Source organism: Mastacembelus armatus, chromosome 7, assembly GCF_900324485.2.
Source record: "Mastacembelus armatus chromosome 7, fMasArm1.2, whole genome shotgun sequence".
Lineage (NCBI taxonomy): Eukaryota > Metazoa > Chordata > Actinopteri > Synbranchiformes > Mastacembelidae > Mastacembelus > Mastacembelus armatus.
In genome coordinates, this window is record NC_046639.1 from 21,004,002 (window position 1) to 21,253,437 (window position 249,436).

Sequence of the window (249,436 nt, forward strand, 5' to 3'; positions counted from 1 at the left end):
ATGAAGTGTCAGTCTTTAAGATGCTTCGTACTACTTGACTTGTCACCACCACAGGTAGTGCTTATATAGGCCTGTCAGCATCCTTAGCCTTTCCCTGGCCATTGGCCTCGTGTGCAACACATTTCCAAATGGGAATTTAGCATTTTTAATTTTCCATTAATTGTGGTCGTGAAGGCTTCTTAGCAACAGCACTTGTCATGTTCCGTTTTATGCTCATTGTGGACTGGTGTTCACGTGTTCTGCCGACAGTGAAGAGAGGTACTGTGTGCCTGCCTGTCTGCAGGGTGCAGTGTGAAGCTGTGTGAACTAGGGGAGGCGAACACAGCACTGCTGTTATCAATACTGTTACAAATGAGTATCTAATCCAATAATACTTTTCAGTATCAATTACTTTCTGAGTATTGTTTTGTGTGGTCCTGCTCCCCTGCTATCTTGTGAAAGTATAACTTACTAATGCAACTGAAAGTGACAGGTTATGTTTCTGGAGCCTGGGAGGAGTGTGACACTAGAGACCACTGTTTGGCCCCGTTTCCTGTCAAAAGTCATGGTTGGTTTCTTGTAACCATGAGTGTGATCTTTCCTTATGACATTTTCAGTAACTAAACCACAACCAGAGCAATCACACACCTAAAAACACTCCCATGAATCATTTTGTGCTTCACAATAATTTACTAAAATAGTGTTCATCAGAAAACACCCATTTGGAGAATTTGCATGATCATAAATAATAAATAATGCAACATTTTCTTAGTGTATAAAGTATAAATATCTGTAGGGCTCTTTCTTTTAGAGCTAAAATCAAGAGGCAGCACTGTAGTTAAGCTGCTCAGTAAATTCAGGAAGAGTTGTCTGGTAAACACACCCCAAAATCTAGGTGATGCCCATAATGTGCATAAAAATGAAGATGGCCACACGCCAAGCTGAAATAATTTTATTATGTGGCCGGTTTTGACCACATCTGGTCTATCTATAATCAAAACATTGGTCACATAACAAAACTGTCCAGTAAACCTTTAGGCAAACTGGTAGCAACAGATATGAAATTTAAATTTCAGGATCAAAATTAATTTCCCAAAAATTATCACATATTTAAAAATTCTTGCTGAATAAAATATCAAAACCAATATTGATATGGTAACATGATAGCACTGATAGGATGCAAACACCAGCACCGCAAATTAGGGCAAATACATTTTGGGATACTTTTTCATACAACTGAGCTCCCAAAGCGTCCTTGATACAAGCGTGATGAGACTGTTGACATCTCTAAAAAACCTCAAGAACACAAGCACAAAGAACAAAATTTGAGTAAGGAAAAATCAAGGGTATTTGCAGCTAATACTTAGAACCAAGGCAGTCTCTCTTTCAATGGCCCTGGCTCTGAGCAAAGTGCTAAATCTGTTGAGTGAATCTGTTGCCGTGGTTTCTGATGCTGTACTGCTGCCATGCTGGCTCTGGTCCCATTACTATCCTCTCCTATTCCAGGAAGCGGCAGGGAAATGTTGGGCAAAATTGCAAAGCTGGTGTGCCAGATCAGAATTATATTATTATCATATTTAAAGTTATTATTATATCATGTCTGTTCTGTAATTTCATGTCACTTTGATTTTGTGTTAAATGTAGAGAAAAAAAATGCTGTAATGTGTGTGGCTGTGTAGCCAAGTGTATGTGAAAGCAGACATACACAAATAAAATCATGCCATGTGGCCATAAAACCCAGAATCAGTCACTACCTCTCAACCTGCTACACAGCTTTGGTCACTTTCTCTTCAGAAAATCATTTGTATCTCGCAGAAAAAATTGTAAAAATTTAACGCTTTGCCTTTGTTTACTTGTTATTACACTTTCTCAGTGTTTTTACAGGGTAGTCAGCTGTGTTTCTAAGCATTTGGTTACAGTGGAACACTATAACAGGCAGACCTGTTTTTACTCAGTGGTGTAGCTGCTCCTGTAGATGAGTTCCTGTGTGGTTTCATAGTCGCAGGGGTTAATCTGGGTGATTCTAGGAGGTGGAGTTAGTTATCATGCATTGATCAATATGCAGTTCTTGGAATGCATTGCATCTGTAAAATGTCTCCAGCTGTGCACTATTAACCTTATACAAAGGTTTAGGAAAGCAAAGGAAGTAAGAAAACATGCTTGTGGCTTTCCAAAATCATTCATGTCTAAATCAATATCATGCAAATTTATTTCTAGCGAGGAGTATAAATAAAAGTTGGTTTTAGAGAGGAATGCACATACGGTTAAAAAAAACTGGAGCAAACCTGCTGAAAACCTGAACACAGCAAGACAGAGATGTCCAGGTGGTGAAATGCTTGCTTTATGAAAAAAAAGGAAGCCAAGCAGATGGTGATGGCAGAAATAAAGAGGAAGAGAAAGGGAGAGGTGAATATACAATACTAGATGTGGTGGCAGTTTGAGACAGAAGGGAAAAAAAGTCATTTAGGGAAGGCGCAAAATGAGCATAAGGCGATGCAGAGAGGCAGACATCGAGTGAGCAGATGACTGTGTTAGAAAACCACTCAGCCGCTTTAGACAGCTTGAGAAAATAGACCACAGAAACCCACAGTACGGTTCATCTTAGGCAACGGCTGCTGTGTTCATCCAAACAGCTGATAATAAGATACAACAGAAAGCATGGCTGTTTGTGGTTACTTATTATCATGGAAAATCATGAAAAGATTTAAATTCAGGTTGTCTTTTACTTCAATATTAGTCTATTTGAAGAGCTCTGTTTCTCTGTTTTTCAGGAATGTTAGTCTAAACCAGGAGAAATAAACATTTTAGGAAATATCACTGTAAATCAGATAATATCAACTAAATAAGAAACTGACATTCTTATGTCTGCCCATTAAATGTAAAGCTACAGTCCACAGATACACCAATTGCAAACATGACAAAGCTCCTAAAACGCTCGCTAATTAACAAACTCTTTTGCTTGTCAAATCCATGCAAAAACTGAAGGGTTCTCCTGCTTTCAGTCTTCATGCTAAACTAACCCGCTCAGAGCTGTTTCATATTTTCCTCACAGACAGAAAAGTGGTACTGATTTTCTCATTGTTCAACAGTTCCTTTAAGTACAGAGCTAAAGTCATGATGTGGTTAGCCTAACTCAGCATAATAACTGAAACCAGAGTGAAACAAGCTTGCCTTGCTCAATTCAAGTTTAAAAAATTACAAACCACTTCATTCTGTAACAATTGGCATCTTTTCTGTTTGATGCAAAGATAAAAACAGACACTGTAATTTTGGGACAGTGTTATGCATGCTGGAGGTTTGGCTGGTTTCTAAAGTCTTATCATCACAGTGAGGTTTGCCTGGTTTGATACTATTATAACTGTATCAAGAACAGATGCATGGTGGGGACTTTTAAAATGTATCCTTCTCCACATCTGTTTGGGGTGATGCAGTGTGATTAGATTTATTTGGAATGAGCTTTCTACAGACTTATTTGTAGAGTCTATAGATGTGTGTCTGTATGTGTAAAGCTCGAGTCATCTTATCTCAAAGGGGGAGCACAGTTAGATTGAAAGCACAAGCTTAATCATTTTGGTTCTCTAGCACAAGTATCGCTGTGAGTAAGAGAAAAATGCAAACAGCGAGCCTATGATGGATAGTTCAGTCGTTTTGATGAGAAACAGCTTTCACTTAACTAAAGCTTTTGTTCCTGTTACTGCCGCAGTAACAGGAACAAAAGATGCAGCATCCAAACACAGTCAATATGTACTTATCTATTCTCATCATTAACTAAGTAACAAGGTTTCCAAGGAATATTATCATATTATCTCAGTTGTGATTCAAAGGAATTTTGGTCTGGTCTGAGACTATCACCACAGCTGTTTTCACCACTTCACTAACTTCTAGGAAGGGATGAGGGGAATCAGCTGCCAGGGGTCAGAGAGTATATGAAGTGTGTTGAGTGTGAGTGAGAGGGCGAAAATCAGTTGTACAGTAAAAAAGAGGTCACTGAGTTGGTGGAAAGGGAGAGGAAAACCTGTGTGTATGTTTGTCTGTCTCTCCCTGTGTTTCTGTGTGTGTGTGTGTGTGTGTGTGTGTGTGTGTGTATATCAGTTGTGTATGTGAGTCACCGAGGCCTGAGTGAGAGTGAGACAGAGCAGAACTGTAGCATTAACCAGACAAGGCAATGAAACAGACCCACTGCCTTGGAGATGTTGTGTCTTCCTGGAAAGAATGTGACCTGTAGAAGCATGTCTGACTGTCCATCCCGTACCAAACACCAGAGGATAATTCACTGGAAAAAACACAAGTCACTGGAAAAACATTTACCAAATCCTTGGCCTTGTTTTCTGAAAGCTTGAGCATCAATTAGCACAAAAGAATAAAGGCCACTAAGAGCCAGAGTGAAATTCCTTCATGTGTTATGATGAACTACATTGTCCTAGGAGCTTTGTGATCTAGTGGCTATCCAGAGGAAGAGCTAACTGCTAATACACTAGGGCTAATCAGTCACAGCACTTCCCCAGGCTTCCTTCTCTGTTCTCCAGTGGGGCAATACTTTCTCACAATTCATTCAAAAATATCACTTCCTATATTATAACTGTCTGAGATCCATTCCTCTTTTGTGGAGCAACAACTAAGAAAACAGGATTGTGCAACACAGCTAATACACCAATAGTTTCCCCCATTTAGGACTGAAAATGGTGTGAAAATGCTGATCAGATTTATTCCAGCCAAAAGAAATCCACTAATCCACAGCAACTTCACTGGAATCAATTGATCTAGTGATGACACACATTTAATTCACATTTAATTAACCTTTTAAAAAAGCTCAACACCTTAGCTATTAGATTAATTAATTTACGATTGCAACCTAGCTATTAGGTTAGGTTAGGTTATATGCTTAATTAAAGCATATATAGAGGTTTTCTGTTTTCTTTTGACAATGAAACAGTGACAGAAAACAGGTTCAGACAGATGGGGATGAAATAAAATAAAGGTTCTCACCAATGATGTTGTAAGTGCACAGTAAGAACCTAAGAGCTGCAGATCTTCATAAAGAACATCCCTAACTTTTCCTTTTAAAACAAGAACAGAATAGTGATGTTGACTACAACTACAATGGGGTATACAGTAGGTTTATTGCAGTAGCACCACCTCATGCAACGGGCAGCTGTTGTGTGGCACTGGAGGGCATTTAAGCGGATGCTGAAAAAAATAGATCTGCCATTTAGAGTACCATAACATATGAAAATAAAATAAAAAATATTCTTGCACATAAATTTAAGCTTTGGACAATAGAGTGATAACAGAAAATAGGAGAGATTTGCAATGACATGTGCCCCCCCACACTGAAACACTTGACTACAACCTCAGATTCAATTTCGCCAAACTTGCAAACTTGCAGTATTTATGTATTAACTACATCTGAAACACCTGATTCAAGTGACCCCTTGACATGGAGTAAAACCCCCACAGTTCCTAAACTGAAGTTTTATCAGTCTCAGTGTTTGATATCTTTCTGTGTATAGGTAACACATTTAAAAATATGTGAACTTTAATACAGATCTTGGCTTTAATGCAATGAGAAATCCTTCAAGGCTCACTGGTGCTGCCTGGAGAATGTCTCTGAAGCCCGAGGAATGCACTGACATCATTGTTTAGCATTCTGCCAGGGATGAAGGGTTGGGAGTATTTCTATGTACAAGTCTGACTGAATCTCCTCTGTGTCCTCCCCATGCAACATTATGGTATTTCCAGATGTTTCTTTCCACAGAAATTTGAGCACACAGAGATAAAGGTTTCCTTGGTAAAGTTTATGGACAGAAAGCATGATCTAATGTTTACTTTCATAAAATATCTCCTGTACTTGGTGATTATATTATTTGTATCACTCAGTCACGCTAAGAGTGTCACAACTACTGAATGCACTGTAATGACAATTTGTAAGATGAATCCTGGATAACTTTGGTCATGCGTGACTTCCCTGTACTTCCACCTGCAGGTTAGCATTTTTTTGTTTTTTGGTGATATGTTTACACACAGACTGCCAGAAATATTGTAAAAGCATTCATGTTTGATAGAGGATGAATCCTAATAGCTTCGGTAAACCCCTGACTTTCAATGTAGTTTTAACTAACTACCATTAGGTTCCTTTTCTGTAAAGCCATAACAACAATAATTTTCTAATTCATTCTTCACCAGACATATTTTGACATGTCAGGGCAGGAAAAGCACAGGTGTAACTAATAACACAAGCTGTGTATATTCCATTTAGGTGAGCTAGCTCCATGACCCTGGTATTTTCGGTGATAGTTTATAGCCATGACTTATTTTGTCACTTTGTTGTTGTTTTTTTACTTTTCCTTAGTCCCTGTTTGTTTTTCTTGGATTGGCCATAGTTAAAATAAAGAAAGGAAACTGCAAGAACTGACTGTTTGGTGTTGATCAAAATACACTGATATGCCATTAGTATGATCCATCTGCCTAAAGACTGTGATATGACCTTAAATGGTGTGTAGGACTGATTGTGTTTACTGTGTATTGACACAATATATAAGACAGAATTGTGTATTATGAAGCAGCATATTATACCAGGTACAGCGTAGTTATAAGGTTATTATATATTAAACTTATTTCTGTAGAAATTACTCCAGAGCTATCATGATATGATTCCCCCACAATCTTCTTATTTGTGTTTACAATGCATGTACACAGTTCATGTTTTCCTAATGAGAAAAGGGACTATATAAGTCATAAAGTAAAATCACCATGCTTTGCAAAGGCGGAGAAAAAAAGGCCTTTGGGTTGCCTTTGGTAATATTTAGGATCTAAATGGATTTTTCCTCACTTATGCATTATAGATGTGGCCTGAGCAATGACTTAATCAAAGAAATTAGCACCATGGCTCATCACATTCAATTTAGCAAACATGCTAGCAGCATGAACATGGAGGTTTCACAGGGGTTGCTATGCTTTTCCAGGAAACTGACACTGACTGGAGGCGCCCAGAACCAATTCCAAGATATTACAAACAGACGAGGATGTGCAATATCAGTCAACCCTTTCTTGTTCGTGCACAAATATGCAAGCACTTAAACACACACAGAAACATGTATACAGTGGAGCATGTGCAAACACATGCACACACACATTATACACGCCTCTGTAACATGCTGTGGTGAGAAGATTTCTGTAGAAGTGGAAGGGTGAGATAAGGATGGGCTGGGGCTTCCACAGAACAAGTAGGAGGCAGCCAGAAGCACAGAGAGAACATATAAAGACAGAAGGGAGGGTGAATATCAGCAAACCTCTCCAGGACCCACTGATAGTAAATGAGTGGCATTGTTGTTCTGTTTCTGTTGAAACATTTTACAGTGTTAGCTGAGCACACACAGATGAGCCACAGTGTTTGCCAGCAGGGTTCCTTAGAGTTTATTTAAACTGCTCTCTGTTTCTATTATTAGCTACAAAGTTTATGGCCATAAAATGTAACTGAATGTAATCACGTGTGTGTACTTGTACTGACAGTGCTGAGATAAATCTGCTATGGATGTACTCTTGTGGCAGAAACAAATTTCTACCATACACAATTTTCCATCATCATTAACTGATTTTGTTGTATTTAACATATACACTGCACGGAACAGCTTGTTTTAAAATAAGAGTATGGTATAATACAACTTGTAGTTTTAACATATTCTTAGAAATATCTCAACATCTACTTAACAGACTAGCAACACTGTTTGTAAACACATTCCTTCCTACCAGAATAAAAATTCTTCTGACTTTGGGACCTCTCTTATTTTTTCCTCTAATGCAACCACAAAGTGCAAACTGTGCTTTTGCAAAAAAAAAAAAAAAAAAAAAAGTCTTCTCAAATACTGAATGAACTGTCATAAAATTTAGTGCATGCATCCCCTGAGAATGAACTAAATAATAATTATGAAGATCCTTTGACTTTTCCTCGCCATCAACACGTCTGCTACTAATACTGGGTCCATTGACCAAATATTATTTGAAAAATGTATTTGAAAAATGAAATCTGATCAGTATCAGCTGTCTGCTGCTAGTACACACAACTATGGCAGTAAACATTATAGCTTTTAACATGAGCATCTTAGCTTTGCCATTTTGAACATCTTGATGTTAGCAACTAGTTCAAAACACTTTAGTACTGCCAACATGACTGCAGATTTTTTTACCTTGTTTATTAAATTAAAATGGGATTCACATTCATATAGTGAAATATGGATGTAGATTTTGGCCATGAACTTATAATGGATTTTAAAGGAAAATTCTCTTTATTTACAACCAAGGTCCGACTGTCAGAATTTTAGTTATAAAACATATATATCATCATATGACAACCTATGATAACTTTAACACTAAGATATAGGGACATGATGACATCACTAAATGAGTCCAAGACTGCAACACATACTGAGTGTTGGAATGATAACCAAAATAATAAAATCAAGACCCTGGCTATAAAACACCATAATTGTCCTACAAGTTGTCATGCATTAGATGTATTTATTGTTTCAGAAATATTAATACTGCTATAAAATATTGTGATTATTACATTTATTTATTTACTATTGCACAAACATGTTTTATATCAAATTCTTTCCTGTATTAATACAATTAAAAGTGTTCACGATCCTCAGGTGCAGCCTGTGGTAATGTCAGTGTGCCAGATATGTAATGTACACACACACTGTGTTGTGCCAGTTCTCTGTCCAGTTATCGCTTCTGGAGTCACACCCTGAATATTGCTGCTGCCAGTCACTATGATATTACACTAAAAACCTTTCATGGTATTGTGTTCCTACATTAATAGATTTTCATCATCTCGATGAAATTTAATGAAAAGGGATTACCTCAGGATCTCTTTTCAAAACACAAAAAATAATAATAACCTGAAGACTGGTGATTATTCTCTGTGGCACTGGAAATGGAATACTGTGGTGTTAATCCATCACATTCATTAAAGGCCTGCTTTAGACTTAATAGACCTAAGTGTTTAACATGTCAGTTAGTAGACAGCTCTGTCTGAGCACTGTCAAACTATCCTGGCTGCACACATTTAGCATGGCCAAGTTTTCTTGACCCCTGCTATCTTTGTTTAGAGGTTTGTTGTTGGACTGAGGTGCACACTCCAGACTGTCAACAAATCTCCACCATTTGATTTCTTCATATGCGCATCTTTACAAAACTTTTAATTTTGTTAAAAATAGGTCCAAATAAAAAAGTTTTATTTCTCAAGTTGTAAATATTGCTCTTCCCAATAAAAGGATGTGCAATTATAAAATGTGTTTTAGTTCACTTTAATGGTGACAAGACTGTGAAAATTGTTCTAAATTTACTTTTACTGCAAATGGATTTCTGAATCTGGTAAAAGCTCATAATTGAAAAACCAGAGCAAGTGTAAACATATTATCTGTTGCTGATAGTGCCTAAAGAAGCTAATAAAAAATACATTTTCCATTGCATTGTGAGACAAGTAAAGGCTTAAAGTTTTAAGGTTTATTTGACTGAGGTCAAAATGCCTTGCTTACATCTCTAGGCTTTCAAAGTGAGAGGATACTTGATTCCTATGCCACAGCAGGATGTGAAAGCTTTAGTGTAGGACTATGCCATCTAGACAAAGTAGGCAGGGGCCTTGGGCCCGCAAAATACTTTCTCATTCAACAACATATATAGGCTACTTGCACTAACTTAAATACATTCAGAGGACCACACTTATCACTCTATCCTCAACACTCTACTATTACTGGACAATTTCATTATTTTTCATTACTTTTCTCACCAGCATATCTTATGTTAATATTGGTACATGGCTGAACACAGGACAATGCAGAAAACACAACACTTAAACACTTAAACATCATCACAATGCATCAACATTTAGTTTACCCTGCAAGCAGATCTGCAGGTGGAGTAGCATTCACATTTTTTTTTCTCACACAGTAATGTGTGTGTATGAACTGCACAAACAAAACATTGGCTTAAAAAAACAAAAGTGCATATCCAAATTGCCAAAAAAAAAAAAAAAAGTGCCACACCCTCTCTCTTCTCTCTGACACCTCTTCTCACACTCCACCCATCCCACATACACAAAACAAACACACCTCAGGTAAGATATCAACTCATACCCTTTGTTTCAGTCTTTGACATAGTAGTGGACTAAGTCTGTTAACAGGTGCTTTACTTTCACCCTTGCATTTTGACTCATAAACAGAAGGAGGTGTGTGTGTGTATGTGTGTGTGTGGCCGTTGCTGTTTTCATACTCATGAGTCACATCCTCTTTGTTTAGGACCTTTAAGTAGTGCAGAGAGTGTAATTGCAAGCATAAACACACAAATTTAAAACCTTTGATACTCTTTTCCTGCTTTCTCCAAGCCTGAAAACCACTGATATCTTTTTCTATCTGTCTCACTCTCTTCCCACCTACCTCCCCCTCCTTTACTTGTGTTTACAGGTTTATAAGAATAAAGCAAAAACCTTTAGCTGTAAAATCGCCATCTGTCTTTATATGGTTACACTGTAAGTAATGCAGGAACACTATGTTCTCTTCCAATTTGTATCTCATTCTTTGATTTGGGTGGAGAAGAGCACACACAATGTTCTCTCTCTCTCTCTCTCTCTCTCTCTCTCTCTCTCTCTCTCTCTCTCTCTCTCTCTCTCTCTCTCTCTCTCTCTCTCTCTCTCTCTCTCTCTCTCTCTCCCTCTCTCTCTCCCTCTCTCTCTCTCTCTCCCTCTCTCCAACGTAATGAGCCAACATTTATACCAGAGCGCACCCCCAGGGAAAGTAGAAATGATATGATAATGTTTGACAATGAGCATTTTGTTCTCACAGCACCAAGTCTGTGTTATTTGTTTATGCTGTTTCTAATTGTATATAAGAGCTGATACTACCCAATGACAGTAAAAGAAAAAAATATATAATAGGTTTGTATTCTTGTCTGTGTTTATTTGGTCTGATACAGATATAACCTCCACATGAACGACCTGATGATAATACCAACTTCCTTTAAATAATACAGTGTACTTCATTGTTAAACAAATGGAAACTAGGTTACAAGAAATCCCCATTGACAACTACCTTCCAGTTCCCTTCTTGCAAATGTTGAATCACTTCCTCTTACTGGGCCTACTTAGGGGCAGCCAGTGACCCATAGACAAGAGTGCTGCTATCAACTGGGAGGCAACTGTTCTGCAAAATTTGTCTCCCTGTCACCACAACTTCTTCCTTAACTACCTATGTGACGCACATGGAGCAAAAACTCCATGTTTCTGATGCATTTTATCTCACTATGCATGCAGAGATATATGCAGCTTGGTGAAGTTAATGTAATGTTTTCAGGTAGCATGATTCTGTTTCATTTCACTATGCACTGTATTCTCTGTACATGGCTGAAATGACAATAAAAGGTTGTTGACTGGATTGATATGAGGAAATACTTATTTCCTGATGTCAAACATATTGTTAGACAAATATATTTTACAATGTACAAGTCTAATAGCCAGGAACACGACTCCAAATAAATGATCTTATCAAAGTGTAACTGGGCTACAGACCAAACTAAAATAAGCAACTGTTTGCTAGCATGTTTGGCATTTCAACAAAAAAGTCAATGATATGCAAATATTCACATTCAATTTGTTTACACTGCCCTTAAATGCACAAAAGTAGTAGTTAGTAGTAAAAATTATTCTGAGCCAATGCTTAATTTGTTCAAGTTTTAGCATACAGGTGAAAGCCACAGGATAGGGTTTATTTAGTGTACATAAACCTTTACAGCTGACACATTTTTTAAAAAGGCCAAATAATTAATTGCATGATTCTGTACATTAACACAACACTCAGACTGTTAGAATTTCATTACTCACCCTGCCCTTCACAGTGTATTCATTTTGGTATTTTTTTGGTATTTATTCAGTTCAGCTCTGTTGAAAAATATGTACTCAGACTAAGTTACAAATCTTCCACCATGGATCCAAATACTCATCTCCCCCGGTGTTTTGGTGGTGGCATTGTAACATTATTGCCACTACAGTAAATGTTACAAAAGCATCATAAATTAATGAGTTGCACATGCGACCTGATTCCCAAGTAGCTACATGAGCTCAGCAGGGCGCCAGAGAAGCCCAGAGCATTGAGGCTTCTGCACATATCGGCAGGGAGGCATTGTAGTACTAACTGTCTGTGATCCTCTATTGTTGCTAAATGGCTGCAATGACAGTAGGTCACATTCCAGTCTTGCTGGGCCCTGTAGCCACAGCTAGTTTGGTACAGGTGGATGACATGTGACTGCCTGTGTTATGCGTACATGCATGTCAGGTTTGTGAACTGGTACAAATGCACTGGGGCTTTTGTTTTGCCTGTAGTGTGCATGTTTGTCTGTGTGTGGTCAGGCTGTGCTGTGACCACGCTGTCACTTGGGGAGCCTGTCAGAATTTCACATTGGGTGCACTTGCCCTTGATGTCACTGTTATGGTTCAATGTTGGGTAGCCCCTTCATCTGCTGCAACGCTAGTTGGCCTCTATCGACCGCCCACGTAGATGACAGAAGACAAATAACAGAAAAAAACATTAAAGTGCTGCCAGGGAACAAAAGATTGTAAGTCACAAACATGTGTCTCAACAGAAAGATGATTTTTATTATACGAAAGTGCAGTTTTTACTGTCCTAAATGAAGAAAAGATTGTCAAGGATGGTGTTGAGCATTGTTGAGCAACTGAACATTCTAATTTCTCGCCTGTACAGTCAAAAAAAACAACAACAAAAAAATAAATCACTGAGTTTCAAGTTTCAAGAATTTCAAGAACCAGTTACAAAATGCAGCATCCAACAGTAGTCGATAAAGGTCAAAGATTTCTGAATACCCCGCAAAGCTCTCTTATCCTAAATCTAAGTCTCTTGCCCTGGGACCCAGGTTCATTAAAACATATTACCATAAGGGGATACATCAGTAATAGGCCCACAACCTATTTAGAGTTCTGACCCACAGGAGGCAATCCAAAAGGAATTTCCCCTGAGAAATGCTTCATTTTCATGAAGAAACACCCCACTCTCATTTACCTTTTGTGATATTCTATTGATTCTATTCATTCACGCTCCTTCACAGGGAGGTCAAAGGTCAGGGTCAGTTACAAAGCAGCATTGAAGACAGAAGAGACTCAGTATCGAGTGAAGAACACTTCATCAGGTGCTTGCTGCCTCAGACATCTTGAAACAAGACCAACCAAGTGAAGAACATGCTGTCTACTCATAATGAAACGCCTCTAGTCCTTCATGTCCACACAGACACAGACGAAACAAATATTTTACTGCTATAGCATACTTGGCTGGGTCCGTGAAGGTATGTGCCACTGTTTTTGACAAACTGGCATTTTCAGATTGGTTGCCTCTGGTGAGAATATAGCTGGCAAAGTGCCGAAATAGCCTTAAGACTTTCTGTAACAACACTTGACATGCTAATGTGTCTGCTCTGATCCGGAGCCCAGTTCCTCCTTAGCTCTGCGCATGTGGAAAAGAACAAAATTTCAACACTGCAGAATTTCCAGTGTCTGGGACAGATATTTTAAGTTGTATTGCAGTGGTATGGCAAAGGTTAAATACTAATTAAGTAACTTTCTGTGATGTAGACTGATTTCGTAAGGGTTTATCAACAGTGTATCAAAATTAGGACTTCAATGCCAATACCTGTCTAAATATCTCAATACCAATACTGAAATGAAAAAACTAAACAGAAAAAAAACTAAATTATCAAAGAAAATAATTAAATTATAGATGACAGAACAAGGAGCACAAAAGAAAGAAAAATATTTGACAATGCCTGTGCTGCGGAGAATGTGAAAAGAGGTCATAAAACAAAAGGAGTGAAATAAGTCAAATTGTTGTCCTTAATTTCCCCATCAAACTTTAATGTTAAAAAAAGTTTGCTTGTCACAAAATAAGTCACACTCCTTTGATGTGGCATGTCATTGTGTATCTATGTTATCTATCACATCTACTAAGCGCTAATCTGCTGCTCATTAAATTATTTCTACAAGTCGGCACATCTGTTGGTGACATGCTTTACCAAGTTGGATGTATTTTTAATGGCAGGCTATGGGTACTGTACAGTACCAGTAAACCATGCAACACTATTTATCACACTAAAATCACACAAATTTGCAGTGAAACATTGTATAAATGGTGTAAAGTGAGTGAATAATTAATGAAAGCGCTTTAACACATCTCATCTCGTGTTTAACCTGCTGACATTCATTCACTTCACAAAAACAACAATTTATGTCCATCAGTAAGTCATGCAACAAAGCAGGACAACCCTGCCCTCCAGGCAGTGAGCTGCTGATTAACTACAGAAAAATGGAGTTGAGTTTTCACCTTAATACAAAACAACTCCAAATAAAGAAATGGAGTTAATATTTTCCTAAAAACACTAGGATTATAGATCAGTCCGTGACAAGAAAGTAAACGTAGGAGTCTTTGCAACAAACATGTTAATATACTTAATACACTGTCTTTATGATAGAAAGCGCAATAACCTTAACTTCATTGTGTTCCCTCACTTCTGAAACAAAACTAATGGCACTGACAAGACCCATGCAAAAAAAAGAATGTTGTGCAACCAGGCAGTTGTTATTATTGGGCTGTAAAGGACACCTGCAACCAACTAGTATGGCCCAGTCACCAAAAGGGGAAAAGAGCAGAGTAATTTATCCTCATGTCCTTGAAGGATTTTTTATGCTCCTCTGTTGTGACTACTGAATAAAATCAGAAATATTACTTAAATACAAGTATATTCCCTTTGCATGCATTAATGTCTTCATTAGCTCATTGCTGACTATGTGCAGCTGGTGCAAATACAGTACCAGAATCACATACTTAGTGGACTTATACACAAGTACGTGAATTTCAGCTAAAGTAAATTTTAACCAAAGCAGCAGAAGTTAAAGAGAATATTTGACTCCTTTCATTCCTGTTGGGCACACACAGACCCAAAAACAAGGCTAAATGTTAATTGCACCAATATGTTTCAGCGTCGCTCATTATGGTTCACTACTATTTGAACTTGTAAATGCCATACTCTTAAATTCCTATCTGGAACGCAATTCTCATGAGCAGTGATCATGTCCTTATGGCCATTGGCCTGTTAATGGTTTCTCTTACTCTCACAGTAGGACGTGGACACACTGTCCTGCAAAATGTAAGCTGTCTTTGAAGATTTTCATTATTGTGGAGAACAACTGCTTTCAGGAAAATTATAGCAGGGAGCCTTCATCAAAGTTAAGGTGTAAGTAGTGGCAGATAACATGTTACTCTGTGGAAAACGTTGTACATACAATAGGGTAAACCAATACAAATATTTCTAGAGATTATACTGTTGTTTTGAATAGTGTCAATAAACAAAGAGCACGTGGTTAAACAGTCTTGCAACACTGGTCAACATAAAGAAATGCCATTAAGAACTCAGTGTCTCTGTTCACTTTTATATCTCCATAGAAAATGAAAGGAACTGGAAGGTCAAGTACAGATTAAGTGCCTGTTTACTTAAATCCAACTCAGCAACTCAGCACCCTAACTAAAATATAGCCTCAGAGTAAAAAGTGACAGCTGAGATGTACAAACCTAAAAAATTTTTTTAAAAAAAATCATTTCTGCAACACGCAGTTAACAATATCACATCCACATAAAAGGAGAAAACGATTCCTTTAACCTCCAAATGAAAAAACAATGCAAAGATCTTGAGACTGCAGCGCACCTTCAGTGACCGCATCTCATTCATTATTCATGACAGCAGCAGCCAGGGCGTATATGACTGAGTCCACGTTAAGTCCCAAGAATGAGGAGTAGGTATAGGTACCAGATTTAGGTAATGTTTGGGTTTAGGTTAAACATAAGTCTGGATATGGTTAGGTTGGGTCTAAGGTTAAGGGGAAACACATGGCTACCTGCAGGGAAACAGCTTTGGCGTCCCCTTTTAACCTACTCCCGAACTTGGAATCTAACGCCACCCAGCATAAACATAGATTGTTGTCTTACCGTGTACAGTTTAAGGGGGAGACGCCGCTAGTTTACCTGCCGGACTTAGCTTGGACTTGAATATGGAGATTTTTCCCCATATAATCCAGTTAATGAATCTGTCAACTCATGTTCCAGAGACAGTAAAGTTGTTCAGACGATTCTGGTCAGTGAAAACAGTTTTTTTGCAGTCCTCCATTGTTTTAGCATATTTAAGCTAACTTTAGCCAAACGCACATTCAGTTTGCACTTTCTTTGAGCTTCCTCCTGCAGCCAGCCATGGGTTCATTAAATATCCTTAGAGGCATATTTGTTTCTGCATGTGGAACATCTAACTTTGTGTCTGCAACACTTTATTTCACAATTAAACCAGAACCTTCACGAACTTTAAGCAGCTCCTGTTGGAAATTAGGAACAGCAGCACGGAGCACACAAACTTGATCAAAGGTCAACCCCGCCTATACTGATATTCGAGACTGTTGATTGGCCAGTGACTCTCGCAAAAGAAATCATTTTGAAGTCGTTAAAGAAATAAAAATGTAACAAAAATGCTCTTATTTTATTGGTTAGGCCTGTAGTCACACTAACTAAGCCTGGCCTTGCCCCAGGTATTCAATACACCACAGTATATAATTAAACATTACAGTTATGTGTGGCTAAAATTATTTCTGAGATGTGTAAATTGCTGGCGCAGAAGCCATCACACAGAGATCTGTTCCTTGACCTGAAGTTACATAACCAGACAGATGATCAGCTCCAGGGCCTGAAGCTGTGAAAGCAGGTTTATCTAGGAGGAGATTATCATTGGGTGAGAGTTACTACAGTTAAACCCAATACAACCACCCCCACATGCCTGCACAGGATTCCTTTTTAAACTACTGACATGACAATGCATGACAAACAGCATACAAAAACACTGTGAAATGTATGGAATCTGAGTGAGTTATAGCTTTAGAGAGATAGAGTGCAGGAGCATCTGGGTGCAGCTGCTGACTGAAGTCTGTTCATTCCTTAACAACTCACCTGCAGTAAAATCTAAAGGTAAACCAGAGTGTTATCTGATGGCCTGCAGCTGTCACTATATATTGCTTAAGTCTGAGCCCCTCGTGTGAGAACTAGCAGCAGTGCTGTTTTAACGTCACACCAGGGGGAATCATATGCACCAGCAAAATCATAAATGTCACATTCAGTGTGAATACTGATGGAGCTGTTCAGAGCTGGAGCACAGGCAAGGCCAAAGTGGAAAAGTAGCAGGAGTGTTGCTGCTCCCACAACCTAATCAGAATAAATGATCTAAAAGAGACTGGCAGATGAAACAGGGGGAAGACTCAAAGGGCAAAATACCAATATGTGTGACTGTATAAAGGGCATAGTTGAGAAAGGAGCACATGACAGAGATATAGCACACACAGGCAAGAAGTGAAAACCAGAGTAAAGGGTGATTAACCAAGCTTGGAGCTTCGAAATGGAAATCTCTTATGTCAGCAGTTGACGTCTGTCGGTGTCTCAGGTTACAAGTTCTATGTGGATTGACAGGACTTCTTGTGCACTCACTGCAGTCCTCTGATGGCCTATATTTGTTTAGCACGCTCATACTGGATGACTTAACTCCTTCTGCTGCTCTGTCTTCCATTTTCACCCTTTCCTTTTGAACTGTTTATTTCCTTTGGTTCGTAGTCAACTAAATGTTTTCCCTAGCAACATGTTCTCCCTCCTTCCCATCTCCTGTTTGCTTAAGATGTAATAGAGTCATACAGTAATTCTCCCAGGTAAGTAAACAGGACTCTCCTGTGTGGCCACTGTTGGTCCACCAAGCCCTCCGTACAGCACTGACGTCAGGGCTGCACATTGTAAATAAAGGCTGGGACTCCAGTATGTGCCTCTCCTACCATTTCCCTTACATCAATGACAAGTGTTTATCAGCAGCTTCCCTGTGCACAAGTGGCTGCGATGGCGTGCGAGGAGCATGAAAGGAAGGTTACACATCCGTGTGTTTTGTTCTTGGTGGACCAGGACTCTGCAGTTTTGCATAGCTTTTATTTGACCTATGCACGTTCTGAAGCACTGTGAGTTTACCAAGTGATCATCTGTGAGAGAGGAGCAAAGTAAACAGCTGGTTTGACGTAAAAGAAAGGTTATCCTTCTCATAAAACACAAACTGTTTTACATAGCAATGAAGAACTGAAATATCCACTTTACTTATAATTAACCATTGGTGGAATGCAGCGAAGGTACTGAAAGTTACTTTTTTTACCTTTCAGAGGTAATTGTTGTCCTTTGTATTCCAGCACATTTATTTGTGCAGGTACAGGTTATAACAATCTAGATCCTCATGGTCATATGAACAACTTAACTTAGTTCCTGCTTAATCAGCGACAGCAGTAAAATGTTACTTGCATGCACCAGTAATAATGATCTGAAAATATACAACACTGCATTTTTTCAATGGTTTTTAATTGCAATTCTGGAATTTACTTACCTTAAGACAATTTTCTATATGGCAGTTAAATCAGTAACATCAATGTTGTACTGTAAGTCAGTGGTTCCCAAAGTGAACGGCCCGGCCCCTGAGGGACCATATTATTTTCTAAAAGGGGGGACTGGCAGACAAAGCTTTGGAACCACTGCTGTAAGTTATCACATGGTATTATTATCATCTTCATGTCATGCAAGTCTAAACAAAAAACATTAGAGGTTATCACTCATCCAGTCAGCCCTGTGCTATAAATTAATTGGCTTGGTAATTTGTGCTTCACCATGTTTTCTTCCTCCCGTGACTCATCAAGTCACAAAAGACAGAAGTAAAAACATTTGATGTGCATTCAGTCTTATTCATAAAGTTAACAGTTTCTGAAAAAAACATTTTTTAAAAATCACTGGGAGCAACAGTTTCACTTTCTGAATAGTTTGGACACAGAATGTTAGATGTTATGATTTCTAAACATCCATCCACCAATTATCTATGTCCGTTTATTCCTAACCAGGGTCACAGGGATCTGCTGGAGCCTATCCCAGCTCTCTTTGGGTGAAAGGCAGGGGGACACCCTGGACAGGTCACCAGTCCATCACAGGTTTTTGGACTGTCAGAGGAAACCAGAGTACCCAGCGTAAACCCACGCAAGCACAGAGAGAATATGCAAACTCCACACAGAAAGGCCCCTGGCAGGTTGCAAACCCAGGCCCTTCTTGCTGTGAGGCAACAGTGCTAACCGCTAAGCCACTGTGCTGCCTGATTTCTGAACATTTGCAATAAAAAAGACAGGACAACATGTCCTTTGAGCCTGGCACTAATTAGCTCAAGATGTTTATTTACGAGATTTTCAAGTGGCATTTTCATTTATTTTTATCAAAACGGAAAAAAACATCAGATTTCAAGAATGCAGAGCATGAGTCATTCTGTGATGGCACGGAGACAGGATGTAATCAGCAGAGGGACTGAGGAGTTAATACAGACAAGGAGGTGAGGAGCTAAGGAATTTCTGTATACCCATCCTTCCCTCCAGGGACAGTATGGCTAGACACAGTGTGATAGCCATGCTGAGAGGCCTGTCAGCAAGATGTGCTCACCTCACATGTGGATGGCCAGCAGAGAAAGAAGGCCAGGGGTTAAGCAGGTCCTCACTGCTTGTTGCAAAAGACTATGTAGCAAATTCTATGCAGAGAAAAAACAAACAATGAACCACATAGTTTTTTTAGTGCACAGTCTGCGCAGTATATCTACAATGTAGTATTTTTTACTTGTGATTGTTCAGAAAAAATCAACTATTCTAAAACAAAACCCAGAAAGAAGCAGAGCAGCCCCTTTGTTTGAGTTCAGCAGGTTCACTTTGGCCATCTCAACTGACAGCTTGTGGGAACCTAATCAAAAGCCTTGCAGTCTCTTCCAAGCTGTTCTGCTAAAACAATCAAGGGGGGAGAAATTGTCTGGACTTCCTGATATGGGGTTTCCCAGGGAAGCAGCTTTGAGTTAGTTTCTGGGCCATGACATCACCGGCAGCAACACAGAGGTGTTTTGATTCAGCTAAAAAAGAGTGGGAAGCTGGTGGGAAAACCCCTCTGCCATCGTGACAACAACAATAACTGCCTACCACACTCTCTGGGCCATAATGCAAATCAACTGTAAACAGTGTGGGGTGTGGGGGTGAAGGGAGTGAGAAAGAAAGGGAGAGGGTAGGCAGAAACAAAACAGAGCAGGGAAAACTTTAAATGAAAAGAAGTGGAAACACAAAACTGAATGTAACTTCACCACAGTCATGGGGATTTTCTGTTTCACAGTATAACTGGGAACTATTTATAGGAATGTAAACTGGTTATAATTTGGTTTCTCACGTGAATAACTGGTTCTCTCCCACTGCTGAAATGACAACAGACCAGCTGATTGCCAAACATACCGAAAGGGCAAAGGCAAAAAACCCATTGTATTCCCTGTGGGAAGCCTGAAATAATCCCACCGCCAACATTCTTTATTAGTGACTGGCAACAGTGTCACTGGGCTGCCAGTTTAATATGTCACTACTATCTGTTTCCCACGTGGATAAATGTGCACAGCCCCCACTAAATAACCCCTCCTCACCCCTCTCTCCTCTTAACCTCCATGAGAAGGTGACACAGGCAGCCTTCTTCCTGGTTCAGCATGTTCCTCACCATCTCTAATTTGTGTTGCTACAGCACATGGCTGATTACCACCCCAACCACCCCCCAAAGTCAGTCTGACCCCTGACCCTTACAGACATTACACTGTCTTTGGAAGAGCAGTGCTGAGACAGTTTGGTCCAAAGCCATAGTGGTACCGCAAATCAACTGACATTATCTTGGACGCATCTTAATTAGCAAAAATGGCATCTAGCCACCTGACCTTTTGCTCAGTATAGCTGCTCTTAGCTACTGTTACACCTGTCCAACTTTCTATTTTAGCATGGCACTTATGCCATTAATAATAATATCAATGGCAGATTTACCACTGGAAATATTTCACAATTTTTTAACAGCGAGTCTTCACTTCATCAGGGAAAAGGGCAAATGCTGCTTGCAGATTATAGCCAGTTAACATTAGCTCCATGAGTTGGTTAAACTAACTGTCATTGGCTGACATTATGTTTTCAGTTGACTCATATGAACAAAGGAATATTGTAAAATGGTCTTAAATCTGCACAATTGTCATGCTAAAAGACTGAAGCTTAAGCTAAACTGGTAATTTCTGACATAATATTGCCTAATATTACAAGATTACCCCAGATCACTATTGTAAGCTTTAACTAGATAGACTACAGTGTAACCCATAACCCCATGATGAAGTAATGTAATGTAATTACTCAAATGTAATGCTACTGTACAGTAGATTGCAAGATAATTACAGCAAATAAACAGAGTTTAATTTATTACTTACACATATGTTTCTCAGACCTGCCTTCCTATTTGCTAAAGTACAATGTTAGTGTTTGGAAAAGGGGTTGGTGAATACTAATGTCAGCTGCGCAACAACAAATATAGATATCCACCACAGTGGCTGCTCACAGAGTTATCTAACTCTTTATGAAAAGGAATATGATGTATTTTTCAAATCCCTTCTGTCAACAATGTCATTACGAACATGGATTGAAGAGATAAACTAGGAAGCATTAATTCCTGTAATGTGAAACCCCATATGGACTAAAGATGACAACATTCCTATTACTATAATCATGTTAAAAACATCCTGCCCTTTTTAGACACAGATTATACCCACTCCCCTTTAACAATCACAATAGCAATAAACAAACTTTACATGGGTCCTTGAGTAGCGAAACCCTCAAATGAGACAAGTGGGGATAATTTCCTGGAAGAACTGTCTGAATGACGTTGGACAGGCATGCTAATGACCTCTGACCCTGGGTCAGGTCTGTGCTGACGTGAAAGTTGACCTTTGGTGACCTTCAGGGTAGTCTACAGGCCTGAGGTGGTGCTTTCCCACATATGCCAGCTTTTGATGTCTTTTAGTACCTTCTCCCCAGGGCCCTGCCATCAAAACCTGAGGAGAGGAGGGGATAAGAGGCTACCTGAGGAGAGGTCAGGCCACACCGGAGGTTACCCACCACACAACTATTCCTTCTTCCATTAAGACAGCTCTAAAAATATCACCCTCCCTAATGCACCCCCTACCTCATCCCTCAAGTACCCCCCACAAACATGTACACACACACATGCACACATAGCTTCACACATGCTGATGCTTTCCTTATTTGGGGATAGTTAAAATGACTTTACAGCTAATTTGAAAGTATAACAGATAAGGTTTCAGTGTTAGTGTTTATTCGTGTATGTGTGTGTTGAAGTGTGTGTCAGCGTGGAGCGGCTGGGTTAGCATGTTCTCTGAGTGAGCAGCTGCCAACCATAGCTGTGTCCTCAGACATTTCTATGCAGTGAGATCGGTGTTGAGTGGGTTGGTAAAGTAACAACCAGCGACAGCTCAAATGCAAAATTAAAAGGACTCTGATAAAAATGCAAGTTTATAAGCCAGAACTGAAGCCCTGACTGTCAAGTATTCACTAATTAGACATGATAACCCTGTGAGTTTCATTGTCTGGCAACCCAATCAACATAACTGACATGGGCAGGCTTTGTTTGTCTGCGAGAAGCAAGGCTTCTTCTCCTGCTGAGCTGCAGGGCAGTATTACGACCCTCCTCTAATTATAGGGTAATCTTTGTCAATCACAGTAATGGCACACACAACACCACCTGGCCTCATTCCATTTCTTCACATTGCACTGGCCATCACATATCCAGGATGACGCGAACAGCATACAAAAGACTTCTAAGGTGCTTTGAGTGATTTAACATTAATGCTTCAAAAGATGACGTCTTAATGGTTTCATTTATCATGCTCATGTGAAAAAGTCATTTAACAGACATAAAAGCTTCATTATGAAGAATGTAGTCCATTTTATAGACTATATTTCTATTAAAAAATCCATACACAGGTTGCTACATATGTGTTATCATAAAGTATGTGTGAAGGCTTATTGCTGCTTAGAAATGGTGCACGAATGTTTGTCATTCAAACTATTTTGAATAATTTCCATTACCGTCATTACATTGGAAAGGTTATTCTAGTCCATTGTAGCCTCGCATAGCTTCAAGCAATTGCAACATTAAAAACATCAATTATCCTTCAGTTGGGAATATTTACATGGATGAATTGGATTAATTGTATACTCTAAAGTTACTCTCATGAATAACAGCACTCTGAGTACAGTGCCTAAACCATTATAGAGAAAATTACAGAGAATGTCCATTAACTCTTAAAGGCCAATTAATGGTTTTGTTTGTTGCATGATGGAAATCAAAACCAAGATGCTTTTTTATTATCAGTAATAATATAAATGCTTAATTTCGAAAGGCAAGTGCATTTTACTTAAACTACTAAAGCAATTATTTTCAATAATTACGTCTTGTTTCCATACAAATAGTTAATGCATCAAGTACAAATAACATAACATCTCATAACGCCCTGCTTTGCAGCTTGGTATGTGAATATATCTGTGCATGACATCCAAAGCTCCATCTTAGTGACCACTGAGGCCATGTTAAAAGACACTGTCATATTCTATCCACTTTTCATTGTTCAATCTCTTGGGAAGCAAACCTTCACTCATCTTGTCCACCTCCATAATTATATTTCCTTCCCCTTACGGAGGGACAGCAGGTGGGATCTCAGAACAGCTGGAGATGTGATTGGCTGCCCAGTGTGATTGATAGATGAACAAGTGGTTTAAGCAGGGACAAGTGGCTAAGCCTTTTATGACGCCCAGGATGACAGAAAAGAGTGGAGAGAGGACTCTGCTGTGTGAGGTCATACATGGGGATGTGTGCCTGGTTAATGTGTGACATGATTATAACGTGCTATAATTTTGTGATGAAGGGTGGAGCAGGAGTAACCGGTGTACAAGAGTGTACTGAAAGGTCAAGTAGATAAGAGAGTTTAGGAGAAGCTTTTGCACATTTTGCACAAGTAAAAGGAAAATAAATTATAGTTACACCGAGATCAAGTTATTTAAATTTTTAACTTTTCTGTATGACTGTGATTCAGAAACTTGCAATGAAACTTCTAGTGGAGTGGGTATATATTCCCTATGTGGAATATTGTGCATGGGGGAATGCATTTCTTTTGTTTTGAACCTTCAGTGTGCATGGTTTCTATTTATCTAGAAAGGGGAAGTAATTCATGAAAGTATTATGTAAGGCAAATCTTTTTCCATGGTGCTATTTTCCTCATGTGGCCTCTAATGTGTGTGGTGCAGGCCTAATATGCAAATGAAAACATGACTAAAACAAGGAAAAAACTCATGCATGGGTCAGGGTGAATCTTTACGGTAAAAACATTCTGTCTCCTCAGAGAAAACTTCAGAGAGACTTCCAGAGATTGGACTGAGCAGCTGGATGCAAAATGAGTAGTGCAGCTAATAACCTGTCCTTCTGACACATGGGGTTAGGTGGCTGTCACTTGAACCCTGCTGATCACGCAGGCAGGGGATATCTGCAGCCCCAGAGCGATGCGCTCACTGCTGGCATTTCCCGGAGCTACGGTCACTGTCACACTCATTGCTGTAGACCTCTCCATTTTCACACACCTCTCCAATGCCCCTGACTGAGCATGAGCCCAGTGCACACACCTCTCTAAACCCTTTAGGAGACTGTTACAACCAATGCTTACAGTAACAGAACAGCACTGACAGTGACATGAATAGTCTTACAGAAAAATTAGCTTTGCTACAGACCAATAATCTGTTCTGTTATATTAATAAAGACATTCAAATGTGATGATTGATGACTGATCCTCTGAAGTTCTATAGTTCAGCACCCGATTTGCATCTTACTTTGGTATTAAAGGAATTTGCCCAGGGTTAAACATGCCTGTGTTCTCATTTTCCTTCTAGCCTGCAAAGCCAACCTGCAAAAAATAGAAAATAGTCCACTGACTTGTTTTTGCAAGTATTTCATGACCAGGATGGTGTATGTCTATAGTGAAACTTTGTTTTTGTGTACAACATACAACAGAATTAACAATAATAATCATCATCATCAGTGTTATGGTGTTTTACAAGTTACCATGAACTTTCAAAGGAAATGTAACTTTAGCTGGGGAGAGAGAGCGAGCAGACCATTCAGACAATGGGTTAACATGCGCGGGAAAAGGAGGGCGGAGAGAGGAGGAGCAGATAGGGGTGGGGTAAATGGAAGCCTTTTTATCTGTAGTTTCCCACATCCTGTGAAGGGCTGTAAACCCGGCCACCCAATTTGAAAGAATGAGTGGAATGCGCCTTTTCTCCTCAGCGCCCTTTGATGCGCAGCCATTTGAGAGGCAGCGTCAGACAACTCAAATAAAGCTCAGAGTCCTCGACTTCAGCTCAGCTAATAAACCTGTGTTTAATGTGAAAATAATCAGGTAAATGACGGGGGGTTAGAATAGCTGGGATGCAGTTGATGAACTGCCCAGAGGTTAAACGAGGCATACATGTGTCTCTTTTTATGAATTTTTTTTTTATGAAATCAATTAAACCACACGAAAGCTTTAGTGCAACATGTGGATCAGAGAAAAGAGGAGTGAACAATTAAAAAAAAAATCTGACTTTCACAGCAAATCTGAATATAAATGTGAAGATGAATAGAAAACACCCAGTTTCTATGTATCTTCTATTCCGTGTGTCGGTTTCCCGCGAAGGGAGGAGACAGGGCGAGCACTTGGCTTTGAATTTGCATTTCCCTCTCACATGAATTCATAATTATTACTTTAGTCTCCCCCTTTTTTGGCGCGTTTTGATTCCCGCCACGTCTGTGTCTGGCCCGGTCGGTTATGAGACTGGCTTTATTTTCATTCGGTGATTGACGCATGTTTGGAATGCGTATCTGCACTCCTATTGGTGAAGAGAGCGGAAATGGGCGGTGCCACGAAAGACGTATGCGCGCGTCGTCCCGCCCTCTTACAACCGCCTTATAATCGCCCTCCCCCCCCCCCGCTCGGTGTTTCCAGGAGCCGGTGTCAGACTGGGGCATTGGTCTGCCTGTATCCGTCTGTGTCGTCGATTTGACTATTTACAAAACACCGCGGGGAACAGGTGTCGTTTTTAACGTCAACTGCTAAGATCTCCACTCGTCAGGACAGGGTTTCTGTCAACGCTTCCCTGGATCACACTCGGGTTTTCTCTTCTGTCCGGATGAGAGGATCCCTGCCGCATTTTTTGTTCCTTCAGCGTGGACCTTAAGCTCTCAGCGCAGGAGACGGGAGGGTCGAGCTAACGGAGTAACATTTGTTCTGATCCAAAAGCAAAGCACAACAAAAAGACGAAGACGCACGTCAACCTGAGCATCTTTAAAGGAATGCTGCTGTCCAAGCTCAACTCCCTGGCTCACATCTCCACCGTGGACATGCCGGCGAAGATCCAGCTCCAGGTTCATCAAGGTTAGACGCCCTTTCTCCACTGCTATCATGGAGGACGGGGCTGCAGCAATGGCTGGCAGCCCGCGCGTAATTTTCAAGGACGGCAGTGCATTCACACCGTTTATTAAAATTATCATGATATGATCATTTATAAATCAGCTCCCGGTGTTTACCGACTGTGGTTATTATTATTTTTATTGCAGTGAAGGAGAAGGAGCCTTTCGAGAAGCTGTATCAGGTCGGAGCGGTGCTGGGCAGCGGCGGCTTCGGCACCGTCTACTCCGGTACGAGGATATCCGACGGAGCTCCGGTTAGTGTCGCTATTATTATGATAAAATTACGCATTTTGTTGTTATTACTGAATGTGTCGTTTGACGCTGTGTCTTCTTCGGTTCGCCAGGTTGCTGTCAAACATGTAGCCAAGGACAGAATCTCCGAGTGGGGAGAGCTGGTAAGAAACTATTTATACAGCAGCTTTATAAGACTAGTTAATGTTAATTTGTATTTAATTAACATATATAATATAATGCTCTAATAAAACACACTACGGGATATTTAGATATTATTTTAGCATGTCTGTATGTAATAAATACTAATATTTATTATTATTATCTCTTCAGCCTAATGGCTCCCGGGTCCCTATGGAGATTGTGTTGTTGAAGAAGGTCGGGACGGGCTTCCGAGGGGTTATCAAGATGCTGGACTGGTTCGAGAGACCGGACAGTTTCATTATCGTGATGGAGAGACCCGAAAACGTCAAGGACCTGTTTGACTTCATCACGGAGAAAGGTGCCTTACCGGAGGAGCTGGCGCGGAGCTTTTTCCGCCAGGTGCTGGAGGCCGTGCGGCACTGCCACAACTGCGGCGTGGTGCACCGGGATATCAAGGACGAGAACATCCTCATCGACCTCCGCACCGGAGAGATGAAGCTCATAGACTTCGGATCTGGAGCCTTACTCAAGGACACCATCTACACAGACTTTGATGGTGAGTCATCTGTGCTGAAAACATGCAGCGGTGTATTTGGAGTTTTTAATTTGACTTTACTGTAACATAGTCACCGCGGTAACCCAGTGACCCTTTTTACTGTTATGATGCAGCTCAGACTTCTGCAGAAATTCTTACATCGTGTCATAGTTGAAATCCCCCTCACAGCTGCGTATTATTACTCACTGAGCTGCACTGCCTTAGTTTTGGCGCCTCCCATCGGAGGGAAGCTGCATTTTTACAACTCAAAGTTTGTAAACAAAGTCACATGTCCGCTCCCCCTCCCACATACACTCTTCTCTCTCTCTCACACACACACACACCCAGTCCGTCACGCTCTCTGGCACCTGAGCTCAGATAGTAGCCTCAGTATCAGACTTAGCTGATAAGTCTGCATTCTTCATGTAACAGCTGGAAATGCTTTCATTTTCAGTTGGCCACTCCAGTGCAAATTCTATAAACAACTAGCAGTTGGAAGGCATTGCATAAGTGTCATGTTAAGTGAGTTTGCAGTTTTTAAAGATGTTTCTCTTTTTTATTTCCTTCTGTCTGCCAGGTACAAGAGTGTACAGCCCGCCAGAATGGATCACATACCATCGGTATCATGGGCGCTCTGCCACAGTCTGGTCCCTGGGTGTCCTGCTATATGACATGGTGTGTGGAGACATCCCATTTGAACATGATGAGGAGATAATAAGAGGGCAGGTCCTCTTCCGGAGGAGAATCTCCACAGGTAAATTCACGTTGCAATGTCCATCTTAGCCTTTCGCTCATTGATGTGCACATCATATTCAGGGTGTTGCTCCATACTAATTGGCTGTCCTTCCCCTCCTCATCCAGAATGCCAGCAGCTGATCAAGTGGTGTCTGTCTCTGAGACCGGCTGACCGGCCGTCCTTCGAGGACATCATCAACCATTCGTGGATGCAGAGCACGTCCTCCTCTGTAGTCTCATCCACAGTGCAGACAGAGAAGACGAGCACAGAGATCAGGCTGCACAGCATCAGCCATGAGCCCACAGCCTTCACACCCACACCAGTGGCTGTGGCGCGGTGATTATGGCACACAGTTCGAACTGGACTGCACTGACACAAGAGACTCTTTCAAAAGACTTGACAGGAGAGGGAGGGCAGCGCCCTGGTCAATCATCCTGATACAGGCAAGAGCAAGGTGTCAAGGACTGCACAGAGAAGAGGCAGAGGGTGTGACAATACCATCATCCACTGGCTTCAACCCAGCAGGCCTGACCCTCTCCGCCCCAACTACTTGATTTTCCCAGTCGATGGACAGTACCAGAACATCATCCTCACTGGACTCTGAACAGGCAACAGGTGTTTTTTTAGTCTGCAGGCAGGCATGCTCTGTGTGCATGGACACCTGTGTTGAGAAAATAGAATACATGTGCTCACCATTCTGCTGAATGGCAAATGGACAGTTTGAGTTATGTAACCTCTCACTATACTACGCTCTCCTCTTTCTGTTTTTATCCTCTGTCAGAGAGTGGGAAGAGCAGAGGCGTTAGTGCAGAGGAGTGAGATTCTCAAAAAGTGCCTTCTCTGAGATTGTTGGGGGACCCTGAAAATACTTGAATTTGTGAACACAAAAGGTTCTTCTTCAAGATGGCCTTTTCGTTCCTTACTCTGTACAAGGCTTTATATTGTTTATTGCTGTTTTTTCCTCTCATGGGCCTAGATCAGTAAAGCCTATGTAATTTACAACCACTACTATCACTGCTTCTATTACTCCAATGTCATTAGCAACAAGGTAACCTCATAGCTCTGGCAGCAACCTGTGCAAACAAACCATAAACAAAGAAACACTGGATGTACCTCACTCTCATTACTACAGCACTCACCTCTACTCTACAACCTCCGCTTCCTCCTCTTCCCGTGTTGTACTGTATACAAACACAAGGCTTAGGCAACCGCTCATTCACACCCACCTGAATGCACACCACAATGCAAACGCAACCATACCCGAAATACAACATCCTCTGCTCTTCAATTGTTTTAGTGCCTCACATAGGTCTTAAAACTCAGTGGGGACAAGAATTGTAAATAATATTTATTATGGCTGTGACTTCTTAATCACGCACTATGAGCGTTATGTCGCAGAATTTATTTATTTATTTATGAGAGAATTTCGGCTGTTCGTATATATTTCATTCCACAGTCAATGGAGGGCCCCCAGATTATTTAAGTCAAACAAAAATGAGATGAATTTTTTTGACCATATTTATGGCTTGAAATTTTCAAAGAGCAGATGTGTGTGTATGTTTGTGTATGTGATGTAAATAACGTGTAAATAGTTCCCTAAAGCCCTTCCATCTTAATGTATCTAAATGTCTACTGATGGTAACTGGTTTTGTTACTGTGTTATCTGCTGTGGGTCTGAGTGTATTTTGAATGTTGGATGTTTGACTGTGTGTGTGTGTGTAAGTGTGTGTGTGTGTGAGAGAGAGAAATATGGTAATGAGAAAACTTCTGGTTGCATGATTGCAGCTTCGATTGTTTTGTTTTTTCATCCATTCAAGTTAGAATTGTAAATTATGTTAGAAACTATTTTTATACAGTTTCAATAAATATTTTTTTTAACTATCACACTCAACTCCTGCATTTCTTCAAGTATCACAATAAGTTGTAATAACCCTCTGCCTCAGGACAGTCAGTACTGTAATGCACTTTAAATCAGAGTGAAGCCTTGAGCTACATGTAAACAATATATTTTATTTATTCAGTTTAGAAAAGGCCTTAAAAGAGTTAAATAACACGTGACACATAAGCTAACACAAATAAATTTACTAGGTCAGAAGAGTATATGGTTTACCCAGTAGGCTTCCTGTTCCTGTTCACACCTTTGTGAAATGCAGCAAATATAGAAAACAGATGAAGAGATAAGAAAACAAACTGGTAAAAGGCAGATGGCAACAAACAGGGGCAGGGTGCTTATATATTGGTACAGCAGAGAGAATGTTGTCAAAACATTGTGGTCATTGATGTTCAAGCATGGAAACGCAAGAACAGGCTTCATTAGTAATAGAAAATAGTTCATTTATGGAGAGCACAGAATATTTTCTAATATTTCTCAGAAGATACTTGATTTAGAGTTTTGACTTGGATTTTATCAGGGTGATCAGACATTGCTCAATGACTGCATTTACACAGATACTTAACTGAATCTCTCTGAGGACATGGGCACATGTAGGAACAAAGGGACATCACACGTGCTTTTCCCAAGATTAAAATGAGTCACATCAGGATTTAGTCTTGTTAAACAAACCACTCCTCAGGGCTTGAAAGGAGAACGCTCAACGTGTCTCTGACGTATTTACACATCCTTATTCTGTATTTTGTAACATTACTAAGAATCGGTTACTCCTCAAAGGTCAAAAGTACATTTTCTCAAGTAGAGTTTTGAGGTACTTTTAGTATTTCTACTAATCTACATTTCAGAGGGAAACATTTTACTTTCTACTGCATCGACAAAGCAGCTGTTTTCTTTTTTTATATTTGACATTTAAAATGTTATTTACTGCAAAATGTATAATGCATTAATTTAGGTTAAACTAGCAAACTGCATGGCTGGACTAACCTGTAAAAAGTAGTTGTCAGGCCCCCGTTTGCTTCCTCTGGTGCTGAAGACACAGAGACCAGGCAGTGCCCCTGTTCTTCAAACTGTCTGCTCCCCATTGAGCACAGTCATCAGCTGGTTTGTAACACATGGCTCCCTTACAAGACAGGGCCACAAAGATTAGATATTGCAGGAACTGCCTCTGTTGAAAATAGACTTGAGCTGTGCTGATTCAAATACTTTAATAATCAAATTACTTACAACCAACTGACAAAGAACCTTAGACTACTGCAGATCTTAGGCCCTAAACTTTAACAGTCATCATTACCTTGTTTACATGGAAGCATAATGTAGCTGAAATTAGATTATCTTGACAAACGACAAGATTAAAACATAGTGCATAATAAGTACCTGTCTGCATTTGCTCATAATATTAACAATCTTTAGAAGAATTCACATTTTATATGCAGAACTTTCAAAGTATTTCAAAGTGCTTTTACACTGGTACTTCTACTTAAATGTAAAAGACTTCAGTACCCACCCTCTGTCAGTTCACAGCTGGTGAGGGCCACTGCTTGTCTTTATGGGTTTAATCACATTAATAAAGCTGCAGATACTCTACTGGGTTAATCTAAAACATTTGAGTGGTGATAGTGACCAGTAGGCAGCAGTCTGTCGTGGCCCTGCTCTCCTGGATAGATAAGAGCAGTAGGTTTAATCAGTTGTGATGTTCCCATGGGACCCCCAGGCTCACCACTAATCTTCCTCAAGGCAGCACTGCTGTGACCCCACCTACTTACACTACGGCAAATTACATGGAGGTTGGAAATGGTGTTAATTCACTCTTAATGTGATTTCTAGTCACATTTAGCAGCTATTTCAGTGAACATGCAGCAAACAGACACATTTAATGACCAGCTGGTGAACATTTTAGCAGCTAAACTGACTGATTGTCAGAAATACCACTAAATGCAAATATCCTCTGGATCTACTGGTTACATAAATAAGTGAATGTATGTAATAAGTGTATGTCATATCAAGTTAATAGCTCATTGCATGTCAATGTTGTCTTCACAGATGGTTACACATGCCACTCTGAACATCAGCATGTTAGTATTTGCATTTTGAACATACTGAAACTAACATTTTTCTCAGTGTTGTAGCTCAGAGCAGCCCCGAGTTTGGCTGTAGTGAGAACACAAGTGGCCAGAAATTGTTCCTTTTTCTACCCTAATTTCAATGACTCATTCCTTTTGTCTACTTGGAATAATAAAGAAGCAAAAACATTCAAGCAAATCTTTTAGTGACTTAAGTATTTTGTTGTGGTGAAAAATCGCCCTGTAATTAATTCTCACATAAAACATTACTCATTTGTGATAAAAGGTTTGAGTCAAGATCATCCCAAAGGTTTTACTAATGCCTCTCCCCTGGTGTACACACCCACAGAGTCAGTGTCTCTGGGGTCACAATCCTTGGGCACCTTCTAATCCTCCTCCTCTAGCTCTGATATCTGTTCTCCAATCAGCTTGTGTGAAACTTGAACTTACCCAACATCAATATTTATCCTCCAAAACACGTCCATGTGTCAATTCATAAATGTGTGAAGTCAGAGTCATGCAGTGACTCTGTGTAACTCACTGTATGTATTTTTATATCAAACTGAGGTCCTCAAAAGAATCAGGCCCTAAAAATAAAATATCATTTCCAGTAGGAACTTAAAATGTCGTATCAATAATCTTTTGATCTGACACAGTTTTTTTCAGCAGGCATTCAGACAGCATTCAATTTCCCTGAAGACATCTGAGACCACAAGTAGTTTCTACGAACACCACTGCCATTCATTTCCCTTCTAATTCTGAGAACAACATGCCTAACAATAACACTCTTCATGTTTGCTTGTGGTGTTGTGAATGTCCTAACACCTAGCCAGGAAGTTCTACTGGAGGAAAAATTCCCAAGTATTTTCAACTGGAAAGCAGGTCTGTTAGAGGTACTGTATTATTCAGGTGGAGACACAATCATGTGACATGTTTTCCTTGAACAAAACTAAAGAGAACTCCTATTTTTGTCTTATGTTCAATGAGGGTTGTCATTACGAAGTTAAAGAAACAGTTTCAACAAGAATCATGTAGGAAGATTAATACCTCATTCATTAGCCTGAAACACCAAAAAGAAAAAGTTAATAGTTAGCTAAGTTAATGGGCCATTGCCTATAAGGCCTGTATGTATTTAACAGAGCTGAGAAAAGTATTGATCTCCCCGTCTTCCTTTAAACAGCATCCATTTGACCCATTTGACTGAACCTTTTTGCTATTGCTCAGCCTGGCCCTGTTTGTTGACCATATTTTCCCTGCAGATGTGGAAGTACCAACCATGCAAATGTCTTTAGATTAAATAGAGTTCAATATCTGCTTAGACTGTCAGTGAGTCACTCTACATTCAACACTGACTCATCACAAAAATAGGACACTGTGAAACAGCAACCACACATTTAACTCTATGTTTGGCTTTCAGAAGAAACGACACATTGATAGCTAATTTGTGTCTCCCTGAAGAGAGCAGTTAATGAGCTAGAGTCATTTGTTTTGATCACACTGGAGAGGGTTGCAGGGCAATATGTTCTTCTCATCTGTGCGTTATTCATCGTCAGCAGGCGTTGTTGTGCAGAGACTTTTTAATGCCTCACTATTAAGATGATTGGCTCGTCTTTGTCTTGTTCCCGTAAACCGTGTGCTACACTTTCTCTTTATGAGAAAGAATCAGCTGTTGCATAATTGTCCTCCTCCCTGTTCCAACTGTTATACGCAGAACTGGAGCTGTTGGGTAATGTTGTCAGGAACTTCCTTTAGCACCCCCCACTTCCCACCCATCTCTCTCACTGTCAGTTTCCATCTGCATGTGTTTGTTCTCTGCCTATCTGCTTGATAAACACACTGGAGGAACACACACATTCATATTCTTACTTAAACAAGAAGAGTTAGATGATAGATAGATAGATGGGAAACCCTGTGTGCCCAAAGTTAATTGTGATGTTGAGAAATGGGCCTTCACATACTGTATGCAAATGTCTGTGCATCAGTTGTGAAAGTCAGTGTTTGGCTGTGCTGTGAAAAATGGGTTAACAGATAAACCCAAATGTGGGACAGGCAAGAATCCACAACATTAATAGTTCAATCACATAAAACTGAGTTATTTTCTGCTTAGAAGTCAGAATAAAGGTTAAAAGATTTTTGTCATTGTACTTGTGGGGACCTTGGCTGAAGCTTGGCTGTCAAACCATATTATAGAGCTGAAAAACAAGAATTTAATTTAATAATATTTATTTGTTGAGTAAATAAAAGTTATTACTGAATCAGTAGTTTAAAAGTATAGTTCCACATTTTGGGTAATATGTTAGATATTAGATGAAAATATGTTAGATCAAAAGATCAATATGACTCTCATGTCTCTCATGGTAAATGTGAAGGTACAGTTACCATAGCTTAGCATTTTGACTGGAAACAGGGAAACTGCTAGCCTTGCTCTCTCACTCTACCAGCACCACTTCACTAATACACTAATTAATGCTATAACTCATTTGCTTATTCTATTCAAAAATGTAAATTAATGTGTGGCTTTGTATGCTAGACTTTTGTACCACAACCCTAACAGTGATTAGACAACTCTAACAACATAAAGTGTACATTAGAAAAAACAGAGATTAAGGAAGACTAGTCTTCCTTGCTGATAAATCTCCATATCTGTCAGTCTTAATGCCCCACATTTACACAGCTGTTTTCACAGCCTGAGCAGTCCCCTAATCTTTTTTGAATATTGGTGAGCTGCCCCTTTAACTTCACTCAGACATATTTTAAGCATGAGAAAAGCAAGAAGACATAAAAATGTCCTAATTTTGAAGCATATGCTTCAGCTTTCTGTCTTGATGAGGTTACTTTAACCTCACAGAAGTACAGGCTACACACACTCCTACAGACATTAAATGAGTAATAACGGTGGTCAGTCTGTGCCTGTGTCATTTGTTCCAGCAGAACTGAGGGTGCGGTGCTCCAGTAAAGGTCGAGATGAACTCCCTGTCTGATTAGCTCTAAGGGGGTGCCCCAAAAGGAGCATCTGTCGGAATAAAAGCAGATCAGGAAGTCAGAGATTTCCTCTCTTCTAGCATGAGTCACACAAAGTGTTACAGTAGGAAAGGTAGGTAAAACTAGGGCCACCTGCTGCTGATCACCACATCGAAACAACCAATAAAACCTCTTTTTATCCCTTTCTCTTTAATTTGCCATTTTGGTCATTTATGTTTATGTTTAATATGTTTTATCTATTAATGTCTCCTAGATTATTCAGTGTCACAGAAAAAAAACTGATGAGGCACACGTACTATGCCTCCACAGATTGTTTTCCACTATCGGGGCACCCCCTTTCACCACATACTTATGTAAATGTGAGTTACCAGTTTCCCATTTCACTTGATTATGTTAAAATGTTAAGTATCAGTTTCGAAATATATTCTATAATTGCTCTTTTGCCTTCACGTCATCACAACCAGTCACTAAGAATCACATACTCGAGTTTGTAGGATTGTTTTTAGAAGAAACTGCCTGATCCACAAAGCCCTAAAGAGGCATGGGAAAACGATCTGTCACATTCTAGACATTCTTCCAATTGCAGACATTAGTTAATTCAGTATAAAGTGACTCACTGACTGCTTTACTGAAACTACATCCATGATTTACTCAGAGGAGTGTCCTTATGGGCCCATCCACAACAGCTATAGTTTTTACCTAACCTAAAACTGCTGCAGACATGTACCATGTACCTTATGGTATGTAGGTTATCAAAATGAGTGCACTGTAACTTTAGCTAAGAAAGAATCCGCAGGTTAAAGGAGAGGTTTGACATTTTTCAGTTCTGTACAGTACATTAAAACAGGTTCTTCCTATTCAAACTGCCATTAAAAATCCCTCCTGATGTGAATTCAGTGGAAATGATGGGAAACATGTAAAGCCACAGTTCCCAATCTGTGCAAAAATACATTTGCAATACAAAAATACACGACTCCAGCAGTCAGAGTTCATTAAAGCCTGTAAACAGAGAAACCTTTTAAGGCAATTTGTTGGGTGCTGATTATGCTAATGATAAAATCATGAATGCCTCCTCATCACCAGGTGGTATCCATCAGTCTGAAATGATTTACAAGAGGTTTGTGCAGTTCAGATCATTTTGGTGAATCCAACTTGGAGCAAGAAAAAATTCCAGTGAAATTTAGGGTAAGAATCCTAATAGGTGTTTATGCTTGAAGCCCATTATATTACAATGCAGTGTCAGTTAGCCCCACCCATATACTACTCCAACCAGGCAATTACAAATGCACACACAAGAAGTAGTATGTAGAGTAAGTAAAATAAGAATGTAATAAAAAAAAATTAGAAATGGACCAACTGGTGTATATATAAGGACTTGTCTTTGATATTAAATTCATTCTAAGTTCTTATAGTTAATATAACATCACTTCATTTGAAATGTTAGCTCCTGCACAGTCTATTCTGAACAGTAAAGCCACAGCACTGAAGTACTCTTAGAGCACCAAAGTACTGTTTCTGTAGATTCACTGCAAACTGGAAACAGCCGAGTGTGAAATTAAGCATTTTTTCATCAACTGATGTTCCCATGGCTGTGTTATTTATTGCCTCATTAAGTAAGAATGTTTTTCTCTGTCTTGTGTGTAAACTCCTGTTCCGTTTAATCTGCATGAGAAAGAATTCTTCTTCAACTTGTTGTCACATGAAACCAGTTTCGTTGTTGACGTTGTTTTCACATTTTTCTGAATGACTCACTTCATAAGAGGAGAGGAAAAGAGCGAGAGGGCGGACAGCTCTCCGCCCCACCTCAGAACTCTCTTAACAGCTACGCAGGATCCCACGGGTTGTGGCCATCCCTGACCGTGTTTCTGTGCTGTCACTGACAAGCCTGGACACGGAGAGAGTGAGGAGGTCTGGGCTGAAGGTATGAGGAGTTAGTCGGTCACACAAACACAGGTGCCACCAACATGTGCAAGTGATCCTGCTGCAACATTTTTTCCCACCCAATTTGTCCTTTGAAGTTCTGTAGAAAAATACCAGAATTGCTGATCAGAAATTATGGGAACTATAGAGCACAGTTGTTCAGTTTGACATTTATGTTGCAACTAATTCTGTGACAGAACACTAGGAGGCTGAGAACAGACACAGGGCACAATTTTATCAGTAAAAATGACAGTTATTATGCACAATCTCTTACTTTTTAAATATTCATTCTCCAGATGAGGTAGTCCCATGTGTTTAGTTAGTTTCAATAATAAAAAACTACAAGAGCAGCATCACCAGAAATAGAGGATACGTCCACGTCTGGGAAGACAAAAACATTTTTACAACAAAATCTGGTGGCGTAAGAAATTTTTGGCACATTGCTAACAGACTAATGGCTTATTCAAATGATCTAAACCACAACTCTAACCTACTACATGTAAAGTGAAGTGGTGATTTATTATTGCAAAAACAAAACAAAAAGACATGCATGCGACAACAGATGTATTAATTCAAAGAAACACAAGAAATTAAACAAAAGGTTTCTGTAATAAAATTTGTCTGATTATCTGGTGTCATGTTTCTCTCCCCATCTGTCCCTGTTTTCTCAGATCTCAACAAATTAACTTGGTATTAATATAGATAGCAATGTGAGCTGAAGAATGAAAATGAGAACCGATCTCTAATAAATCACACCTATCATTTAAAAACATTTTTTTTCAGCCATTGAATGACAGCACTTGGGCATGCCGTGACCCACCGGGAGGAGGCCCCGGGGAAGGCCCAGGACACGCGGAAGGGAGTATGTCTCTCGGCTGGCCTGGGAAAGCCTCAGTGTTCCCCTGGAAGAGCTGGAGGAAGTGTCTAAGGAGAAGGAAGCCTGGATATCTCTGCTTAGACCACTGCCCCCCCGACCCGGCCCCGGCTAAAGCAGCAGAAAATGGTTGGATGGATGAATGACAGCATGACGAGCTGTAAAGACAACCCTGGCAGTGATAACATGTTAGCAAATAGCTGCTTATTTATACTCAAGTAGCAGATATGGAGCAACATTAGCATGTAGTGAGCACAGTTTTGCTCGTTTAAAATGATATTCCCATAGAGATACAACCATAGAGCTGAGAACTGCAGATTCAGATGATCATTTCTGTGTGGTCACTCCTACAAGCAGCACCTTTCACATTCATGTGGTCTTTAGACTCTCAATATTTGGCCCCATACAGACCAGTAAGTAGTCAAGCAACTAGAGATAAACTAAGCATCCATCCCCCTTCTCACTAGACTAGAAGAAAGCAACATTCATACTCAGGAAGACATTAGGAGGACTGAGCAGACACAGGCCAGTTGGAGATTCCCACTGAACACACTTGAACAGCCTCTTCTCTCTTTATTTGCCTTAGTTAAAACATTTTCAGTGAGTATTTTTTCCCAGGCCTGGCTGGGAACTGTGGGAATCCTGAATCAGTGTGGTAGCTCAGTGGTTCTCTGTTTGTTTCCTGGATGCCTGTTAGGTTTCCACGGTAGTGGGAGTAACTTGTCTGAGCCAGAGGTGACCCTGACTTTCTCTTTGGCTAACTCTGAAAGCAGCTGATAGGCTGTGCAAGGGGGAGGCAGCAGATCCTTAAATCTGAAAGGTTATGGGAAGGGGAGGTTTAGGAAGCTCAGAAGAATGAATTGGGACAAAATCACCAAAAAAAAAAGTTCTGCTCTGTATTCATGATGGTGTGTGTTCTAGTTCATGTCATGACCTGTGCTATGTCATTCTCTGTTTGGTCTCTATAAATGTCCAATTACTGCACAGTCTTGCCTTATATGAATAGTTCAATGTGTGGGGAAATCCACTTGGGTGGGAAAATTGATGACAATCTTATCTTAGTTAAATATGAAGCTGGAGCCAAGAAGCAATTAGCTTAGCTTAGCATAAAGACTGGAAGTGAATGGAAACATTAAGCTTGGCCATGTCCAAAGTCTAGAAACCTGTCAAGAAAAATCCATTGTAAACTGTACTTCTGATATTATTGGACTTTTTGGCTAAAACAATACATTCGTCTTTAATGAAATAGCTAATGAAAACTCAACTTGGTGTTCTATATGTTTATTCAGTGTGAGCAGCCATGTTGTTATCTCTGTCTGCGCTGCTAGATGTTTGATATTTGAATATTTTGCTTTTTGGAAAAGAAATAAATGACCTAAATCACACTGACTCCTCTGAGCTGATGTTCAGTAGCATCTTCCATATCATCTGTCCTACATGTTGGTATTTGGCTGTTGACAGTTTACAGCTGAGATAAAGACAGTGACAATAGCTGAAGGGCGCCCAGACGGACTAGGTAGACCTGCTTCAGATTTCTTTACATGGAAACTCTGGGTGGGGCAAATGACTGTCATGTCACTTAACCAGCTATTATACAAAGGATTGGATGACTATATGTAGTGTCCGATCATAATATAAGAAAGAACCTGTTGTAGAAGGTGTTTTCTAAATTAGGTTTTCCATTTTGGATGCTTTCTAATGTGCTAATCTCAAAAGAAGAGAACAAAGACCAAAGACCTGACCATTTATAAATAAGGTTTAGAAAGGATTAAGAAGGGAATTCTGGGTATACCAGCAACTTTTAGGGGGCCAGATCTCCCCCTCAAAGCTTTTCATCTCTCTGTGAGAACCTGTGCAAGGTTTCCAGGAGCTGCTGGGAGAGTGGTGCATTCCTGTTGACTTGTTCATCACATTACTCACTGTGCAGGCTGCTGCCTCGTCTTTTAAGGGGAAAGGTCAGTCTGATATCCCTCTCTGACAGGGAGTGAGAAAACGGACCCAGCACCAGATATGGAGCTAAAATTACAATCACAGACACACCCTTTGCCCTTTGACCTGCATTTGTGAGTGCAGGTCAAAGGGAAAAGGGTGAGGACACTTGATTATTTCCATGTAATTACAGAAAACACACAGCCTTGGTACAAAGATGTAGCGCAAACACATTCATATCAGTGACCTGTGAAAGCGTCTGTGTATATTTCTACATTTTGTGCTTTTGCTGCATTGCAGTGTTTGTCTATACTCACACTGGAACATATTTTAGCAACGTTTTATGACATTGTGAAAGAGGACATGGTGTATCTTTGCCCCGAGCTACAATAATTCCCTGTTTGAATAATCTTTCAGTTTGCCAATTAAGATTGTATGAAATGTCATTTCACAACAACAATCAGGTTTGCCAAGAGGCTGCAAGTAGTAACACAGACATGCTGATCATGAAGGCTGGGTGAGTTCACAAAAACCGTCCTCTGTGAGTAACTTGAGAATGCGATTATCCAGCAGCCTTAAATGTAATTAAAGTTTTCCACCTTTGCACTTTGCCTTTCCTTTCATCCGGCTCTTCTTGTCTGTCCTAACAAATATTTGTCATAACCTCCCCACCCACGTGCCTTCCAATTTGCCCCTCCCTCCTACACTCACTGTCTTCCCGTAAAGATGCTGCCTCACACACTTCCTCATTCCTGAAAAGCCAATAAAGAACACTGATGTGGCAACGCTCGAGCTTCTGCTTGCTCGTACAGGCTGCAGGAGCTTTGATCCTGAGGTGATTGGAAGCGATGCTGATAAGCTGCATTTTGATCTGTGTTGTTGTGGATTGTGAGTTGGAGATGACAGATTCTTTGATGAATTATGAGTAACAACACTGCATAAACATGATGCAATTGCAGTAAACAGGCTTTAATGACATGTGGCATAATCCCTGTAAGAACCGGTACATAAGGAAAGAAAGGGCACAAGGCGGCAGGAATGTTTCTTTGCTCTTTCACCAGACAACAAAACTAACTGGGGAAACTCTATGGAATAAAAGAAATGTTTCCTCCTGCTCTCGAGAGCATTGTTCATGAAAACACCCTTCAATACAAGATGGAATGCTTTTTGAATGTTACTGTCCTTCATTGAATACCTTAACCCTTAAAAAACATTTCTAACTGTGGAAATTAAATAAATATTTTTCAGCTCACAGATCTGACATTCAGATTATACACACCTCCTATATAAAAAGTTTTGTTTAAAGCATGTTTTGGTCCTGTCTTTGAAACAACTCATTTTCCAGCAGTGAATAAAACAATGTAATGAATTTCCTGTCACATGCTGTCGGTAAGTGCAGTCTTTCTGGCTCCAGTCAGGCTGATAGTAACTGCTGAGCAGGGAGAGCCTGTCAGTGGCTGCTGAGCATCCCCTATAAAGCTCCCCTGACTGCACTCCTTGAACTCTCCATTGGGTTGTTTGTTAATCAGTCATTAATAACAGAGGAAACTGGGGTTATGTGGTTTGCAGTTATAGTAATGAAGAACTCGAAAAGGCACAAAAACAGGAACTGACCTTGACTCTTCATGCTGGCTGTGTGTGTGTGTGTGTGTTGGCTGTGCTTCCTCTGAGCCAACTCAGGTGGACAGGTTTTGCGTGTGTATTGCAGCTGGAATGTACATGACAGTTCCTATGTGTTGTAATTCTCTCTCACTGACATTCCCAACCAACAACCAAGTCTTCCAACATAAATAATATATGTTGTTTGTGCCTACCTTCAAATATCACCCATAGGTCCTTTCAGTGCCACAGCAGCCGAATTGGACATTTTCTTGCCATTCAGTGGGGTGTTTCCAGGTGTTTCAAGGAATATACTTAGGGCTTAGTAGGTGCTTTTAATTGAAGAGACCTGTAGGGGGTGTAGTAACAATGACACAGGCAAAGGAGAACATTAGGTGACTGTGTATAAGCAATTATAATAAGCATTAGGAGCAGATTGAGGTGGATGGGCTCAAACACACTTTGGTGTGAAGTTTTTTTTTTTTTATCTATAAATGTTCAACAACTGCAAGCACATGTTTATTATTTTAACACTGAGGCCACAGTCTTCCTCTAAAACTAACCAGGTTATGTTGTATCTAAAGCAGGCATACTCAATGTCTGTTACTGTAGCCATGACAATGAAGGTCTGTGGCATGATAACACAATAATACTGAATCTATTGAATGTAGATACTGAAACAACTAGTTGGTGAGGTTGGGTCCCGGTTACAACGGATAACAGGCCATTGCGTGAAGCGTATGAGACTTTGGTCGCCATGGTAAGAAACATAAACACGGTTATGGTTATAGAACCATCATGGTTTCATTAGTATTAGGCACAAACACTAGTGCATTAAACTCTCACCCCTACGGGGTTTGCATACACACACCCAGACCTGTACATGCACACAGTGACAGAGAAACATGAATATAAATGTGTAATACTGAACACTGTTATAAGGACTTAGCCACCAGGTCTAATGTATCAGGGCACAAGCAGAACAAATGATGATTACACAGGATAAGTGAATCAAACTCTTGCATAATATTTACAAATTTGTGTTACATATCAGGGTCACATATCTAGGACAGTTGCAAAACAAAAAGTTAACAAATAACCAGCAATGGGTAACATTGACATTGACTGACATTTTTAAATATTTAGTAAGAATTTTCCTCAATAAAACCTCATGAACTACAAATGACCGATGAGATTATTTTTCATACCACAGTCACTGTAGATGTGGCCTTGGATGTGGAAGGTCAAGGTTCGGTGCTGAGTGTTATAAGGACATGTTTGTGTGTGCAACAAAGCCTTGTGAGACTTGTGTGCTAAGAGCTTTTATATATACTAAGCCTAACATATTGAGGCATTTTAACTGAAATCACAAATGTCAATCTTATGGTGATTTATCATCTGAAAACCATAAATGCACAAATTTAGTTCCACTCTGTCCAGGACATACTGAACTCTTTCACTGCTTCTTAAGACATTTCACAAATAAACAAAAATGTCAATACCATTGAGTTAGAGAGCCATCAAAGCTGGTATGATTCATCCTCTGGTGACCATGAAGATTGTACAACATTTCACATGAAGCATCCAAAGAACAAGAATAGCTGGAAGTAAAATGCTGTTTTAGCACAGGTTATCCATGTTGCAATTAAACTTTGGCCTGCAATCACATAAACATGTGGAGGCAGAGTGTTTGTCCTATTCAAGGGGAGACAGGCTTATTTTAGCACAATGGGTGAGTGTGATGCCCGTAAGGCTGCATTTTCCTGGATTAAAGGTAATAAGGTAAGGTGACATTATCTGCTGGCTTCATTCATAGATGTTGGCAAGCACTCAGAGAGGAAAACCAACACTGACACCACAACAGGAAATTGGGAGTTGTGGTCTTAGCAAAAGGCAAAAGTACAATGAGAGTCAGGGGGCACATGTTCCACTCACTGACAACAGTGCTTTTACTTCCAGCTATTCTTGTTCATTGGATGTAGCGGAAGTAGAAGAACAAAGCAATGAATACTATTTGGTTATTAAAAAAAAAATTGCATGCTGCATCTTCATACACACCCTGCACAGTAACACATTTTACAAGAAATTAGGTTTTGATTATTCACTCACACACACAAACACAGACTTATCTAAATCAGCAGCAGTGAGAGGAGCAGGGTGACTCTGACCCACTTCCATCCTGCCATGACCCACATCTTGACTGTTTCCCCTGTCATCTGCCTGTGCAACACACACACACACTAATCTAATCCACACATTCTCTGCTCACACTTAAGAGGTCACTGGGCCAGGGCTTGTGTAAATGCCTTGTTACACTGCAAATCTTTGGAGCTGGATTGTGAGCAGTTACAGCTGAGCAGCAGGATAAAGAGGAAACGTCACAGTTGCTGGTTCACTGTAATTTCTGCTACTTTTCTCTTAACTATAACCACACTAATCTAATAAGTGATGGTAAACAATCATATGAAAATAGAGGCATCAGTTGAAAACAAAAGTAAAAGTAGGTGACTGGCATTCAAGTCAATATTATTTCGGACATCCCATAACAAGCATGTGACACTGAGCACAAAAATGAGATTGATTTAGTTGATTTCAATGTGACAAATGTAAACTAGACTGACTGTCAACACATACACCCTCACCTCAGGGCAATAGCTTCAGGGAACAAAACACAGGCATTTTTCTTTTGCTGCTGTGGCAGTAAAACAGCACATGTTGCTGTTTCCTGTGGGAGATTCTCTGGTGCTGACGGCCGTTGCTGACGGTGACCCTAGTCTCTGTTTGATGACCTGGGATGCTCACTGGAATGTGTCATGTTAGCAAGTCAGCACCAAATGCTTCTAATCATGACGAAGAAATGAAAACATACAGAGAACAAAATAACTCCTAGGAATACTTTGGTTTAAATCGGTAATGTTTGAGGCTGGGTTGTACTGGATTGGATGCTCAGTGAGGACTATTAGCTGGTGAGTTGCAACTTCCATAAATACAGTGGAAGTTGTGGGAGCTCTGAGCCATTTAAGGTGAAGCTGGATATCCTTTTAGTAAATTAACTTTTAGTAAATCTATGATCAAACACCTCTGATGCAAGTGTTTGTCTGAGATGTGCTTACTGGTTATTCAGGAGCTTCAGTTCAGGAAGCACTTTTGACTTAGTACACAGTCATCCAGTTCATGCCACTAAGAATAACATATAGTCTCATATAGTTAAGATTAGGCCAGTAAAGCAGAAGAAAACACATGGAACCTGTAGCCTGGTATGAACTCCACAGATCTGTTTACTGTGTGGAAAAATGCATTTGGTTTTACTGCCATCTAGTGTTACACTTATGAATCTGCAACCTTGTGCATTTGATTAAAAAAATATTTTTATATATAAAAAAAACTACAGAATAACTAGATCTAGTGTCAAAAAAAAAAACATCTGTTTCTCAATACTCTCTCCTTTTTTAAATTTCCTGCTTTATTTTAATATATAGAGCAGCAACCAAGAGTTCTTTTAATTATCAGGGAACTGGCAGATCATATTGATTTGATCTTCAAAATGTCAGATAACAATAACAATATTTATTGCGCAAATTCAAAACAATAACAAATACTGTCCAAGTATTTGCCAGCATAAGGTCAACATAGTATGAACTTTTTTTTAATACCAGTGACATCAGTACAAAATGAACAATAAAATATGAGTTTAAGAACAGTGTCCAAATGTGTTTACTGCTACCTTAAATTATATTATAATCACGTCATGAACATGAATTATCAACAGACAGTAGCCTACCATTATTGCCCCCCTCTGTGCTCTTTCGTAACAAAGTGCTTCCAATGTGTGAGTGAACACACGTCCAGTGTAGACATGAATGCAAGTCTTGCACGGGATTCAGATGTGCAGTGCCTAATTTCTGGCACTACACTCGCAGTACAGACAAGGCATTACATTGCAAGTGAAGCATGTGTGTTAGTCACGCCTCAAAAAAATGAATGTCTTTAAAAGGAATTTGCCTGTGATTAATGCATTAACTTTGACAGGCCTGATTACTATATTATTAGGTTATAATTATTTATAGATAACTGTGTTATGCTGTGATGTAATTTATCTAAGGTATAATGGTCAAAACCTGGACTATCCTAAATGTAGCTGGGTAATGTGTGAATTTTCTTATTATACTGTATTTTGTTTTATGAATCTGATTTTGAAAAGTAAGGGGACTCTTTAGATGATAAGTGGATTGTCAAACACCGTCACTCCACCAATGATGCCTGCATCATTGTTTTTGATGCTCTTCGTTCTTAAAATGTGACCAGTGACCTCATTGAGGACCATTTCTCCTCCATGCCTGTACAGAAATACAGATGCATCCTGATTAAATGTAAATAACACTTATTTCATGATTATCAAACAATCTATATCTCTATGATTATTATGCATGTCTCTGTGTCTACTATTATACCTCACGTAGGCTCCAAGAACTCCTATTTCACAACAAACTGATGTGAGTTTGAGTGGAAGGTCTTTCCTCAGCAGGATGTTTTGCTCTGTTCTGGGTTGGATCCTGTCCATCAGAATATAGGCAGCTCTCCTTTTGTCACCTTTAACTGCCTGCAGTACTTGCACAATGTCCTCTCCAAAATAATTGTTCCCTAAAGTTGCAAAACAGAGACATGCCAAGTCATATGAAGTCTTCTGGTAACTCTCACAATGTGGCACTGTGACTTGTTTAAAACAAAGGAAACTGCAAGTCAGGAATATATAGCATGAGAAATATGTTGGGAATCCCATCCAGTGGACATGTAAATCATCTCAAAGAACACCTCTCAGACACATGCTTGTTTTTTCAGATGCTAATATTATCTTACCTCCTCCTTCTCTCTGAGGCTTCAGGACAAACTTCTCTGGGCTGGTCAAAGCCTTGGCCACTGTCTGGTCACCTTCTGGACCCTGGAGGAGTGAAAACTTGAAATCCTGAAGTAACGGATACCCTAAAATTGTACTTAAGAACAGTACTTGAGTTACTGTACTAAGTTATTTTCCACCACAGGCAGCATTGGTACAGCAACTGTTACTAAATTTCTACTATTTGCTGTTTCTTATTTTGATTTTTGTGTATGTACTTTTAACTTGACTTTAATTTCTGTAAAGCACTTTGAATTACTCTAATTCTATACTTTACATTTGTGAGTAATCGATTGCCAAAAATGATGTTGGCAAATTCCAAATGTCTTATTTGGAATTACAATTTCACTGTCCTTACATGTCACATGTGACCTTATTATCTTAATCTCCCAATAAACCTGTGTGTTACATGCACTTTCCTCACCATGTCTAAAGTATAGAGGCCAGCGAACGTTGCTCTGATCTGCTCCATGACTTCAGGCTGCTCAGGGAAGAACTTCTCCAGAACTCCAGGTTTGGCGAGCACTTGTTGGATCTTCTTGGTTCCAGCCAGGTGGGTGCTGATATCTGGACATTTCACAGCCAAAGAGCGCTCCATCAGAAGACGAGCATCCCAGCTCTACATCATACGTAAATTTTGTTAGAAATCAGTCACAGCTGGAAACATAAAGACGTCAAGAAAAGACTGTATGAATAGGAAACAGGCCCTGGTATATGCTGCTATGCCTAAATCAAAACCATTGTTACATTTTGTCCTTCAACGTCTGGTTGTTATTGTCAGCTACAGTAAATACACATCAAAAGCCTTGGTCCTGATTGGTTCACAGACCTACTATAAATTTGAATAAATATATAAGAGCATGATGACTTGGTGTGAGTGTGTGTCAGCTCAAGGAGAGAACCCACAGTGACAAAGAGACACAAACATTTAATCTTACCTGTTCAGTGTAGTTGTCTGGCATGTAGCCATAGCGGTAATAAACAACAGCAACTTCCACCCCATCTCTGCAGAAGTTGTGGTTAGTTCAGTATTAAGACTGGGGAAAACATCTAACCAGATTAAACAATCCACCTACTAGCCCACCTAAATCTCACAACATTAACACATTATGTCTGACCACTTGCTGGGGTTGCCTATAAATATTTTCTGGAAAATCTAAAACCTATATACTCTTTGTCTTTGACTATTTTTTAACCGAGTCAAAGAATTTATGCACTGTGGCTTTCCTTGTGTTGTTTGGTCTTGTGTAAAGTAAAAGATAAACAAACAAGGAGCAAAAGGAAGTGTCTATTTATTAATCTAATTATTATTCTTATGAATGAAACTACATCCCAAATCATATAACTATTCTTTTAACCATCTTTTGAATATACAAAATATGTCATGATCATTCTCTTATATTTTGTATGTTTTGCAGCTATTAGAAATGCATACTCACATAAATAATCTTTTGTCACCATCAAGAGATCCTTTTCTTGACACGTCATCAAATTTTCTACGAATAACAGGAATGTTCCTGGACAGAAAGAGACAAAGTTGTTGTCTCTATACTTAAAGGTGTTTTCTTTATGACATAACATGTTAAATATAAACTGTGCCAACCTCTTCCAAAGCTCTTTCTCTATGTAGCGATGAGTGAGTTTGCTAATCTGCATATCCTCCACCAGAAATAGAATTACTGCCCTGCAGAGAGTGAACCAAAATTATAGATTTTTTAAATTCTGTTTAGTAATATACATAAAAATTACATACAATAGGTAACACCTCCTCAGGCCATTACATGCCATGTGATAATTATATTATTCTAAATCACAGAAAGTACTTTCAAATATTAGTTCACTATTTTTACACTTCGTCTCGGTTAGATCTGTTTTTATATATTTTGTCAAGACATGGTTATAGTTTGTTGACACCTACCTCTGTTGGCCATAGAGCTCCCAGGCTTTGGCGAGAGCAGCAGTCATTTCACGGGTCCTGCTCTGATCCTGGATACGTTTGCTCTCTTCCAACAGACCAACAGACTTCAACATGTGCCTGACAAATCAGGGAGAACTGCACTTTTGTACAAAGCAAAATCACTTAACTGCAAAAATACATTTAATCTACCCAGCCCACCATCACCATGGTTAATCAACATCAGATACCTGTGCACCACAGGGAGTTGGTCAGACACACCAAAACCACCAGCAGCAATAGTGTTGATCTCTATTTGCCTCAGTGAGGGCGTTCCATCCTCCCTCTGATCCACCATGTAGTCAGACCGGATCAAGCCCATGACAATGGACTGGTAAAAAGATAAACACCTCAAATGCAAATCGGAATTTCACTTATAATAGAGCCCCAAGCATAAATAATCATCCGTCACAACAATTAAAACATATATATAATAACATGGACAAAGTTCTGCCACTTATATATTAAGGCTTTTATCCATCTCTTTCCATCACTCCAGACCATAGGGGTGGCATCTGACTGGTCCCAAATTCATTCTACTGCCTGTCAGCGAGTGCGAACACAGCCAGATTCAAAAAGAAAATTTATAAATATCGATACCGCTGTCTGTGGGCTAAACAGTCTAGAGCCAGGAAAGATTATCTTAGCATAAATACTAGAAGTAGGTAGCAACAGCTTTACCAGTTAACATGCAACTAACAACATATTAATTGGTAAAATGTTTTATTATTGGCAGATGTTTTAGTATTATTACTTTTGAACAGTAAAGCTGTATCCCACAGTTTCCAGTTCCAGGGCTAATTTAATCTAATAATTTCCTTTCTGTAGCTTTAACTTCAGCAAAAGTTTAAAGGTCAAACACATTTTATCACATCCCTTTGTTTTCCACTGGCTCACCACCTGTTTGTCCTGGACACTAACATGTCAGAGCTTTAAACAGGAATTGGCTGCAGGGCATTTTCAGTGCCAGAGTATACTACTGGCTGCACAAAGATTTGCCCTCCAGGGAGAATGAATAGACTATTAATCAATCAATCAGATATACTGTAAAAGTGATAGCTATTTGTCTTGTCTATGTCCTATCAAGAAAGTGTATCAAATCATGTTTTTAATAAGAAGAAGTTGGATGTTTAACAAATAATGCTTTATAATTCACAGGTTGCATCTAGTGATATTCTATATTTTTCTTCCAATCAACAAATCCCATGAGAAGATCAAACCTAACAATGAATTGATCCCAAACATTGTGTGTGTATCCAACACTCTGTGCCATTTTTCATTGATATATGATTAAATACATGTTATGTACGGTGGCAGGTTATGTAAATGGTTAACACTGGAAGTTGAGTTTCTCACCTGTGTGCGACCCTCCTGCTGAACTGTTTTGTATATGCCAAACAACTTAGCTGTGAAATCATCTGCCTGGATAGTCCTGTGATGTGGAAGAAGATAAATCATCAAACAGTAAACATGAATGAAAGTTTTGATTTATTACCACACAGACCATGTCTGCTAAACCCAGTTTGCATGAGCATGATGTACTGTCACAAATTTCATACTACTCAATCATTTTATGACTGTATGTATTAAATCTTATTGTACATTGTTCCAAGACATTAATATTATGCTCACAAAATACCTGTCAAGAGCTTCTCCCAGAAAGTCTGGGTCCTGGCTGATCTTGTCCACCAGCGTGTTAAAGTGAGTTTGCACTGCCAGAGCCTGGAGGAGGGCAGCTTTGGGCACCGGAGAAGGGAAGAGTGTGAACGGGAGATACGTGACGACCTAAAAAACATTACACACAGAGTGATTCACTGGTTTTAGAACAAACAAAAAAGAAATAGCTCAGTATCGCCTCACTAAATTCTCAATAAAAAAACAAAGAAAATGAAAAATTACACTCCTGTCATTTGAACATATAAATATAATAATAAAAATAAAAATAGTAACTAATAAGACCCACACATTAATAACCAACATCAGGATTCAGTTACACAACATATAGGCCCAGTCTTAATCACTCAGAAAAAGAAGTTAGTATCTTTAACCTATGTTGCTGCTGTGAGGAAGGATCTGCATGAGCAGAGGGAAGGGCATGATGAGACATAAATACAGAAATAGGTTCAGGTGTGAGTCCTTTTCCCTCAAAGCTGCAGCACAAACCTGGGTTTCATACACGGACTGCAATTTTTTTTGTCTCCATAGAAATGTGAGTTGCTTTGTTCTTCAATGTATTTGTATTGTGGTAATTCATAAAATTTATGTTCTGATTGTTTTTTTCTGTTTAATTTGACTTAAGACAATTGATATTTATGTAGTTTGAACTTACAATGGAAAGATTACATATAGGTTTTCTTTAGATACAGCCAAAGTGTTTATTATCCACCTGGAAATCAGAATACACACAACCAGACAGTCCCAAGGAACAAACTTTTTACAGTTGCTCTGCATTTTGGCCATTTGGGGGCAGCAGAAACATATAATATGATGATATGCTTCAGCAGATACTGAGCCACACTAGTGTTTATTTATTTTGATGAAAATGATGCTGAACATCAAAACAAACAAATCAGTAAAGCACCAGGTCATAAAACCAATATAGTGACTGAAAAACAGCAGCATCAGATGATAAACAGAGAAAATACTAAATGCCACAAGGTTAAACATTGACCAAGTTTTAAATATTTTTTATATATACTGAATTCCATTTGTTATATCCTCCTCTAATGTAAACATGTGGTATATAAACAATAAACATAAATCTATGTGGTTGTCCCTACCTCAGATGAATTGGGAGTCTCGAGTGTCCGCAGAACAATCCCCAGTTGAAAAGCCAACTCTTTTGCTTCATTCACTAAATCATTTAGTTTGTCTGGGTTTTTGATCAGCTGCTGGAGAATTGCTTTTGTTGCCATCATGGTGAGCCTGAGGGTTGAAACACAGCAAACTTCCAGAAAACAAACAAACAAATATAAAAACACATTTTGCAGAAGAAATTAAAGGAATCACAACAAGGTTTCAGGGGCACGTCTAAGCAAGTTGCTAATTAACTTCACCTTCCTTGGTAAAACGTGAAGAGCTGAGCATTATGTACGGAGCCCCCGAAGGGACATGGAAGAAAAAAAATAAAATCGTAATCCCGAGAAACTTTGCGAGATCCCGAGAAACTTTGCGAGATCCCGAGAAACTTTTGCGAGATCCCGAGAAACTTTTGCGAGATCCCGAGAAACTTTTGCGAGATCCCGAGAAACTTTTGCGTTTCGTTCGTTGCCAGTTCGGAGTACGTTTTACCACGAGAATAACCCCTTTTGTTAAGTATTCTCTTCAGGTGTCTCTCACTTAGGTAAAAGCCGTGTTTACTGCCAAGCACTGATTTAATGTCTCTGTATTTGAGCCCTATTTCAAAATAAAACTCTACGAACTGCTCCCACACTTGTATTCTTTCCATTGTTGTCGTTTCCATGGAGACAGTCTGACCCGGAAGTAGATTTACAATGAGAAAGTTTCTCGGGATCTCGCAAAACTTTTGCGAGATCTCGCAAAAGTTTCTCGGGATCTCGCAAAAGTTTCTCGGGATCTCGCAAAAGTTTCTCGGGATTACGATTTTATTTTTTTTCTTCCATGTACTTCGGGGGCTCCGTAACAAAAAGCATTAGAGCTAAAAATAAATAAATAAAATAAGCACAATGAGTAGATGTTATTTTCCAAAAATGTACATACAGTATCAATGTATGAGAAACTAGGGATCATACCCTAAACTAATAGATTTGTATGCAACGTTTCTCCTGAAAAGGAGAATCGTTGGAGAAACAATAATAAATAATTATTTAAATAATTTATTTAAATAAATAATAATAATCTAAATATAAAATAATTATTATTATTATTAGCTTTTCAGCGCTTGATATTTAGATACGAATGACCTCAAAGCAACACTGTAATTTTTGCTCACAGTTTCCCCCATCTGGTTGAGAAATGCAATTATCTAAACTTCACTTCCCTGCAACGCGCTACACGTGAATTTGTGGGCTAAGCTGATGGAGCCGGTGAATCCAGAGTGTGAGCCCGTCCGATACCGATTTGTGTTTGGTCACTGTGTCTTTCTTTTCTTTGCTTCCTCTGCCATGGCGTTGGTTTTGAGAATTCTGTGTTAAATTGTTTTGTCTTATAGTTAGTTAGCTGTGTGTATGTGACGTATGCCGTAAAGCAGGTCGCACACTTCCGCTCGCAGCAGATGGGGTTGGGGGGGGGGGGGGGTAATGAAACTTGATATTCTTACTACAGGTACGAGCCAAAACAGTTCAAATTGGCTTAATGTCAAGGTTTCACAATGCTCAGCTCTTCACGTTTTATCTGGGGCTGAGTGATCCTGCCCAAACATGGAAGTTACACGGTACATGGTGCTGTTGCAGCTGATGAAAGGCAGCTCAGGCTGCAGCGACGGTAGAATTAAGAAATTAATTCAGTTCTACCACTAAAATAATGTCAGAGACGTTATTTTAAGGTTGAAAAACTACAAGGTGTTGCTTTAAGAGCGTCTGATTAAATGTTGCTGCACTGGCATAAAGTTATCTGTCAAGATAACTGTGTGTCTCACTAAACAGGTTAAACAATATCACACATGCAGCTGCAGTGTGTTTCTAAATCTACAGCAACATTAGGATACATATCAAAAGTGAAGAAATAAATTAAACTTAAAAAGAAAAACATTTCAGAACGTGGCTGAGAATAGTGTCATTTTGTAAGTGGCAATCCAATTATACTTACACTCGTTAGTTTCTAGTCTGGCTTTAGTTCATCACCTCACAACCTGTGTGACCAGCTCCACTTGTCTCCACGATTAAAATGTAAAATTTATTTTTAAATAGATCACAACCTGTGGGTAAGAAGTACCGCACGCCACTTTTATAAATGAGACCCCAGATTATTATTACTTTATCTCCTAATGAATAAAACTGTAGACGCATTTTATCAGAGAAGTGCAACAAAAACAAGGCACAGGCACAAAACAACATCTGTCAATGTGGCTGACCGGCTCTATAGTGAGGACTCAGATGAAAAGATAAAAGCCTGCTTATTCACTTGCTTTCACTTCAGATTTTGATGATTATTAATATCATATATAGTAATCACAAATTTCACACTGACCTGATGTATTTTTCATTAGGACAAACTACTCTGCATGAGTAAAAACCAATTCAAGTGTTTAAAAGCGACAAAATTTTCTTTCATTTGCATTCACTGCTAACACGAAGTGTGACACTCAAGGAAGTTCCTGCTCTGTTCTAAGCGAAGAAGACTGACATGAATATCTTCTGACAGGTTCTAAACCTCACAATGTCTATAAAAATATTTATATTTATTGCAATCGTTTTCTTGACATAAAATGTTTTCTATCCTATTGCCTTCACTTGATATATTTACATGATTATTTTGGAGATAATGTTCAGACTGGGATCACAAGGTAAATGCAACTTCCACAATTTCCATTTGCCACATTAAGCTACTAAAGCCTTCTATAATGTTGAACCTTTTGCACACTTCATGGTGTTATGGATTTGTTAAAACATGTCTTTGTAAGCTTTTACACCATTAATTTAAAAAAAACAATTGGCTAGTTTTTTCTCCTGTAGCTGTTTCTACTGTTTTCTGCTTATGACATGCTGAGATAACATCTCCTAGCAACAATGCAATGTCATAAAGTTTTGAGGTTTATTTGTTTTCTGTTATTTCACAATCCCTGAACCTCAACCCTCCTGCAGTGGTTTTACATAAAATCATTTTTAAATGCTTAATATAACCCAGAGGAAAAACTGAAAAGAACCTCAAACTGGTCATTGTATATATTATATTATATGAATCCTAAAAAACTGTTCAAGCTATAAAAACAGTAAAGTAAAAGCTGAATGTGAGCAGTAAAAAAGCAGCTGTTTAAAGACACTTGATTGTTTTTAAGAAGCAGTCTATAGAGAGTATTCCTGTTAATTTAAGTTTTTTTCTTTTGCCATCATGATCAGTAACTACGGTCAAGACTTTTACATATTTAATAAACACAAGATAAACTGTCAAGTGACCTAACTATAAACCATATAAACAAGCAAAACGTTATTCTTGAGTGTGATAAGATCTATTTTTTTTAATTACACATAACAAATATCATTACAATGTATTTTACAATTTATACCCTTTTTGACATAATTTGAACTAATATATCAAAGAGTGTGTGTTTGAGGCTACACTGGTGTTCAAATCTGCTGAAACAGTGAATATATAGTGGCATGAGCAAACAAAGATATTGGTTCAGCCCCACTTTATCACATTCAGGTGTTAAACTGCTCTAAGTGCAAACAGTATGTCCTATCAGAAATGTTCCAGTAAAGAAACATGAGGCTATGCATTAAAATATCAAAAATTTAAAAAAAAACTACAAATTAAGAGATAAAACCTTCAGTCTGAACTAAAGGGTGGATGTTATTTTGTTAAATTATGTTTCTCATCTCACTTGTTCAACTGTGTTTAAGTGTTATAAGTTTGTTAAGCTTGTGACTGTTTATTTGAAAACAACTTTTAGCTGACTTATAGTGTCAAAAAAAAAAAAAAAAAACGACCTCCACTAAACTTAAAACTAAGACATTTGTTCCAATTCTAATAGCAGAAGGAACCTGGAGAAGTAAAAGCTTGGGGAGCTAATACAGCCTCACCTGCTACCAAACACCACCAACCTTTGTCAAACACCACATGGGACTACGTTCACATTACAGGGCTTAGTGCCCTATTCTGATTTTGTGTCGATGTTTAATTAATGTGTCTAGTTCTGGAGTGAAAATGGCCAGGCATGCACAGATTGAACTAAATTGTGAGCCAGGTAAATACAGAACAATAGAAATGTAATTTGTACAATGTTTAAAAAGTGCCATTTTGTCAAAAACTGCTTGGTTTCAGTATGTTTTACCAGTTTGTTTTGATCAGAAGATCCTCAAAAAATGTCCAACAAACATCCTCTGCTCTCTACTGACCCCTGCTGTTACTGCTGTCCTTTATCTTCATTTTTACAGGTCTGTGAGAGGCCCACACTGAATGATGACAGAGGAGTGACATGTTAACAAATTCTGATCTGACTGTTCTAGTAATGGTTGCATAGTCAGGACCACATATGTAAGTGGCTCAGATCAGATGTGGTCTGAACAAAAAAATCTGATCTGAGTCACTTAGAGGAAAAACAAAAAATGGGTTTTGGCAACTTTGGCAAGGAATGTAAAAGTAGCCACACATGTGCATCATTTTCATGCTGAAAGTGTGATCCCTGACAGTGCAACTGACTTGAGTGTTTTCCATTTGTGTGTCTGTTGTGTTGAAAGCCCAGTAAGCCGGAATGTAATTTCTCAGACAAGGAGTGGATTGTCAAGCAGAGCCACTCCTGCTGCGATGCCTCCATCTGAGTGTTCTGCACTCTTGGTCCTGAGCAGATGACCAACACACTTATTCAGCACCATGTCTTTACCCTGCCTGTAAGGAAACAAAGAGAACTCAATCACTGAATTGAAATAGCTGAGATACATTTCACATAAAGCTGGATTTCTCTCTTGACTATTATCATGTCTTAGGGTGTATTCACACCTGTGGCTTGTTACGGGGCTAAAAAGATACATTGTTGCATTTTTTTGGGCCGTTGTGTTCACCAGGTAACAGTCGCAAGTGCTCCTAAGTTGTAAACAAATGTCATGTGCAAACCAACTGTTCTCTCATTGGTCAGAAACCTTACTTGGAAGAAGAAAGAGTTTACCCAGGTATTCATTGAGACCATTTCAGAAGGTGGTGCTAATGCACCATATGTTGTTTGCCAACCGCCGTATAAATAATAAGAACAATAAGTTGTTTACCTGGGAAAAATAAACATGTAGCATCAGCAGCGTGTTTTGTTTGGTTGTGTTTCTGTGTTTCTTTGTTTTTTTTTGTTTTTTTTTTTTTGAGGTGAAACTCCTAAACCTTTCATCCAATTTGAATGTGGATACCCTTAAATGAAAGCTGAGAGTCCACACATTATGTCCATGTCCATTATATAACTATAATTGGAATATGTTTCAGTAAACAGGTAAAACAACAAAACTTGTGTCAGTGTCCAAATATTTATGTCAGTGTCCAAATATTTATGGACATAAGTATTTGGACACTTATTTATGAACATACATAACATACATTTATGACATATACATATATAACATTTATGAACATACATAAACACACTGATTTATGCACTTATTTATGAACATAAATATTTGGACAGGACCAAAATACAGGACTAAAATTAGAAAAAAAGTTGTCAACAGGGCTTCATCTGTCCAACTTTTTTCTAATTTTGGTCCTGTACATTACCACAATGAATTTTAAATTAAACAACTCAGATGCAGTGGAAGTGCAGACTTTCAGCTTTAATTTAGTGGGTTGAACAAAAACATTGCATAAATATGTGAAGAACTAAAGCATTTTTTTTTTACCACAATCCCTTCATTTCATGGGCTCAAAAGTAATTGGACAAATTAAATAACTGAAAATAAAATGTTCATTTCTAATACTTGGTTGAAACCCCTTTGCTGGCAATGACAGCCTGAAGTCTTGAACTCATGGACATCACCAGATGCTGGGTTTCCTCCTTTTTAATGCTCTGCCAGGCCTTTACTGCAGCGGCTTTCAGTTGCTGTTTGTTTGTGGGCCTTTCTGTCCGAAGTTTAGTCTTCAACAAGTGAAATGCATGCTCAATTGGGTTAAGATCAGGTGACTGACTTGGCCATTCAAGAATATTCCACTTCTTTGCTTTAATAAACTCCCGGGTTGCTTTGGCTGTATGTTTTGGGTCATTGTCCATCTGTATTATGAAACGCCACCCAATCAATTTGACTGCATTTAGCTGGATCTGAGCAGACAGGATGTCTCTGAACACCTCAGAATTCATTCGGCTGCTTCTGTCCTGTGTCACATCATCAATAAACACTAGTGTCCCAGTGCCACCGGCAGCCATGCACGCCCAAGCCATCACACTGCCTCTGCAGTGTTTTACAGATGATGTGGTATGCTTTGGATCGTGAGCTGTTCCACACTTTCTCCATACTTTTTTTTGCCATCATTCTGGTAGAGGTTGATCTTGGTTTCATCTGTCCAAAGAATGTTTTTCCAGAACTGTTCTGGCTTTTTTAGATGGTTTTTAGCAAAGTCCAATCTAGCCTTTCTATTCTTGAGGCTTATGAGTGGCTTGCACCTTGCAGTGCGCCCTCTGTATTTACTTTCATGCAGTCTCTTTATGGTAGACTTGGATATTGATACGCCTACCCCCTGGAGAGTGTTGTTCACTTGGTTGGCTGTTGTGAAGGGGTTTCTCTTCACCATGGAAATGATTCTGCGATCATCCAGTTCACCAGTGCTTTCTTTCTTTCTCAGGATGTACCAAACTGTAGATTTTGCCACTCCTAATATTGTAGCTATTTCTCAGATGGCTTTTTTCTGTTTTCTCAGCTTAAGGATGGCTTGTATCACCTGCATGGAGAGTTCCTTTGAACGCATGTTGTCTGTTCACAGCAAAATCTTCCACATGCAAGCACCACACCTCAAATCAACTGCTGGCCTTTTATCAGCTTCACCGATAAAGACATAATGAAGGAATTGCCCACAGCTGCCCATGCAATAGCCTTTGAGTCAATTGTCCAATTACTTTTGGTCCCTTTATAAAGAGGGTGGCACATGTTAACCCTCTGGGGTGTGAGGGGGTTTTGGGGCCCTGGACAAATTGTGACATGTCCAAGAAGGTGCGTCTCAGGATGAATAGTCATTAGTCATTAGTAAATAGTGATTTACCTGAGAAGACAAAAGGCGCACTGAACGACCAGACAAAGACCCACATAATGAGCCTTTCAGTCAATGATGAAGTTTGACGTTTTATGTCATTTCTCGGGGGCGTGCACATATTTACCTGGTTCACCTGAGATTATTTACATGTGAACAGTGAACAGAGTACAAGGCGGGACCGCATTAGCTATAATGAGGTGAGACAGGAGAAAACGTACTTCTCCTTACGTTCATACGGATTAAATAAAAAGTGATGAGTTGTTTTCGACGTGAATTGTTTCATTTAAAAGAAAACATTTCCACTTTTAGCTGTGTTTGGTCTCTGCTAAATAATGAAAATATCAGTCTCTGTAGCTGTTGAAGTCTGCCAAATGCAAATACAGGGTCCACATAAAGACAAAATGAAAGATTTACACAAAACATTTGTTCCTTTGTACAACACCTGCTTGAGTTAACTGCTTCTTCAATAATCTGATCATTAGCTTTGGCTTCTACATATTAACAGGATCATGGGTTTTGTCATAATTTTTTATCTTCTGATGAGGAGCTAATAATGAGGAGAGGAAGCATTTCAGAAAACAAGAGTCTAACTACTGGTAGTGAAAAGAAGATCAAAACAGATTTTACAATTCTACTGTTACCCTTCAAAACTTTAAACTTGTAGTTATGCAGCTCTGCCTGCTTACAGTGCAGTTTTGAGATACTAAACAGCAGTTAAACCTGGAATCACTGAACCAAAAATATCTGACACAAATACAGGCACAGTATGTCTCTAAACCAAAAAAAGTGATTCTATACCTGACATACGCTCCAAACGCTCCCAGTTCACTGAGACAGTTTGTGAGTTTCAGTGGAGCATCTCGTCTTAGCAGGTAGTTCAGCACAGGTGTGGGGTGGATTTTATCCATCAGAATATAGGCCATCCTCTCTTTACTGTCCTTCACTCTCTCCAGGACCTGACAAATCTCTGATCCATAAATGTTGTTACCTAGTTAAAACAAAAAAAAAAAAAACCACATTACTGTACATCGCCCACTTCCTGGATGCTCTGCACTTTTGCCTTTACATTCTGGCCCTCTGTTTATGCATTGTTGTTTTAATGCACTCTATGTATTTCATGCTGTATACTTCCTTTTTCGCTCTGTAAGGTGACCTTGAGAGTTTGAAAGGCGCCATGAAATAAAATTTATTATTATTATTATTATTATTACTGTGACGTTTTGACAAACCACACAGAAAGTTGCATATTTCCTTTTCTACTGTATGCACTAAAGAATTTTGAAGGGTTACATCCAGGAGCTTTCACATTCAATCTCAGTTTTAGTCTCTTTATGGGACTTGTTAACAACAAACATAATCACCCACCTTTTCATTTTACGCCAAGCCAATTAAAGCATTTCAGATGGCTGCCCACTCTGAGGGTGGATAGCTGCAGAACTAAATCCTCTCCATTTAACAGTGGACTAATGAATATCTAAACTCTGAAATGCCTGTAGCACTCTCCAGTTTCATAAAAATCAAAACAATTAATTACAGTCGAGTGTTTTTTTTTTCTTTCTTAGACATAGTTCTATAAAGCAGATGCTTAACTCTTCTTGCTACTGTATGGAAATATATGGGGACATATTTGTAAGACTGAGTTTAGAACAGTTGTATCCATTACAGATGGAAAAATATCTGTGGGATCTTCATCAGAATACCTCAGGCTGACTTACCCTTGCATACTTGTGACATGATGTCAGACTTGACCTGATGAGCATACATGCAACTGATATAGGCTGTGATGAGTTTGTAAACTTGTAGTGTTATCCTTTTGGTTTGGTTTCTTTTCACATGATGAAAACCCACATGGACCAAAATGTGTCATTTAAAAATCACACAAGAACTTCCTGTCAGCTTATTGGTCAGATGTTTCTGCCACAGGAATAAATGAAGTAAATACTGAAAGGGGATCCTGTGACTACTGACATTGGAGAGACAATTTCATGATAGAGGTTAACCTACGTGTGTGATTGTTACACTGCTTGCATTCACCACTACAGGCAAATCATACAGTTTGAAAACAAAGAATGGAAGTGACCAGAAAACAAAGTAATTTAGAGCTTTTGGTTCTGTTTTGGTTTGTTATGCTTTTTTACCAGAAGGACTGCACAGAGTTCACCAGATGATGCGGCTCAAGACCACTTCTTTTAGGGGGCCATTGTGAGTTAATTTGTTGTGAATGAAACACTCAATAAGGGATTGGTTTAACAGCTTTAAGTCTGGTATTTTTTAGTAGAAGAATTTATGACTATTGTGACTGCTAACAAAAAAATACTTGTTCTTGCTACGTTAGCAAAATGGCTTTGACATCGCACTCTGAAAACTAAGTGGATTCATTGGGCTCCAAGCATGTTGTAAAATGTGCATGGAGCCTTCAAACTATATACATACAATGGCAATGAAAAAAAATACACATACACAACAATATGGCTTCAACATGTTATCCATCCAAACAACTTGTGTTGCCATGCAGTGGCAGTGGTTTAAGGACATGTTGCATAGTCAAATTAATTTATAAATATTTATTTACCTCCTCCTTCTCGCTGAGGCTTCAGGACAAACCGATCTGGTGCTGCCAAAGCCATAGCTACTGTTCTGTCACCCTCTGGACCCTGACAACAATGATATTAGCACAAAACATCAGAATGCATATTTTACATTAACACTGTTTATACACATTTCCTGTATACATAAACAAAATTACATTGTAGGTTACATTGACCATCACAGGTGATGCTCAGCCACTAACAGCTGGGACAGTGTTGTGAGGAAGGAAGCATCTCTGTCTCTTGAAATTAAAATCATACTTCACTGCTCCACTCCTTTTGACCCAATAACACTTCCTGTGATGTAGACCTGTGGCTTAGAAACAATTAAAAAAGAAAAATCATGTGTCCCTTTCTCACCATGTCTAAAGTATAGAGGCCAGCGAACGTTGCTCTGATCTGCTCCACAACTTCAGGCTGCTCAGGGAAGAACTTCTCCAGAACGCCAGGTTTGGCGAGCACTTGTTGGACCTTCTTGGTTCCAACCAGATGGGTGCTGATATCTGGACATTTCACAGCCAGAGATCGCTCCATCAGAAGACGAGCATCCCAGCTCTACAATTCAAAAAACAATAGCCTGATTCTGGACTTTATCATCACTGTTCGACAGGATACCATTTCATTTGATGTAGCTTAACCAGAGCCATTTAACTGGATAACTAAAAAATACTAGTATTTTTTTCAGACACATACTAATGTAGCTATAAAACATATTTTCGTGACGATTTTTAAGATGTGTTCACTGCTGCTTTATATTTTTACATGTTCAACTCTAAAATGGATCAACACAATTTTTATGGCACTTGATGCCTGTTTGCTCCTGGTTGCGTGACAAAGTAGAGGGCACACTGGCCAGCAGAGCATAAAAAAAAGCTTTTCTTTGACAAGGGTACATGCCCCCAAATGACAACACTGACAGAAGAATGCAACAGAGTTAACACCCAATCACACAATGTCAGCACATACACATTGGATTTTGAGACCTGTTAAAAATACAAGAACCATGGAAAAACTTTAGACAATATGATATACAGATAATATGCAGAATAAAATTTCATTGCTTTAGCTTTCATTCATTGTGATTTCCTTCCCACTTTGGCCTCATGCAAACTGTATTAATAAGGAATATTCTAGTAAAGTTTTATTCCTGTTCCCAAAATTAGTTGTTTGGACTAAGATATTATGGTACCCATACTGTTCATTTCAGCCAGAATGATACTGGATTTTTAGGCAGTTACCAATATGAATATTTGTAAGTTTGAAAAAAATATTTTCTATTGTTCAAAATATAGCTTCACAGTCTAAATCTCAGTGCATAATGGTAAAAATAATTGATAAGACATTTCTGCAAAATGTAAAATGAACTGGAAATTTACATTAAAAGCAGAATGAGAGCACTGCTGAAGTTTGAGTTTGGTCTGTTCAATCTAAACTGACAGGTGAGTGATGTAAAAAAGATAGGTAAAATAAAAAACCTTCAGTGTGGTTTCGTGTCAAAACTAGTCTCACAATTTTTTTTATCTTGATTGCACTTCACACCTGTTCAGAAACATAGTTCTGTGGCATGTATCCGTTCCTGTAGTACACCACTGCAACTTCACAGCCATCACTGAGGAGAGTAACACAAATCCACAGTAAGTACAACTAATCATAATTATCTTTTACTGCTACTGCATGTCTAGTTGTATAACAACAAAGTATTACTGTACATTTTACTGAAAGGAAGACTTACACAAACAGCCTCTTGTCCTGATCAAGGGAGCCTGTTTTACAAACATCATCAAACCGTTTTCTTATCGTGGGAATGTTTCTGAAACATGATGGCAATAGGTTGGTCATTACAAAAAAAAAAAACACCAACCTTTTCATGCTACTCACAACTGAAGGTAACTTCCAGGTGAACTCATTTTTACATGATTAAATCTGCAAGAGGAGAATCTTTATGTATAAGGATAAGTCTTAATACCTCACCTCTTCCACAATTCATTTTCAATGTATCGATGATCAAAGATGTTTCTTTGGCTCTCTTCCACCAAAAACATGATGACTGCTCTGTAATGAGAACCATTACTCCTGTAAAACACCCTCAGCACAGCCTTTAAACATTATTCTGGACATTTAGTTGCTCTGGACAGTCAACACATCCCACTGGTGGTTGGTTTGAACAGGAACCATTTTCTACTTGTAATAAATTATACTGAACTTCTTAAAAATATAGTAGTTCCTTAATCAACTTTGAATCAGGCCTTGTACTTAAATCAGGTCATGTTCCATCCACTGTTCAGTTATGGCATCATCATACTGCAGCTAGTATTTAAGAGACAGATATTTTTTATGTGTTGTGCAGTGAATTAATTTGTTCATTATTATGGCACTACCCAGCACCTCATTTGAAATAATGGTAAATATATAGAACAGCGAGTGTGGTAAGATGAGGTAAGTATTTGGACAGATACCCTTTTTAGATTTTTTTAAATTTGAAGTAAAATAATTAAAATGTCAAGTGTCAATTTTAGTTAGTACTACATTTAAATCAATACAGAGAAAACTTTGTTGGAGATAAATCTCTTTTAATGCACAGTTTAGTGCTTTACCTTTCTGATCCATAGAGCTCCCAGGCTTTAGCAATCGCTGCAGCCAGACCAGCAGCAGGGTTGTTGTTTAGGATGCGCTGACTCTCCTCCAGCCGGCCGGCCACATTAAGTATGTGTCTGTTGAGCAAGATACAAGATGTGTTCGGCAACCTTAATCACAGTAAAACACAGCGTATATTATTGCTTTCTGGCAATGCATTAATCTATTACCTTGTCAGATATTTCTTTACATCAAATAAGACCACAACACACTCATTTGAAACAAAAGATTTTACACAGGACAAGCAGCTGCATGAAATAGTTTACTCCTGAACAAATATGACTGCCTGGGGCAACTGTCAATGCTAAGTACTAGTAGCCAACCTAATGTGGATGAAATTACACCTTCTGTGAATGACAGGCTCACCGATGTACATCTGCCATTCGTGACGAGAGACCTCCAAAACTGGCAGCAAAGGTATTGATCTCTATCTGCTTCAGAGACGACGTACCGTCCTCTCTCAGGTCCAGCATGTAGTCAGACCGATTGAGACCCAAAATAATAGACTGCAAAGTAGGCAAAGAGACACCACTAAGACCCTTACTAAAAGCTAATGACAAAGGCACAAGGTTGAACATTTCATATTTCCTGACCAAAAATATCAAATTCTCTTCTTTGTTAAAAGCATTTTGTTGGTTTCCTTTGTCTTATATAAAAGTAAATCTATAATTTAGGTATTTAGGTTTTGGAAGCAGTCCCAGCTGCTGGTCGAGGGGCAGGGTACACCCTGATACAGAAAAAACACTCACAGACACAGACACACACACACACATCTATCCAGTCAACCTAATCTGCTTGTGTTTGGACTGTGGGAGGAAACTGCAGTGCCCAGAGAACACGCAAACTCCATGCAAAAAGGAACCCGGGGTACAAAAGGATTCAAACCCGGAACCTTCTTGCTGTGAGGTGACAGTACCTCACCGTGACACCCAGAGCTTTTTTTTTTTTTTTTTCCCCCATGGGTAGAAAGCAAGGTCTCCAACCCCCAAAACAACTGATTGCCTTAAAAACTAAATGTATTGTCAGTAATTTACATTACTGACTGCAGATGCACGCAGACATACCTGGGATCTTCCTTCTTTCAAGATCTGTTGGTGGATCTTGAAGAGCCTTGCAATGAAATCATCCACTTCAATGGTGCTAAAACAAAGAACACCGCTGGGTAAGAACCATGATAACAACTGTGGCTTCCTATTGTGCTAAGAAACAAATTTCCAACTAAGATCATGAACTACCTGGCAAGAGCACCTTGCAGAAAGTCTGGATCCTGGCTGATCTTGTCCACCAGAATGTTGTAGTGAGTTTGCACTTCTATAGCTTGGTGGAACACAGCTTTAGGTACAGGCGTGGGGAACAGCGTCAATGGAGCATAGGTCACCAACTGAGAAACAAGTTGTACAATGCAAGTAAAGTATGCTGACCTTAAAAACTATACACAAAAAAAAAAAAAAACAAGTACTACACATGGCATGTGAGGAATGAAAACATGCACTTCAGCTTAAACTCTGTTATTCTAAACACAGACCGGCTCAAATCCTGTGCCCTAATGCTCAACAAATTCCTAACATGACTTGACATTGAACATGCCAGTTGTAATAGCCATGAATTAACTGCACTGTGATGTGCTCTCTCCTGCAGGCTGTGACTCACTTTGTCAAATCACAACTATGCAGATTTTACTACTAATTGTAATATTGCTTTGGGCTGATGATTGTAATCAGATTGCCCTTGTTTAAAAGCACGAAAGCAGATTGTTTTGTGATTACTTGGCTTGATCTTGGCTTTTTCTCCCAGTCCTGCTTTAACTACTTAACACACAGTTCCCCCATTTGTTTCCACGTGAGTAACTTTAAGGTTAGAAACATCATCTTATCATATTGTACACTCACTTATTGTCTCATATTTTAATGATTTTTTTCACATTTTTTCATTTTTTAATTTACTTATAATGCTGAAAAAAAAAAAAGCTTTAGTGATTTTTAAATTTTATTTTAATTTTGAAACAGTTTACCACTTCACTTTGTACTACTTAATGTTAATCTCTGGACTTAAACTGCTTAAAGGTCAATAAAAACTGAAAAAATTGAGGCTGAAAAAAGAATTTGACAAGTAAAGTACATTTCCCCCAAAATCAGCATGACATAATATCTTTGGAAGGTTTGCAATATTCACTGGAATTAAAAATAAGATTCTGTAGGTTTGAATAACATTTGGCTGTACAGCATGAAATTGTAAGTGAAACACTAAGTCAGTGGGATTCAACATAAAGCACAGTGTCAAAGATACACGATGTCCCAATAAAAAGGGAGGCATTTGTAAGCTGCATGAAAGAAGGTCTTTGAATTACGAGATGATGCTTCGTATTAGGCATTGCCACTTTAATATTATGTTAGGTATAATATCATACGGTCACTTTCCACTTCTCACCTCAGATGAGTTGGGGGTTTCTTGGATCCTCATTAGGACACCTTGCAGAAGCGCTGCATCTTTTGCCACATCTGCCAAGTCTTTTATCAGAGCAGTATTCATCATAACCTCTTCTGGGATCCCCTGAGCCATTACGATTCACCTGAGATATATATAAAAAAAAAAAAAAACAGTACATATGTCTTATACAAGGTGACAACCTGTAAAAAAGGAAGCAAGAGGATCTTTCCTCTTTTAATTAAATATATTAGCTAGGGTAAAAATCAATTTGGGAATCACAGCAGGTTCCAATTCTGTATTTCAGGGTTTTGTTATTGAGGTTCTGTTTGATACAGAAGCTGTACCCTATATTTCAAACTGGAGGGACTTTCAACTAGATTGATGGTGAAAATAAATAACAGCGACAAATACAAATAACTTACTATTCTTGATAGTATTATTGTTGTGAATGATTTACACGTGGGCAGATAAAGTTATAACACGTGCATCAATTCATAATTTGACAAATGAACAAAAAGTCGACAGAATTACACACATGAAGAGGTCAATAACAAGACAAAACAGCATTAAACAACAAAAGGTTAGTGAGACACACGGTGACTGGTGCTAACGTTAGTGTACTTACTCAGCGTTTCTTAGCTCTACCTGAGGGTCTCAGCTCGAAAGGCTTCACAAGCACAACGTGTAAAATGTGTGTTTACCGAACAATACAACCTTTACAGACACTTTTATCCTCTGGTTGATATTTTTCAGCAGGAACGTCGCTAAAACATAAGTATATCCGCAATGCATGTTAATGTATAACACGGTGCCGATGACACTAGTCACCACTGATTGGACAGAGCAGACCACAGGGGAAAGCTGTTATTGGCTAAGAAGAAGCACTTTCTGTTTTTTTCGTAACGTAACATTTACAGCCCAGACAATCAGAGCAAAGGCTAAAATCCACAAATCTTGGCTCACTTATTTTACCGTTGCTCTGCCGTCTCTCGACCTGGAAACCGTCACCGTCCGCTACAACGAAGGACGTCCCAAAGCTTTTTATTTCTGCTCCGAGGAGCGACTAGGCTGCCAGGGGGAGATACAACCGAGGACACGCGAGCGCCTTCTACGCGGAAGTCCGTGACAGATTGAGCCACAACTTTGTTGTAACTCAGTTTGTGATTGGACGCTGTAGTTGACTCTAGTATGAGAGATCCATGGTGGCCGACAAGTACGGTGGCCGACAAGGGCAAACGCGCTGCAAGAGAGAAACGCTGCAAGAAAGAAACGCTACAAAAGAAACGCTGCAAAAGAAAAACGCTGCAAGAAAGAAACGCTGCAAAAGAGAAACGCTGCAAAAGAGAAACGCTGCAAGAGAAACGCTGCAAAAGCGAAACGCTGCAAGAGAGAAATGCTGCAAGAGAGAAACGCTGCAAGAAAGAAACGCTACAAAAGAAACGCTGCAAAAGAAAAACGCTGCAAGAAAGAAACGCTGCAAAAGAGAAACGCTGCAAAAGAGAAACGCTGCAAGAGAAACGCTGCAAAAGCGAAACGCTGCAAGAGAGAAATGCTGCAAGAGAGAAACGCTGCAAATGCGAAACGCTGCAAGAGAGAAATGCTGCAAGAGAAACGCTGCAAAAGCGAAACGCTGCAAGAGAGAAACGCTGCAAGAGAGACGCTGCAAATGCGAAACGCTGCAAAAGAGAAACGCTGCAAAAGAGAAATGCTGCAAGAGAGAAAGGCTGCAAGAGAGAAACGCTGCAAGAGAGAAACGCTGCAAAAGAGAAACGCTGCAAGAGAGAAATGCTGCAAAAGCGAAACGCTGCAAGAGAGAAACGCTGCAAGAGAAACGCTGCAAAAGCGAAACGCTGCAAGAGAGAAATGCTGCAAGAGAGAAACGCTGCAAAAGCGAAACGCTGCAAGAGAGAAACGCTGCAAGAGAAACGCTGCAAAAGCGAAACGCTGCAAAAGCGAAACGCTGCAAGAGAGAAACGCTGCAAATGCGAAACGCTGCAAGAGAGAAATGCTGCAAGAGAAACGCTGCAAAAGCGAAACGCTGCAAGAGAGAAACGCTGCAAGAGAGACGCTGCAAATGCGAAACGCTGCAAAAGAGAAACGCTGCAAAAGAGAAATGCTGCAAGAGAGAAAGGCTGCAAGAGAGAAACGCTGCAAGAGAGAAACGCTGCAAAAGAGAAACGCTGCAAGAGAGAAATGCTGCAAAAGCGAAACGCTGCAAGAGAGAAACGCTGCAAAAGAGAAACGCTGCAAAAGAGAAATGCTGCAAAAGAGAAACGCTGCAAAAGAGAAATGCTGCAAAAGAGAAACGCTGCAAGAGAGAAACGCTGCAAAAGAGAAACGCTGCAAAAGAGAAATGCTGCAAAAGAGAAACGCTGCAAGAGAGAAACGCTGCAAAAGAGAAACGCTGCAAGAGAGAAATGCTGCAAGAGAGAAATGCTGCAAAAGCGAAACGCTGCAAGAGAGAAATGCTGCAAAAGAGAAACGCTGCAAGAGAGAAATGCTGCAAAAGCAAAACGCTGCAAGAGAGAAACGCTGCAAAAGAGAAAACACAACGGAAGTGCACCAGGCCGATAGGGGGACCCCGAACTGAGGGGTGCTATGAACAAAGAACTTTTACAGAGGCGAGAGAGACACATGTAGTGACATAAGTCACGTCTCATTTTGGAGGCTGCGTAATGACGCAGCTTATAGTATTTGCTTTTGCAGCGCGTTTGCCCTAGTGTTTAAAAAGTAATAAATGGAAAACGCACCTTCAGATCTCCCACCCTGCACATGAGAACAATCATCAGAGGACGCTCATTCCGTTGCAATTCAATGCTATAAGCTGCCACAAATTTTAACCATGCCACTCCGAAGTGCTCGCTTAGGCCTACTTTGTCTCATCACCTTATAATACCATTTGGTAATTTATTTCATAAATAAACAAAACGTGTTTTTTAAGGTATTGAAAAATGAACAGAATTATTAGAGTGTACTGTATTAGAATTTGCTAAATCTTTCTAAAAATAACGCATATGGTCAGCCCCAAAATTCCACAAAAAAATCTATTCATGTAATTTTGTTATTGCAAATCATGTTTTGTTGGATCATATTCAGACACATCATTGTTTGTAGTCAAATAGTGGGAAATGCTCAGAATGAGCTTTACCTGAAATTAAAGTAATTCCATGTAAATACTGTATGAATGTAAAGAATGTAGAGAAAATAAATAAATATAAATCTGACAACACTGAAACACAAACAATAGGCTATAAATGACTGAAAAGTTCAGTCCAGGGCAGATTCCCTCAGTTTTCAACCTCCTCCACACCAATAGAGGGAGCTAAAGAGTTTTTGATAAAAGTCACAGTGATGTTCCTTTAAGCTTCCTGGTTCTGCAAAGCTGTCAAGTGTTTCTACAGACAAGCCCACCGGCCTTCAAACTAGTTTCACTGAGGTTCGTTACAAGGGATTCAATTATATGAGCGCTTGAGAAGAGAAGAGAGATAAATTGTGTCACATTGGCAGCATATCACAAAAGGACAGAATAATCAGGAAGCACTGAACTGTGACTCTGTAATTTTGCACCGTGTTTGTGTGTAAACTTGTAGATGGCAAGTGGACAGTTGTCGAGAGCAGAGGCGTTGGCATGCTCAGGCTGCAGGCATGCATGCCACGTGATGCTCTACTCTGACACAAAAACTCAGCTGTTTGGGAGGATTCCCATCAGACATATCATACTAGTGAGGACAAGTTCTATGTGTTTATGCATGTGTGTGTTTATGTGTATGTTTTGCAAGTGTAGTATGTGGATGTAAATGGGGACGTTTGCACAATTCCAAGTGATATACACATTTGTTTTTACTGTTTGCATAAAAACACTCCTGATTGTGCCTGAGTGTCTCTGTGTGTGTGCCTGTCTTGTTGTGTATGTGTGTGTGTGAGTGTGTGATATCCTCTGTCATTTCCCACAGATGCAGATGCGGTTTGACGGTCTGCTGGGTTTCCCTGGCGGGTGAGTCTTTTCTGGTGCTGCTTTTGTTTTATCCTTTTATGTGTACAGGTATGTTTGGCTCACACAGCTCATTTATGAGTCTTGCTTTCACAGATGAATGCTGTCAAAAGATATAAGCCTTTACAGCACAGAGTAAACATTCACAGTACGCCACCAGAATACACAAATATGAACAGTGACGGATAAGAAAATATGCAGGCTCCTGTGTAAATGGCCTTATCTTGCCTTAAAACCCATTTTAAAAAACTGTAATTGTCAGACATATACTGGTTAATTAGTACTCAACTTGATGTGAATCACTCTTACTTTTGTATCTGTGGTTTGCAGTTGTCAATGCCAGAAATTTTGGGGCATTGTCTTCCAACACAGTGAAATTATGTAACAAAAAACATTATTTTTTTTAATTATTATTCTATTTTTTAAGGAATGAACTTGACAAACAGTTGACTGGTCACTTTTGCATCTTTGCATAAGTCATATTAACATTTACATACAGAGGTCAGTTTACACAGCATAAAGACATAAACACAATCAATCTTTCCCAGTGTTGAAAATATGTGTCCATCTGTAATTTTAATGAGAAAGTCATTCCAAATTTTGAGCACTCATTACAATGTCCAACCATTCAGCCCTTGTCAGAGGTTCAGACTGTAGCCACTTTCCTGTTACAGCTTTCTTGCTGGTATCTTAGTATTTTTAATAAGTACTTGTCCCATCATTTCCACACTCCCATCATCAAACATATTGTTTATTACTTGTGTTATTGGCAGGAGGTAAAAAATCATTATGACGTGCAAAAGAAGACATAAGCAAATAATCAAGTGCGCCATTAGCATAGTACTGTCTAAATCTACTGTCATTTTTTATTATCAATTTGTCATCACTTTTGATTTAAGTGATGGGAAATTGATAACAATCTCAACAATTATTGGAGAAATTGCTAAGCAGTTTTGAACAGACATATGTGCCTGTTTTCTTTAGTGATTTGAGATTGTTCCTCTAACATTTGTGGCATGACTGTAGACTGAAAATGTTTTGAGTGAGCACACTGCATCCTTGTAGTAGACTCAGCACTGTCTAAATGACACAATGACAACAATATTAAAAATCTGCTGCTTCAGAAATAAAAAAGAATTTGACAAAAAAAAAAACAAGAAATAGAATGAAATTGCACTAAGGTGTTTTATCAGGGCCACTTGTTAGATGTAAAATAATTTTTTCATATGACATGGGCTCAACTGAGTAAGGTTTTATTTATTCAACGTGCACTTCATAGTTGTAGTTTTTTTTTTTTTTGACCTGAGGCAGAAGTGGATTTGCACCAACTCAGCAAACTAGATTTGATCTCTAAAATTCAATGAACATTTCAATCAACTTAATTGAGTAGTCTCAGGAGAGTGCTATAGGTATAGTGTCTCCTTTCATATCTGACTCTGACCTTTGACCCCCCACTTTCCTAACTTCAGGCTCGTTAACCCATCAAAGGAGACTCTGGAGGCAGGCCTTACCAGAGAATTATCAGAGGAGCTGGGTGTGGCTCTTCCTATGTCAGTAGAAGATCATGTAGACTCTTGCTATGCCCCTGCCTCATCCCCGTCATCCTCCACGTCTTCCCGTCTTATCACTCACTTCTATGTGAAGAAGATGGAGGAAGAGCAAATAAGGGAGGTAGAGAGAGCAGCTGCATCCACTGCGAAAGATCATGGACATGAGGTAATGAGTGTGCATGTGTTATTTTCCTTCAAGCATGACTGATTGCTGCCATTTACCTTGTCTTGTACTTGGTCCACCTGTTTTCTCTCTCTTTCTTCCCCTGTCCAGGTTCTGGGAATGGTCAGAGTCCCACTCTACACCACAAAAGGTGGAGGAGGTCTGTCATCTTTCCTGTCCCACTCATTCATCGGCAATGCACGTTCCCAGCTGGTCGACTCCTTGCTGCACTTCAACCTGATCGCCCCCCAGGAGTTGCAAAAAGCCCTCACACAATCTCTAAAGACACACACCCACTCCAGAGAGGACCTGCAAGCGGCCCTCATGCTGACAAAGGGGCAGAGGAAACAGTTTTGAAACACACCTGGATGCACATGAGCACATTCTCTGAAGCATACACATAAATACAGCAACACAGTTCTTTACTCACACATGCTGCCACACTGATCCTGAGCTGGTGACTCATAAATGCATGCTGTGCATCAAGCCATTTGAAGAAGACATTATCAACTACTTAACTATTAATGGAAATAAAATCACTCACACTGTCCATCATATTCCTTGTCTGTAATTTTACTCCTTTGAATCATTTGCATGATTTCAAGCATGTATTATGATTTAAAAGCAGCTGTTTTGATAATCAACACTCCTCCATCTTTTTATATCCTAATGTTATGATGAAAATGACATTTTAATGATCCAAGTAGCAATGTTGCATTTAGCAATCTCCTACAAAATAACAGAGACAAAAGGTGACACATGACAACAAAAAAGCCAACAGAAACCTAGAAGACATTGCTCAGAGCTGTACTACCTTATATGGTCACATATAGGCACCTTGTGGTAGTCTATAACTGCGAGCATCAAAGGGGCATGATCAGCAGAAAGACAGTGTATTTTCAGTGGTTTTGAAACAGGATGAATTCTTCATCTGTCTTTGTGCTGTTCATATTTTTTGATGGTTTCATGTGCAAAGTTATAGTGCGGGAGTGGTGGTGCAATCCAAGGATTAATTACGTCCGTGACATACTATATAGCCTGCGGGCGAAGATTTGATTCTGTTTAAGTGTACCCTTGGTGCACATAACGTGCTTGCACCAGATGTTAGTAACCTCATTCCCAGATAATATTGCTGGCACTGAGAAAGAGCAAAGACATGATGCTGCCTAATGTCTGCGATACCTACTGTACTATAAGTGTACAGTCTTTCCCATCATTTTCTTTAATCTGGTAACTTAACCTGACATGCTGACTGTTCTATATGTGTACATTGAAAAAAAAGGCTGAAAATAGAGTAATACCCCAACTTTTATCTTTGATTGATTAATTATGCATCAGGTTTACTACTCTGCATTCAATGTGATTAAACAATCATAGTGTTAGAGAAACAACTCATTTGCTCATCTTTTATTCAGCTTTATAATGTAGTACATTTAGTGGAGGTTTATTAAATTGTACATACTGACAGGTACATCTATTATCTATAACTACATATAAATTGACTCATTTTTGAGCAGGTGTTAAAGGAATTAATCATGCAAGCATAATAAATGTGTGAAGTATAACGTGATCTGCTGTCAATGTGTATCTCTTGATCAGAGTGTGTTTTTCTCAGCTGTCAGGAGGAAAAATGCACCACATCCGGCACAACCGACAGGAAGCATAGGAGACAGGTCGCATGAAACAGTGTTGTCTGTGGTTATGTTTATTCGCATCTGTGGGTCTTTGTGTGTGTAAGTATGTAGCTGCTTTAGGACTCCATGAAGCATGTGTGTATGTATGCAAGCAAATGCTTGTGTTTTGCATGTGTGTGAAAAGAAAGGATGTCATGTGATGGTGTAAGGGCGAATAATACAAGGTCATCAGAAAAAAAAACACCTTTTAAGAGAGAAAGGGTTGGAGGGATGGAGCGATGGATGGAGGGAGGGCAGTGCAGGAAAGGGAGGGATGGATGGAGGGAGAGAGAGTGGGAGTGAGGGATGCTGAGGGAGAAAGACGGTATATTCATAGCAGCAGCGGTATTTATAGCCGCCCGGAGAGGAGAGTGCGGGAGGTGTGGCTTGGATTGTGGCTTTCACACTGCTTCACAAGGCAGAGAGGGAGGGAATGGGAGGAGAGAGGCAGCTCTGGTGCCAGTGAGAGAAAGCAAGAGGGGAGGATATTTGGCATATTTGGCAGGAGGGGGAAGAAAGAAAAAAGGGAGGGCTGTTTTTGAGCGTGTGCCTGAGAAATGAGAGAGAGCGAGAGGGGAGGGAATTGAGCTGAGAGAAATCTGTCAGATTCAAACACAGTGCTCTCTATGTGTGTGTGATACAGAGAACGAGGGATCAGAAAAGGAGGAGGAGAGCGGAGGAACAGATAGAAAGAGACAGAAGAGGACCACAAAGTGAGGTATGTATAGCTGTCACCCAATAACAACCCATGTGTGTGTAAATATAAATATGTGCGTGTGTGTGCGTGCATGCTTGCTTGTATACATGCGTGACTAAAGTGAATATGTCTGTGTTTATATATAGTTTAGTGTTTTAAAGGGACACTGTATTCACTTGGGGTTTTCAGAGTGGACAAGTGGATGTAGGCTCTTGACTGTTAGGGATATAAATTATGTAATATGTGTGCACCATTTTCTGTGTTGATGCTCTGTGTGTGTCTGTGTGTTTACATGCTTGTGTAATTATGCTGAGGTGTTTATGTGGCTATTGTGTGGAGCAATGCTACGCTGCCTTAACCATATGTGGGTGATTTACAGTCACTGTAAATATAACTCAACTCTCCTTTGCTGTTAGAGCAATCGGACATTAACCACCCCCTCTCTACTTATCACCTACACTATTACCACTTCATTCACATTCTGTTGTTATATGATGGATATGATGAATTAAGCAGACTGTTCAGAGGCACCCCCTTTGTGCTGTAGGTTTATGGTCTAAGAACAAAGATTATGAAGTTAATGTGACAGGGCAGCCTGGATTAAGGAGTAAGGAGACATTTTTTAACTTGATGAAGTGAAGTTTACTTAACCCTAGAAGGAAATCTAGTTTCAGCATCCGGAGCAGTTTTTCATGTGCACTATGGTTATGGTACTGTTATAAGTCTCTAATGTCTTGCACTCACTTGTTGGTTTTTTAATTATAGCAACGCAACTCACACTCATTGCGCTCAAAAAAGTCTGGTATATAAAAAGCTAGCCTGCTTCAAGATGCATGTCCCTGACCTGGAGAACATATGACAAATTATAAATTTCATTTGGTGCACTGGCACATGCATAAAACGTCTGATCTAATCCACTGTGTCAGGTTGTGGTGGGCAACATCATTTAAAAAAATGTGACATTACAAGGACTTGAACATTTCATTCTTCATTTTTATCAGCCATATTTACAATTACTTAGCAATATTTGTGATGGTGCTGGAAGAAGAATTTCAGTAAACAGAAATGTAAGAATTATCAACAAAATATACTCAGAGTAACTAAAGTGAAAGTTTTTATTATGCAGAAAGGCGTATTTCTGAATAACACATTGTAAGCATCACCCAATTGCTGTACCTCATAAAAGGAGGGCTACTTTTACTTACTTTCCACAGGCTAGTACACTAACTTAATCTATGATAATGCATAATGATTTACTTGTTGAATATAATTTCTATACTAACTAAAGCTCAGTACAGTCAAGTTGAAGTAATGCACTTAAGTTTGAGTAAATTTCACTATAAAAAGTGGGATTTATCTAGATTTAATTCATCCTACATCTAGTGTGGCAGAAACTAGTTCAGCCAAACCAACGCTGACTTCTAATTAGCTCTGTCATAGAAAGTTCTAAGGAAAATGCTGGTGGTGAAGTGGATGTTTCATGAGGGTTTGAGGAGCAGATGTGGGCAGCCTAACAGCCTCTAGTCCTTCACAGTGCCCAGCTGTCAGGAACTGTTTTCATTTCACTATTTGGTCATCTGTTTCCCATTTTTGCCCTCTGGCAAGACCTACAGGTATGCATAACACAAACATTACCTGTAAAGGATCCTCTTCATAAAACTCAGCCATGGCAGCACTTGAGAAATGTAGACAGCAGTGGAGATTTTTCTGTGCCCTTTGGCTTTATTTTTACAGCTTGGTCTAATTGCAGTTAAGTACCATGCCAAAATCTGAAAGGCACCTTATACAGTGTGTATTATATGCTTACTATGCTGCTGACAAGTACTTTTCATTTTCACACTTGTACAAATCTATATCCTTTTACTATATGCTTGATACTTCGTCAGTGATGGCCACCTTTGAGTGGAGTAAACTTCTACACTTGGTGCATGAGTAAAAATGTGTGGCAGCATACTATGATATGGTTTCCTGTTTGTTACACCAGAGGCTGCACAAAGAGTAGTCGAGGAGGATATATGAGAATGTTCAGTGACTGTGACAGAAAGAAAACTTTGTAAGTGATATGTTGAATTTGGATTTTGCTACTTTGCATAGCTAATCGTGCACTGCCCTAAATCCCATGACACACTCTAGATGACACCTGAGGCCAGAGCCAGTAAGAGGGCACTTTACCTGTTGTAGTACAGTTTGTTAGGATGTGATTTTGTAACTAGCAGCCACTGAATGGGCTGATGTTTCATTCATTCAGCTTAGACTTTACCTGAAAGCTAGACTAGGTAGTGAAAGTAAAAATAAAACTTGCTCTTATAAATTTAAATTTGAAATCATCAGTGATAAAACTCACTGTCACTCAATTCAACACAGTCAATGTTTTTTTCCCTACTTGGTCTGTTATGCTCAGTCGCTTTTTGCGGTTAATGCTCGTTAATGTTAGCAAAATTTAGATAGTTATTGCTGGATAGCTGACAATACAGAATTCACATTATCCTGTACTTAACTGGGTCCACCGTGACCATTGTTCAGTAAAAGTTAAATATGATCACTTTAAAAGGACGCTGCAATAATATAGTATTGCATTTTTTTGCAGTTGAGACTGGTTGTGGTCAAAGATATCATCATTTTCAATCTTTCGAATGGGTAGCTCTTTAAAAGACTACATTTCCTATAGTGCAACTTGACAGCATCTTTCATAGGTCCTGCTGTCTACTTCTCATGACGATTAAATGAATTTTAAGGCCTAAACTCAAGTGTTCCCCTTTAATTCAGTAAGCTTTCATTGGATACACCTGCACCATAATAGACAGACACCATCCAAATAATAAGGAAAGAATAAACAGGCAATACACAGGGGAGACCGGCAGCTGTTCTTCCAGCATTTTAATCACCTGCTGAAACAAGATCTGGAGAACACAAACTGCTGTAAGCTGTGACAGGGCAACACAGGTCATGCGTGTTGTTGATTGTTTGGGCTAATTTCATTACACTTCATGTCAGCACTACACCTACAACCAACTTCCAAAGGTAACAGGGTGCACTTGTGATATGAATCATTCTGAAATGCTTCTCTCTCTCGTATATTTCATTGTTTCAAGTCATTTTATGTTCAGCAATATGACAAACAGAGTGTGAGTAAGATCTCTTTGATTCTACTCTGCCAGCTGTTTTTTAATCTGACTGCTTCCTCCTGCAGTATAAATTGCAATAACCTCTCCTTTGCCAAATGTGTCTGTGGTGATAAGAGCCTCTCCAATCAGTCTGTCACACAGATGAGTATCTCTCCTGACTCTACCTGACTTGTGTTCTTACAGTTGTAGCACATCTGACAGATGACATTAGCATAAGATCATGTTTGACACTCTTATGCCTCCTTTTAACATTTCATTGCTTATCTGTGATCACATTGTGCTGTTCAAGACAAATCTTTCAATTCCTATAAATGCAGTTAAAGATCAGTGGAAACTGAACGTTTGCCAAAAGTCAACTTTTCAGGATGTGAGATAATCTGGCTAAGGGTCCTGGTCCTAGTCTTTTGGACATTTTGTGCTGCATTAGCAATGGTTTGGCTTTGTCCCACAGTTAACAGGGATAAGGGATATATTGTAAAAGGCAGCTGTGAAGAGACAGTGCAGCTGTAAGAACTGAAAAAAATAGGATAGATTTATGGAAGAAATGTGACCTAAGATTCTGTTCAGAGTTCTGTATAGATTCAGAGTCAATGTACCAGATCATGGTCAACTTCCAGCAATGCTAGGAAATCCCCATAATCTATCAGCCCTAACATCAGACATAATATCCTTCTCGTATCCTGCGTTACTTCTGCTCAATGCTTCATTTTTTTTCTTCAGAAGAAATTAGCAGAAAATCCCCTTAGTGGTAATAGGGATCTATCACACTGCAGCACATGTATCTCTCTTTTCTTCCATCTAGTTTCTGTTCACACCACATAACCTCCTTCTTTCAGTGACCTTGACTTTATGTAAAAAACACTTTCCCTCATGAACCTTGATCTTTTTGTCCTTGCTACCCTTTCTGTGCTCCTTTTTTGAATCTTCTATAACCCCTCCTCTCTTTTTCTCATATAATTTACATTGGCTTTGTTCTGAGCAGATTAAGTTTGCACACTGATGAAGGCCTCTTGAGCCTCCAAGGTCTCCGGGCCCTTGCAGTCTCATTTGCAGGAATTTCTTTGCGCTCATTTTTTGTACTTCTCCATTTACTCTAGTTCTGTCAGAAACGGTTACTTAAAGTGTGTCTGGATCACATCCACTGTGCAGCTTTGAAAGAGGAAATGAAAGCACAGGCCTAAGCACTTACTAAATCATGAGTTATAGGCTTTATTGATGAGAACAGGGTATGACATACGACACATCAGACAATTACCATGTGTACTTTTGATTGTATTAATGAATTGTACAATTCTTTGAAACAATACACTCATGCTTTCAAGCCTGCATTCAAATATTTTCCCACACTATTGTGCAGTAGCTTACAGGAGACCACGCTAAATCAGCAGAAGGACCACACTAAATCACATTAGAGTTTGAGTATGCTTTTCTGGTTTCTGTTTTGCTTCAGTTACTGTTTTGAGTTGTACTCAAACCCAAATTAGTGCTTGAGGCTAAATGAGGAACAGTGTTTCCAGTGGAAGCAGCAGTCATTGCAGTGAAACCTGCTGAGAAACTGACACAGGATGTGGGAAATGAAGTTGCCTCTTTATACACACTATGTGTGTGTCCTTACTTGTCTGTAAGAGAGTTCAGAGCAAGATAAGCTGTGTGAGAACGCATCTTTTCAGAAAAGTTTACTGGTTATTGCAATGCAAGCACTTAGTTGTGCATGTGGCATAGGACTAATTTATTAAACCTTTTAAATTTAGACAAACTGGATCCTCTGCCTCGACAATAGTGCAGATTTGTATTCTGCAAAGAAGCTTCTGTTTCATCAGCATTCAGCTCAGTGAGCTAGGATTCCCCTTCTATAAAGCTGACTGAGTCAACGCAGCACAGAGCGAGATAACAAAAGTATCAGTTCCTATACTTCCCATAATGCATCTTGATGCATCATTTCAGTATTTCCTCTCTGCCTGATAAATAACCATGCCTTTAAACTGATGATCCTGAAGTGAAGTTTATCTTTCTTTTTGTCAAGTTGAAATATTCTGAACTTACACAAACACATCTTGGCATAAATTTGCACTGCCCAACACAAATTTGCATCTAATAACTTTGACTTTGTATCCAGTTATGTTTTGTCTTGACACACTGTAAAAACAAAAATGCCCTCATGATGATTTAGTAAGAATCACAGAGCTTGACCGTGACAGACTGACATTCTGCAGGTTAAATGAGCAAAATTTTAAATTATTCATCAATTGTGGACAACTTTTGTCGTGCATGGTGTGCTGCAAAAAGCATTTTGAACTGAGCAATGCTGACAAGTATCATAGACCCATCCACTACACCAAGCTGATGGAAAAAACCTTGTTTCTCAGAAGTGTAGTTGAATACATTACATCATTTGGGAAAGTCCTGCGTTTCTATCATGAGTAACATTGAGGAAATCACTGAAACACAAGATGTCAATAACAGTCCAGAGCACCAGTGGCAGATAATCCCAAAGACATTACAAGGTTTATTTTTTTAAACTGATTGAATCTCACTTTGGAGCCACAGAAGAACCAACAGCATTTATTTAATGTGAATCTAGATTTGTATATTTGACCTTTTCTTGTTTGGCTTGGTATAGTATGTTAGAAACATTTACTTGTGTATTTGACTGTTACCTATTTAGACAGCCTGAACCCTTGTCCTCAAGGCACTGAATGTCCTTCATTACTACTGTTATTCATCACCTCTCATCTTCCCATCCCCCATCCTTCTTCCGTCCTTCTTCACAGCCTCATCTCTCTGCTTTCTTACTGTCCATTCTGTGGTCTGCCCCATTTCGCTGTCCTTCCTATTAAATCTCTCTCTCTGGTGTCACTGTCCCTTTCTGTCTTATCACACTGGCCTCATTTGTCCTCTTACCCTGACTCTTTCTTTCTTTTATTCTGGTTCCAATAAATCTGTCTTTTGTCATCCAGAGCCATTTCTTCTCTAACCGTTATCCTCTGTATTTTCCCACTGCTCAGGCGTGTGCACCTATGGATCAGCATTCATATCAGAAACCCAGGGGATTCCATGGACACATCGACCCGACTGACGTCCCCGCCAAGTGCAGCCAATCGACACTGATGCCAAAACGCAGCTTCCAGCTGTAGAACAGCAAGGCCAAGGGGTCAGGGGTGAAAGGTCAGAGACTAGAAAGCCCGAAAAGGCGCTGAGGTTAAAAGGTTTTAGGAGGGGAGACTCTGAGGCTACGACCAGAATCAGGCTTTAAGAAGTAAGGACAAGCAAAGGTCAAGCGTCAAATATGATGACATCACATGTAAAACTGAGGAAGGAGAAGGGGAGTCTGGCTGAGTATGAATCGCAGATGAAAGGTAAGTCATTCTATATACAGGTGTGTGTGTGTGTGTTTGTGTGTATGTATGTGTGTAGAGAGAGAGTACCATGTGCTTGTACCATGTGTTTCTCTGTTTGTGCATGTGCACTTACTTGCATGACTGATTGCATATAACATTGCTCATGTGCATTCATGCCTGTGCGTTTCACTGCCATCCAGCCATACACTATAAATGTATTGGTGCATACGTAAAAATGCCCACATTGTGAAAATTCGATGAAATCACTTTTATTTAGAATTTGTAGGCAAACCACCCTGATTTTCCCAATAGTCGAATTATCAATAGATCAGGAAATAGTTTCAGCCTGTAAAGGAGGTTTTAATCACAGAGAAAACACGAGCTTGATGTGTGTGTGTTATGTGCCGTGGCTGCCTGGCTGGCTCTCTGTACTGTACTACAAGGGTGTATTTATAGCCAGTATTAGTGATGCTGTCTCCTCACATCCAGTCAGCCCAGGGCTGTGTACTCACACAGAGACAGAGAAAAAGAGTAAAGAGAGAAACGAGAGAACAGGCGGTGTTGATGGGGGGGGTTGTTTGGGGGTAAGAGAAGAAAAAGAGAGGAGTGAGAGAGCAAAGGGGGAAGACTGTGTTATTTGAGAGAATTATGTTTGTATTGGTCTTTTCAAACCAAAGGGCAGCACCGGGCCACACAGCTGGTGGCTTAGCTGCGGTTGTATACGAGCGCATGTGTCTTAGAAGATTATGTTGGGTTATTACAAGTCAGCTGTGTGTAATAATCTATATGTTGCTGTTAAATTACACTGCAGAACAGAGGTAGTCACCCCCAAATTACATCTTATCACTTAAGATTTGAATTGTTTCCCTGTGTGGAGAATATTCAGGTAAAATGGGTGATTACAGAAGACTTCATTATACATTATCTAATTTCATATTGATTCAATTATTGTGTGAATGAACTATTCCTTATACAATAATGAAGTCCACCATTGGTCTAAAAGTTATATATTGACTGTCCATGTGCACATCATTAACTTCATGTGACAACATATGAGGGCTGTTTCACTTGTTGCATAAAATCAGACCTCCATGTACATGCATGCCATACTCTGTATTTGCACATGGGTACATGCCTAGAATTCTAAACATGTATTTAATGTCTTTCTCCCCTCCTGTCTGTCTTGGTCTATGTGTGTGTCAGACCTGCGGGCCCAGCTGACAGACCAGATAAAGATTTTAGATTCTCAGGTGGACGTAAAACAGCAGCAGCTCTCCGATCTCTCCGAGTTTCTCCGGCGTCGAGGCGACATTGAGGCAGAATATGCACGTGCCCTTGACAAACTCACTGAGAGGTTCACCCACAAGACTAAGAAGTATGTCTGTACAGTATTGTGAGTGCACATTCGTGTTTTATTTTTGCCATATGTTACATATGTTTTTTTTTTTTCTCCAGGAAGGAGCAATGGGGTCAGTCTGTGTGTCAGGTCTGGTCTGTTTTGCTGACTCAGACTCGTCTGGAGAGCCGGGAACATGCTGCACTGGGTGACACCTGCTGCAACACACTCACACAGCGGCTGGCACACACCACAGAGGATACAAACCGTCTGCACAAAAGGGTGAGTGCAGGATGAGTGGTGTAAAGACACGTATGCAGAAACAAACGCACCGGACACATGTGGGACTAGACTGAGAGGTTAACCCACAATGCAAATAGGTAAGAGTGTGCAATGGATGTATACAGACTTTCTACACATATTGAATGTGACAGGTACAGCTCTAGCATCCTAGTTTTGCCATCTTACATCTTATTTTTTAGGTCATCAGTTATTTCTTCGGGTGTTATTTATTTCAGCACTTTTATCATTACAGTAATTGTGTCTCACTCACAGTGAAAACAAAGGTGAAAGTTGCTGAAAAACTGTCCATTGTTAATGGCAAAGAAATTTTGCAGAACTGACTCAAGGTCAAACTTAGGGCTACTGTATTATATGTAGTGACGTATAAAAAAAACTGACAGTGTGTGCTACCAGTAAGAAAAATTTTCATTACTGAGAGAAACAGTTATTTTCTTTAATAATTCACTTGTCACAGACATGATTTACTGTAAGCTGTCAGTACTGGGAACAAAGCACATTAACCAGACCAATTAAAATCCCTCCACTCTGTCAGCTCTGTGTCCTGTAAGAAAATTAAGCCGAAGACTCAGTGCAAACATTCATAAAGATGGAACATTTTCACTGTTGGCAGATTTATTTGGTAATATTGCACAACACTCATAGTTGCCAGCATTGAAAAATGAACACACTCACCAGATAAGCACTTAAAGTTAACCCATACTGAACACAATGAAAGTGTTCATATAAATCCCCCTTAATGTCCTGTTATCTGTCTTGGTACCACAGTGACATCTACACTCTCATTCATTTTAAGTACACAGTCTCATCCTGCTCAAATTACTGGTTGTCAGACACACTCTCTGTACCTTCTCGGAGTTAAAAAGTGAGCAGAATTTCAATTAAGCTCCTGCACTCATTTTAGAGAACTAAGAGGTGCTGTTAGGCCTGGTGCCAAGCAGAGCAAGACACTTTTAGCGTTTCTAAATTCACTGTTGGCAGTATATTGAATTTGTTATTACTACCATCAAAGCAGTACTATGCAAATTTGCTAAATAACAAGTTATATTGCTAAATTAGAATAAAAATAAGGTATTATTTTTCCACCAGGAAATCATTCTTAAAAAGTAGCTGAGCACAATTGCACAATTATTCATTACTACTGTTAATTATTTAGATTGTTTAGCTTGTTTTGAATAGGTTCATTTTAAATTAAAAAATACTGGGCATTATTAATTGATACCACTCTTATGTTTGTGTGCTAAATATAATGCTAGCAGGCACATGGTAACTAGGCTCTGTCCAAGGGATCAAAACAAACGTGTCTAACACATTGTATCTTGTTTAATCTCTACAAAAACTTTAACGTAAATTGTCAAGCTGTGGTTTAATGGGAAGTTAACATATAGAAACGAAGCTGATTGCCTGCAGGCAGTAAAATCACATATCATATATTAGTGGTGTCATTTTTCGCAGCTAGGCTCTCAGCTCTCAGCAGAAAAAGTGTATTTTGAAAAAAGTCATACTGTTCTTTTAAGGTAACTCTTACAAAGGATAAAGAGCTGAATGTTTTTGGCTAATAATTTATTTCTGTAATTTGCAGAGCAAAGAAGTTGGAATCCAGATGCAGGATGAGTTACTAAAAGTCACCACTGAACTGCAGACGGTGGGAACTTTACTGTACAAAATATTGCATTAATGCAATAATGAGATTTGTGACAGTGCTTATTTTAACTGTGTGGTAATGAAGGCTCTGAAGACATACAACCAGTACCACACAGACTGTCTCATAGCCGAGGGGAAGCTGAAGGAAGCCGAGCGGTTGGAGGAGAGACACACTGGCAAGTCAGCTGAGCTCGGCCTTGGCCAATCGGGAGGGCAGAGGCGGAGTTCTATGAAGAAGATGGAGAGACTGATGGAGAAGGTGAGTGTGAAAGTGAGAACCTGTCACCAGAAGTCTTTGAGTGGGTTTTCAACGGAACAAACCATTTCCTCTTCTTGTTCTGTCTGACTGTGATGGGGTACAGTGTGTGATTGCCACTGGAACATGATACCACAAAGCATTGCCTTTTAGCACATGTAGTTTTGTGTTTTTATGTATGCCATCTTCCCTTTTTTGTTTCTGTGTGTGTGTGTGTGTGTGTGTGTGTGTGTGTGTGTGTGTGTGTGTGTGTGCGCGCGCACGCAGAGGCATGGCAGAGTGCAGGAGACCCAGCTGAAGTGTACCAAGGCTCGTAATGACTACTTGCTGAATCTAGCAGCAGCCAATGCAGCCATGAACAAGTACTACCTGCAGGATGTCAGCACTCTTATCGATGTAAGAAGCAATTTGTGTTTGTTTGTGTGTAAGACTTCAGTGGTTTTGAGCTACCATTTTGTGCCACTCTTTCCTCTTATGTTCTGAAGAAAAGCTGAGATATTATGCAGCAAAAAAATGAATAGTATTCTGGACCCACTGCCCTTTATTGCAACTTCACCACAACAACCACATTATTTTTTATTTCTTTCTTCACCTCTTGTTTCATGTTTTTTCTCTCCTGCTTCATTATTGCCATCATCCCTTCTGCCTTCCTCCATCCCTTTTTCTCCCTGATTCTTTCTTCCTATCCTCCTTGTCCTCTTTGTCTCCCTTCTTTGATCTTGGCAGTGCTGCGACCTTGGTTTCCACCTGTCTGTGGAGACAATGATGAAGTGCTACCTGGCCAGCAGGTGGCGCATCCAGAAGACAGAGGAAATGGGGCTTAAGCAGCTGGAAGCTGCTGTGACGGCCCTGGACCAGGGTGGAGACAGAGATGGGCTGTTACAGCAACACGACGCCGCCTTCTGCCTTCCATTTAGATTCAACTACCACCCACATGAGGGAGACCAGGTGAAGTCATGAGCCTATGTTAACATGCATACGTTCTTCTTCTGGTTTAGGAGTTTTACACTGCAGCAACCCAAGTCAGCCATGTTTCCCAAACTTGAGTTAGTCATTTTTATTTCATATAAGATACACACAGCCATTAGAAAACACAAACCAGCATAAAATGAAGCTATTGCTGCTTCTCCAGGTTTCCCTGGGACATGTTGCTTTGGCCTCATAATTTGTCACTCATTGCATACTTAAGACTGTTTTGCACACTTTTAAATGAGTCAGGTGGAAAGTGTAAGAAGATATCTGAGTGGGTGTAAATTAGCTAATTGGCTACAGCTAATACTTTTTCCTATTTCTGTGAAATTAAAGAATCGTATAATAATACAATGATAAATCTACCACTGTTTGCTACAGTAACTAACAGATGGATATCAGTTACATCTGTATTTCATAGTGTGCGTAGTGCTGCTAGGCCTGATGCTTCTGCTTGGGCTTCATCTTTATGAAACAGTCCTAATTAGAGATCATTAGGACTGCCATTTGTTTTATGTAGGACTGACAGTAGGAAAACTTTTAACCATGATAAATTGAATGTCCACCATATGTTTGGGATCCTGTGACAGGCCCTGTGGCTTATTATAATTCTTTGTAATTATTAGTTCTTTAATTGAATTGTGTTCTTAAAGAAGTTTTCACTGTGACCTCCAACCACTGATGTAATCACAGATTTTTGAAGAACTGTACCTTGAAATAATGTCCCATTGGTTTGAACTGTTAGCTCGCTAGTAGTGTTATATTTTATTTTGTTTTGCATGTTGTATATATTTCTTATTTTTAATTTTTTGTTTTGTAACTTGTGTATTCAGGTGTGTGAGGTGAGTGCAGAGAGCCAGGTGAGGTACGAGTTGGAGACCAGGTTCCAGCAGCTTCAGTCTCGACTCACTGCTGTTACCTTGGAAACTGAGGAGGTCAGTTCTATATTCCCACAGCTTGGTTTAATAATGATCAGTTGTCTGTCTGTCCGTGTATGTGAGCGACACTGTGACCCTTGCTTTGACAACATTTCTAGGGAAATGACACTGAATTGACCGACATTTGTTTCCTTTCTCAGATCAGCAAAACTCTTAAAGCCACACTCACAGCTCTTCTGGACACGATGTGTGACAGCGACAGTAATCCCTCCCCAGATGTGCCAAGCAGCCTATCACATGAGCCCCCTGGAGGAAGCACTGCCCCAAAACTTACCCTTGCCAAGCGTCGAGCCAATCAGCAGGAGACAGAGACCTACTATTTTACAGTGAGTTTACACAGATGACTGATCAGTATTGCATCTGGCTTTCCTGAGGAAAGTTTAACTGGTCCATATGATGTTTTTATAGTTTTTTTAGGTATTGTTGATTTACTTACCATTTTAATGCTTTATTTTACCTTAGAAAGTGAAGGAGTTCCTCATCAGCAGTTCTCTGACCTCCAAACTTCAAGCCAAACATGACCTTCTACAAGATGCCATACAGAAAGGTACTCTTGTACTACAGTGTTAGCTGATGGCAGGGCAAAGATTTTCTAATGTTTCCACTGGTGAAACAGTGAAAGGCCTGTTAACAGAAATTGCTGTGCAAATTTAGTAGAAGAAGTTGAGTTCTACTCCCCTCATACTTTTTTTGCACATGGACCATGAAACCCAGAACTTCATTTGTTTTTTGTCTCTTTCTTCCAGCTGAAGCTGTTGACAGTGACCCTTCCAGGTAAACAGTGTTTTTACACAGCAGAGAATAAAGACAGTATGACTGAGAGAGGCACAGAGACAAGGAGAGAGCAGAGAGGATGAAGGGAAGAGGAAAGAGATGGACCAAATTTAAACCAAAATGGCATTTTGAGAATATTTTTTTATAGAAAAGCTGATTCTTGGAGGGTGAAAGTGTAACTGATCATCGCAGTTATCCAGCATCATTAGATCTTGAGTTGATACCCACATGTAAAATGGCATCATGCATTTTATTTATTATATTTCCCAGAATGCAATGTGCTCGGTCAGTGCGTGTTCGGAAGTCCAGACCTGTTTCCCAATTCTGCCACACACTCTTCACTACAGACATACTCTCCTACATACAGGTAACACTCAGACACACACAGACGCTAACAAAAGCTCTTTGAATTAAACCCTTGTTTCAGCCTCCCCTTTATTTGCTTGCTGCACTGTGCTGCGCTGCTGTTCAACCCTCCAAAGGAAATTATTTAGAAAATCCTGTCACACTGATGCAGAATAATGGGGTGGGGGGTTTCTTGCAGCACATACACACACTGAAACTGCATCCCCCCAGTGTACTTACTGCTGCCTTCATGTGTATGGTCATGCTCATAGCTTAATGCTGGCTTTCTCTCCTTTCAGTCCATCCCCTCCTTTTATCTCTTCCTCTCTTGTGAAAGGGATTAAAATGCACTGGCCTCTTTGCTGCCTCCTCTCTCGACTCCTCTATTGAGCGTGTGTGTGCGTGTTTATGTGTGCTTTTTCCCACTGCCTCTAAATCTTTACTCCCTTTACCTCTCACTCTCCCTTTTCTCATCTCTGCTTTTTCTCTGTCTCTACCCTGCTGTGCTTGGCTTGGTGCAGAAGAAGAAGGAGAATGTCTCGGACACAGGTACCAAAACACATTTATGACTGCATCTTGCATAAAAGCTGTTCCCCAAAGTGAGCAGGGCTCTAGCTGCTACTGAGGATACTTTTAGTGGCGCTACAGAAATATAGGAGGGAATTTAATTAAAGATTCAGAGGAACCGTTGTGTAGCTCTTAAATGTATATGGGGCCCGGCAAACTCGGCTCAACAAGTTGCAGTGCAAAGCTTTCTGTCAGCAATAAATTATCTTAATCTTAGACAATGAAATTTAGTTCAAATGTCATTTATTTGGCAATTACATGTTCATCTGCAACCGTACAGAGGCATTTATTGTTTATTGTTAATTGATGACCCAAAAGACTTTCATAACTCATAGTACTGACTTTATTTTTTTCCAATCATAACATTTTTTCTCCTGGATTACTTCAAGGATAAATTCAACTTAGTTGTCAGACATTCAGACTTTTTGTAGATTTTTTGAAGGGATGAGGTTGATGCTTTGGGAATAACAGTAAAAAAAACTTGAAACATTATTTTTGTTTTTGCTAAGAGTTAGATGAGAAGATTAATAACCCATTTGATGTCTACTTCAGTCAGCAGCCAGTTATATTTGTATATTTGCTGGTTTGCCTGTATACATTTTTCCTTGTTTATGGTGGGTATTTTCCCCCATTTTCTTTGCATCTATAGCAGCAGTCTCCTTCTGCCTCTAATGTTCTTTTCTCTCTTCTTCTCTCCTTCTCTAATCATTTCACTTCTCCAGAGCTCTGGGCAGCAGATTCCTGTGGTGGTTGAAAGCTGTATCCGTTTCATAAACCTTCACGGTGAGTCAGTCTTTATGACATACCACTAAGCCAGGCTGAGAGAGCATTGGACACTGAGAACGAGTAGATGGATGTATTTGTTTGTGTATTTGTAATAGACATTTATGAATATGCAAATATCATATGAATGCCTATGTGTGTGTTTGTTTCAGGCCTCCACCATGAAGGAATATTCAGAGTTCCTGGGTCACAGAGGGAAGTTAACCACATTAGAGATGCATTTGAGAGAGGTAAGTGTTTCTTCTACAGAAAACAGGGGAAGTGGAGCCACTGAAATTGCATAACCTTTGCCTGTAACGGAAAATTAAATTAAATTAATTAAAATTAATAGCCTTATTTCAGTTTTAACACGCTATTCACGTTACTTATTAGAACTAGAAAGATCTTCATAATAAAGACAAAATTCATCTGAAGGAAATAATGAAACCTCCCAAACTCACCTTTCACAATCCTCAAGACATTATAGGAGCTCATGCAGTGTGTGTACAAAACATGTGTCTATCCCTGTAATAATGCATTGCAGATTGGTGCAATGATCATAATTAGGGGATGGGAAGCCAGTGAAGGATCATGTCCTTGTTGCTGCAGTATTGACACAGCTGAATTAGCTTGACAAAGACCTTAATATAATCGGGGTATGTAATGATGGTGACAAACCTCTAAATAAAACTTAAAAAATCTCTTGTTCATTATTGTTTTTGATGACTATTCAGTTACTGGCTCTGCACCCATTGAATTTAAGCCTAGCACAACAAACTGTGAAACAAAACAAAAAAAGCATTTTAAATTGTGTAACAAATTACAAATTTCATCTCAAATGCCTGTTTAATTCTGTAGGAGAGGATCCTCTGTCAGACAGTGAGTGTGACCTGGACTCTGTGGCTGGTGTGTTAAAGCTTTACTTCAGGGGCCTTGAGCCTCCCCTCTTCCCCTATGACAGTTACTCCCAGCTGCTGGAGTGTGTCCGTAAGTCTCCCCTTGTTTAACTTCTCTATCTGTGTGTTTCTGTTTTCAGATCATGAATTGGTTACACTTGGGTTTTCATGTCTGCTTTCAGTTACTTTGTTTTTTGTATCTAATTTCGTTTCTAGATGCTTGTTCAACCTCAGTTAAGCTCACTCACGCACCCTCATGTACAATAGTAGGCTGGGGGTACATTTTCTTCCACATGAATAAGCGTCATCTTTTTGATTTAGCTTTGTGAAGCTACAGGTGTAGCATTACACACTGTCTGTGCTACCACTGCACACAAAGAAGCTTGTTTATAAAATCCCCCAGAACAAATACTATTGATGCAAGATTGTACAACTTCTACTGTGTCTCTTGGTGCTCACTGTGTTGATTTCTCTCTGTTAACTGATATCTCCTTCACCGTTTTCTTGTTTTTCCTGTAGGCAGTTCCCAATTCTGTTTTTCAGTACAGATGCTCTGAGTCACAATTTGCACAGCTAACCAAGGTTGTAAACCTGTCTGCAGGTTGTTTACTGCACTTAGATTTTCTGTCAGTCATCGAATAAATCAACCCAACCACATTCCCTTAGAAGTTTAAGTACTTGTCACAACATTTCTTAAAGTTGATTTTTGTTGATTTGTGATTGGACAAAGTTTCTAACTGCTCCAGGCTTGGAGAAACTGAAATTGCTATTGGAAGTAAAACCTGCTCTGATGGTGAAATTATGATTATGTGATTTCTCTGTCCTATCTGTAATGATCAGAAATTGAGGGAGAGACAGAGAAAGCTGCCCAGATTAAAGCAATTGTTTCCACCTTCCCACGTCCTCTCCTCATCGTGATGCGCTACCTTTTCGCTTTCCTCAATCAGTAAGTTATGATATCACCCACATTGTGATAGTCTTACATTATTTATTTTATTCAGGCCAAAATTAACAAGTAAGTTATGTGTTTGTCTCAGTGTCTCTCAGTACAGTGATGAGAACATGATGCAGCCCTACAACTTGGCCGTCTGCTTTGGCCCAAGCCTGTTGAGGGGCACAGATTCTGATGATGCTGTTGCTAGGCAGCCACAGGTTAATGACCTCGTCAAAACAATGATCCTCCAACATGACATCATATTCCCTAGCCAATCAGAACTGCCGGGCCCCGTCTACGAGAAGCACATGACTCTGGAACAGGAATACTGGTGAGAGATGATTACACTTTGTTAGATTAGGGGCTCGGTACAAAAATAGACTTTAATGCACTTTGCACTTGGCCAAACTGTTGTGACTTAATTTTATTTTTGGTTCAGCCTAACTTTGCTGCAGACGTTTGTTGATCATTAAGAGTCTGATACTCTAATACAAATGTGTAGAGCAGTTTCCATATTGGCCTCTTTTTACATGGTCCATCTTCTTGAAACAGAATTTGAGGCCATGCCAAAGGCATTATTGTGCAGCTCACAATGCTTTGTGGAAAAACTGCTCAATACTATTAAGCTGATTGCTCTGAACACAAGTCTATGGCATATTGACAATGTACATGGAAAACTAGAACACCCCAAAATCAGCTCTTAGGGGATCCGTAAGTCTGTCTGTTCTCTTGACACCGATACAGTAAATATCGTTTAGACAACTGACAAAGCGTTAGCTGTGATTTAGGAGGAAATGTACTGTATGAAGAAAGCCTGTGGTATTACAGTTGGTCTGCGAGGAAGACAGAGGAGGAACATACATGAACAATGACTTTTGTTTTTCTTCTTGTCTGCAGTGAACCAATCACAGAGGAGGGAGATGGAGACACTGAGCATCTGCCAAGTGAGGATGGTGAGTACACACACACACACACACACACACACACACACACACACACCATAATCCTAAATTTTGGGAACTAGATTCTGAATAGCCACTTTTCATCTTGATTTGCAAGCAGCCATGATTCATAAGGATTTTATATAGGATTAATTAAAAAAGACAAATTTGGATGCGTTGATAATCTTGTGGTGTGTGTGCATGTGTGTGCAGAGTGGGAAGCCGTGGCTTTGTACGACTACGTGGCGAGATCTCCAGCAGAACTATCATTCAAGCAGGGAGAGCTTCTCATCCTTCACAGCAAGGCCTCGTGTGATTGGTGGAGAGGAGAAGTGGGCGGGGTTAAAGGTCTCATCCCTCACAAGTACATCAGTGTGCTGGATGGGTGAGTGACATTTCTGCTTCTGCCAGGCTTTGAGAACCATGAACTACAGCCTGATGACTTTATTGTACCATTAAATGGATCCCGGAAGCCTGTTTCCCGGTTTGACCCATTAAATTTAATTTAAACCTTTGCCTGTGTTTACCACCAAGGTCATTATAGTGGGAGGACTGGCAAGATTTGTTTATAATCAGAGGTTGCAAATGTATTTAATAGTATATCATTTTAATAATTTTCAGCCTAGAATTGGTGGAATTACACTTAGGTACAGGATAATTACAAGGCTAAATTACAAAAATAATTAACTTTGCATACAAATTTACAAAACATACTAACATAACATAAAACATTTTGGGAATCCTTGTTTTAATATAATAAATTATATGAGGCACCACTTACACACCTGCATGCCATAAAATATGACCAAACAGCCAGGAGACGGTTACATGTCCAAACATACAGAGACATAAATAAATTAATATCAGTACAGTCTCAACATTTTCACAGATGTACTATTTTGTAGAGTTATTGCATTATATTGCATATTATATTGTTATATTGCAGAGAGTTTGCATTATTGTGTCCACCTGCTGCATCTAGAGTTCTGCCTCATTTTTTCAAGAAAGGAATAAATACAAATAACACTTTTACTCCTGCTTCTGCTCCCTCCTACAATTCTTTTGTCACTCAGTCTTTATCCCATATTTCAACTTGTACTGGTTGTACTTTCTGTAGTGAAATAAATGCTTAATATATCTCGCTCTTCTTCTCCTCCCTCAGGTCAGAGAGAGGGAAAAGAGAAGAAGGAGGAGGAGGAGGAGGAGGAGGAGGAGGAGGAGGAGGCAGCACTGGAAACCTGACAGTAGAAGATCCACAGATGGAGAACACAACTCGGTATACACACACACACACACACACACACACACGCATAAACGCAGACTTTAATACACACTGAAATATACAACATGAATGCATCCACATCAACAAACTGCAGACAGTCCAATATCCACATATACACGCCCACAGGCAAAAATACTTACTTCCACATTATTACACAGAGTCCCACTCCTGAATGCACACAACACAAAGTTACAAAGCTTCCATGTCCGTCCTGACAGGATGCGGGTGAACAGCGACAGTGCTTCGTTGCCTGGGAGACAGAGAGGAAGTGAGGGGAGCCCCAGTCGAAAGCCGCCAACCTCCCCTGCCACACGACACCTGCCAGTGTAAGACTCACACACCTCGGACACGATGCTTACTGCATGCATGTGTTGTGCAACTGTATGAAAATTTTCGGAGAAAACATTATTATTCACATAATTTATATTAGACAACTTATTAATATAATGGTTTTGTTAGCATGGTTAATGTGGCTATGTGTATGTGAAACCACAGACAGTGATCACCGTACTACTGCTCTCCTTTGCTTTATTTTGGTGTTCACTGTCTTTGACCTCACTGTTTTGGTTTTACAGCCCACACATTTATTGTTTTGGTTCCCTCTTGTTGCATCATTTTCCTTTAGAAACCTGTAAACACCCACTGTTCACAACCTACAGCAACAAATGGAAGAGAAACTCAGTTAGTGACTAGCTGATGAATGAAAGTTTATTTTGCTGCTGTTTGTTTTTCTCTGAGGTTTGTGGATATAAAGTCAGAGCTAAAAGGAGAAAGAAACATGATATTGATCAGTCTACTGGATGTTTGCTAAGATGTTTGTCGCCTTTTTAAGCTGATAGTGTATTCACAGCTTGTTTCCACCTTGCACAGGTGACCCAAAATGTGTTATTGCAGGTTTAAAATTAAGGTGTGTGACTGGTAATCATATGCCATAAATACCAGCTTATTAAAGTCACCTGTACAAACAGTCCTTTGCACAGCATCAGCAGAAACGAACACTGGGCAGATATTTGTGCTGGTGTTGGCAATTCCAATTAGTCTGGGAAAGAGGAATAGTGGCAATAAGGAAGCCTAGTTTGCATTTCATTTTTGACTGAAATTTGGACAGTTTGATGTCATGAAGTCCCTAAACTTGAGTTTTGTCTAGACTGCTATGTGTAAAAAAATATTCTGATCAGATTTACCAATATAATATCATTTATCAAGATATTTATATATATTTATATCCACTTATCCTCCATTTTGTTTAGTCTCTGTTACCTTCTGTCTTTCAGGTCTCAGGAGAGGAGACATACGTTGGATACTTTACGACAGGGCAGCCTCAGACCACCAGACAGACCTCCATTTGGTCAGCCAGACAGAACAGCAATTGACAAGGTTAGTAATTTGCCCTATTCATTTTTGTTCTTTTGAGTCAAATCATTAAATGCCACAAAAAAATGGCACATTTTCTGGCTGACATATTGTCCCCTTGAGGCCCCTGGCTCTTGGCAAACTCTTCAATCCGCTGACCTACATATTTGGAATTCATTAAACTCAATTGCATTTTGTAATATCTTTGGTTGGAAACTACATTTCTTTAGTATCACATCAAGGCTGTCTTCTAAAACGCAGGTTTACTGATGATCTTGATGAACTAAAACCCCAAGACTGCATCATGGGCTGATCGAAAAAACCTGCTTCTTGGAACTGCCCCCTGATGGTGTTTAGATAATAGTGTAAACTGCCTTTTGAATCTGATTAGCTAACAGTGAAGTCCTGTTTTAACTTACACACAACCAGCAGCTCATGTTAGCTTTACTTGATAAGCTGATTTGCTGAATTAAGCTGTCTGATAAATATTTGGTTCAACACTTTGTTCTGGTTAAACCTGCTGAAACTGCTGATGAAGTTTTCACCCCAAAGAATTTTAACTCTAAGTTAAATCATTCACATAAAATCAAGTAGCAAATTTATTAAAGCATTGTGACATTCTTTATGTTTATTGCTGGATTTTATTTATTGTTATGAGTTTACAAGATTAGTACCAATGTGATTTTTTTAAAAATTGCAATTTAATTAGTATTTGAAATTTTGTGGAGTAAGAGTAACTAAATGCAGATGGATAAAGTCTGGATTTAAAAGCTACATATAATAAAATAATAATCATGGTTGTAGTATCAACCACAATCTTTGCTTTTTTCAAGACTGCAAACCTTAGACACCAGTTTCAATAATCTACTTTAAAACGATACTACAGTGCATAAAATATTCAGACTACTGTAACAAATACACCGGAAACCTTTAACAGTGATGAAAAGGAAAGACGCTTTAGTTATCTTTCAAAAGCTGCCAACAAACTGTATTTTCAATGATTCAGTGATCTGAATGTTTAGCAATGAGCATTAAAGCATGTTCTAATGTGAGGAAATTGAGATTTTGTGTTTTCCACTTTATATATACAGTAAGTTTGTTTGTTAATGTTGTCTTCCATGTTTATTAGGAGATGATCAGCCGTCAGATGAACTCTGTGTTCAAGGAGCTCCTGTCACGCCAGCCTCCTGTCCAGTTGTCCACCAACACCTCGGCAGCCACTCCTGCTCCCTCTTCCTCTGCTTCTTCTTCCTCTCTTCCTCAAGCTGCCCCTGCTGCCAAAAAAGTGGGATTTGGCCTCAGAGGACGGGGCCCTTTTTAGACCGGTGGACTGAGAAAGAGGAGAGGATGACAATGACAATGATTACGCTGATGGCGATGAGGCATTTTGTGAAGATCTTGATTTATTTTTCTGACGTGTATAATATTTGCGTCTCTGCCATCTCATAGTGCGACTAGTCTTGGTGCTGTGTTACTGTACGTCTAGTGTGTCTGTTTTCCAGCTGGTTTTGGTCTTTTTTTTGTTCTGGTCTGTTTTCATTCTCCAGGCTTTTGCAACTTTTGGAGAATCAGGGATGTGACATTACCAGTGATATCACCAGACTGCCCATTAAAAGTGGTTTCCATGATACTTACATCTAAAACAATTAAAGACTTAAGCTGCCCCCTCGTGGCAGGTCTGAGATCAGCTCTCTATATCATCTTTGCTTTATTTTAAATATCAGAACTGGTCTGGGGCCTGTGTCTAGGAGTGCTTTCACATCTTTCAATCTTCACATTCATTTCACTTGAACAGACTTATTATGTTTTAAAAAATAATGTCGGAAGATGTTTATAGAACCCCAGAGTGTTCAAAATTAATGAAATAAAATTCTCAATAGGCCTATGGGATGTCATACAAATGTATAACCCAAAACTTGTTTTTTCTTTTTTTTTTGTATATTCTTTATTTCCAAGTGATGCCATTTGGTGTGGTGGTGTAGCTAACATTAACATGGTTAACAACTGCTACCAGATTTAGCCAGATATCATCTCTTAGTAAGAGCAACAATGCCAACATTACATCACCGTGTTAACTAAATACAGGCTGTGCTCTAAACTGTGAATAACCACAATGCACAAATGCAGAAGCTAAACCGCTTTAGTTTTAACATCTCTGTTATACCAGCATGTGCAGCTTCGTTAAGCTAAATTTAAAAAAAGGAGATTTTAGTTTTTATTCTGTGTTTGTTTATAACAGCAGTATCTGAAAAGTTCATTCAGAATTGCTTTGGTATTTTTGTTGCTCTCGCCAACAAGCAGAATCTGGCAGCAGTTGCTTGGTAGTTTAGGGTGAGAAGGGAACATGTACCTTGCTAAAATGTGAGAGGGCAGCGCCTACACCTTTGTCATGAAAAGTGACATTATGCCCTTTAAAGAAGCATGAAAGTACTGGGAAAATACATCCATGAAAAAGGGACTCATGAAATAAAAATGCAAACAAGAACTAACATTTAATAATAACGAGCTGAGTGTAAATTCTTAAATTATGTAATTTATTTTTAAAGTACAATGTTTTATTGTTATATTTTATTGTTATATATTTGAAATGACTTATTCAAGTGGGTATGTACTATGTACTGAACACTGTGGGGCTCCATAGGTGTAAGATGGGAAAACTAAGCAGTTAGGTCAGTATTTTATAGAAGCATGCAGTGTTAGTGCACACACATAAATGGAAAACACATTCCCCTTCATATGTGATACATGGCCTTATGCACAGGCCAAATCTCAGGGCTTCTGCAGAGTTAGAGACAAGCTAACTCAGGTTTGGCTTCGAAGGAATAAGAAAGAGTTTTTTTTTTGTTTGTTTGTTTTTTTTTTTTTTACTCAGGGCTTTGGTTGACTTACTGGACTCAGCTGGAAACTGTGCCCGGGCCTCAACAGCCAAAATAGCCCCTATATCAAAGGAGATTTAGTGACTTCCTCTGGTTTAAACTGTGAATGCAATGGGCGACATTTTGGAGCCACGATCAAAACTCTTGTCACATTCATCCACACATTCTGGCCCTACTATCACCATCCACAAGTCCATTTGAAATGCTTGTTTCAGGATTTTTGCGATTTTTGTGAGGTGTAGAATTTCTTTGACGCTGAGAGCATTTCAAATATTTTTACATCCCCTCTGTTGCGTTTCAGTTTTGGAAACTGTAATTCTGGATCACTGTTTGTTGATGTCACTTAATTTACTCTGTCCAGTTGTATATGTGGTAAAAATATGAATACAATAAAGATGACAAAGTGATGAATGATTAAGGATTTATCAGTGTATTTAAACTGCATGAATGACTGTATTTCTGGAGCACTAGGAGGGCACAGCTGCCACTCCCACTGTGGGGCTTACTGCCAGAGCTTTAAATAAGTAATTTTAAAATAGCACAATATTCAGTTATCACTGTCCCTAAGTTGTCCAGAGCACTGAAAGAGGCAATAAAGAGCAGTGTCAGCACTGTGACAAACTTAAACAGTCAAATTCACTCTGAGTCAGCCCACAGGCTGCTCCATCAGGGGGTGAAATTTGTGCAAACTAAGTTAGTTATGGATGCTAAACTGGCTTCACTAATCAGAGCATGTACGTTTATATTATCGGTTGTGAAGTTCAGGGGGATTCATTCCTGACTGTTTTAAGTGAACTGTTTAATGTGATTTGGATTTTGTACCACTTACTAAGTCGTTCTAGCTTGGAGTCATAAGCTGATAAGATTGGAAACCTTCTCATCTCACATTAACAAAAATCTCATAGACAGTCTAAGCCCTGTCCCCAATGTAGCAACAGCCTCACTGCACTTGTGTATGTGACTTAGTGGCTTTCACTTTTTCATGGCCAGAAACAATAAGTGCAACACTGATAAAGCAGAATATTAAGATTTTATTTATGACTAATCTTATAAATATGACTATTAAAAATTAGGCATTTCCTGGAGAAAATGAGGTGTGATTTCTGAAAGCTGCTGCTATCACAACACAGAGTACAGCTGTGACACTTTTTAATGATTTGACAGTTGAAACTGTGTTGCCAGCTGGATGTACATGTACGCCACAACTGTGGGACTGTGAGGACTAAGTGCTTTCAGTAGAGTCAGATCTTTGCTCACATATGGTTAGGGTGAGTCTATGGATCTGTGCTCCCAGTACTCACTCAATTAGTGGTCATCACATTACTTTAGTCAGCCATAAAGTGTGCAGATAAGCTCAGGTTGCAGTTACTGACAGAGAAGAGAGCGGCTAACTCAGAATTTAATATAGTCTATTAGTGCTGTTAACCAGCCTGCTGTGGAAATCAGGCTTCACTGATTTATCCTGTTTTTTAGGCCATGGCAGGCTGCAGATATCTTACCAGTTGCACCAGCAGAAACACTTTATGTGTGTTTGACTGTTTCTGTGTTAAGACAGGCGCCCAGTGATGTAATGTGAGCTTTTAGACCCATCCACTTCTCCTCCAAAAATAACCCCTTCCAAGCCATGCAACACACACAGAAGGAGGAAAGACACTGTACCACATTAGCACTTCTGCCTCTCTAAGTCAGTGTCAAACACTCTACAGTAGGTGAGGTCTCATATTCCAAATCAGCTCTGAGGGACGTTGTGATTAAGTGATTGAATTGATCTCATTGACATTTTAAATTAGCACGCTCAGCAGGGCTCCTCTGCTGCCACGTCTCACTCCAAGCGTTTCTGTCAATGACAGACGATTACAATAGCGCTTTAAGTAAGGTAAGTGAGCCACAATTCATCACTTCTGCTGTTTCCAGTTGTGTATCTGCTGCACAGATATAAGCTACAAATATACTTAATCACCTTGCACCACCCATTTCATATTGTCAATCTCATACATACAATTTAAATCTTAATTTTAAGGAAACATCCCCACTCCAATTTAGCAAAACTAAAAAAGATTATTTTGCTGTGCTTTCTGTAGAAAGTAATATACTGGGATAGCACTTGAACAGTATGTCCTTATCGTACTTATTGTTTAATTCTTTACAACTGTAATTTGTGTTACAGTTTTGAGCCAGTGCTCAGCTCACTCTTACACTCTAGATGCTTGCAGTCTCCTGCGGGAGTGTATATTGTGTGTGTCAGTGCACATTATTATAAATATTACATTGAAAATCAAGGATCCCTATTTGTCTATTTTCATCTATTTTAATGCATGTGAAAACAAGCACGTGCTGAAGATGATGATGGTGAGTGATGACTGTCTGGTGGAGCATAAGATTGATGATGACAGTGGTGAAGATGATGGAGGAGGAGAAGAGATAAACATTCCTCCTCCACCACCAGAGTTTGCCTCCAAAGCCCCGACTCCAGCGCCCAAAGCTCCAACCCCTCCCACAGCCCCTACTATGCCACCACCCACCCATACTCTCACCAGGGACCCTTATGGCATCAACAAGCACCTCAAGGTCCTCTTTCCTTTTCCCACTCATTTTGGCACTGCAGTGGCAAGAAAAAGTATGTGAGCCCTTTGGAATTACCATGAAATGTGATCGAAGTCTATTGTGCCTTATTAATAATGCACAAACATTTGTAATCCCTTGTGTTTTAAACAGTTGCAGTGCTGGTGAACAAAGTAATCAAAGCCTTGGATTTCATAAATGTTCAAACTTTCTTTAGCAGTAGTCACCTCCAGCAAGCACTTTCTCTATCTGTGTTGTTAGAGTCTGAGAACTGGGCCACTCACAAAAGGAGCATTTTCTTGTCTTTGTTTGAAGTCATTCTGTAGTAGATTTATGTGGATGTTCAGGGTCAGTGTTCTGCTTTCACTCAGCCTCAGCTGGCAGCCACCCTGACATTATCCTGTAAGATACCTTGATAAACGTCAGGAATTCATTTTCCCTTCAGTGATGGATCATGATACATACTTTATATACATACTTCACCTGCTGTAAATATAACATATTTTTATGCATACAAGTTTAAGCAACTGTAATGTTCCTTCCAAATTTTAACCAAATCAAATCCTTAAGTCAAACTTGAAAACTTCTTATATGGTATTTAGACTCTGGAGTTCATGTCATTTTACTTTTGTTGGTGTTAATGGCAAAAAATTCACACAAAAATCTTTATTTGGAGATCTGGTCACCAGCTTGTATGCTTTTATCGCTTCATGTCTCGACTCCTCTCTTCATGCAGGAGTCAGTCAGTCTCACCTGAAGCTGTAAAACACTGCTCTGCCCTTCTTCTGAACCACCCATCTCATCCCCTGTAGGTGGAGGTCATTAAAGTGTTGGTAGAACCTGCTACATCTCGTGGCACAGACCAAGTGTGGCGTTACAGTGTCGCTGGATTTGAGAAGGCTCGTATCTGGACATACCGCTGCCTCACCTTGCTGTTTGCTGTCCCCTTTGCTCTCCTCTGTGGCATTTTCTTGGCCATTTTTGCTTGTCTACATGTCTGGTAGGCTGGAGCAACAGAAACGCTCCCTAAACATAAATGCCAGAGACAGTAATGTGACCGCTTAAAATAGCTTATATCAGTGGTTACAACTGAAAAATTATCTATAAGGAATTTTAAAGATTAAAGTCATGAGTTTTGCATGTTTATGATTTGTCCAGAGATTTCTGACCTGAAAAAAGAAGATTGATTCATAAATGATCACACACACTAGCTCAAACCAAAGAAACAGTAGCTATATTACACCACTTCCAACTCCATGCCTGACCTTATGATTTTAGCTTGATTCATAATAATGTACACAGTTACATGACATTTTCTTATATAATGCATCTTTTTATTTCTTGCTCGTCTTAATGTCCTGACAGAAAGTGAGAGTCTTACACATTCTATCTCTCTCTCTCCAGGTTTGTGGTGCCTTTCATACAGCTGAGCAACACCTTCCTTCCATGCCTGCAGTCCTTGTGTGTGTGTGCTGTGGATGTTTTCATTTCTCCCTTTTGCACATGTTTCGCTCTCTGCTGCAGTCAAATGGTTCTTTTACTGTCTAACAAGGACAGGTATCAAAGGAGAGACATTGAGACTATGAGAATGTGAGTGCATCCAACGAGTGTATGATGATGAGTGCATGAGAAAATTCTGCCTTTTTATTCTTTTTTTTTTTAACTCCAGATGAAATGGTATCAAAAGCTGTATCAAAACATAAATAAAATGAAATGTAAAAAATAACTTTAGCATTTTATGGTTTTCTTACAAATAATACAATGGGTTTTATAGACATATGCAAAGTGTCTAGAGTAAGTCCGAGTTAATCAATCTCTCTCTTTCTTTTTTAGTTAATTAATAGAAAATATACTGGGAATGCACAATTATGGTAATTAGTCATTTATTAAATCATTAATCAAGCAGAATGCTAAATGTTTGGTGTTTCCAGCTTCCCAGGAATTCTTCTTGAATACGTCTCAACTTCTTGAATGTTTTTTCACTGGGTACCTTGAATCAATCAATCATGAATCAATTATTAGTCAATATTAGTCAGTATTATTTGCTAATATGATGATGATGATTATTAATTAATAATTCTAATCATAGTACAGCGCCAGTTGAGGGTATGTCAGGCTTTTTATCATCATTGCTGTGTGGTGTGGTTTCCGAGATTTTCTCAGGTTAGTGAAGGCATCCTACCCAGCATGCAGTTGGTGTCGCCATTTTTCTTGTTGTGATGTGCTAGGAGGCTGTTCTGGAAAATTTAGCGTTTGAATTTAGCGTTTAACTTCTGTCTTTGATATTTTTACCTGAAATCTTCTGCATCTAAACCAGCGTCAAAAACAGAGACATGGCGCAATACAAAGGAGCTGCCAGTGAGGCTGGGAGAGCCATGCAGCTGATGAAAAAACGAGAAAAAGAAAGAGAACAGCTCGAGCAGCTGAAGCAGAAGATCGCGGAGGTTTGTAGCTTTTCACAATGAACTACAACTAATTTATCTGTCACTTGATATCACGATTTGCTCATTTGTTTTTGGTAAAATCAAAATAACTCAATGTAAATAATACAAATCCTTAAGGCCAAGCGTCCTGCGGGGGCCGTGAAATCGACATGGCTATAACTTAGTTAACATATGTGAAATAAAACAAATGTTGACCCTGTCTCTGACAAAACCTTAAAGAAATGGCAAAATAATCTGGAGTTTTCTGTGTCTCTGTTTTCTCACAGGACAACATGGTCAAGTCCAATATTGATAAGAAATTCTCAGCTCACTATGATGCGGTAGAGGCAGAGCTGAAGTCCAGCACAGTTGGTGAGTGTCACTGCACGTGGATCCTCCAATAACACTACAATAATACTACAATAACACTACAATAACCCTAAACGACAAGAACCCGAACACGAGAAGAAACACGACAAAAAACGACAATAACACGACAGAACCCGAAACGACAAGAATGCGACAAGAACCCGTAACACTAGAAGATACATTACAGATACGACAAAACCCGAACACGACAAAGACTACAATAACCCGAATACTACAACAACCCGAACACGACAAGAAGACGAACGCTAACACTATAAGAACACGACAATAATACGACAATAACCCTAAAACTACAAAATACTACAGTAACCCGAACACGAGAAAAGACGACAAGAACCCGAACAACGAAGAAGACGACAAGAACCCGAAAGACAACAACCCGAACACGACAAGAAGACAAGAACGCGAACACTAGAAAACACGACAAGAATACAACAAGAACCCAAAACTACAAGAAGACGACAATAACCCTAACACTATAATAACACTACAATAATACTACAATAACACTACAATAACCCTAATACTACAATAATGCTACAATAACCCTAACACTATAATAACATTACAATAATACTACAATAACCCTAACACTACAATAATACTACAATAACCCTAATACTACAACAACCCTAACACTACAATAATACAATAACTCTAACACTATAATAACACTACAATAATACTACAATAACCCTAAAACTACAATAATACTACAATAACCCTAACACTACAATAATACTACAATAACCCTAACACTATAATAATACTACAATAACCCTAATACTACAACAACCCTAACACTACAATAATACAATAACTCTAACACTATAATAACACTACAATAATACTACAATAACCCTAAAACTACAATAATACTACAATAACCCTAACACTATAATAACATTACAATAATACTACAATAACCCTAACACTATAATAATACTACAATAACCCTAATACTACAATAATGCTACAATAACCCTAACACTATAATAATACTACAATAACCCTAACACTAGTTTTCTCTTTTATGTTTGGATCAGGTCTGGTAACATTGAATGATATGAAGGCCAAACAGGAGGCGCTGGTGAAGGAGAGAGAGAAACAGCTAGCCAAGAAGGAGCAGTCCAAAGAACTCCAGCTGTAAGTTACCACTGCTGCTTGGGCTCAATTCAAACAGCAGTTTTGGTTGTTGGTGTACCACACGTCTCCATGGGTGGCAGAAGATCTACACGTCTCAACAGACACATAACAAGCAGTAGAGTTCATTTTACATTTCAGCGAGCGATGGATTGCTTTTATTCTGGTGAAGTACAACCACATGTCCTGCAACTTGAGCTGAGTCCACAATTGAATGTCTTTAAGTTTAAGGACATTATCTTGGCCTCTTACAATTGTGATGAACATTATTTTTTGACTTTTTAAATCTTTTAAATAGAACACGTAATTGATAAATTAATAACATAATTTGCTAATTAAGCTAATGGAAAATAAATACTATTGCCAGGAAGCTTAAAATACCTAATACCCTAAAATACCTACATTTTGTGGAACTAGTTTAGCTTTCCTGCTAATCATACAGCTCTTACTATGTAAGTGTCAGTTTTTCCTTTTAGTCCTGCGAAGAAAACATGTAATGTGTATTGAAAACATCAGTCTGGAGTTCATAATTAATGTTTTTCTGCTTGCAGCAAACTTGAGAAGCAGAAAGAGAAGAAGCGAAAAGAGGAACAGAAAAGGAAAATAGCCAGTTTATCATTTAATCCTGATGAGGAGGAGAAAGAGGAAGAGGAAAATGAAGAAGAGCTGGATTGTGAGTACTGATGTTAGGGATGTTTCACTACAAACTGAACAGGAAATGTACCTCCTCTGCCCTTTTTAGTTTGATCTGCCTTTTGTGTGACTGATTGGCCCAATTGCGCAATGATTAGTTTGAGTGTTTTAAGGTATTACTTTGCTCTTAAAGAAACATTTTGCAAATCGAGTTATACATTTATTTATTGAAGTAAAAGTTTGATTATAAAGCTGATGGTCTGCTAAATATGAAGCTTGTTAACTCCTCTCTGGCCCTGCCCATGAAATTATGTAACAATGATAATTATATAGTAATAATTAGAATTGTTGTTATTATTAGTAGTATATAATTAATTAAAACACAATATGAATGTAAATAACGGAGAGACTTTGTCTCCTAGACGCTGCAGTTAAGAAGAAGAAACTGGGGAAAAATCCAGATGTGGACACAAGTTTTCTTCCTGATCGAGAAAGAGAGGTGAGGCCAACATGAACGATACTTGTTAGAAGACTTTTTTTTACAAAAACAAATCCTTGGTTTTCATTGTTTTAAAGTGTGATGACATATGTAACATGTTTGAGATTCTTTACAAATTTTATATTTTATCTGCTGCTTGTGTTAAGGAGGAGGAGAATCGTCTTAGAGAGGAACTTAGGCAGGAGTGGGAGCTCAAACAGGAGAAGATTAAGAGTGAGCGCCATATGGAGAATTCTCCACTTTTTCATCTTTTGACTCATGCAGATATAAAGATAAACATGCTTTGCACCCACTCTCAGCAAAATAAAGGTGTTTCTTTGCCTTCAGGCGAGGAGATTGAAATCACATTCAGCTACTGGGATGGCTCTGGACATCGTAAGACGGTCAAGGTAAGCTGCAACTCTAGTTCATGGGGACGTAGCAAGTCACATTGCTGTGCCCTGAAGTGCACTGCAGTCACACTTTAAGTAGTAATGATTATGTGGAGTTTACAGGGCATGTTCCCTTCATCCCTGTACCAACATTTGGATACCTGTTTTCATCTTGTCTGGCTGTGTGTTTCTCATGCAGATGAAGAAGGGTAATACCATCCAGAACTTCCTGCAGAGGGCCCTTGAGGTCCTCAGGAAGGATTTCAGTGAGCTCAGGTGAGAAACCTGAAAATTTGTCAAACCCATGACATCATGTTGAGGTCAAGCAAACCACTGTTTTAGGCTGACGTGTGCTGCCAGCTGTGCAGTGCTATTGTGCATAAACCAGCTTAATGAAGAAATACTTGACTGGGTTTGGCATTGAAGAACTTTATAGCGCTGTGATAACACAGGATAAGAAGTCACTCAGCTACACACACATTATGTGTCCTTCCCAGTCCCACCAGTTTAAAACTGAATCTATAACATTAAAGATTGCTGACAGCCACAACTGTGACTTGCCATAGAAATTTTCAAATCCCATATATAGAAGTTTTTAACTGGAAATCTGAGTCAGTTTTTAAGTGGGAAGTGAGTGACTCAAACCATAATGATTACCTTGTTTTTAACTGAACTTAATGAATCCTCTCTGCAGGTCAGCAGGAGTAGAGCAACTGATGTACATCAAAGAAGATCTGATAATCCCACATGTAAGTTCTGTGTGTATTACTGACACACCCATGAAAACCACAACTGAACTGCTGCTTTACTTTGTTTTGATTTGGTCAGTTTCACTTTTGAGTGTTATGGCAGACTCAAAGAGTCATGAAGAGGTATCTCTAGTCTCTGGGTGAACCGGCTGACTTTACAGGATATTTAAGCTGCAAATGTATTAACAGCTCAAACTGATGCAAAACAGTAAACACAAATTTTATCATTGTGTCTTTCTGTTTGTTAAACTTGTCCTGCAGGTGTGCCACTTTTCACTTATGTGAAAATAAATATGTTATTCTGTCTCACTCAGCACCACAGTTTTTATGACTTCATTGTGACTAAAGCCAGAGGCAAATCTGGTGAGTGATCTCCAAACAGCTTGAGGTTCATTGATATATACTGTTTGTTTTTAGAGCTTGTCTGTTGTAACAGTGTTAACATTGTTTTCCTGCTTTTTTCCTCATTTATCTTTTTCCCACAGGCCCTCTGTTCAGCTTCGACGTTCACGATGACATTCGGCTGGTGAATGATGCCACTGTAGAGAAAGATGAGGTGAGAATTTTCCTCACAGAAAGAGCAGGAGATTCAAATAAGACATGAAATATATTTTTGACTGATCTGATGTAAATGTCAAACCAAATGCTAAAAAAACTAAAATGACCAATAGGTTTTGAATAGTTTGTCTACAGATCTGTCATTTATGGTTATCCTTTGTGTTTAAAAAAATAGAAATACTGATATAAATCCAGCTGTAAATCACAGGAAACTAACTGGACTGATGTCTTGAGGGAGATTTTGATCTAGTGCTTTCTAATCTCATGATGGCCTGCTGCACAGCTTTCTCCACAGTCTAAAATATATATTTTCAGGTTAATTTTCTTCAAAAACCGGTTCCTATTGTCCATATTATGTAACTGTCTCTGGTATCACTGTGAAACTAACTTGCATAGTGTGATGTACCAGGCCAGCAGATTAATGAAACTCTAAACATTTTGCATAAAATCAGCAAACATCATTTATTTAACTGAGTGAATTATGTTAGACTTCTTTTGAGCATAAACATCATGCACTTTATTTATTCATTATCCACAAGGTAATGTACATCTGAATTTGAACATTACTGAGTTGGCAGAATGTAACAACGTGTAGACAAGCTGAGTTAATCTCTCCTTCATAATGTCTTTTATATAGTGGAAGCAAATAACAAACTCCTGAATACCTGTTGGTAAAAGTTAACCACTGCTGAGTTCCTCATATTGAAATACTAACAGTCTAAAAATCCAGAAATGCTATCTCAGACTTGAATCATGCAGCATATGAGCGGTGGACTAGTCCTGGATGTAAAAATCACATCGAAGTTAACCAAGTTGTGTTTCTTTGCATGAAGTCACACGCAGGTAAAGTGGTGCTGAGGAGCTGGTATGAGAAGAACAAGCACATCTTCCCTGCTAGTCGCTGGGAGCCATACGACCCTGAGAAGAAATGGGACAAATACACGGTGATAATCTTTTTACTAAATGTCAGCATGTTCATTTTAGTAGTAAATGACCTGGTTTCATTACAAGTGGCTCTTCTGAGTTTTATCCTGTTGGGATATTTGTGACTTCGGTGTCACCTCACCAACATGCCTCTCGTAAAACTGCAAGAGAAGCTTTGAAAGATTTAGCTTGCTTGGATGTCCAGGTGATCTGAGAAGCAGAAAGGTGAAGCAGCCATGTTGTATTTCAGCAGTAATTAGGGTCTGGGAAATAATTCAATACTATAATATGTGTTTTTAATTCACACCATCTATGATGATGCAAGCTAAAAAGATTTATTAGAGATGGATATTAACATGTTACCAGTACAATTTGTGCCCTTGTATTTATGAGGATGATACTGGAAAAAAGCTTTGTAGTGTTGGATTTGTAATTGAGAACATTCACATTTTAAATCATTCTGAACATTTTTACATTCAACCTGTGCTCATGTTCCAGATCAGTATGTGATGAAATGATTGAGGTATGAACTCTTAGTACTTTTCCTCAGGGAAACTAGATAAACGGCTCAGGGTGTGCAGTACGTCTCTGTGGAGACAATCATGTCCCTGGAGACTGGCACTGCAAGCTTTTCATGTATGGACATGAGCTATTTTAAATCAGCTGTCCATCCAGACACAAAAAGAACCTGCTTTCTACAGCTTAGTTCAAACAAAGGGGCTGCAATCACTGCTGTATGACGGTGTTGTGTTTTATGCTTATAAAGTAACTTCATACTTTCTTTGTTTTATTTGTTTAATTGTTTATTTTTCAGATCCGGTGAATCAGTCGTTGTCTTCAGTGTCTGGAATCCTGATCCTGAATCCTGATGCAAACTTTTTGTTGTGAATTTAAATTTTATTTTTTTCTGTTATAAATATTATTCATCAATATTTTAATCATTATTTGATAAAGTTTTGATGTTTTGTTTGTTTGTTTTTTTTCCCCTCACATTTATTTGAATTGCCAATCCAATGTTTCCTGTGAAAACAACCCCACATTTGTATATATAGCTTCAAAGATGCTGTAGCATCTTGTGCTTAATAAAATAAACCTGGCTGGTACTCACTTGGCTCATGATAAATCCTTTTGGCACCAACACTTAGAGGCTTTAACCACTTGTTGAAAAGATGTTCATCATTCCTACTTGTTGAGTGTTATTGAATGTGAACTTATATTTTTCGCCTCCAGCTACTAACTGCAATTGGATTTGAGAGTCAAACCTGCCTTCTTCTACAGCACAAGTTGTGTTGTGTTATCTGGAAGCATAACTGTTAAAACATGCACAGAGAGAAAGCTGGCAGCATCTCCGCCCGTAGCCTAAAGACACCACACCCCCATTGCCTTTCTCCTTCCTCTCAGGTTCCTGTCACCCGCTCTCACACACCAGTGAAGGATCAGAGAAGGTGTGTGTGAATCTGAGGTGCAGTGCTCCCAGTTAGACAATGTGGTGCCAGCTGTAGCAGCATGTGGACGGCAGCTATTGTTTTGTACCAGGTCTTGGCATTTGGTCAGCCACTCTGGGCTCAGGATGGTGCCATCACACCTCAGAAATGCAGTCTGGACTGTGTCCGAGAGGTGAGCCGGATTTCCAACCCACTTGTACATTTATACTTAGTGTAGATATTTTGTGTAACAGCCTTAAAAATAATCAGTTTGTAGCAGCCGCATGGTGTTCACACTTATTTCCTCATTTCTGTCTAATCCAGGAGAACTTTTTATATATTAAACTACCAAAGAGTACAGCTGACCTGGAATACAATACTAGTGAGACTCGTTCTGCTAGTAAATATATTGCTGCTGCTTCAGCATAGTTTCTTGACTGTGTACAGTGGAGGAGCTCGTAAAACACCTATGCTCACGTTCACTTAATGTTTGTGGTTTTATACGTCAGAACATTTGAGACGTGAGGCAAACCTGTTCTTGAAACTGTAGATATTTCAATAAGCAGAGGTCAAATAGAAGCAAATAGGAAAATATACATATATAATGTGTTCCTTTTTTCTTTCTGATTCCATCAATGTGAAGTGTTTTCATCAGGCACAGGCCCGTATGATGACAGGGAATCAGACCAAAGCCTCTGCTCTGTGGATGCTGGCAGTGGTTGTGGTGGAGTAGAACTATGGGGAGGTGGATGGAAAGTTTTTACTGTGTTGCTGGACGTCATAGAGGTGATGGAGAGAAGTAAACCAGGAGTAAATTTAGCAGCAGAATATAGGGGAAGAAAATTTTGCTTAAACTTCACGAGCCTCAAATAATGGTCTTGCTGGCTTGGTTGTTTATACTTGGTATAGTGTCCTGTGCAGTAACTGTATATATAATGGTCTAAGTAGGATTTATTTTTATCACACATGCTTTGTCTTTCCAGCAGCACAGTCTGTCCTGTAACTCATCAGCTTTGGCAAGTTGGGATTTAAATTGTATCCAGAAACTTAAAAAGAAAAGGTGTTATTTGTTGTGAATTTGTTGAGAAATATTCAGTATAGTACACCATACTGCCTTGAGATAAACCTGATCATTTATTCTTTAGAGGCTTCTTTAAAATCTCTCTTAAGTGTCTTAAGTCAAAGAAAAAAATGTAAAGATTTGTTTCTAAGCAGAAAACATGTTTGGCACTGATGTGATTTACTTCTGTATAAACATTTTTTCTCAAAAATTTCTAAGTTTTGAAAATATATATGTCCTTTCAGAAAGGGAAGATTATGTGCAAAGCTTATATTTAAAATGCTGTGTTCTCAGAAACATAATAGCCTTTTCTAGAACATTTGTGTCATAGCAGTTACTCAGAATATACAGTATTTTTCTTTGTAAAGAGGGTAAAACCACCAATTTTGCTGAAAACACAAAACATCAGACAAGATGGCTCCCTCTAGATTTTGTCCTGCTCTGCCTCATGTTGGTGTGAGATGTTAGTCAGTTTCAGTCCCATCACAGGTTTTAGCCTCAGTGCACTGATTTCAATCTCTGGTTTCTGCCAGAGATTTATCTATAGACATTAAATGGAGGAAAAGGAATGAAAAGTTGTCAGCTAAGAGAGCGGTGTGCATTCACACTAATCACAATTGCCACACACTGTTGTGTTGGCAGCACAGTAGGCTATATTCTCTCTGGATCAAGCTTCTGTTATCTGTTTTATGTATATTATTACAGAATATGGGCTATTATATTAAAAACCTTTTAAAGGTCTTAACTTTCATGGTATTTTTGTCATTTTCAGCATTTCAAATTAAGAATCAAACAGAAGACATTAGATGTACAGCCTGTGTACGTATGTGACTAGCAGATATGTACACAGGCTGTAATTTACGACATTTGGCTGAACCAAATGTTCTATAGTTATATAAGTTCCATGTTATAAGTTGTTTCCAGTTACGTGTCACTTGTGTATTGAGGTGTCACCCACACTGAAGGTGTGTCAGTGAACAGCTCCTTTGTACTGTGCATACTAATGATGCCGATTTTGTCCAGTCATCACCCTAAGTGCAATAAAGTATTTAGATTATAAATGTTATTTGCATGGGTATTAACTAATATGATAATGTAAATACAATAATGTGGACCAAAATACACACACGTACACACTGTTTCTCTGTCATGCCTGAGGGAAACAGCATTTCTGTTTCTCCACCAGTTGGTCTGGTTATGGTTTTGAAACCTGCCAGACAAGTCTGCCACATATGTTTTATTGTTTACTATTTATTCTGTAAGAAGAAGATTCCCATGTAACAACAGTTTGACTCACACCTTCTGATATTGCTCCACCATTATCCAAAACCGAATATTTGATGCCTTTAATATGTGTTTGTTTCAGCTGGTTTTGATTACAACTCTTTGAACGCACAAATCAGCAGCAGCTGAAATTTTCAACTGGAAGCACATTTTACCTTTTCCAATGCATGGAGAATGATCAGAAACAAACCTGTGTTTGTGGTTTATTATTCCACATGAGCTCAGTCTGAACCATAGATGTAAGGACGTGCAGATGTTCGACCCATCAGGGACCCAGTTTTGGTCTGTTTGGCTTGGGGCTTTAGGTTCATGTTTCTTTTTCTGTTGTTTTTTACGAAGTTTAATACTTGAAATAAGATATTTCACGGCATATTTTGTGGTTTACTTTTTTCAGTTGTACTGAGAATTTTTGGAACATTTGTTTCTAATGTGTAATATCTAACCTCCTACAACCTGGCGTCCATATACCTGGACTATAATACTTATATTCTGTGTACTTGAAACCTGTTGTACAAAAATGTGGATCAACTGTTCCCACAGACAAAAAGGACATTCCTAGTTTGGAGGAGTAGTTATGGAGTGTTACAATACAGCAAAAACAAAATATAAGAACATTGCCAAGGTTTTGGGGATATGTTCCTTTTTTTCTTTTTCCATATCCACCTTCAGAAGTGGAAACAGTTATATAACTGTTACAATGAAAAATGTTGAAAACAGTGTTCAGATAAAATGTCCCCAACTCAGATCAAATGTCCCCAACGTCATTTTTTTTCAAAAAGTGCTTCAAGTTCAAAGATAATATCTCGTTATTATATTAATTGGTTCCACCTAACCCCAAATAGCTCGAAGAAATCTAAAATGCAAGCCAAACCAAAGCTTGGGCCTTAGGAAGTTAAGATTAGATATGCATCGCAGTAAAAGGTGATGCAGATGGTTGAGGAATGTATACAAATTAACTGTAGTTAATGAATCCTTGAAACAGCATAACTGATTTAAAATGCTTGGAGCCAGGAAAAGAAACAAAGCAGAAGAAATGTGAAAATACTGAGCAAAGCTGAACCTGAACGTGGCTTAACTTTTGTGTGTGTGTGTGTTAAAACTATTAAAAACGCAGCAGTAAGCCACATCTCTTCACTGAGTGACATGTTTCCTCCTCAACAAGAAGATCTGGTCCATCTTCTTTCAATAACAAATCCAAAGGCTGAGAATGACTGTAACTTTTTACAGTCTCTGAAGTAAAGGAGTTGACTCTGCATATAAAGTATGGAACACATATATACATGTTTATATAGCTGTGTTATACAGCTTGTTTTTGACAGTAGAGTAAATTGTGACAATTCACATCACAGTTTACGTGACTGTTGTGACTGTTGTTTAGCATCTGATTAAAAAGATTTTTTTGTGCTTGATGAAAACATTTATTTTCACAGCTGTAACTCTGTCCCCTACTCTCTTGGTGGCTGAGAAGATGTACATAGTCCTGTGCTTGTTTTGACCATTGATTTAATCTGATGTGATATTTGTGTTCACAATAACAGAAATGTATTTATATAGTTTGTGCTTTTGTGTATGACTGTGTGCATATGTCTGTTTTAAGCTCCTTTTCTATTACAGTAGCTTTAATTGTCCTTTCTTTGTTTCTGTTTCATGCCTCTGTAAATGTAGCAACCTTTATTTATCCATGTTGTTAACTTGATATAAAACAGATGTGTTTAGGCTCAGTACCAAAAAAAAACAAAACAAAACAAAAAAAATTGTTGATTGTATGTCTAAATTTGTTTTCATTTTCTCTGGTGCAGGGAGGACCTGAATGTGAATATTGCAGCATATCCAGAGCTGATGTGGAGAAAGCTCTGGGTTTTAACTCCATTAAAGCTTTTGGAGGTGAGTGTGATTTAGACCATTTGCATTGCTGTCGACTGATTACACAGAGAAAACAAGTTAAAGTACAGGATGCACTTATGTTGCTCCACTTGTACCCCTAAGGCCTATATATGTATGTCTGTATATACTACTGAGACACATAACATTGTTTGCACTTCTGGTTAGGATTTGAATTTAAAGAGCAAACAAGGGTTTGGCCAGTTGTCATCACTGAGGTTGTAGAAAACAAACATCTATGTCTTAGAATGTCTAAAAACTAAATAAAAGACAGCCTTTAATGTTGCTGCAACAAAACTAATGTTTTCTTATTTTTCCTCAGGTTGTATTCCATGGCCCTGTTTTGAGTTGCTAGGGAAGGAGGATCCTCAAATCTGTCAGCACTACGTCCAAGCACCAAATGATGTGAAGATTGAGTTTGTACATGAGCCAAACCCCAAATCTGACACCATTGTTGTGTCCTGGAAGCCTAGTTATTATGGTGTGTTAATATGGATTAACAAAAATACACACATCTCTCCTCATTCATTCTATTTTAACATCTGTATGCAGCTGTTATAAGAACACATAATAGACCTTTGTCTATAATCACCAAGTGGTTTGGTCAGGTAGCCAGATTTGAAACACATTTATGAGTCAGAGAAGAGTTATCTTCCCTGAAGTAATTTCCCATATTAGAGCTTGATGCTTTGGGATATGAGACATAGCTCAGATGATTATTCTGTGTATGACTGAAGCTTTGACAGGTAACAGGCTTTTCATGTGAAAAGCTTAACTGACCATGTACTGAACGGCACATGCACACACTGGTGTGTAACTGTATCTGTAACTTAGATTATTAATTGTCCGTGAGTCTGTGACACTAATTTCACTCTGTCCCTTTTGTGTTTGCTGCAGGAATTGCCTTCCTGCGGGGCTTTCAGGTGTCCCTCCAGGCTTTGGGAGGGTCTTCTGTTGCCTGTCAGCTCCTTCTCTTCCACCGTAACCACTCCCTCTCTGCCTCACATGCTCAAATGGTATGAATGTCCCACGTCTGCTTCCGACTTTGACTTTTTTCTGTCTGGGATGTTGTTTTTGAGTTTTTGACAAGAATTCTGAATATACTGAATTTGACAAGTTGAATTCTCATTACAAACATAGTTCTTGTAGTTTTTTGTTTTTTGTTTGAACCTGGGGCCTTTTTATGTTTGCATTTCTCCCTGTGTATGTGTGGGTTTTCTCTGTATACGCCAGCTTTCTCCCACAGTCAAAACACATGCAGTTTGGGTTTAGGTTAACTGATGACTCTAAAATGCCTGTAAGTGTTAATAAGACACTGAGGATGTTTTACTTTGGAGTACTGACAAATACTGGCCTGGTGATTGCACGGTAATCCCATATTTTGGGTGGAATCACAGGGACATCATCCATCAACTGAAAATGTGCCAAAAACATCTTGCCATGTCTTCAAAAGAAACTGCAGAAAATTATGCACTGAAGAACATCCAAAAGCTGTAAAATAAATCTGTTGCCATTTAGTACCTACATTTTCATCTGCTAGTTAAAAAAAAATGTTTACAGGAACATGTCACCAGATCATATATTGTGTTTGACATGAGACCTAGGCAGTGAGTATCATTATATATTCAATATCTTAGCTTTTAATGACATAAATAAACTTAAGCATTAATTAGATGCTTGCTACAGTAACCTCCCAACATGCCACATTACATTAAATGCCAATTCTTCATTCAGACTTTTTGGGGAAATTGATGATAATAATAAAAAAAATCATTTTTCATCCCCCATCAAATAAAAAAAGCATTTATAGAATATAAAACAAGATTGTTTTCAGTTTTTATGCAGGATCTGTTCTCCTCAACCCCCGATAATCCATATATCAGAATTATTATCTCACCTCATCAGGTGGACATCTACAGTGTGTTTAAAGAAACCAAGTTTGTGATTGCCACTGTATTCTGCAGGTGTACAAGTCAGACCCTTTCCCCGGGCTCTCCCTTGGGTCCCAGTATGCTGTTACCGTCATGGCTCTGCCAGTGCCTGAGGAGTGGGCGAAATTTTATCAGAGCAAAATCTTTTCTACACGCTGTAAGCTCTAAACTAGATGTTATCTCACAACACACAAACATTTTTGTATAACCTTTTGTTGGCTTAGGTATAGAGTTTATAGCAACATGTTGTGCTCTGTCATCAGGAAGCTTGACTTGCCTCTAACACTCATATGTCTTTTAGTCAGACTGTCATCAAAACAATAGTGACTTACTGTAAATATGCTAATTATGGTTTCGCAGCATGTGCAGAGAAGAACAGTCTTGAGCAGTGCAGAAAAGGTGAGAAAAAGGTTTTCATCATTTCTAATAGTTCCCAAATAAATTCCAGCTAAACATCTATCTGTATTTTTTTTTTTTTTTGGTCTATTTGTAGACTGGTATCCCAAATTTATTGCAGTCAAGCAGGACGGGACTACAATCACTGTGACCTTTAACTTGGCTCCTCCAGACCTGGGCATCACAAGCTACTTCTCACTGTGTCATGCAAATGGCGAGAAGAAATACACAGAAATAACACCTGTGGGTGGTTTCGAGTGCATTAATTTCCGTTAATTATATTACAGATATATTCGATAATTCAGTGAACTTCATAATTGCATTAACCATTCTTTTTATTTTATTAGAAATCCTCCATAAACAAAACTCACCACAGCTATGAGCTACATGATCTTCATGAAGGAACAAATTACACATGTCAGGTAAAAAGTATATAAAAAGTATATGAATGTATACTTGATTTGAAAACACACTGTAACCATTTTCAAAAAATAAGGGCTGTGCAGTTTGTAAGCTGAGTTTGCTGATTTGTCATGAAAGTGGCTCAGCTGGTGTTACTTAAAAAATCAAAATGTGGACAATGTCTGATTTGCTGTATCAACTTTGTAAGGAAAGAGTATGTTAGTGTTGTGCCGAATGTGCTGCCCCTAAATGGTCAAAAAATGATTTCAGGTTTATTTTGTCAAACAACAATTCTGATAGATTGCTAAAAAGTTTAATACTCAGCATTTCTTGTGTCACAGATTGCAGCAAATGAAGTGGATGCAGTGCGGAAAACATTCAGTGTTCAGGTCCTGCCCACCCAGAAAGGTCAGCTCAACTGCTTTGCTTTGTTCTGACACTCACATATGTCATAGTGGTTATGCAAACTTCTCCTTTGTCTTCGTATTGGAAATGAGGATATTTGAAATACCTGATGGATGATGGATGGTGAATTGTTACGTAACCAAACCCTCCTCCACCTCAGCAGATACCGTGCCGCTGTCTGTTACTGCCTCACTGGCTCTGATGTTTCCACTGTGCCTGGCTGTGCTCATCCTACTCGCAGTGTTTCTGGCTGCTCTCACAACCAAGCTGCAGATAAAAAAACTGTACTTAAAACCAGGTGCCAAGACAAACCACATACTGACTATAATCACAGTTTGCATTTCACAGAGGCTAATTTAATAAATCATGTTAATGGTTATTTCTACACTATTTGACAGAAAACTTTCCTTTTATCTTCAGCGTTTCTTTCCATTACTTGCACTGTGTGAACTACAACCAGATTTCTTTCATGTCATCCATTCAGATATTATCAAGCAGCACCATGAGGACGACACTCAAGAGAATGTAGCTTCATTGCCCAGAAATGGACTGGACCCTCCTCGTCTTCTGATTTGCTACAGCAGCTATGATGGCCCCGCTCATGTCAAAGCTGTCATGAAGTTAGGAGCATTCATCCAGCAGCACATGGCCACTCAGGTAGAGGCCATAACATCTCCATGGCTTTCATGCATTTACTGTAGCTCCACATGTTCTGTTTATGGTGAAAGGTGGTGTTAATCTTAAGAGAACAGTGATGTGGAACATAACTCACACAGACAGAAACGATTAGAAAAAATTGTTGCACCATCTTGCCAAGGTGCTATTGGTTACTTCAGTGTTGTTGATTGTTCCTTTCTTAAAAACTATTCACTTGTTTCTTCCCAGGTGTTTCTGGACTTGTGGGACTCTCTGAGCGTGGCTGAGGAGGGCGCTATGGCCTGGTACTGCCGGCAAATCCGAGAAAGTGACTTTGTTTTGGTGATCTGCTCGTGGGGACTCAACCATAGACCTTGTCCTCCAGAGCCAGAGGTTGATGATGATGATGTAGAGGGCGATAGACAGATGGGCTTTGGGTCCAACTGCTCTAATGCAGTTGTCCAGCTTATTGGAGAGGAAGTGGGTCGAGCTAAAGCCAGGGGCCAAGACCTGTCCAAATACATGGCAGGTATTTTTGAGTACTCTGAGGAAACAGACATTCCCACTGAGCTGAGGCTGGTATCTCACTACAAGCTGACAAATGACTTAACGCTGCTCTTCTCCCACCTTCATGGAGTGGCTCTCCACAGGCCAGGGGGTTACCTTAAGATAAACCACATTTCAGATGAAGGTTTTTCAAAGCTACCAGCTGGAGCAGCTCTGCAAAGTGCTATTTCTGCAGGAGAGATGGCAATGAGGGCAAAACAGCATCACTGGGAGGAGGGAAGTGAATAAACCCTAAAGAAGGATTGCATAAGCTCTTTAATTGAAATCCACTTCCTCCTCAGTTGTGCTGCAGTGACCGCAACCATGCACTCTGAGCTCTTAAATGTGTTAACATACATATGTGTGTGTACGGGAAGGATTTGCAAAAGGAATGTCCAGTAATGTGTATAACTTTTAATAAAGCTAATTTAGTCTTACGAATGGCAGACATTTTCTTTAGCTGTCATTTCAATTGTAAAAAACTATCTATACATATACAAAAGTTATTGAAGTATTTCTTTGATAATGTTTACCTTGATGCACTTATTGAACATTATGAACATGCATGTTCAAAGCCACAGTAACTGTTCATTTATATGTCTGCATATATAATATATGCAAAACTGTTTAATAGGTCGTATAATTTTAAAATTTTGTTAGACCTAATTGTCTTGTACTTGTGTGATATTGTACACTAGAAATATAGATTTCTTTTTGAATGTACTCACTGAGTCAAATTAAATTAAAACAAGTTTTCTCTGGCTCAATAAATACCATGTATTTATGATATGTGCAATGATAGTTGTTTCTGTTTAGTGAATCTAATCTCCAAAACATTATGTTTATGCTGCAGGTTGCCAGGCTGTATCTAAAACAGTTTCGACGTAATATAAACCCCAATCTGAACAGAACTGACTAAAACTGAGATTTAATTTATGCAAACTGAGATAATGCTTAGCAATTTTGTATAGCATTTGATACAGTGATTACGGTTTTGTTACTGAGAAACACGATCTGGCAACCCGGGTGGAGGCGTCGTCATTGTTAGCTCATTCAGAGACAGCGTGGAAAGATGGTGCTCGATTTAGACCTGTTTCGGACCGACAAAGGCGGCGATCCAGAAATCATCCGTGAGAGTCAACGGAAGAGGTTTAAAGATGTAACACTGGTGGATAAACTGGTGTCCGCAGATACAGAGTGGAGAAAATGTAAGACTTTTTTTTTTAAATCTGTCTAACAGGTGCTAGCGTTAGCGCGGTGGCTAATGATGCTCATGTTAGCATATCGTCAGAGAGGAGCTAATGCCAAACTCCTTCTAAAATCTGTCCATTTTAATTATTTTTTTTATATGACTACGGCTCACCCCATCTGTGATATTGAAACTTTTGTCACATTGTTAGGAACTAGCAATTTGTTCGGTACATTCAAATATAGAAATAATCTTCTAAAGATATACTTTTTATAATGATTTTTCTTGACAGATCTGCTTCAGACTGCGTATCGTTTTAGAGAACTAGCAATTGAAATAGTAAATGAAGTACTGCTTAGTGCATTATATTCATACCGTATTTACCAGTGGACATTTTTTGGACAGGGCGTAAAATATAACCTTGTCTAAGACGTGAAATTTTCTATAAAATAACGTTAGACAACAATTTAGTGCGAGATTTGAATGGAGTCTGGTATCATGTTCTACAACACAGGCTAATGTTAGCGCAGCTAGCTCCAGTCAATCCAGTCTGAGCCATATGGTTATTCTCCACGTAGACAAGCCAACAGTAATGACTTGATATCAGGTTTCTAATAATGAAATACCAAGCACCAGTTAGCTTGTTAACCGCACATTGTCCGGTATTAGTTAATACGAGGTTGGCTAACGTTAGTGCGGGGTTAGCTTAGCGATGCCGGTAGTAACGTGCCATCTGATGCAATCCCAACCAACAACATGTCAAGTCAACCTCGCCCTGCAGCACAGCTCCAGTCTTTCTTACCCAGCACCACAACCTCAATGTCAGTGCACAGCTGTGTTTATTAATACGACATATATTTATGTTTGTTTACATTTTATTATCATCTATGACTGTGTGAGGGTGAATTGCTACTGACAGCAACAACTGTTCCAAGAACACCAGGTTCCTAGTCTCACCGCTGCAGATCCACAGTCCTCTGATGTGCTGTGATTTTCCCCCTAACAGGCCGCTTCACTGCAGACAACCTCAACAAAGCAAAGAACCTCTGCAGCAAGAGCATTGGGGAGAAAATGAAGGTAAGGAAGCATCAGGACACTAACTGAAGAGACATTAAGTGTCATTTTGGAAACTTAATTTGCTTTCTTCAACACCTTTACTTATTCACCTATAATTTGTGAATGCAGAGGAAGGAACCAGTTGGGGAGGATGACTCTTTACCTGAAGAAGCACAGAACCTGGAGTCCCTAACAGCTGATACACTATCGGTATAACTGTCTGTTCTCTAAGTGCTTATGGTAGAATTTTTACCCAAAGTCTGCAAATGTGTACATTTTTTTCTTACTTATTCCCACGTTTGTATTATTATTTTTTTAAATCAGGCCCTGACAGTAACCCAGATCAAGAAGGTGCGTTTATTGGTGGATGAGGCAATAGAGAAAACTGACAGTGAGAGGATAAAGCTGGAGGCTGAGCGCTTCGAGTACCTCAGGGAGATTGGCAACCTTCTGCATCCTTCTGTACCCATCAGCAATGATGAGGTGAGTGGTTTGATATAGACGAATATGATTAATGTAGGACTTGATCACATCACTTGGTTTCTATTAACTTGCACACCCATCGTTTTATACTGTTTACTGCTTAGTCCAAATCAGGGTCACACTGGGCTGGAGCCAATCCCAGCTGATTTTGGGTGAGAGGCAGGGTAAACTCTGGGCAGGTCACCAGATTGGTGGAGACAGACACTCACATTCACACCTATGGGCAATTTAGAGTCTCCAGTTAACCTAACCCCAACCTACATGTCTTTGGACTATGGAAGTTCCCAGTTGTTAAGATGCGTATATGTTGCTTCTGAGATTTTTCTTTAAAAGAAGAGTGATGTTTGAGAAGTCTATCTATACCATTTATTGCTTATTAATAATCAAATTTCACGTAAATTAAATTTCTGCCGATCAACTAATCAGGTTGTTTGATTTATGAAGATATTTCCTCTTGTTTCTTCCTCACAGGATGTAGACAACAAGGTGGAGCGTACATGGGGCGACTGCACCGTTGAGAAGAAGTACTCCCATGTTGACCTGGTGGTCATGATTGATGGCTTTGATGGGGAGAGGGGCGCTGTTGTGGCTGGCAGCAGAGGGTACTTTTTGAAGGTAAGTTTGAATATAACTGCCAACATTTTCAGTGCACGAGCGCAAACAGGCCAGCAAAGGTTCACCTAAAAGAAATGTGACTGCTGTGATACAATCTGTTCAGTTGTTTTTCCGTCCTCTATTGTGTTCAGGGACCACTGGTGTTCCTGGAGCAGGCTCTAATCAATTATGCCTTAAGGATCCTCCACAGCAAGAATTACACCATGCTCTACACGCCCTTCTTCATGAGGAAAGAGGTCATGCAGGAAGTTGCCCAGCTCAGCCAGTTTGATGAGGAGCTTTACAAGGTACTGAAGCTTGTACTGAATTCTTTTAGCTTTTATTTATCTCATGTGTCATGGATGTGACTGCACATCACATACATAACATAATATAAGAATGAGATCATAAGAAGATTAGAAATGAGATATTTATCATGATAAGCCTAAGAGTTTGGAATGGGATGCTAGGTCTACATATTTTTGGTCATGTAGTGCAAATGCAGCAGTGTCACCTAGAGTCCACAATAAAGAGTTTCATGTTCTAGTTAGAAATAATAGTGGTATATTAGGTTATTTTACATGCACAATATTTTTCATCTTTAGTAAATAAATGTTCCTCCAGTAACGTTTAAGCAGTACTCACGTCATCATGTCATTGAACCCACTCAACCACCAAAGGTCTTAAAGAAAAAATAAGTGAAATTTCAAACTTATTCATGCATGTTTTAGCTGAAGACTTTGCACGACTTGAAACCCTTTTTAATTACAGAACATTCAGTGAATTATTTAGATACACAAGGAGGCCATATAATATGTATATTTTCCGTGACTTCTCTTAGACTGTTTTCCATGACTGTACAGGCTGTATTGTTTCTATTTCCGAACATCTGTATGTGTTAACATCAGGTCATCGGTAAAAGCAGTGAGAAGTCAGACGATAACTCCATAGATGAGAAGTACCTCATTGCCACTTCTGAGCAGCCCATCGCAGCCTTCCTGAGAGAAGAGTGGCTCAAACCCGAGGACCTGCCCATTCGCTACGCTGGCTTCTCCACCTGCTTCAGACAGGAAGTGGGCTCCCATGGCCGAGACACCCGTGGAATTTTCAGGGTGCACCAGTTTGAGAAGGTCAAAATTATTTCTTTACAATACATTATTCCAATATACTACAGAAAATCACTATGCGTAAATTTGAACGTCATTGCCCCTTTTTCAGTAGGTTTATTTGGTATTTTTTGACATGTAGATATTGTAATTAATTCATCAAGTTCTTACTTTTCCTTTCCTCATAGATTGAGCAGTTTGTCTATGCCTCCCCACATGACGGCAAATCATGGGAGATGTTTGATGAGATGATAGGGACGGCAGAAGAGTTTTACCAGACATTAGGAATTCCTTATCGCATTGTCAACATCGTCTCTGGTATGTCGGACACACATCCTCACCCCACACTCTGCAGTTGTTTAAGTCACAATCACTAGATGTTAACTTAATCAAACCATGACATGAGTTTACTCCTTATTACTACATGTAATTCTAGGTGCCCTGAACCATGCAGCCAGTAAGAAGTTGGATCTGGAGGCCTGGTTCCCTGGCTCAGGTGCTTTCAGAGAGCTGGTCTCCTGTTCTAACTGCACTGACTACCAGGCCAGGCGCCTCCGCATCCGCTATGGACAGACCAAAAAAATGATGGACAAGGTGAGTTCGGTTCTTGTGCAGTTGTACATCTCATTAAGTGTTTCTGTAACTAAGCCTCTCAATGCTCCAATGCAACCTCGATATAATATATATCGAGGTATATATAATAATGTTCTTGTCAGTGAAATGAGATTTGGCTTGTTTGTGTTCTTCCAGTAAGCGAAAACGTTTCCATGCAATGTTTCAAACACTAGTTCCAGTGTTTCAATTTCTACGGATGGAATTTAATGCAAAAAAAAAAAATCTAGATACTTTCTAGCTGAGTAAATCATTATCTGAATGCTCGAGGTTTAATTGACTGCTGTGTCTCTTTGTCTCTGCTCAGAAAGGAGAAAATGTGTTCGAAAATCAAATCTAGTCAAGAGATATTGCTTTAAGGCTTTCTACAAGTTATAAGGAGGTACTTCTAGCAGCAGCGTTTTACTGACTTCCCTTCTCTGTGTCTTATGTAGGCAGAGTATGTGCACATGTTGAACGCCACCATGTGCGCCACCACACGTGTGATGTGTGCCATCCTGGAGAATTACCAAACCGAAGAAGGCATTGTTATTCCAGAGAAGCTCAGGGAGTTCATGCCTCCTGGTAAGCTCTGCTGATTGGTTTCATATCTAGTGTACACTGTGTTTGCTCAAATACATATTACAGTGTAATTTCAACTCTATAAATTTGCTCTTAGATGTGGAAGAGTTTTTCCTTGTGTTCTGCTCATTTTGTTTAAAAATGTTGAACTTATTTCATCCCACTGTCTATCCTCCAGGTTTGACTGAGATCATTAAGTTTGTCAAGCCCGCTCCTATTGATCAGGAGATTTCTAAGAAAGCAAAGAAACAGCAACACGGAGGGAAGAAGAAAAAGCAGGGAGGAGGAGACCTGCCTAACGCCATGGAGAGCATGTCCGTCAACGACTCATAGGCACCAGTGCACAACAGTGTCGCTTCACCAGCCTCACAGATAGAAACTGATGTAAAAGATCCTCATGTGAAATTACTCGGCGGCCAGACAACTGCGAATTCAGTTTCTTAATGAGACAATTCATGTTATCTTTACCTTTAAGTGAAGGCTTGGCTCTATTCCATCATTTTCTATCTGAATGGAGGGTGTTATTCATCTCAGCTGTTCCTCCTGTCATCCATCTATCCACTCATAAAGCACACTGAAAAGGGAATCACCCTATCAGCTGTCAAGTTCAGAGTCCACTGCCCACCTGTCTGTCACTTTCTCACTCTACAGGGGCACTGAGCCTAAAACGAACAGATACAACTATTTGAGCTGTCTGAGGGTCATCAGCTACATTTCTGGCTTCATTTTCACAGCAGGTAGTAGTTTCTGTGACTGGTGTATAGTGCTGAGGAACCACTAGTTTTGTCCAGGTGCGGGATTGTTTCCAGCTGTTTGAGGATTTATTGTTATCACTGAAAAATGTGGTTTGCAAAGGTTTGGTATTTCATACAGGTGGTTGATTACTGTCCGAAACCTTCATTCTTGGGCTCTTTGTTGAGACGAAAACTTGCATCTTTTTTGTGATAATTCTGTGTCTCAGAGGGCTTTAAATTATTACTGAAATGTAAAAATGAATCAGGTATTTTATCTGTTGTTTTAGGCTTTCCTTCATGTTCTCTGATTACAGTTGTCATTTGCGATCATTGATGCTTGACTCATTGTCAACCATATTGCTATTCACTAGCTTGCAATGGAAACATTGGCACTGTATGTACCTGCTAATATAAAGATATATCTATATATATGATTGAGCATTGATAAAATTGAACACTGTGTAAACGAATAATAAATACAGTTAATATGGAGATTATTTATTGTGCAGTGGTTTTCTACGCATAAGTTCACACATTGCACACAATGAACAGATGCTGTCTCCGGATCAGAGGGAACCATGTTATACTTTAATGAATTAATTAGCATCTTGAGCTACGTTTATCAGATTAACCTATGTCAACGGTCAGAATAACCTTATTGGAACAAATGTTGCATGCAAATTGAGTTATTTGATATGTGTTCTGGAAAGGTACAGGCAGTCTGGCTGTCTGATAAACTGCAATAAGGAAGACGTGATGGTTACCTATTAACTCCGATAGACTTTACACCCATTTGTAGCGCAGTAAGAAGCTGAGTCACTGGTTATAGCGTATTTAGAAAAAGGTGAAATCTTATGTATTTTTTTCCATGTGGAGCAGATTCCGATATTTATGTATGTTGTATTGTTAGTTTATATGTTAACACGTTTCTGTGGCAAACAGCAGGTAAAAAGCCAGGTGTGTGAAGATGAGTGAAACCTCCGAAGATGATAATGAGATCTCCTTTCGAGTGAAGGTAAATACTGAATTTTGACGGAAATCTGCAGGTGCAAAATAAGCTAAAAGGTTTGATACTTTTGATGAACAGTAGTGTGTACTTTATTACACTTTCCTCTGTTTATTATGGACTAGGTGTAATGTTCTTTAAATCACATCTCCAGATATGTACTGTATGTACAGCATTCATTTCATTGCAAAGATGTATTATTTGAAGCATATGTTCCACTTTCCTGCATATGTGGTTCTTTCTCTGACCTATAGTTTCTTGGGCGAGTCGAGGTCCTTCGTCCTGATGGACTACAGATCCTGGATGAAGCAGCTCAGAAAATCAGAGTCAGTAATTACTGTATAACTAACAAACTGTCAGCTATTTTAAGCCCATCCCTGTAAACCAGTCATGGTTATGTGGTATATATTTTAATATTTGCTTGATCTGTGGTTCCTTAACCTGTCATTAGAATCACCATGAGGTGAAAACTGATGTCTACTGAGAGCCAGTTAATGAGATGTAATGCACCCCCTCTATTCACCTTCTCATTCCCAGACAGCAGATAAATACTCCCCAGAAAAGGCAGCTAAGAGGAGCAAAGTCCATCTCTTCCTGTCTCTGAGCGGGATAGACATTTTGGAAAATAAAACCAAGGTGTGTGGCAGAATAGTATGAGTTCAGTTACACATCTTTTTTTTAAAATTATTTTGGCCTTGAATAATCTCTTTACATTTGTTTATCTTTCCAATCCTCAGTTTTTGTTGTACACCTGCCCTCTCTCCACTGTTTCTTTCTGTGCTGTGCTGCCATCATCATCCAAAGTCTTTGGCTTTGTGGCCCGACACCCTGCAGCAGACATGCACCACTGTTATCTGTTCCAGAGCAAGAAGTTTGTGAGTAATCCCACTACAGATGCTACGTGTTCTCTACAGAAAAGAACTGGTGGTTTATTGTTTTACACAGACAATGACAGCACAAATATTACTAGGCAAAGTAATGTAACTATAAAGCAGAAAGACACATTGTGGCCTAGCTAAGGGAGAAATTCAGGTCTTTTCAAGTGTTTCCAATTTCCAAAACATTTTCAGTCTCACGTGCTGGTGTCAGTTATCGGGGATGCTTTCCGAGCATCAAAAAAGGAGGAGAGCATCATGGGAGGACGTGACCTGATCGTGGAGGCGCTCCGACATAAGGTGAGTACTACTACTCTACTTACTGTTCTGGTGTCTTACTGTTCAAGTCATTTCACTTGAGTTTATTAGAGCAGAACTTATATTTTTTTACTAAATAGATTCTTGGTTTGTTTTAGTGGATTTGATGCCAGCACCAAATTGAACTTTGTAATGTTCACTCATGCATCAAGCTGTCTCCTCCTTTTCATTCTTTAGAACAAAATGCTACAAAGAGAGAACGCTGAGCTGAAGAGGAGGCTTGCAGGACAACCTGACTGAGAGTTTTTGTATGTGTACACTCAGGAAATACGTAAATGCAGTACATGCAATACTTAAATGCAGGAAAACCTTTAAGCCAAATAAAAAAAGAAGAAGCAGGGGTTGAAAAGAAACGTTGAATACACTTTTTATGTGTAGGTGGTTTGTCAAAAATGTTTACCACGGAAATCAGTTTGTTATATCTGCATCAATAACAGTAGAGGGCAGCAACACACTTGGCTGCGGTCACTGCCTTCACAGTGTCTAGTGAATATATTTCTTGTCTCTGTATAAAGACCAAAAAAAAAAAAAACCTTAAATATCAGAGAAAACACTAATGTTGATGTGGAGGAAGATGTATTTAATTCTGTAGGTTTATAGCTGTAAAAAGAACTGGATAATAAAATGCATTTATATATCTGTGTTGCTGTGTTTAGTCTTTTAACTTCTAAAATATGCTGTAAAAACCTGAAGCTATAGAAAGCACTTGAATGCGCCACTGTCCTGTTTGTTCAAATATCCTTGTTCTACCTACTGCTGATTACCTGGATCAGGTGTATTCAGTCACTCAGACGCTGGAAGATACCACTTCACTTTGTTTTCCCTCCCCCACTACCACACCCTCATCTGAGATGGTACCTTCCAGCTTCTGACTGAACACACCTGATCCAGGTAATTAGCAGTGGGGCGGGCAAGGTGGTTGGAAAACAGACGGCGTAGTGGCCTTTGAGGACCATGGGTTGGGCTGGACTGGATTGGACTGTGGGAAATACAGGACTGGCTTTGAAGGTTGGTGTAAACACAAAGGCGGCGTGTTGTTGGTTTAAACATCACTTTGTCACGGCAGCGGTGGCTTGTTTCGCCTGTAATGTGAGTCCTGCCCGTGTTTGTTTGTGTGCTTCATTTAATTACCGTGACAAGCGGTGCTAGCTTTTAGCTAAGTTGAGCAACATGTCTGTTAGCAAACCGGCGAGCTAACGTTGACGTATTAAAGAAGTCAGCCTGAATAACTTTGACTCTTGTTGGAGATGTCACGTTGTAGTGGCGGACAGAAGCCAGGTCTTTGTAAATCACAGCTCCTGGGTGAGCGGGTTCACCCTGTGTTTTTATTTTTAATTTTTTTTGCTGGTTCATTTGTGGTCCACCTGCAGATGGGAGGTGACGTTACTCGCTGAGAAACTGGCTTCATCAACGGGCGAGTCTTCTCCTCCCTCAGGCCGCGTTTCCCTCCGGGCACAGCTGTTTTCCTCCACCTCTGCCCTTAAGTTCAGCCCAGGAGAAACACACCTCGACGGGGAAGCAGACCACGACACACCGCCGCCGCCATGGGGACGCGGTGGTCTCGAAGCGGCAGCAGCTTGTCGCTCCTCCGGGAGAGTAACGGCTCTGGGCGGCGGAGATACGACAGAGACTCAGACAATGACTCTTTGGATGGGCTAGACAGACGAGAGGACATTGCCCAGTTCCCGTACGTGGAGTTCACCGGCAAGGACAGCATAACGTGTCCAACGTGCCAAGGCACTGGACGAATACCTACTGGTAAGTAAAAGCCGATTAGGCTAATACCAATGAGCACGCTGATCTATGGCAGAGATGTGACAGTGGACGGGGAACAGGGTGTTACATAACATTAAACCAAGACTGCACCATTAGTACAGACTAAATATGTTTAATCATAGTTATAAATCTTAAGGGGGGGGTTGATTTCTATCCAGGACACTGACCTCTTATCTTTCCTCTTAGAGCAAGTGAATGAACTGGTTGCATTGATCCCATACACTGACCAAAGGCTGCAGCCCCAAAGAACGTGAGTAACTAACTGCACTAATGTTTTTCTGTGCCTACTGAACATTTATTTTAAGTCAGATTGTATTTACTGCCATGCAGAAAGGTTTTATATTCGTCCATGTGTGTACACGTCTGTTAATATGGTGCATGTAACCTCTGATTTCTGTGTGGCAGGAAGCTGTATGTGATCTTATCTGTTACACTGTGCCTCCTGGCCTCTTCGCTTGTTGCCTTCTTCCTCTTTCCTCGCTCGGTGGTGGTGGTGCATGGTGGGATACAGTCAGTGACTGTACACTTTGACCGCTCTGACAAGAAGGTCCTGATGAACATGACGGTAGGCTTTCTCCCATTTTTGCAGCACACCAAAACATGCCTACATACTTTGAAATAAACTCCAAGTTGACATTTTAATGAATGTAAGTTAGTAGCAGGGTTAGAGGTCCTTGTTTTGTCAATCCAAGTAGTCAGTCAGGTGACCAGACAATAATGGGGACTGTTTTGATAATCATCAAGCTATTCATTTTAGTCAACATCTACTGTGATGGTTCCATATTTGCAAATGTAAGGATCTGATGCTTTTCTTTGTTATACAGAATAGTTCATATGTTTTGGTTTTTGGACTGTTGCTTGAATTAAATGAGTAATTTTAATATGCCACCTTAGACTCTTGGAAATTACTGTTTTTCACTCTTTTCTGTGTTTGACAATTCAGCAACATAGAAAATAATCATCAGAGTAATTGATAAAGTAATTGATAGACTCCAAATGTAACTGCAGTTATTATTTATTGCCTTTTTTACCTGCTGTATTTTCATCACTCTGACCACGTTTCTGTGTGTTGATGTAGAAATCAAGGGCAGAGCAAGGACTGATTTAAAATGTCAGCATATCTGTCCTCATTGCTTTTTTATGAATGTGTGTTTCTGAGAAACAGAACAAGGTTGAACCAGTGTGAGAAAATCGAATAAGTATTTCTTTAATACATAAGTTTAGAAAACTGCTGTTTCATGTTCAGGTCTTTGTCATTTCCTGTTAATGGCAAATGTCTTGGTACAAAGAGATATTGCATAATAGTTTTTTTTTGTTTTGGTTTTTTTAAATTTCTTTCTGACTATATTGTTTTGTTTTTTTTTCCTTCTTCTTCTCAGACCAGGCTCAACTTCAGCAACCCAAACTTCTTCTCAGTGATGGTGCAGAGTGTGAGCAACCAGGTCCTTTACATGAAGACGGTGATCGGATCTCGTCAGCTCAACCACCCAACCACCATCCTGCCGCTCGGTGAGAGTCAGGTATGGAAAAAAAAAAAGAATCACAAACATCGAATTCATATAATTGTACTATAAGTTTTATTTCTTTATTTTTAAGTATTTTTTCAGTTTGTCTCATCCCATCATCTCATTGCTAAATATCACTGTTTGCTCCTCAACTCAATACTTATCTGATCAATCTTCTGCAGGTGAACTATACCATCAGTGTGGAGATTGGTAGCAGTGCCCCTTATGTCTAGTAAGTATAGTTTCTCTTCCTAAAATCTATCTGAACTGGTTGTCACATAGAAGTGTCTGTGCAAAGTTTTCTATAAGCAGTGAATACTGATTGGCTTAAAGCTTCTCTGATCCTAAACTTTTTTTTTGTCTTTAGTGCCTTCTGCACCATGCCAAGCATCAAGGTTCACAACATTCTTGTATTTATGCAGTAAGTAACTTCATTCCCTCACGTTTCTGTAACAGACTATGGGTGAACACAAATTCCACTTATTCCATCTTAGTTGACATAAAATGCAAGGACAAGAAGCAAGGGCAGAGTAGCTAGGCAAACATGTTTTAAGAGACATGAGGTCCTTTCCTCAGAACCTTAATGTGCAATGTGCAATCACAAACTGGGATTCATCCAATGTTACTATGTAACTGTTATTGCTTGTGTGAAATACTTACCATGACTTCCTATTTTAAAAAAAAAAAAAAAAAAAAAGCTATCTGTAATTCCTGCTCTGTAGTTGTGATGAAATAAGGCATCACTGGAGCCATGTTTTTTGTATGTGCAATTTCACTCCTAATTACTAAATGCTGTGAAAGAGAATTGTGTGAAAACCCATCTGTGGTCACATAATGCATTATATTGTCTGTAGCTAATTTATTGTGACAGTCAGTGTTGTGTTCAGCAGCATGGTCTTTATTTCCCTCTCCCCTTGTCTGTTTTCAGAATGTCAGTGAAAACCTCATACATGGTGCGAACATCCCAGAACAGCCTTGAGGCCTACTGCTACATAGACTGTGGTTCCAACACCACATACCACCAGACAGCCTCCACCCACTCAGGCCTCAGTACCCCTCTGCTGTGAGCACAACAGTCTGGATCGACATTTCTCTGGAGGTGGGAGATGTTAATTCTAACAACAAAAATACCAAAAGGTTCTAAGCCCTTTCTGACTGCACATTAGTTTTCATCGAACATCCCAGAGACAACACATAAATGAGTTTGTTGTGGGACTTCAAGTGAAAACATCATCATTTGAAGGTTAATATTGCTTCAATAGCTTACTTGGCATTTCTGGGATTTCATATGTTTTGATACTGCAGCAACTTTGGACTTCACTTGTCTTGTTGCCCTGAATTCATTGTATAAAACTATTTTAAAAGGCACTTTTGTCATTTCCAACTTGTTGACCAGATGGGTCTTCCAAGTCACTGCCAAAGAGAGCCCTGTTGAAATGCCAGAGAAAGGCCTTTTCTTTAGGGGAAACATTCCCAGCTGACAATGAAGTGCATGGGGAAGGCATTTTTGCCAAAGCTTTACTTAATGCTGCTGCTGTTGTTGTAAGCTCAGGACACCATCTTTCAGAAAAGCTTGACTGACTTTGTGTTGATACTACACTGAGACTGAATGCTGCTGACTTTTCTGTTTAAAAGACAAAAAACAGGGAGCTAAGTATTTTGGATTTAAGGCAAGGGATCATTTAGTGATTGTATTTTTGCACCTTGAAAGTGGGACATAATATTAAACACTGTTTTTGCTGTGTTATATAATGGTTACTGAAGCTGAAATAGACATTTAACATATATTTTAAATGAATTTATGCATTTTTTTTTTTGTTTCTTGCCATCTCAGTAAGTCTAAACACACTGATATTTAGTTTCAGTGTAGAGGTCATGTGTCAGGTTTCAGATTGAGGGTATTGAGACCTGTCACTGTTCCTGTAATCACTGTGGCATGCTGTCAGTCTAGATTTTCACTGTTCACTGAGCTTCTCCGTAAAGTTCACGTTTCTGCAGAGCATTTCATGTGACTGTTATTAGAGGCTGATGGTTGATTGAGACTTCACATCATTGTCAGATGACTCCAGTTTAAGTATCTGCTTTGTGTAGTTTTGTCACAAAGTCAGTGTTGCAACAGATGAGCAATTTAACTAAGTAGTCATTAAACTTTTTTGTTTTATAAAGGGACAGGTGTTTGTAAATGTATGAATGAAAAATTTTACTACTTTTTTTTTTAAGAGTAATATTTTTGTGTTCTAAAAAAGATATTAAAGGGAAGAAATAAAATTATTACTGAATACCAGTACATTCATAATCTGTGTGTTATTGCACCTCAACAATAACCTTTCAAGCAGAAATACCTGTCCTGGTTCCAGCCTGTAAAATGTGAGAATTTGCAGCTTTAAAAACTTTGTAACATGAATATCTTTGGGTTTTGGAAACTGGGATAGACATTTCACTTTTCTGTAAAAGACCAGAAGAAAAGCATTCTTGGTTGTGGCCCTATGACCATTAAGCCAAAAATAAATTTGACCCAAAAGCACTTCAGGTACCACGTTTTAATTCTATTCTTTTTTTTTTGCATACAAAATACCATGATAATTCTTTTTAAAAAAGACAAATGTTTCCTTTTTATGTCTCATACACTGCCCTATAGCTGCATGTGAAAATATATTACTACATAATATAGAGATCAACAAGAAAACAGACCACAATATATTATCGCTGTAATACAAGTAGTGTTTTTCTAGGATTTTACCAAACAACAAAACACACTACATAAATGTGTAGTAAAAATACAGCTAGCAATAAGTACAAAAATATAGCTAGACATAAAGCACTCTCGTATTAATAAGCTTTGTCTTTGGTTAAGTATGTCTGTCTTTAGGCCACCTGTGTTTACCTGGCTTTTCTGTGATAATTTAATGCTTGTTTTATAATCCACTTAGTCACGAGATACGAAGCAGTAAATAAACACCGAACAGTTTGTGGCAGTGGTGTGGTTTAGCACTCCGTGCCCTTCCACATCTAGCTTTTCCCCATTTCACATACATATCTTTAAAAGTGGACATAACAACACCTTTAACCCTACATTTTAACCTAGATACCCTCGGCACACCAGAACCATCAACACACACACACATGCCCGTCCCTTGCACACACTCATTAAAAGATAAAAACTTCACATTCGTGTTTACTTTCATTAGAGTCCGCTCCGATTAATAAGGATATGTGAGTCGATTTAAAAAAACAAATATATATATATATATATATATATATATATATATATGATTGTCAATCATGATTAAATGCGTCACACTGGTGAAGGTGCTGTGTTGGGGTTGAAGGCAAGGGTGGCTGTAAATATGCTGTACATACATCTGAATACCTGAACAACTCTAGTTATACAGACTAAATTACATCATCAGGGTTTTGGTCACCTTTTTAAAGAAAAATAATTTTGTATCAACATAAAATATAAACACCAAAGGCAGTTTTTATGTCTAAATGTTGAATTTCATAGGGTTTTGTTGCCCTTAAAACAGTGCAAGGAAAAAAAATCCTTTCTGCGCCACACAATCTGCTCTGTGTCCTCAAACCAGTTGTATTTGGCCATAACCAGGGGCTTATATCAAGAAGCAAGTTTAACTTAGGGGTTTAGTGAACCTAATTTATAAGGCTGGCTACCAAGTGACGCAGTTAACCATCACTTTACCTCTCCTATGAGCATATGAATGTGAAAGAGGTGAGGTTCTCAAAAACATGTAACATAACAATATAGTTTAACACCATTAAAATAAAATATACTACAAAAGAATCTGCTGTATGGGCCTTTCAATATGGATGGCATTTAAAATATGTACGCTAGTCCACAATGAGTATAGCTAACAAAAACTATAATCCATAACCTTTCCAGGGGAGAATTCTTAAAAACTGTTCAAAGTAAACTCGACTGTTTCAGCTGCAAAACCAGTTGGGTTCAGATAATCTGGGCAAATAGGCCTGATTAATGCCATGTGACAAATACTGCATTTATAAATTAATATCCAGCAAGAATTTCCATTTGTTAGTCTCAGTATGCTATAAACATTTTTATAAACATCAGTTCTACATTGATTTCAGTTAAAACAAACAAAAAAAATTAGGATTTTCTAGTGGGTTCTGTTTCTATGATTTCTATGAAAATTTGGGAACAAAGGAAGAGTACAAATCTTGGCAACTCGCCCCTTTTTTTTCTAATGCAGTATCTTTGACTCATATTACTCCCTCAGTGCCTTCCCATCTCCCTTAACTCTCACAGGTTGAAAACTTAAAAACTATGCAGCATAGGGATATTCATCTAACAGTTGATCTTTCTTTATGATAAAAGCCCCTGGTATCATTTTCTAGAAGGTCCCATGCTCAACCCCCCCCCCCAAATTAAAATAGTGTTACTGTGTAATTTCCATCAGTTTTTTAGGAAAGGGGGTACCTTTTAGGAGCAGACAGTGGCACATAAACAAAAATCAAATCAAAAGATTTTCACCTGCCTTCTGAATGTCTAAACAAAATCTTTGTCACGCTATACACTGATGGACAACGAAAACATGTCATGGCCCAAAATTAGAGAGCACTGGGCCACTACAGTTGATATATACCTCGTCAGTACTAAATGCTGCATGTCGCTGCTTGTATACTCTGAGTTTGGCTTCCTCTCATTGTCTCCATTTATCGGCGCTGTGACAACATGACCTTGTTGATGAAGTTGACAATGGCAGAGGCAGGTTGTTCAGGGTCCAACTCTGCAAACAGGTGGCAAACATTCTCTGCTAAGCTTCCAGGCTTCTTGGCCACGAAACCAAACACTCTGTGACAGGAAATGTGGGGAGAGAAAAAGAGGATGTGAGGAAAAAGGAGGGCCCAACAAGTTACTGAACATGAAACTTTGCCTACTAAGAATCGCATACTGTCTGTCTGTAATAGTTGCCTACAGGGTTAAGTACAATGAAATAATTAGTAATATAGAGTCATGTAAGTCTTGATTTTCATTATTAAATCATGTTTGCTGTAATGACTTTTGCCAAGGCTGATGCCATGCAAAGGCTTTAATCACTTGTCAGGCATGGGTGACTGTACACACCCTTTTAAAATACATCACTCATGCACACAGATTCACTTTTGCTGACACAAACAGAGCACTTACTTAACAGTGGTGGTGTCTGAGTTAGTCCACCTAAACCGAGAGAGAGAGAGAGAGATGGAAACTAGACTCAAGACATTCACACAGACAGCTGCCAAACAAGCAGATGCAGCTGCAGCCTTTGCCACAGTCAGCATGCTCACAAACAGAGACTTGGCTCTTGTGCACACTAACACATATTCATTGGAAAAAACAAATGCACTCATAGAACAGACACACCATGCGAGAGCTGACAGCATCAAATGCAGTGAATGATCTTGGGTGTAATGGATGATTAAGTGATGTGTGAAAAATTTCTGCAGATTTTATCTTAGAGAATAAAATGAGTTCCATGTTTTCTTTCCTTTCTTTAATTTCCCACCTTCTGTCCTTAGGATCAATACTACTGAAGGTTACACTATTCACTGGGTAATGTCTCCTGAAGAAAACCCTAGAAGATGAAAGACAATACAGAATAAGCAAGAGTTGTTGCTAAAATGAAATGAAAACACATTTGAAAAGCACATTTGGCGTTGGTTGCAACTATAGTCTTATGCACCTATAGTCATTAGATGGAATAATTGTAAGTCCCATAAGTAAATTGGTTCATTACAGCAAAGAATAAAGTAAGATTATGGTTAGGTTAACATGTACTTACTAAAGACAAAAGTGGTAAACAAAACAAAAAAAAAAAAAAAAATGTCATTGTCTAATTTAAAATATTCAATCAATATTTCTTACCTGCGCTGGCTGTCAGTCAGCGTGATGCCCTGCGATGTCACCTTGAACTGTACAACAGTGGCAGCAGGACGGGGGTTACAACCCAGGGTAGCATCGGTTGCCTTAGCGATGGCCTGGGGGCCAGTCAAAGACTCTGTTTCCACGGAGTTCAGGTAGAGGACGTTACAGGCTGATGGGAGTGGCAGAGAGAGCAAGGTAAGCATATTGACCAATGTGATGAAAGAACTCAATATTCAATAATATGGTATGGTGACGACTTTAAAGTGACTTATTTTATTCAAGTGTTCAATTTATGTGTATTACAGTAATTCATTGCAGCATTATTTATTACATATGTGGTACTATCATTAGAAGTGATACATGCATTCATGTAATCTGTTATTTAATGTTTTGTACCTAGGTGTTAAGATAGCCTTCAGTGGCTATATTTGAGGCTGGAGGGTAAAATAGTAAACTCCATCTCTGTAAAAATATATAATAATGTGGCTCAGGTGGAAACTAATATTGTGTCGGGGGAGGAGGGTGGGTACTCACCTGCTCCCTGTTTCAGCAAGTCGGCAGCCGTACTGATGTTTGTCACTGCTTGAACCTCTTGCATGTCTCCTATCAGATCTGACAGCATGGAGAAAATAGAATCAGTGTTATCAAATATAAAGTAACTTCTTTTGCAGCCACTTTACAAAAAGAGGACCAACCTTTTTCTGAGATCTTTAGAGTGCAGGGCAAAGAGATGGGTGTGATGGAGTGTTGGTAGACTAATGCAGACAGACTCCCTGTGGGAAACATTAAGAGTATAAATCCCTTAGATTCCACCAAGGTTAAGATAAATCATCTCTCCTAAAGGTTCCCCATTAATGGTAACTTTAAATAATATTTTCCTTGAAAGACAAGTCATAAAAAATATCTCTAAAACTTAGAAGAGCAACTTACCAAAGTAGGGCTCATTTTGACATCCTTTAATCTTGACTCCTCGAGGGCCTGTTTCTATTAGAAAATGTCTGACCAGCTGTTCCAGAGGGTCACTCACTGTAACAGCAGAAATTTCCTAAGTTGCAATTTTTTTTTTTTTTTTTTTTAAACCAAGGACAACACAACAGATGAATCAGTAAAATATCTTATAAAATATCCTGAACGGTACTGCTGTAGCTAAAAGAAACAAAAATGTAAATATCTAAATTATATAATGATACATTTTTACCCTTGCTGCTGTGATTGTTGACATTGGCAGGAGGTGTAGCGACCTTCAGGGCCAGGCCATAGGCCCCCTGGAAGGAGTTGCTGTCTCTGATCAGGAAGGTTCCTGGTTCTCTCTCCTTCAAAGCTGCAATTGCTACAGCCAAGCACAACCAAAAGAGTTTGGACATATTGTGTACTGTAGTTTTTAAAATAACTGTATTCAATCATGACAAACTAGATTTTGTTGTCAAAGGTAAGAAAAACAACAAAGGAAAAACATACCTTGCTCTCTAGAGATGCTAGGCTTGTACCAGAACCGTGAACTATCCTGGACAAACTTCACACTGACCCTATTTGTATTTTCAGGGTCCACAGAGGCCACTTCTTCAATTTGGCCTGCAGGAGGTGCAATTTCCCCAACAGTGGGGGAGAACGTGACATGGTGTTGATGCTGGGTGGTGCTGCTGGTGGATGCAGGCACTTGTCCCACAGCTAGCCTCAGAGTCCCGACCCCATCGCTGGCTGCTGCCTGGGCAGGTGGGTGGCGCTTTTCTGGCAAAGGAGGCTGGGGGTGAGGAAGGGGGATAGAGATGGTCGAGTAGTTGGAGTAGGAAGATGGATAGAGCTGAGGAGTGTGAGCAGAGTAGCACTGCCTCCTGTTACTGTCTAGCACAGCAGTCTGCTCCATAGCTGTGGAGTGGTGATGAGGGGGTCCTTGCTGCTGAATATGGTTTGAATGGTGGGAGTCAGACCCGCTCAACATCAGCCTCCTACCAAGGGTAGCAAAGCCAGGAACTGGAGCATCAGAGACAGGGGAACCCTCCATGCTACTGGTTGCACCCTGGGGGGATGATGAAACTGGGGTGGGAGAAGCAGGAGCCTGTGGGCCAGTGGGTTTTGGGACCTCTGGGTGAGAATCCCTGGTTGGAGAAGATCCATTGATCTGTGTTGGAATTGGACCTGCAGAGCCAGGGACCTGGGTCTGGCTCTGAGGCTGGGATATTGCCTCTGCCACAGCAGAAGGCAAAGCAGCAGCCTCTGAAGAATGGGGTGTCTGAGCAGGGTGAGGGCCAGGTTGGGGTTGTGTATCTGGTGCAGGTGAAGCATGGAGAAGGGATGAAGGAGCTTGGTAGTGCTCCTGGTTTGATGATTTTGCTGTGACGGAGTCAAAAGGAGAAGCTGATGACATGTCTGCACTACAGTGCTGCTGTTGGGGCGGTGTAGGGGACAGGTCTGCTTGGGCAGTGCAGTGATTACGGGGTTCTGTTGGTACAGGTGTGGCTGTGTGTGACTGTGTCTCTTTGGTGGCCTGTGGCAGGGATGATGGCTCTGCGCTGCTGGATTGACTTTCTTGGACAATATTACCAGCATTAAAATGTCCATCCTGAGGCTTGGAAATGTTGTAGTCACTGCTGATGATGTCTGTGGTCCGGATCTCATACTCCCTCCCTCCTGGACTAGGACTTAAATGGACACCAAGTATTACTGTCACAGACCTGCTTATGATCTAGAGAATTGTTTCTAAAAAGTCTATTCTGATCTACTTCCTTAATTCTCACTGTCATCAACTGAACCCAACACACAACCAACTAACCATGCTGACTGCAGCTGAAATGTCAAACGGGATGTTTTCATCCCTTTTCTCTTGCTGATAAAACTTGCGTAGTAAAAGAATAATGGGGGAATACCTTTCTTGTGCACGTAGAGGGCTGCTGGTGTGGACAGGAGTAGATGGGCCAGACATGTCGGATGGCGTGGAACATGTGGCATGTCCGTCTCTGTGGACCCGTTTAAAGGATCCGTGGGTAATGTGATCTCTCCAGCCAACACTTTCACCAGAGCTACGAAGGCCATCTGAGAAAGGAACAACATAATGGGTTACACTTACAAAAAATAACATCCATTAATTCAGTACCAACTGGTATGGGCAGTTGGCAAGACAAGGAAAGTTGTGACTAATGAATAAGGTATCTGACTAGTTAAGCACAAATTTTCAGTGGATGCTGTTGCTTATTATGAATAATTTGAGTATTCCCAATTCCCATTAGGAGAAAACACATTTCTGAAATCCTCAGTCTTAATGTGACTCACCAGTGTGTGAGTCAGAGCCATATGACTGCTGTGACTCAGGATGGTGATGATGGTGGTTATGATTATGCTGTGATTGCCCATTGCTATGGCTGGAAGGTCCTGTCATAGAGGAAGCAGGAGGCAGCGGGGATGTGGACTCAGACTGATAGCCAGAGGCGTAACCCCTGCTCTCAGATGGAGAGGGCTGGTAAGGTGAACAGGGGCACACCTGGCGGGGTGTTTGGTAACCACTGCTGCTGCTGCTGTACTTTAAATCCAGGTGAGAATGAGCATGGGACCTTGATGCTTCTGGATATGCTGGGTGACCCGATGGCAAAGGGTCAAATGTGAAAGCTGGAAGGTCATGACCCTGTGGACCATAAGAAGCTACAGTGGCCCTCCTGTGCCAATACTCAGCCTCTCTGTCCCTCTCCCATTGCAGCTCAGCCTCCCTGTCTCGCTCCCAGTGGAGGGACAGCTCTCTGCCTCGCCTCAGCCCAGGATCTCTCTCCCAGTGAAGCTCTGACCCGTGGGGTAACTCTGCTTCCCTAGCTCTCCTAAGCCCCACATCCCTCTGCTGAAGCTCTGCCTCTCTGTCCCAGTGAAAGCTGTCTCCTCGATCCAGCCTCAGGCTGTGATAGGCTGCTGAGTCATCTCTCCTGATGCTGCAGTCTCTACAAGGGCAGCCAGGGCCCGGCAGGCTATCCATTAGCATTATATCATGGTAGGTAGGGCTGGTGGAGGGTTTAGGGTGGTGTGTGTGGGGATGGTGGTGGCTATGAGGTGTATTAGGGTGATGGTAGGGACCATAATCATCTTCACGACAGCAGATGTGGCCCTGGGCAGAGAGAGGATGATGATGTTGGTGGTTGTGAGAGTGAGGAGAAAGGCTCGGTGATGGGTATGGGCAAATATGCCGAGATGGGGGAGCATCCGAGCAGGAGCGGTGTAGGTAGTGTGGTGGGCCATTTTGGCGGTCCCACACTAAATCTGGAGGTGGAAGAGACTGGTGGGGGTGTGGATTGTAGTGCTGGCACAGATCCATGTGTGCTGGAGGAACGGGTGGACCAGGGCTGGTGGAAGGGGGTGCCCCATGGTGCCCATTGGTGCCAGGGGCCCGATCGAGGCAGTAACCATTAGGCATGAGGAGGGTGCGGTCACAGCCTGGCTCAGCACAGCGCTGAGAACGGTAACCATCCCGGCAGGAGCAAGACCGACTGAGCCTCAGCGTCCCAGTTTGCTCTGAAGGCAAGGAGTCTCCATCGTCCAAAATGGCGGTCTCTCGCTCTCCATCTCGGTTTCCTTCTATGCCTCCAAGAAGACGTTCAAGCTCCTCTCGCTCCTGTCTAGTTGGAGGTGGCGGACGGATGGACTCCTCCTGGTGGTCCGGATGGAGAGATGATTGGTTCAAATTGATGGAATGGCCTGAAAGGGCAGAGTCAGAACCTTGAGCCAAGAGATGATCAGGCCTATCTTCTCCGAGGCCTGCCCCTGGACTGCTGCCATTGGTCGAGGGGAGAGAACCAGAGCTAGGGCCTCTGCGCTTCTTGATCTGAGCATAGAGACTGCCATCCAGAGGCCCTCGGGTGTGGGCAATATCTAAGGCAAAATAACAGTGACAAGATCAGCTGTCAAACAGTACTCATTAGCAATTTATCGCAATTATAGTATAAACCTGTTTAAACTTTTTTCAGCTTGCATTGTTCCTGCTTGTCATTTAATGTTTACATCTTTCAAACAATTTTCCAATATTATTAACTCCTTAAAATTAAGCTGTGAATGGCTAAAAAGAAAACATCTACCCTCCAGACTGTCCTGGTATCGCTGGTTAAAGTTCTCATAGGAATCCCAGCGAACCACTGGGTCAGCAGTGTTGTAGTCGACTGTAACAGCTGGGTCATTCTTCTGGTACTCACGACCTGAAGAAATAAATTTTGTTTCCATTTGCTTTCTTCCTTAAACAGTAATTTTGAACAAGTGTTTAGAGCCCAGTTGAGCACTTGTCAGGTTTTCTTTTACCCCTTTCGCAAACATGAACTTTCAGATAACAAACAGATAAACAAAGTCCTGAGAACCAACCTTTGATCTTCTCAGGCCCAGAGGAGAAGACAAACTCCACTGTAGCATCAGATGGAAAACGCTCATCTGTAAGAAGAAAGTATTAAAACATGGTGCAACAGAGAGAATATAATTCTTAGATCACTTTAGTGGCTTTGTTTCTAACATAAAATATACTTAGTTTAAGATAGGATAAAGATAAGAAACTTCATCCTCAAAGGGTAAATTTTAGGTTTAGGATTCTCTATACATTACAGCCTAAAAATGTAGAGTCATCATGAGATCCAGATTTATGAAGTGCTTTGAAGATGTGGGGAGCCCTCAGAATGGAATCGAACTGTGTTTGTGCTCTAGTATGTCAAATAAACTGTGCTAATACCTTCCACAGATGCATCCAGAGCTACACAAGCCCACAATCGTGTGTTGATGTATAATAATTTAGTATAATGGATCACAACCACATATATGACCTCCTTTGCTTTTCAGTTACAGGTTTTCAGTCATTTCAGAGAAAGTCAAACAGGAGGAAGTGAAGTAATGGCCATATTTCATTATGGACTTAAGAAATACACACAGCACTTACTGGGCCTCCTTCACTTTCTCTGAGGAAAAGTTAAGACTAGTACAGTACAATTCATTTTCACTATTCTTGCCTCCAGAGAGTTGTTATTATGTCCAGGATGGGGTTTGTGCTACTACTATTTAGGGATTCATTCAACCATGGTATTATGATGTAAAACCACAGCAACCTCATTCCCACAATGCCACTTTACAGAGCTGCCATTATGTCAGTTGGTGTGTATGTCGTGATTATCCTACCACAATTAACAAATTGTGCTCAAATGACTTTTTTCATTTAAAAAAATATTCAAAGCTGCAAAATCAGGACTGATTCACTGGTGTTTAGGGAACAATACACAAAAGTAAACTCAAGGCTCAGTTTGCATTCCCTGTGACTCTTCTCCACTTCTGCTACTGGTATATAAATGCAAACTGCTAAATATCTGACTGTTCGGCTGCTCAATCCTCTACTATGTTCATTAGCTTAACTCTGTCATCTGCACAGCATTTTTCTATGACTGATAATTCTCTGTGGCTTCATCACTGTGTGCGACTCCTTTTTACATAAAAGTAATATAATACATTGTAAAAATAGTAAAAATTCTGATAGCAAATTCTATCAAAGCCATTGTGCTCATACTATACAGGATATCTGCTGAACTTGACACTTAAAGAAATGCAGTACCAAAGAAGAATAGGTACAGGATACACTGAATGTGTGGCTTGTTTTGTCTTGTTTAAGTTTCCATTCCAGCAAAGTCTCTTGGATTCTGTTCCAACTCCTCCTCTTTATATGCTCATACAGTCTCTGGTCTGGTTTCTCTATTTACCATGTGAATAAACTTACCAGTACATGCTTCATCAAGCTCCCCTTTGCCAAACCAGAGCTGGGATCCGTGGATGGTGCATGTGTGGAACTGTAGCCTGAACACGGTGTCTCTGTCAGCACTGTGGGCTCGCCTGTGGTAGCATTTGACCTGCAGGGGGCAGCAGACAGTGAAAAAGTGCCACCATTGGTTGCAGCCGCAGGTCAAAATACATGTGGGATAATAAGAGGGTTGAACATTAAATTTGAAGGTTTATGTTCCAAAATGAGTGACACCTACACTTTTGAAATGACTGGCTGCACAAAGCAGACAAATTATGATTCCTTGTTAACAAAGTGATAAAACCTTTTTCCAGACCAATTTCAGAACTATGAAAACGTCAAACTACGTTGGTATATGTAGTATCATCGTAAAGTCTTTTCTCCTACATGTTGACGACATTGATGATAAATGGTGTTAAGCGATTACGACCCATGTCACGGAACTTCTGTTTGTCATTTTCTTCCCTAATGACTTACCATGATGTCACCCTTTAGCAGCAGTGCTGGTTCGATGGTCACACACAAACGTCTGCCTCCAGTGCCTTGAAGATCACTGCAGACACACAAACAAGCCTGTTAGATAATAAAAAATACCAGGAGCACAAGAAAATAAGGTTGTCACCAAAAATAGGCAAACTAACACATTGTGAAGAACTGGATTTGTTGGTATAGACTAATATGATGATACAAATCTGACCATGTAATTAGTTGAAATGATTGACTGTAGCACCATTTTGATCATGTCACCCAACAATGGCTATGTTCACATTTATAACATGGCCAGGCTTTGAGATAAACAGTAAAGCCTGAAGATATGAGTACAAAGATGGACTGAAGAAGAAAGATGCCCTTTTTTCCCCTCCTGTTTCTTGTTATACTGTGACTGTGTTGAAACCTCAACTCAAAGAAAACATCCCTGTGCTGAAACATACACCCGGGCTAATCTGTTGGCCATAAGACAGCAAGAGTTAGACTCACTATATTCCTGAAGTGTAGACCAGCTGCATGGCCTGGTAGATCTTCAAGAAGGGGTAGTAACCTGAAGAGATACACAAGGGAGAAGTTCAGACATAGTGAGCCAGATCAACATGAAGACAGAGGAATGTGCTGACTTGTGCCACCCCTGCTCCTGGAGCTAATCATCTCATTAAAGATAAACAGACGTGTGTGTGTTGGAGGAGGAATGAATGTAATAATCTATGAGAGCTGCAGTCAAAGATACTGTGATTCAGGATAGAAGCATCTTAGTCCTTGCCACTGGTGATGTGGGGGAAAAAGGAATCAGGAAAAAACACTTAGTGGTGAAACCTGTATTTTTTCTAAAGGGATGTTATTTACTGATGATGGTGGCACAGCTGGATCAGCTGTCAGACAGCTCTTGAACAGAGTTCATATGTGCAGATGACATATTCACGAGTCTACTGACAGCTTCTCCTCTACTGGAATATTTTTTATGTGATTTATTTTTATTTGAAATTACAATTGCATGTTTTTTGAAGTGGAAATTCATTAATTAACAAATGGAAATAATGTAGTGTTTTTTTTGTGACAGCAGACTCTCACTTTTGATGCAGGACAAGGGTGAGAAATGACAGATCATTAAATTGTGTCTTATGGTTCTGTAGTGTCACAAATACATCATTTTTAAACTACCGTACATCTTGTGACACCCAGGCTGATTGTGTTTTTTTATCTGGCATCAAATGTTTTGCTGATAAAATATCAAAGCTGCCTATTCAACCGCAGCATCCAAACAACAGATTTTGTAACCACTTCATAATAACAGACCAGAACGAACACTGAGCGGCATACAAAGAAGCTGTGATGTTTCCATGCAGATGCAAACATGCAGATGCAGTGCCTGAGGCAGGCAATGCACAGATTATGTTTTGTGCTTTGGTGTCTAAAATTACAAACACAAACCTCCTTCACCCTGGAAGTTAGGGAGTGATGGGATGAGAACTTGATGGAGGAAGAGAGGGCTGCTGTTCATCTTGATCGTCCCAGACAGAAGGCCCCCGAAGTAATAGATATACCTGACAAGAGTGAGAAACTCTTATGATATAAAAATGAGGACTAAGAATATTAAGACATAGACTGAGACTGTGAACAGACATCAAAAGACAAAAAATAAAAATAAAAATACAAACTGCCCCAGATAATAATGTCAGATGACCGGCCAACAGTGGTTTTAGTCTTTAGCCAGTTTGGAATTTCTGAGTATATGTTTCTGTTACAAACATGCTATCAAAGGAATAGTACTTTTTTGCTTAGAGTTAGATCATAAGATTGATACCACTCTTATGTCTGTACACTGCAAACAACATGTGGCTATTTTAGATTAAAATAAAGACTGGAAACAGGGAGGTAGCTCTGGCTCTGTCCAAAATGAACAAAATCCACCTACCAGCATCTCTAAAACTTGTGTAATGTTAAGTTCTACTTTGTTTGTCATCTGTGCAAACCAAAGTGTACAAAAAACAAGTTGGGTAACTTTGGACAAAGTCAGTCTGGCTGTGGGAAAGAGGATAAGACACTGGATTCTCAACATGAAGCTAGAGTCAACAGGTCACAGCTTACCTTAGTATTAATTAGGCTTAGATAAAGGCTGGAAGTAGAACCTGGCTTAAAAAACTGACTAACTTGTATATTTATTTGTTCAATTTGCAAAATTACATGCTGCTGTAAACCTTGTCTTGGCCAAGTGGGGACCTCCTGGTGTTTTATCAATGCAAGCTGTCCTGGTAATGAATAGTAATGAGACTTGTTACAGTTCTAGTACTATTTTTAAAGGTTCTGTGTGTAATATACAGAGTGATCTATTAGCAGAAATGGAATATAGCATTCATAACACATTGTCATATAATCTCTGAATTAGCCTAAAATCTACACAGGGAGCAGGTCTCCTGTCAGGGAGGCAGTCATGTTTCTACAATAGCCCAGAACAGACAAACCAAACATTGGCTCTAGACAGGGAATCACATTTGGTTTTAAAGGTGACCTCCAGAGTACCCTCCCTTGTCCTAGTAATGGGAGGGTGAGGTGTGAGGGGTGTTTAAAAGGTTGCAATCTGCAATCTCACCACTAGATGCCACTAAAACCTTTACATTTTATACATTGCATCTTTAAAATTATCTTTACTATATAAATAAATAAGATGATGGTAGAGCACAATGATACATTGGTATAACTTTCACTTCATCTATCACTGCATTTACAATTTACGATATCACATAGCTTCTTTATTTTTAATTTATTTATTGTTTGTTGTGCCATGGCCCAGCTACTTACTACTGACATTAATGATGGCTCTGTGTTCCAATGAGCCAACACTATCAGAATCCTTACAATGAAGCAGCTAAATGGAATTCAGGCATCATTCATTTGATTTTTTACATCTGTGAAATGTCAAAAATGTCTGCTGTGAAAAAGGCCTAGACCGAAATTTAACAAAATCAAATCCAGCAGTAGTAAGTCTGCAGACATTGAAGCTAAAATTGTTTACTCTTTTGTTTCTCTTAAGTGGGATGCAGGGAGGATGCATTTAATAATGGCTGCCATGATGTGGGATATCCTCACCAACCGCCCACCCAGCACCCCCTCCTAATTTCCCCTCAGATCATCCCGTTGCCTCTACCTGTTTTGGGAAGGCTGGAGGGAAGAGGACACCTTATCTTCACAGAACTTCCTCATGGCGAGAGTGCTGAGAGCCTGGTCCGCCCTACACATACGTTCATGCAAACACAGACACAAACACAAACTTTCAGCTGACAGTTTCCATCATGGGACTTGCACCAGACTCTCTAGATGCCAGAAAGTATATGGAGAGGATACAGCTGGCACTGGCCACAGGATAAACCAGTTTCCACTGTTCCTGTGCAAAATCCACCAGGCTTAATTTATCAAATGACTTATCATCAAACTCTGAATGGAAAATATTGTGCTGGATTATTAAACGTATCCGCTAGATATTATTGTTTTTAAATATATCTGGCATGCACACTTGAGTAATCGACTCAAAGTCCAATATGTTTTTGCAAGTCAGTATAATAATTTTTTAATGTGTTCCTTGTGTAGCTAGTCTGACGAATAAGAAAATGTCAAATTGTGGCTTTGGATACCTAATGTACACACCCATACACACACACACACCTCAACACCCAGACACTCACCCTGCAGAAATCTTGCTGTAGTGCATGTAGGCAGCAATAATTACACCTGTTTTGCCTTTGTTACCCTGTAGGAGGGAGAGGGAAAAACAAGGACAACATCATGATAATGCTGATTTCCCAAGGCACTGTCGTTTGAACCGATACAGTTGATTTCCACAGCTTGTAAAAGCTGAGTGTTTGACAGATATTTTACAGACAGACACAAAGAGAAGGAAAGAGAGACAAAGAAAAGGGAAAAGGTCACCGAAAGACATGAACAAGCAGTGTGAGTTCAAATTAAAAAGCTCCCTGTGGTGCTTTTTTATACACCGGGGTGCTGCGTACTTCCTGACACATTCCAAAGACATTCCAGCCTTGAATTCCTAATATGACCCCTTCAGATATCAGCAAGAAGGCTGCACATACACACTAAGCACAAATTAAAGCTTATTTGCTCAGTGTATCTCTCAGTGAAAGATTCTTCCCTGACAAAAACCTTTCACATCCCTGGTGTGATCTGCAGCGGGGAAAAAATTCCCTGTAGCTGGAATGCTCTGGAAAGTCTGCAGACCACAGAAGTAGTCTGGTTTTAGTATTTAAATTCTGCTGACCAAAACCAATAAATAAATCATCCAGACAAACCGTGGGAGCTCGGTTGCCCTCAGTGTTAGCTCGCCTCTGTTTGGCAAAGGTGGAAAAGTTCAAACTGCCACTATTTTCCTGAAAAACGATATCACCGAATAAAAAATTATGCATGACAATGTGCAGCTTACTTGACAGTTTGATCTATATTATACTATACAATTAATTTTCTGGAAAGGGTGGGAACAACTTATTGAATTATATGGTGTAGCAAGCAATTTTGGTTTTAGTCATGTTATGTTTTAACTTCAATGTAAACTCATTTATTGCATTTCACTGCAGAAATGGTGGAGGCAGAGGGTAATTAAAAGAAATTGCATCTGTAGTTGTTCAAAGTTTATGCAAATATTCAGCTACAGCAGATAACATTAACCTAATTACACATCCAGTACTTATGTAGTTGTATTATTGCTACTTTACTGGCCCTTTTGATCTGTTTCACAGTGTTAGAATTTAAATAAGTACATTTACTGTTCCCAAGTATAGTTGTGACGTACTTTACTTGAATATTTCCATTTTCCAATACTTTGCCCACTACAGAAGGGCTCCACTGCATTCGTTCAGCAGTTCTTTTGTTGCTAGTTACTTTGCAGATGAAGATTTTCTTAAACACAACTCATTTATTAATATGATGCATTGTTTTATGCTAAACTGCCAAATTCTACAGGTAGTTCACCTCAACTAGCTACAACGCTAAAATGCTTACTATATGTTAATAATAGAATCCAACAATATAACCATTCGGATGCATTGATAAAGTACTTTTATTTTATTGATAAGACTTCTGTACTTTGTAAAATTTTGAATGCAGGATTAAATTGTATTTTTATTGTGCTGCTACTTTTACGGGACCCATAACATCTGAGTACTTCTGGACAGAAAACAGCACAAGTGGTGGTCATATGGCGACACAGTCAATGGTCATTTTAGAGTCTGGGAAACAGTGGGATGTCTGTCTGAAAAACCCTGGGGGCCCCTGAACTGACCTTACAGTGCAGGACCACCACGTGCTGGGGGTCAGAGGTCAGCCATGTCTCCATGGCTTTACATATGGCACAGATCTTATCCAGCGGTGGAGCATGGAGGTCAGGCCAACCAAAGTCATGAACCTGATGAAGGAAAACATCATGTTATGTGTGGAGATGAAACAAAAGATTGTGAATTGAATTCTCAACATCAAGTTATGAGTATTACAAAAAACAATTTCTACCTTTGGATTTAGTCGGCTGATATCATGGCGCCTCTCAGAGAGATTCAGGAGCTGTAACAGAAAAGATGTTTACCACTGTAACCAGTTATCATTTCAGTTATTTTATGCTGGGTGTGACTGAAGAAAAAAATAGACTGGTAATTTGTGGGCTGTTATGAGTATTTTGTGGCTTCCTGTGGTTATATGTCAAAACAGTTTGTCCCTTCTGTCTATTGTGAAGCAGGCATCTTTCTCTGAATTAAAGTGGATCCTTCTGGAGGGAGGTAAAACCACTGCTGCAACAAATACCACAGACAACTACAAGACATCTTGAGAAAGCTACTGTAAGTTCTGTCTGTCTCCTCTGACACAGTGTGCAGCATTTATGTTCCCTCACCAGAAATTTGTCCTGGTGTTTGGATTTGAGCATGGCAGCCACCTCCTTTAGATTCAGCCGGTATCTCTGCTCCTCCAGCTTCGGGGGGAAGAAGACAGAAATGATCCTCTCTGTGATGTAGGTCAGGTCAAAGTCATAGTGGCGCTCCATCACCCTCTCCATCACCCGATCCACACTGAAGCTCCTGCAGAAAAAGCAAAGGAGAAACAGGGGAAAGGAAACAAGGACAAAGAGTAGAGACAGTAGGGGTCAGGTCAGAAAGAGAGAGAGGAAAAAAAAAAAAATTCAGGTTGTTGTGGCATCTCAACACAAATGTGGTCCTTCATACATTCCAATAAAACATGAGCCTGGATGGATGGAGAAGGAATGAAAGAAAAGGGGAGAAGCTGAACACTGTGTGTGACGTAGGTCAGATCTAAGGCCAAACTGCTTCACCACAAAGTTGATACTAAACCATCCGGAAAGAATGAAGGAAAAATGGCTCTTAGACTAAGGACAAGTTGAAGAAACAAAGAGGACACTGCTGAGGATGAAGTGCTCAGCAGTGCCAGCAAGGAAACATGAGGATTTCATTTGTTGTAAATGATTTCAGTAGAAAACTCAGAAACAGTAACACTGTTGTGCGAGAATTGACCAAGATGTCTTTTACCTTGGCAGTGTGTTTCTCTGTTTGGTGTAGGTCAGAGACTTTGTGGACCCCTGTGGAAGGAAGCAAAAATACAATTAAAACTGACCTATATTGTCTGTTTACATATTTTGGGCTTTTGCCCTAATGATGTTTCATACTGGCCACCCTAATCCCTTTGTATGGTCCTCTCTGACCAGGGGTTCCCAAATTCTTTCATGCTGATGTAGAATCAGAAAAAATACATTTGCCCCACTCATGCATGTTTTTCATTTGTTTCCCTGGTGCATATGAAATCTGCAAGTAAACTCCAGATTTGAGACCCAAATCTGCTCTACTGGCAGGGAACACACAGTTTGGATTTGTTGTGATGGATGAATGAGCATCCACACTTTTTTCTTTTTTCCTCTCTCAAATGTCTCTTGATCTTGCCACTTTGGTCCTGACTGGTATTTTTCAACAACTAGTGGAGGAATCTGTGCAAACATTCACGGTCACCAGAGGATGAAGCATCTCCTGATTTTGGCGATATCCTAACTTTTCCTCCAGTACAACAATGAGCTTTTCGGCTTTTAATGCAAAACATCTTCACAGTTTTTGATGAATTACCATGAATTTTGATAACATCAAGTATCATCAGACCCTTGGCATCATTCTTAGTCTTGCTTGTTATTTTGTTCCCAAATGAATCAGATTCAGCCACCTTTTGTTCTGCCCTGGTCATCTTTGCCTCCCCTGCTACGGTTCTAAGCCCTCCAGTTTGGGAACCATTGCTGTTGATCAAGACTTTGACCAGAAACAGACCTCTGATATGTTGAGGATATTTATTGCACCCAGACTATGAACTTGAATGTTTTTGGTAACCAAAGACCTTTTCACAGACACCCTCAGGCCAAAACTTCCACTCTGTCAAATTCAAAGCCGCAAATTAATAAAATGTTGCTGAGAACATTCATGCAGATCATTTTCCAAGTTTCCAAGGAGGTGAATCCATTCAAGTTCAAGGACTTCACAGTATCTAAGGAGTGACCTATTGAAGTGACAAAGTTTTGGTTTTGTTTCTTGTTTTCTCTGGTTTGGAAATTTCTATGACAGTGAGCATGACACTGTGGACATTGGGAGTAGAACAGATGCTGGGGAAAAAGTATGAGGAGAAGGATAAAGGTTGGCTGTTAAAGTTTACTCACCAGGTGTTGGATGTGTCGGGAAGGAGTGGTCCCTCGACGCTGCTGGATGCCAGGAATGAACAGTAACAGGTTAATGAAAATACAGGAGGAGAGAAGGGCGTGAAGAGGAAGTAGGGCAAAGGGGGGAGGTTGATAGGAGGTGAAAGAAGGGAAGGAGGAGGGAATACAGAGAAAAGCAAAAGCAAATTAAACAAACAGACTCTCTAATGGAGAAACATTGCTACTTCCTACAGCAACATCAGTTATTTTTTTTTCTCTTAGACTGGAATGCTGCAGCGTTCCAGGAGTGACCGAGCTTGAAGCAGGCTGAGGGCTCGACTTCCCAGACAGAATTAAACAAGATGAAATCATACAGTTTGTTTGGAAGACATATGTTGTAATATGAATAGGCAAAGTGGGAAAACCAGTATTCTATACAGAACGCTTTTGAGGAAAAGAAAAGGGTAAATTACCAGATCATTCGAGGGAGCTGGGATGCACGCAGAGGTCACCTGGAACACACAAAGACAGAAAACAAGACTGATTCAACATCCTTTCTGTTTCAGGACCAAGGGAAGGGGTCAGAGCTGAGAGAGGGCTAGCAGCAAATGCTTCCTCCCACACCTGAAATTTATAGTCCGACATGTAATAGTTTGGTAAATACAGTTATTTGCCTCCATACTTTGTCTAGTCTTTGTCCAGTAAATATAAAGCTCGAAACAGGACACTATTACCTTGAATTAATTAAGTTGTTTTCTTTGCTAATGGAAATGGAGAAAATAGCACACCATGATGCATACATAATTATGGCACCGATTCATCTGAGAAGTAAGGTCTACAAATATTCTGAATTTGACATGACAGAATGACAAAGGTATCAACCTTCAGTTACCTCTCAGGTAGAATAGAAAAGTTTAATTAATGTTTAATATTTGAATATCTACACACAACAAAAATCTTAAAATCTGGCAAAAAGCAGCATATTTGGATGAATAAATACAGTAATCCTTCATTTCTGTCCTTCCAACAACCCCATGTGTAAAGAAGAAATAATTAGATTATTTTAAGTCATCAGACAATAAACAGTAACTGCGTCTGTACTGTTTGACACTTAACCTTATATCTCCATTTGTCAACTACTGCTGGGAATGCTTCCAATCTAAGACTGTATTTCAGCACTATCAGACAGTTCAGCAGTGAAACTTGTTGAAGCCAGACAGTGGAAGGAATACACACAGTGACATTTTAAAGATGATGATGAATCAAGTACAAACAGCACCTGTAAAACCACTTAGCTGCAACGCCAAGTAAACACAAGTACAGCTGATCTCTGACAGCAGGTTTACAAAATGTGAAGTATGTGCAAATGTGATGCCAAATACACGGCCACACAGCTGGAGCACTGAGACAGAAACACACATATGTCCGATTCCCATGTCTGTTATGGGCCCATAGGTCAATGAACTGTGACCAAAAAAAGGAGGAGCTGAACAGCAGCTCTAATGAAAGGGGCTGGGGGCCACAGTCATGCTTACGTAATACTCGCAACACATGGACACACACACGTGTACACACACGCAAAGCCCTTTTTGGACTGTTTATTTGGATACAGGAAAAGGGCAAGGGCATGTCTGTATCACATTGTGCACAGAAGGGAAGTTACACAGGCTCTGAACCTGCGGGTGTGTCACCACACAGTGTGCATGTGTGTGTGTGTGTTCTTTGTGTTAATCTTTCTTCCCTTCTTTCTTAAGCATCAAGCTTCGAACACAGGAAGACGTAGGAACAGATAACAAGCTAAATCCAGACTTGCCGTGTATAACAGAAGTCACAGGAAACGGGTTCAGGTTGAAGATCAGCTATCAAATAACTAACTGGACAATGTTGCTGTATGACTCACTCCGGGAATTAATGTTTATTTCCATCTCCGTAGGGAAATGAATCTCAAATTTTATCCTGTGTTATGGTTCTTTTTTACTCCCAACCTGAATCCAATTCATGACCAGATAGGTTTTGGCTAAGTGAGGCTCTAATTTCTCTTAATTCCTCCTGGCTGAAGCAGATCAGTTTCATTTAATTTCTGGTTTTTTCTTATATCAGAACATGTAACACAATGAATTGTGTGCATATTGTGTAAGTATTGTGTTAAACAGTGAGTTTGGCGCTGTAGCAACATATGAAACTCATCAGCCATGATAAAAATATGACTTTCAGTTGGGATCTTTAAATGTTGCATGGCTGGGTCTGATTTTGGGGAACTAAGCAGAACTTTTACTACATCCAATACTCTTCTTCTGTTATTCTGCTAAACTCTCAGAATCTCCAGCCCTTGCAGCCATTATGTCCTTCCTGCACCGTAAAATCAATTTATCCCTTTCTTCACTCTTTGAATCCACTGGAAAATGCAACATTTTCTCTTATACTGTCTTCTCTCTTCTGGGAACATGAATATCACAGCAAAGGATGAACATTAAAAATAAAAAGATGTAAATCAAACTGCTCAGTGGCTTCCTAACCCCCCTTTCAAACTTACTTTACCTCTGACCATTTTGATTTTATATCCAAAAACCTGTGTTACAGTATGAGGTTTGAAAGATGTGGGAAATTACCAGGCAGAAAGGGTCTAACACAAGGTGCTATAAAGTAGTGTTGTGAGAAATTTGGGATTAAGGAAGAATAAAAAAGGATTTCTCATTTCTGTTGCACAGATTTTGTCCATTTGCTTTCAAGTCTGTCTTTTGCAAGTCTCCAAACCTTGAGGAAGTGCAATACTCAGTCACTGGAGTAGCTCTTTATTAAATATAGACAAGTAAAACTGCATGTGACAAATATAATCAAATCTGAGAGAACTATGGAGAAATCTGAGACCCTGAAAGGGGTCAACGTAAAAAGTCCTGGGGAAACTGCGAGGTTTTGTAAGTACTGGATTTTATCAGGTCATTTTTTATTTTTGGGGCTTGATCTGCACAATGTTCAGTGACAGACATGCCACAAAATCTTAATGAAATATGACAGTATTGCTGGAAAAAGCAGCAATTTAACTAGCTTCTAGCAAGAAAAATGAAAACCTTCTGGAACCATCCACTGGTTCTAGTTTCTCTTCACTCAGTCCTGGAAGGTGTCCACACAGTCCACACTGTTTCAGATTTCCAATTGTTATGACTACAGCTACCCAGTGCACCCTTTACTGCTTTGATTTCCCAATGCAACATGAATCAGGCTTTACCTGGGTTGGTGCTTTCACATGGACCCACTGTTTTCTCATTCCTGATCTTCCTCTCTTCTCACCCATGTATCCCTCTACATCCCTCTCTCCCAGTGTCCAGTGGAGGGGCCCAATGAGGGCAGCTCCTAAGCCAGAACATATACACGACACCAGATTCCATTTCCCCAGGCCAACACTTGCACACAAACTTCCTGCTAATAGACCTCCACCCAAATCTCTCCTCCTCTTCTCACCCCTCTTTTGATTCTATTCTATCTATCCCATAAACTCTTGACCCAGCCTCTTTTAACTCTCAGTAAAATGCCTCCCATCCCTTTTTCCTCACTGCCTCCTCTCAGGTGGGTGCAGCTGGCGATGCTCAGAAAGCCACGACCCTCATAACTTTCTCCCTCATTTCGCCACCTCTTCCCCCATCTCCATCTGCCAGCCCTCTGTCCTCTTTCTCTCTACCAGTTTTGTTTTGCTATAGTGGTCCTGGCTCCTCCAGCACTTTGCATGCTCTCTGATCCTTTGAAGCCAGTAGAAGCATGGCTAATCGATAATACAGAGCTCTTTCTTCTCACTGCATGGCTAAAGAACTATAGGCTCCAAGAGGGATAACTGGAGGGTGAGGTTCTGTGCAGTCTTCATATATTATTAGTATGAGAAAATGTGGGGGCAATGTCTTAGCACTAATGCTACCACACGAACAACAGTTCAAACCTGGAAAAATGTTTCAGCAGGACTAACCTCAAGGCAAATCTGTTTTTCTGTCTGCGTCTTGAGTTCAACCAACACGATATATCTTTATGTTTCACACCTATTTAACCCTGACATGCTTCAAATTCCAAATAGATGAAGAGTAAAAGGCTATCTTAAAAGCTTTCTGAGCCAGTAAAGTGTAAAAGAAGTAACAGTAATCTTTCATTTTAATTAAAGCGTGTTGGAATGGCACATTGACTATGCTTCCACCTGTTGAATAAAGCCCTTCTGATTAACACTGTCTGAAAACTACATTTTGCTCTTGAACACACACTCAACAGGCGTGCTTTCAGAGCCTATTTTGAGTGGTCAGGGAAATAATTTGGTTCACGCAAAATTACAGAAAACCCACTTACTTACTGTACGTGCTGGCTGACTGTAGCTGTATTGGAATGTCACCCAAAGTCCAATTATTTGGAAAGCTGTTTGTCATGTGGGTTATATGTAGGCTTGTGGAATATTTGTGTAATAGTTGCACTGCGCAGTTTATCATGGTCCTGCAATCAAGTATCTCTGTCTTAAATCCTGGCTTCACAAATCTAGCAATGCATTTAAAGTTATTGTGTTTTGACAGTATGCCATAGGCAATTTTCTGAAGTGTAGGCACTCTGACAGAAATTTGATGTAAAGATAAACTTTCATGCATGTGTGGGAGTCAAAAATACAGATGGTGTCCTGTTTTGGACAAACCTGCAGGACTTATTTTATGGCAGCTTTGAGAGTTACCAAGCTTAGTCGTATACCTGTCCTTCAAATGCACCACTCCTGTCTACCGCCTCTTAATCATGACAAGGTGAGCTTCATGAGAAAAGCAGAAAGCACTTGGCCTGACTAAATGAAGTAAAAACAACACCTATGGCTGAAATATGTTCCTTCACACTTTTAGTGCTTTTCTGTATATGGCAGCTAACAAAATGTTTCAGTGTTTTCTTTTTCTTTTTTTTTAATTTTTCCTCACTGTTCAGCATGTTTCCCGCTCACACTTTGTCTCTTGTTCCCACACTGTCTTTGACCCCAAAAGGAAAGAAAAGGATCTCTGTGTCTGGCTGTACGTTTGTGCTCCAAGCAGCTGAGAGGGCGTCTGAAGATATCACAGGTCACACGAGTCCCTGCGGTGGAGATTTAATGGCCGAGTGGGAAGCAATTCCCTGTTATGGAGCCGGGGGTCAACAGCTATGACTACATCCACTACACAACACACTCATAAACCTACACAGGTGGAAAACACAAACACAAATGCACATATTTTACAAGAGAAGTTTTTTTTAGGTACATGCAGAAAGTTAGAAAACCACAGCAGTGGTCCCATCCATCTCTCCTCTTCTCTCAACCCAAACGGGGCCGGATATAAATAAATGTGAGCAAATAAACAAAGCTGGAGGACATGGGTCTGGATGAGACTGGAAGAGATCAACAATGGAAAAAAATCTACTGTCAACTAACCAACGTGGGGGATTATTACAGCTCCTCAGTCCTGCCCTCCCTGTGGTTGTCTGTCATTCATCCTGTTGAATGACATGATTCCCATAAGCATAACATTCCCTCCTCTTTCTATATTTGTAGCCTGAACCATGTTTACCCTATGCACAAAAATGCTTTCACATTCTTCAGACAGGAATTGTGCACTTCTCAAAGTTGCTTCCAGACCATCTCCCGTTACAGTACACCACACTCACTAACAAGTTTTATTGTCCTTCTGAGATTTTTTATTTTTCTGTTTATCATCTCGTTGAGGTGAAGGAAGCAAATTAAGACAGACAAAAAAAGACAAGAAGATGGAAAGAATACTCCTTTAGTCATTGCCACACTCCTTGTTTACAACATTTTTTTACATAATAGTTTGTTTTCATACAAATAGTTATAGTAGATATCACCACAATCTGTGACTCATGTCCTGTACCAGCGTGTCAATATATAAGATCCCTGGTAACAGAGTTATTCAAACAGTCAATTAGTGCAGCTTTTGCACACACGCACGCACGCACGCGCGCGCGAGCGCGCACACACACACACACACACACACACACACACACACACACACACACACACACACACACACACACACACACACACACACACACACACACACACACACACACACACACACACACTACTCTACACTACACTACACTACACTACACTACACTACACTGGGGGAGTCCCAGCTTGGCTATGTTAGCTGTCATGCTTATGGTTTTAACTCTCATTAACATTGTTCACTCACTTGTTCATTCCCTTACTCACCCTCACCTCTCTCTCTCTCTCGCACTCACACAAACACACACAAACACACACAAACACACAACCTGAACTAAAAACATGCCGGACTATCTCTGCAATTACCAGAGCTCTCTGTGATAAAATGGTGACTCCTTTAGTCAGAACAGTCACAGACCCCGTGGTGTTAAAACAATACAGTTGGATCACATTATCCTGACTGACTCACACCGACAGAGTATTTAGTGACGTGAAGGGAAACCAGGGACTTGAACTGAAGGCCACAGAACTTTAACCACCTCAAACTACATTTTTGTGACATTTTCCACCACCTACTGAAATGATTAAGAATGCTGCTTACAGTAAGCTGTCTGAAAGTGTTCTATAACGTTGACAGTGAAAACCAGTAAAATCTAAACCATATTTGACATGATTTAACAACAATGAGGGCAATGAGTGACTTATTCCTATAGTAACATAAGTGCAAAAACATGATTTGACCAAGAGATTTCCATTTGACAGGAGGCCTACAGGGAATCAGATCAGCTGCAGAAAAATAGAAACTGCACTTTCTTTTATCTCATTAGAAATTTTGTATGTTAAGGGTTAGTTTATTAGAAATAAATTTACTGCCAATAATAAGGCAAAATCAAAAGTATGGCCCACAACCTTGAGGAAAATTGTTCCAGTAAAGAAAGAACAGGATGAAAACACTATCAGAGAAAGAAAAATCAGTTTGCAGACTTTCTCTTGCTGGATCTCTGTTGCTCTTTAATCTAAAATGCATTTTTTTCACTAAAGAGAAAGAGAAACTGGAAAGCAGGACTAACCACAAATGTCCCTGATGAAAGGCTTTTATGTTGCAGAAACATCAGGAGGGTTATGCTGTGCTTCCTCTCATCCCTACATCCTCCCCCATTTCCGTTGTATCTATCTGTACTTGATTGCACATCCTCTTCTTGTAAAGAGAACCAGGCAGTAGAAACCGTGCAGGACTTAGTTTCACGTAAAACATATTTTGACATGTTCAGCAGATAAGAAGGCTGCCAAGGACGAGAGGCACCAAGGGACCCTGATGCACAGAGGGGAAGGAGGGATCAGAATTACACAGTTCTGCCCTGCTTCGGTAGGATGAGTCAAACATTTACCAGTCGGTGCTATGGCCCAGACAGCCCCAGAGCTCATCTGTCACTCAAATAAGAAGCCAATCACTTTTGCAGTGTCAAGACTTTGTATCTATCAAATGTCAGTGTGAAGGTAACCGTGTGTATAGCTATGGCATGACAGTAAATGGGAAACAATGTAACCATGGCGGCACCATTCTGTAATTAGAGAGGTTGAAAAAAAACAATACAAATGCACCTGGATGGCTGGTTTCTGGATTAATTCAGCTGTGAAACTTCCACAACATCCAAATAGTTGCATTGAATCTGTTTATGGATTAGGTGAAAACGACCAATGACCAAACATTATGACCAAACATTATGTATGTTTTATGTATCATAATGAGAGTACCTGAACATACCTGAGGTGAAAATAATACTTCTAGCAAAGATATTGCTGTCTGTATCTTTACACTAAACCAAAAATTATTTAGTAAAAAAACATTTTTATATTTGAAAAAAAACAGACAGTGGTCTGTGCCTTTTTACTGTAGAAGCAAAAGCAGAAAGTCTTCTCAATCGAGTTGTTTCTCTACGTATAAATCTATGAGCTGAGAAGATCCAGTCAAAAATCATCATGGGAAACAGGAGGTTTTTTCCTGACAAGCGGAAATGCCTCTTCTTGCCTAATTAAACAGACAGGCCGATCAACTCGTCACAGCCTGCATTTCACTAATTTTAATCCTTCATCCTCCCACTGTCTCTCTTTTTCCCCAGCCTGCCCTCCACAACTGACCCTCAGTCACCCCCCCCCCAGTTCCCTGTGGGCTAAATTTTCCACTTGGGATCAGAGATAAGGAGGAACTGTTCTCTGAGAACAGTAAAACTACTTCTGTGTTTTTAGAGATGGGCCAGCTGGAGGCAAAGACAACAGAACAGAATGACAGAAGGCAGCAAAAAAAAGAAAAGCTATTATTCTATCTGGAAATTGTCTGAAGAAAAGTGTTTTTTTTATTTTTTTGTTTTGTTTTTTTAAAAATCAGACAGCTGGAGCAGATGTGACAGGATACTGAATGATGAGGTAATGAGCTGATTTGTCACCAATCCACCATCCATGTACAGATGTAGACAGAATGGGTTACAGGAGGGCAGTAAACATTCTTACAGAGGAACAGAGGTAACAACCAATTGTTTAGTACAAGCTGGTCACATACAAAGGCTGAAGATCAACAAGCTGTCGGCTAGAAACAGGCTGTGTCTCTATTGTCACTAATGTGCAATTTCACAGTATCAGCTGAGATGGACACCATAGCCAGAACCCCACGCCCTGCCTTATCCGACCTCTCCCTTCCTGGGGAGCAACGATGGATATCACTGTTTAACCAGAAGTCAACAACCACACATTAAGTCAGCTACAGTAGGATATGAACCAACGTCCTGCTCAATTCTTTCTGTACACACTATTAACAATGATTTAGATTGTTTCCCCTCAGGATTTGTTATTCAATGAGCTGGCTTGCAACATTTCCAGAATTGGAAAAAGGAACTTTCTAACAACGTGGATGTTGGTTAGTTCTGTTCCTGTAGCTTCGGATTTAGTGCTGGAATACTGGAAAATGCAACTCTTTCTATTTTTCTTCATATCAAACATAAAACGCATCTTATGTCCTGCAGAAATAAATCACCTTACAAACACCATGTAAGAGTTTAAAAAAAGCCATATCACAAAGCCTGATTTTACTTTTTATTGCATGTACTAATTCAAAGCCATCCTTTTATCTCTGAACTCAGGCTCTCCTCAGATAAAAGACAAGAGGATGGAGCAATGCTGGAGAAATAAGTCTCGTCTTTGCCACATGCCTTCACCCTTGGCTTCCTCTCCTTCACCCAGTGCCTGCCAAGGCTCCCTGGCTCAGTCTCTGCCACCTCTCCATCACTCTGGCCATAGCTGGCATTCTCCCCCCTCTGCATCTCTCTGTCTATTCATTATACCATCCCTCCATCAATGACCCTTTCACAGAGGCAGCAGTGTGGGGTTGGCTTGTAGCGATGCCTGAGGAATGCAACTGGCTTCAAATTAGTGGAAATCTTGAGACCTCTGCCCTCACAGTGCTGCTGTCATGTCTTTTCACACCTCACTGGCATAACAATACACTAAACTCAGATAAGCATCCCGAGCCCATTCCTAGAGACCAATGCAGTCACATTAATATTTAAGAACAAGGACATCTTATTGGCACGTATTCATACGTACACTAAATTTTCTAAGTCTTACAAATGGCATTAACTTTCACTGTTTTCTCAGATTTATCCATTTTTGTCCTTACCTTGGCCTCACACTTCCTGTGGGTGGCTGTCTTGCATACTGAAAAGAACAAGAGTAAGGAAGAAGTAAGGAAAGGGAAAAAAAAAAGACAATAACTACCATCATGGCTGCATTGGCCAGTTATTAATAATAACATGCAAATGTACATATAAGTAATAAGGTTTACCTGCAACCTACAAGCTCTACTTGCTTTTATTGTATGTCAAGTTGAAGTAAAAATTTTGGTATCATCTCTATTGCACAGTTATTTTCTCCACACCACATCTTTTATCCCAAATCATGAATCCTTTGTCCTGCAGCCTACGTGCTGCCAGTTCACTTTTCTTACTCATCATGTCTGGTAGACCTGCACACCAACCTGCCATGGCATCATCTGAAATATTCTTCTATACCAAATGACCTCAGACGACCATGCTTGCAACACTTACCTCTGCAGAAGGAGCCTACGCTGTCGATGTTCTGCCGACACACGCTGCACTGCCGCTTCTTCTTGAAGGTCTTTTCCTTGAAGACGTGAGGCTCCACCTTCCCTGCCTGATCAAACACAAAAAACCTGGTTTACACACAGTCCTTTTTTCACCTTTATCCATGAGCTTTACTTGGCAGATGTTAAGCATTGTTCCCCAACCTACTGTACACACTCTTGACTGATGGCATGAAAACAAGGTAAACAAGGAATCTCAGCTTCCCCAAATCTTTTCACAAAAAGAAAGAAGAAGAAAGAGTCATGGCTTACAAGCCAGTGAACTGTAATAATGATAGGAGCTTAGAACTGTCAGCTTTGGGACTGCTAGCTTTAAGACCAGGGTGCATAGTTGTGTGAATGTGTTTGTGTGTGTCTGTGTGAGAATACATGTGCACAACATCCTCTACTGCCTTTGTGCCTTGAACTTGTGTTCTGGTTGTGTAACTGTCTTCCAGTAATAATCCTTGTGGTTCTTGCTCAGATCCTACTTAAAAGTCTCATTAAGTGTGCGTTTGGGTTTTTCTGAGTGGGTGCTAGCTCAATACTATCACTGTGAGGACATTTTGGTCAGTTCTTACACCATAAAAAGGTGGTTTAAGGATTAATACAGCTTTAAGGCTCAGATTAGAGATGTATGTTAGGGTAAGGGACAGTGCTGGCTGGTATGACCAAAAATTTATATCACTGTATTTTTCAAAATGATTCCAATTTCACTCTATATGATGGTAGATTTTTTTCATGCATGAAAAGGTGTTAACCACATTTGCTGATTGGATATTCTTGAAACCAAAGTACCTCCAAACAACAGACACAGCTCCTCTTTTTGGCTCCTCTTCTGTGTCAGTTTCAGAATTTTTCTCGTTTTCTCATCTGTCCTCTCCATCTTCACTGTCACACATACAGCTATGCCCTCACCATGTGCGTTTAGGAGTGCAACAGTGAAAAGGGGCTCCTATCAAGCAGTGTCACGCCACGCCACGTTCTGAACCTTGTGTAAGTGACATACACCGGAATTGATTTATGTTAAAAATTCATATCATAACACCAGCATTGGGTTTGAACTGGTATACTTCCCAGCACTAGTAAGGGACTACATGCTATCAATGAGACAAGCGTATGAGGACATTGATCTGAATGTGTGTTTGTTTTGTGGTGTCAGAGCCACAGATGACTGGGCCTCTTGTGACTCTAATAGTGTCTGAGCATGAGAACAGCAACGACCGCAGGCTAAGTACAAGGATTACTTAGCATGTTTTCATTAAAGATACATAATGGGAAAAAGAGGGGGGGAAAAAAAAACAGTGGGGGGGCATGTGAACAAACACTGTGCAATGTCATGTTCTGACGCAGAACAAATAATCTGGAAACTGGCAGGAACCTAGTCAAAAGCATAGACTTTGGACAGAAAGTGCTTCTCTGTTCACTTGAGTGAGAGCAAATATAAGTGCAAACAGACAATCAGCGTCATCACTGTGAGAAAACAGTTATATGTAAGAAAGTGACCCTGCTGCTAAAGCTACTCAGTGCCCATGTTCCCATTGCATTGGAGGATAAAACTGATACATACATATGATGGTTTTTTGGTCACTGTGTACTTTTCCTCCTTGGTAACAAAGCAAGGGAGCTGTTTGCACACTTTTTCCATTATTGCACTGCTCTGACTGTTCTCTGGACTGGACAGTGTTTGGACAGCTGCCTGCCTGGCATTACGCTCTGCCAGCTGTGATCAGCGGCTGCTGGCCTGCTCCAGTATATGTGTACTATGACCGCAGTGCCCTGACTGGTGGAGGTGGACCAAGTGGGTGGCTCAGGTGGGTGGCTAACGTGATGGTGAGCTGCTGTTGGTTATGTAATATGGTGTTCTCTAAAACTGTGTAGTCATTACTTTCGGAAGTTATACTTTTGTTTTTATTAGATTTTCATCTATTTTCAGCCTGTTGTTTGTATCTTCTCACAGAAACGAACAAATATTCACACAGGTTTCATGTTATCTTGATCCTGTTTTGATGATCTTTGATTTGGCTTGCCTTCTCTACTCCAAGTCCACAATTTCCTCAACCACAAACATAAACACTCCTTCACCTCATGACCAATTTAACTCCCAGATGTATTCCTTGCTCATTAACTCTGACTTGACAGTGATGCCTTCTGACCAAGCAGATATGGACTTCAGGACGCTGTCTGACATAAAAACTTCTTGTGTGTGTGATTTTTTTGGGGGGATTCAGTCTATAGTATGCCCTCATCCACATCTATGAACTATGTGTGTGCATGAGTAAACACATAAGGCCCACGGTGAGTTTAAAAAAGCAGACAGTTACTGTCAGCTAAACCACAGCAGTGATGTGGGTTGAGATATAAACATATGGATGAGAGCTTGGAAGCATTCCTCCTCTTTCATACACAATCATAACCACTATATAGTCCAACCACAGGCAATCATGGTCATACGGTGATACACAGTTGTGCTACTGAACGCTGTCTAAGGGTTCATGTTTGACACCAATATGAGCTGTAACACTTGTGGAGGGTAAAAATATTCACAGTTTAAGCAGAAACTTATTTTAGTTTCAAAACAGTCATTATTTCAGAGGGGTTTAAAGGTCAATTTTTAACTTGGGAACAAAACTGGACCAAATGTCACCTCAAGGTCCATTTAGTAAACATATCAATAAATAAATAAAAACCTGCCTCATCTGTGTGTTACTGTTTCCACCTCCATTTTATTCATCTTACTGTTTGAACAAAATATTTGAATTTGCGCATTTCAACTTTAACAGCAGAAATGACAGATCCAAATTTTTTTTAAAAACATATCTTACTTTTTATTGTTGGTTATTGCTTTCTTGCAACTGTTGATGTCATTATTTATTACATTTAATATAAATGTAACACAATTATGACAAGAAACAAAATGACAAAGTCAAACTTGACACCCCTGTGTCATGGGGAGATTCCCACAGCTAACAATGTTTTCATAGCTTATTTAAGGAAAGCAGTCTGCAAACTGAGTTACAAAGCAAATTTATTGAAACACTAAACTCAGCTCAACTTGAGTCAGCATTAGGAGGAAACCACAAAGAAGGAGGTTTACAACAAAGAGGATGATTATAACAGAGGAAAGAGAAAACAGCTGGTAGAGTCCAAGTGTATGAGCCTTAACCTCAAGACAGCAATTGCTGTCAAAAAAAAAACACCTTTCTCGAGTAAAAATGTTCCCTAATAAAACGTGTTATTTGGTAATTGCTAATAAAGAAAGCGATGGATCATTTCAGCTGCCTGATGGAAAAGAGCGGAAAAACAACATGTGCAATTCAATATCAGAACAAATCCATTTTTCCATTTCACAGGCAATGAAGATATTGTATTCACTCAGACTGTAGATGCACATTTCCACAACCAAACAAGTTAACCGAACAGGATCCACCTGCCATTACGGCCAAACAGCCATGGACAAACCTTCACAGCATAAAGTACATGTGATCACTGGAGCTACACATCTGCCTCAGTGACACCAACTACCTGAGAAGCCAGGGAGAAAAACTCACACACATTCACTCACGTGCAGACGTGTATCCCTGCAGACAGTCAGTGGAAACAGACAACCTGCTCCTTTCCTCTTCCCATCCCCATGTCCCCTGCCAGGACAGACCCCACCTCTCCTCTCTACACACAAGAAGCCTTCTTCTGGTATTTTTAGCCTTCTGGCAAAAAAAGGAACGAGAGGTTTCTGGAGTCAAAGAGATGCTTTCTAACCAGGGATCCCTCCCCTTCCGGGCTGCATGTCTGCCAGCCGTCACAGAACAGTAGCTGGATTGAACGAGGGAGGAGTTGGACACAAAAGATGCACACACAGGCAGAGATTGATGGATGCAAATGTAAAAACAAATACACAAAAACAGAGGGCAATTCGTACACGCACACACATCCCTGGGAACTCTCACGCCCTGCCCTTTTGTTTCTTTCTAAATATAGTCCTGATATTTAGGCACTGACAGTCATTGTGTGGGAGTGGTCCATAACTGATAGGACTGGGCAATGTGACCTCAGCTACAGCTGCAGATGGTCAGTGAGCACACACTGATGGTAGCCTCAGGGGGGAAAGTCTCCTCACTGATTTAGCCATTAAAAGACCTCTGTGACTGCCATGTATAATGGCCCTCTGTCTTCAGATCTAGATCATTACTTTCCAGACCCAATCACAGCCTCTTAGCTAAATGTGCACCAGTTCTGCACTGCCAACACTGGCAGGTGTTTCACATTGTGTGCTGCTGTGATGCACTGATAGAAATGCTTTTTGTTTTTTTGTTATATTTTTCTATCTGATGGTCTATTTAGTAGCTAATTCATTTATATTACTTGAATTCAGCAAGAACAGTTAGCAAAAAAAAAAAAAAAAATCAAAACCAATGCAGCACAACCAGGACATCACATTCTTCTTCTTACACACCTTCTACTTTCTGGTGGCTACATTTCCCACAATGCAACATCACTTAATTCACTTGACAGTACAGATCTGCTAGTATTATGCTAATAGCACCAGTTACTCCTCCCCCATACACTGTGTGTAGTAGACTGATACATGTTTGTTTAAAATGACTTAACAATTGACAAATCAAAGAACAGTTTCAGCTTTATGGCAAATAGACTGGTCAAGTCAGATCAGGTGTGCAGGCCAAGCAAGTTTCCCCAAAGACAATCACATTTTTAGTGTCCTGAGGTGAAATGTACAGATAAGCAGTCACAGTGGAAATGCCCACAGTCTGTTTTTGTGACTGGAAACTTTAACGCCCATTAGAAATGGACAGCAACTGGAAACTGTTAATTTTACGGTTGCTTTTACGCCCTACAACACACACTGAATCAGTGGTGTGTTTGTTCCAGCTCATGTACTTAAATCCCACCCTACATTGAGACTGTCTCACATGGACCAGTATCAGTTCCTGCATCATTTGTTGGCATCAGGAGCCAGCGTGTGTGCTAACAAATGTGTGTCAGTTCTTTTGTATGCAAGTGCACGCGTGTGTCTTAAGGGTGGGACAGGCAGCGGAGGGAACAGAGACTGCCTGTTCCCGAGGTGATGTCAGTGCACTGCCATGTTACACTTCCTTTTTCTAGGACTCCTGCTGCAAACACACACACAGACAGGATGGTCTCATGGCTCCAGCACCAACACACCCTGCTACAGTTGATATTTACTGGCAAAACGCACCATGTGTTTTGCCTCAAAATATTATCCATGCATGGTGAAGTGGCCCCAGTAAGTGAATAACATCACCCACAGGGAGATGATTAAGTGATGATTAAGCACATTAGTGAGGAACAGATCTAACCTGTTGCTACATCCAGTGCAGTAAAAAGGAATCATTTGCATCCATGCTGCAGGATTTTCAGGTAAGAGTTAGTAGCTGCTACTGTAGATATGAATGAGATGAATGTGAACTAGCCTCTGTTTCAGCCTTTTAACTTGGCACCTGAACAGGGGGTCTCACAAGTAAATACAACCATCATGTGGTATTTCTACACCAACAGTTACACCCAGTAATTTCAAATACAGAATAGCTGCTGTAAGTTGAGCACAACCACAGTATTGTGTAGTGGTTACTCAGTATCTCCACTGGAGCAGCTGATTTTAAATGCCTTGCTCAAAGGCAGCAAAGTTTTTTTTTTGTAGGAGGAAAATGTGCATTACTCATTTGACTTCCCTGCCCAGATTTTTACAAAAAATCATTTTTCAGCACAAGCTCCTTTTCCAATCTGATCCTAATACAGGTTGACCAACACTTATCTGTATTAAACAGGGTTCACATATGAGAAAAACCACACTGTTATCAGTAAAGGGGAATTTGGAGCGATTGGCCAGTGTTATCTTGTTGTTAATCCGGAGCCGTCTTCCTCACATTGCAAAGCAGGAGAGGAACTAGGACAAGCTGGCAAAATGATATGGAGCCAACACTAACTGGCTGATGTACCAAACAGGCAACACACATGCCTGTTTGCCACATGCCACATGCAAGCATACTGCACATCCACCTGTAGACTAATGCAGCAAAGCACACAAGACAGATCTTTACTCACATCAGCCTTTTAAACTTGTGCTCATAATGTGAGACACATGTTCATTACACACTCACACTCAATCCTCACTTGTCATCACAGTCTCCTGAAGGAGGATGCAACAAATTGCAATCACACGTGTAATTTAAGCCTACATCTTCTTTTACAGGGCAATCCTTTCAACTCACCTATGGGCCCCCAGTGTTTCATACTGCATCAGAAAGGAAACACAAACCGCAGGTATCTATGAGCCAACAGCATGTTGGGTTTATGAGTGATGAGTTAAGACAAACAAAGTAAAGGAAAATCAGTGGTGACTGATCCAAACACCATCTCCGGCTCTTGGCCTATTTAGACTTACAGCTGGGAATACACGAGGAAAGGAACTGGAGAAATATAGAGGAAACATCCCGCAACTCAGCCCCCAAAACAAACTTCATCCAAATAAAGTCTGGCCGCTTTTTTAACTTCCCAATTATTGGTCATTTTCACTCGGATTTAAACACCTGTCGCGTCGTTACCTGCCGTGAAAATCCTGAGAAACATGTTTTCTTCGCCTCCAACATGTCACCGCGACCTTTTAACAGTAAGTGGCGCTGACGCAGGAACAGCGGGGACGGTGGGGGCTGCTTAATGCATCATATGACCCCATTCAGAAGATTTTTAGTCAGTTTAATAAGATGAGCGTCGAGAAAGTTCTCAGAGAACAGCAACGAGTCACGAGGTCCCTACTCCGTGTCCCCTTCACTGTCAACCTGTTGCCAACAACATCCCAGCAACGGGGCTCATGGTTTTAAAGCTACACACAGTCAAATTCGCAAAGTGCGCAACTGCACAGCCAACACATGGAAACTCAGCATCGCACATCCATCCACAATCCTTCATGCAGACTCCAAATGCAGACAGACTGTAGGAACCGACTCTAAGACAAGCGCAACAAATTCCTAAAAAGTCCCCTTCCACATTAAAAAACTCACCTTGTTCATTTTGCCGCTGATCTTATCTACCTGGTTTAAAAGTTGCCCGTCATTCTCGGGGAGGCCACCTATAACATGTCCCGGGACTATGAGATAACTTGTTTTCTTTACCACGGTCCACCCTCTTTTCTGGGGCTGCAGGGTGGAGCTACACGCAGCTCCTTGCATGTGTGGAGTATGAGTACTGGAATTTCACCCTCTGATTGGTCGGTTCCTCCAGGGGAGCGTGAGGATACTTGATCTGGATTGGCTGAAATAATCACTGCTATTATTACAAAAAGCCTTAGAATAAACTTTTTAAACGTAAAATGAGTATTTGTTTGATCACATATCATAAGATGTCAGTATTTGTACTATGTATTGATTTATGATCTATGTGTACTGTTCAGTAACGTTGTCCCTTTCATATTTTAAAGTAAATATTTTAATAATTGTAATTATATAACAAGAGAACTAGTCCTATTCTTCACAACCAGACCCAGACTATGTTAGGTGGATCTGAGTGCAAGTACTCAGATATTCTACTTGAGTAATTTGTGTAGTAGCAGAAGATATTTAGTGTGATCCAAAACTAAGATGAGCACCACCTGCCTTTCCTGCACTCACCAGTAATTATAGCAAACATATACTAAAGATCAGCATCTCATTAATTAGTCTTGATTTTTGTGTTTTCTCCTAGTTAATTTAACTTATGTGGCTATATTTTTAATATAGTATAACATAGCAATAGTTTTTATTTCAACCAGGTAAGAAATGAAAACCTCTTTTTGAAGGTCAGTACTTTTTGTGTGGCCAGTGTCTCCATCAACTTACTATATAAATCCTACATCGGGAAATACATGTGCAGAATAGTGTGTTAGTAAAGTAGCAGCACCTAGTGGTGAAATAAGAGAAATGAAGACTTTGTCTAACACCTTTCCTAATATTAATCACTTTTTAGGTATTTTTAACATTATGTCTCAGAACCATTGTCATAATTTGCTCACCTACAAACAATCAGTAATAGAAATGGTCTAACAAGTTTTTTGATACAGTGATGTAGATGAAAACATGTCAGCACATTTTTCAGATTTTAAACTAATTCTCTCGAGCAAAAATTTTCTTTCATGAAATCTTTAACTCATTGCCAGCCTGTCTGTTTATGCTCATGGTTGTTATTCTACTCTATATATGCCTATATAAGTGAATTTCTTCTAAACTGCCTGTCTCAAAATGTTAGCTCATAATTTTACTCAGTATCAGACTACTAATGCACACAGCATTATTTCTGTCTACTTTCTCAATCTCTTAGTCACTTCCATATGTGTCAGACTGATGTGCAGGTATGAAGGCTGTACAGTATATATCCCCACCAATCAGTGCAGAATGTAACTGACTTATGACGTATGCGGTAACCTCTTGCAAACAACACGTGCGGTAATGCAGTCCATTCCTCGACTCATAACTCTGGTATTTCCTGCTCATAGCATTAAAAAAAGTGAGCACTCACAGGTTTGGGAGCCTTGTGGAGTTTGAATATTTGCAGAATTTTTGGCTGCTTTTCTTTTAGATCATGACAGAGTGAGAGGGAACGAGGAATGAGTTAAAGAAGAAACATGGATTACAAAGTAGAAAGCAGAGTAGTAAAGGTGAACAAGGTAATTGGGGAGGTGGTGAGGGCACATGCCAGACTAGGAATACTGAGGGACCATGAGAGACAGGAAACTGCAGCTTGGGATTGGAATGAGGGGTTGAGTCGGTGAGTAAAGTGGGGGAGGGTCATGTTGAAAGAAAGATGTAGACAGTGAAAGAAGGGGAAAAAAGTTTCTGTGGATTAAACAAAAGAGATAGTAGAAATAATTTTTGGAGATGGTTTGAGAATACAAATATTTTGGAAGATAGTAAATGTGGAATGAATCCTTCAACATCGAATGACTACAGTCCACACCATAATACAAGGTGCTTCATACTGCACCAAATATCACAGGGGATTCCAAGTGTTTTCATCTTGTCTGTCATAACACAGAATTTGGAGTCTTGTGGAAGGACTTGGAAGTAAATGAGAAAGTGGACAGAGTGGGAACCAGGGCCAAGCGGAAATGAGGGGAATAGGAGGCTAAAAAAGGGGGCCCTGTAACTCGATGGAGGATTGTGCAAGACAGCCCTACGCCAAAAGCTGATAAGGTGCAGCTGTTGAAGGAGCGAAAGAGCAAGAGCAAGTGAGGAGTGTGGGTAAGACAGAAAGATACAGAAGATGCAAAAAAGCACAAATTCAGATTTATTGTGCAGATGAGTTCAATAAAATTTTGTGTGTAAGAAAGAAAATATTTTGTGCACAGTTTGCTGTGAGGTGTTTCTTTAAGGGTGGTGCTGGGATTTTTTTTTTTTTTTTGAATGGGTGATGTTTGGAGAGTTAGTGAGGAAATAGTTTATGTCTTTCCCTTTTCTCTCGATCAGCTTTCATCTGCATGCCTGCTACACACAACAACAAGCCTTCCTCAAATCCTACTTAGATTTTAGGACAGAACATTGTTTTCAAGCCACAGGAATCTAGTGTGGGTCAGCCATCCCCTGAACCTAGACTTCACATAGGAATTCACCTTTTTTCTAAAGGACTGGAGTGGAAGAATCACTTCTATTCTTTTCTGTTTGTATCTGGATCTTTGGGGCCTATATTTAACCCTAACTGGTCAGTGTTCCTTCCTTACCTCCTTCCTGCTGGGTGTGCGTTAGAGTGAATGCCTGTGGTTCAGGGCCCCAGTGTTGGTCACAGCCAATCTAAATTTTGTTGTTCATGAGAAATTACAGGGAGGCTAGACAAATACACGTAAAACCACTGTCACAGTGCCAGGTCTCTATATATTTCTAGGATCAACAACACACAAGAAAAAAGCAAATCTAGTTTGTTTACAAATTTTACTGCCCTTTAAAGAGAAGAATGGACATCATTTTCTAAACCAGTAGCATTATAAGCAAATACCAGAAAGACTGACAATAACAGTAGTCTGTAAAGTCAGGAGAGTTCAAGTTGGGAACAAAATAGTATTATATTACAAACAAATAACTTAACATGGTTTAAGACATTTCTATAATCAGAACCATTTCAATTATCAAACAGCTTCATAAAGCCTCTGCATCCCACCTTCCCAACATCCATCCATCCGTCTATCCATCCATCCATCCATCCATCCATCCATCCATCCATCCATCTATCCATCCATCCATCCATTATCTATACCTGCTTATTCCTTAACCAGGGTCACATGGATCTGCTGGAGCCTATCCAGCTCTCTTTGGGTGAAAGGCAGGGGTACCACCTGGACAGGTCACCAGTCCATCACAGACCTTCCCAACATCTTAGCTAAATGCTAACAAAGTGATAGTGACAATGCTAACATTTGATTTGATGATGATGTTTATTATTAAGCCACCCTGAAAAGGCCATAAACGTCTGCACCCAGTTTCATGGCGACCCATCGAATATTTGTTAAGATATTTCAGTTTGGAGCAAAGCAATGGCCTGACTGACAGATATTTTCATTCCTAGATCCATGCTGTCGTGTGGCTAAAAGCAATCCTGCCATTCCCTGGAAATGGAAGCTCAGAGAGAATATGTTTCATATTAAAAATGTAACTGCTATGTGATTCGCTTAATGACTTTCATACCTTTGGCAGTACATGTTGGTGAATAAAATACATTTACTCTGAAGGCTGCCCTGTCAAGACATTATGACATTTAGCTTTTAATACCAGTATAGTCTATCTGTGATCATAACACACAACAGTTCAGAAAAATAATTTTTTGATAGGGATGTGACATTGTGGCATTTTCAGCACTTCTGTCCAAGGCTTGACTACTTTGTCCCACGTGAATTTTGCATTGTTCATCAGAGCTTGCTAATTTGTTTTGTAGAGACAAACTATTGACTCTCACTCCCAGGAGATGTTTATTCCAAGAACCCATTTATAGAAGGCAGTTTATTGACACTCAGCCACTCTCCATCAACAGCTATCCAAGAAACACTGCACAGAGGCAAAATTGGCACAGTGAAGTGCATATTGAAGAGAGAATATGAAACCAGAGCAGGATAGGGACAATCCAACACCTATAAAATAATGCAAATCACAAAACCTTAAATAACACAATCAAATCAAGAACAGGGCTCAGTACTTTCTGAAGAATGTGTTTCAACCACAAAAACTACAAATATGTACAAAGGTTATGAAACTGAAATTAATATGTTGTTAATAGGATGAGTTTTCTCATTACACCTAATTAAAAAAAATCATGATGCAAAAAGTTTAATGATAAACAAGTGTAATAAAATATCCCTTTCCCATGTTACTGGCATAACACAAGCAAATTATGTGGAGTATGTGGATCATCATTTTCTGTTGCCAGAGGTTTCCAGTAAGTGCCGGACATGGTTCACATCTGTGCTGGGTTCTCTCTGATAATAGCATCTGAACTGTGATACTGCTCACACCTTCTGTATGATTGTCTGCAGGTCCATGGAGAACGACCATGATACAAGAAAAACAAGCAGTGAAAAGCAAGTTTATAAAAGGCCATAAATAGATGAGACTACATCTCCTCCTCCTCAATAATCAGTGGGATTCAACTGGTTCCCACACCCATATGCAGTGAGGTCGGTCACTGCAGCATGACGTAGCCCAGAGGGCTTCATATTCCCACGCAGCTCAGCATGTGATACAGAGCTACTGGGACTGTGGTATAACCAAGCATGCACACATATGCAAAACATGGGCTGGTGAAGATGGAAAACATGCACATTTAGAAAAATGCACAGAAACATACCAAACACACATTTGGAAAAACCACAAATACTCATGCCTGTATGTAATCAAACATGTTGGAAACTGGTAGACATGGGCCATGCTTCTCAACTTTCTTTTGATGGCCAATAAAACCTTAAAGATCACTCTAGCCAGCTAGCTAGCCTGTCTTTGTTTACATGACGGTAATACCCTAGCACTGTTGAGGCCATTACAACAGTGCTATTGTATCTGCACAGATGTGGCCGCAGCTCAGAGATGCCATCGTCATCCACATCGTCTTTTGAATCATGGCCAAAGAAAACACAGACACACTCCTTGTAAGAATTCAATATAAACAAAAAATGTTTCTATTTTCTTATCTCCTGCATGTCTATTAGACTGACATCACACTAACTGCACTGAAATATGTTCAAATTAAGGATGAAAGTGTGGTGAAGTTTCTTCCTCACACTCTTCTATCACATGTGGATCTGATTTTGAACAACTCCATGCTCTTAAGCTGACACTGACCTTTGACCTTTTTTAAAACAGGGCTGAAGGGAAGAGATTTTCCCATCAGGTATCAAAACCATATCATGAAAATAATTATTTTTTGTAAGATCACTGACTGATGACTGATTCCTATTTAATGCTGGTTCGATAAAAATGAAACACAATCAAAATATACAATTAAATGCCCGTCTGTTTTGAAAATGTTTGCATGAAAACAGTGTTTGTCCAAAGTGTGGTGCTGCTGAGGCATCGTTACTACATCTACAATAAAAACAACCAGTGACATGGCTGTTTTTGATTCTACAACCTGGTGCCTACATTTCCCATAATTGCATTTTGTACATATTCCATCATAATGTTGATGATCAGTATATATTTGATCAACAAATAACTCAAAAAAGCATCTTTAAGGTACACTCCATCATCTTGTGACAGATCTGCTGTCCACTATCCTCAATACAAACACACATGCACACACACACACACACACACGCACACACACATACACAGAAACAATGCTCAAGATGATAGTTACAGTGACTATCACATTTCATCCCATCACACACGCATGTGAACCCCACATGCACACTGACCTTTGTCAGCCTCATCCTGCCACTGTCAGTCCTCTCCAGACTCCTTCTCTTCAGAGACGAGCTTCTGACCACCGGCACCGGTTGCACCTCTTCCTCCCCACACCAGTCCGAACTCAGGACGCAACCCATATAGGTGAACAGGGTCCTGACCTCGGAGACTTTTTCCTCCTCCTCTTTCTCTTTTCTCTACTTCTGTCCACCCTCCTCCTCCTCCTTACTCCCTCTTTGTCCTCTTCCCCTCGTCCTCTAAACAGGCTCCAAGCCCGGGCTCCTGGCAGATGTTTTTGTCAGCTGGAGAGGAGGAGAGGGAGGCCCTGCCCCTTTTCCTGGCTTTCGTTCAGCCCTGCTACAGGGACAGGGGGAAGGATACACTCAGTCACTTCCCCCCCTTCTTTCAACACGCACTTTAAAAACACCTCACTCCCCAACTCAGTCCTGCTGCATGCAGACCCCCCACTTTTTTGCCTCCACCTTTCTCAGACACACTTTTTCTTCTATTTATCTTTATGCCAGTCGCTCAGGCTCACTACATCTCCCTTCACACACATAACCCTTGATTCAATGGTCGAGGATTCATCTTCCCGTCCTCTCTGCTGTATTTCTTTGTCCTGTCTTCACCCTTTTCTCTCCTTTTGTTGCCTCTCTTCTTCTTTCCCAGTCCTCCCATCCCAAGAACATGTCTCTCCCTTCCTTCTTCCTCCCTGTCCTCCTGCTTCTACCCTGCTAGTAAAGGTTGCCTCACTCTTACATATACAATTACCTCTCTGTTCTCACCCCCACCCATCTCTTCTCCTCAGCTCCCCTCTGTTTCCTTCTCCCAGATACAGGCAGTCTCTCCTTAGCTCGGGTAGCACATTGTTGGTATTGTCTAGAAAACAACCAAGAAAGCCACAACAGTGACGGCAGCTGTTAGGATGCTGCGCAAGCCAGTGATTCAGAGTGGACTGAGCCTTCATCAGACTGAGACTTCCCTTGTTTACAGTGCAATGGCCTGTTTGTTGCAGTTTTCAACTAGAATCCATACCTAACACTTTTTCTCTGTCTTTGTTTAAAGAGAGGGAACCATGCACTTCAAACCCCATGCATATTACATTTTTCTCTAAAGTGTGAAAAGTATTAGCTCTGCTCATGTTTCTTCCCCTCGTGATCTCTTTGCTGTTGTTTATTTCATCTCCCATGAGTATTTTGGCTGCTACACAAGAGCTCACAAGCTTGGAAGAGTGAGACTGTACCCCTTAAAAGGCAAATTCTTGATGCTCCTCCAAAAGCCCCCACCCTACTTATATTTACTCTCCACATCCCCCTTTTCTACTCATTTGTTTTCTTCTTTCTCTCTCTGGCTCCCTCTTCTTCCCTTTTTTCAGAATGAAAACACTGGCGGTGCAGTCTTGTTGTTATAGATCTTTTGCATCAGATAGGCTTTCTAGATGTCCTTCCTTTCTTTCCTTCCCCTACTTTACCACCCATCCGCCTATCCATACATTCTATATCTCTCCCTCACCCTAAGCCCTGTGTTTTAGACCCCCCTCCAACTATGCCCTCCTTTTGCTTGCCTGTATGTATCTCTTTCAGGCCAAGTCTCAGACATGAGCTCAGACTGCAGACAGAGTTTACAACATGCCCCCCTTCTGGTTTTACATGCCATGAAATTAACTCCTTCTAATCAACTCAGGTCTTGCCAAGATCCTTGTTTTGCATCTGGAAAATATGGAGAAGGATGGGATGTAGCATTTGCAGACTGAACAATTATCTATTGCTTATTTCAAAGCTAAAAGGAATATCCAAATGTATTCTGATCAGAAAATATGGTGCTAAGAAAAAGTAAAGGCACAGCTGTAATGTCTAGAGAGTCTTTCTGGCAAAGATGTGGCTATTCTCCATTGCAGAATACTTGGCACTTATAAGGAGACTTGGCAGAAATCAGTCTTAGTCTGGATCAGTGAAGATTAATGACACATTTCTAAAAGATGAGTTTTTGATAAGGAGTAACAGAGTGGAAGCAAGTACTTGAGAATGACAAGATAAACTAGGTCCAAATATGGAGAACCAAGAAGAAAAGAAGGGACCATAATATGAAGGAACAAACACTGAAGAAACACCGAAATAGCTGTGTTGTCAGAGATGAGCTACTGAAATGTTGTCAAGGCCCTTACATCAAAGCACCTAAATGTAACATTAGATTTATTTTCACATCTTAAGTTGATGGCTTTTATTTACTTCAGTGGTTGTAAACATATTTGGTACTTTCCCAATGTTATGAAACAGATGTGTGCCCAACAAGTCTCTCTTTGGCTCCTTTGCCGTGTCCAAACATCTGTTTTTTTTGGGTCAGTCTTGGACTACACCGCAGATTCACTGTGTGTGTGTGTGTGTGTGTGTGCGTGTGTTAAATGTGCGCAGCAATAACAACAATGTTTTTCAGGCCACAGACTAACCAAAGAAGACCCTGCCAAGGGCGTGAGCACTAGTAAACACACATCTCATCAAGGATGAGACCGATGGCATCAAAAGGACACGATGTCCAGTGCAGTGTCACATACAGACATTTCACATGCTTCCACTACATCGTTGGATTTTTTCTTGGTTTGCTTTTTGTTTGTCTGGCATCTAGTGGACAAAAATAATTTCACTCATATTTAGTATTTAAAGAATAAGACTCATGGCATTTTCTATATTTCTTACTGTTAAAAAACCTCATTAAAAGACAAAGTCCATTATGAACTGACCCTGTTATGCATTATCTGTGTAGCCACAGCCAAACAGCCCAGACCTTTTTCTTGTACAGTTCAATTTTTGTCTATCATCTATTAATCATCAGTGAACCACAGTGTTGCACCATGTGACAGTGTGTTTGGGGAAATAATTGACATGGACTAGAACAATTTTGGTTTTCACTGTTTTTCTTGAATTTTGTTGACAATAAGAAAATGAGCATGGAACAACGTTATGGGAAAGTTAGACCGGGTGAAAATGTCACACCTGTGTTTCCCTCTGTGTCACTGTGCCCAGTTTACAGCACACGCCTATGAACAGGAAATAAAAAGAATAAAGGTCCATTATATTGGGAGGAAAAAAGAAACTCTGTAAGCTAGGAAAAGAAAGGGTGATGGGAAGGGAATGTTACAAAATATACAACCTGAATAACCTGAATAAAAAAGTTACAAATAGGAAGGTGTTGCTGAACAAAGTTGTGGTGTGCACAGATTTTTGCAATTCATCTATTAGGGCAGCAAACTTTAGCTTCATGCACCATGGTCAGGAAGATTTATGTTCATCTTCGAGACTGACGTCAAATTTGACACAGAGCTCACAGTGAATACAAAAGCCGGAAACAGTGTCTGGGTCTGAAGAGCAAATCACATAGTCATCATGGAAAAGATGGGAGGAAAATGAAAATAAAAGTCAAGCCAGACTGGAAGTGTGTCATATCCAAATCTTTTGGATGATTTTAAAATATAGTGTCCAGCTCCACATTCTCTTGTCACTCCTGCAGACTTCAATGGGCTAAAAGAAAACAGGAGGCCATGTAAAAGCAGTTTCAATAGACATCTAGGACGAGGCAATGTAGTGAAACTATACTACCTTGTTCAAAACCTGCTATAGCTTTCAGGTCAGCTGATGTCTTAATCAGAACACTTTACTCTCTGAAACTCACTGTCAGTTTGAACAAGTTCACAGAGTGTGAGCACCGTTTACAGCCTTAAGGGATGATCACAGTGCTTTTCTATTTTGTAGCACATTCACTTCTGCTAAGGACTTGACTCTACAGAGAGAGCTTTCATCCTCATCCTGCTTTCAGTGCTTCAAAGAGAGGATCATGGTGGCAGATGATCTGCACTAGATTTGATACTCTGCAGTCACACTATGTAACCCCAGTCCCTCAGTGCCTTTACTGCATCTAGGCAACTCAACAAGTAACTGAATATTTTGGTATCTTGAAAATGAAGGCACATGAGTGTGTGAACTAAAAAGGCCACTACAGATGGCTGAGGTTTTTGAACCTCAGTCAACAGACTTGCACAAGATGATTAAAATATGTGGTAGACCTTTTCCTACATTGGATGAGTAAGTAATAAATTCTTCACATCCATTTTGGTTAACCTGGACCACTCCGAAATACTCTTATGCTGAGCTGAACAACAGGAATTCTGCAAATTCCCATGGCTATCTGGCAGTGAGAGAAACTTGTTATGAGCATTATGTACAATTAGGGAATCCTAGACCATATTTGGGTAAAATTACAGGCTATATAAATACACTTCAGCCAAAGAATAAAACCAAGCTACACCATTACTGAAACCCTAGGAAATAAATTTGATAATAAAAAAATGTTTTTGAAGGGTGATTCACAGCTTAAAAGGCTGATCAGAAGTATAAGAAAGTAGTTGCATTTCTTCCTAGTAGTGTGTCAGAAATCTTGTTGCACCCTCTTGTGGTTGAACACAGACATTGTTTTAAATCCCTAATTGCAGGGTATGGGTAATGTAGACTGTGCACAATACCAAAGCATATGGTTTTGATATGACACTAAGTAATACAAGGGCAAAATCACCAATAGTCAATTTCACCTACTTTTCAATAAATTTATTGTCAACACTATATGATGTAGGGTTTAGTAACTTTGCTCTTATTTCACTTGGATGAAGCTGCTGCAGCAGAGAATGCAGTAGTCAGAGCAAAGAGATTACTAGAGGGCCGGGTGCTTAAGGGATCCAGTTTTCAAAAATAGACCTGTGATAGATAAACCACTGCTGTAGTGTATATATACTGACACCACATCAGAAAGTGCACAACGGTGGCAACTTGTGGTTGAACCCAGGAAGATATTCCTGCGTGAATGCTACTCTGATCTGCCGTTAAATACTTTTAACCAAGCATCACTAGGGGGCAGTGCAGGCAAATAAATGATCCTTTTCTCATGCTGCCACATCTACTGGTTTCCTTTTGTGTGTCCGAACCTTTATTCATCATTAACTATAGCCACTGAATTCATTATACCATTGTTATGCCTACGGGGCCCAAGGATTCTTGAAATATAATATCTACACAGGTCACAGCCATATGAGCAATGTCATGATTTAATTGGAAAAAAGTCATGTGAGCTATTACATTCTTGACAGATAACTCAGTAAGTCATATGCTCTGTGAAAGTTTTGTGGTGTTACTGTACCTTGTGACAGAGTCATACTGGACTGAGATGATAACAGCTGCTGAGTCAAAGTATCACAAGGTTGTCAAGTTTATTTCATTATGTGCATGTACCAGCAAATAAATAGATCAATAACACCCCTATGTCATCTGCCACTGTCATGCATCCATTTCCACATTCAACTGGTTCAAATGAGCTTTTTGTTTTGCCCAAAATCTAACCACTATCTCTTTGGCAACAGCTTGTGCGTGGTTTTTGAAGGACAAGGTGTGTGTTTGTGTACATGCAAATTCATGCCTGTTTGAGTGATGAAGCCTAAAAAAAAGTGTTTATAGGGGCCTAAGTCTGTGTGAACATGAGGGTAAACCAGCTAAGGAGGATTTTCCCACTCCTTCTCAGATTCTTTCCTGCTGGTCATCAAAACCAAAGCCCGGAAGTCTTAGTAATTCCCAAACAATTCAATCATTGTTTTGACAACAGTGAGGCCTCCACACATTCCAGCAGTAGCTGCTGGAACTAAACTACTGTAACCTTGTGTTTGATATGGCTTTCATTAATGTGCCACCCAGAAAACTGGGCCTGTTATCAGCCTTCAATGAAGAAAAAGAGGATGTTAATTTAATAGCAACAGAAAACTCTTTTTATACTGCCAAAGTGATCCATTTGTCATCCAGCTAACTGATGTCACATGTACAGTCACATGTACAGTACTTCCCATTCATTTTTCATTGTCATGACAACGCAGATGGACTTTAGGGTGATTCATCAGGGCCATCTATTCTTAGGGTTTTGACATTTTTGTGAATGAACTATATAGCGAGAGGAAGAGAGGGCTTTGACACTAATACAGATGAAAGTGTTGTGTAATGCTCTAATATTACGGTTTTGACCAGTTTTATTTGACTAGTTCTGTATTATTGTAATAAAAAAGAGAATTTCTGCAGTGCTACAACAAAAACAGTGAGATGTACTGGTTGTGAAAGTGAAAGTTTATTCTTTGTCAAACCAGATTTTCCTTCTTTTGTCTGTTAGTAAGATGATGAACCAGAAGGCAGCTTGGAAAATGAGATTGATAGACATACAATATGATGCTATGAATAGACTATGTGCATGTGTGTGTTAACATGGAGGCTGTGTGCCTGTCTTATTTTTGTGGAAAATTTCCCACAGTGGTTTGACTCGTCATTTTTTCCCCAATGCTCTATTTCCAAAATTTCACTTTAGCAGATGCTGGACTAAACTAAACTAGAGACCGACATTTTCTTTGAGAGTGTACTCGTGACTTTAAAAAAAGCAGTCATAGTATGTTAGTGACAAAGCTTCAGTCATCACCACCCAATTCAGTTCTACAGTTGTCAACAGCTCATAGTCAGGATCATATCAAGCGTATTCAGTTTAGCTCATCAGCTCATGTGTTCAGGTTCTTCCATAAATGCTGCACAATAAATGACTGTATTATACCTGATACCTGTTGATGAGAATAAACAAATGATGTGATGAGGGATGTGAGAAGTTATATAAATGAATGTTTGCAGGAAGTGCAACAGCTGTCCTCCCACAATGTCAGCCCTTTTCTGTAGTGCTATTAAAGAATAAACATTTTTACTGGCTCAAATAGCTGTGTAATGTCAGAAGGTTCCCTTTTGTAAGAATTATGACTTGACTCTGCAGTTCTCCCTTTATTTCTAACAGTTTAGCACTTTTGAGCATTGTTTTGGTGTTGTGGCCGACAACTTCACTCTTGCTTCATTTCCAGATGCACTAGGCAACTATTTTCAGTCAAAAGCCTTGATAAACTTTGCAGCACCAAACTGCAAAAGGGCAAGGTTAACATCTAGCTTTGGAGCACATGAGCACTTAGCAGCCAAAGAGACAGATTTCCCTTCAGTACTTTCTACAAGCCAGAGCACAGCTAATGCCTGGCTACACAGGAGGCATTTAAGCTTTTTTTTTTTTTTTTTTTTTTTTTTTAGTCTTTTTTAGTCATTTGATTATTTGATTCATGTGCACCTGAAGGAACTAACAAAGCTAACACTTATTAACACTGCATATCATGTCTGGTTGTTCTTGCATTATACAAGCGTAACCATATATTTTCATATTTAAATCTACAGCGTGACCTATCTGTACATAAATGCACACAGTAAGTCGAAGCACTGACGTAATGAACTGTATTATGCAGAATGATCCCACATGGTCATAAAATAATTTCGCAGGATACTGAGCTTCCAGAAGCACTACACCAAATGAATGCTAATGTGGCTCCATGTTTAATAGATGCGTAAGTTTCCATAAAGACCATACATGGTGATAACATCGATTGTTCCGCTGCGTTAAAACAAACAAAACCCTTATGACTTTTTAAAACATATTTTTCAATCATATTTTTTTCTCATTAGGCAAAACAAATAGAGCACACTGAGCACTTACAAAGTCACTCCATCCATCCCAACTGGCTGCATGTACCAGTACGATAATCCCTCTTGAGAGAAACATGGCTTGATTTGAGAAGGATCACTGTGTGGCTGCTGGCAGAATCATCTCGTAAATTCCTCAACATGGGGACGCTCAAAAAGACTCCTTGCTGAGCTCAAACTGAAAGGCTTTCAGAAATTCACTTTCAGCCAACCACATTATCCCCTCTAGGGCAAGTGAGGCTGCACTCTGGCCTGGTAGTAAAATGACTGTATTATCTGCATCCTTTTACAGTATATTCAAAAGAAATGAGTCAGCTAAATGGCTCTAAAAGATTTTTTGAATATCATGGTATCACAGTTTGAATAGAAGGACATAGTTGGATCTTTGTATTATTTGATATTTGGAGTCAAACAGAAACAAACACTGTTAATTTTGTCCTTGGAAGACTCTTACTGTCATGCTTATAATTCACTGAGACAGATTCCTTTGTAATGGTAGAATTTGTCTGTGTGTGTGTATGTGGAGACATTTAAAGTTTCATTAAATTCATTACAAATGGGTTAATCTACTGTAGCATTATTGTTGAAATCCTGCAGAAAGCAGCCCTGTCAGAATTACATAAGGCAAGCAGACACTGAGGATGATTGAGAGTGGATTTGTCCTTTCGCACAGAACAGGCAAACAAATCCAGCTGATTTATCACCATAGAAAAATGAGGGACTAGTTTTGAAGTCATAAACACTAAGTTCTAAGAGTGTTAGTTACTGCACACTGTGACAGGATCACAAGTAAAAGTACTGCACAACTGTAGGAAACCTTCTCTAACTTGACCTCTGGTTAAAGAGAAATTTGCTTTGAGTCTCATAAGCTAACACTGGATGATACATGTGTGCATCAAACTCTGTGCTTTGTAAAAGTAATAGTTTACCACTTTTCACTTCTGCTGAGAACAAAATGAGAAGATCAGCTATTAACCATTTTCATGTCTGTTTAATAAGTATGGAACTAGAGCTAGTGATAGATTAATATAAAAACTTAAAACAGCCTTGATTTACTGGGTATGTGACTGCAAACAAAAATTCTGACCCATAAGTTATACAGTTTAAAGTCTGTACATCTGTAGAGTGAAATCCACTGGCTCTGACAGTGTTTTGCCACTGAGTTGGCTGTAGCTTTACAGTGATTCCCTGCAGAGCAACAACTTGTTTGCTGTTTCGTTCCGCACCATGTGAAATGGTCCAAGTGAAAGGCTTATGTCAGCAGTAAGCAATTTTAATTAACTGATACTATAATTATGTGTTCCCTTATCTCAACACTCATTAAGCTCTGTCTGCTCTTTCATCCTTGTTTGTCTTATCTGTCTTCCACTTTCGGCATCTTTCTCTGCTTTTTTTCAGAAGCTTGGCAGGCAGTCATGTCTCGTGAGGTTTTCCAGAGCTCCGACTCACGGAAATGACAGGCTGGCTCGCTTTCAATTTAAAGTGAAGAAAGACATGTCTACGAAAATTAAATATCCCATTTATAGTCGTGATTTGAATCTAACACCATCTGTTCTTGACTTCGGGCCATAACAAATTCCTAAACCCAATAAAGTGTTCTGTTATCCCCAGAAAAGTTCCAGTTATAAGTGATAGGTTTAAATATTTTTGCAGCTGACAGACCATTACCATGTTTGTGCATTACATCACCTGTAGAGACACACTTACTGTGTGAACCTCTCAGGTCCACAAAATCTTGGAGTATTATAGTGTCATGCAGTGATGTCACAGGGAGGAAGGGGCTGGGTTATTCAAACTGATATCATGCAAAAACATTGCAAGCATTTCCCAAACATTCATGTCATTTCTTCATTAAGTGACAAACTAACACTCTTGGAGACAGGTGTAAGTCATAGAATCAGACTTTGTTAATGTTGATCAAACTCCTTTTGAAAACCTTAATCCTTCTGTTGTTGTCATGAGATACATTGGTAAGAAACCACAGATTTTGCTTGACATCCCCAATTTGACATGTCATTATGTCATTGTCTTACATGCCCAGGCTTCAGTCAGGGTTGTTGAGGCTGGAGACAGCAGACAGTGATCTCAGTTTAGGGATGGGTCTGCATTATCCAGGTCTCAGTCTCCAGATTATTCTGAGATAGGGGAGATTGTTGGTTTTAAGTTTGGGTGAGGTCCCTTAAGCTTGTGTGACCTAAGACAAATATCCTTTTGTTACTGAAATGCATAGGATAAGGGGAAGCTGCAAGTGCCAACTATGAGATTTAAAGGGTTTCTATGTAGGAGCTGCTGATTTAAAAGAAATGTTTTCAGGATAGTCCTGAGGCCAGGAAATTAGTTAACGCAGGTTTAACCACAGTGGCGCTAAATCCTAATGAAGTGAAGTGTTGACAGATATTTTCTTTTCTTCTTTATTGTCTGCTTTGACATCACTCAACTACTTCTGGCTGTTGGAGTGTGGTGACTTGAAGACAGTCAGATTGTCTGTCAGTGTGTGTGTGTGTGTGTGTCCACAACGCTGAAATGCCAGTGTTGTTATATCTGGTCCACAGTCTGAGTCGCATTTTGCGTCAGAAGTGAACAAAATAGGAAGTTATTCCTATCACACACTCCCATTGGGAAGCACTGAGAGAGTGGACACTCCTCTCTGCTCTTATAAGGAAGGTTTGCTGGTAACTCAGTCAGCCTAAATTGAACAGAGCAGGATGATCAGCTTTGGGTATGCAGAAGTGAGCCAATTCCTCAGAGGCGCACCAGATTAGGTGAAGTGGGGACAAAACATTGAAAGGTCAACTTAGTCTTCTTGCTTAAGCAAAATAAAAAAATGTCTTCAAAATGAGATCACTGTGGGAGTCTCCCTTACATAGTCTCAGTCTTTTCTGTGTCCTGACAAACTTGGCCCAGAGGACTACAGGAAGACCAGAGCTGCTTATGTAAGAATACAGTATCTGTGCCAAGACTACAGGTTTGATGCTCTTTAGGAGGCTGTGATCAGGATGTCTGCCGTAATCTGATTTCATTTCCTCTCACTCTGCCTCAGTCTCTCACACTCTTTTGAAGTAGCTCCTCATAAATTCCAGACTAGCACAATTTGATTAGAGAGGGCATTGACCAGAGTGCAACCTCGGCTAAACCCATCATTCTTTAAGTGTTAATGTCATATTTATTGTGCCTGTCATATCAAGTAACAGACAGACAAAATCACTGTTTAGTGTCCCCACACTGCTGCAATCTATCAGGCAGATAAGTTAATAATTTCACAACCTTTGTTTGAAGGGTCTCATCATTTAGCTACGTGCTTTCAAAGGTCACACGCTCACATCTACATGCCCCTAAACAAAACCTGTTATGTTTGTCCAATATATCACATCATCTGACACAGTTTTTTTCCATCACTCTGATGTTGACCTTTGCCAGCATTTTGCAACAGATTTACCCTGTGTGATTGAAAGATAAAGGCTGGATTCCTGCTATCAAGTGAGCAACTAAAGGCCTTTTTTGGTCATATCACAGCTACCAATACACTCAGCACTGAGCTGCATTATTGCTGCTCGACCTACCCCTGGCAAAAGTCATCGGCATGCACTGGCTGTCTGACAAGGGCTGTTTTAGAGATCGGCATCAACAAAATAGCTTTGATCCTCACTATTAATTTAAGATTTGCAAAACTGTAAATTTGTTCCCACTGAGGCCTGACATCTTAGGAATTTCATTTGCTTACTTGTGTCTTGTGTAATGTCTTAGGGGAATACTGTGAAATAAATATGATCAGACTTTTGTGGTTCATTATGTGCGACACAAGGTGGAGTGAAGGGCTAATATTTACAACAGCTAAATAACTGGCTTTGACCACTAAGTCCTGTTATTCACATATTAACTGACCATATTGTGTCTCAGAAATGAAAGCCATGGCCCTGTAGCACTTGTTTAAATGCAGAAACACGTCCTGTACAAAACCTACGGAAGAAAGGAACAGACTGTGGCACTTCCTGTCTGTTAGTCATTGCTAAAAGTGGCTCCCACAGGGACAACACTTCCACTGGAGAGGATGTGCTGAAGAATACGGGAAAAGCGTGGATGTTTAGTCCTGTTTCCACAAGAGGAAAATGAAAAGATAAAATCCCACATGAATCACACCAATTGAAATCCCAGATTTCTGTTAAAGTTGTAGGTTTTAGGAGAAACCAGTTGCTAATAATGAACTGAAGCTCTTTAGAGTGCGTGCGTGAGTCTACTTTAGAACTTAAGAAGCTGTCCTGCATGACTGCTCTGCAGAGGACTGTGAATGTTGTGTAATGTTCTGCACTTCGTGAGGTTATGTGGCGGTACGATGACAGACACAGGCTGGTTCCTGTTAACACTGTATAGGTGTCAGGCACATTTAGTTACAAATGCAGAAAAAGACACACAAGAACACGTACACATGCACTTCAGTGGATACAAAAGTACAGCCTCACTGTTCACCTACTTCTCCCAATGCTGTCCAGCTGTTTGCCTGCAAAAATGAAACAAGCTCTAAAAGTTACTATTCTTTGCAATGTTTATCATAAAATCCGAGAGTTTCTTCTTGTCACTTAGTTTCTACAGGAACCAAGGAAACACAGTCAACAGGATTATGGAATGCATCTGACCTTTGACCCCAAGTGAACAGCCACCAGCCAGTGAGACAAATAGCTGCTTATTTTTTGGTGTTTCCACTCAGAGGATACCGAAAGGCAAAGTGCTGGACAAAGAAAAATCAGCAACACAAAAACAAAACAGGTACAAATTGTCACAAATAAAACTGCCAGGGTCACAGGCAGGTTATTAAAATTTGCACCCTCATAGCATCTCTCAAATAAAGAAAAAAAAAGGATTTTGTGCAGAGACCTTCTTGTTTTCTCACTAATTCTCTTTATTTGAGAACATATAATCCACTTACTGCAGGTCCCTGTTGAAGTGGGGGCTCTAATTATAGAGGTTGTTTGGGAGATTTTTTTTGACAGGAGGAATTCCTTCACAGGGAGGGAGAGTTCGCATTTAAAGGGCTCTAAATGCCCGAATGACCCCCTGTCATAACAGCATGGTCAGGAAGAGTGACACGCAAACACAAACACACACATTCGCACAGTTCAAAGACACATACAAGCACACTTATATACTTCATCTTCCCACCAGTTGCTAACATACAAAAGGTCTACGTAACATAATCTTGACAAAGCTTTGGCTTGTTTCCTCATGTGTAATCTAAAACTTCGTAAATGAGACGGAATAAGACTGAGGAGCACAATGGGGGTGTGACTCTGGGAGTAAAACTACTGAGACAACTCTAATGGTTAGTGGTAAAACCAGTGGGATTTAACAGGGGGATAAGGTCTGAAAACACCCCAGATCCCAGAATGAGTCACTTTTGAAAATGTAGTTGTTTCCCATAAAATAAATGAAAAGTACAAGTGTTTGTGTTTATTTTGTATTTAATTTATTACACCCCTCAGCAGTGCCGGGTGGTAATATGTCTGTGTCTAAAAGTTAGGAATGGCTACGCATTAACTAAATATAAATTCAGTTACTGTATGAGAGTAACACCCTTTCCTGTGCTAGAAGTACAGTATGTCAGTCATGTTTGCAAACAACATGATGATAGTACAGGTTTTTATTATATATTTTAGGCTTTTACCACAATGTGACAATACTAACATAGATAAGAATTTAGAAAAGCATAAATACAGTAGATTTCTGCATAATAGTTACTTAATGTCTCCTGTGAAAATGCAGTATGGTATGTTCTGTCACTCACAAGCCACAAAACTACTGGCCACCCTGTAGCTTGTAGACAGGAGGGTGTGTGAGGGAGGTTGGAGAGGAAAGTTAGGGTGGAGCTGGACTCTGTGGCCTTGGGGAGTTTATACGTCCTATGTGCAGCTACAAAATCAACATGGGTTGTTTTACACCTTTCAGTTGTAAAAGCCTGTAAAAGATTTTGGAAACCCTGCATTAAAAAAAGAATAACACAGAAGCACAGCAAAGTGAAACCGGTGTCGAGCTTTTTGCAAGGAAAATTATGGTTTTGTCATTTTGTTCAAAGTATATGAGTAGTTAACAGAATAAAAATCTAACATAGGATAAGAACTGCTCTGCATGATGACAAAAAAAACATATTTTAATACAGGACTGCTGTGTTTTATAACCTACCTTTACCCCTGAACACAGCAGCAGGTCCCACTTACAGCTTTACCCTTTGCTCTGGAATGTGCATTAGTTACTTATTCAAAGAATGCCAAGGTTAATGAAACTGCTTTCGATAACATGATCCAAGTGTATGTGTATAAAAAAACATCACTTGTCTAGAAGTGAAAATAATCAACTCTGTTATTTCAGGAAGATTAAGCATTTGCTTCATCATGAATGATGCCTTTAACTTGCTGAACTCTACAGCACTGAAGCTCTACAGCATTTTTCTGTGGGAGTCATTTCAGGCTGGAGTTGTCCACACCAAAGAGCTGCACCACAGTATTTTTAGCTGAGAATAGGCAGTAATCATCTTACTCCTTTGGGTGTATAGTTTGTGTCTTTCTGGTCACCAACTGCCTTTGGTTAGTTTCCACAGAAACCAGACAAATGAGTCACTAAACAAATCCAGCCAATTCAGCTCTTCATTTGAGGAGGTGAGCTTTGGATTTCCAGCTCCTTCTCCACACAACCAGACTGGAAAATGAAAATGGGAGAGAAAAAGGTGGAATGCTGCCCAGTTCTGTTCTTACTTAATCTGCTCTCTGCACCTCCTACTTCTCTAGTCTCCCACACTCCCTCTTTTTTTATCAGTCACTCTTTTTCAATCTTTTATTACCACAACACATTTCACTTTTTCCCACCCTCCTTGCACCATTTCTTCTGTCACCTCTGCACTGGCCTTGATTTCCACGATTCAGCACATTTGCGAAGTTGCAGCTTCATATAGCAGTGAGATTTACAGTAACTATTTAAAACAGACTTGCTGTTCCCTGGAGTTGTTTAAGCTGGCAGTAGTTTGTTTACTGGTCTGATGCTGTGAGATCTCTTTTTGATGAGTCAGTCTTGATTTTAATTGTGTGCTTTGATTGTGAACACTTCCTATGGGTTTACAATTTAATTTCCTTTCCTGGTCATTCCTGTTACTTTTATTTTTCTTTCTGAGTTTTCCATACGGTCCCTCAGCCCTGCTGGACCCATGTCACCTGAACTTGCCTTGTGAATACATAAACACAACACCACACCCTTCTCCCTCCCACCCTGGTCCCTTACTTTGACTCTCTGTTTGAGCCACTGGGAGAGGCCCAGCACACTGGGAGCACTGGTTGTCTGACTGATTCACACCCGACACACCCAGCAGATGTGTGGGATAAAGGGAAAGACCAGGAATGTGTGTGTGTGTGTATGTGACAGAGAGAGTAAGAGATGATTAATAGTTTATCTATGTTTAGCCTTTTAACTGTTTTACTACAGAAAGAGGTGAAAGAGGTAACACACACGGCATTTATATTGCAGGACTCTGACCTGTCACATCTGACTCATGCGCAGCTTGGAGAAGGTTCTGAGTAAAGCCCTTTTTTCCAGCTAAAATTGTTTTTCTTAACCCATGAGCGATACTGATAACACTCTTCAGGCCTGGTCTTGTTAACATCAATAACAAGGTCTGCATATCTGTCAAATGAAAAAGGAGGCGGCTCATGAATTTCTACACTCTGAGTGGCGTAATGTTCCTGCAACTCTTGTGGGAAGGAGGCATCTTTAACATGCAAATGCATTCACATGAGGTTGCATCAGGGTGAACGTTTGTCACCATGCTTACAGATTACAGTCCTTTTTAATTGGAGTAGTTGATGTATTTGTTCCACTGGGAAAAGCTTTTACTAATAATGTCTGTGGAGATTTTCTTCTCTTAGCCACTCTCTGATTTTGTTATGTTAGTTTTATTTAATTTGATTCAATTAAAAAAACAGGCACAGGACTTTTCAAGTCTGTTTTAATACAATTGTCAAATGTCCATCTTTACAGCAGGCAGTAACTGTTACTAGTTGCCCTAATGATTCTTCATGAACATATGGGATTTAGAGTGCTGTCTCCTGAGCATGATTAGACTATAAGTGATAAGGGACGTCCATGTGAGTAATGCAGGTCAAAGGTGAGCTGACACAAATATGAGGCTTCAGGGCCCTGGCTCAGCCAAACCAAGTGGGAATCTGCCAAAGCCACTGGCTTTTAGTATGAAGTTTCCATTTTTTATCCAGTGTTTTCTCCTTTAACTGTGGTGGAGGGATATATACTGGAAGTAGCTACACACAGGTTAGTCATTAACATACAAAAACATTAGTAAACCTGGATATGACTAAAATTCAGGCACTGAAATACATCATTTTATACTTTGGTATTACACACCTGAGACTTTATCATGTTTTGGAAAATAATGTCCAACATTTGTTTCAAAAAAGACTTAATGCTTAGTTTTTACATTTATTAGGTCCACTAATCCCCAAAAGATGGAAGAAATTATATCTTCCATACAAAATCAGGTTTGGGTGTCACAGGGGTAAGAAAAAGACAATTTCAGAATTCTCCTTCCTTTAGTGTTTTTAATGTGTAACATGCCTAAACAAAGTGAATCCACAGAGGGTCTCCTCTCTCCATGCAGACAAAGGTATTGTTCAGCCAGTTCTCTTTAGGGTCCAGTCAGGAATTACAGGCATGCAGTAGAGATATGCACTTCTGTCCTTTTTATTTTTTATCTATACTTCCATCTATCTCCTCTGCCTGTCATCCCTCCTTTTCTGATCTTTCTTTTGAGTTCTTTCTCTCCTTGATTGTCTGCCTAGCTTCATTCAGCAATCTGGCTTCAGGGGATGGCAACAAAGCAAAGGCAGATTTATGACTTCACCCTTAACACTCAGCAGACACATGTTCACACACACTTTACATCATACCAGCTGTAGGGTGTACAACATTGCACCAGAAACAAATTCGGAACCTATTGCTTGTTTTCAGCTACAGTTGGGAAACCAGTTTTGATTGGAGCCTGGCAGAATGATAAATGGTGCAGTCTGTTGAATAGTGCAATTGCATTTTCCCAAAAATGGTGGCGCTAATCATGAATAGTGAGGAATTAGACTGGCTATTGTGAATGTAAATAAACACAAAGTAAAGACTCAGGACTGAACTGGTCTGCTTGGACATGGCATGGGAATGGGATGTTCTGCCTATAATGGGGCAAGGCTCAAGAACTGCAGGTCAGAATGTGATTTTCTCAGAAGCTGAAAGAATTTCTTGAGCTCACTGCAGACGTTTGTGTGTGGGAAGATGATGGCAGGAGGCCAGGCAACGATCACTCTGCATATTCTGGGGAATTGTTGTGCAAAAGTTACATAACATCATATAAAACTTTCAAGTTCCTTTCAGAATTTTAATTTCTTCATTAAAGTCTGTGATTTATTTCCAACATAAAGGAATAATTCACCAGTTTGTGTACTAACCTTATTTACTTTGTTAGTCAGACTGATAATAAAATTGATAGCACTCTACTGCCCTCGTTTTTTTTTACTGTAGCTAAGCATTGCATAAGGACTGGAACAAGGGTAAGACCTAGCCTTTAGTCTATTCATAGGGGCTCTATGTGGGGCTGTATATTGGGACAGTGTCCCCCTGGGGTCTGCACCCTTTCAAGAAATATTCCAGGGTATAACTGTTTGTAAAAATACAATGTGATGTTTGATGACTTTGGTTTTAAAGTTACAGGTAGGTGGATTTTGTTTCCCTTTTCCTCCTGTAGCCTTTCTGCTAAGCTACTGTAACTGCTGGCTGTAGCTTCATATTTAATATATACACATTAAAGTGCTATTGATGCTCTCACCTAACTCTTGACTAAAAGCTAATAGCAAACCATCTTACCCAAACTGTCACATTATTTTTTTGAGGGAATTATGATTCATGACAATGAAATAATTCTTTTAATCAGTGGATTGGCAATGAATGTATATAGGTAGAATAAAAAAACAGAGAGTTAATGGTATTCTTTTATTTGTTTATTGTATTTTTGTTTGAAGGGATTTTTTCAGTTTCTATTTAACAACAACTTTTTCACTGGATTTAATGTCCTTGTTCTCTGACACAACTTTTCCATCCACCAGAGTTTGAGTGACTGTCACCACTTGGGTCTGGACAACTTTCTGATTAAGTGCATCCTCCAATCTGAAAAAAAACAAAACAAAAACTGTTTGATCAAGTTTGATCTTCATTTTGAGTAAAACCAAATGTAGTCATAGTTTATGCACTTGAATAAAATGCATCAAGTCATTATTCTGGCCTGAAGAACATTTTCTGTCTGAAGATTATCTGGTATCCAGATATGTGGATAATCAGCAGTTGGAAATGAAATTAAAAAAAAGAGTATTGTGTTGATACATCTGAACTACTTTTACTTTTCATATCAATGCCACATTGTGTTTGCATATAGTTCATTTGAATCAAATTTGCAAAGAACAGAGAAGGGAAGGGAAGAACAGAGCTCTTATTTTGAGTCAGCTCACAATGCAGCGTGTTAGTTGTTTAATTTTTACCAAAGGTATTCCATACATATTTACTGTTTCACCCACACTTTCTGCTCCTTCTCCTTATACTCACTTTAATGTTGTCCCACCGTCCAGCAGCCTCCTGTACTCGGCGATCTCAGCCTCCAGTTTCACCTTGATGCTGAGCAGGTTCTCGTACTGGCTCATATTCTGCTGGATGTTAGTGCGGATCTGGGTGAGCTCTTCCTGCAGCCTCAGGATGACGGCATTGTACTGCTCCACCTCCATGTTGTAACGTCTCTCAATCTCACGGAGGGTGGCCTCCAAAGACACTTTCTATCAAGAGGTGAAACAGAAGCTAAATATCGAATTAAATAATACAACACCGTAATTAAACAACAGTGTTTGGGCTTTTTGCCAGAAGACAGATGAGAAGATCGATACCAGTCATGTCTGTATGATAAATATCATACTACTAATGGTGAAAGCCGTTCTCTCATCAAACTCTTGACATGAACGTCAATAAGTGCATTTTTCAAACCCTCGAACTATGATTCACAAATAATATACTATGTAGCAGTTGGCAGGTATGAATGTGTGATCTGTAGTTCAAAAGCAGCACACTGAAACCAAGCATGAGCAATCCCTGTCCAAACTATGAGAAACATTAGACCTGTCTAAGGGTATACTGAAACAAAGGTTCTTACCAGACTAAAGGCAGATTGCAGATCAATCTCCAGTGCCTGATACTGTCTCCTAGTTTCAGTCAATACACCAGTGGCCTCCTTTAGTGCTGTTGTGTTCTCTGTCACTTGAACCTGTACTTCTGTGATCTGAATACAAGATAACATATATACTGTACTAACAAAAAGTCACACCAAAACTTCTCATGCATTGACATGAACCAACTAAATTCTCCTGTACCTGAGATTCATGCCATGCTTTGACTTCCTCCTGGTTCTTCAGTACTATCATCTCATACTTAGCCCTCATTTCCTCCATGATCCTGGCCAGGTCCTGTCCTTTAGGAGCATCAACATCCACATGGACACCAGCCTGGGTTATCTGTGCACGCAATTCAGCAATATCCTGTTGAGGGGAAATAGTCAAAGGAGTGAATTCCTGAACAAAGTTAGTGTGGATATCCTGTGCAAAGAGGTGAAGGAATATACAGATTGCCAGTATGAGTATTTACAGTCCTATTTACGTGGATTATCAAATGGGTTTTACTCTTTGAAATACTATGTCACTGTTCATTCGGATCAGATGAAATGCAAATGTTGTGCAAATGGTTTTGGACTATTGTCCCTCACGGTCTCATGGTTCTTCTTCAGGTTGATCAGCTCTTCTTTCAGAGACTCGATATCAGTCTCAAGGTTCAGACGAATAATGTTGGTGTCATCCAGGAGCTTCCTCAGTCTAACAACATCAGCCTCCACTGTCTTACGCATGGACATCTCATACTCCATCCTAACCACACATACCGTCAATCAGATAAGCTCACTCTGGATGAATATGTTTTACATACAAAGCTTACCTTACATACAAAACTCACTTGAGTCTGAAGTCGTCAGAAGCCAAAGTAGCGTTGTCTAGACCAATATAAAGCTGTGTGTTACCCTTGATCATGTCAAATATCTGAAAGAAATGAATTTTTTGTGGTTTTCAGTCTGTGAAACACAAACAAACTGTATCTACTATTCAGTTATCCCACAGTCATTATGATGGACAACAAACTGTAATTTTGTCTTTGACAAATTATGCATGTGAAAGAGTAAACACACTGTAAATCCTTTTGATACAGTCCATCCAATCCATAGCCTATCATTATATGACCTTTACAAAGTAAATGGAAGACTGAAGTACTATATTAGAAAAATATTTTGTTCACATTTAGTGACATTTATTCTAAATGATGGTCATTTCCTTAGCTGCAAAATCTGTAAACTAGAACACTTATGAAGTTTTCTTGTGCATTGCTTTTTGCAGATTATGTTGTAAATTATATGCTAAAAATAAATATTTTGAATGAGATATTTTGTGTGACCAGACTAAAGAAGACACATTAAGTATTGTTATATTAACAGACTGACTAATTCACTGACCCACCTTGGCCCTCAGCTCTTTAATGGTGGTGTTGTACTTGCTGTAGTCCCTCCCTTCCAATGGGCCTCTCTTCTCGATGGACTCGCGGATCTTGATTTCCAAAGCGCTGTTGGCCTCCTCCAGATTCCTGACGGTGTCCAGGTAGCTGGCCAGTCGGTCATTCAGGTTCTGCATGGCTAACTTCTCATTCCCGATGGCCAAGTTTCCAGAGGTGGACGCAGAAGACAAGGATTGGTAGTCATACCCCCTGCCAAAGCTGCTGCCGACCTGCGTGACAGTTGAGATCCTGGTCCCACGGCCGCCTGCCCCTCCACTGACACTGTGCGTGTAGACCTGTAGAGATCTGGGAATGGCTGTTGAATGGACACTAAGAATTTGAGAACTCTGGCGTTTAATCAAGGGCTCCATTATAAAAATAAATATGCTGTCTAATCAGTGGATGAAGCGTGGTGTCACAATGGAGGGAGTAGAGGATGGAAGACAGTCCTGTGGTCTTATATATCATTCTGAAAGGCAATAGTTCTTCCTGCCACTCCTCTTCTATCTAAATTACAGTTTTACCTTTAGCCTTCATGCCTAGACTTTGTCCCCCCAACACCCACTGTGAACCAGTCTGTCAGATGCAAAAAGGTGTGCTGACATTTAATAGTGTCAGGTAAATGAGCTGTATCAATGGTAAATGTAACACCAACAGCAGCATAAATGATAGGCGTGGCTATATTCACTATTCCTCTTATTGTCAACAACATAAAAAAAAGAATGAACTGATCATACCATTTTTCCTGTAGAGGGTTGCAATCTAGACTGAGGGTGGCACCACCATCTCACCCTTAAGAACTGCTCAACTATTAAAAACACATTGGGTAAGTCACACCGTTTCACTGGGTGACATGTGGCCATGGTGACTGTAATTAAAATTTCAAGTTTAGTAAAATTACACTGCCCAGTTATTTTATGAAACATTTAAGCCTTTGCTAAAATGAAAATGAAAAGTCACACATGATCTATTTTTTAAAGACCGTCTTAAAAATCCCAACAGTTTGGGTGACAAGATTTGGCTGTTTTCATGGAATTTGTTGACAATAGGAAAACTTTTGAATAACACAAATTGTATCCTTTAACTGTGTATTCAGACTTGCAACTTGCAAGGGGGCTATGCTGACAAAAGCATGTTGCTTCATGTTGAAAGAGTGACAGATGAAACTGAGAGCCTAATCTAGTCAGGTTCAGAGCTCCTCTATATAGTCCGACAGGAGACTTTATACTATTATTGGAAGTGAAAGCAGTAATTATTCTTCTGGCACTATTTGCTGTCATTCTGTGCACTTCTGCTGTTGGTTCAATATTTGACATGAATAACTTCAGTTTTATACAAAAAATGTTCACACACATTCCTCAAAATCACTTTATTAAAAAGCTTTGAGATCACAAGACAACAGGCATACTAAACTGGACAGGAAGAAAACCAAAGATGATGAAAAAATAATGTATTTTGTGTTTAATCTGAGTCTTTAATTACTTTGAAATATTTCATGTTATCAATTAGTTTGTCTCTTAAAAGAAATCTGAACTTTTATTTGAATATCTGCTGGTCAGCACCCAAACACATAAATAGTATCATTATGAAATAAATAACAAATGAATTAGTTTTCCTCTGATCCAGTTTTTTATTAGCCTGTGGAAAAGCTGTATTCCCAGGAATCACACTAATTACAGCAAATCTGAGTAAAGAAATGTTATGCTGCAGTGCTAGTGACAGCTGGGAGTGTTAGGTGGTTGTTTTTCATCTTCAAAGGTTCTTGGTTTCTGTGCTGGAGGAAACCACCTTGCCATCCACCAGGGTCTGTGTGACAGTCATCACTTTTTTCACTGTTTTTTGTTCCTCCAGTGCGTCCTGCAGCCTAAACAAATAAGATCAAGAACCAATTAATTGTCATGTAGTTTCTTTTTAAATTATTGGTTTAAGGGTTAATTGTTTTCTATCAGCGATCTACTCACTTGAAGTCTCCACCGTCCAGCAGCCGTCTGTATGTCGCAATCTCGGCCTCCAGCTTCATCTTCATGTTGAGCAGGGCCTCATATTCCTGTGACTGCATCTGGATGTTGTTACGCAGCTGTGTGAGCTCTGCCTCCAGACCCAGGATGACGCTGTTGAGAGTCTCAATCTCCATGTTGTAACGCATCTCTGTGTCCCTCAGCGTGCCCTCCAGGGAAGCTTTCTGTTAGCACAAGACAAGCAAGGGAAAGAAAAGACAGGGTTAAGATTTTACAGTGAACCTGAATTGCTGATGACAGCTCCATAGTGATGGGTCACCAGAGTGTAAAGCTTCTGTCAACAAAGTAAATGTGAGAGACTCGAAGTGAGAGTGCTGAGTAAGGAATTGTGTGTGTTAAGATAGGCGTGTGTTGAGGTAAATGAAGTGTGTGCTGACAGAGTGCATCTCACCAGGCTCCTCTGTGACTCCAGCTCGATCTCCAGGGTTTGGATCTGTCGGCGCAGGTCATTCAGCTCTGTCTGGGCACCCTTCAGGGCCTCTGTGTTCTGGGTCACCTGGGTCTGCACCTCTGTTATCTGAAATGATGATTGAGATTAAAAGATGAGTAAAAATCAATTTAGAAACACATTTGCAGACAATTGTTTCTTGTTAATTGTTTACCTGAGATTCATGCCATGCTTTAAGTTCTTCCTGGTTCTTCTGTGCCATCTTCTCATACTTGGCCCTTATTTCTGCCATGATCTGAGCCAGGTCCTGTCCCTTAGGAGCATCAACATCCACGTGGACTCCTGACTGGGCAATCTGGTTACGAAGCTCCATTACTTCCTAAAGAAATAAGAGTGGATAAAGGAATTATTACTGATAATCACACGATTATGATTTATGGTTTATTTTCTCATCTGACTGGGAACCTCATCAAATGGGGCAAATTAAACAATGTTGACTTATACTCCTTATACTCCTTTTTTGAACCATGACCCAGCTGTGATTTCCAACCATAATCACATGCTATTGTCAGGTATACACGGGGTGCAGCTAAGCCTGTGCGTTGGGCCTTAAGACTCCATTTACTTCCCTTTCAGTAAACAAATGTTTGTGTTTTTGCTTAAGCCCTTTAATGACAGTAATTTGAATTCCTTGGTGTTTTCTCTAGTGCCAGATGTGGATGAGAATCATTTTTATGATGAGGCTTCCCACAGAACTGACATACAGACATTTCATCTTTCTTAACTAAGCTCCCTCTACCCACTGAAGTTTTCTCAATCATGTTTTCAAGCATACCCTGCAGCTATTTGTGGCATGGTGTGTAACATACTGTAAATATGTAACTTAAGCACACATGGTGATGGTGTTTAAAGAGATTATGGAGATAAACTTTCAGGCAAATGTTAATTCACCTCCCTGAAGGATGTTTGCTTGAGCAATGCCCCGAGATGTTTTAAAAGTGGTTTTTATGTGGGATTTATTTTCAGCACTAAAAATGTGAACAATGAAATTAAATCAATATAATCTTTGCCTTTGGTTGACACAATGTGCCTGAAAACCTATTTTCTAAATAAGCTTCTTACACTATGTAATGGTTTCTTACATTACTGGAGATTACAGGCCAAGGTTATTTCACATATGAGAGTTGAGCATTTCCGTTGCATTTCTTATTTCTTTTTAAGTCGATGGCACTGAATAGGAAAAATGTGAGGTGAATTAAATTGTGATGACAGCTATGGGGCAATTTTCTATTGTTGCTAGAACCAACAGTCAAATTGGACCAAACTGCAACACATAATGAGTCAGATCAAGCATGTTGATTAAGCTCAGTAAATTAAACCTACAAATGTACTTTCCAAACTTAAATTTGGCCATTTGGCTAATTTGGTCTTTAATACTAATTAATCTAACTTTTTGAGAAAAATGCAATCAGTACTCACATTTTCATGGTTCTTCTTGAGGTGGATGAGCTCCTCCTTCAGGGCTTCGATCTCGCTCTCCAGGTTCATGCGGCTCATGTTGGTGTCATCAATGAGCTTCCTCAGACCGACAATGTCGGCCTCCACAGACTGGCGGATGGCCAGCTCAGACTCGTATCTAAACAGCACAGGGCAGGTCAGTGAGTAACTACAAAGCCTGGTACAGCTGCTCACATTCACACAGAAGGGACCAACTTTTTAAATCTACTCATCAGAGTTTGTGCATTAAAGTGATGCTAAATGGTTATTTACCTTTACCTCTGCCTTTTTAAAAATATCTTTCATTTAGGTTTAAATATATAAGATCGGCAAACAATATTCTAAGCTCTAAGAGCCAGCTATATTTACTCTAACATCTAATTTGTGACAATTAATGAACTGCTGTGGCTCCACTGGCCATTATGCAGAATTGATGATTTATTACTACAAGACAAATGACTGTGTTCTTAGATCATGACAGTGTATTCATCCTACAACCCATCCAACACTAAAACAGGGTGTGCCTGCTGCGGCCATGCTTAATGTTTCAGTCTCAGTAGTGCGGTGGGTGGGCCTTACTTCACTCTGAAATCATCAGCTGCCAGGCGAGCGTTGTCAATGTTGAGAACCAGACGGGCATTGTCTATGGTGGCATCGAACACCTGCAACAAGTTTACAAAAGAGAGAGGTTATTTAGACTGCAAACTGAGAACAAGGGCTCAGCACACACACCCAACACCATTTACAAAGCACTGACAAAGCGATTGTTTAATACGTATTACTTACAACATGCAGTGGTACTTTGAAACACTATCTTGACAGGAAAATGGTAAATTAAGATCTTGGTAAATAAGTTTATTTGACTTTTCCTGAGAAATAAGATAATTCATAGCACTCAACTCTGAAGCTACAGCATGATATGAAGACTGAGAAAACATAGTCCAAAAAAACAAAACCTGCTAGTGAACTGTAGATGACATAGACTATTTCTGTTACCCTTGGATAAAGTTAGACTAGCTGTTTTCACCAGTAAAAGGTTTAGTGAGAAAAACTGTTACTATCTGTGTGTAATTGAGGAGATCACCAACAGGCCGCTTCAATAACTAGATGGCTGCAGTATTTACTTTAGCAGTCACCATGCGGTAGATAAGGGCTGGATAGATGGAAGGGAATGAATCCAGGTGACATATAAAGTCCAAGCACCAATCAGTGGCTGCCAGGCGGCAGCTGCCTCCCCTCTGCTCGGAACAGGATCTATCTTGCCGGCAGGTGATTTGCATGAGGACTGTGGTGATGGGGGTTGTGGTGGTGGCTGTGTGTGTGTGTGTGTGTGTGTGTGTGTGCTCAGTCATGTGAGTGTGCATGCATGTGTGCGTTTGACCCTGGGTTGTTTGGATAAACTGGGACCCCTGGCTGTTAGTAGAATAAATAAAACACCATTTCCAGGACTTTGGTTATTATGTAATGTGAGAATGATTAACTCATTTGCATTTGAACTTTGCATCTGATTTTGCACATTTCATTTGTGTCATCATTTCAAAGGAGGGTTAGCTGATCTTGATGATGATATTTATGTTTATGTTGGCAAACATGGCAAAAGAATAGATAAAGACACGCTCACTGCTCCGACAATGAGAACAGCATCTGAGAAACTGACGTGATTAAACTGCTTTAAATAATTTAATTTTGTCTAAAGGTAAATGAATGAATGAATGAAACGTGGCATTGAGTGAAGGGCTACGGTTCCGTTCTTGTTCAGTCAGTTACTCTGTTTCTTTTTCCATCTGGTATTAAATGGAGCATATCTGAAATCAATGATTTACAAAGCTTTGTTGTGTAACACTTCCACGTGCTTTGAGTTTTGGAAACGTTTTCCATTGACTGTACATATGTATTTGTATGGTGTGTATGATGTAATTATGAAATGAATTGTGTTATCTGATTAATTACTCATAAATGGAATAACATAAGCTCCACCTTGAGAAATCGTTCTCACATTAAATGAGTTTAGTTTCCCTTCTTTTTTCTTTCCTTATCAGCTTCTGTTAGTGTTTGGCCCCATTGTCCAGCTAGTAGGATATTGTATTGCACTAAATACAGAGGATAAAGGTTGTTAGAGTCATGATGTATGGGCCTGCAACATGACCCTTTTCAACCTTTAAAATCACTGGCCTTCCTTAGTTTTTTGTTTCTCTGTGCTTTCCTGTTTCTCTGTGCTTTCCTGAGCCCGACACCCACATTCCACCACCATACTGTTTCCGGTCCAGCCCTCAGCCCCCTCAACTCCCTCTGTCAGTAATCTACAATCAGTAAGTCAGAGTGCAGATGGAGTTTCATTCAGGTTAGGGGGTACTGAATATATTACCTCAAATACATTTGCAGAGTACAATATATTCATTTTCTGTCACACATCACATCTGCTCAAACCTTTTTCTCACCCTTGGTTTCATCTTTCAACTCACTGGTCTGCCATACCTCCCTCCCTCCTTCCATTAAACTTCCCCCTCACATACTTTTGTTCACCACTTATTAAATCTACACATACAGCACTCTCCCCCAGCCCCCTCCTCACCTTCTTCCTCAGGTCATCCAGGATGGCCTGGTACTTGCTGTAGTCTCTGAAGTCAGGTCCACTTTTCTCCAGGGCCTCCTTGATCTTAAGCTCCAGCTTGTGATTGGCCTGCTCCAGGTTCCTCACTGTTTCCAAGTAGCTGGCCAGCCGGTCGTTCAGGTTCTGCATGGCAAACTTCTCATTGCCCATGATGTCAGTGCTGTTGCCGCTCACCTGGACGCTGCTGGAGAAGCCACCTGCTCCAGAGCCCACTCCCATACTGGATCCCAGCCCACTGCGGACACCAGAGGAGATGCTGATACGGTGTCCATCGCCCCCACCATGGACACTTAGGCTCTTGTAGACAGGAGCAGAGGTACGGGTTACTGATACAGCTGGAGACCTGGTAACAGTAGAGGAGCGCATAGTGTATGAACTTTGCCTGGAATTCATTGTTGTTGGAGAGTATAGACTCAGCGAGAGAGACAGAGGCACAGGCTGGACAGGCAAAAATAGGAGCTCACAGACACCAGACAGGAGGAGAGGGAAAGCTGTTAAACTATATAAACCTTTCGGGCCCTCAGGTCCCTCCCTCAAGTCCCTCCCCCTCACCCAGAGTCACCTCCTTCTTTTCCACAGGCCGAAACCACAGGACTGCTCACAGCATGCCTTTGTCCTCCTCAGCCTTCCTAAGTTGGTAGATTCTGAGGTTTTACTGGGATTTAATAACTTGGAGATTTGCAGAATTTGGAAACTAAATTTACACATTTATCTTGGATTTTAGATGATAGAACAGTAAAGTCCAAGAACATAATTTTATCCTTTTGTTTTAACAATATGGGCTCAAAGAATAAAAAGACAATTCTTCTATTCTATTTGACTAGTTTATGAGCTTATGAGCAAAATTATTTTAGCTACACAGACAAGAACTATTGGTCTTTTTGCAACCAAGTAATTAAATAAAGCTACACTGGGAAAATAGTTTTTTACTGTCATGTGTCACCAGTGGGTGAGGTGGTTAATAATCACAATAACAACTAATAAAATGAGTTGCATTAAAAAATATTTCATGGTTTGACACCCTCATGAGACTCATCTTAACATGTCGTAGGTTGCTTCAGAATCTCCACCTAAAACCAGTATGTATAAGGGCTTTCATCACTTTTCCAGTGAATTGAGACATGTCTCAGGGTCACTGCAGGCAGTTTACTGAAACTATTTCATCATTGTCTTTAGGCACTGTGGGTGGGTGGGTGGGTGGGTCAGCTCACACCTGGAGAAGTGAGACAACCTGTTTGACTCTGGGATTTTAAGGACGGGTTGAATTGTACCATATAAACTATGCAGGTGTTGTTTAAGGTGTTTTTATACTATTCTAGGCATCCACAGAGATAAGAGTTCAGAGGTGGCTCCAGATGTTATGTGCAGCGCAGTATGTTATTTATCCTACATAGCCGGATGTGTGTCTGATTGTCTCCCTCCCATAAAGGATATGGTCAAACAAAGAAGCAATTCCACAGTCGTTTTAACAGAAACATCAGAACAATGACTTGTGGAGAAATATTTCAGACCCACGCAGCAGGTTTTTAACACAAGCACATTCCACATCTCTCTCTCTAAAACTGCTCATTATTGGCTAGTAAAAGGATCGACCTCCTTTTCCTCTTGTTGTTGATGTTACTTTCTTTTGCTTGTTAAAGTTACAAAAAAGCATGTGAGTTTGTGTTTCTTTTTTTTATATGTCTATTGTTAAGACCTAAAATTCTGTTTATTTGGGTGCAGCCATTAAACAACAAAACTTATTTAAAAATCATAATTGTTTTCCAGCCCAGTGGTCCTGTATCAGTATCAACTTCTCTCACAGCTGCTGATTAACGGTTTTCTTTTTGTCTGGATCATGTTTGGCCTCATCAGGTTTTTTTGTTTGTTTTTCAGGAAGGAACATGTAGCAGGATATTAAAGTATAAAGAGCTTCTGCTGAAATCAAAACAGCTCTTGTACTGTCATTGAGCAGGCAAATAAAAATTATTCCCTCTAAGCACAGCAAGAAAGCATCTTCTTAAAGGCAATTAAAGGTGTATTTTAATAAAAATAGTAGTTTCCAAATAAATCACAAAGCTTTTGTAAGTTCTCTTGTCTTTATCCCCAAAACCAGACAAAGATAAAGAAATAAAGAAAGGTGGAGACATATGAAAAGATAAGCAGTGATAAAAATCACTGTGGAGAGACAGATGACAAGAAGATGTGTTTCTGGTTCATCCTAATTCTTTTATGCAGACATGAGTAATCTCAAATACAAGACAAAACAAGTATTGGTCCCACATGGTCTCTTGATGGTTGACCAGTTTCAGGGTAGTGAACTGCACAGTTGTGTCTGGTCCTGATGACTACCACACCCAACAGGAAAACAAAGATTAAAGTAGAGATGATAGCAGCGCAGAGGGAGTCTTAATCATGTAAACCAGTGTGATACAAAAAAAACCATTAGCCTGTATTTTTTAATGTCCACACAAGGCCATTTAATAGAAATCATTTTCAATATTTTGTGATATAATAATACTGGAAGCATGTGGAAAAAATCTAGTCAGAGATGCTGCATAGAATACCTTCATAGATAAACAAAGTGTTGTTCTCAAGAAAAGAATACTGCAAATGTACCATTTTCCCCTTCCCCCTCAAACAATGAGATTTATTGGTTTCTTACATCTTGATATTTATGCTAATTTCTAAGATATCCATAGACCCAATCTGGGCTGGTGTCACAATGTTAGATTGGTATTTGGTATTTTTATTTTATTATCAGAAATACAGGATAAGAAAAGTACTAGTAAGCATTACAGCAACACCTTTGATCCAGGTGTGTGAAATACGTTCTTTTTTTTTTTTGTTGTTGTTGTCTTTGCTCATGTAGGTATTATTGCATGACATCTGTCATTACTGGATTCATTCTGAGAAAAATCAACATGGTCATGGTGTTGAGAAACGCACCCATGTTATGGCAAGGGTAATGCACAAAGTAATTTTGATTTCTGAGAATTTGTGTTGCACAATGTTACAAATGATTACATGATTAGAATAAATCTAAGGTGTCAAAAGACTTTTTGTTTCGTTCATCACCTCTTGTGGGAGTTTTTATTAGTTTAGCATGGTTTTAGCATGTTTTTTTTTAGCTTGGTTTTAAAATATAAAAAAGGAAAAAAAAGGCCAGTTTTTGCAGACATCTGACAAAAATATTTGAGCTGAAACATAATGCCACTCATTGTCACAGGTTTTGGCAGGCAGCAATGCCATCTATGACTTACCTAAAAGGGATTGGCCCAATATCAAGAATTTTTGTCAGTCATTACTCTCAGAGTCATCACTGATCCTTCTGTCCCTGCACGCAAGGCTTTGAATTTCCACAAAATGTTATTAATTATAAAGTTGTTAATTAGAAAAGTACAGATATCGACATATGTAGGGTATGAGTTATTGTTAGGCATGTTCTAGTTTAGCACATTTAATTTTCCCCCTCTCTCTGCTTTATTTTCACTTTCATTTACTTCAAAAATGTTCTCAGCTGGCATCATTGCAAGACCACCTCATTTACTGTAAACTATGATGAACAACAGGAAAAACAATCCTACCCTGAAAGCAGGATAGGATTGTTTTGAGGATTGAGTCAAAATCAGATCAAAGCTGCCTGGGCCCTTTAGACAACAAGTTCGAGACAATTGGCTTTAAATGTTTAAGGAGACAAAACTATCTTATGACTCAGTGGGTGATTTGGAAAAATACGAATGTTTAATGGGAATTCAGGATGAGGGAGATAAACCTTTATCACTGACAGACATCTCAAAATGCATGCCACCCTTGTGTGTGTAGCAATGGGCATGAAAGAGGGAAAACTAAGGTTATGTTTACTTTACTCCAGTTGCTTATCAACCCCAAGTATTAATGCCACTGTCTGGGATGGACTGAGTCTGGGAAGTCATAAGGCAGTCACACCTGCAGTAAGACAAATATTCTGCCAGGTCATACTCTCACTTTTGCTAGATATGTGGGTGGGGAAAGGGCCAGATGTGTATGTCTATGTATATGGTATTTATGCTGTCTGTGTGAAATTTTTTGAAGAGCTTGTCACTGTCCTGTTTAGACTGTGTTTTGTTTGGTCACAAGGGTTGTGTTTGCTGTCAATGCTGAGATAATATGATAACAGAGTTTGACTCATGATCATCTGATTGGAAATGAAACTAATCTTTACTGAGATTTAAAAAAAAACTGCTAACATTAGCTTTGCTGGCTGAAACAGTTCACTGAGACTGTAGAGTTCTTGTTCATCCAGGCCATCCTTGCACTGCTCTGACCCCAGTGGTTAGAACACCCACAGAAAGTGCTCAATCAGAGCAGTTCTGACAGATGCAGGGAAAAAGCACAAGTCTCATTTACAGGCCAGGCCAATGGGTCATCCAGTATTTGACCCGAGGTCAGATACTGGCCTATTGCTTGGCCATTTTATTACTCATCACATTATTTAAAAGGAGGACAATTCAGAATACTAAACTTCACCCTTTAAAGCTCCTACTGACACAAGAGATTCCCGTAACAACTTACTCATTTACTCTCAATCAGAGATATCATCTGACAGCACTGTACCTGCGACGCCTCTGACTGACAGTGAGAATATGCATCACTGTCCAGACAGCTGATGCAATGCCATTGTGACATTGTAAAGGCAAAAAGAATCTCATAATCACTGACTTGGGATAAACAGATGGAAAACACATATGTGCAGACAATTTACAGGTGTGTGGAACATTCCTACTAGGTACTACGGCAAACACTGGTGAATCACTGACAAGATTTCTGAGACAATCCGTTATTGGGAAATAGTGTGAAGGATTTCCTCTGTGTGTGTGTGTGTGTGTGTGGTTGTGAAAATGCAAAGAAAAGTCTCATTGTCAGAGGGTGTTCTTCTGTACCTGTTTAAAGGAAGAAAAATGCAGTGTGTTTAGATGATTAAAGGAATGATTGCACCTTCCAGGAAACCTGGGATATAATTGTTCATGTCTGCAGGGGGCAGAAAATGCAGCAGAGGCCAAGATGAGACAGAAGAACTTGTCAAGCTTTTATGAGGGTTTTAATAAAGTGTCTGTATGTTTAAAGAGCCTGCAAATGAATAAGGACAGATTCAAGTAAAATATCAGTAAGGTATGACAGCTGTAAACCTAAATTAGCACATGGGTGCTACAGGTTGAATCAGGGTGCCGTCATTTTTGAAAGGCTACAGGTGATGGAGAGAAGACATGCACAGATGAACGATAAGTTCAGAGGTCACTGACTTGGGTGGAGCAAGGTCAGTAATTAGATATGTGGCCTTCAGGGTGGAGCACTGGAAAAATAACAAACAAAAGGTGCAGTGGGGGTTTCATAACATGTAACAAGGTTGTGTTGTTAAGTGCTTATTCTTGGCACCAGGAAAGTATATGCTATCAAGATCAAAATCATCAAAATATGTCTCAACCAACAGATGAGTAATGACATGACAAACAAAAACTTCTTTTGTTTTCTGCAGCTGTGATCTTGTCATAGAACCACATTGTGACCAAACTGTTCAGACAAAGGAGCAAAAGGAAGTACATGAACATCACTCCCAACAATATTATCTTTATTGTTTAAAGGCAAGCCAGACTTGTGGCTATAACTATGTAAAAAGAGATTATAATTATAGAAGATTTTCACAAATGCTGCATTGTCAGCAACTCTACCTCACACTGCTAAGGTTACCAAAATGCAAAACTGAACTATCTCAAATGTTACTGATGTACAAACTTTTGTCCCCTTATAATTACTACTAACACATTGTGCCAAATATATTTTAATATATTTTTTCTTAACAATTAAATGGACTTCCATTACTGCTTATTCGGATTACGGTACATGGGCATGTTGCTGCCACTAGTTTGGCATATTGACATACATTTTGTACCCTACTCTTTGAGTCAAGTGGAGAGTGAATTTATAGAGTGTGTTGAAGGTTGGATTAGTCATGGCAGAATGGAGTAGTTCAAATGCTGAGAACAGGGGTGTGTTGAGGAGGTGGGGAGATACCTCTACAGAGGAAGTGTGACTAAATGTGTAGGAGGAAAAGTTGGGACAATAATTGTATGGTTTTATTGGACAACTGCGGCTAAATACTAACTCCTACAAACAACTGATATGGGTCAGGGTGTGTCATTTCTGAAAACACTATAGGGTGGAGGTTAGTTTGGTATAGATGAGCATTTTAGGAGCTCTTGGTGGGAATTGCAATTTCAAAACTCTGCAGAGTCTACGTATTACATATTTGACACGTACGAGGAAATTACTTAATTTTCTATAATATAATTCACTTTCTGAAGTGACTATACATTCTTAAAGAGGTTAAAAGTAAGCTGCAAATTCACATTCACACAAATAGTGTGAATGCATGCTGTCTAAATCCTTTTCTTTTTCAGTCCTCACTTTCTTTTTCACATACTCAGACATTCTTCCTCGCTGTCTCCACCTTTTCCCCATCACAGCCCACATTCCCGCTCAGTAATTGCTCCCAGAATCCCTCCCTCTGACTCAAAGCGCCTCAATGGAAAGAAAGTTCCATACTGGGCTCTTACCATGTTACCATGGAAATGGGAAACAAATTTTTAGAGTTTACTTTGGGAAAGGGCTCCGATCAGACCGTTATTTTACAACCCCAGTGGGCACACATGATGGATCTATATGGATACTTATGGGCAAATCCCTGGTGGAGTTGACACACTACATTTCACAAGCGTGTGCAAGAACACACAGCAGTAGCCAAGGTCCAATTTTTCAGAGCTGCTCTCCACTCCCCTCTGTGTCTGAGCTGCTGGGCTGGGATGTTTTCAGACACAATGGCTTCATTTGAGTGGACAGGCACAGTGTGAAAAAAGTTGTCCAAAGTGCTCTCATTCTCAGTCAAGGATAAAAGGAATGAAAAGAAGGGGGAGTGAAAGAATGGCCACTGTCTGGTCTCAAAGAATGTCAACACTAGCCAAGTTTAACTCCAAGAAGAATCAGCCATTGATTGAGATGAGTGTGAGAGACAAGTGCTCTTGTTCACAGCTCAGGCTTTTAATGTGAAGCCAGTTCCTTGGGGTGTATCCATGCAGGAAAACTTGTGGTTATGCTGCAATTCACAACTGTTGAGTTGTGGAGTCCCCCAGGGGTCTATTATAGGTCCTCTTTCATTTACCATGCATTTAGAAGCTACCCCTGGAGCTAAACGTGCAGACATAATATTGATTTTCATTTCTATGCAGACAATATACAACTGCATGTCCAGATAATAGCTGATGCCACTGTTGCAACATTTATTGTCTCCTGTCTTAATGAAATTATTTATTACACCTTCTGGGCCCAGCAGTACCAGTATTAACAATTTCTCTTTTAGTCTAATAATGTTTAAAAAGAGGACTGTAACCTAGGTGCAAGTTTTGATCTATTTATCTTTTGACAGTAAATTGATTTTAAAGTTGTGCAATCCTGCTTGGTCCAGCTGCGATATTTATCCACAACCAGGTTCATTCATTTTGTCTGTTGATCTAGCAAAGGTTAATGTGTGTATCTCCCCCAGACGGGACAACTTCATTTCCAGTCTGGACAAGGAAGCAGGACTGCACAACTAGGTTACAGGAACACCTCCTGTAACCTAGGTTGTGATAGTGACTACGATTTTGATCTCTGTCCCCTTGTCATAACTCGCCACTCACTTTCACTAGATGCCCTAGGCTACCAAACTGAAAAAGGTAATGATAACTTACAGTTACAGTGCAAGGTTACTGTTCAGCAAGTTACATAGACTCCCTGTAAAGTGACCATACGGGGTAATAATGTGAATGTAAAAGATAAATGATAAAACTTAAGTTAAGTAGAGAGAAGGAAAAAAGTCTGTCAACTCAGTAACACTGTTTACCCAGCAATATTTATCTAATGTAAAGCCACTGGTCACACCAGACCAGGAAGGGTGTATTTAACAAGGAGTGTCTAGCATTGGGAAAAGTTGTGTTCAGGTGTGTGTGAATTTATTTTCTTGCAATGGGCTACATCTTTTTAAAAACTGAAAAAAACATAAACATGCTTAATTAAAATAGAAATACTGAAGGTCAAATGTCCTTTCTACTGAAGATTTTAATAACAACTTTATGAACTGATTATATTACCCAAGAAACTATTGAACTCAACACAGTCAAAACGATGAGAAATACATTTATTCTGTTTCATATAGTTTAAAGATGATTGGTTTATTTTATTTTTCTCATTTCCACTAGCCTGGGGTTATATCTGTCCCATCTGTTAACAACGTTTCATAAGCTATGTCTATTTCAGGTACAGTGGCTGACTCATTCCTCCCATGTAATTACCTCCTGACTGACCAGATGCTGCATTGCAGATTGTACAGTAAATGAAACGTGCAGGGAGGGAGGCCACTTTTAGGAAATCCCTCTAAAAAGGGGGTATTCCCAATCCAAGGAAACCCTCCATATCTTCTTCCACTCTTCATCCTTGTCACCATCAAACTTCTGCAACGACCATGTGCACTTCTGGAAACCATTACAGCTTTCCACTCCTTTTCAGTCAGTCTTTCCATCCATTTTTTCCTTGTGCCACGCGGCTGTGGCTGTGCATGGTTTTAATTCATTCCAAATGGCGGGAAAAGCATAGCTCTCTTCTTCCTCACTATTCATCTTGCTCTGGCCTGTGTACAATAGCATCTAAAAATTGAAGTACACACACTTGCTGATTCACATGGAGACACAGCGATTAGAAATATGTTGCTCTTACATTTGTTTTCCACTATGAACGCTGTTAAGTTTAGCAGTGATTCCCACTAGTTTTTGCTTTTAATTCATGTTATATCAACTCAGACTAAGCCATTGGCAGCTCTTGCACACCCAATGCTGAGTGTAACTGATGTTAGCTGTCTCTCACTCACATGGGTCCATATGTGGAAACAGCCAATGACAAGACTGTCAAAAATAAATTTCACATCTTTGTGATGATACAGCACTTTTGACAATGTCCTGTTCACTGTGTACACTTTGTATTTGGGTGGACTTGTATATACAGTATATGCGTACAGTACATACAGTAGACTTACAGTATGTGTTTCTTTTTGGCTAGGATGTGTCCATGGCTGTCATGGTACATTTGCAAACATTACTGGTTTTGATTTTGCATGTTGTGTCTTCTTGTTGACTGCATGTGTATCTTCTGGGTGTGGACTGTATGTCAATTTGACTCTTGACCTGTGACCTGGGAGTGGCAGCTGTGGAATGCAGAAGTTACCAGACATGGGCCTCCCTCCAGGCTTTCCTTCCCAAAACTGCCTCACTTCCCTCATGCTTAAAAGACCCTTCTTTTCTTTACGTTCTTTTTTTTTATTGTTGTCTTTTCCTTTAATAACCCTTTCTTCTTCTCTGTGTCCTCTTTCATCTGCATCTAATTCTGGCCTCTTATGCACCCTTGGCCTCAGTTGCCTCTGAACTACTCTCACAGTTCTGCTTCATTTTCTCTGTTTTTAACTACAGATTGCGATGTACTGTTGTATTCTACTCCCACTTTCCCACAGATACTCTGTCTCTTCCTCAACCTTTATTGCATCCAGAAATTGTGTGCAGTATTGTGAGTCTTCACTTTATGGTGCTGTGTGTTTTCTTTTTCTCTCTCTCTCCCTCCCTCTTCCCCTCCCCTTCTCCTTCCATCTCCTCCTGACCTTCCAGCTCTGCTCAGTCCTGTTCTACACCCCTGTTTCCCCCACAGGAATGTGCTGTTTGTATATAAACATGACAAGAGGACTGATAAGGATGTGCCTGTACAAGGACAGATTTCTGACCAGTAACACAATACTATCAGGGGAACGGTGAAGGAAGGAAGTCAAAATTTGTCAGTAAATTCTGGGTTTCATTGAATGGGTTAATTTGTTGGGTTAATGATCCCAGCCTCAAACTACATGGTTTAAAACTATCCTCATGTGATGTTTATTTTAGGAGGAATTTCTTCACAAACCTTAATAAAGTATCAGTAGTAGCTTTTCTCTTTTTCTGTGGCATACAATTTTTAAATAGTAATTAATAGTAATTTTAGACACACACATATACACACAAAAAGCACTGGATCAAAAATCGACAGTGATAAAGTTGCGTAACTCTTGGGTCATGTATCTTATATTTAACTACGTTTAGGTATTTTGACCCGAAACAAGCAAAGTGAATGAATTTATGAATGAATGTATTTTTTCCACTGAATTTCAATTTGTAATAAAAAGCCGAGAAACAGAAGATTTCAAAATGAGCAACATGCCGCATTCCTTTATTTTTTTACCTTGATAAATCAATGTGTAACATTTCTATGACTGTGGATAGAAATGCACATTCATTTTCATTTAATTTAGCAGATTTTGAAAAAATCGAATTAAATTGTAGGTGCTATATTTGGAAGGAAACTTGACTGTTGTCAGTCGTAGCTTTCAAAAAATGATGTTTTTAGAACTGTTGAGGATTAAAAATCAGTAACAAGTAAGTATACGTTTAAAAAAATCTAGAATAGATGACATATAAATAATAATTCATAGCTATGCCATATTTTATTTTGGGTAATTCACCCAACAGTCACCCTAACAAATAGGTCAATCATTGTAGCTATTTGCTCGTGAATAATTACTGCAACGTGGACGCACAAACAAAGGTAGATTTTTCTTTAATGACGTCATTAAGATAGATGTTTGTTTGTTTTGTGGACATCCTGCAGTGACAACACACAACCCTTCCACCGCAATTATTGACAAATGGTTTACTCAGTAACGAAGAGAGTCACGTTGAGTCACAATGAGGGGTAGCTCGATGTTGCTAGTGAGACATGGATGCCTGCTACACTATCCCATGAAATGACAAGCAGGGACGCACCAGTCTCCATAGAAACAGGACATAGCAGCTGACTCATTTACCAAAATGGATAAACCCTATACGTCCCTTCAGAATAGGAAATGTTGCTCATTGTTGAAAACATCCAGTCTGTTCTCTTGCTGTTAAACTTAACATCCCCAGGCTCTCACTCCTGTGATGCACAATACACCCATGTAAGCCTTTACATACTGGTGTTGGATTACATGCAAACACATGCAGCTGGGCCACACAATGACTGTATTCTCATTCGCCACTGTGCTGAGCAGAAAGTTGGATGTTTCCAGATGTAATGTTTTTCACTTATATCTGCAACATCAGACTGGAATCATTTCAACTTTCTTTATATTCAGCATGCAGCTTAATGAAAGTTTTTCCTTAAGTGCCCATATCTCAGTTTTGCAGTGCAGTTTTTTACAGTAGCAGCTACAGCAGAAGGGGGCAGTATAGTGCAGACATTTGGTGCACAGGTAAATGCAGCATGTTAAATGTCACGTGATAAACATGTTGATATGCCCTGCTTTAATCTTTGTTAATAACTCTGTGCTCTTCCTGTCAGTGTAGGTTTCACCTGTAGCTGCCCTCAATTGCATAATGTTGTGCTCCTGTGACCATATCAGGTGTGGGCTTGTTTTGTGAGATTGAATCTCTGTGTGTTTGTGTGTGTGTGTGTGTGTGTGGGACAGAGACAACCAGTGGAGAGCAGTAAGTACCTCTATGGGAATTTGAAAGTGTTTCTGTGGGTGTATGTGTGTTCTTGGAACCAAGGTTCTTATCAGCAGTAGGCGAGCCAGTAACATGAAAGGTGTTGTGACTGGTTTCCAAAACAATGCTTTAAAGAGAAAATAAACTGTTCATTCCCACATGCTGATGAAAAAAACTGTCCAGCTGTTATCTCAACATGGCATACAGACTGGGTAGGAAATAACAGGTCTGAAGGCTACACCCCTCCCTGCTCTACCGAGGTCAACTCTGTTAACCTCCCCTCACTCTGTCTACTTCATTTTAAGTCTTTTTCAGCAGGACCTTCCCTACCTGTCTTATCTCGAGGTATTTTCCCTGAGGCCAGACTGTTAAACCTGTCCACCTGGTTTGTTTTTTACAGGACTGCATGTGATCTCTGAGCACTCCTGCGGGATGCAGCTGTGACCAATTGAAAATTGTCATCACAGGCTAAGTGCATAGTACAGTACAGTGTAGCACAATGTGGAAAGGAGGCTGGAGCAAGATAAGTATATTACACAGAGATCATATTAGCAGGTGGAGTCGCAGGAGGTGGAGCTAATATTGGCAAATTATATCAGCTCATGTCATCTCATTAAAAAAGAGCAGAAAGTTGCTGCTAGCTAGGTGAAAACAGTTTGCAAATATGCAACATTAAAACTGTTGATAGACAGCCTTCTGTTTAATGCATGCAAATGTGTCTTCGGGGGTAAAATTTTCATTTTATAAGACACTTCTTATGTATTGTCTCTTCACTATGTAAAACATTCTCAGACTTGAGTCTCAGTCCCAGTCTTCATACGCTGACCACCCCTGTGAGCAAAGTCCATCGTTGCTGCAAAGACAGAGAGAAAAGAACAAAAATCACAAATGTTACCCGACCAAACAGTACTGCATCAGTTTAGCAAACAACATGAGGTTAGCGTCCATCTGAAACAAGTGTGCAACAAAAGTGCAAACTTTCTGATGTAAAAATTACAGCCATGAAACGCTGCGTCTGTCAGTGATGAGAGAAAATGATAAGTTAAGTGTCAGATCTATCAGTAAATTGTGAGCTGTCCAGTGTGGAAATACTTTCAAAGCCACTGGGATTTGAAAATTCCCTTTAGCTCTTTTATTGCCAGAAAACATTTTTTCCTGTGTTTACCGTTTTGATAAATGCTAAACACTGTTACACCATTCACGTTCTTTAGCCAGAGTGCACATTAGTAAGGTTGCATTGTAGATTAGATTGAAAGGCACTTTTGTGTGTTCATACTTGGGTGTGACTGCCCTAACATACGAACCGGGTGCAGACCCATATCAATAATTGACACTGTGAGTCCAGAGCCCACAGAAAGTGCTGAAGTGTCAGCAGCAGTCATGTGATCGTTTACATAGAGCCTCACAAACAGTACACTATCACACAGAAGCATGCGTGCACACATGTAGGCAAAGACCCATTTAAACACGTCACACACACAGGATTCATTATTCATCAGCACACAGGCCTTGTTTTATTATAAAAGGATTAAGTGTGTAAATGAATGTTAAGCTGGATGAATGCAAATTGGACTGAAGATGAGTAGTCCATTACACACTGATCAACTTTTTTACACTATAACAGCACAATGGCAAGTCATGAGAGTTACATAGTCTTGTTATACAACAAAACCAGCCTCACAAGCTGTCAAATACATAACTTTGGTGTTGTTTGGCCCCTCAAACTCTAAGAACATGCGGTGATGTTGACTCTAAAAATAACAAAACAAACAGAATTCCAGTCCCTTCCCATCATGTCACTGAACAAAGGAACGAGAACCCTTGTAGAGAGACAAGATGTGTGTGTTGATCTTGTCAGCAGGTTTTATAGTCAACAGCGAAAAGAATGATTGTCTTTCGGAATCCTACTAGTTAACCTTTTTTCTTTCACACACACAACCTACAATTGCTAATGCAGTGTTGACCCAATTCAGGTTGCTTAACCTGTTGGACAGACTTACACCTATATGCACATTTATTGTCACAAGATAATCTCCTGTGTGTGGGTGTGTTTAACTTTAACCTGTGTGACCAGATGTGATAGATTACAACACACATACATACTCGCACACACACACAAATGCACCATCAGGACAAAGGAGTTGAGTGGTCAAACTGCTTCGGTGTGGTGCGTTTGGTCAAGCTCTATTTTTATGTATTTGTGTTTGCATGTAACTTATGTGCATGTATGCATGAAGAAGTGGTTTCAGGTGCCAGAGAAGTTAAAACAGTGGGGACAGAATTTAAAGGTAGATCAGGTAATAAACCAGCATGGCAGGTTTTCCCAGCCCCATCCCCTTCCCCCGCTTCACACTGCACACACACACACACACACACACACACACACACACGCACACACACACACACGCACGCACGCACGCACGCACGCACGCACGCACACACACACACACACACACACACACAGACAGATGGACCACTCCCTGGTAGGCCTCTCACTGGGTCAGTTCACACATAATTCACTACAAATGTTTGACTGAATAATTGAGTCGGGTGTGGTGGTTCACTGAGAGTAAACCTAAGTTATGTAATGAAAGATAAGATGGATCACAAAAGAAGGACACTATAACACTATACACTAAGAAGATAAGTGACAGGTATGTATGATTATTTTACAACATAAAGCAGAAAGCCTACAATGTCTTATCTATAAATTCAACCTGCAGTATGTTTCATCCTGGGCCAACGTGGGCATGAGTCCATTCCAGCAGCACACTGAGATATGGAAACTTTCAGGAAAAACTTTCATCAAGCTGCATGTTGAATATAAAGAAAGTTGAATCGGATTTCATCATTTTACCTGATTTTGTTTGTATTACAGTAGATACGGTACCTTAATGTGCCCCCGCTGAGCAGGCCAATAACTGTAACGTGCTTTGTCTTTTTTTATCTCTATATTTTAAAATGGTAATTTAGGAGAAGCCTTTGAGCAATGCATACCCTCAGCAAAAACTACTACATTTGCTTGCTGTGAGCTGTTCAGGTTTCCTCAGGGTGGATTTGTGTCCAAAGCTTTGACCCTAGATAAAAAGGTCATGGCAAGTTTTCTCAGGATAAAATTCCTCCTTTTCAACCATCTTCTTAAAGCAGGATTACGAGTTGTGGACAGAAGAAAGGCGAGGAACTGGACACCTCACAGTCTTCCCTGAAAGTCATAAATCAGCCTTTCCCTCCACACTAAAGCTCTTGTCTGTCTCAGACCTGCTCTCTTTTTTATGGTACTTCACATCATTCCACTCCGACTGCTTATTCAATAATCCGTGCCTGTGCTCCTTATTTTGTACCTCACTGTTTGGAGGAGAAATGGTTTGGGAGGTTATGAGGTTACTTTATTGTCTCTGCCTTTCTGTTGAATAGAGATTAGCTTAGCTTAACATAAAGACTGGAAGCAGCAGAAACAACTAGCCTGACCTATTGCCTTTTTTCTCGTCTTTATGCTAAGCTAAGCTAAACATTCTGTGACTTCAGTTTTAGGAGAGAGATTTCATCTTAATTTTATTTTGATTCCATTTAAAGGCAGAGCAACACTAGCAGATTCATTTATGTCTACAGGATGCATTCAGGCACCATATGCAGTGTAGGTCACCTGCATTTTGGCAGCGCTCAGAACCCACTGACAATTATACCAGAATCAGAATCACCTTTATTGGCCAAGTTTGTGCACACAAACAAGAAACTTGACTCGGGTTCACTAAGCTCTCTCCATGTACAAGAATTAAATAAAGTTCAACTTTTTAAGAAGGAAGATAGAAGGTTTAAAGAAAGGAAAAGAAATATAATAATACAAATTAAAATAAATAAATAGAAAAGAGGAGAAAAAGAATTTGATTTGTATATATACAACATATACAATGTCTAAACTATTGCAGCATAAGTGTAATAAATAAACAATAATAGACTAAAAGACTAGAAAAATAAGCCTCAATCACATTTACACACAACTGAAGATGCTCCTGTATAGACATGTTATAAGCTTGCAGAAACAAAGTTTTAATGTGTTATCAAACATACATGTAGAATAATACGAAGACCACTGCATTCTATCTAAAGTCTTTTTATCTAGCAGAACCTTTGGGTCACTTCACCTTAGTACTTTCATCACATACCTATTATGTCCAGCTGCTGTGCAGTCTTAATTTGTCAATGCTGCCGCTCTTCTTATTTCCTTATCTGAATGCCTCCACCTCCCACAGTCATTCCCTTCCTCCCCTAGTTATGTTTGCTCCCTCTCCATGTCTTCCTTTTCTCCACTTGCCCATTTTGGCACATTCCAATCCTCTGCCATCATACCTGTTTTTCACACAGGCCCTGCAGTCCATCACTTTTCCTCTCTGCAGTAAACCAAGTTTTGGACAAAGACTCTTTAGTGTTACTCTGGACTCTTTGGCCGCTGTTCCCAGCTACTGGACAGTAAAAAAGACTCTACAAAGGGGCAAGACTGCCAGTATACTTGGTGTATTGGTGTGCATTTAAACTTACTTTCTTTTTCATGCTTAATGAGCATGTTTATTTATCCCATCTGGGACATACTCTTGAAACTGCTCAGCTTGTGAGATCATTTTCATTGGTTTTATAAACCACAAAATTCTGCTGCAAAAGGCTGGCATAGACCCTTATCCGTTAAAAATATAATAGCCCTTTATGAGTCACTCGTGGTCATGACAGGAAGCAGGGATCCAGATTTGGGTATTAGATTGGGATATGTTCAGTTTTTCTACCACTTCTTTTTTCTCTTCCTCACTGAGGAGTAGCCATGAGGGCGTTAGTCACGTCGGCATTATTTCCCTTTCGTGAGTGCCTGCTGTTTGGCTACACCATTGTGTTTCTCTTTTATTGTTCTCCTCTCATCGTGCCAACATAAAAATTTGCTTACTTTGGAAGGTGTTAAAAGCATAATAATATAATCACAATCCAAGGTATGTTTTTGAGGATGAATGCAGTGCTTGAGATGTCAATATTCCAAGTTTTTATATGTTTGGGAAAGTGGCCCTGGTTTGCAAATACAGGATGAATTGTTATATTTGAACAACTGAGCTTAGGACTAAACAGGAATCAAAAGTGCTTAAACACTTTGCAGTTAACACCTCAAAGGGCAAATTCTGGCTGTTTGATACAGATAGCGTTACACCAACCTCCGAAAATGCTGGTTTACCAGAGTTCATTATCTTACTGTGCCATTGCCAAAGTGACACACCTTGGCGTGAGCACAATGGCTGTCAGATTACTCTTTACCCCTCTGTTTATGTTAATGCTTTGATCCTCTTTGTTATACCACATGGCATATATTATGTATCACAAAAGGAAATTCAATCACCTGTTTTAAAAGAACCATGGGGAATTTGACTCTAACCACCCTAATGTCCCAAATTTCTCAGCTTTGCCCAATGACCATTCATTGGTTTGCAGCACAACCATTATAAATTCCTCACACTGCAGTAAACAAATACTACTATCCTCAAAGACATGTTTGAGACTATTTTTGGATTTAAAGCATTTGGTGTATACTAACACCGGCAATGAAGCACATGTCCAAAATGAAGCCTCTCTCTCTCACTGCATTTCCAAACTGGAGCTTTGTGCTTTTATGGCAAAGGGATTGGGAGCTCAACTTGACCTTTGTGGCATTTTTCTCATAGCTCCATTATCCCCTCAGTGTGCAGGATTTTCAGAAAGTATGCATCTGCAACCCAACACTTTTATGACACAGGTTTAAGGGGCCTACACACAGAATTGTTTTATCCCCACATCGGACCATGTATGTTTTCCATAGTCCTCTGTGTTCCACGACTCAACATACTGTATTGCAGGACATCACTGTTCCTGCAACATAATATATTCATTATTTAAAAAAAGCAAAATGACATTTTAGGTGAAATGCTTCTGTCTCTTAACACTGTCACAAATTATGAAGCTTGATCCTGAAACATGTTATTATGGTTTAGCTTGATGCCTGGAAAAAGGGGGAAACAACAAGCACTGCATTGGTTTCACTGATATAGTGCAGTATCACTCGTCTCATCTATCTCCCTCTGAAGAAATGGCATACTTTACAAAATGTTATTTTAAAATCTTAAAAATACAGTGCAGCTTGTATAAAATAATAATTTGTGCATGTTTACTTTAACTCACATGAGATTTCCAAATCCTACTAATAGTGTCTTGTGTACTTCAAACACTGTATTACCTATGCCTACCCATATAATCTCACTACTATAATACAAAGTACAAAAGATAAGATAAGAAATGATTTGTAATTCTACTCTCAGGCATGTCTCCCCCACCAAGTGGCCTCCATTTTGTCTTTAAACTGAAATTACACAAACAACAAAACGGCCTCCCTCACCAGTCAAACATTAGAGTAGGCCCAACTTCAACACTGCAATCAGGGTTTGTATATAGTATGTATTTGTGTGAGTTTAAACACAGACACACCCAGCTACATACTAAAGCTTAAGCAAGCATAAGCCAGCTGAGATATGAATATATACATATACACACTAATATTCTGTGTTGCAGTATACAACAAGAAGAGAAGACATAAGCAAAGAAGGGAAAAAGACTTCATGTTTTTCTGTTTACATTTTTTTTCGCCCACTCAGTTCACCTATGACAGACCCACCCAGCTCTTTCAAGATCACATAATGATAAAAAAACATGCAAAACCATGCTGTGGAACTGAGACTGCACATACTGCTGCCTCACTGGATGCAGTACTAATCTCCTGTCTGCTGGATAATGTTACACAAAACTACCTGGTTGTTAGCAGCATAACTTTGTCTTGTCTGACTTGTTCTAATCCCTTTCTTTGTACCACACATGCTGTTTATTCCTGAACAACATTCTTGCTAAATGCTATACTGTATTACTGACAGTCAGTAAGGAGGCTTCAAGCTGAATATTCTATTACTTAACCTTATTTTACTGCTCCAGAATATAGAAAGTGCTTGTTTTCTAGGGAGATCACATGGACTGAGAGTGACTCATAGTCACATCCTGTGTATAATAATCGTGAGAATTCTTGAGCAATAAAACTGCAACAAAAAGACAAGTAGGGTAACATGGAGTATTAAATCTCACAGACAGTGGCGGCCCCATTCCTCTGTCAGGCTTATTTTAAAGTGAAATATGCAGATGTCCATTGGAGTAATGTGACGCAGTGTGAGGCAGGAGGCGTAACTCTTTCCTTTCAGTCGTTCTTTGTTACAGGGAGGTGGAGCTGCAGTAAAAGGAGGGGGAAGCATGTCACTGTTTGAGTGTCCAAAGATTTGATCTCCATAACAACGTACTGTAATGCAACAGCTCATTTCGTTTTATCTGAAGCTTGACTGCAACAGACTGTGGCCAAAACATATGGTTTCCAGGGGAAGCTCCTGTAACCAATGACTCTTTCAGCTGAACACATTTTATGAATGCCATAAATGTCAATCTAAAGAATTTTTTTTCCAACCTCTTTTGAGTAAGAATGAATGATGTGTATTGACAGCATGTGGATCTTTCAGTAAGTGTTGAATTTTGTTTGACTGTGTAGACAGTATGTAAGTAAATGTCTGCATGTTAGTTGAATTCATTTATTCTGAAAGTCCCACTGAGGTCAGGCCTTCTCTTACGAGAGGGAGAAAACAAATTCTTTGTGTACAGCATTGCAGCAAGAACATTAGTCATCCAAAGGCATCACACACACAGACACACTGATTTAAATATTCCAAGTATCATTAAAACCTGAATGAATAGTTTTAGACACATTACAATGAGATACTGTTAATACTGTAATACTGTCAATATGAGCAATACTTTCATATCCGATCTGCAAAACAAATAATAACAATCCCATCAGCTTCAGCTGCACTTTGTGTTTAGAGGTAATAGTGCTAACATACTAAACCAAGATTGCCAACATGCTAAACCTCAATATGTTAGCATGCCACAGGGCGCATATTTGCATGCTACTGTTTCCTGATAGCACTGCTGTCGCTAGGCACAGCCTTGCATAGCTGATAGCAGGCTCATAGTCTTGTTGTCTCTTGAATGATGTGTTTAAATATGTTTAAATATTGGAAACAGATTAGTGCTGCTCTACTTTATCAATAAGATTTCAAAGGGCATGGAGGGAGCATAAATATAAAGGTTCTGTGTGCATTTTGTTTTTGGTTGGGGTTAGAGCAAGCTCTCACTAAATAACATGCCTGGAACCCATTAAACTTAGCCTGGGAGCTGGATAAGTCCTGTTTTACAGTCAAACTGATAGTACACAGAAAGACTGATATGATTTAATAAGACTAATTCAGCACAACAATGGAGTACTGAGCTGGGAAGTAAATTTTATTTATGGGGCCTTTGGGACCTGATCCTTGTGGATTAGAAAAGACTGAGAAAAAGACATGCTCCAGTAATCTGATGGCTCAAAAGACAAGTTAGCAATGGTTCCGACAGGTTTGCCTACCACACAAAGCTCCACCATAGCCCAGACTCCTGTGTCTCTCACCTGGCCGTTTCTCAGTACCAACCTGGTATTGACTCTCTCCTCACTGCACAAAAGCCTCAACACATTTTATCTGCAGACGTGTCAGGGTAGCCAAACACTACCACTGTAAAGACAGGATAAACTTTGATGACCGGCTCTCTCACGCAGTCATTGCACAACATCTTTGGAGAATGAATCATACAGCTGTAAAGTGAACAGCTGTGTCAGTTATGAACAGATATGTTTTTTTCTTTTACAGATTAAACCTGACACTTGTAATTAGTCAAACACATAATTATTCACACACACGTGCAGAGAGGGATGCAGAAACAGTAATGCAAATACACGAACTACCCTCCGAACACAAAACATAGCTTTTAAATGCACTGCACTGCAAAAGGCAGTTATCTTCTCTTCCATCCATAGGTTTCCCCAAACCTCCAAACCGCTTTGTCATTCAGCTATGAATGCGGAGGAGCTGGACATGGGGGTTTATTGGTTTAATAAATACTGCTTGTTCAGGTTAAATGCCACTTCTCCTCACCAGGTTCTGAACGGTTTCACTACAACACATCATGCTCTATTTTCCAGGCTTGATTCCAGTGTTTTTCCTGTTACTTTTCTTTTCCATGGTTTTTCTGAGCCAAACTGAGCCTGATGTAAAGCACTGGCATTTGAAAAACACTGTTGGTATTGTTCTGAGGCTCCACGAGGGTGGTCATGTTTCCGTTTATCATAATCCGAACAGTTGATTTTTTACTAAACTATGATATATATTAAGATATATATCTATATACAGGAATTGCAACAACAAAGTAGATATAGTACGTGACAGATGGATGGATATTGATATAGAGTTTCTTGTTTCACTAAATATATGCATGCTCTGAACACTATATGGGCTTTTGACTAAAAATGACTCCAACCAATCATTTTTGCTGCATTACATAAAATGTACCCTTTGCTAGCTTCTATCCTTAGTTACTGTTGCTGTGCCAGACAAGCTTTCAAGCTTTACAATCTCTCTGTACACAGAAGCAGTTTACAGTAATAACAGTAGCAGATTTACCTCTTCTGAAATTTGGAAACTGTGGGTCCTCAACTTCAGATAAATGCTGACAAAGACAGATTCCCATTTTTAGTCGAAAACATTGAGTGTTGCCTGACAAAAAATCCCTGCTGCTGACCGCTGACAGGTGTTGTAAGACGTTATCAATAACTCTGCGATTTGGTTGAGAACCTCCAGATAGCTTTTCATTGTTTCCATCTGACATTTCTAAAAAGACTTACAAAGGCATGTTAATTATGGACATGAAGGCTATATTCATGATTAGAACTCCCTCTAATTATGCAAAAAAAAAAAAAAAATGCCTGAGGCTAAAGTTTACAAAGCTAATTATCCTCATTCTGAGGACAGAAAGCATTGTTCTTGTATTACTGAGCTGTAATCCCTACAATGACACATAACAATGTTATTATAAGAAAAAAGTTAGATTACTTGGTTTATTTCTAACTGGGCAGATATTTACTGTAGAAAGACACAAGTTTGTCAGAGCAGCACCAATATTAGACTCCTGTTTTAATATAGCTATTTTCAAATTTCAAATTTTATGTTTTACATTTACATGAGACAGGGATTGACAAACTCATCTCTACTGTTTTTACAGTCAGAGCCGCTAATGTTACTCCAAACTCTGATTTAGAATTTAAGGCTTTTTCTTTACTGTAGTTTTCAAATGTTTGACAATAAACCTTCATTAACTTTAAGACAGGAAAAGAATAACATCACATTAGAATATATTTAATGACATTTATTTATTTATAACACAGTGACTTCATGTAATGAATTTTGAATTTAGTTACTGAAGAGTTTAAATTCCTTAACTTACCATGTGTTTATGTTTGTTATTAAGCATACTCTGCATAAAAGTCTTAAAACTTCCCTATAAGCCTTTGCAGTGAAAAGCTTCATGCTGTAAAGAGTATTACTCAGCCTTTGCCAAGTTACATAACACTCAACTATCCCTTCCTTATATTTTAAGCATTTCTGGTTTCACTCAAACAGGAAAAGAAACCATCATGTAGACAAGCCACATGCCCAGACAACTACCACCAGGATAGCAAAACACACAACTGCATTCTATCTTGTTTAGCCTGAAGGAAGGAGAACTGCTTTGGATTGTTGATCAAATCATTCATTCATTCTTTAAGCATAAAAAGTCTTGATGTTTGACCTACAAATTTATTTATTATATGAAAGTTGCTGTAACCACAGATAAGCTAAAACAACAGCGTCTATTGTATGCAGTGCTTTAATTGGAAACTGAGTCAACGCATCGGTTTCTGTACTTGTGCAGAAAAAAAAGTCAGACTTTCCAATCCATACAAAAAAACTCTAATTAATAGACTTCCTCTTTCTGTTCAATGCCTGTGGCTTTGTTTATATGTCTTTGCATTGTTCCACAGCCTGCAGGGCCTGTTTGGGTTTTAACACCGTCATTTTTCAGTCATTTTTCTCCAGCCCTGAGTGTGACATGATACTCAGGCTTAAAGTATGAGCCTCTCTGAATTACCATGAATCTGTTTTACATGAAGAGTACATCTGTGAATAAGTCAGTAAGCAAGGCGGCTACAAACGCACGTTTGCAGTGTTTCCAACGCTCTGTACGTAATTACATACTGTATGGGTCAATGTGGCGGCGTTACCCTGGCAACTGCACTATCAGTTCTTTCTCCATGGCAGTCACACATACATCTGGCAAAGTCATCACTGCTGTGTGGTAATCCCCGTTGCCATAGAGACTGTGGGTGTGGCGGAGGGTGGGGTGGGAGTGGGGGGTAGGGTAGAGTGACATCGGTGGTGGGTGGAGGAAAAACTGCTGCAGCGGGATCAGTCAAGGACACACACACACAGAAACATAAGAGGAACATGTGGCGTGTGAGTGTTTGAAACTAAGAATATGGATAAAATGCATATATGATTCATGTTAACGTTCACATACACCAACACACACACACACACACACACACACACACACACACACACACAAATAAAGCCTTTGTTTTAAAATTCAGGAAATGCTGCTGTTCAAAAAACTGAGAGGAAGGAAAGCGCACAAGGCAGAAAATCAAAGAAGGAACCAAACTTTTTGTGCGCATTGGTAAACTGGGCACAGGGCCATTGAGCTAAGTGAGACCACATTTTTCCACTGAGCATGTGCGTTTTCTCCCCTCTCTTCTATCCATGCTTTATTTTATTTATTCAAACTGCTGTGAGACTTAATATAAATATCAGGAAGGAGTCGGTATAGTAGAAAAAGAAACATCGTTGGTGTGTTGCTTTTAAGTGCAAAATCTTCCAATGGGAATTCTAATTTAAAAAAAAAGTAGTTCAGCCCTACAAATGGCTAGGTTAAAGTTAAAGTTACTGATAATTAAACATTTTATTAGTTAGCGCAGGTATCCTTCCTTCCTTGTTTTAAATACAAATGTTCTTATTCATGACCTATATACATTTTACAATAAGGTGCAGATTAGTGCAGGGATTAACCTCACCTGTAATTAAGACATGAAATTAATAAAATCGTGTTTATGTTCATGTCAAGTTAGATAGTCCTACTACTGCAGCATGACTTCTTCATTTCATTCCATTATAATTCTTTTGGCTGGCTACTTTACATATAATACTGTATGCATTGTGATTTCATATTTCATATCAACAACTACATAATTTCACTCAGAATGCTTTTAATTTTAACTGTACAAGAGAAAAGAGTAAGAGAGAAAAGAGCACAAGGACTAGTTGACGAGTTTGGCAAACAAAAAGCTAACATTGGCTGGAACTGCTGGAGTGTAAACTTCCCTAAATTCAATAAAAAGCATGGCAGAGCTGACTTTGATCTAAATTCTGATGGCATCTAGGACTGGGGAAATACTGGAGGGATGGGGAAATACTAGACAACGCAGGTACTACTGTGAATGGCACTTTTTTAACAGAATATGTAACCACACAAGCTAAGGTGCCTGTAGTTAATGATGCTCCTTGGCCTTGGAAGCAAAGCAGCTGTGCAATGTAGTAAACTAATTACCAGAACACACTTAGGGTGCAACTAACACATTGTGTAATCCATTTTTTACATATTCTTTATAAAAGACACCACCCTCTGCAACCCCATGCACAGCATTTTTCCAGTTTTCCACAGGTGCTAGTGATTACCTGGCTGAAAGTTACTGGAAATAACCACTGAGCTAACGTGGGCGGAATAAGCAAAACAATCTTGTGCTTGTGCAGGAATGACAGGCATCCCAACATAATAGGTCAGGGCCTGGTGTGGAGGATGATTCTGCGCCTGTAGAAGGATTTAGTACTCCAAGGCATACTAGGGCTGATACTGCACGTGTGCATACTGGGAGCTAGTAATAAAGTACATGGTTAAAGTGTTGAACTATGACTAGCTACAGGATCATCCAGTCACTAGAGTAGTTTGACAGAACCAACTTGCTGCTACCAGTCTTTCCTGTCTGTTATCATCTAGTTATTTGTGTTTCTTTGTCTCTTTGATGATTTTTCTTTCAAGAAAACAGTTTCAATCATTTTAGCATAAACAAAGAGCACATGTAAACTGGACTTTTTTGATACACAGTCCCATTCACATGCAATGTAACCACCTTCTTATAAAGTTCTGCTATTTATTCTATCTACCATTATATTTTCTAAGTTAACAGTGTTAATTACTGTGTTTAATTAACATTTACTTCACATTCTTTAGTCTTTTTGCATGTGTTAAACAGGACAACTTATTTCTTTTTATCATTTACATTGGCTTACAGGCATAATGTTATTGTAGTTTGCTGTAGATGGGTATGGTTTTCATGTCACATGCGCCAATCAAACAGTAAACAACAGGCTATTACATAGCCTATTACATAGCTTTTATTTAAATTGTAGTTTGATGACTACACATATAGCATAGCTCCATCTGACCTGAACCAAAACAGATGCCAGGTTACTGAGAATAAGTGGAGACACCTGTGTGGATTTGTGTTTGACAACAGATAGCACATAAGGGAAAGAGGCACTTAATTTCTAAATCTCTTTTGCTTTTTTATGCACGTTTGTACTTGCTGTTTTGGTCCAATACAGTCTTAGCATTCCTTTTCTGAGACATCTGTTATGAATCTACAATTTTGTGTCACAAATCTTAATTGGTTATTATCATCATCAACTTTGTATTGTATGTTGCACCATTTTAAATCTGTGTAAATTAAACAGGGCTGTCAGGAGCATGTTGACATCGCCAAGACAGTCAAAAATACACAGTTCCTGCAAGAACCTCCATAAACAAAACAATGTTTCAATGAATGATTGTTATTATGCTAACGGAAAAACTATATCTGGCAATTCAAGGTCCTAAAAATAATGGTTTAGGGCAGTAAAATCTTGTCAAATGCCAATTAAAATACTTCACATGTAAAGACATGAGACAGGTGTGATTAATAAAAAAAGTAATGAGTGCATTCCAGTTAGAATAAAAATGAGCCATCTTAATTAGTTATTATTAGTTACACCTGTGTTTTTCCTGTCATGGCAAAGTGTCCTGATAGTCAATAATTCCAGGAGCTGTTTTTGTTGCCTGCACCGCCTTCCTCTGTACTCTCACTCTCCTTCCACAGCCTTGTGAGTCAAAGTTAAAGCAAATTGCTTTACAAGATACAACTTTGATAAAAGTAACTTAACTTACTAAAAACCAACAAGGTTTATTAAAAATAATATTGAATTTTTGAATATTTGCTTGTCTGAAATATTTCTTTTAAACGGTCAAATTTTGATTTATTTGTTCAGAAAAAAAATCTATAAAATGTTTATGAACATGACAATTTTTTTTACCTGCTTACATTATTCCTGTTAACTGGATTATAATCTAGTGGTAAGTGGGATTTTTTATGGACTTAATTGCACTAGATTTATTTTATTCTCTGGATATACAATTTGCAGTTCAGCTGTTACCTGTTATTTTCTTTCTTTGTTTCTATTTTATCTTAGATAAGATTTTGTTTAGATAAATGATTGGCATTGTGTCATATGGTGGCTTTTGAATTAATTTACTCTTGCTATTGTATTGCATGAACTTCAGAGTTCTATAAAGAGGAAATGTTAAGGTTAATATTATCTGCTTTTACTTTATCTCATTTACAGTGGAATCATAATATTAATATATCACATTTGCAGCATCATTCTGACAGGAATATTTAATGTTGTAGTTTACAGTTTATGGTTAAACTGACATATTGTTAAGTTTTATAAAAAAAACGTTCTTTAAAAAGGATTGAATAAACAAGTTTTAATATTTGTTGATATTTGACTCATGATAATCACTTTGGCATCTAACATTTTTAATACAGACACAATCATGAAGCAACAAAGCACACAGGCTCAGTCTACAAGATGTTTTCACAAATGAAAGTGTTTGCCTAGGCTAGGAGATTAGAGACTATTTCTTAAACTAGTATTTAATCCTATATAACCTGCTGTTCCAGAATAAAATGAAGAAGGACGGGTCTGTGAAATCTGAGAGGAGGCATTGTCTTTCCCTGCTTAATGGTATAGAGGGTCAACTGCAAAAACAAAGGGGCCTTAGAACACCAAGCATTGTTCAAGGATTGTGCTGTATCCTGTCAGGAAGGGCTGCTGGGCAAACCTGAAGTTACTGTTCACTAAAGCACATTCTGCATTATAACTAGAATGAAATCGCCCACTGACAAAAGCATCACATCTAACGATGACAAATAATACTTGTGTTAGGAGAAACCCAGTGTTGAAGATGATTAGATTGATAATGATGATGATGATAATGATGATGATGATGATGATAAATTTTAGTGAAAAGTCACAAGTTCATCCTGCAATCCCACAAATTTAGATAAATTTCATAAGACGATTAACACCACAAGTGTTACTCCACCCTGTGTCTTTTATGGTTGACTGGAGCACAGGGGTGAGAGAGTAACACCCATCAACACCCTAGCCTGACCACACACACACTATAGCAGTTTGTGACACACACACTATAGCAGTTTGTGACACACTCAGACAAACACACCTCTTGACAGCTCAGCAATGGGTTCTCTGAGAGCGTGTTTATAGACTATGCAGACTGTACAGTCAAACAGGAAATATCTAATGCCTGGTTGGCCTGTAATGCAGTATCACCCTTATATAATTGATTTGGTAATGGCAGGTGACAACCACACAAAAGCATGTAACTGGTCCTGATGAAAACCTCATTACCATCAACTGAAATGAACGGAATGAATGGCAGGTGCAATCTGATACCACCCTTTGCAGGGTAAATGACTGAAACTCAAAATGAGACACTTCCAGACTTCCATAACCACACACATAGATTCTGTTATTATTGCAGGTAATTTTAATGTTCTCAGGTCAAGAATTTAAATATCAAGAGAGTTTTATCACCACAGCAAGAAGATGAATGGACCTTTAAGTCTTTAAGAAATGCAAGAAACAGGCGAGCATGCACAGGGATTGTTTACACATAGAGTACATTTCCCTTATTTATACAATGTGAATGCCCAACAAAGGGACAAACAAAAAAAGAAGAGAAAAGGAAGCTCCAAGAATTGTTCAGTTGTTTACATGTCAAGATATTAAACACTAAAAAGATGTTGCAGTCACTTCAAAAATATAAATCACCTCTGGAGTGATTTATTTTCATAACATAACATATTTTCTTTATGTGTTGAAAGCTCAAACTCATATTCACAACATCATATTAATATTGCCACATGTTCTTTTTTAGGGTGATCGAGTTAGGCCCTCTGCACTCTGCAACTCTGTACACGGTAGTCGCAAATGCCCCGCTCTGGAGCTGGCATCCATTTTGACTGGAAAATGGATGGGAGTGTATTGTATTTCGGTACGTTTCCATGACGATAAGGGGGCCAAGAGCCACTGGCGGGAAAAGAAGGTTAGACAAGATGGAGGATAAAGGGTATGGTGGAGGAGGTTGAATTGGTAGTGCCAAGACTCATGACTCATTGTGGTGAAGGACTGGAGAGGGAAATGAATGGGGGAGGGATGGAACGCAGGGCGGGTATTGGTTGGACAGTTGAAGGTTGAGCCGCCATACTCCTACAATGCTGGTGAAATTATAGTACAGGGGGGATAATGGCTTTGTTATCAGTGTGGAGTAAGAATTCTTTACTAATGTTTATATGGTGAGTGACTCTGGAATGAGTATCAGAGATAAATTATAAAAAGGTGTTTACAATACAGCAAAATTATGTGATTTAAGAAAGGCGCATGTTGCACAGACAGACATAAGGATGCAGATATATAAGCATAAATAAACTTTGGCACTTTTGTTCTTTGTTTTTTTAAGCCTCAGGCACAATAGTGTTAACCCAAAGTGCCTGTTTGACTGTAATGAAAGCCAGCTGGTTAGTGCAGTTCACCAGGTTTGCAGACACAAGCATCCGAAGCAGTACATGTGGTGTGGTTATTTTCAAAACAAGGTTTCATATAGTTTGTCTGCAGCAGCCAGAGAGTTTTGGGACCTAAAGTATCAAAAAACAGTATTTAATAAAGGGGATAAATCATCCAGCAGCTATTTATCCATATGTGTGACTACCAAAAACACTGGGTTAAAGCACTGTAACACTCACATCTGTTATATGTAAGACTACAGCCAGCAATGGATAACTTTGCCTCACATGAGAGAAAAGTGAGAAAGTGACAGGTTGTTGGTAGGCCGATTTTGTTACCTTCAGGCACAGCTAGGCCACCCATTTCCCCTCTTTGCAGTCTTTAAGCTAAGCTGCTAACTGTAGCTTCTAGGGATGGGAAGATTAACCAATTTGTACCGATGCATATCTTATATCCTTATACAGAATTATGGTCTGCTGCTTACTACTTAGTTAGCACTGTTTCATTATTGTTGTTAATCTTAAGCTTCGATTTGAAGTCGGTACTAAAACGTCAGAGAGTTACACAGGACTTGTGAAAAAAAACCTGTCAATGGTTTAACACTGGTTAATAAATAATCAAAATCAATGTGTTGCATTGTCATTCCTTGCATTGATTTGAATCGCCTCGCACTGTATCATATCGCACTGTGTTGAACTAAGTCGTGTCGATTCATTGTGCATTGGAATCGTGAGTGAATCGTATCGTTTTGCATCGGTAGTTACTGCATTAGTATCTTTAATGTATCGGATCTTTGGCAGCATATCAAGATATGCATCATATTTGGTCTCAGCAGAGATGCACATCCCTAGTGGCTTCATCTTTGGAGTACATCCATGAGACTGGTATCAAGCTTATCATGTAACTCTCAAGAAGAATATTAACTATTCTTGAACTAATGTTGACCTATTCCTATAAGAAGATGTGGACAAACTTGCATTCTTGAAAGTTAACACATAAAAATGAGATTTATTGGGAAGAGCTTTGAATTGCATCCGAGGCAACTTGCAGTCAAACCTGTTCTGGTTTATTTCAATATGTAAAACAGTTGAGGGAACTTGTAGAGCTAAAATTGTTTGATGGACTGAAGTAAGAAATGTACATGGATTAAGTGAAAGAAAATAACTTATAATGTTTCTGTGCAAAAGTGCCACAAAATGACAAACTACTATAGAGGGGACACTGAAGGGGGAGAAGGGTTAATGCAGCAGAGTGCTGTCAATGTAAAGTGTTGCCTAATTGACAGTAATTAATTAATGCATCACACTCGACATTGCCCGGTTCTTATTGTATGTTCCAAAAGATAATCAGCAGCAACTCCCTCCTCACACACACACACACACACACACACACACACACACACACACCTACATTTACTGCCTTACCAGTGTATTATAAACACACCTTAGTTTACACTTGTAAACCAGCACTGAAGAACAACCAAACCTGTTATCAACCACCCACCAACTGACCCACACCCACATACTGCATATTTTCTGATCCACTGCTGTTGCTGGATATGCATGATTATTTTTAAAATCTGACATCCAGGTCCTACATGTTGAATCAGCTGTGGTGTGTTTAAATAATTTTACTTCTGGGGAAACATACAGAAATAGAAGAGTGAAAGCAAAGACATGAAACTATTTGACAATCCCCCCAAAGGACAAGGTTTTCTCTCACAACACACAGAAGCCTTTAGAAGGACCAGGTAATGGTTTTGAGTGACTGGACAATGTGTCATACCAGTGTAATGTTACAGACCTGCCCCCTGTTTTCACCCAGCCCTACAGCCAATGGCAACTCAGCCCAGTCCCCTCCCACAGAAACAACATTTAAAAGTCCTCAGCAGTTTCTTCCCTTTCTATCCACTCTGGTCTCTCCCCTCTGCCTGCTGGCCTGTGTTGCCTGTGTTTGGACAGACCTTCCTAGGCTTAATTCATCAAAAATCAACTCCAGATTTCAAGATGCAGTCCAGACACACCACTTACACTGTGAAGTCTTCTGCTCCAAGGAGCTTCAGCAGCAGCTCCTATGCTGGACCAGGCTCCAGCAGGGGCTTCACTTCTAGGAGTTCTTTTTCAACAACCAACAGGGGCTATGGTGGACCTATCAGCAGTTCCTCTGCCTATGGCCTGGGCTCATCAATGAGCAGCGCAGGCATGGGCATAGGTTTCGGTGGTGGTATGTCTGTCCAGCCTCCCATCACTGCTGTGACTGTGAACAAGAGCCTGCTGGCCCCACTGAACCTTGAAATTGACCCCAATATCCAAGTTATCCGCACACAGGAGAAGGAGCAGATCAAGACCCTCAACAACCGCTTTGCTTCCTTCATTGACAAGGTAAGAGTCTGTAATAGTGAGAAGCCACGTGTATGTCAGAAACTCATGTCGCCCAGGAACTGCTCATTTGCTGATTTTCCTCATTACACACAAAAATTACTTTGCTTCCATAGAAAAGAACAAGTTGTTGTTATGCAATATTTGATACAGTGAACCATATGTCTGCCACATGCTGATTTCATAACTTATGCTGCATGAAGAAAGTTAATTTATTGCCTCCTCTGTTTTCGTCAACTCAGTCAAGGCAGAAAAGAATGAATAAGCTCAAAGTTGAGGTTAGGCTCTCTATCTTTTGGCTCTGGCTGCCCTTTTATAGTGATGAAAAACAGACATGCAGAGAGGAGAAACAGAGAACGAAAGAGAGAGAGAGAGAAATAGCTAAGGGTGTGTCAGTACAGAGAGCAGAGCTTGTGATACTAGTTACCTTGGGACCGATCCCTCCCTTAACTGGGGTGTGGCTCTTTCTTCTGCCCTGGTGGCCCCCACGTCTCCCAACACACACGTACACATAACATCAGTGCTGTGCACAATTGTTACCTTAATGACAATACCTTCTTTCACAGTGACACATTTAGTAAGGAGTGTCCACTGGGAGTATGAATAGATTGGCTTTAGATAATTTAAATCAGCAATACAGTCCAATAGTGTATAAAACTCAGGAGTGGATGTGTCCTCTGAGGCCTCAGCAGCGGGTTAATATTTAAAAAGGCCAGCCAGTCTCATGTTCTCTTTAATGCCAGGAGACTGGCTACATATCAACTCTCCTTCTCCTGGCGCAATGATTAAAGAAGATAAAGTACATTTTGCGTACTTCATCAAAAAGCATATAAACCTCTCCCCCTTTATCTTCTGTTATCTTGTGGAAAGATAACAGGTAACACACATTTTAGTATCTGTATTTTAGTATTACAGTTTAAATGAAGACAATAAGAGTTTCTTGGCTAAATCAGTGTAATGTGTCAGGGAACAATGTTCACTGAGTCACATATCTGCTCTCACTAGCTTGATTTTCTCAAATATGAAAACTCCTTACTTCTTCATCTCGTACCTTCACTTCTCCCCTCCTCCTCTCTTCCCTTTCCCACTCTTCTTCCCTCTTACTTCGGCATGCTTCTCTTCCCTCATCACACCTATAAATGCAGTTAAATATTTACCCTTGTGTATCTGCCTGCGGATGCAACTTTGCTTCAACCCTTTCTCTCCCTCTCTGTGTTTGTCTTCTCTGGCGGTGAACCTAGCTTCAGAAAAACAGGAAGACATGCAGGAAAAGTGCTAACTCGCTCTATACCTCCATCACCGCCTTTTTCCAACATCGTCTTGTTCTGCCTTCCCTCTACCTCCTGTCAGGATGCGTGCATGTTGTGCAGGCCTTCCTTAGGAAAAACACAGCCAGTCTGGAAACATAGCCAGCAGCAACTTACAGATCTCCAAAGATAGATAAAAACAACAAAGACTGAAGCTGGTGAACAAATCAGAGGCATGACAAGGTTGAGCCTGGTGGTTCATTATTAGGATGTTAACCCAGAGGATATGTTATTTCAAGATAGAGGAGACTGCAGTTACATCACACAAAAAATTTCTTCACAGTTAATATCTAGAACTTGTGTAACAGTAAACAAGCATATAAGTCACTGATTCTTTGTATGGACTTTTTACATTCCTGGATTCATTCATTATTTCAACCCTACTTTGTCTATATCTGCATCTATCTCTAAACACCAGGTTCGCTTCCTGGAGCAGCAGAACAAAATGCTGGAGACCAAGTGGAACCTGCTGCAGGGACAGACCACCACCCGCTCCAACATCGACGCCATGTTCGAGGCATACATTGCCAACCTGCGCAGACAGCTGGACAGCCTGGGCAATGACAAGATGAAGCTGGAGGCCGACCTGCACAACATGCAGGGCCTGGTGGAGGACTTCAAGAACAAGTGAGTGTGGAGATGACAATGAAGAATAAAAATGTGATGTTTTATGCAGCATTTCGCCTTTTCTGCCCCATATACAGCCATCTGGTTTATCTTGGATTCATGTTTTTCAGAAGGCATAAAACCCCCTTTCATAAATGAAATCTAAACTGGATTCAGGACCATCATACAGATTTATGGTTTAAGGCTAGCCTTTCAGTACATTGAGTTTATCTTTTTGTAGCCCCCTCCCTACATCTGGCTATTGTCTTGCGTCATACAAACTCAAGAGAATTACAACACTAAGGAAGCATGTTCTGAACACCCATCACATTACATATGACTGGAGGTAAAACTCATTGTATCAAGTTGGCTGCCTATAGGTTTTTACAAGAGGATACAAGCACACATATGTGCATGCTGACATGCATGTCTCCAACACAAACATGCATATTTTTGTTGGGTTGTCTAATGAAGAATAGAACATATCAGCCAAAGACTTCCTAAGGGAGAAATATCAGTAACACCTCTCATCCTGGCCCTGAGTCAACAGACATTGTGAGGCAAATGTCCCAAAGGGGTTCAAAAGTTTGGGATGGACTTTGTGCGCCTCCTAGTGTTAAATTAGAATAATGAAACTCATAACTCAGCAGGAGCATGAAACCATGAGATGAGATTTTTATGAATATTCAATATCTCATCCTAAAATTTATTTTTTTTCCTCTCTCAGGTATGAAGATGAGATCAACAAGCGCACAGAGTGTGAAAATGACTTTGTCCTCATCAAGAAGGTCAGCATCTTTATCTGAAACCGTAACTGCATCTTGTTTAAGCATTTTAATCATTGGAGATGTAAATTTAAATCAGTTCTTGTGATGTTTAACAACCCCTTTCTTGGTTCCAGGATGTTGATGAGGCCTACATGAATAAGGTTGAGCTGGAGGCCAAGCTCGAGAGCCTGACAGATGAGATTAACTTCCTCAGGTCGATCTATGAGGAGGTACGCCGCAAAACCAGCTCTGTGTTTGTTTCCTACTTTTCCATTCTGGCTGCCAAAACTCAATATGTCCAAACCACTTGCTGCTTTCATTGACATTGCTGGTGATTTATTTATCCAGAATCTTTATGATGTTTGTGGTTTCATTTTGGAATAGGTCTCTCTTTTGCTGCATTCATTTTTTTTTCAACATCTGTTTAGCATCATTCCTGCACTGATAGTACATTAGCTGGATGGCTGTCTTCATTGAGGTGGGGTTGAATAGCCTAAACTTTTTTTCTTTTCTGTCTTTTATTTTTGTATTTCTTTAGGAACTCCGTGAGCTGCAGGGACAGATCAAGGACACTTCAGTCATTGTGGAGATGGACAACAGCCGCAACCTGGACATGGACGCCATTGTGGCTGAAGTCAGGGCACAGTATGAAGACATTGCCAACCGCACCCGTGCTGAGGCAGAGACATGGTACAAGACCAAGGTGACTCTTTAATTTTTCTTATCTTTAGATTTCTGCTATTTTTATAGATTCATTCATCATTTTTTTAGATTTGGCAGGATTAAAACTTTTTTCACCTCCGCAAAAACTTCTATTAGTTCATGATTCAGAACATCAAAAGGCTTCCAAATTAGTAATATCTTGTTTTTATGACATTCATTTAGTATGAGGAGATGCAGACATCTGCCACCAGATATGGAGATGACCTGAGGAATACCAGAACAGAGATCGCAGACCTCAACCGCATGATTCAGAGGCTGACATCAGAAATTGATGCTGTCAAGGGACAGGTACAGAAAATATGTTTTGGGACCATGTTACCGTTTTGTAGTATTACCCAGGAAACACAGTAATTTCACAATCAAGAGAGTAAGCAATGGCTTAATTTTTCTTCTCCTTCAGCGTGCCAACCTGGAGTCCCAGATTGCTGAGGCTGAGGAGCGTGGTGAGATGGCTGTGAAGGATGCCAAAGCTCGCATCAAGGACCTGGAGGATGCCCTACAGAGAGCCAAACAAGACATGGCCCGGCAGATCAGAGAGTACCAGGACCTCATGAACGTCAAGCTGGCTCTGGACATTGAAATCGCCACTTACAGGAAGCTGCTGGAGGGAGAGGAGGACAGGCTGGCAAACGGCATCAAGGCTATCAACATCTCTCAACAGAGCAGTAAGCCAGCTTCCTTGACGTTGATTAAATGATTTGGATTCTGCTAGATTTTTTCAGTTCTAACAGATGCAGAACTGTTTCCCCCTGTCTCCCTTCTCTCAACAGAAAGCTACAGCAGTTTCCCTGCGGACACAGTGAAGAGCAGCTACTCCAGTGGCTACTCCAGTGGTTTTAGCAGCAGTGGATATGGCAGTGGTGGATATGGCAGTGGTGGATATGGCAGTGGTGGATATGGCAGTGGCTTCGGCAGCTTCAGCGGCGGCAGTGTTGGCAGTGGTGGTGGCTACAGCACCACACAGACCAAGAAGAATGTTGTTATCAAGATGATTGAGACCAAGGATGGCAGAGTGGTGTCTGAGTCCTCTGAGGTCATAGAGGATTGAGCTGTCTAGTTTAGAGGTGTAGCTACCTGTTTGCTATGATCTCAGCTGTCTCACTGGTAGTTTTATATTCACAGTTAACCCCCCCCCATCTATCATCATAAACCAGTTTGAAGTAAAATGCTTACCTGCCACTCTCCCGTAGAGCCTAAATATATTTTTCATGAAGCAATAAATGAACACTACCAAAGATCTGAAAGGGACCAAAGAATTTATTTTGTATGTCTGACTGTACTAAAAAGAAGTTTTGACTCAGAAAGTGAGATTGGAAAACTGTGTTACTCCTTTGAAATCTCAGCTGTTCCACATATGAAGGCCTGTTACCTTCAAAACTTTGTTGCAACCAATAGACAGTGGTCTTCTTAGAGGAATGTGAACGTGCTGAAACAGTGCTTCAGTGTTGTTGGTCAACTAATGTCTTAAAATTGCCTGCTACAGTAGGTAGTGCATGACTTCCCTATGTGCGCCCTGTAACTGAAACTGTTCAACCCCTTAGGAGGCTGTCCACATCATACTGTTGTCCTGAGGTGCTGTTTTTGCTACCAAACAAAATAAAAACGTGTTTACTGAAAAAAATGATGCGTGTTTTAATTTGAAATGATGATTAAAGGACATAAAGACTTTGGGAAGGAGTGTTGATGAGTAAATGCTCATGATCTTTAGTTGCAATAAAAATTTGCTTCACACAATCTTGATTTATATGTTGAAAAACATACATTTAAGTCAAAAGTGAAAGAAAAATTAAACTATTGATTTCATTCTTTTTTTACATCCAAGTCCCAATTATCAAGCTAGCTATTGTATGAACTTCTGTCTTCTCAGACATTTTGACTAGCACCTTAATAAGCTGGAGGTTTCACCATTTAAATGCTTTTAAACACTATTCTGTTTTAGTTCATGTGAAATGTTAGATCCCAATACTCAGGAGTAGGCAGGGTGTAGACTTCACTCTGCCCACGAATCTGCTTCTAGTACTTTGGACGTAAGCCTAAGCATTCTTCCATGTGATAAATATAAATATATAGCATTTGTATGCATGCCAAAACTGGAAATATGCTAGACCTAATTGAAGGCATGAATTATTGTTAGCATTCTTGTGTAGCAGCAGGCGAGCGTTTCAATTTAAGCGTAGCTAAACATAGTGTTAACGTTACACATAAAATTACTGTTAGTTGGACTAATTAGTTTTCTAATATCTGTAGTTGGAAACATGCTTGGCATAAGGTTAAACTAAAATAAAACACCAGGGCACTTTGGAGTAAGTCGAAAATGCCCTGATTTATTGTTATTATCACTATGAGGTTAAAGACGAATGTGTCAGCATACTAGCTTAGCTAACACTAAGTACATTATATGCTAGCGTTAGCAGACACGGATTTGCATGCCCAGTAATATGATTGTAACTTTCATATAGTTCGTCTCCTTGTAGCTATTAACTGTTTTGCTTTTCACTATTTAACTCCCGAGGAAAACAAAAGAGTGTTATCTGCCTTTTTAGCTGCTAAATGCTCATACATTCACTAGCATGAGCTAGCCTAGCTATTCGCTACCTGTGCCACAAACTCAACGATTAGCGTTAGCTATCTAATTAGTTAAACATTGTATGCGGTAATTTCAGCCAAAACTGGCAGCAAATCAAGTTGAACTGGTGACTAAAGACTTCAGCAAAAGCTATTTAAGCTAGTGTTTTTTTTGTTTCTAATGAATTGTGGATTGTCAGCGATGTTTTGTCACTTAACGATTTTACGGTAGCTTGTAAAGAAATAGCTTAGCTACCTGTGAATATTATACGTTATGTATCTTGCATCTGTACTGTATTATAAATAGACAGATAGTGTTAGATAATAGATAATGAAAATGTCAGTGATAGTGTTCGATAGATGATGATAGACAGTGGTAGATAATGAGAGATAACTACATACATAGATAAAGTATTAATCTCACAGGGAAATTACAGTGTTGCAGCAGCCACTTCAAAACATAAGGTGATAAACTACAATACAAAAAAAGATTTCTAGTCTTCTAATCTTTTTTATTTTTTACTTTCTTCTTAAGACCTATCATCCTTTTTAAAGTTTAATTCTTATGTTAATTTCTGTACATAGAGAGCCTAGCGAACCTGAGTCAAATTCCTGCGTGTGCACAAACTTGACCAATAAAGCTGATTCTGATTCTAAATACGTACAGCATTTAGACAATGGTTGTAATGTTAATATATAAATTATATTAGTATCGTACTTTACTGTAAGTGCAAGTCAAATGCTGGCAAAGTGCAGGAATGTTCATTAATGTTAAGCAAGTCAAATAAATATAGTGTAAGACAATACTTCAAGTTAATCTGATACAACTACTTAATGATACAAGTGCCCTCAAGAAGTGGCCTGTTTTTAAAATGCTAAAATAAATAGCAGCTTTTGTCAGGAAGACCTTTTTGCAAATGGCCAAGTAATTTATTTTGGGTATTTATAAAAAAACTGTCATCCTACGATTGATTAATTATGACTGCTGGCTGTGGTTGGCAGCTTCTCTGTATACACATCATTCCAGTTTTAAAAATTCTTGTCAAATTAGAGTGCCATCACATGGGCAGAATGGAGATTCAAAATGTTTCCCTCTGTATTTTCAGCAATTTACCACCAGGTGGCAGTATCTCACCACCAGAACTCTGTATGTTACCCTGCAGGTAAGGATGAGCCCTTGCACAAGAAACATGCCAGACACACCCTGTTTAAATATGCATACATGTGTCCATGTTTTTCTGTCTCTGTCTGTATATTACTGATGTGCAGGAAAGAGTGAGAGAGAGGAGAGAGTCATTCAAGAGTGCTACTCCAGTACAAAGCCTGCTTGATTTTCAGACTGAAAAGTACAATTGTCATTATGATTTTTTTTAATGAGTCACTATAAAAACATGGCAAACATCCTGAATAAAGTCAACCAAATAACAGCTCTAACATTAACATGGAACAGGATGCAGCATTACCTATGGGCAGCAAATGAGGCACATTTTATACAATAATCAGTAAGACTGGCTTTAGAGAAAACTAGTTCAAAAACAAAGATGTCACAGGGAATGCAATCGAGATTCCAAAATTGTGTATGCTGCTGAAATAGGCTTAAAACAATTTTAGAAAGTTTTTCTGCCCAATGAAATATCATGAGTGCAAAATGTTTTGTGTGTGTGTGTGTGCGTGCGTGTGTGTGTGTGTGTGTGTGTCTGTTGGCTTACTTGGCATTCTGACTCCCAACACAGGTAGATGTCCTGTCTTTAAGTGTTCTCTTGCAGCTTCTCAGAAAGTAAATCCATAGCCGCAGATGAAATGGTTTACAGTCAGCAACAATGTGGGAAACCTTGTTTCATATCAGTAGTCCTATACTCTATGAATTTAATTGCATAACATGGTTTCAACCAAAATTATCTCCCCTTGATGAACAGTATTGAGGAGGGTGGAGCCCTTTTATCCAGCATTTCAGCATGTACCAACCTGAGCCAGTTTTTGGTCTTTACTCATTCCCAGAAGGAGGCACTGTTGTGTTGTGAGTCTCACTTTCATCCTCACCAATATGACATTTTGCTGGTACTAGCAACCCCTTTCACATTCTTTAATAAAGAATTTTGCCTAAGGGAGCTTATAGAATTACTTCTCACTACTGTGGAAAGTTTTCAAAATTATTAAAAGAGTTTCTTAAAAACCATAAGTCTTTTGACAAACAGTACAGCCTATTAAAATGTAACGTTTTGTAGAAAACAACATTGAATGTGTTTATTATAGTAAATGAAGTGTGCACAAAATGCAGCAGATACATTCAAGGTGTACTCCTTAGATGCCAGAAAAGACTGATTCATACCCACTCAAAGTGGGCGAGGTATGAAAAAGGAGGACGTGTTTTCTCTTTTTCTATTGTCTTGCAGGTCTGAATCATGCCCTGTGACTGCTGGTTTTTGAACATGCACAGATCTGCAGATATTTAGGTAGGGTCTACTGACATGCACAACATTTTAAAAGTCAAACTAGGTGTTGGTTGTGTAAACAAAGATTGTACGGTAAAGTAAAAAAAAAAAAGAACAATGCCAAGGTGCTTACAACCTAATAAAGGTATAAAATCAAAAAGGTACAGTGAAATAACAATATAATGTTAAGCTGTGTATCCTTTTTTTCTCAACCAACCAGAATTTATTTAATGTATAGGAGAAATGCATGTTGTCAAACTGAGATTTTACATGTACCAGTTCCTATTATTTCTATACCTACAGCAGTGCACACATGATGATGAATAATATTTGGTCAGACCTGTGGAAAACATGAGTTTTCTACATGTTGAAGTTGTTGTGTGCTAACTAACATCAGTGATATAATTCTGTGTTGTTTTTCATTTGTAGGTGTGACCAAATGGTTTATCTGGACACCGCAGTGGGCATGTTGGCTTCAAGGACCAAAAGAGACCACCCATTTATCTTGTCAGAGTTAGTTCTGTAAGTGTTAGAATTATATAACCTCGATGTGTATGGTGTCTATGTTCTTTACAGCATAGTAAAAACAACCTGTACATTCAAGAATGAACTTGTCTATTTGACTTGTAGTCTTTCGCATATATAGAGTATATTTCCCACGCATTTGAACAGTGCTTGGGATTAGCATATTCACTTACAGAAACTGGAGTAGCAGCCAAGATCCTACATCTTAATGCTTAAGCTTGTATGACAACCAAACAGGAGAGAAAAGCAGGTTGTTCACCTCACAAATTGTTGTGATAGTAGATGACAGCTGTTATTTTTTTCATCAGCTCACTGTTCCAACAAAACCAAGAGTCCATCAGCTCTTCAACTTTCATTAATTGTATTGCATTAGGCGATTTTTAGTGCCTTGTTTCTTCACTGATTAGGATAGAATTTCAATTACACAGGGTCTGGATTATTACCTTTTCCACTTTCCCTATAAGATGAAAACTCGTTGCACTGAAGTTTGTGTTAAAGTAGTTTTAAGTCTAAAATTTATTCTTAATCTTGAATCCTCATCAGTGGCTTTAGGAGCAGCTTGATATTTTCATGAGGTGTGTTACATAACAATGTCTGCAGGGGTATTTCCTTTCCTTAAGTATATGCTTGGATTGGCTCCAGCCCCCCTGTGACACCAGGCCCACGTAAATAGATGTAAAAAATAGACTGATGTATAGATGGATTGATCTCAGAATCACATCATTTGCAATGACAAGCTTTCAAAGACCTAAGGGGACACAGAGCAATAACCTTCTGAGTACTTTGTCATTTTTAATCAGACTCACCCAACACAGTTACTGGAGACAGTTCTTTTTTCTGATTGGTGCCTGAAGGCAGGACTTGTTTTTACCTCTGCCAGCAGAAAGCAGGTTCAGGCAAGGCAGTAGCATAATTCTCCAAGAATGAGACAAGTCACTTTTGACTCCCAGAAAGAAAAAAAGAAAGTGACTCTTACAGGAGATTTTAGTTCTTGTCAGAGCCTGTCTTGACACAGAGGCTCTTGGTCCTGTAGGGAGTGGTACAAAAACCAGAGATGATCAAACATGGATACAATCATCAAGGTAAATTTCAGTGGATGAATTAGCAGTGAATAGTACAACACACAAATAGTGTACATTTTTAGTCAGTTTTATTTGTAGTGTTCCTTTTCTGATCAGAGGAAAAATGAATCTGAGTTTGTGATTGTGAATTTGTGTGTACAGGTATGAGGGTGTGGAGACAAGTCAAAAATAAGAGTGGCAGAATCACCATCATCAATATCAGAATGGAACTTTCAAATATCAATTCAGGTGCAAAAACATCACTCACTCACTCAAACATTTTTTTAAAGGTCTGTCACAATTGATTTTCAGCTACTGGAACTTTATTTAAATGGAGCTGAAGGTATTTCAGAAAATGACATTACCATGTTAACTTTGGGCAGGATTTCATTGCATGGTAAAAAAAAAAAAGCAAGAACTTTTATTCTTAAAGTGTCTTTGCCACTCCAAAGTTGAAAAGTGACATATTCCATGCAGCTGTACCTCCTGTCTGATGGGAGTCGACTGCAGATACTGAATGAGAGCAATGGATGGCTTTTCTTCTTGCCCTCTTCGTTTCTCTGACAAATGCTTTTGGTACTCATTCTTGCCATATGTACTATTTTATCCAGTTGAGCCAACACGTTAAATCACAGTTCTGCAGAAGAAAATCAGGACCTCGTGACTAATACCAAACTCTGTCACCTGCCAAAGAGATGAATGCCTGATGAGCTTTGTTGACTATAGGGCATTAGTGGTGGTTACGTATTGGCAGAAGAAGAATGAGGAAACCTGCTCTGTATCTTTTAAATTTAAAAATTAAAATCCTTTAGAGGTGTTAAATACCAACTGTTCCTGTAGTTGGTGGAAGTATAAAAAAGGTTTAGGGAACACAATCCTGGGATGCTAGTTCTGGTCCTTCATGCTGACTGAAGAAGCAGTATTATTTATATATTTATTTATGTATGTCATGCATAGGCAATTTCAGACATTTATTTCAGAATTTCTAATTTGTGTAAAATGTTGCACCACAATGGGTGGCTGTGAACGTGGTCACATCAAGAAGGATTTTTCTGTGTGTAGTTTGCAGGCAGGGAACCTCCGTGCCTGCCAATGTCTGAATACATCATCTTCCTCCTACAGTTCAAACACATGCAGATTAGTCTAAACGGTGACTTTAAATTGCCTGTAGGAGTTGAATGTATCAGCCCTGTGTACTCTAGCCCTCATGGACCTTGGTAGAAATAAGGACTATAGATATGGATGGATGGATGTTTTACAGTGTGTTTCCATTTGATGCAACAGTTCTAATGAAAATGAAATATATGGTGTTATTCAATATAAATTCAGTAATTAGTGCCAGCTTTGGCACCAGCATGGCTGCTAGCCAACATAAAAGAGCTGCTTACTAAGTGAAACTGATTCCTGTGGCTCTACCTGTAGGTAAATCCTACTGACTTTTTGGAATTTGTCAGAGGTGAATTTGAATGTGGTTGGAGAAGAAAGGGTTCTTATTTAACTTCCTTTATTCAATTAGGACAGTGCATGTTGATAAGTGTGTCAGAAATAAATATGTAAATGTAAATATGCCAGAGTTAGCACAAAAGCTAAATTTCATCTGTTGTCCTAAGACAGGTACCATAAAAAACAGTCGGATATCATACCAATCAAATACACATGTAGACATGTCACACTGAACCACAAAGACCAGTCACAATAAACAGTAAAGCCATAAAGGTCAGAAGGCCACCATGAACAGCCACCAAGATCAGTTGAAAGAAAACCTTAATAACGAAGCAAACATCCCAAAACATCTGTTGAGAACTAAGTCTAAGATGTCTAAGTCTAAAATGTACTTACTCAGGATGTTATAGTGATGAAAATGTATAGGCTTCCTGTCTGAAATTTGGTGGGTTTTAAAATGCCCTCTGTTGTATGTGACCAAGTTGTATAACAGTAAGTTATGTGAGCTGGTACAGCTGGTTTTCTGTCTGACAGATATGATTTCATCCAGCAGTGGGCACTTTTAGAGAAATTAAAATAAGTTAATTTTGCCAGAAGCACATCATGATTTATGGCATCAAAAGCTTGATTGTCCCTGGAAACCAAGTCTTAACATGGAGGTATAGTGGAAAAGGCAGGAATCTCAGCTGTCCATAAATCAATCAGCATATCTCAACATAGAAAATGACGAGTTGAGATGGCTTCTCACACATGGCAGTTAGAACCAAAAATCTCAGATTTGGACTCCTTAAATCAAAGGACAGTTTTCCACTGATCTAATGTCCATTTCTTGGGGTTCTTGGCTGAAGCAAGTCTCTTCTGCTTGTTGTTCTTTCAAAGTAATGGTTGGTTTGCTGCAGTTTTACCATGAAGGCCAGATTCACACAGTCTCCTCTGAACAATGGATATCGAAATGTTTCTGCCACTTGAATTCCAAGAAGCATTTATGCAGGCTTTAATCTGAGGCACTATAAGGCTATATGGTCTGAGGCTGGTAATTCTAATAAACCTATCCTCTGCAGCAGAGGTAGTGCCTGGTTATCCTTTCCTGGGACGGTCCTGATGAGCCAGTTTCATCATAGCCTTTGATGGTTTTGGCAACTGCACTTATACGGTAGGTACAGAAAGTATTCAGACCCCTTTAAATTTTTCACTCTTTGTGTCATTGCTGCCATTTGCCAAAATCAAAAAAGTTCATTTTATTTCTCATTAATGTACACTTAGCACCCCATCTTGACAGAAAAAAACAGAAATGTAGAAATTTTTGCAAATTTATTAAAAAAGAAAAACTGAAATATCACATGGTCATAAGTATTCAGACCCTGTGCTCAGTATTGAGTAGAAGCACCCTTTTGAGCTAGTACAGCCATGAGTCTTCTTGGGAATGATGCAACAAGTTTTTCACACCTGGATTTGGGGATCCTCTGCCATTCTTCCTTGCAGATCCTCTCCAGTTCTGTCAGGGTGGATGGTGAACGTTGGTGGACAGCCATTTTCAGGTCTCTCCAGAGATGCTCAATTGGGTTTCGGTCAGGGCTCTGGCTGGGCCAGTCAAGAACGGTCACAGAGTTGTTCCAAAGCCACTCCTTTGTTATTTTAGCTGTGTGCTTAGGGTCATTGTCCTGTTGAAAGGTGAACCTTCGGCCCAGTCTGAGGTCCTGAGCACTCTGGAAGAGGTTTTCTTCCAGGATATCTCTGTACTTGGCTACATTCATCTTTCCTTCAGTTGCAACCAGTCGTCCTGTCCCTGCAGCTGAAAAACACCCCCACAACATGATGCTCCCATCACCATGTTTCACTGTAGGGATTGTATTGGGCAGGTGATGAGCAGTGCCTGGTTTTCTCCACACATACCGCTTAGAATTAATGCCAAAAAGTTCAATCTTGGTCTCATCAGACCAGAGAATCTTATTTCTCATAGTCTGGGAGTCCTTCATGTGTTTTTTGGCAAACTCTGTGCGGGCTTTCATGTGTCTTGCACTGAGGAGAGGCTTCCGTCAGGCCACTCTGCCATAAAGCCCCGACTGGTGGAGGTCTGCAGTGATAGTTGACTTTGTGGAACTTTCTCCCATCTCCCTACTGCATCTCTGGAGCTCAGCCACAGTGATCTTTGGGTTCTTCTTTACCTCTCTCACCAAGGCTCTTCTCCCACGATTGCTCAGTTTGGCTGGACGGCCAGGTCTAGGAAGAGTTCTGGTCGTCCCAAACTTTTTCCATTTGAGGATTATGGAGGCCACTGTGCTCTTAGGAACCTTGAGTGCTGCAGAAATTCTTTTGTAACCTTGGCCAGATCTGTGCCTTGCCACAGTTCTGTCTCTAAGCTCCTTGGGCAGTTTCTTCGACCTCATGATTCTCATTTGCTCTGACATGCACTGTGAGCTGTAAGGTCTTATATAGACAGGTGTGTGCCTTTCCTAATCAAGTCCAATCAGTTTAATTAAACACAGCTGGACTCCAATGAAGGAGCAGAACCATCTCAAGGAGGATCAGAAGAAATGGACAGCATGTGAGTTAAATATGAGTGTCACTGCAAAGGGTCTGAATACTTATGACCATGTGATATTTCAGTTTTTCTTTTTTAATAAATTTGCAAAAATTTCTACATTTCTGTTTTTTTCTGTCAAGATGGGGTGCTGAGTGTACATTAATGAGAAATAAAATGAACTTTTTTGATTTTGGCAAATGGCTGCAATGACACAAAGAGTGAAAAATTTAAAGGGGTCTGAATACTTTCCGTACCCACTGTATATGCATGTAATGATGAACAGTCTTTTCTCTTTACTTGACTGTTTCTTGCTATAATATGGATCTGTAAAGTTGTAGTAGAGCTATTCGGGTTATTGCGCACTGTTTCTCTGCAAAAGACATCTAATGGCCTAAAGCACATTAAGAAGGCAAAAAATGTCACAGATTAACTCTTGACAAGACACACCTGTGAATTGAAAGCCATTCCAGGTGAAATCTGATGAAAGAATGCCATTAGTGTGCCAAGCTGTCATCAAAGGTAAATGCAGAAACTTTGGACAATCTAAAATATAAACCATATTCAGGGTTGTTCACATAATTACATACATTTTATGTCATAGTTTCAGTGTCTTCAGTATTAATGTACAATTTGAAAATAACAAAAGTAAAGAAAACCTACTGAAGGAGAAGATCTGTCAAACTTTTCACTGGTAGTGTATGTAGTCTCCAGGTCTCCTCTAAATACACTATCATACAATGAGGTCACCATATCTGCTTAAATACCAAAGTTTGTTTACTAGGATAATTCACAGTGAGGTGATAAATCACGAGAAAAGAGGTACTGATCAATGTAAAGCATCTTGGGTGCAGAAAGCAAGGTGAGTTCCAGTGATGTGTGGGGTACAGTGAGGCATATGTGGGAAGCTGCCACCTTGGCTAAAAAAAACACACTTAGAAGCTACATAGTCTATGCTATTTATCTCTCTGAACGGAACTGAATCATTTGTGGCACTAAAAAGAGGGATAAAGAGAGACATGTCAACTGATTCCTTAACACAATTGTATTCAGAAATCCTGTACAATTCCATATTTTGTTGATTATTGAAGTGAAAAAGAGTAAATTAGGCCCCTGCAGCTAAACATGTTAAAGCACTATTTGTAATAAATGCATGACTTTAGAATTTGTATTAAATGCATGACTTTAGAAACATGTTTACAACAGTTGTGGCATGTGCAAAAGTTTGGGCATCCTACTAAGTCAATAGTTATGCTTTTGTAGCCAACCAGCACTCTTTCTATATTTGATTTAGAAAATATCTCGATTCCTCCTGCACATAATTTCAACATATAAGATATGTTTACACTTTGTTTGTTCAGCATATTTTTCTTGAAGTGGTGGATTTTGAGGTATGCTTTGATCATGGCCCTGCTATACACAATCAAAATCAACAAATTGTGTCATTTACCCCAATTGGTTCCCTAACTTTTGCATTAAACTTTTAGCTCACACTACAGAGCTGTCAGTGCACTGTATGCATTCTGTCTGTTATGCATCCTGCAAAACTGGATGCCAAGAGAGCACTTCACTTGCACAGCATGCTCATTCTGATATTCAGTCAGTGTTCTCTGGTAAACAATTACAAATAAAGGTGACTCTGTTTATAAATGACCTCATACCCAGTTCATACTGTATATGCAATGAGCTGATGATGTTTTAGACATATTATTTAAAAGTAGCGTGCTTAAATGAAACAAAACCGGTATGTGTGTGAACTTCACTTAGCTTCAGCTATTTCAGGGAGTGACAGTGACAGCCTGGAGTTACAAAAATAAACCACTGCAATGATCTGATAAAACTAACACAAGCATACAGACAAATTTAAATGTTTCATACTGAAACATTACAATTTGAAATAATCTCTTCCAGGTATCTCAGTGTGTGGACCTTCACAGCAAATGGAGATTTAGTTTCATGGGTGAAGCAGAGTCCCAGGGCAGCCTGCTCTGCAGAGGAGCAGCTGGAGGTTGCAAATGTCACTGAGAAATGTGTTCTAAACATTTTTATAACAGCTGAGTTTTGGCAAGTTGCCTCACGCACTGAGCAGATATAGAGTCCCTCTCCAAATCATCTCTGCAGTACATGTCAATCTTACATGCACAGCACTGTCAAAACGAATAGTTTCATTAATAATCTTTGTCTGTAGTATGCACACTCACTTCATACTCTGTCAGTGCATATTCAGTGTGATTTATGTTACAGCCTTCCCTAACAGAGGTGGTTATATAAGCCTGTAAATTTTGGTGTAGTCCAGCAGGTTTTGCACACCTGTCCCACCTTTGTTGAGAACTTGTAAGAGTGGTTGGATAGTGCATCAGTAATCTGTTTTTACTGTATTGTACATTCCAGCACACCAGCTACAAGAGAGTGTCATCAATTTATTTTGTCAAGCATTTTAAATATCATTTTTTATCAACACTGTTCATTTTAAAATAATAATCAGTTTCATGTTCATGCTTTTGTATGCAGATTTATTTGTGTCATTATTCCTGTTTACAATGATGTACATACAGTACCAATCAAAAGTTTGCACACATTTACTTAAATTCAATGGGACAGTGTATCCAAACTTTTGACCGGTAGTTGATATGCATCTAAGATTACAAACAGGAATCCATTAAATGTTTATTTGCAATGCTGCGAAAAAAAATTTTTCACAGGTGTACCTAAAACAAGTTAAATCAGGTTAGGTGCACCCAGTGCAAGAAGTTGGTATGGATGGCTGTGGCAGTGTTAAATCAATGTGACAGAGGGATTGAGAATATCAGCTAGAACTGCAGCATTGTTTTTTTAAGAAACTCAAAAAAGCAAATTACCCTGTACCAGTGAGCAGACAGACACAGTTGGCAACCAGCTGGTGAATATAGTGAAATGCAGAGAGCCAGGTATTTTCCTGATGAGTTCACAGAGACCACAAATAGAGAGCAGAGTGAATATTGAACTTTATTCCCTTAGGCTCGACTCAGAAAGAATCCTAATCCTGCGTAACAGTTGGATGTGTAAATATTTGCTAACAAACACTATTTGCTAACATGTTTGCTATTTAAAATGTGATGTTCATGTGTTCACAGCACGAAATCAGCTCATGCAGTTTTAAGGGGTTGGTATGCTTCAAATGAGGTGGACAGGGTGTTTAACCAAATGAAACACTATGAATGTTTTACAAGGCAAAAACACTTTTGTCCACTGATGTGGTGTTATGGTACAAAGTAGCCAGTTTTAAGCATGCAACAACCTTTAAAACTGAGAGGTTACTAACATCCAGATGTTGATGGGTGACACCTTGTTCAACAACAAGGCACCAGGGATCTTACATGGCATGGCAACATAGTTGTTGAATGGCAACAAAATAATAGGTATCACTTTTTCTAAAAATTGACATTTTCAAATCTCATTGCCTTGTTTTTAGTATATACCCTGAAACATGAATCTGCTTTTCATTGAAAAATATAGAAAACAAATAAAATAGAGAAAGTAGTTAGAAAAAATAGTGCTTACATGAGTAAGTCTGCACATGTACATTCAGGATGCAGGTATTGTTCCCAGGGTGTGGTTCATCTTTCCCAGATCTCATTAACAGTCACTGCTAGTCTCATGTATTAATCATTCACACACATTCACACACACTGGCCAAAGCATAAAATGATAAATTCAAACAACAAAAACAAACAAAAAAAAACGTATATGTGCAAACACCCACACACAGATTTGCTATATTTTTGCATGTCAGTGAATGCAGCAAAGAAATATGTGAGGCGCTTGTTCTGCACTGAAATCTTCAAGTTCAGTTCTGCCCCTAATGTGCCAGTTTGTCCTCTGGGTATTGCAGGGCTGGGCGTGTTTGCAGAAGGTTAGAATAGTAGAAAGGAGTAGCCCATTGAATGGCACATTTGGGTATTTTGATAGATGCTACTTGTGCCACATTCCAAGCTTAAAGAAGAAGCCGTAAAGTCATGGGTTACCTGCAAAGTTACTGTACAGTCACTACACTAACTCTAAGCAGCAGTGTCAGAGGTGAAATTACGTTGGCTCTGTACTCTGTACATTGGCTTTACAATAAAACAATGACTGTAAGTGTAAAATCTTCACTTCCAACTTTTTAAGGTGTTCACTTGTAACTCAGATGTTCAGGAACTGTTTTATGCTTGGTCACTATAGCAATGCAACTGCTTGCAATGTTGTCATTAAACTGAATGAAAGGGCTGTGTATTGCACAGAGGGAAAGTTGCATTCATGGTAGTTACCATCATACTGAATCTTCCTAATTCATTCAAGGTGTGGCAACTTCATAATCTTCTCTTTATACAATCTACTAGAATTCCCCTCTGGCATGAGGGACTCAGCCCACTAACACACCCTTGTAGTGGCTTTTGTAAAACAAGGCAGCCTACCTTGTATGCTCTATATGTGAAAGAGGGAGTAGTAGAGCTGTGTGCAGATGTAGTCAGAACCACACCTTAATCAGGGAAATTCACTGTAACACTGACTGAGTAGGTCAGTAAGATAAAACAGCTTCACATCATGAAGTTTAAAAAGTAGTGCAATATGGCTGGTTGTTTCTGGCTATATTTAAATATAAGGCTGAACACGTGAAAAAGATGACATAGATGGAAACAAGCATTAAGAACTGACAACTGTTTGTTGTGCCATTGTACCCTGGACATCTGTGAGAGACTTAATTGAATTTACCAAATACATTAATAGGTGTGTTGTTCAGCCACTGACCAAATATAAAGTTGTTTCAAACTGTTGTAACATTTTTTGTGTGCATGCATGTTTCAGCATGTGGTTCCCACAGGGGACATATAAATATAAACTGATGCAAGTTAACATATTTCTATAAGATTACATTGGACCAGGTAATTGTCAATGGCATGATATACAATTGATATAAACATTTTGGAAACTTAGTGTCTGTCTTCAGTTGTTTGGTTTATTATTTGAGTGGTTTTCTTGATTTATGTTCAGATGTTAGTTGAACTCGCATGGCACCTATTAAATACACCAAGACAACTCAAAACACATGCAGTTGCTATAGCAGCATGAGAAAAATAAATCTGACTGCAGCATGCAATTGCAACAGAAGCTTATAGAGTGGAGATATAAACATACAGCTGCACTTTTCTAAACTGCTAACAAATTATTATCTATTAATATTGTAATTCAGATTATCTGTTCTATTGCATAAATAGCTAGATTACAACCCCTGACCCTGTTGAGCCTGGATTTTATTTGCTGATGGTTTTCCACAAACTGTTGAGGAGAAAATGTTAGAAACACTTTAAGGCTCACTGTGTTACTGCATGTTTATGGCTCCCTTACCAAGATATTGAAAAGGTTATTAGAATCTAAAAATGAATGCTTTGCAACACTATAAAGTAGTTTGGTAGACTTATGGCTTGTTAAACCACAACAGAAATCACGAAGAAATTCAATGTAGTTACTGCGACCTGTTTTAAGGCCTGTGGTTGATAAATAATACTGTACCTGTAAAACTGTTACTATAATAAAGCTTAAATCCTGGATTAATGCATACAGTAAGCTTTACCTATATGGTTATTCATAATTGTTAATAAC

At 39.5% G+C, this 249,436-nt stretch overlaps 15 protein-coding genes and 2 long non-coding RNA genes across 31 annotated transcripts; 11 read left to right on the forward strand and 6 right to left on the reverse strand.

Moving 5' to 3' along the window:
- The first annotated feature begins 25,978 nt into the window (after nt 1-25,978).
- On the forward strand, nt 25,979-29,995 carry pim1 (Pim-1 proto-oncogene, serine/threonine kinase). The gene is made up of 6 exons (XM_026333138.2): nt 25,979-26,430; nt 26,613-26,719; nt 26,810-26,860; nt 27,030-27,396; nt 27,953-28,129; nt 28,237-29,995. The coding sequence occupies exons 1-6, from the start codon at nt 26,349-26,351 to the stop codon at nt 28,449-28,451; spliced, it is 999 nt and encodes a 332-aa protein (XP_026188923.1). The 5' UTR covers nt 25,979-26,348; the 3' UTR covers nt 28,452-29,995.
- A 14,918-nt stretch (nt 29,996-44,913) lies between these two features.
- On the reverse strand, nt 44,914-51,671 carry LOC113145957 (glutathione synthetase-like). Of its 2 annotated transcripts, none has more exons than XM_026333133.1 (13): nt 51,271-51,671; nt 50,995-51,139; nt 49,854-49,999; nt 49,571-49,646; nt 48,406-48,545; nt 48,179-48,295; nt 47,864-47,944; nt 47,700-47,777; nt 47,199-47,265; nt 46,685-46,879; nt 46,224-46,305; nt 45,818-46,007; nt 44,914-45,703 (listed from the first exon to the last, which is right to left on the reverse strand). In XM_026333133.1, exons 1-13 carry the CDS (start codon nt 51,660-51,662, stop codon nt 45,580-45,582), a joined length of 1,833 nt encoding a protein of 610 aa, XP_026188918.1. In that variant the 5' UTR covers nt 51,663-51,671; the 3' UTR covers nt 44,914-45,579. The 2 variants fall into 2 exon arrangements, with proteins under 2 accessions (XP_026188918.1, XP_026188919.1); XM_026333134.1 differs by having other exon boundaries at nt 51,275-51,373.
- A 2,774-nt stretch (nt 51,672-54,445) lies between these two features.
- LOC113145959 (glutathione synthetase) lies at nt 54,446-66,840 on the reverse strand. Of its 3 annotated transcripts, none has more exons than XM_026333136.2 (13): nt 66,664-66,840; nt 65,701-65,842; nt 64,509-64,654; nt 64,338-64,413; nt 63,640-63,779; nt 63,234-63,350; nt 62,611-62,691; nt 62,372-62,449; nt 62,179-62,248; nt 61,000-61,194; nt 60,624-60,705; nt 58,850-59,039; nt 54,446-55,720 (listed from the first exon to the last, which is right to left on the reverse strand). In XM_026333136.2, exons 2-13 carry the CDS (start codon nt 65,830-65,832, stop codon nt 55,597-55,599), a joined length of 1,431 nt encoding a protein of 476 aa, XP_026188921.1. In that variant the 5' UTR covers nt 65,833-65,842; nt 66,664-66,840; the 3' UTR covers nt 54,446-55,596. The 3 variants fall into 3 exon arrangements, with proteins under 3 accessions (XP_026188921.1, XP_026188920.1, XP_026188922.1); XM_026333135.2 differs by having other exon boundaries at nt 66,673-66,839; XM_026333137.2 differs by lacking the exon at nt 66,664-66,840 and adding an exon at nt 66,326-66,650.
- Nucleotides 66,841-69,063: 2,223 nt separating this feature from the next.
- On the forward strand, nt 69,064-71,954 carry zgc:103759 (U8 snoRNA-decapping enzyme). Its single transcript, XM_026331740.1, has 5 exons — nt 69,064-69,136; nt 69,291-69,422; nt 69,654-69,694; nt 71,161-71,407; nt 71,516-71,954. The coding sequence occupies exons 2-5, from the start codon at nt 69,291-69,293 to the stop codon at nt 71,759-71,761; spliced, it is 666 nt and encodes a 221-aa protein (XP_026187525.1). The 5' UTR covers nt 69,064-69,136; the 3' UTR covers nt 71,762-71,954.
- A 132-nt stretch (nt 71,955-72,086) lies between these two features.
- arhgap4b (Rho GTPase activating protein 4b) lies at nt 72,087-96,824 on the forward strand. 2 transcript variants are annotated; one of them, XM_026331738.2, is made up of 25 exons: nt 72,087-73,137; nt 73,721-73,795; nt 79,905-80,255; nt 81,441-81,612; nt 81,693-81,855; nt 83,456-83,518; nt 83,603-83,776; nt 84,041-84,169; nt 84,500-84,721; nt 85,576-85,677; nt 85,821-86,006; nt 86,143-86,227; nt 86,427-86,454; nt 86,725-86,821; nt 88,089-88,149; nt 88,302-88,379; nt 88,987-89,115; nt 89,865-89,970; nt 90,062-90,289; nt 90,856-90,911; nt 91,113-91,284; nt 92,062-92,175; nt 92,400-92,507; nt 93,456-93,558; nt 94,664-96,824. In XM_026331738.2, exons 3-25 carry the CDS (start codon nt 80,186-80,188, stop codon nt 94,853-94,855), a joined length of 2,838 nt encoding a protein of 945 aa, XP_026187523.1. In that variant the 5' UTR covers nt 72,087-73,137; nt 73,721-73,795; nt 79,905-80,185; the 3' UTR covers nt 94,856-96,824. The 2 variants fall into 2 exon arrangements, with proteins under 2 accessions (XP_026187523.1, XP_026187522.1); XM_026331737.2 differs by lacking the exon at nt 72,087-73,137 and having other exon boundaries at nt 73,573-73,795.
- Nucleotides 96,825-98,030: 1,206 nt separating this feature from the next.
- cav4b (caveolin 4b) lies at nt 98,031-100,606 on the forward strand. Of its 3 annotated transcripts, none has more exons than XM_026333060.1 (5): nt 98,031-98,115; nt 98,201-98,286; nt 98,739-98,978; nt 99,785-99,972; nt 100,377-100,606. In XM_026333060.1, the coding sequence occupies exons 2-5, from the start codon at nt 98,254-98,256 to the stop codon at nt 100,564-100,566; spliced, it is 651 nt and encodes a 216-aa protein (XP_026188845.1). In that variant the 5' UTR covers nt 98,031-98,115; nt 98,201-98,253; the 3' UTR covers nt 100,567-100,606. The 3 variants fall into 3 exon arrangements, with proteins under 3 accessions (XP_026188845.1, XP_026188844.1, XP_026188848.1); XM_026333059.1 differs by having other exon boundaries at nt 98,052-98,119; XM_026333063.1 differs by having other exon boundaries at nt 98,057-98,094.
- Nucleotides 100,607-101,176: 570 nt separating this feature from the next.
- On the forward strand, nt 101,177-107,767 carry fam50a (family with sequence similarity 50 member A). Its single transcript, XM_026332641.1, has 13 exons — nt 101,177-101,416; nt 101,683-101,767; nt 102,832-102,931; nt 103,480-103,601; nt 103,984-104,060; nt 104,207-104,273; nt 104,388-104,449; nt 104,631-104,707; nt 105,126-105,180; nt 105,495-105,543; nt 105,666-105,736; nt 106,572-106,682; nt 107,477-107,767. The coding sequence occupies exons 1-13, from the start codon at nt 101,306-101,308 to the stop codon at nt 107,483-107,485; spliced, it is 996 nt and encodes a 331-aa protein (XP_026188426.1). The 5' UTR covers nt 101,177-101,305; the 3' UTR covers nt 107,486-107,767.
- Nucleotides 107,768-108,103: 336 nt separating this feature from the next.
- Nucleotides 108,104-117,278, forward strand: LOC113145889 (interleukin-17 receptor D). 2 transcript variants are annotated; one of them, XM_026333029.1, is made up of 12 exons: nt 108,104-108,279; nt 112,230-112,314; nt 112,634-112,792; nt 113,209-113,327; nt 114,276-114,399; nt 114,603-114,641; nt 114,736-114,881; nt 114,986-115,060; nt 115,382-115,448; nt 115,606-115,743; nt 115,930-116,102; nt 116,331-117,278. In XM_026333029.1, the coding sequence occupies exons 1-12, from the start codon at nt 108,169-108,171 to the stop codon at nt 116,874-116,876; spliced, it is 1,782 nt and encodes a 593-aa protein (XP_026188814.1). In that variant the 5' UTR covers nt 108,104-108,168; the 3' UTR covers nt 116,877-117,278. The 2 variants fall into 2 exon arrangements, with proteins under 2 accessions (XP_026188814.1, XP_026188815.1); XM_026333030.1 differs by having other exon boundaries at nt 115,609-115,743.
- A 421-nt stretch (nt 117,279-117,699) lies between these two features.
- On the forward strand, nt 117,700-123,459 carry sars1 (seryl-tRNA synthetase 1). Its single transcript, XM_026333520.1, has 11 exons — nt 117,700-117,835; nt 118,823-118,893; nt 119,002-119,082; nt 119,197-119,355; nt 119,827-119,970; nt 120,102-120,257; nt 120,858-121,079; nt 121,244-121,373; nt 121,492-121,649; nt 122,102-122,231; nt 122,407-123,459. The coding sequence occupies exons 1-11, from the start codon at nt 117,700-117,702 to the stop codon at nt 122,559-122,561; spliced, it is 1,542 nt and encodes a 513-aa protein (XP_026189305.1). The 3' UTR covers nt 122,562-123,459.
- A 277-nt stretch (nt 123,460-123,736) lies between these two features.
- On the forward strand, nt 123,737-125,702 carry LOC113145931 (PTB domain-containing engulfment adapter protein 1). Of its 2 annotated transcripts, none has more exons than XM_026333088.1 (7): nt 123,737-123,806; nt 123,905-123,977; nt 124,223-124,294; nt 124,506-124,604; nt 124,706-124,843; nt 125,039-125,143; nt 125,339-125,702. In XM_026333088.1, the coding sequence occupies exons 2-7, from the start codon at nt 123,930-123,932 to the stop codon at nt 125,399-125,401; spliced, it is 525 nt and encodes a 174-aa protein (XP_026188873.1). In that variant the 5' UTR covers nt 123,737-123,806; nt 123,905-123,929; the 3' UTR covers nt 125,402-125,702. The 2 variants fall into 2 exon arrangements, with proteins under 2 accessions (XP_026188873.1, XP_026188874.1); XM_026333089.1 differs by having other exon boundaries at nt 123,741-123,806; nt 123,908-123,977.
- A 218-nt stretch (nt 125,703-125,920) lies between these two features.
- On the forward strand, nt 125,921-130,795 carry tmem106c (transmembrane protein 106C). Of its 2 annotated transcripts, none has more exons than XM_026333549.2 (8): nt 125,921-126,250; nt 126,532-126,919; nt 127,124-127,187; nt 127,343-127,502; nt 128,317-128,457; nt 128,625-128,674; nt 128,810-128,863; nt 129,371-130,795. In XM_026333549.2, the coding sequence occupies exons 2-8, from the start codon at nt 126,706-126,708 to the stop codon at nt 129,507-129,509; spliced, it is 822 nt and encodes a 273-aa protein (XP_026189334.1). In that variant the 5' UTR covers nt 125,921-126,250; nt 126,532-126,705; the 3' UTR covers nt 129,510-130,795. The 2 variants fall into 2 exon arrangements, with proteins under 2 accessions (XP_026189334.1, XP_026189333.1); XM_026333548.2 differs by having other exon boundaries at nt 125,921-126,169.
- Nucleotides 130,796-130,967: 172 nt separating this feature from the next.
- Nucleotides 130,968-172,615, reverse strand: tns2a (tensin 2a). Of its 6 annotated transcripts, none has more exons than XM_026333545.1 (28): nt 172,204-172,615; nt 159,268-159,373; nt 158,841-158,878; nt 149,700-149,738; nt 149,248-149,289; nt 148,085-148,134; nt 147,436-147,619; nt 147,060-147,110; nt 146,836-146,958; nt 145,229-145,293; nt 144,694-144,777; nt 142,980-143,092; nt 142,035-142,095; nt 141,534-141,609; nt 141,036-141,165; nt 139,649-139,714; nt 139,372-139,488; nt 137,591-139,168; nt 137,188-137,353; nt 135,782-136,962; nt 135,522-135,653; nt 135,254-135,349; nt 135,019-135,096; nt 134,858-134,935; nt 134,324-134,492; nt 133,965-134,033; nt 133,607-133,636; nt 130,968-133,270 (listed from the first exon to the last, which is right to left on the reverse strand). In XM_026333545.1, the coding sequence occupies exons 1-28, from the start codon at nt 172,330-172,332 to the stop codon at nt 133,132-133,134; spliced, it is 5,190 nt and encodes a 1,729-aa protein (XP_026189330.1). In that variant the 5' UTR covers nt 172,333-172,615; the 3' UTR covers nt 130,968-133,131. The 6 variants fall into 6 exon arrangements, with proteins under 6 accessions (XP_026189330.1, XP_026189328.1, XP_026189327.1 ...); XM_026333543.1 differs by lacking the exon at nt 172,204-172,615 and adding an exon at nt 166,340-166,488 and having other exon boundaries at nt 149,248-149,286; XM_026333542.1 differs by lacking the exon at nt 172,204-172,615 and adding an exon at nt 166,340-166,488.
- Nucleotides 172,616-190,394: 17,779 nt separating this feature from the next.
- LOC113145637 (keratin, type I cytoskeletal 18-like) lies at nt 190,395-192,841 on the reverse strand. Its single transcript, XM_026332596.1, has 6 exons — nt 192,396-192,841; nt 191,842-191,924; nt 191,600-191,756; nt 191,211-191,375; nt 190,994-191,119; nt 190,395-190,622 (listed from the first exon to the last, which is right to left on the reverse strand). The coding sequence occupies exons 1-6, from the start codon at nt 192,798-192,800 to the stop codon at nt 190,395-190,397; spliced, it is 1,164 nt and encodes a 387-aa protein (XP_026188381.1). The 5' UTR covers nt 192,801-192,841.
- Nucleotides 192,842-193,786: 945 nt separating this feature from the next.
- Nucleotides 193,787-199,437, reverse strand: LOC113145733 (keratin, type I cytoskeletal 18-like). Its single transcript, XM_026332784.2, has 7 exons — nt 198,905-199,437; nt 196,912-196,994; nt 196,315-196,471; nt 195,050-195,214; nt 194,839-194,964; nt 194,391-194,611; nt 193,787-194,293 (listed from the first exon to the last, which is right to left on the reverse strand). Exons 1-7 carry the CDS (start codon nt 199,334-199,336, stop codon nt 194,182-194,184), a joined length of 1,296 nt encoding a protein of 431 aa, XP_026188569.1. The 5' UTR covers nt 199,337-199,437; the 3' UTR covers nt 193,787-194,181.
- A 9,441-nt stretch (nt 199,438-208,878) lies between these two features.
- On the reverse strand, nt 208,879-237,700 carry LOC113145331 (uncharacterized). The gene is made up of 2 exons (XR_003297232.1): nt 237,545-237,700; nt 208,879-211,381 (listed from the first exon to the last, which is right to left on the reverse strand). It is a non-coding gene; the product is annotated as an uncharacterized LOC113145331 (long non-coding RNA).
- On the forward strand, nt 229,385-234,891 carry LOC113145330 (keratin, type II cytoskeletal 8-like). Its single transcript, XM_026331920.2, has 8 exons — nt 229,385-229,870; nt 231,593-231,801; nt 232,508-232,568; nt 232,682-232,777; nt 233,086-233,250; nt 233,433-233,558; nt 233,671-233,935; nt 234,041-234,891. Exons 1-8 carry the CDS (start codon nt 229,496-229,498, stop codon nt 234,316-234,318), a joined length of 1,575 nt encoding a protein of 524 aa, XP_026187705.1. The 5' UTR covers nt 229,385-229,495; the 3' UTR covers nt 234,319-234,891.
- Nucleotides 237,701-238,259: 559 nt separating the features above from the next.
- On the forward strand, nt 238,260-242,432 carry LOC113145150 (uncharacterized). The gene is made up of 4 exons (XR_003297216.1): nt 238,260-238,288; nt 238,697-238,789; nt 240,016-240,102; nt 242,358-242,432. It is a non-coding gene; the product is annotated as an uncharacterized LOC113145150 (long non-coding RNA).
- Nucleotides 242,433-249,436: the final 7,004 nt, after the last annotated feature.

Excerpts from the sequence above, each read along its gene's own strand:
- pim1 (XM_026333138.2), top strand. The coding sequence starts at position 26,349 with ATGCTGCTGTCCAAGCTCAACTCCCTGGCTCACATCTCCACCGTGGAC. Across the intron at positions 26,861-27,029 it reads TCTCCGAGTGGGGAGAGCTG|CCTAATGGCTCCCGGGTCCC; the intron begins GTAAGAAACTAT and ends TTATCTCTTCAG. Across the intron at positions 28,130-28,236 it reads CCGGAGGAGAATCTCCACAG|AATGCCAGCAGCTGATCAAG; the intron begins GTAAATTCACGT and ends CTCCTCATCCAG.
- LOC113145957 (XM_026333133.1), bottom strand. The coding sequence starts at position 51,662 with ATGGAAAGAATACAAGTGTGGGAGCAGTTCGTAGAGTTTTATTTTGAA. Across the intron at positions 48,296-48,405 it reads CAACTCCCTGTGGTGCACAG|GCACATGTTGAAGTCTGTTG; the intron begins GTATCTGATGTT and ends CTGATTTGTCAG. Across the intron at positions 47,778-47,863 it reads GAGAAAGAGCTTTGGAAGAG|GAACATTCCTGTTATTCGTA; the intron begins GTTGGCACAGTT and ends CTTTCTGTCCAG.
- LOC113145959 (XM_026333136.2), bottom strand. The coding sequence starts at position 65,832 with ATGGCTCAGGGGATCCCAGAAGAGGTTATGATGAATACTGCTCTGATA. Across the intron at positions 63,351-63,639 it reads CGAATGGCAGATGTACATCG|ACACATACTTAATGTGGCCG; the intron begins GTGAGCCTGTCA and ends CTTGCTCAACAG. Across the intron at positions 59,040-60,623 it reads GCCTCAGCGAGAAGGAGGAG|GTAACAACATTTATGGATCA; the intron begins GTAAATAAATAT and ends TGTTTTAACTAG.
- zgc:103759 (XM_026331740.1), top strand. The coding sequence starts at position 69,291 with ATGGCAAGTGGACAGTTGTCGAGAGCAGAGGCGTTGGCATGCTCAGGC. Across the intron at positions 69,695-71,160 it reads CTGCTGGGTTTCCCTGGCGG|GCTCGTTAACCCATCAAAGG; the intron begins GTGAGTCTTTTC and ends TCCTAACTTCAG. Across the intron at positions 71,408-71,515 it reads CGAAAGATCATGGACATGAG|GTTCTGGGAATGGTCAGAGT; the intron begins GTAATGAGTGTG and ends TCCCCTGTCCAG.
- arhgap4b (XM_026331738.2), top strand. The coding sequence starts at position 80,186 with ATGATGACATCACATGTAAAACTGAGGAAGGAGAAGGGGAGTCTGGCT. Across the intron at positions 84,722-85,575 it reads ACCCACATGAGGGAGACCAG|GTGTGTGAGGTGAGTGCAGA; the intron begins GTGAAGTCATGA and ends TTGTGTATTCAG. Across the intron at positions 88,380-88,986 it reads TAGAGATGCATTTGAGAGAG|GAGAGGATCCTCTGTCAGAC; the intron begins GTAAGTGTTTCT and ends TTAATTCTGTAG.
- cav4b (XM_026333060.1), top strand. The coding sequence starts at position 98,254 with ATGACAGACGATTACAATAGCGCTTTAAGTAAG. Across the intron at positions 98,287-98,738 it reads ACAATAGCGCTTTAAGTAAG|CACGTGCTGAAGATGATGAT; the intron begins GTAAGTGAGCCA and ends TGTGAAAACAAG. Across the intron at positions 99,973-100,376 it reads TTTGCTTGTCTACATGTCTG|GTTTGTGGTGCCTTTCATAC; the intron begins GTAGGCTGGAGC and ends CTCTCTCTCCAG.
- fam50a (XM_026332641.1), top strand. The coding sequence starts at position 101,306 with ATGGCGCAATACAAAGGAGCTGCCAGTGAGGCTGGGAGAGCCATGCAG. Across the intron at positions 102,932-103,479 it reads CAGTCCAAAGAACTCCAGCT|CAAACTTGAGAAGCAGAAAG; the intron begins GTAAGTTACCAC and ends TTCTGCTTGCAG. Across the intron at positions 104,450-104,630 it reads GACATCGTAAGACGGTCAAG|ATGAAGAAGGGTAATACCAT; the intron begins GTAAGCTGCAAC and ends TTTCTCATGCAG.
- LOC113145889 (XM_026333029.1), top strand. The coding sequence starts at position 108,169 with ATGTGGACGGCAGCTATTGTTTTGTACCAGGTCTTGGCATTTGGTCAG. Across the intron at positions 108,280-112,229 it reads GTCTGGACTGTGTCCGAGAG|GGAGGACCTGAATGTGAATA; the intron begins GTGAGCCGGATT and ends TCTCTGGTGCAG. Across the intron at positions 114,400-114,602 it reads CAAAATCTTTTCTACACGCT|CATGTGCAGAGAAGAACAGT; the intron begins GTAAGCTCTAAA and ends ATGGTTTCGCAG.
- sars1 (XM_026333520.1), top strand. The coding sequence starts at position 117,700 with ATGGTGCTCGATTTAGACCTGTTTCGGACCGACAAAGGCGGCGATCCA. Across the intron at positions 120,258-120,857 it reads TTGATGAGGAGCTTTACAAG|GTCATCGGTAAAAGCAGTGA; the intron begins GTACTGAAGCTT and ends TGTTAACATCAG. Across the intron at positions 121,374-121,491 it reads CATTGTCAACATCGTCTCTG|GTGCCCTGAACCATGCAGCC; the intron begins GTATGTCGGACA and ends ATGTAATTCTAG.
- LOC113145931 (XM_026333088.1), top strand. The coding sequence starts at position 123,930 with ATGAGTGAAACCTCCGAAGATGATAATGAGATCTCCTTTCGAGTGAAG. Across the intron at positions 123,978-124,222 it reads AGATCTCCTTTCGAGTGAAG|TTTCTTGGGCGAGTCGAGGT; the intron begins GTAAATACTGAA and ends TCTGACCTATAG. Across the intron at positions 124,844-125,038 it reads TGTTCCAGAGCAAGAAGTTT|TCTCACGTGCTGGTGTCAGT; the intron begins GTGAGTAATCCC and ends AAACATTTTCAG.
- tmem106c (XM_026333549.2), top strand. The coding sequence starts at position 126,706 with ATGGGGACGCGGTGGTCTCGAAGCGGCAGCAGCTTGTCGCTCCTCCGG. Across the intron at positions 128,458-128,624 it reads TGCCGCTCGGTGAGAGTCAG|GTGAACTATACCATCAGTGT; the intron begins GTATGGAAAAAA and ends AATCTTCTGCAG. Across the intron at positions 128,864-129,370 it reads AACATTCTTGTATTTATGCA|AATGTCAGTGAAAACCTCAT; the intron begins GTAAGTAACTTC and ends GTCTGTTTTCAG.
- tns2a (XM_026333545.1), bottom strand. The coding sequence starts at position 172,332 with ATGGGTTGCGTCCTGAGTTCGGACTGGTGTGGGGAGGAAGAGGTGCAA. Across the intron at positions 145,294-146,835 it reads TGGTGGTCCTGCACTGTAAG|GGTAACAAAGGCAAAACAGG; the intron begins GTCAGTTCAGGG and ends TCCCTCCTACAG. Across the intron at positions 144,778-145,228 it reads TACAGCAAGATTTCTGCAGG|GGCGGACCAGGCTCTCAGCA; the intron begins GTGAGTGTCTGG and ends ACGTATGTGTAG.
- LOC113145637 (XM_026332596.1), bottom strand. The coding sequence starts at position 192,800 with ATGGAGCCCTTGATTAAACGCCAGAGTTCTCAAATTCTTAGTGTCCAT. Across the intron at positions 191,376-191,599 it reads TGAAGAAGAACCATGAGACC|GATATTGCTGAATTGCGTGC; the intron begins GTGAGGGACAAT and ends TCCCCTCAACAG. Across the intron at positions 191,120-191,210 it reads AAGCATGGCATGAATCTCAG|ATCACAGAAGTACAGGTTCA; the intron begins GTACAGGAGAAT and ends TCTTGTATTCAG.
- LOC113145733 (XM_026332784.2), bottom strand. The coding sequence starts at position 199,336 with ATGAATTCCAGGCAAAGTTCATACACTATGCGCTCCTCTACTGTTACC. Across the intron at positions 195,215-196,314 it reads TCAAGAAGAACCATGAAAAT|GAAGTAATGGAGCTTCGTAA; the intron begins GTGAGTACTGAT and ends TTATTTCTTTAG. Across the intron at positions 194,612-194,838 it reads TGGAGTCACAGAGGAGCCTG|AAAGCTTCCCTGGAGGGCAC; the intron begins GTGAGATGCACT and ends TTGTGCTAACAG.
- LOC113145330 (XM_026331920.2), top strand. The coding sequence starts at position 229,496 with ATGCAGTCCAGACACACCACTTACACTGTGAAGTCTTCTGCTCCAAGG. Across the intron at positions 232,569-232,681 it reads ACTTTGTCCTCATCAAGAAG|GATGTTGATGAGGCCTACAT; the intron begins GTCAGCATCTTT and ends TCTTGGTTCCAG. Across the intron at positions 233,251-233,432 it reads AGACATGGTACAAGACCAAG|TATGAGGAGATGCAGACATC; the intron begins GTGACTCTTTAA and ends ACATTCATTTAG.